We start from the raw sequence: 252,065 nt of genomic DNA, 5'->3' as shown, positions 1-252,065 counted from the left end.
AAGCCACTCAGTCTCAGAGATTGGCTTACGTAGATGGGCACATGATTCTGAGATACTGGGGAAAAGGTACCCTTTCTGTGATGCATCCTTAGCATAAAACGAGGGCCCAGACTGGCTGGGGGCCATCTTCGCTGCGTGTCCTTGCTGAAAATGAACACAGTCGAATGCAGAGATGAGAGGGAATGAGACCATTTCCAGACAACAACATTTGAGCACCTGCAGAAAGCTATCCCTGAATCTATTCTTGGTCTTTTCAACTGTAAGAGCCAGAAAATACCTCATATTGCTTGCTCACTTGATTTTTCACTTCCATTTTCAGTTGAAAGCATTCCTTAATTATACAGGACCATAGAGAAGACTTACCTTGTCTCTCACATGTTGACCCTGCCAGTATTTGAAGTTAGCTGCTCCATCTTTCCATGCTTTCCCCCTGTCACCCTGGAATTCAGCGTGCGGGGACATCCAGCCCCCCTATTCGATCCCTCCCTCAATCTCAATGCCAAGTATGTAGCCCTGAAGTTCAACGAATGACAAAGGGATCAGAACATTCCTGATTCAATACGCTTTTTACCACGCTGTCCTGTTTAGCTTTTTTCTCAGCTCCCAACTCTGATCCAGCTAACCTCAAATGATTTAGATTTATTTTATTTTTTTTTAATTTTTTTTTAACGTTTATTTATTTTTGAGACAGAGAGAGACAAAGCATGAATGGGGGAGGGTCAGAGAGAGGGAGACACAGAATCCGAAACAGGCTCCAGGCTCTGAGCTGTCAGCACAGAGCCCGACGCGGGGCTTGAACTCACGGACCGCGAGATCATGACCTGAGCCGAAGTCGGCCGCCCAACTGACTGAGCCACCCAGGCGCCCCACAAATGATTTAGATTTAAATGAAATTATTTTCTAAAGAAACTTATCAACTATATAAGATCATGGTCAAATTTTAACTAAAGTCAAAGCAAATTCTACATGGTCGTAATTTTAAGAATGACCCCACTCGCTTTATTTTTCTTCATAGCACATTACCACCTTGTAATATATGATATAATTAATTATCCACTGTGCCTATTGCTTGCTTTGCCCTCCATCCCCGCCAGATTATAATCTTCACAGGGCAGGGATTTCATGTGATGTGTTCATTGTTGTTTCTCTAACATCTGGAAGGGTGCCTGGCATGTAGTACCTGCTCAGTAAACATTTGTTGAATGAATGAATGAATGAATGATACAGATTCTGTCTTTGAGCAGTTCATGTTCTAAAAAAGGAATTTGCAGTTTTCCAGAAGAGCGTACAGTTTGGTAAGTGCTACATCTTTTAGGTTTGATTCAGTTACGTTTTTGTAGAGATATTCCTAACAAATTGTTTCTTGGATTTGTTTTTCTGAGCAACTGCTTTGCATTAGAAGCACTTAAAATTTTATCTTAAAAAAAGATAACACTTATGTTCGCTTTCTCAAATATAAACCAATTGGAAAACTCGGGGCCAGCTTAAAAGGAGAAAATAAGTATTATCTTCCTGTGTTTTGCTGTTTAATATTTTGCTGGATTTCTTTCCACTTCATTTTTAAAGCAAAAATTTTATTACACAATAAAAGCTGGTATCACTGAAGAAACCAGTTCGTCAAGCAAAGAGTTTCCACTCTAAACAAAGAAAACCGCTCTATATCACCATGTAAGCAGATTTTCCACTATAGCAAGAATACGTGTGGATGTGTTGATTTTTCCCTGTGTTCACAGCCTGTAGCTTTTTACCAGAGCAAGGACATCGGTGTCATTCAAAGATATACAACAGCATCTTGGCTAAGTGCCATCAGGTGCACTTGGCTAAGTGCACCTACCTCTGGGAGGTCCCAGGAGTGGCCAGGGAGGGCCCACATCTAGGAGATCAAAAGACATTAAACCCCAAACACTTGATCGCAACTTTAGTCACAAAACAACCTGTGGATGACCCTAGCTGTCTCGCAGGGGCACAGGGCAGGAATGGGAACCTGAGATCTGGCCTATCTGTCAAGAAGCAGCCGCTTGACTGCATGATGTTTAGCCAGACTATTCAGTTCACTTTGTTTCTTTCACGAATAAGTCTAGAGGCTGTGGAGGAAGTAATAAATTATATCACTTCAAGTATGTTTGCTTTCTGTCAAATGGATTTGTGGAACAGATCTTTATCAATATGTTTTTAGGTCCAGCAACTTTGTTTATACGTTTTATTCACTGACTTAAAAGATTTTATCGTAAGATGATATATCATCAAGTTCCTGCCCCCAAATGAAGTTGGAAAAAACCTCTGAAATAAAAATTTAAAAATACTAGCGGGACATCATCAAGACAAGTGACTACTGACATTCCAAATTTCGTTCCCAGCGTCTTTGGTTTCTTAAAAATGCATACTTCTTGATTTGGGTCACATTTGGGGGGGTAGATTATGTTAAAAAAAAAAAAAAAGAAGTCAAGAAACCAATGCAGGTTTTTTTTTTAGGCACAGGAGGTAAATTTAAGCTTCATATTTTAAAAACACCACACAAGTCTTTGATTGGTAAGTATAATTTTCAATCAACTTCATAAGGAGATTTTAGAGGTATTTATTTTTATATGTGTTTATTTGTCAAGACTTATAGTTTTGTTTTGTTTTTTAACAGAAAAGAGTTTGTTCAGTTATGAATGAAAAGTTAGACTTAACCCAACCCACTTGGTATTTTCACAACTCATGCTTATTTTTTGTTTACTTGTGAACAATCTCATAAAGCCTAAATCTTGGATGAATCAAGAAAAGTAAAGTACTTTTTCCTGAGGATAAACATTCACCGTTCCAGGGAAAACTGTAACTTCAAAGACTGTCAAAGCAGCAGAAAGCTGATTTACACTGCCAAATTCAGATGAAGTTCAGCCATCAGATGTTTCGAGGGACACCAGAAAGTGGTTGGAGTGGGGCTGAAGAAAGGAGGATTGGCTGAAAATCCGTAAAAGAGGGGCACCTGGGTAGCTTAGTAGGTTAAGTATCTGGATCTTGGTTTTGGCTCCGGTCATGATCTACTAGCTTGAAAGTTAGAGCTCTACACTGGGCTTTGTGCTGACAGGGAGGAGCCTCCTTGGGATTCTCTGTCTCTCTCCTTCTCTCTCTCTCTCTCCAAATAAGTAAATAAAATTTTAAAAAATTTAAAAAAAAAAAGAAAAGAAAATCTGTAAAAGACCCTTAGATCTTATTCTCTAACTCCCAACTAGAGACGCCCCTCCCTCGGACAGTAGAAGGCGGGACACTGCACCTGTTGACCTAGGCAGATTAAGAGAGTTACTTGGATTCTCAGGAAGGAGACCTTAGGCCACTTTCTTTGCTGGGTTTCCAGGAAAATGGCCTCTGCCTTATGCCATAGGTAATAGATGAGAACATTACTCTCTGGGAAAGTGGATTGGAACAAGAAGAAATCCTGCAGATCCTGATAGTTAAATCACCTGGTTCACAAGTGCCACCCAACCAAGGAATGTGAGAAACTTGACGGAATTATCTGATTCAGAAGAAAGAAAAAGAACACAGGGAACGTTAAAAAACAAAAACAAAAACAAAAACAAAAACATAAGCAAAACAAACCAAATGACTAATATTCTCCAAGACGCAAATGGAAAGTGATGCATCTATGAAACAAAGATGATTCTATAAAAAGTAATAATCAGAAAACAAAGAACTCTTAGAAAATGAAACTAAGATAAGCAGAAATTAATAAAATAGTGGAAGATACATTAAGAAAAACTCCTGGGAATCAGAACAAAACAACATATAGTTCAAACATAAAATACACAGGAGAGAAAGGATTAGAAAATAAAAGGATCAAGTCTCTCATCTGATTAGTGAATATGGAGAAGAAAGAAAAGAGGAAACAGGATCAAAGATCGAAGAAATAATGCAAAATCATACAGAATTGAAGGACACTTGTTTTCACATCGGAAGAGCCCAGCAAATGTCCAGGAAAAGATTTGAGAGTAGGGACATGAAGATACATCACTGTGAAATTTCAAGAAACATTACAAAACAAAACACTAGTGACAAATGGAAGATTCTAAAAGCTTCTGCAAAGATAAAAAACCAAAACCAAACACAAAAACAGGTCACAGGGAGCCTGGGTGGCTCAGTGGGTTAAGCGTCCAACTTCAGCTCAGGTCATGATCTTATGGTTTGTGGGTTTGAGTCCCACATCAGGCTCTCTTCTTGGGATTCTCTCTCTCTCTCAATCTCTCTCTCTGCGCCTCCCCCACTCGCATGCATGCCCTACATGGGGCTTTGTGCCCAGGGCAGAGCCTGCTTGGGATTCTCTGTCTCTCTGTCTCTGTCTCTCAAAATAAACATTAAAAAAACCAAACAAATAGGTCACACACATATGATCAGAAATCACAGTGACAGCTGATGCTGGAAACTGGGAAAATATCCAAGTAAACAAAAGACAGCAATGTCTTTAAAATCTCAGGAAAAATTGTTTCCACCTTGAAGTTGACACTCTAGTTTGAGATGTGTGCTCTTTCTCCTAAAGAACCCTCCTATGCATCCTTTCTCAGGATGCTCAAAAGTGTGAGCCACTGAAAGGAGAGATAAATCAGAAAAGGAGGTATAGGATCCTGGAATAAGAGGATCTAACACAGGAGAGAGGAAAAAACTCCCAGGAAAATGGTAGAAGGAAGAAATAGCAGTATAAACCTGTGGTTTAGAAATATGGTAATGCCAGAAGAAATATTTGAAAGATTTGAAAATGGTTGCTTCAGGGTAGTGGGAATCAGACATAGGACAGGGTAGCTCAGGGACTGGTAAGCTTATTATATATATAAAATATTAATATATTAATATTTTATACTATTATCTATAATAAAATATAATATATAATACAATGTACACAATGTACATAGCATATATGATATATTCTCTCACTACATATATATAAAATATATGTATTTTGTGTATATATTATATAAAGGAAAAAATACTTTTAGAAAAAAATAAAATTAGCTTTCAAAATGTAATGGCTTACGTGTAGAAGAATGAAACTAGACCACTTTCTTACACCATTCACAAAAATAAACTCAAAATGGATAAAGGACCTGAATGTGAGATAGGAAACCATCAAAACCCTAGAGGAGAAAGCAGGAAAAAAAACCTCTCTGACCTCAGCCGCAGCAATTTCTTACTCAACACATCTCTAAAGGCAAGGGAACTAAAAGCAAAAATGAACTATTGGGACCTCATCAACATAAAAAGCTTCTGCACTGCAAAGGAAACAATCAACAAAAATAAAAGGCAAACAACGGAATGGGAAAAGATATTTGCAAATGACATATCAGATAAAGCGTTAGTATCTAAAATCTATAAAGAACTCACCAAAGTCCACACCCGAAAAACAAATAATCCAGTGAAGAAATGGGCAGAAAACACGAATAGACACTTCTCTAAAGAAGACATCCAGATGGCCAACAGGCACATGAAAAGATGCTCAACGTCGCTCCTCATCAGGGAAATACAAATCAAAACCACACTCAGATACCACCTCACGCCAGTCAGAGTGGCCAAAATGAACAAATCAGGAGACTATAGATGCTGGCGAGGATGTGGAGAAACGGGAACCCTCTTGCACTGTTGGTGGAAATGCAAACTGGTGCAGCCACTCTGGAACAGTATGGAGGTTCCTCAAAAAATTACAAATAGATCTACCCTATGACCCAGCAATAGCACTGCTAAGAATTTACCCAAGGGATACAGGAGTGCTTGATGCATAGGGGCACTTGTACTCCAATGTTTATAGCAGCACTTTCAACAATCGCCAAATTATGGAAAGAGCCTAAATGTCCATCAGCTGACGGATGGATAAAGAAGATGTGGCTTATATATACAATGGAATACTACTTGGCAATGAGAAAGAATGAAATCTGGCCATTTGCAGCAACGTGGATGGAACTGGAGGGTATTATGCTAAGTGAAATAAGTCAGTCAGAGAAAGACAGATATCATATGTTTTCACTCATATGTGGATCTTGAGAAACTTAACAGAAGACCATGAGAGAGGGGAAAGGGGAAAAAAAGTTACAGAGAGAGAGGGAGGCAAACCATAAGACTCTTGGATACTGAGAACTTACTGAGAGTTGAGGGGGGGCTGGGGAGAGGGGAAAGTGGGCGATAGGCATTGAGGAGGGCACTTGGGATGAACACTGGGTGTAGTATGGAAACCAATTCGACAATTAATTATATTTAAAAAAATGAATAAGATCGGGAAAAAATAATAATGAAAAAATTTGAAATTACTAGGAAACTATTACACTCTTACACTTTGCTCGGAAGACTTAACATGGAAAAAGATATGTAATTTTGCCTAGGTTCTTATATGAGGCAATTTGTAAAAATCAATTATTTAAATTCTAACACACTTTAGTTGTAAATTCATGTTAATATTATCATTGCATAGCTTCAAGTATTAACATAATGTAAATGTAAAGTTTCTATAAAGGCAAATATAGTACATTTAAACAATTGCCACCAATGTGACTTTAAAATATGCCATGAACTTTCATTTTCTAATATTCTATAGCTATTCCTCGACACGGGGTTACATCCTGATCAACCCATCGTAAGCTGAAAATATCTTATGTTCAAAATGCATTTAGTACACCTAGCCTACCGAACATCATAGCTTAGCCTAGCCTACCTTAAACGTGAACACTTACATTAGCTTATAGCTGGAAAAAAATCATCTAACACAAAGCCCATTTTGTAATAAAATGTCGAAAAAAATGTAATGTCTGCTGTCACATTGCCAATTGCAGTGAGGATGTCAAAATACCGATTCTAAGGGATTCTTTATGTTGTCTGGCTTCTTAGTGAACCATCTTAGAACCAGCTGAAGTATGTTTAGAGTTTGAATCCTGGAAATATTTGCGGCTGAGCTAAGCCTACCCTGCTTCTGCTAGCCAAAGATAATTACACCATAAAGCAAAGGTGGCCCACAAACATTTACTTACAAGAAATGAGAGTTTGGAAAATGTGTTGCTTTTGTTTTTATTAGAATGGGAGACGGTAAACAATTCAACAGCTCCCCACTTCCCCGCCCTGACAAACGCAGTTCCAGATTTTTAACCTTGGGGCCACCTGAATTATATCAACAATGGCTTCATTTCCACATTCACTTTGTAAATACGGATTTAATTTATGCTTGAAGTCAAATGGGAAATGTTGGAGGAGGAATATCATTGAGTATGATCAGTGGGTTTCACTTGCTTTAGAAAGATCATTAAAATTTTTTTTTTTTTTTTTTTTTTTTTTTTTTTTTTTTTTTTTTTTAGTTTTTAGAGAGAGAGGAAGCAAAAGGGGGAAAAGGGACAGAGGGAGAGAGAGAATCTTAAGCAGGCTTCATGCTTAGCGCCTGATGTGGGGGCTCAGTCCCACGACCCTTGGATCGTGGCTTGAGCTGAAATCAAGAGTTGGACGCTCAGCCGAATGAGCCAGTCAGGTGCCCCTTTAGCACAATCATATTCAGAGAAAGTTGTAGCATCTAAATGTGCAGGACCTCTGCATATTTCTCTTTGCAGTGGGACATTGAGTGATTCACAATGTGTGAGCTTAATCACTCTTCCTTCTATAAACGTAAAAAAAAGTGTTTAAAGTGTCTTTGAGTAACCCCCAAATGCATATATATCTTCAAAAGTATAGCAGTTTTTCACCAATTCACTTTCACTAGGAATAAAGGACTTCCTTTAAATTAGTCTCCTTTTTCTGAAGTTATTTCATTTCCGGAGGAACATGCATATGCGGGCTGCTCTTTTAATCTGGGAAATGCAAGAAATTCACTTTTTAAAAATTTGAGGTCAGATTTCCACACACTTAAATGTCAGATCTAAATGTGTAATTCTTTGGGCCTTTATAAATGTATGTACCTGTAAGCGCCACCTCGATTGAGGTGTAGAACATTCCCAAATGTCCCATGTTCCTGACCGGCCTACTCCTATTCCCTATGGGCAACCAGCATCTGATATCTGCTATTTTAGATTAGTTTTGCCTGTTCTTGAACTTCATGTAAATGGAATCATAGACAATATAACTCTTTTGTGCCCTCCTTGCACTCAGACGAATGTTTTGAAATTTACCTGTGTTTGTTCAATTCAGAAATTATGGGATAGTATTCCACTGTACAAATTTACCAGAATTTATTTATTTATCTTCCTGTGGATGGACATCCATATGAATAAAGCTGCTACGATAATTCTTGCACAAATCCCTTCTGTGGAAATAGGTTTTTGTTTCTTTTGGGTAAATACCTAGGAGGGAGATTGGTGCATCATAAGGGAGGTGTATGTTAAACTTCAAAAGAAACTGCCAAATAGATTTCCAAAGTCATTGTACCATCTAATGATTCTACCTGCAACGCATGAGAATTTGAAGATGCTCCACATCCTTGCTAACATTTGGCATTCTCCACCAAAAAAAAAAAAAATAAAAAAATTGGCCATTCAACTGATTGCAAAATCTTTCATTTAATTTCATTTCTGTTTCCCTGACAACGAATACATCTTTTCATGTATATACTGGCCATTCACAGGTTTTCTTTTGTGAAGCACAGATTCCAGTTTCTTGGCAATTTTTTTATTGCGCTGTCTCGTTACTGATCAGCTTGAGTTCTTTACATATTCTACATATAGGTTCCTTGTCAGATACACATTTCGCAGTTATTTTCTCTCTGTGGCTTGCTTTTTCATTTCCTTAACAGTGTCTTTTGATGAGCAGAGGTTCCAGATTTTGATGATGCCCCATTTATCATTTTTTGCTTAAGCAGCTAGTGCTCTTTGTGTTTTCAGAAATATTTACCCACTGCAAAGTCACAAAGATATTCTCTTGTGTTTTCTTCTTGAAGCTTTATTGTTTTAGCTCTTACATTTAGGTCTCTACTACATCACTAATTAGTTTTCATGTACAGTGTGATGTGGGGGTTGCGATTCATTTTTTCCCCCAGGTGGATTTCCAGCGTACATCAATTTTTTCAGTGTTGAATCAAACTTAAATGGGGATAATGCTTTACTTGAAAGTGATGTGTTACGCTTTTTATACATTGCTGGATTCCATTTAGTAATATTTGGGGAAGGATTTTTCAATTACGGTCATATGGGATATCGGCCTGAAATTTTTTTCTTGCAGTGTGTTGTCAAATTATCATATTGTGGCCATGCTAGGCTCATGAAAACAGCTAGGAAATGTTCCCTCCTCTTTTGTTTCCTGAAAACACTGGAATAGAATGGTTTTATTTCTTCTTTAGAAGTTTGATACTCTTCATCAGCGAAACCCCAAGGCCTGGAGTTTTCTTTGTGAGATGGTTTCTAATTACAAGTTCATCTTCTTTAATAAACATAGAGGAATTCATAAATTTTTATTTCCCTTTGCATTAGTTTTGGTAAGTTTGTTTCCCAAGAAATTTTCTCATTTCATCCCAGTTGTCTAATTTCCTGGCTCTTGGTTTTTCATATTTCCTTATTATCCTTTTGGTGCCTGTAGGATGTGTGCTTTCATTTTTGAAAAACACTTGTGCTGGATATAGAATTCTGGGATGACACATTTTTTTTGGCCTCTTATAATTTTGCAGACATTGTTCTGTCCTTTATTATTTCTGATGAGATGTTAGAAACTACATTGATCATTTTCCTTCAATTTTTATCTGAGGATTTTAAGATCTTTTTAAAAATTTTTCAGCTATTTGACAGTCCTGAGCCCACATATGGTTTTCTTCATATTTGTCCTTTCTGAGATTCACCAAACTTTTTGAATATGTCTCTGTGTGTTTTTCACCTGTTTTAGGAAACCTAATAGAATGTCGACTTTTGCTTTACGTAGTCAATTACATTGCCGACTGATTACCATGAACTTGTGAATGCTTGGTATTACACTTTTAAAGATGGGTTTATTTTAGTTTTGCCATTTGTTTTAGGGTAAATTCTTTAGAACTAGGATATAACCTTTACTCCCTGGGGCCCTTCTAGGGTTTTGGTGGAAAGCCTGCAGTGTTGACCAGACCCTTCTGACTTGGTGAGATGCACACTCCAAATTTGGTCTTCCTTGCAGTGGATAGCAGAGGACTTATTCCTCATTCCAGCTGTCGTTTTATGTTGGTCTACTTGGTGTCTCGTCTAGGCAAGTACAGCTCAGGGTTCAGGCAAGAATTTAAAGTGAGTTTATATACAGATTTGGGGCATCGTCTCTGTGGCTCCTTATTTTCCAAGACTCTGTCCCCATTTTCCAGGACTCTGTCCCCAGAGTCTTGCAAAATAAGGAAGCAGCCCCCAACTGCTTTGTCATCCCCAGACTCCATCCTCTGACAAGCCCCAAACATTGCAATGTTATGCTCTACCTCTAGATGTTCCTCGTCGTGTGGACTATGGCGAGCTCTCAGGAGAGGAGTTGTATAAGCATGAACCACAGCCAGTGTGGTTCCTTTCTCTCAACGGTCAAATGCCCTCCAATATCTACCTAAATCTGTTGAGTTTCCAGGGCCTTCAAATAATGAAATTTGATATTTTCCCAGAGTTTAGACCTGTTTACCAAGAGTTAGTCCAACACAAGCCACTCTACCATTTCTAGAACTAGAAATTCAAGAATTTACTTTGACATATTGATACTTCAAAAACTTCACAACAGGATTGTATTTTATTGATGCCAAATACTTCTCTTTGGACTTTTATGAACTGACGTGTAGATTATGTAAAAGCAAATATGTATTCTGATTCTCAACATAGCATCAAGATTTCAGTGATTGAATAGAATCAGTATTCTTGGAATTCTCCCATATATTCTCATCCTCATGTTTCCCATGTGTTGTTTCATCCTCAAATCATTGTCTTTTCAGTGGTTAAAGCCCAGTAGAGGTTTCGTTCAATTCTTTTCATGGGATAGAGTGTTATAAAGTGTGTATGTTTTTAACTACCAGCATATTTCTTATCAAAGATTGGCATTATATCCTTCAGTACATGATTACTATCAAGACAATGGTTGATCTAGCAGCTTCATGCTCCTTTAAGACTGTGCATTTCACATTTGAGTTTCTCGGTCCCTAGGAAGATAAGCATTCTTGAAGAGGATGCCATTACATGGCCGTCTCAGAACTTCCAGTTGATAATACTTGGCAAGCCTAAAGTTAATTAGGAAGCTCTCAACTTCTTAGCATTTAAAACCAGCAATAAAGTAGTTGGGAAGTAGAACAAGAAAAAATTACCCCTTGCATGTACCCTATTTTCCAGAAAGAAAAAAATTGTGTTCTTTTAAAACAGTATCTTTTAAAAAGTATCTTTGGTGATCCGAACAGAGGGGTTGGTGGGGTAATGATTGCTGTTGTGTTATATTCACGAGGAATTGCTAAGTAACAATGCTGTATATTGGAATAGCATTTTACAGTCTATAAATGCCTTGTATCAAAATATGCTGATGATTCCCAAATTTTTATATCCAGCCTGTGCCTCTATCCTGAACTCTAGGCTCATATAACCAACTGCCTACCCAATACTTCCCTTAGAAATCAAAAAGCTTGAAATTAACATGTTCAAAACTGAGCTCCTCATACTCTCTCCTTCCACCATTTCCCCAAAGTGCTCCTCCTTCTGCCTTCCCCATCTCAGCTAATGGCAACCCCATGATTTTAGCTAGCAGATTAATTATTTAATGTGTCATGCTCAAATCTTCTCTCTCTTACTCTTCGCATTTGCAAAATTCATAGGCTTTAATTTGTGATATGTCCTGAACTCGATCATGTCTTACCACCCCTGGGACCCGTAATCATGGTCCAAACCGCCATAATTTCTCACCCATATTATTGAAATAACCTTCTAACCTGCTTCCCTGCTTCTACACTTACCCCTCATCAATCTATTCCCAACGTATCAACCAGAGCAATTCTGTTAAAACACGTATTAGGTTAAAACCCTCCGCTCAAAACCCTCCAATGTTTTCCTAAGTCACAGTTTTTATGAAGACTTTCAAGGCCCTACGTTACTTGTACTATTATCCCCTTACTTATCCAGGTACAGAAAAATGGCCATTCCAAACATGCTGAACAGCCACTGTTTTCTCTGCGGGAATGCTCTTACCTCATATATCTACGTGGCCAGCTTTGCAATTTCCTCTGATTTTTAACTCAAAGGGCTCGTTCTTAATGCCCTCTCCATCTAAACGTGCATACCTCCAACACATGCTTCCCAATCTCCCTTGTCGGCTCTGTTTTCTTACTTAGCACTTAGTAATATATGCCATACTAGATAATTTCTTACTGAGGTCCTGTGTATCATCAACCTCCATAACTGGAATGCAAACTCAGTGAGGGCAAGGATTTGAGCTAGCTGTCCTCTGTTCTATCTCTAGTGTCAAGGCAATGTCTGGCACACGCTAGGAGCTCCAGACTTATTTGTTGAATGAATATACAAAGCATTGCCATAGCTGATCCTTCCAACAATACAATTCTATCTCCAGATTCTACTGAGGCAGACAGTACATTCAGAATGATCATATGACTTAGTAAAAGGCAATAATTATACACAGTTGTTTTCCAGAGGTATTTCCATAACCCAGAACCTTGAACTTGCTCCACCCCAAGTTCAAGAACAGTGTGACTCCTGAATCATCTGAATCCAATGAGTAAACATAGACGTTGTTTTCTATAAACCAGTAAGAGAAGGATTCTTGGGCATCTCTATTTCCATATTATTATAACACTTCCTCTGAATTAGTAAAACTGATTTTTTAAAAAATTGAGTTGATATTTACATAATATAAATTAACCATTTTAAAGTGAACAATTCAGTGGCATTTAATACATTTAAGATGTGCAATCACCACTTCTAGAAACACAAGATTTTCCTTGTATTCCTTCCTTCTTTCCTTTCTTTCTTTTCTTCTTTCTTTACTTCCTTCTTTCTTTTCTTTCTCCCTCCCTCCCTCCATCCTTCCTTCCTCCTCTTCTCTTTGTTTTTCTCTTTTTTCAGACTGTGCTATGACAAATATAGAGAATAAAGCCAGAAGACAACTTAGAGAACCCAAATTCTTTTCTATGGATCAGTTTCTTCCTTTCTAAATGCTAATATTTTTCTACCATGTTCACTAGACTATTCCTAGGCTCTAGTACTTTTACGGTTTGAGACGGAAACAATGCTATATGCATTTTTGATGTGTGGTTAGTTATTACTATTCACAGCATCTTCTTGATACTTACATTAGAATTACCCATAAACTTTAGTTCATATTATCTGGTGTTTGCTAGGGCTTTCCTTAGTCTGTAGGCTTTCCATAAAACTTTAATTTTACATTTACAAAGTCAATTTTTATAATTTCATTAATTGTATATTATATAATATATTAGTATTTTATATAAATACCATCTATTCTTGTGAATTTGTCTCAAGAACATGCCATACTCTGTCTTGTCTTGTGTCTCTGAGAAGCCCAGTTTTCCTAACGGCCATCTCTGTCCTTCATCTGTCAAATTCGCTCCATACCCCAAGGCCCAGGGTTCCTTCTTCTGTGAGGCTCTTACCAGCAACTCAAAGGGCTACTGATTTTCTTACCCTCTGAATTTCTTTTATTGTTCTTATTGTCTGCACCACCTGATTGATGATCACTCAATCACATTCTGTTCTGTCTTGTTCGTTATCATTTCATCACTGCTCTGGGGCCCCACTGCCTTTTCCATCAATGGAGAGGAAGTGCCTAGGTGCCCTTGAAACTTTCTTCCAACTCTGATTCTGATTATGTGAAATAGTTTTTTTCTTCTTAGATTATAAACTTCTTGAGACAGATACATACATATATATACATACATATATATACATACATACATATGTATATATATATATATATATATATATATATTTAATGTTTGCTTTTGAGAGAGAGAGAGACAGAGAGCGTAAGCAGGGGAGCGGCAGAGAGAGAAGGGGACAGAGGATCCAAAGCAGGCTCTGCACTAATAGCAGAGAGGCTGATGCAGGGTTTGAACACACAAACCACGAGATCATGACTTGAGCCAAAGTCAGACGCTTAACCGACTGAGCCACCCAGGCACCTCACAGATGCCTCACAATCTGCTCAGCACAGACAGGTGTTCAGCAAATTTCTGGTAACCATAAAGAGGCATTTTCTGTGTATATAGAAGGGTGATATGGCTCCTAGAAATGATAATTATCCATTCAATCAAATTAATAGGGTTATAACATTCGGGTCTCCAACGTGGCATTTTTGGTACCTGGAGTAGTGTGTTCTATTCTGGCAGGCTTGCCTTAAGATAGAGATCTTTCTGTTGGATACAGACAAATTAGGGTAGACTCTGGAAACCATAATATAGGAGGTGTTGAAGGCACGTAGCCTGGATAAGAAGCAATTAATAAGAGCCCCCCCCCAAAAAAAAAAACCCCAACAACAACAAACAAACCCACAACTGTATCCAAATGCTTAAAGATATAGAATGAAAAACAGTATTTGGGTGGTCCGAAAGATTAGTCTAGGACAAGTGAATGGCTTTTCATAGAATGGTGATTTTAGCTTAGCATAAGTAACAATTTTTTGTAAGTTTCTTATAAATTAGCTATTTAACAATGGAATGAGTTATGTGCCTTATTGGCTATATTGATTAATTCTAAGATGTTCACTGAATGCCTGCTCTATGCCAGTACTGTTTTTGACATAAGCAAGTGATGAATGTGATAGTCAGAGTCCTGCTGTCATAGAACTTATATTCTGATGGGACATAAGAAGCAATAAGAAAAGGGGCACCTGGCTGGCTCAGTTGGTTGAGCGTCCGACTTAGGCTCAGGTCAGGATATCACGGTTCATGGATTGGAGCCCCCTCTCGGGCTCTGTGCTGACAGCTCAGAGCCTAGAGCCTGCTTTGGATTCTGTCTCTCTTTCTGCCCACCCCTGCTTGAGCTCCATCTCTCTCTCCCTCTCTCTCTCTGATGAATAAACGTTAAAAAAAAATCTGATTTTGGGGCGCCTGGGTGGCTCAGTTGGTTGAGTGTCCGACTTCAGCTCAGGTCACGATCTCCTGGTTCATGAGTTCGAGCTCCACATCGGGCTCTGTGCTGACAGCTCAGAACCTGGAGACTGCTTCCGATTCTGTGTCTCCCTCTCTCTCTGCCCCTCCCCAACTCATGCTCTGTCTCTTTCTCTCAAAAATAAATCAGCGTAAACAAATTTTTTAAAAAAGAAACAGTAAGAAAAAACAAAGAACTCCACAAAGAAAAGAAAAGAAAACAGGGCATGGTGATAGAAAGAAGGGAGGTGGGAAGGGATCCAGGCAAGAAGAGATGGGGTGGTCATGGAAACCCCTGTGAAGATGACATTTGAGATGAGACTGAAATGAACAGAAGAGCCAGCCATGTAAGTATCTCAGGGAAGGGCATTCCATGCCGTCATACAAGCGTGGACGTTGGAGGACCCACGACCAATGACCCTGTGATGGTTCAGATGTGTGTGTCCACTGGGTTAGGCTCTGGTGCCCAGCTGTTTAGCCAAACACTAACCTGGATGTGCCATGAAGGTAGTTTGTAGATGTTTCTAACATTTCCAATCAGTTAGCTTTTGAAGGAGATTATTCTCCAAGATGTGGGTGAGTCCCAACTAATCAGCTGAAGGCTTTAAGAGCAAAAGCAGGTTTCTCTGGGAAGAAGGAATTCTACCTCAAGACCACAGCATCGAATCCTACTGAGTTTCCAGCCTCTCAGCTGTCAGCCCACTCTACAGATTTCAGACTTGCCAGTGCTCACCATGACTCAAGGCAATTCCTTAAAATAAATGTGTGTGTGTGTGTGTGTGTGTGTACAGTATATATATACACACACGCACATACATATAGATGTATATCCTATTGGTTCTGTGTCTCTGGAAAACTCTGACTTATATAGACCCCTTCCTGGGAGCTTCTGTATTCCATATGATTGTGATTCCATAGCTGATTGTGTGGGAGTGGGGAGTAGACTCTAACAGGTTATGATACCAGAATTGTTTAGGGACCAAAAAAAGTATGAATGTAACTCGTAGAAAGCATTTCTACTTCACAAATATCCTTGTTGTCTGTTGAATCCTACAGAGTAGGAGGGTAGCCTGCCATTACAAATGTCCGATAAAACATGGACATTTCATTCCTTACTCTATTTCTACATTTTAGAATTGATTCCTTACTTTAAAATTTCCCTTGAAGCACAATTTAAAGAAGGGGTAATTAGGGGAGCCCAAATGAGATCTTTCCATTCTTTGCTGGATTATTTAAAGTAGACGTATTTATGTGTTTTGGGCTATCTCTACAGCTCAAAGACTAATCAAGAAATTCAAGGTGAAGTGCATGATCTTCTCAGCCAGCAGCCATTTTTGATGTCTAATCTCTTACAAATACCTGAGAAATCACCTTGAAATTATGTTCCTGGCATTTGCACAACTGATACAGGTCACTGATAGCATTTGTTATTCTGTCACCACCTGCTACTCCCTTCAAGCTCAGCAAATGCCTCATCAAACATTTCACAGACTCAAGACAACTTTCTCACCAGAGAACCAAACCTCCAGGGTCTCTTGGCCATCGCTGACAGGTGAACCTCCAGTATTTTCCACCAGCGGTGCACAGTGTAGAAGAATGTCATTAATTCCCAGATAGCTACTGGCAGAGTGAGAATTACAGATTACCATGGTAAACGCACCATTTTGATGAGTAGACAAGGCCTTTATTATTAACTTTGAGTAGTATCAGTCCTCTTTTCTTCTCCATATAAAATGTGTTTTAGTTTTTTTAAATGCCTAATCGTATATAATCTTAAAATATGCTAATTAAATTTTGTCAACATAAATCCAAACTTCAGAGTGTGAGGAATCTAAGCTGTGTTTTATGGGTAGGCAGTTTGTAAGTTTGAACGAAATTTTTGTCCCGAATGAGTCATGAAGGAATGCAAAACAGGGGATGTGGGATGGAAATTGATATTTGGAACGTTGGAGTCTCCCCTCGTATCTTCCTTCTAAGGATGTGCTGAGTCCCGTATTCACAGGGTTTAGCTTGATTCATGGATTCCAAGGCCCATGGAAAAGGCTCTATGATAACAAAATGCTCTGCTTAATCTGATGCATTTTTCTCCACTCTTTTCTTCTTTACCTTCGATGGGTTGCTTCTGCAGAAAGTTCTAGATGCATCCTGTTTTCTGTCCCACCGTCACTATTTCAGATTATAGAACACATATTTCGTATGTTCCCATACATGTCTTCCAAGTAACTTAGGACATTTGTCCACAAGCATGGAGGAGAGATTCCAGGTACCCCCGAGGGGAGGGAGCTGCCGCCCTCAAGTCGTTCCACAAAAGGAACTGCCTACTCCATCTTCGCAGTGTACAGAAGTGCTGGGTCCAAACTCCAGCCCCTAAACAGCTGTGTGAGCACTGGCAGGGTCCTTTCTTATGCTCACTCTTTGCAGTGTTGTCTGAAGATCATGCCCCCAAACTTCACATACTTAATCCCATCTCTGCGTGAGCTTACGTCTAAGTATCTCTAGACTTTACCATGTCCCGTCTGAGTCTTTTCTTCTAGCTAAATATTCTTGGTCCCTTGAAACTAAGTGTCCCTTTATCAAGTGTGATGATTAATTTTATGAGGTAACTTGGCTGGGCCGCGGTCCCCCGTGGTCCACCATTATTCTAGATGTTTCTGTGAAGATATCTATAGATGCGGTTAACATTAAATCAGTGGACTTTGAGTAAAGCACATTACCCTCTGTCAGGTGGATGGGCCTCATCCAGTCAGAAGAAGGACTTAAGAGAAAAGAGGAAGGTTGCCTGGAGGTGCAAGTTGGCCTCAAGACTGCAACGTAGAAACCCTGCCTGAGCTTCTAGCCTGCTGCCCTGTGGAATTTGGGCTTAAGACAACCGCAACATCAGCTCTTGCCAGAATTCCAAGCCTGTGGGCCCATTTGACAGATTTATGACTTGCCAGTCCCCACAATCATGTCTGCCAATTTCCTAAAAGCTCTCTCTCTCTCTCCCTCTCTCTCTCTCTCTCTCTCTCCCTCTCTCTCTCTCTCTCTCTCCTTCTCTTTCTCTCTCAATCTCCCTGTCACATATATCTAGAAATGTATCTATTGGTTCTGTTTCTCTGAAGAACCCTGACTAACACACAGAACGACAGACTATTTTCATTTTTCTCAGCCTCCTCGTTATTTTCTGAATATGCTCCAGGCTACTAACACCTTCCCTAATATGCAAGAGGTGTGATGAGAACAAGGTAGAGCAGAATTATTTCCACCGTATCCTAGCTCCAGTATCAGTCCGTGCACACCTTAGTAGTCCCTAAGAAGAGAGCCTTGGCAATAGAGAGAGCTGGATTTAACTTAACAATTTTATGACTTAAGTTACTTAACTTCTTTCAGGCTCAGTTTCTTAAATCTCTGGATGACGATAGTAACTACCTCATGGTATCTTGTGGTGGGAGAATAAAAAGATAGTCTACTTTAAGGAAAGAAACAGTTGCTCCTTGGCTTTAGAAACAGGTAATCACCAGAACCAGGTTTAAACCCATCGTAATTGATCAATGACAACTTGCTACAGTAACAGAAAGCCAACCGGTGACAGAGCAACGCTTCTTAAGAACAGCCAATTAGCAACAGCCTCCCAGCAATGACCATACTTCTGAAGGTCAGCCAACCAACAACCGTCTTATTTGAATAACTCCATTTCCAGGCCCAAATACCAACTCATCCCTAAGGCCCCTGCTTCCGCACACGCATGATCCCTGAACTTGACGTTTGCTCAAACCCCGTACAAGTGCAGCTGTCTGCTTTGCTCAGAGACACTGCATTTTATAAGTACAGCACTCCCCTGTTCAGCAATAATTTCAACATTTTGTTTCAGGCATTGAATGGTGGTCACATCTTTTGACAGAGGATAAAGTTGGAGCATACGTGAAAAGTATAGTGCCTGGCATAGAATAATCATTTGATGAATGTTAGCTGTATTCTTAAGTGTGTAATCTGTTGATGTCCTCTAACGTTGCTCTGGCTTTTTTGATAGCAAATGCTGCCAGCCCGGGAATGATATTTTGATTGTTTGGCATGCCTGCACACAAAATGGGCATGTCTGGGGCATGAAATCAACATCCACCTAGGTCTGTGACAACGAAAAGGAATGCCCTAACAAGCAGGATGATCAGGACAATAGTGGCTCGTTGGAAATATCCGTGACCATGGCTACACCTTGTCCAGCCATACTCCCGTCTGCTTCACAAGCTGCTGTCTGAGCCTTGCTGCATTACAGTGTAGACTCACAGTGTCCACTAAACTCCAGACTTCTCTCCACAGGGGCTGCTGATGACCCATCAATTCCCAGCTGCATGTGTTTGGTTTTTTTAAGACCCCATAAGAGCAGGGTAAGAGCTTTATCACATTCAATTTCATCTTGCTAAATTTAGTCCAGTGCACCAGTCTGATCAAAATCCGAGATGGGAAAATGCCTTCGAATATACATCAAAGTGGGAAACACTAAGGTTCTAGACACATAGAAGGATAGTTTTGCCTTCCTAGTGAAAGGCTCTGCTCTGTCATCCCTTTGTGCATGAGATTCTGCTGTTAAAGATGGGATCCAGGAAGAAGGAATGTTTATTTTTTACTTTATATAGACATTATTTTTTTAGCATTACAGAAAATTATTGAGAAACTAGTAAAGAGTTCATGTATGCCAGCACCCAGTTTCCTCTATTATTAACATCTTACATTCATGTGGTATCTTTGTTATAATGATTGATACATTATTGTTAACTAAAGTCATACTTTATTCAGACTTCCTTAATTTCTACCTAGTGTCCCGTTCTTCTCCAGGATTTCATCCAGGATACCATATTACCGTTAGTTGTCTTTTCTTTTTAGACTCTTCCAGATGGTGGACCTTTCAAACTTTCCTTGCTTTGATGACCTTGACAGTTTTGAGGGTTGGTCAGGTATTTTGTGGAATGCCCCCCAAATCTATGGTTTTTCTCATGATTACATTGGGATTCTGGTTTTGGAGGGGAGGAAATACCCAGAGGTGAAGGGCCATTTTCATCACATCACATCAAGGGCCCGTACTATCAACATGACTTATCGCTGTTGATGTTGGCCTTGAGCACCTCACTGAGGGAAAGTTTGTCAGACTTTTCCCCTGTAAAGTCACTCTTTTCTCCCTTTCTCTATAGTATTCTTTGGGAGGAAATCACAATGCAGAGCCCACATTTAAAGATTGGGGAGTTATGGTCCATCTTCTTGAGGGAGGAGTGCCTAAATGAATTATTTGGAATTATTCCGTATGGGACATTTGTCTCTTCTCCCCTGTTTGTTAGTTTCTTTATTCCATCACGTATTTATATCAGGATGGCCTCATGGATTTTTAAAAACATTTTGAATTATAATTCAAAATAATATAATTCAAAAAAATGTTTTTTTTAAATTGTGCCAGCTTTGACCATTGGGCCCTCTTTCAGTTGACTCTTGTGCCCTTTTGACAGGATCCCATTGTTAGGGGATCTCATTTGTTGTTTCGGGTTTGTTTGCTTGTTCAAGCACTGATTCTCCAGCAGCACAAGATGCCCCAGGCACCTCTTGCCCACCTGGGAGTAGAGGAGACCTGTCTTACTGAAGTTGTGTAAGACACCGGCAGGCAAGCTGTGGGCTGAGATCCCTTTCACCAAGTCTAACAGCGTGGTCTAGAGGCTCTCCTCCACTTCCAGACTGACCATGGTCAGACTTTGTGTTCTCCTGTCCTTTCTCTTCTTTTGCAAGACAAGGTCTCAAGTGTCTCAGGTTCAAATGGGGGAGGGGGTGGTCCCCAGTGGATGTCCAGTGCAAGATGGTAGGATGGACAGGAGTGAATTCCTTCAGGAAAGACATTTGCTGAAAGCCAATTTCCCCAAAGGCCAGTTCTCTGTGTTTGTTTTGTTTTTTAAACAATGTATAAAGTTTACAACAATTACTATTGATTGGGATGTGTGTGTGTGTGTGTGTGTGTTGTAAGTTTTGAAGATTTCTGCAAAATTTTGGTGGGCTTATTTAATTTTATGTTCATAATAGCATCTTCAGGAATATTCTGTTGAATATGTCACAATTTTTTCAATCACTTTTGCAGATATATTCTCTAAGATGAACTTGATTTTTTTTTTTTAATCACAAAATCAAAACATAAGGTTGTACCTGTATTTTACAAGGCTCTCTTGGAGTCCCACGGTGATTGTGATATTCTTGCAATAAGGATAGTAACACCCCAAGCAGAAGTGGATTGGTTCAGAAGCCCGCGAGGCCAGCAGTCGAGCCTGAAGTCAGAGACCTTGAGAGATGACTTCTATACATCCCTTTCTGATGTCGCAGTTCTGGGTGCCCTTGAATTAAGGGGTTTTATTGCTACATCTTGACAATAGCCAGAAAAGATCTTTAAAAGCATAGTGCTTAGAGTAGCTAAGAGAAGGAATTCAGATGGCTTATGGAAACCTGGATCAGTAATATAGTCTATTAAACAAGCCATCTGAAGGCAGAAGCCTTTTTCAAGTGGGGTTTTTAAAACCTCCCCCGTAAGAAGCATTAGAAAAGAGAATATTTATTTTCCACATGCAGAGGCCTCCATAGGCAGCCAGGCAGCATTTTTACTCAGTAGTGGACTTTGGGCACATCAGTCAGAGAGTCACAGGTGGCTGAAGCCACGGAGGGGCTTCTTCAGCCTCTTCTCCCCACACCCACAGCCCCAGAATGCCTCATGTTTCAAAAGATTTATCAGACAAACCATAAAACACAAAGTTATATGGGTGGCTCAGCTGTCTGAGTGTGGATCAGAAGCTCTAATGGGCTGATTCATGGAAAATCCATTACCGATGTCAGATATGAAGAATTTTGTTGTTGTTGTTGTTGCTTTAACCAAGTGGCCTGGAAATATGAATCAATATGGTGACTGTCAGCTGAAGAAGTTAGTGGTAGGACCTCTGGTTGTAAATAGAAATGTTAAAGGGTGGTTTTTTGCTTTCGAAACATTTATTAAGTTTGCCTATGATATTTATGCTTTAAAGGATTATAAAAATATATTCTCTCCCATTAAGTAGACTACTTCATTAAAATAAATATTATGTCCCCATAGAAGTTCGGCAACCAAATCATTTTCTGTAAAGACATTTTGAATCTCCTAGTTCATCAAGTGTCATTTACCATATTTTGAACAACAGTGAAATTATAACACCCGAACTGCCAGATGAAGGATACCCAGTTAAACTTGAATTTTAGATAAACAGTGAATATTTCTCGTAGGTCCATACAATGTTTGGGATATATTTTTACTCAAACTTTACTTACTTATTTCAAATTTAACAGGGAATCCTGTATATTATTTGCTAGCTCTAGCAACCCTCTCACCAAGGCAAATTTCCCTGGAAGAAATTTGAAGCTATCCACGTAGTTTTTAATCAAGCACATCGGCTTTTATTTACACTGTGATATCAACTTTACACAATCCATGGAGTAGACGTGTGTCCGACACCTTGCAACTCATTGGCTCTCGGCCCATTCCGATCCACCTCACAAAGCCCCATCACACCAGAGAAATGGCTTTTGTCATGGCCACCAATGATTTCCATGTTGCCAGATCCAACGGACACGTTTTCGTCCTCCACTTCTCAGCAGCTTCCAGTGATGTTGACCTCCCTCCAGCTTTTGAAAGAGCTTTGGCTTCTGTGACCCCCTTCTCTGTCCTGCTTTTCTGCCTACCTGACCACTAATCCTCATGCCTCTGTCAGATCCTCTTATATTCTAACTACAAATGGGGAATTCCTGGGGAGCCTGGGTGGCTCAGTCGGTTGAGCGTCCGACTTTGGTTCAGGTCATGATCTCATGGTTCGTGGGTTTGAGCCCCATGTCAGGCTCTGTGCTGACAGCACAGAGCCTGCAGCCTGCTTCGGATTCTGTGTCTCCCTCTCTCTCTCTGCCCCTCCTCTGCTCATGCTCAGTCTCAAAAATAAATATAAACATTAAAAAAAAAATTTTTTTTTTAATTGGAAATTCCTTAATGGCTCCATACCAGGTCCCCCTTTCTTCTCTTTCTATACCAACACCATCTGATAGAAATTTCTGTGAGGATGAAAATATTCTATATCACTTATCAATGCAGCAGCCACTACCTACACGTGGGTGGCTGAGGAAATGAGGCTAGTTATGACCGAGGAATTCAATTTTTATTTAAAAATGTTTTAATGTTTATTTATCTTTGATATAGAGACAGAGAGATAGTGTGCAAACAGGGGAGGGACAAAGAGAGATAGAGACAGAATCTGAAGCAGGCTCCAGGCTCTGAGCTGTCAGCACAGAGCCTCGCACGGGGCTCAAACTCAACAGCCACGAGATCATGACCTGAGCCAAAGTTGGATGCTCAACCGACTGAGCCACCCAGTGCCCCTGAATTTTTTATTTCATTTAATTAATTTCTATCACGACATATAGCCAGCAGCTACCATATTGGATAGCACAACTCCAGGCTGTCTTACAAGGCTGAGCTATGATAAAGCAGCTTTAGACTTAGGATTTCCTGGGTTTTATCTGTAGCTCTGATCTCCCCACGGAGCTACAGTGTTATATTCATCTGATAACTCAGATGACTCACAAGCATGGACTGATCATAACTGGTTTTTTTCTCAGCTGCCACTATTCGGAGAATGGCACCACCAGCCATTCAGTTTGTTGAACCTGGAAAACGAGAGTTGTTCTTGATTTTTTTTTTTCCTTTTCCTTACTATCTCACGTCCACACCGTAAGTGACTTCCATTGATTCTACCTCCGACTTGCATTTTGCGTCTGTCCACTTCCTTTCATCTCCACCACTACCTCTTAATTCGAGCCATCATTCTGTCATGCCTGAATAACTTGCAATAATCTCCTGGCCTCTTGAACCTCACTTCAGCCCCCTGTCTAAACACGATCGTCTCAAAACATGAGTTGAATCGTGTCGTTTTTCTGCTTGTAATTCATCCCCGGTTCGCCTCTGCTTTGGGAATAAAATGTCAATTCCTTGTTTTGGACTTCAAGAATCTGGACCCTGCTTTCCCTTCCAACCCATCTGATACTCTGTGTCCTCTTGTCCCTTTGACTAGGCCTTCTGAGACCACATACGCTCTGCTGCCTCAGAGCCTTTGCACTTGCTACTTCTCATCCGCAGCCTCTTCCCCAGCCATCGACCTGGACAGCCTTTTCTTACCCTTTGGTTTTTTTTTTTTTTTTTTTTTAATGTTTATTTATTTTTGAGACAGAGAGAGACAGAGCTTGAACAGGGGAGGAGCAGAGAGAGAGGGAGACACAGAATCTGAAACAGGCTCCAGGCTCTGAGCTGTCAGTACAAAGCCCGACACGGGGCTCGAACTCACGGACCGTGAGATCATGACCTGAGCCGAAGTCAGACGCTCAACCGACCAAGCCACACAGGCGCCCCTTACCCTTTGGTTCTTGACTACGTACTGCAGGGAGCTCTCCCCTCACCACTTATCCCAATGGGTTTCGCTTCCATTTTCTTATTCTCTGTGTCCGCATATGGACCCTTCCCATCTGTAGGTACATTGTGTGTTTGCTTCCTGAATGTCTGTGTAGCCCACCAGCCCACATGCTCCAAGAGGGCAGAGGCTTCTATTTCACTCACTGAACATATGTAATACTTGCACTTCACTGATGCCTAGTGGAGTTCAATAAATATTTGTTGAATGTATGAATGAATGAATGAGCTCATGCTTTGACTTATAGGCAGGGTACTATATCTAATTTTGTCACTTTCAAAATCCAATTTTTAATTCGTATTTTACAGTGCAAATGACATGACTCCTGTCAACTTCCTCCTTTTTCCATTAAATGAACACAATAACGGCATCCGGGGAACAGTCATAGATGATAGAGATTAATTACACTGAGAATACTGTCTTGCTTTCAAGCCTCCATGAGACCATATTGTGTTGAACTTCCTGGAACGCCTACACTAAAGAGGTTTCCAGTACTATTCTGGCAAATTAGAGACCCTGGTTGCACCTTGAAATCATCTGAGAAGCTTTAACGTATCCTGGCTGGGTGTCAGCCCTGGAGATTCTGATTTAATTGGTCTGGGGTGCACCCTGCATACTAGAACCACTCAAGCTGCCTGGGAGATTCTAACATGTGGTCAGGGTTGCGTCTACTAGAGGGAAGTTGTGGACCGAAGAAAGAGTTGACTAGGGAATCACAGGAGTGTACTCATCTTTATTTAATCTTGAGGTTAGTACTCCATGTATTTATTGGGGTGGTAAAATACATATATAACACTCAATAATTTAAATGGTATCTATCTGACGTACTGAGATTTAGTGATGCAAATTGAGTATTCTATGCAACGAAAATACTCCATTCTCAAAAAAAAATGTAGGTACTTTGTATTAATTTGAAAACTGAATGATTTTAGTAAGTATTGGGAGCTATGCAAAAATGTGTGTGTGTGTGTGTGTGTGTGTGTGTGTGTGTGCATTCTGAATATTTTGAATTGGCTTTCTGTTATTAGCACAGCAAATAGTTCTTTCTAAAGTAAACTACTGAAATACATAGAAATAAATTTATCTGAGAAAGTGAAAGACCTGACCCGCACACTGAAAACCATAAGACATCAATGAAAGAAACTGAAGAAGACATAAATAAATAGATATCCCATGTTCATGGATTGGAAGAATTCATATTATCAAAACATTCATATTACTCAAGGCAATCTACAGATTCAATGCAAAAATTCCTATCAATATTCCAATGGCGTTTTCCACAGAAATAGAAAAAACAATTCTAAAAATTGCCTGGAACCACAAAAGATCCCCAAACAGCCAAGGCAATCTTGAGAAAAAAGAACAAAGCTGAAGGCATTCTGATCTCTGATTTCAAACTATATTTCGAAGCTGTGGTAAACAAACAATATGCTATTGGCATAAAAACAGACACATAAATCAATGAAATGAATAGAAAGCCCAGAAATAAATCCATATATAAAAGGTCAATTAATTTACAAAGAAGGAGGCAAGAATACACAATGGGGAAAGAACAGTCTCTCCAACAAATGATGCTGGGAAAACTGGACAACCACATGCAAAAGAATGAAACTGGACCACTGTCTTATACCATACACAAAAATTAACTCACTTGAATTAAGAACTTAAGTATAAGACCTGAAACTGTAAAATTCCTAGAAGAAAACAACGGCAATAAACTCCCTGACATTGATTGATCTTGGTGATGCTTTTTTGGATTTGACACCAAGAGCAAAGGCAACGAAAGCAAAAATAAGCAAGTGAAATGACATCAAACTGAAAGGCTTTTGCACAGCAAAGGAAATCATCAACATGAGGCAACTTACTGAATGGGAGAGAATATTTACAAATCATATCTCTAACAAGGGGTTAATACCCGAAATACATAAAAAGTTCATACAAGTCAATAGCAAAAGAAACAATCCAATTTAAAAATGGGCAGAGGATCTGAAGACACATTTTAAAGAAGACACACAGATGACCAACAGGTACATGAAAAGATGCTCAGCACCACTCATCATCAGGGAAATGCAAATCAAAACCACAATGAGATATCATTTCACATCTGTTAGAATGGCTATTATTAAGAAGACGAGAAATAATAAGTGTAGGCGAGGATGTAAAGAAAAGGGAACCCTTGTGCATTGTTGGTGGGAATGTAAATTGGTGCAGCCACTGTGGGAAACAGTATGGAGGTTCCTCAAAAAATTAAAGATAGAACTACCATGTGATCCAGCAATTCCTCTGCTGGGTATCCATCCTAAGAAAAGACAAACACTAATTTGAAAAGCTATATGCACCCCCATGTTCATTGTAGCATCATTTATAATAGCCAAGACATGGAAACAATTGAAGTACTTGTCTTCCTATGGATGAATGGATAAAGAAAATGTGGTATATAGATATGATTGAATATCATTCAACTATAAAAAGGAACGAAGTCTTGCTATTTGTGACAACATAAATGAACCTTGAGGCATTATGCTAAGTGAAAGAAGTCAGGGAAGAGCAAATACCATATGATCTCACTTACATGCGAAATGTAAAAAATAAAAAACAGAGTTCATAGATATAGAGAACGTATTTTTGGTTGCCAACAGTGGGGGTGAGCAAAATGGGTGAAGGGAGACAAAGGTATAAAAAATAAAATGAAATAAACTATAAAACTGTCAGATAAAATGAATATGGTTTTATATATTATAACAACTGTTTTCCAAGGTCATAATATGAACGACATTTTTTTTCCTATTTCTATTTCAAAATTGCACAAGCATCAGCTACATTACTTTAAAACTCCTTTATTACATTTAATTGAACATTATCAATGACATTTATGAGGAGTAACAAATGAACAGTAAATCTGTGTTTGAATAAAACATCTCAGTTCTAATTCTGAAAGCGAATCAGGAAAAAAAACATACTTTAGCACAATAATAATCCATTAACTACACATCACCGTTAGGTTGCATCTGCAATGAAAACATTCATCAATGTCAAGAAAAGGTATTCCGATGATACTGCAAAAGAAGATTCTCTTAAAAACAATGGCATCTTATCACTGCAATACTGTAGATTTTTTTTAAAGCAGTAGATATATACTTGGGATAAAATGATCAAATGTATTTCCTGAAGCTCTTTTTTTTTAAATTTTTTTTAATGTTTATTTATTTTTGAGACAGAGAGAGACAGAGCATGAATGGGGAAGGGTCAGAGAGAGGGAGACACAGAATCCGAAACAGGCTCCAGGCTCTGAGCTGTCAGCACAGAGCCCGACGCGGGGCTTGAACTCACGGACCGCGAGATCATGACCCGAGCCGAAGTCGGCCGCTTAACCGACTGAGCCACCCAGGCGCCCCTGAAGCTCTTTTAATAGATTATAAAATTTCTATTTAGCACTTACAAAGTGACTCAGGAGAGAAGATTGTAAATATTTCTTCCTGACGCTATTCTGACAACTTCTAAGGCCAGATAAGGATTTGTGAAACTCTCTATGGTCAACTGGGAAAGGCTTAGAAGGAAAACCAGGATTCTTGGCTTCTCCTCCAGTGAATTTAGCTCATTGGTCATCATGGTATCCAGTTTGCTTGTAGGTTCATTTGGGAGAGTCACATTTCAGACCTAATTCTATGTCATGTGATAGGTTTTAAAATGCTGTGCAAAATTTCCCTATACTTTCTAAACACCCCCAACCCATAATTTTCTCAACTGATCAACATTTTTATTATTGTATGTGTCTCCTAGGTCAATCTCCCAGCTCAACAAGAGATAGTTCCTATTCCACGTTTCCTGCCTGCATGGACACCAATACCATGTCGTGCCCAGGATTATGGTTCAAAAGTCCTCACTGCCATAGCTAAAGAATGGACTAACCCCATCCGAATAACTGATTGCCGACCCCAACCTAGATGAACACACGTCCCAAGTCTCTGCTCCGTCTGTCCCGGAGGGAGCCGACTCTTGAGGAAAAGCCAAAGTGGGTCTCATGGCTCTGCAATCACCTGGAATTTTCAAAGGCAGCGGCCCTGCCGGAGAGGCCCTGGCCGCTGTGGTCGGCAAGTCCAAACCTTCCGGGTAGATGGACACGGGGATGTTTTCAGAAGCATAGTTACACCCCGAAAGGCTCTTAACTTCCTTTATGTTGTCACAGTATTTCAAAGCAGGGGGCTGGTAGGCCTGGTAGGACACTTTGGTGGTGGTGGTGATCACAGTCTGTAGTGCTGGAGCACCTGCAGAGGGAGTCGTGAGGTACCGACAGGGAAGCTCCGTGTTACAATAAGGGTGAGTAGACACGGCCTGGAACTGTCCATGGTCCGTCCTCTCCCCAAGGCCAGGTTTTCCAAGAGCTGGTTTCCAGCCATGTTGTTTACTGGCGAAATCAAAGCTTCTCTCAAGGCTGCTGTATGAGTTGACATTATATTGCAGTGCATTTAGATGGACCCAGTCCGTGTCATTCGGGAGATTGCTGGAATTTTTACAAAGGGTGGGATGTGTGTTTGGATTTGTGTAACTAGGACCTGCCAATTCGTAGCTGCAAGGTGCCCTGGGCAAATAGATTCTTGGGTTTGGATATTTCTGAAAGGGTGGCATTATGTCCGCTTGAAAGGTGGCAAGGTCACAGGTAGCTCTGTAAGCATCCGAGCTCGGGAAGGAAAAGCAAGGCTGTGCTGGAATAGGGAAGCCGGTGTCAGTAATTATATCAAAGTCCTCTGAATCTTCCAAGGAAGATATGTTGTTGAAATGTCCACTGTTGTCTTGATTCTCCCCCACCTAAAAAAAAAAAAATGATATAAATTTTTATTTGTAAATAAAAATGTAAATTACATGGGCAAGCTCATCTGTAAGAGTAGCCAACCACCGAATAAAAACAAATTCCAGGGGTGCCTGGGTGGCTCAGTCGGTTAAGCATCTGACTTCAGCTCAGGTCACGATCTCATGGTTTGTGAGTTTGAGCCCCATATCGGGCTCTCTGCTATCAGCACAAAGCCTGCTTCAGAACCTCTGTCCCCTTCTCTCTCTGCCCCTCCTCTGCTCTCTCTCTCTTTCTCTCTCTCAAAAATAAAAATAAAACCATTAAAAAAAAACACTTCCAATTAGTGGGTTCTGTGCCATGTTATAGCACTGCTCAGGTACGTGATTTGGGCACACGGTCCAAGGGCTGTAGAACTTAAGCTTGGCCGGGCATGAATAGCCTGCTGAATGAAGAGGGTTCACGGGTAGTTGGGAAGGGTGGGTCTGAGTGGTAGACGGTTCTGTGTTTCCTCATCCTATGTTTATAATCATAGAGACACAGACCTGGGTTCAAATCCTGCCTCTGTCCCTCATGAGTTGAACAAGTTACTTAACCTCTCTGAGCTTCAGATGCCTAATTAAAATTTAAAAAAAAAAAGAATTAAGACTGTTGAAGAAGAAAAAATAAAGTTAGCACAGTTGATCTGGTGTCTTTGCGCATAAATAGAAACTTTTAGCCTCCCAGAGCCTCTTACCCCTACCTTGCAAGTGCTGAGAATTGCAGGTAACTCTAATTGGACAAATAAAATTAAAAGTTAGTACAGGAAAGATAAGTTCTAACCAAAGGTAGAATCGGCAAAACCGCAAAAAAACAAATGGGGCTCAAAAATAATAACCTTCTCTTTAGGCTTTTGTGACCATTTTGTGTGTGAAAGCTCTTAGACCCTGTGTGCCTGGCACATAGAAAGTGCTCAAACATCACTCTCTCCTACCCCCAGACTAACATGTCTGCTTGGCATGCTTTGGTTGAAAAGCCAAACTGGATCACTTTGCCCCAAGAAATTTTATCTGTTCTATGTAAATAAGGCCAAGGACCCTACCCTCTCAAGGATGTGCTGTTAACTCACTGTTGGTATGCACATGTTTCTCTCGTTATTAAAAATGGGTAACTGCCCTTGTATACGGATGTCCACACACACCCTCATTGTATCATTGACAGTAGAAATGGTTTGCTTTTTTTTTTTTTTTTTTAGAAGAAGAAATTAGAAACCCTGTCTGAAAAGGGGTGTCTGGGTGGCTCTGTTGGTTAAGCATCCAACTTCAGCTCTGGTCATGATCTCATGCTTTGTGAGTTCAAGCCCCGAATCGGGCTCTGCACGGACAGTGTGGAGCCTGCTTGGAATTCTCTCTCTCTCTCTCTCTCTCTCTCTCTCTCTCTCCCTCTCTCCCTCTCTCTCTCTCTCCTTTTCTCTCGGCCCCTCCCTCCCTCTCTCTCTCTCTCCCAAAGTAAATAATAAGTAAACTTAAAAAAGAAAAGAAACCCTATCCAAAATGGTGACTCAATGACATTTTGTGGGAGATACAATTTTCACATAAAATCAAACCTTTCTAATTAATTTATGACATTCATATTTTACACAATCAGTGTATTTTGTGATGACAATGAACACAGACTACAGCGTAATGTCAGCTCCCCATTACCTCTGGTTCTCGAATTCTCTTTTTCTGGGGTTGGTAAAAAGAGGCCATTTGTCTCTTGATGGCACTTCTTCTAGCTTCCGTCTCTGATTTGCTCTCAGGTCTTGGGTGATCGTGGACTCCCTTGGCCTGCATCAATAAGGAAACAAATCATACGTTTGTTCCTCGGAAGGAACCTTGCCGTGTTTGTCAAAAATTGCGCCTTTCCCAAGATCGCGAGTTGTTTTCTGTTTTCTCAGAACGGCAGAGGAAAAAACTATTGAGCAGCGTCAGTAACAGAAATCTTAAAAGGTTACTTAGCAAGCCTTTCACCGTATTAACTCAGCTGTAACTACAATTTGGCTTAGAGTCCTTAAAGAGCACACGCAAGGTGAGCTCATTTCCCCAGCACCGACTTCTGGCCACGGTGCTGCATTTGGGTTAGTCCCGAGTTTCTAAGGCACATGGCAGGTGGTCAGGTCCCTAAGCAGGATGAAAAAAATCCACCGCACATTGGGACGCCCCCCCCTTCCCCCACCTACTTGAAAAAATATCGCGTTGCCATCAAGCCTCCAGAAGTTGGTTACAGGGTACCCGCTGTGCCCTCGACAGGGGATCAGCTCCAAAGCCGAGTGGCAGTTGGGGCACGCTTTCTCTGCAAAGCCAGAGGGAGTGAAAGGTTAATAGCAACTCAGACTCGGGCCGCTTTGGAAGGAGGACGGGGCACCGGTGTCAGGAAAAGGGATCTCGCGGCCACAAGGCCCTCACTCTGTTGCTTAAGCCGCGCCTTGTCGCAGATGGCGGGCCGCAGCTGCAGGCGGGAGCCGTCGGGCAGGGCGCAGGCCCGGGCGCACACGACCACACCCAGGCACGACTTCTTGAGGATGTGGCCGTTGTGGTTGTTGGTGTTGCGCATGGCCCAGCCGCTCAGGTGGCGCTGGGCCTTCTTCTCGTCGCTGCGGTAGATGAAGCGCACGTAGCCGTCGGGCCACTCGCAGAAGTGGTCGAAGTGGGCCGGCTCCTGGAAAGGGGAGGGAAGGGCCGTGGAGTTGGTCCAGGCCGCACCTGACACGCCACGCTTTGCATTTGTCCCGAGCACGGTAGCGTGAAGAAGGGCCCCTTTCCATTCCAGAGATGTCATAAACCACAGAAACTGTGCTATCACACAATGTCACCTGCTGTTCTGTCGACAGGCTGTTCATCGATTATCCTCTAAATGCTGTCCATGTACTAGTTCATCTGGCCTTTCAGAACCCACACGACAGCAGATACTTTTATTGTCCCAATTTAAGCCAATAGTACACGGAGACCAGAGAGGTTATTTGCCGTGCCCCAGGTCACACAGCTAGTAAGACGTGGCTCTAGGATTTTAGCCCTAACAGTTTGATTACAGAGCCTCTTTGCCTTACCATCGTGGTATACCACTTCTGGGTATCCTTAAATGTTAAATTAAAAATGAAGACATTTTGGGGTGCTTGGGTGGCTCGGTCAGGTAAGCATCAGACTTCCGCTCAGGTCATGATCTCACAGTTCATGAACTTGAGCCCTGCTTTGGGGTCTGTGCTGACAGCTCAGAGCCTGGAACCTGCTTCGGATTCTGTGACTCCCTCTCTCTCTGCCCCTCCCCCACTGTGCTCTGTCTCTCTCAAAAATAAATAAACATTAAAAAAAATTTAGATAAATACTGAGCACTAAGCAAAATCGGTAAGAGAGAGATAAATACATGATTTCACTCATATGTGGAATTTAAGAAACAAAACAGATGAACAGAGGGGAAGGGAAGGAAAACTAAGATAAAAACAGAGGGGGAGGCAGACCATAAGAGACTCTTAAATACAGAAAGCAAACTGAGGGTTGCTGGAAGGGTGGGGGGGTAGGGGGTGAGCTAAATGTGTGATGGGCATTAAGGGGGGCACTTATTGGGATGAGCACTGGGTGTTATACGTAAGTGACGAATTGTTAAATTCTACTCCTGAAACCATAAAACAATAAAAAAATAAAATACTGAGCACTGCTTCGATATTCGTGGTTGGTGGTCTTTGCCCATGATACGTGGTATGGATACTGTAATGTCTTTCTTGCACAGAAGTTGAATATTAGATTGCCCTTTACCAAGCACTTAGTATTTACCAGGTCCCATCTGGGGCAGGGGTCGGCACACTTGGAGCCCTTGGCCAAATCCAGCCTGTCACTTATTTTGGTACACAACTCACAAGCTAAGAAGGATTTTTATATTTTTTAATGGTTGGGGGGAAATCCAAAGAATTATATTTTGTGACACATGAAAACTATAGAAAACTCAGGGGTGCTTGGGCTCAGTGGGTTAAGTGTCAGACTCTTGATTTTGGCTCTGGTCATGATCTCACATGGAACCCTGTCGAGCTCTGTGCTGGGCATGGAGTCTGCCTGAAATTCTTTCTCTCCCCACCCCCCTCTGCCCTCCCTGGCTTGCTCCAACTCTTCCTCTCTCTCTCTCTCTTCTTCCTTCCCCTCCCAAAAAAGAAAATTATATAAAATTCAAATATCAAGATCCATAAAGAGAGTTGTATTGGGACATGGCCACGCACATATGTCTACGTGTTGTCTAGGGCTATTTTTTGTATATGGCAGAATTGGGTATTTGGCACAGAGACAGTATGGCCCGCAAAGCCACGTTACGAAGTTATCGATGATCCTTACAACAACCTTCCATGATGGGCATCCATACTCTTATTTTGTAGACAAGGAAGCCAAAGTTAGAGAGATAACCTTCTACAGTGGCATTACTCGTATTTAAACAGATCTGTGGCAGCCAGACCCGACTGGCTTCACCCGCAGGGTAGAGGCCAGAAGAGTATTATCATAGTAATAAGCCATTTGCACCTTCTGTCTCTCCCACCACCCCCAAGTAATGAGATCTAACATTTGCAGAGCAAAAACTATTCTCGGTCCGACAATTCTGACTTGGCTACATCGTTAGTATTATAACATTTCAACAGTAATAGGTAAATGGGCAGTTTTGGGTTCCAGTGGGTTCTAAAACCACAGGGATATTGTCGAAATCATCGTTATTACAAATAGGCATCATTTATCTTTTCTCAGAAATATTGCAATTGACATAAATTAATACGCTGACTTAAGGTAAGTCACAAATGAAATATATAATGATGTACTAACAACTCTAATATCTAAATGCTAATATCTTTGTTTTTAAAGCGAACACTTCAATCTAAGGATGTTAGTAAAATAGACAATTTTCCAGAAGAGAGGATTCCATTAGCGTCCCCCCGTAGGGATAGAGAATCATGCCCCCCCCACCCGTCTCATGCCAGCTACCAAAGCGGTGACACTGAAAATGAAGCCGCAGAGACCATGTTTTAAAATCACAGCGAGAACAGAGGACTCCAGGATTGAGTTGCATTTGTTCAAATGTGTCAGCACATGTGCACACGCAGTTGAGCACGCACACACTGAACTTGACAGGAAATCTGGATGACAGTTTAAGATTGTTATCTAGTTCCACCACCTGATGACAGATCATCTTAGCCTGAAACTCAGGCAAATTCAGGAACTATCTCAAGGTCATCCGGCCAATGTCACTCTTGCCCCTTCTGTTAGCCAGAGCAGGGCCAGGATCCTGTTTCTCCACTTCTGCTTCCCAGTGCACCTGCCCTTTTAAGAGGCTACATGCATGCCCTGCTTAAGAACCAGTCTCCCAAAGGAAAAATAATTCACATTTGCATCGGAAGTCTAGAAAACGCTTGAAAGAGGAGCCATCTTCCCATTATTTGGAAGTGGCTCTTTTCTGAAATGGAAGATCCTATTTTTTTTTTTCCTATGAAGATTTCTGGATGGAAGTCAGTGAGAATGAGGTGTCTTTGCCATGCTGTGGTCCACTTTCACACAAATGGTCCCAGTTGACTGTAAGGTAGCAGGCTTTAAAACGAGTTACTACAGGGGCGCCTGGGTGGTGCAGTCGGTTAAGCGTCTGACTTCAGCCAGGTCACGATCTTGCGGTCCGTGAGTTCGAGCCCCGTGTCAGGCTCTGGGCTGATGGCTTGGAGCCTGGAACCTGTTTCTGATTCTGTGTCTCCCTCTCTCTCTGCCCCTCCCCCGTTCATGCTCTGTCTCTTTCTGTCCCCAAAATAAATAAAAAACGTTGAAAAAAAATTTTTAATAAAAAAAAAAAAAACGAGTTACTACAGGGGCACCTGGGCGGCTCAGTCAGTTAAGCATCTGACTTTGGCTCAGGTCATGATCTCATGGTTCATGAATTCGAGCCATGCATTGGGCTCTGGGCTGACAGCTGGGAGCCTGGAGCCTGCTTTGGATTCTGTGTCTCCCTCTCTCTCTCTCTGTCCTCCCCCACTTGCTCTCTCTTTCTCTCTCTCTCTCAAAAATAAACATTAAAAAAAAACCCTGAATTACTATACATATATACATCCAAAAAAGCGCTGATCTCATATATACATCCAAAAAAGTAGTCAAGAGGCTACTTGACTTTGCTAATGAATTGCTATCCATCTGAATATCAATATGGCAGATCATAGATGTTGAATAAACACCATGTCTCTTACGCCTATGCCACAACATTGCTAGAAGTCCACCTTTGCAAATACTTGGGAAGCTACTCCCCTTTCCTTCTACCTAAACCCAAGACTTCAAAGGCATTTCCTCAGCTTTTGCCCCAAGCCAGTAACTGCCCAGCTCGTTCCCTGGACTTGACCCTAAACTACTTTGTTTCATTAAAACAAAACAAACAAAACAAATTCACCCTAACAGAAGGTGATTTCCTTGTCATTAGAAAAGTAAGCTCAGAAGTTGTGTCCAAAATCTGGATTCCAGAGTCTCTCTCTGCACCTATGGTCTGGTTAGCATGACCATGCAGGCAGCCACGGCGTCTGAATAAATCACCCAAGTCACGCTATTGGTTTAAGATTCGAGCCACCCCGATTTATAGTCGCATCTTACAGTTTTGCTGCGTGAGAAGCAATGGAATCCACATTTGTTGAGACTCTCTGCTACCCTTCTCATGAATTTCAAAGAACGGATCAAGAAAGAATCACCTGATTTCTATCTGGGATGAAGGAAAGTGAGAGACAGGCATCCTGCTGTCGTCAGATGACTGGGAACCCAGGGCCTGACAGTCTCAGGGCTATGGGTGTGTTTCAAATAAGCGCAAGGAAAGAGCTGGGAGAAGGCAGATCACTAAAGCCAGCTCTGCCCTTTGTGGGGTCCCTCTAACCATTGAGGACTCTCGGGAGATGTGGGGGTGGGAGGGGGGTCTCTCCTCGGTCCCTACAAGAACTTGAACGCCACCAGCCCTTTTGTGGATGGCCAGAGCCACATGCGCGCCCACACCGGTTTCCCGCACCTGAGGCATCTGCGGATCGTTGATATCCCAACTGAGCTTCATTCCGTAGGAGCACACGGCGTCCTCCTTCTGCCCTGCCTCCGCCAGCATCTGCCCCACCTCGCCTGCGCTCTCCACCAACGATCCTGAAAAACAGAAGAAAAATCTAGAGATGTGCAAGGTGATGTTTTCCTCTTAAAAAAATGAATTGGGTAGAGACAGAGAGAGACAGAGAGAAATTTATTGAGAAATCCGGAAGTGGTGACCGCGGGGTAAGAGCCCTGTTCTCAACCGCGGTGCTGAAAAGTCTCCATTCGGACCGCTGCGTGCGCGCCTGACCGCTGCCCGCGCATTTATAAAGACACACCTCCCCCTGCTCCGCCTTTCCCAGCTCCCCGTCAGCTCCCACGCTCCCGGCACCTGCAAGGCGGGTCACCGCCTCCCGGACAGAACTAGGAACGGAGGGGCAGGTGGACCCGAGCCCTCGGGAAAGCGAAGCCAAGATGTCAAGGGGCGAGGGTGCAGGTGGGAAGTTGGAATGTCTCTTTTAAGTTGAAATCTACGCCCCCCCCCCCCCCCCCCTACCTCGCCTCGCCTCTGCGGTTTCGGATTGGGTTTAGATGGAAGGTTTTGAGACAGACGCTTTCCAGACAAGTCCTCTGAGAACCGATACTCAATTCCCGGGCACCTGATTTAAGACCTTTGCTGTCTGGGTAACTGCGCCCACGCCAGCTAGCTTTTGGCTCGTGCGCTCCAGGTCTCGGGCTTTGTCGTAGCTGTTGTGAGCGTCCGGGAGTCTGTGCTCGTTTTTAGGGAGTAGTGGTGTGGCGTCCGAAGGAATGCCGAAGGTCCCCGTGAGCTCGCGGGCCTAAGGTGTCCTTATGCTTCGGAGGGACTGCGCAGGGACGTGGCCTGGTGGGACAAGAGTCCCGGAAAGTGAGCCCGGAGAACCTTAGGGAAAGACGGGCTGAAGGTAGCTGGACGGGGAGGGGGATGTGGTCTCTGCGGGCCCCGGGAGCTTAAGCTCCTGCAGGACACTTAGCTCGCTCTGGCGCTCTCTCGGGCGCGCGCTCTCGCCCTCTGTCTCTCTCTCTCCTTCTCTCGTCTAGGCTCTCTCTGAGCGTCAGTTTCCTTATCTGCTTAAACAGGGGATGGGGACTCTCAGTTCTTAGTCGCCATCCACCGGAAAACAACATTTTAAAGACCGTCTTTATTGGTATTGTAGAACTACCCCCATTCCATCTGGGGACGTTTTCTGGAGAATGCTGAAGCCCGGTGACGGGCCCAGGACGCTGTGGATTCCCCAGGACCGAGACACGTCGTCTTCATCTGTTCTTCCGCCTCCGTAGGGTGATTCCGGTACCTGGAGGCGCCCAACAAAAGAAATCGATTGAAATGACTTACTTCGCTCTTTGGCCACGCTGGGCGGCAAGAGAAGACGGTTTCCGGAATTTACTCTCGGAGCCTTTTTCTGTAGGCGGCACACTTCGGTTCCCAGCCCTATCCAGAGAAGAGCCGTCCCCGAAGGCCAATCACTGTTAGAGGGGGATTCTCCGACCTATATCCGTCGGAACCCCGAGGCCCGAGCGCCCTAGACCTAGGCATCGCCCTGCGCGCTCGGCGCGCGCTCACTGATTCTGCGTGGGACGCGCCCGGAGCGCGCAGGCCACCACCTCTTGCCGGACCAGTGTCTTCCTCTGGCCAAAGACAGAACAAAGCCGATGCGCGCTAAGCTCACAACGTGCGTCAGATAACTGTGCACGCTCGCGGTCTTCTTACCTCCCGGTCAAGAGCACAGTCAGGTTTGTTTGGAAAGTCAATTCCGTGGTGAGATGCTTTTCGGGGCCACCAGCCCCTGACCGCGGACAACGCCCGTGACGGAAAATGCCAGCTTTGGGCAGTTTCACGAACTTTCTTCTTTCTCTAGTTCCAAGCTGGCTTCTCTCCCACAAGCAGAGGCAAGAGTCCACGCAGAAGAAAGTGACTCACTTGTCCATTCCCCCGGTCTCTCCCCGCCTCTCAAGTTCTCTTTCCGATTAATATCACTCTCAGGTAGTCGCCACGAGGATCGGGGAGGAAACCAAGAGGGTGTCCACTCTCCCCCCAGGGATTTCGTCCGCAGGTTTTCATCATATTAACCTACTGCCAAAAGTCTGACCACTCTTGGCATTCAGTTGCGTTTTATGTCGTTTGTCTTCCAAACGTTAAGGTTATTCATACTTTTCTTTTACAAATAGTCCGTTAATTGTGATAGGTTAAGATATGTATACTTTAAAATATTTAAACATAGCTTCAAGACTAACTTAGGGGCTCCTGGGTGGCTCAGTCGGTTAAGCGTCTGACTTCGGCTCAGGTCATGATCTCACAGCTCGTGATTTCGAGCCCCGCGTGGGGCTCTGTGCTGATGGGTCAGAGCCTGGAGCCTGCTTCGGATTCTGTGTCTCCCTCTCTCTCTGCCCCTCCCCAGCTCACGCTCTGTCTCTCTCTCAAAAATAAATAAACCTTAAAAAAAAAACAAACTAATTTAAAATCACCTCTGAGACTACATAGAAGTTAATTCCAGGTCTTACTGTAAACATTTTTTAGAATTGTTCTTGTCTCTCTAATCTTAGAATGTTCCTGGAGAGTCTTTACCCTTCAAAAATACAAACAAATATGATTTTTAACGTTAAAGTCAAATCAACAAATCACATGCTTTTTTTCTAAATGGATTCTGGTGTCCAAAGAAATGTCATAGAGTCTCCATCATAGTTTGAGAAAAAGTAAAGCGTATATTTCAAGTTGCTCTAAAATTATGTCTCTGTAAATAAAATAGGTTAGCAAAAGAAGTTAGTCAAAGTGAAAATATAAAAATAAATAAGTAGTCGTGTTGTCTATTGTATTGTGTCACATTTCTCCTGAAAATTCCGCAACAACCATGTAGTTTGGAAGGATGAATATTCCCCCCCTCAAGTTCTGTAAATGATTGATTATAACGATTTTGCCTAATGTTAAGAAAACTAATTTTATTATGTTGTTTATCATATTCTTATTTTATTCTCTAAAATAAAATGCATTTAAACTGTATTTTGGTTATTGTTCGTTACCATCCTTGAATTTCTTTTTTTTTTTTTTTTTTTACTGCATTCGTATTTTTATTGGTTCAGAACACTTTATTGTCACAGCTGGCTCTTCCTTGATTACAATTTTGGTAGAGTAAAAGCCCACTAATTCAAAAGCAAAGGAAGAAGACTTTGCATTTGCTAGGCTTAGATTAAAATCGGTAAATTAGTGTAACTATATTTACATCCTGTTTGTCAGGGAACAGCTATCAAGATCTCTGAAATAAGTATCACTTTGAACGCACCGCATGGACAGACCGGGCTTTGACACAGGTTCCGGTTCTATCAGGTCTTGCTTGGATGCAAAAAAGTATCTTCTGTAAATGTCGTGGCACGAAATATTCATAGCTTGTAATTAAAACACAAATAGATTTTTACGCGAGGAACGTTTGGATCTGAGGGGTCGTTTGTTCGTTTTTTTTTTTTAAGAAAACGCCAAGTCCAACTTCCTTTTGCCAGGGTGTTCACGCAAACAGGCTAGGCTACCTAGTGGCTGAAACCTGGCCGTTGGTATACACTCTTGTCTCCTTAAAGCAAGTAGATAGAAAACAAGCAGACTGGATGAAAACATTTGTTTGCCTTTTTTGGTTTTGTTTCGTTTTGTTTTTGACCGACTACACCGTCGTGTTCAAAAAGGCATAACACCTTTTGTGATATCAGGAAAATTGTCACCATTGCAGGCGCAAATCAGCTTCCAGTGGGGAAAGGCCACCTTTAGTCCGTATCAGTATCAATGGACCAAAGACAGCCCAACCAGCCGCTGAAGGTGGAGAGGAAACCCTTTTCGCAAAGGGGAAATCCAGCAGTTTAGAATTTCGCCAATAAAGAATGCGTACAGGACGTTGTTCGCATCATCTGAACAAACGCTTTAAGGTGTGTGCGCGCGCGCGCAGGTGGCCTGACGATTGCTAGTTTCTCGCAAGTAACGATGTTGGTGAATTTCAGGTGCGTGTTCTTTGATTAGCGTTCCCCGCGAGGATTGGAATCCAAACGCGGCGGGGCTGCGCGGGTCCTCACCGCAGCGCTGCCCAGCCCGCCCTGGCTTCGGGTTGAAGAACCGCAGGAGGGGGCTGAAGGCGGCGCAGCTGCGAGGCGCGCCACGGGCCGGGAGCCTCGGGATGCTGGCGGTGAGTGACCGTGGGCGGGCCCGGGCCCCCTGTGGTCCCCGCGCCCTTTCCGCGGTTCCAGGCGGGCGCAAGGACGCACGCTCGGTCGGGCTGGGGTTGCAGAGGCTGGCGTGGTCGCCCAGAGACGCGGCACCGGCTAACACCCCGGACGCCGCCGGGAAACGAGCTGGACGCCGGGGAGATAGCCTGGAGGTGCGGGCTGGCTTGAGCGTTTTAACCTCCTTAGGTTTGCTTGGCAGTTTATTGGGAGCTTTCAGTGAGGCGGCCGGGCAGGATAGAAACCTCTGGTCCTTTGCCCAGTGAAGGGGAGACTAGAGGATTAATGTTTGGAAGGCAATGAGATGGCTCTTCTCAATTTGCCCTGGATGTTTTCCCAGCCCATTTCCCCTCTTGCTGCGTAGACCATGCAGTGACCTTCACCCATGTGGGCCCCAGACTTATGGTCCCAAGCGCTGGGACTTCAGGCTACCTGAACTGTAGATAGAGGTCCCTAAGACGCCCGCGGCCCCGGACTTGGGGGTGGATTGGTCCCTCCCGCGTTCCTACCTCTCAACGTTCGTTTCACCGAATACACTGTTGGTGAAAAAAATAAACAAGTCTGGATTTGGGACTTTGAATTTACCCAGTTTTTCATATCTATAAATAATGATAATATTGCAAAGTATGCTGACCTTCAAGGAGTTTGGTCAAGTCCATATAGAAGTAGGACTGCGCGCCCAAGCTATACTTTAAAAAAAAAAACCAAAACCTCTTTAAGGGCGCCTGGGGCTCAGTCCGTTAAGCGTTGGACTTCTCACATCATAATCTCTGTCACGGTTCGTGAGTTCGAGCCCCAGGTCGGGCTCTGTGCTGACAGCTCAGAGCCTGGAGCCTGCTTCGGATTCTGTCTCTCTCTGTCTCTGTCTCTCTCTCTCTGCCCCTCCCCTCCTCCCGCTCTGTCTCTCAAAAGAAAACATTAAAAAATTTAAAATAATTAAAAAACCTCTTTAGAAGACATTAAAAGATGTTTTTTTGTGTATTGTACTTTTAATTAATTGTTGGGATGCGGTGAGCAGAGGAGATGCTGTTATGTAATGTAGCACAACGTGCGGTGAAAACCAAGGTGGTAGACCGGGATTGCCCTTGAAGAGAAGTGTAACAATCCTCTATGTTTGGTGAATTCTCTTGCGGTGGTGGTTGATATTTGATCCTTGGAGTTGCGGTAAAAGTCCTAGAGGAAGACTTAAAATTCGTGCAAGTCAGAAACCTAAAGCTTAAACTCCTGGTTGGGCTTGAAACCCACTTTCCAAACCTTTATTTACGAACTCTCATTCTACAAATAGTTCATTAATCCGAAGCCTTCTGTTTCATCGTTGTCACTCTAATTTGCTTATTTTGTGTGACTGCTTATTCCAACGATGTTTGTTTTGTTTCTTGTGATAGTCTGTATGTGTCATAGACGGTACTAAGGAAGATTGGAGAGATTATTTTTAAGTAGTAATTTACTTTAGACCCGTCATCAATGGCATGGGGAACAAAGTTTTTGTTCAGGATGACAACATGAAGCTTCGTTTCTTTTATTTTTTAAAGTCCTTTAAAGTTAACATACAATGTAGTGTTGGTTTCAGGAGTAGAACCCAGTGATTCATCACTTACATACAGTGCCCAGTGCTTCTCACAAGTGCCCTCCTTAATGCCTATCACCCATTTTCCCCATTCCCCCACTCCCCTCCCACAACCCTCTATTCTCAGTATTTAAGAGCCTCTTATAGGGGTGTGGGGTGGGTGACTCAGTTAAGCTGCCAGCAGGGGACTTTGGCTCAGGTCATTATCTCCTAGTTCAGAAGTTCAAGCCCCCTGGGTCAGGTTCTGTGCTGACAGCTTGGAGCCTGCTTCAGATTCTGTGTCTCCCTCTCCCTCTTCCCCACTTACATTCTGTCTCTCCTGTCCCCCCCCCCCAAAGAAATAAAAACATTTAAAAATAAAAGTATTTTATGGAAACTTGAAAATACATTTCTTTGAAACATTTTTTTAAACAATATTTTTATTGCACACAGGAAGAGGATGATCCTTTGCAGTCCCTTCAGGAAGAAGATGGGAGCAGAATTGCCCCGGATGCTTTCTACGTAAAGATCAAGCTTCTTTCCGCGGGTGGGGGAGGGTGTGCAGGCGTGCTCTTTCTAGTTCGGTGTTTGCCGGGCTGTCCCCGTAATCGGTTTCTCCAGTTGCTCAAGCCAAGCTCAAGCTCAAGAGGCAGAGAAACCTTGCTCCTTCTCCTTCCCTCATCTTCCACATTCAGTTTATCACCAAGCTTTCCACTGTCCTACCAATATCTTAGTCTAATCTATCTTGGGCCAGGTACTAGTCTAGGTAGACGGTATTGAACAAAACAAACAATTCCTGTCCGCAGGGAGCTTACAGCCTGGCAGAAAGCCAAAGAAACAGGTTACCGACCAAAGGGAAGGAGTAGGAAGAAAAGGAAGAGAGTATCATCATGGAGAATTGAGAGTGGAGAGAGACACTTGCCTTACTTGAGATAAAGTCCCGAAAGATAGGACTAAAAAAGGTGATCTGGAAAGATGAGATTAGAGGATAAGGAGCCAGCCAGGTAGAAAGTGGTGGGGGGAGTGGTCCAGGCTTCTTGTGCAAAGGCCCTGAGGCAAGGCACAATTTTATTTTTTTAGGACTTCTTAATAGGGAAGTCAGGCAGAAGTTGACAAATTAAAAAAAGAGAAAAGTTGACCTACCAAATCATGCAGAGCCCTAGAGACCAAGGCAAAGGGTTTGGATTTATACTGAGCACAGAGAAGCCAGGTGGAGTTTTAAGCCGGCAGAAGTCTAAGTTTCTGAGTCCGAGAATCTGACTGTAAATCTCAGCTGAGTGATCTCATGCAAGTTCTTAAACTCTCCCAGCCTTGCTGCTACCCCCAGATAAGGAATCTGTTCTCGCCGGGTGGTGGTAAGGATTAAATGGGAACATCTGCAGAACACTCAACACAGCTGGCACAAAAAGGTTCACTTGTAAATGTGCTGTTGGCACGTTTAATTTCAAATGCTAGCTTTCCATTTGTCAGTAGTGAGAATAAGTGGAATTTGGGGCCGTATGCACTAAACTGCTTCCTTACTAAAATAATATTGTAGGGGCACCTGGGTGGCTCAGTCGGTTAAGCGTCTGGCTTTGGCTCAGGTCACGATCTCACAGTTTGTGGGTTCGAGCCCCGCGTTGGGCTCTGTGCTGATGGCTCAGAGCCTGGAGCCTGCTTCAGATTCTGTGTCTCCCTCTCTCTGCTCCTCCCCTGCTTATACTCTATCTCTCTCTCAAAAATAAACATTAAAAAAAATTAAAATGATCTTGTATATTGGTAATTTAGCATGTAGGATTGGACTGAACTGAATGAAAAAATCATATCTTTATAGTACAGACATTTAAGGAAGTGTCTCTTCAAATATACGTATTTAGAAGTATATCTTCCTAATGTTCAGGCAGAAGAAGAATTGCATTCATTATGACAATTTGCATCCTTAGTCGACTTCCATCTGTAATTGTTGAGTTCATTTTCTTGTATTCTGATCATTTATGTTGCTTTTAATAGGTTTGAATTTTTTAGTGTTTTAGAATTTCTAACATGACTGAGGATAAAGTCTCTTCTGCAGATACCTGTACTTAAGTATAATTCTCCTTAAGTCAGTGGCTCTCAGAGTTAGCATGCATGAAGGCTTCTACCCTAGAGTTTCTGATTACTAGTAAGTCCCCAGGTGAAGCCCATGCTGCTGGTGGTCCGGGAACCACATTTTGCAAACTGCTATCTTAAACCGGCAAACTCAACCATTGGCTCAATGATTTACTGTTCAAGAAAGAACGATCTATATTTGCCCTCTAATTTTCACACTGAATTACTATTGATAATGCTAGAAATGTTGCTATGAAATGTTCTTGGGGGAGGAAATAATTTGCAAACTGTCAACTTTCCAGCTTCAATCGCTTATTATTGATGCCTTCCATGATAAAGGATTTCAGAAAATAAAAGACTATTTTCAAGAGAGAGCAAGCCACAGTCCTCAAAAATACAATCATCTTGTATTCTACCATCTTCACAGGTCAATAACTAAGGCAAGTAAGTTGTTTTGTGGGTGGAACAACAATGTGTAGTTATTTGTAAGTCTTCCCCCCCCCCCCCCATTGAGCTATAATTGACGAACATTATGTAAGTCTAAGCTGTATGGTACAATGACTAGGCTTGTTGTGGTAATCATTTTATAATGCATGTAACATCCGTCATCTCCTGTAGATACAAAATAAGATTAAATTTCCTTGTGATGAGGGGCACCTGGCTGGCTCAGTCAGAAAAGGGGTTGTCAGTTCTAGCCCCACGTTGGGTGGCGAGATAACTTAAGTAAAATTTAAAAATCGCCTTGTGATGAGAACGCTTAGGATCTGTTCCCTTAACTTGCATTGTAAGGCTTTATCTTTGTGTGGTCTAATACCCAGGAACTGGATAAAAATGAATTTCAGTATGTTTCGCTGTTGCTGAAATGTATTCAGCGATTCTGCATTGATGGGGTCAAAGAAGATGAGCCTTTGCTAATTCAGCAGGGACTGATCCCAAAGATAAGTGTCCTGTTTTGATCTTGTGTGGCTTTGGGTAATTTAAATTGGTGTGAAACCCGTTATCTAGTTTGGTGTTTTCTGTTCCTTTGAAATCAAATTTGAGCCGAAATTGATAATGATGTGCGTACTGCCTGTATCCATCAAAAAGTCTGCATAGGCTTCCTGATGTATGTGCTGGGCAGGGCACTTGGGGAGTGTGCAGGAATGAGTCGGTCGTACTCTCTACTCCCCTTGACAAGCCAGTTGCTGTAATAACATGTTTAAATTGGTGAACTGAACTTGGAAATACAGGATGAGCAGGGACTAAGCTATTCTCCATCCCCCCCAACCCCCCACCAAAGGCTCTATAACTATTTTAATAGAATTAGTGACCACATTGGACCCGGATAAAGGATCAAATACTTCCCCTCGCCATAGCCCACTTTTCCAACTTCAGAGATCTCTGTTGAGTCTGAAAACACAAAGAGCAAACACATTTTTTTGTTCGTTCTAAGTCCTGCAGTTGTGAAATTTTATCCTGGTTCTTAGGGGTTAACCAGCGGGTACTATTATGAGTGCCTTTATATTATTATGTTGCTGGAAGCAACACAGACTAGGAAATCTCTTGGTGCCTCTCCCTTGTTTTATGAGATGAGATTCTGCAGCTGTTAGGTGTTTGATTTGTTGGTGAGGAGGTAAGGGAAGGTAGAGGGGCAAGAGGGTGATCTGGCTGGCTCTAAAATCTTTGGTTTTTTTTTTTTTCTCCCACCCCCCGGACTCTAGTACCTGAAGTTTATTAAAGCCAGATTGGCTCAGGGAGATTGCTCTGTTTTTTGTTTTTTGTTTTTTTCTTTACTGTAAATTCTCTCTGTGGGAGGGAATAAAGATCTCTTGGTGGAGACCAAGTAAAGACCAGGCTTTCCTTAACTCCTCTCAGGGACTTTAAAAGCGCTTGGGGGGGGGGGGGTAGATCTAAGGATTATGCTTAGGCACATTGTATATATTTCATTTTGCATGTAGTGCTACCTAATTCCCTCCTACACTTACCAGTGCAGATAACAGGAAATGGGGAAAAGGAGGTAAAACTTGAAAGGAAATGGAGCAGGATGTCCCACGGGTAACTTGGAACCACGGGCCGATGGGTTTTTTTTTTGGGGGGGGGTGGGCGGTGGAGGGGAGGCAGGGGGATGAGTTAAGATCTACCCCAACCTGAATTTCCTACTTAGGTTTTAAAATACCCTTCCAAGATTTAAAGAGTCCAATCAAATAAGTCTCCACTGGAGTTTTTGAAATCTGAATTCCAGTGGAATATGGAAATTTCTAATTGGTGATGGAAATTTCTGAACCGTAACTTAGACACATTCTAAAGCATGTTTTGTTTCATGTAGGTGTTGGTCAAGGAAAATGCATTGGTATTATCAAAGGGGCTGGGATACTAGATTCTGTACTTCTAAAGCCAATTATGTTTGCAGGTCAGCACAAAATATACCGGGAAGTTATTTCTCTAGAATAAGAATTTCCCATGGAAAGGAACATGTTTAGTCCTGTACCCTAGGATCCAGGAGGATTAAGCAACTTGTTCTATACCGTGTGCATAATGAATACTAGCTATTACCTCTGTAAATAACCATTTTTGTCTTGTGTTTCTGGTAATCACACAGCTGTGGGGGCAACTGGGGAATCTGTTAGACCATGTATGATCATGGCACATAATGGGTCCAGAGAGTGACTTCTGGTAGCAAGTCTCAATCAAATACTGTGGCGTTTCCTTCACATCTCTTTACCTATATTCAGTGTATTTTGTGGGCTTGGGAGGGGGATACGATTTGGGTTGGTAAGTGAAGTGGTGACAAAAAGGTACTTAAAAGCATAAAATTCTGCCTATGAATATAGAAAGGGGGAAATGTGGCATTAGCGGTGAATTTCATTGTATAGAGGGACATTTTTCAGGCTATCAGAGAAAAGTTTGCCCCAGCAGATGGATGATTCAGTTTAATGCAAATCTTTGCTTGATGTGAGATAAAAGGAGCATCGCTGGGAGCACAGCAGTGGCCCTCCAACCTGGCTGTACGTTAGAATCACCTGGAAAGCTTTAACGAGCACTGTCTGTGTCCCACCACCAGCAATTCTGAATTCCGGGGTCTGTGAGGGGTCCCAGGCATCAGGGCGTTTCAAAGCCTCCCAGGTTTTCCTAATGTGCGGTCAAGGTTGGGACCTGATTGCTATGTCCATGGTCCCCAGCTGGGGGTGCTTTGGGTTCTTGGCTGCCAAGTGGACGAAGTTTCCAAGGCCTCACTCCTGTAAGCGTTTTTGATCACAAACTCCTCCTATTCCATGTTCAGTTGAGGATTTCAAACTATGCCCACAGGATTTTGTTGTTGTTTTTTTTTCTAAGCAAAAAAAAAAAAAAAAAAAAAAAGTGGTCCAAAGATGGCCTTCACTTTTTTGAATCAATGTTGTAGGAGTTTATCTTAAATCCTACCAATCCTAGCAGCTTAATATGAACTTGCATATACGTTCCTGTAGAAAAACAAATCTCCAATTGGCTGGACGCTTTTGGCAAAAGAAAGGCTTGAGGCATAGTTACTGTATGAACGTACTTCTCTAGCACGTTCCGAATTCTGCACCTCCTTTGATAGTATGTTTTCTACAGTTTTCAAGACCAGAATTGCTCCTGTGTGGGGAGGCTCATTTATCTCTTAATCTTTAATCACTAGCCCCCATATATGACTTCCTGGCATCCCTCTTGGCCAAATCTCCAACTCTGGCTGGTATCTGAGAGCTTCTTAGCGCAACACTGTAACAATAGGTCTTCATTCTGGAGAGTTCTAGACGGAGGTCTTAGAGCCAGGTCGAATCAAAATGTCCTAGAAAAGTCTTAAACTATTTTGCTCTAGTTTTTACTGGAATTATGAGACGGTATTGAATAAGGCATAGAAGTTTGAGTCTTAGACGGTTGAAACTGTGTTTCTTCTCTTGTGTACATGGTTTCCTGGTTTGAAAGAACAATAGAATTTCTGACCGTGGCAGATCCAGTGTCTGACCCATCCCTGATTAATGTGATAGAAGACTTCTTTGACACAGCCTTGGTAAGGATGGGGGTGGATTCATCACTGAACAGATACCATTGGTAATTTGCAGGAATCTTCAAGTTATTTATAAAACTTGTGTTTTCTTAGATGTGGGTTTTACCAAGACTCCTATTTAGTATTTAGAATATTATATGAAATTGGGGCACCTGGGTGGCTCAGTTGGTTAAGCATCCAACTTCAGCTCAGGTCACAATCTCACCCTCCATGAGTTTGAGCCCCTGGTCGGGCTCTGTGCTGACAGCCTGCTTCCGACTCTGTGTCTCCCGTCTCTGACCCTCCCCCCTTCATGCTCTGTCTTTCTCTGTCTCAAAAATAAACAATAAAAAAATAAAATATTATATGAAATAGAAACTAACCAATGCTATGGAAGAAAAATGATTTATTTTCATATATACATTATTCACCTGTTTAAGGATGATATGCTGATTTTAATAGTGCCTGAAGGTCAAATAGGATTTCTCTAAACTTTTTAAAAAATTTTTTAATGTTGTATTCATTTTCTGAGAGAGAGAGAGAGAGAGAGAGAGAACAGGGGAGGAGAGGGGCAGAGAGAGAGAGAGAATCCGAAGCAGGCTCCACGGCCCAAAGCCTGATGTGGGGCTCGAACTCGGTAACCATGAGATCATGACCTGAGCTATAGTCAGACATTTAACTGACTCCGCCACCCAGGGGCCCCGGATTTCTCTAAACTTTTAAGTTTATTTATTTTGAGAGAGTGCGAGCACACAAGTGGGGGAGGGGCAGAGGGAGAGGGAGGTGACAGACGATCGGAAGCAGGCTCTGCACTGACAGCGGAGACCCTGATGCAGGGCTTGGGCTCATGAACCTTGAGATCATAACCTGAGCCGAAATCAAGAGTCAGACACTTAACCAACTGAGCCATCCAGGCGCCCCTAAACTTTTTTCTACTGTATTTAAAGTCAAGTCCTGCCTGTTAGAGAAATATCGGCATTAATGGATTAAAGTTATAGTTGATAATGCTTCTGAAACATAATATAAGCCTTTTCTTTTTTTACTAGGTTATTTCCAGAAGTAGTAGTAAAGGTAAGTATATTATTTGCCACTGATTGACTATCTTTCATTAGTAAAATATTCTGGCATACAGTAAGTAAATATTTGCCTAAATGACATATAAAAGTACAATAAGTTTAAGTACATGGATGTATTGACCATCTAATGGTAGCCATATTGCAATGCAGAGATTTTGTTGTAAAGTATGTCTCTGCCTTTTATTTAGTTTTAAATATTTTAAATACCTACTTTTAATAGAAATACAGCTGACATAATTTCAGGTGTACAACATAGTGATTTGACAGTCACGTACCTTATTTGATGCTCTCTGTGATGAGTATAGTTGCTCTGGCGTCCTACACCATTATTGTAATATTATTGAGGATCTCCTCCAGACCGAGAAGGTACTCTAAGACCAAAAAACAAAGCAAACCACTCCATCCTGTTTACACAGTTTTATTCAGAGTAACTTACCAGGGGGGACTGGGCGGACAAAAGATCGCTGAGCTATGTGGCTATTATCCGCCAAGGCCGGACCTTAATCCCCAGCTTCTATAGGGTGAGGGGCATGGTGGTGTGGTCACAGGGTGGTTATCTGAAGTGGGGTCTTCTGTGCGCCACTTCAGGGAAGGTCAGAGAAAGACAATCTCCTCAGGGCATGCAACTCGTAGCCTTGAGTGAGGTCATGGTGTAGATGTGGACAAGATGGAGGCCAGAGATGGAATTAGTGTTGTCAGCACTTTTACAAAGCTGTGCTTGTGACACTCTGTCACTTGTAACTGGGAGTTTGTAACTCTCAATCCCCTTTATTTTGTCTGCCTCCCCACTTTGCCTTCCCAACTCCCCTCCCTTCTGGCGACCACCCGTTTATTCTTTGTACTTGAGTCTTTTTGCTTGTTTGTTTCTTCATTTGTTTGTTTGTTTTTTAGATTCCACATAGAAGTGAAATCCTACAGTACTTGTCTTTCTCTGACTTATTTCACTTAGCATAATATGCTCTAGATCCATCCATGTTGTTGTAAATGGCAAGATCTCCTTTTTAGATGAGTAATATTCCATAGTGTGTATCATACCATTTTTATCCATTCATCTACTGTTGGACACTTGAGTTGCTTCCTGATCTTGGCTCTTATAAATAATCCTGCTATAAACATAGAGGTGCGTGTATCTTTTCAAATTAGTGTTCTAATTTTTTTTTTTTTTTTTTTTTTGAGTAAAGACCTAGTAGTGAAATTACTGGACCATACGGTATTCCTGTTTTTAGGTTGTTTTTTTTTTTTGAGGAATCTTCATACTGTTTTCCACAGTGGTTTCACCAATTTACATTTTCACCAATCATACACAAGGGTTCCCTTCTCTCCACATCCCCAGGAACATCCACATTGGATATTCTTGCCTCCTTGGGTGTAGATTGACTAGATAAGCATGGGTTTATCCTGCGTTTTCTCTTCTGTTCCATTGCTCTATGTATCTATTTCTTGTGCTTGTATCACACAGCTTTGATTACTGTAGCTTTGTGATATAGTTTGAAACCTGGAAGCATGATGCCTCCATCTTTGTTCTTCTTTCTCAAGATTGCTTTGGCTGTTTGGGGTCTTTCTTTGGTCCCATACAAATTTTAAGACTTTTTTTTCTAGTTCTGTGAAAAATACCACTGGTATTTTGATAGGAATTGCATTGAAGTTTTAGATCACTTTGCATAGTATGAACATTTTAACAATATTTTTTCAATTATATCTTTCTACTTATTTGTGTCTTCAGTTTTTTTCATTTATGTCTTAGTTTTCAGAGTACAGGTCTATCGCCTTAGTTAAATTAATTCCTAGGTATTTAAAAAAATGGAAATTATAAATAGGATTGTTTTCTCAATTTGTGTTTTCTTCTAGTTCATTATTAGTGTATAGGAACAATTTTCTGTATATTGATTTTTTTTTTTTAGCCTGAAAATTTACAAATTCATTTTTTCTAATATGTTTTCTGATTTCCAGTTTCTTTCTGCCGTTTATTAAAAAAGTAATTCCAGGGGCGCCTGGGTGGCTCAGTTGGTTGAGCATCCGACTTTGGCTCAGGTCATGATCTCGCGGTTTGTGAGTTGGAGCCCCACGTCAGGCTCTGTGCTGACAGCTCAGAGCCTGGAGCCTGCTTCGGATTCTGTGTCTCCCTCTCCCTCTGCCCCTCCCCTGTTCATGCTCTGACTCTGTCTTTCAATAATAAATAAATGCTAAAAAAATTTTTTTAAAAAAGTAATTCCAGTATAGTTAACGTATTAGTTTCAATAGATTAGTACAATATAGTGATTCAACAATTTTATACGTGACTTAATGTTCATCATGATAAGTGTGCCCCTACTCCACTTATTTCACCCATTCCCCCACCCACCTCCTCTCTGGTATCCATCTGCTTGTTCTTACAGTTACCAGTTCATTATCTGGGTTTGTCTTTTCCTCCCTTGTTTGTTTCTTAAATTCCACATATGAGTGAGGTCATCGGGTATTTGTCTGTCTTTCTCTGACTTATTTTGCTTAGCATTATGCTCTGTAGATCCATCCATGTTGTTGCAAATGGTAAGACTTCTTTCTTATGGCTGAGTAATATTCCACTGTATATATGCCATGTCTTTATCCATTTATCTATTGATGGACACAGGCTATTTCTATTAAGTGGTTATTGTAAATAATGCTACTGTAAACATAGGGGTGTATATATCCTTTCAAATTAGTGGGTTTTTTGGATTCTTTGGGTAAATACCTAGGTAGTGTGATTACTGGATCATAGGGTAGTTCTATTTTTAATTTTTTGAGGAATCTCCATACTATGTTCCACAGTGGCTATACCAGTCTGTATTCACCAATAGGGCAAGAGAGTTCCTTTTTCTCCACATCCTTACCAACACTTGTTTTGTGCTAAGTTTAGCCATTCTGACGGGTGTGAGGTGATAGTGTATTATGGTGCTGATTTGCATTTCCCTAATGAGTGATGTTGAGCGTCTTTTAATGTGTCGGTTGGCCATCTGTATGTTGTCTTAGGAGAAATGTCTGTTCATGTCTTCCTACTTTTTTAATTGAATCATTTCTTTGGTGTTCAAATTCTCCATATATTTTAGACACTAACCCTTGTTGGGGATAGGTCATTTACAAGTGTCTTCTCCCATTCAGTAGGTTGTCTTATAGTTTCATTGGTTGTTTCCTTCACTGTGCAGAACCTTTTTATTCTGATGGAAGTCCCAGCAGTTTATTTTTGCTTTTATTTCCCTTGCCTCAGAAGATCTGTTTAGAAAAATGTTATGGCTGACATCAGAGACCTTACCACCTGTGCTCTCTTCTAGGGTTTTAATGGTTTCAGGTCTCACATTTAGGTCTTGAGGCCATTGAGTTTATTTTTGTATATGGTGAAAGTGGTCTAGTTTCATTCTTTTGCATATGGCTGTCCAGTTTCCCCAATACCATTTGTTACTAGACTGTCTTTTTCCCATTGCATATTCTTATCTCCTTCGTTAAAGATTAAATAACTTTATAATCATGGATTTGTTTCTATGTTTTCTATTCTGTTGATCTATAGGTCTATTTTTGTGCCAGTACCATACTGATTTGTTTACTACAGCTTTGTAGTATAACTTGAAAACTGGGATTGTGATACATCCAGCTTTTCCTTTTTCAAGATTGCTTTAGCTATTTGGGGTCTTCTGTGGTTACCTACACATTTTAAGATTGTTCTAGTTCTGTGAGAAATGCTGTAGATATTTTGATAGGGATTGCATTAAATGTTTAGATAGCTTTGGATACTATGGACATTTAAAACATGTTCTTCCAATCCATGAACATGGACTATCTTTTCATTTGTGTCATCTTCAATTTTTTTCGTTGGTGTTCAGAGTACAGGTCTTTTACCTCTTAGGAATAAACTTAACCAATTTTTTTTTGGTACAATTGTCGACGGGATTGTTTTCTTCCTTTTTGTCACCTCATTATGAGTATATAGAAATGCAATGTATTTCTGTATGCTGACTTTTGTATCCTGTGACTTTACTGAATTCATTTATCCATTCTAGTTTTTTGGCGGAGTCTTTAGGGGGTTTTCCAATATATAGATAGCATCATGTCATCTGCAAATAGAGTTTTAGTTCTTCCTTACCAGTCTGGATGCCTTTTATTTCTTTATGCTGTCTGATTGCTGTGGCTAGGACTTCCAATACTATGTTGAATAAAAGTGGTGAGAGTGGACATCCTTGTCTTGTTTCTGACTTTTAGGGAAAAAGCTCTCAGTTTTCCCCATTGAGTGGGATCAGTGTATCCCAGGAATAAATCTTACTTGATCAGGGTGAATGATTTTTTTTTTTTTTAAGTATCCTTGGATTCTGTTTGCTAGTATTTTGAAGATTTTTGTGTCTGTGTTCATCAGTGCTACTGGCCTGTAGTTCACCTTTTTGTTTGTTTATCATTGTCTGGTTTTGGTGTCAGGGTAATGTTGACCTCTGGGGATGAATTTGGAAGTTTTCCTTCCTCTTCTAATTTTTGGAATAGTTTGAGAAGAATAGGTATTAACTATCCCTTAAATGCTTGGTAGATTCCCCTGTGAGGCCATCCGGGCCTGGAATTTTGTTTGTTGGTAATTGTTTGATCACTGATTCAATTTCCTTGCTGGTAATCTGTTAAGTTTTCTATTTCTTCCTGATTCAGTTTTGGAAAGTTATGTTTCTAGGAATCGATCCATTTCTTCCAGGTAGTTCAATTTGTTGGCATATTATTTTCCATAATTTCTTATAATAATTTGTATTTTTGTGGTATTCTTTCATTTGTGATTTTATTTAGGTCCTTTTCATTTATTTGGATGAGTCTAGCTAGAGATTTATCAATTTTGTTCTTTTCGAAGAACGAGATCCTGGTTTCAATCTGTTCTATTGGTTTTTTTTATTTGTTTGTTTTGGTTTGTTTCAGTTTGTTTTATTTCTGCTCTGATCTTTACTATTTCCTTCCTTCTACTGGTTCTTGGTGTTTTTATTTTCCCCTAGCTCTGTCATTTGTTTGAGATTCTTCTTGAGGTAGGCCTGTATTGCTAGAAACTTCCCTCTTAGAAGAGCTTTTGCTGCATCCCAAAGATTTTGGACCATTGTTTTCACTTTCCTTTGTCTTTTATTTCTTCTTTAATTTATTGACCCATTCATTGTTGAGTAGCACATTATTTAACTTCCATGTATTCTCTTTCCAGATTTTTTTGTGGCTGATTTCTAGTTTCATAGTGTTGTGTTCAGAAAAGATGTATGGTATGATTTCAGTCTCTTTTGTATTTGTTGTTTTGTGGCCTAATATGTGATCTATTCTGGAGTATGTTCCATGTGTACTTGAAAAGAATGTGTATTCCGTTTTAGGACCGAATATTCTGAATATATATATCCGTTAAGTCCATCTTAAAGCTACTCTTTCCTTGTTAATTCAAAGTGTCATTCAAAGCTACTCTTTCCTTGTTAATTTTCTGTTTTGATGATCTGTCCATTGATGTAAGTGGGGCATTAAGTCCCCTACTATTGCATTACTATTGATTCTTTTATGTTTTCTATGGATTGCTTTATGTATTTGGGTGCTTCTATGTTGAATATATAAATATTTACAATTGTTATAAAGGAGACCATCCAACAAGGAGACAAGATTATAAGGTGTCCTTCTTTGTCTCTTGTTATAGTCTTTATTTTAAAGTCTATCTTTTCCTATACAAGTATCGGCACCCTGGCTTTCTTTTCACATCCATTTGCATGATAAATGTTTCTCCATCCCCTCACTTTCAATCTGCAGGTGTCTTTAGGTCTGAAATGAGTCTCTTGTAGACCGCATATAGATGGGTCTTGTTGTTTTTGTTTTTGTCTTTTTTTCCATTCTATCACCCTGTGCCTTTTCATTGGAGTGTGTTGTCCATTTACATTCGAAGTAATTGATAGGTATGTATTTATTGCCATTTTGTTGCTTGCTTTATGGTGTTTTTTGTAGTTTTCCTGTGTTCCTTTCTTCTGTTCTCACAATTAGTTGGCTTTCTTTAGTGATACACTTAGGCCAAAATAAAGAGAAAGGAATCTATCTATTTCTAGCTTTTGACTTGTGGGTTCCATTAATTTTGTGTATAACATCTTTGTCATATAGTGGTCTATTTTAAGTTGATGGTTGCTCAATTTTGAACCCATTCTTTATTCCTCTTCCTGCAATCCATGTTTTAGATATGAGTCCTACTTTACATCCTTTTATTTTGTAAGTCCCTTGACTGATTTTTACAGATACACTTATTTTTACTGTTTTTCTGTTTCCTCCTTTTATTACTCCTAGTTGTTGCTTTCTATTCAGAGTCCCCTTTATCATTTCTTGTAGGGAAGATTTAGTGGTCATTAACTCCTTAACTTTTGTTTGGGCAAACTCTTTATCTCTCATTCTATTCTGAATGCTAGCCTTGCTGGGTAGAGTATTGTTGGCTGCAAATTTTATCCTTCAGCACTTTGAATATATCCTACCACTCTTTTCTGGCCTGCAAAATTTCTGCTGAAAGATCAGCTTATAGCCTTATGGGTTGTTTTTTTTTTTTAAATATGTAACTGTTTTCACTTGTTGCTTTAAAAATTCTCTTGATCATTACTTTTTTTTTTTTTTTTTTTTTTTTTTGCCATTTTGATTATTATAGGTCTTGGTATAAATCTCCTCGGGTTAATTTTCTTGGGAGCTCTCTGTGCCTCCTGGATCTGGATCTGTTTCCTGCCCCAGATTGGGGAAATTTTCAGCTATTGTTTCTTCAAATAGGTTTTCTGCCCCCTTTCCTCTCTTCTTCTTCTGGGATTCCTATAATATGAATGTTAATGTTTGATGGAGTTGATGAGTTCCCTCAATCTGTCTATTCTCATTTTGCATAACTTTCTCACCTGCTCTGCTTGACTACTCTCCATTGCTCTGTCCTCCAGCTCACTAATTCACTCCCCTCCTTTCTCTAGCCTGCTGTTTTTTCCATCTAGTGTATTTTCAATTTCATTTATTGTGTTCATCTCTGATTGGTTCTTTATCTCTTTGTTAAGGGCCTCCCTGATGTCCTCCATTCTTAAGTGCATGGGGTATCTTTATGATGGCGACTTTAAATTCTCTATCAGGCATATTATTTATATTCATTTTGCTTATGTCTCTTGCTGTGGTTTTTCCTGTTCTTTCATTTGGAACATTCCTTGGTCCCCTCATTTTGTCCAATTCTGTGTCTGTTTCTCTGTGTTAGGAAAGTCCGCTATGTCTTCTGATCTTGAAAGTAATGGCCTTGTGAAGAAAAGGTCCTGTATTGCCTTGCAGTGCAGTGTCCCCTGTTTACCAGAACCTGATGCTTCAGGGATTGTCACTGTATGTGTTGTGTGTGGCCTGCTGTTGTGTCCTGTCTACTTTTTCCTTCGGTACAGTTATCTGCAGAGGCTCTCTTTGTCTGTTGTGGGTGGTGTTTTGTACCCCGCCAGGATGGGTCCTGCAGTTTTAACCAGGTGTGTGCCAAATTACTTATGAAATGAGACTAGCGGCTGCTGCTGGGACCTGGGTGGCCTGGACAGATCCATAAAGTGTGCAAAGTGGGCAGGGTGTGCAATTTCAACAAGATGTGCCTCCAGCTTCTGCCGGGCTCCCCACCACCACCACCAGGACCAAGGCCCCACAAAACATTTAGGTTGGGAGTCATGGTGTTGGCAAGATTTGTGCCAATCTTTTGTGGGAGGGGACCTGCAACATTGGGACTGAGGCAAGCCTGGCAGGGGACAGGGTGTGGTGTAAACAAGTTAGGTAGTGAATGCTGGTGCTGTGCTGGTTCCTTCAGGTAGCTGTGTGTTTATTCTGGGGGGGGGGAGGTGTGGGAGTGGAGGAGGAAGATGGTGCCTTCCAGCTCCTTTATGCCTGGAGAGACCCTCATCAACCCCTGCCATTCCAGGACATGCTCCAAAATAAATAAACTACTCTTTCCCATATTTCTCAGGAGTTTTTCAAACTGCTACTTTTATGCTATAACTCCACGGACTGTTTGTACTGTCTCCTTAAGGGTGGAGACTCAGCTTTCTAGGGCCTTCCAGGCTCTCTCAGAACAGAGTCCACTGGTTTTTATAACTCCAGGCTTTAAGTCCCACTGGTCGTAAGGCTCACAAAATTTATCCCCTTTGCTCCCAAAGCCAGTTGTTATGGGGACTTGTCTTCCTGGTGTGGGATCCCTAGCGAGACAGTATGTTTCTCTCTCCTCTCTACTTCCGGCCCCCCGCCCCAATGTGGATGGCTGTGATCTGTTTTGTTTCCCACTGCCTCTTTGCCCTTCCCACCCTCTTCAGTAAGGCCTCTTCTATACCTTTTACTTATGGTGTTTGTTGTGCCAGTCTTTGGGTGGTTTTCTGGATTATCTATGCTGTTGAGTATGATCAAGTTGTACTGTGGGATGAGGTCGCCTTAGGGTTCTGTTACTCTGCCATCTTCTCCGTGATGGAAATAGTCCATTTACATTTAATGTAATTTGAGAGGGATGTGTTGGCATTTTGTTCGTTGTTTTCGGGTTGTTTTGGTAGCTCTGTTTCTTCTGGCTTCTTTCCTTGTAGTTTGAAGGCTTTCTCTAGAGTTACCCATACATAAAAAAGAGAAAGGAACCCAAGTGTATCTGTTAGAGGTTTTTGATTTCTGTTTACCATTAGGTTTATGTCATTTTGTGTGTATAGCAGTCTTTATTAAGTTGACAGTCACTTAAGTTTGAATGCATTCTAAAGCACTAAATTTTTACTCCCCCACCCCTGTTTTATGTGTATGATGTCATATTTTTGTCTTGCATATCCTTGACTGTTTTTTGAGATATGACAAACTTTATTACTTCTGTGTGTGAACTTCCATGCTGGCTTTATAAGTGATGAATATACTACCTTAATAAAAGGTCTGTTTTTACCTGTGACTTTTTTCCTGTTGTAATTTGCTTTTAGTTCTAGCCTTTCTTTTCCACTAAAATAATTCCCTGTAATTCTTGTAAGGCTGGTTTAGGGGTGATGAACACATTTAGCTTTTGTTGGTCTAGGAAACCCCTTTTCTATTCTGAATGATAACATTGCGAGGTAGAGTATTCTTGGTTATAATTTCTTTTTCATATCATCACTTTGAATGTATCATCCCTTTCCCTGCTGGCCCACAAAGTTTCTGCTAAAAAAAAATAAGCTGATAGCCTCATGTGGTTTCCCTTGTATGTAGTTGTTTTCCTTTACTGCTTTCCGAATTCTTATTTTTGCTATTTTTAGTTATTATGTGTCTTGGTGTAGACCTCCTTGAGTTCATCTTGTTAGGAGTTTCCTGTGCTTCCTGGATCTAGATGTCGGTTTTCTTCCCCAGTTTAGGGAACTTTCCATTTATTTCTTCAAATAAGTTTTCTGCCCCTTTCTTCTCTCCTTCTGAGATCCCAATAATGTGACTGCTACTACGCTTGATGAGTTCCCTTACCTATTTTCTTTTTTTTTTTTTTTTTTACTTTTTGCTGTTCAGCTTGGCTCTTTTCCATTACCTTGTTTTCCAGATCCATGAGCTGTTCTCTTGTCTCCTCTAATATGCTGCTGATTCCTTCGAGTGGTTTTTTTAAATCTTGTTTTGTTTTTCCAGTCACTGGATCCTTCATCTCTGACTGTTTTATATTTTCTGTCTTTTGCTGACCTTCTCCCTGAGTTCATCCACTCTTCTCTCAAGTCCAGTGAGTATCTTTGTGACCATTGCTTAGAATTCTTTAGTGCTTATCTGTTTCTTCCAGCTCTTGTGTTGTGATTTTTGTCCTGTTCTTTCATTTGGAATACTGACTCATTTCATCTGTTTCTATGTGTTAGGGAAGACCGCTACATCTCCTCCTGACGAAAGTAGTTGCTTTGTGTAGAAGAGGTTCAGTGGTTCCCTGTAGGGCTGTGTCCCTTGGTCATCAGAACCAAACAATCCAGGGGTGTCTCCTAGACAACCCTACGAGTGATGGGCTGAGTTACTATTGTGTCTAGCTGTGTTTGCTTGTAGCCCGGTCAGTGGCAACGACCCATTTTGCCTACCGTGGGCACACTGGGCAGGGTTTGGTCCATGCCGTGATAAGGGGCCTGTGCAAGGCCGCTGGGCTCCTAGATCGGCAGGATCAGCGGTCAGGCTAGCTGTCGGCAATTAGCCTCTCTGTGTGGGTCTATCAGATGACTGGGCTTTCTCCCCATGTGGCTCACAGGGCTTTTATTGGTGGATGGGCTGACAGTCAGACTAGGTATCTGCAATCAGTGTCCTTGCTGCAGGCACACCTAATGGCAGGGCTTTCTTTCTGCGTGACCAGCTGAACAGTTTAGCTGCTGGAAACGGGGGTGAACTGGTGTGCGAGATTATCTCCTCTTCTCCCCAGGGCAGTACACACTTTGGAGTGGTGCTGGTCCCTACCAGGGCTGCCTGCCTGGTGTCGGGGCAGGACCCACTTTGTAGGGATGGCTGCTGAGGCAGGCGGGTTGGATGGAGCAGGTCTGTAAGGGAGCTTTGGGGGTGGGGCATGGGGTGCTAGCAAGATTGAGAGGGTCGCTGCTGGCTCCCATACGTGTCCAGCTGTGTAAGCTGGGAGTGGGGAGAGAAATGGTGCCCACCGGCATTTTTATTCTTGGAGAAATTTCCTAAAGATACCTGCCCCTCTACCACACATTCTGAGATTAGTAAGTAAGTCTCTTCAACATATAGTCCCCTCCCCCCAGGTGCTTTTCACACTGTTGTGTCTCAGGCCAGGTTATTTATTATGCTGGCTCTTTGAGGGTGGGGCCTCTCTTTCCTGCGCTTTGAAGTTTTTTGTGACAAGATGCTTCCTAAATTTTTGTTTGCTGAAGTAAGCACTTTTTTGAAAGTCCCTCTTCTGCTACCTGATGGCAGTGCCCCCTCCTTCCTTTTTTGTAGTGCTGCATTTGTCAGTTTCTCTTTACTATTTAAAGGAAAAGATTGACATCTGGTATTTGCTAATTAACCTGGTACATAAAGGTCTTTAGGATCCCTGCTGTCCATCTGAAATCTCAAGTTTTAAGCTGGCAGGCAAGTTGTTGGCTCAGCCATTAGCGAAATTTCTGGTTCCCAAAGATCATCTAGCAGTATCCATCTGGCTTTTTTTTTTTTTTTTTTTAATTTTTGAGAGAGAGAGCACGCGCGAGAGCGGGCAAGTGCATGAGCGAGCTGGGGAAGGGCAGAGAGAGACAGACAGAATCTATGACAGTTTCAGGCTCTCAGCTGTCAGCATAGAGCCTGACGCGGAGCTCGAACCCACAAACTGTGAGATCACCACCTGAGCCGAGCCGAAGTCGGACGCTCAACTGCTCAACCAACTGAGCCACCCAGACACCCCTGGTTTTTGTTTTTGTTTGTTTGTTTTTTGGTTTTTGTGGGTTTTTTTTTGTTTTTTTGTTTTTTTGTTTTTTTGATGAAAGAGGAATCTCTTCTCTATTTTCTGGTTTGGGTTCCTATAGTTTCATGAATTATATGGGGGTTGAGTATATTACCTATGATAATACATACATCAAAATTGCACGTTCGAACCTATCAAAGTAATGCTATCACCTTACCATAAATTTTTGCACTTATCAGAAGCTTGTAAACTACCACCATCATTTTATATCTTAATGTGCATAAATGAAATCGCAAATCTAGTTTAATAAGCATGAAGGATAACCACATACTCCTTTTACTATGTACTGACATAAATAGCTGTTGAAATTTCTATGATTATGCTATTTCATAGAGGCCAACATTTTATTAAAAACCTTCTGTTTGAATAAGATATTACACATATCTATTTTTTTAAAATGCACAAACGTAAGCAACAACAGAAAACTGTTGTTTTCTGTACAAGGAGCTTCTCCTTGTATATTTGTCCCTCAGTCTGGACCAAAAAAAGTAGCTTTGCTTGAGATAGGATAATCCCACACAGTCACACTTCGTGGATGCTCCTGTTTTGCTGAATGAGAGTCTATGCGATGCCAGTGCGTTTTGTCCAGGTTTTATTGCCCAGGCTGTTTTAATTCCTAACATGTTTACTGCCCTCACGGCTTTTCCAGTCTTTGCCTCTTCCTGTCGTGTGGGAGTCTCCTTATTTGTCTTAGCGTCAGTTTGATTCTTTTAAAATTGTGATTTCAGGAAAAATTCAGATGCTGAGTTCCTTCATATTTACCTTAGGATTTCTGGTGACAGAAAAGACTGTAAGTCATTTGATTCAACAGGAGGTGAGTTGCGAGTAACAAATCAGTTGTTAACCGTTGCTCTAGAGACCTTAGAGAAGGTTGTGCCCAGCTCTCCATGTTTGTGTCTTCCCGTGAATACTTTCTCCAACTCCAAACAGGCTCTGAAGACTTTGAACTCCATTTTGCATGCTGTGCCTCGGGAAGAGAGAAAACAGCTCCCCTTGTTGGAAGGCCCATGTCGTCTTATGTAAGTGGGGTTGTACTTGATGATGGAATGACGGAAGGGCAAAACCTCTCTGGATTGTACTACCTCAACCTTTGTTCTCCTTAGACTTGACGACTTCATTGCTTCTTTTCAGTAAATGCTTTGTGCACCTACCCTATATCAGGCACTATGCTAAGTAGTGAAGGAGGACTGGACTTTGCTAGGCTTTTCTTTTTTAGTAATATGTCTATCAGGTTTGTGAGCTGAAGTGCTTTCTTGGGGTATAGACCATTTTTTCCCCACTGTGAATGTGAATTAGTGACTCACGTGTTCAGGGTACAGACTCTGGAGCCAGACTGCGGGGCTTCGAATCCTGGTTTTGCCCCCTTTGTTTGCTCACCTGCAAAGTGGAGCCTTGACTGACTGTTTTTATACAGGTCGAATCAGGCAATCCATTGGAAGTGATGAGCCTATTATCTGGTAAAGAGCAAATGCTCAAAGGCTACCAACTTTGAGCTACGCCAGTAAAGCGTGGGATTTGTATTGTTTTTCAACAATGAAAAAAATCAATGGATTCTTAATTTTTTTGACTCTGTTACAATTCTGTAGTTCTTGGGACATTGACATTTGGGGGTAAGGTTGTACTGTGTGGCTGTGGAAAGGGCAAAACCAGTACCCTATTCGAAAATGTGAACCTGTATCCGTGACCGTGCTAACCACTACTGACCAGCATCACTGACCTCGTGCGGCACACACTCATTCCTGTGACATGCAGCCGTGACTGGTGAGATGAAGGGCAACGAAGTTTGCCATATTGTAGGCCCAAATGAGGTTATCGGTGACCATGAGCCCACCTCTATCACGTTTGTCCGTTAACTAGTGCATGCAGGTTGCAGGGTATCTACTATTTCCTAAAAAAAAAAAAAAAAAAAAAAAAAATTCAACTACATTCGTTTAATCACTATTCTCAGCGATATATTTAGATTTGGAGAACAGCTGACCTGATCCTTTTCTCCTAAGTTTTCAAACTAATCCTATGGTCCCGCCGTATTGTTTGTGCGTGCTAGAGAGTCTGGAATGCTCTGGACTTCAGGTCAAATATAAAGGCTGCAAGCACAAAGCAGTGGTCCTATCTTAAGGCCTCTTTTTAATTTTCTTTTTAATCGATCTGTTTATGAGAAACTGAACTAAAAGATTTCTTGGCCAGTCTATTTAAAACGGGTGTAATTCAGATAAGAAAGATCCACATCATATTTGTTAATATTTAATTAACTGAAATTGTTAAAGGAAGATAAGATATGGGGGTCTATTATAATTCAACCAGTTAACCCTATTACATCTAATAAAGGGGATACATTTGTCAGTTTTTTAATGCTTCTCTATTTTTGAGAGAGAGGAGAGAGAGGCAGGGAATCACAACCAAGCTTCAGGCTGTCAGCTCTGAGCCCGAGGTGGGGCTCAAACTCCCAAGCTGAGATTACCACCTGAGCTGAAATCAAGAGTCGGACACTTAACCGACTGAGCCACCCAGGTGCCCCTCTCCATTTGTCCGTTTTTAAAAGCTCATTAGATGGGGCACCTGGGTGGCTCAGTCGGTTGAGTGTCCGACTTCGGCTCAGGTCATGATCTTGCGGTTCGTGAGTTCAAGCCCCGCATCAGGCTCTGTGCTGATGGCTCAGAGCCTGGAGCCTGTTTCAGATTCTGTGTCTCCCTCTCTCTGACCCTCCCCCATTCATGTTCTGTCTCTCTCTGTCTCAAAAATAAATGTTAAAAAAAAAAACACATTAGAAAGATTTAGTACTTGCTGTACCATTTTTTCCAGGTGTCAACTATATTTTTTAAACAGATTATATAAGAAATATATCCTCACACGTTGATGAGGTGATTATAAAATTGTAGACTCTTAGCATTTGGTAAATCTTCAGACATCATCCAATTGAATTCATTTCACAGAAGGAGGAATAGAAGCTCAGAATCTATAACAACTCTAGCTTCTTTTAAAAAGTGCATTTAAGTCAATATATAAACTGTGTTTCCATAAAAATGTATTCTTGACATTTCAGAAATTTTGATGCTGAATTTGAAATAATTTCAAAAATCTACATCTTGATTTTAAATGTTAATGTCAAAATAGTAAAGTTTTATGTATGTTCATTCACTTCAGTAAAATGTTAATTTATTTAAATGTTTCAGGAAAGACCTTGCAAGGACAATCTTGACTGTGGGTGGTAAGAAGTGTTCAGAATTTTAAATGTTAGAGTATTACATATTGGCCACTTGGGCTTTATGAGCATCTTGGAACTGTGGATAATAAATTTTGGTCAAGTTGAAAATAAGAATTAGCATTGTATTTGTAATTTATTGTGAAAGTTTTACCATGCTGAAAGCCATAAAGAATAATTCACGAATACTCATTTATTCACCAACCAACCAATCTAAGTCAGATTTTCATTTTGCTACATTTACTTAGTCTTTTTTATGTAGAATCAGAGTTCCATGTAAAGCCCCCTGTGTACCTGTCCCTGATCCCATTCTCTCCATTGGTAGAGATAATCCTTGACTTAGATTTGGTTTTCATTCAAAAGTAGGTTCTTATACCTTTATTTTATGGATTCATAAGCAACCTATATTATTTTACAAATTTTAAAAGCATTCTGTAAATGTCTTCGTGTTTTGTATATCCAGCTGCGATGTGACTTTTAAAATTATTTGAAATTGAAACATGTATATTTTTATCAGTTGTGAAATACCACAATTTATCTTGGGCTTTTATTTTGGTAGTAATATTTTTTAAGGCTGTTTGAGGAGCTGCTTCTTAATATTTTAATACTTCTAAAATATAAAATGCAAAGATTTTTTTTTAATTGCTATATGGTAGCTTATTTAGATTTCCTCCTGATGTTTCTTAAATATTGAATTTAAATAATGATCCAGGTTACATTATAAGGCTTATAGCATGCAATGTTAGTCTTTCAGGATGGAATTTCTTACAACAGTGCTAATTTGGAGAACCTTTTTTTGTTTTTTCTTTTGCTTTGTGCCCATCCGGAATGATCTAGGTCTATCATGCTTTTAATCTCTAGATTATGACCAGCAGGTTGCTCTTTCCGAAGCATTATGTAGACTGACCTTGAAAAAATCCAGGGGGGACCTTGTCCATCAGTGGTTTGAAGATGACATCATTGCTGAAGCTTTCAAAGAAATTAAGGATCGAGAATTTGAGACGGTGCGATTCTTGGTCATCAGAATTCCATTTAATCAATGCATCCTCACACTGTTTTCCTGAGCATTGGGCTCAGGGGAGGAGTTTTTCTTCAAATGTGATTAAATTGTCATTCTTAAGCTTCCTGTTCTCCATCTCTGTGAAATGATTTGAGGACCACGTGAACACCAGATTTGTGGGCCAAATCTGGACATACAGATAAGGCTGCTTTATAGGTAACTTATACTGGACACAGAACAATGCGAATAGGATAGATCCAGTTAGGGAAAACATGGAGTAGGGAGCCATTTTAGCGACCCTCAGATGGTGGTCAGAGCTGTAGAAGAAAGAAATGTGCATTTCAGTCTTGCATGGAGCAGCTGGGAAGATGAGGGAAGGCTGAAATTGGCATGGGGTGCTCTACAGTTTCGAGGAATAATAATTTTCAGTGCTTTCCACGCAGTCTGGCTCACCGTGGTTATATCCTTGAGTAGCACAAAAATAGCTCATAGCTTGGCTGCATATTCACCCACATCTTAAAATAGCTAAAATATTTTCCCTCTTCTTTCAAAACACTCTTAAAATGAGGGGTAGGCCCTTGGGGAAAAAGTAAAATTCTTAATAACCATGAAAGCGTTGAACCAAGCCTTTCTAGTCAACACTGCTATGTAATTAGAATTTTATTAAATCTGAACTCTTAAATATATTATTGAAAATACATTTAACTTTGAGCCTGTTGCCAGATACACAGTAGTTGTCTAGCCAGTTTTCCGTTTGACCTAGATGGAAAGCCTATACATAAGCCTCGGGTTCGAGTACTACCTCCCTGGCTTACAAAAATGCATACATCATGTAAGGTAGTTGACTTATGAAGGCTTAGGGTTGTTATCTGTGAAATGGGAATAAAAGCCACCTTAAAATTGTGAGCACTGAATGAGAGAAACCAAAAGTGCCGGGGATGTGGTGGGCATTCAGATGCTAGTTTCCTTTTTCCTCTGTGTCGTTCTCTCCTCTGCAGGGAATTTTTCATGAAAATCGGTCAAAGGTAGTGTTTCGCAAAACCTCTTCCCCACAGAGCCATGCACTTCTTAATTGAGCTACTTTGAGGTCCAGACTTACATTACTGCTGTCTACTTAGTGCTGAATAAATGTATAAAGTGTGAGGATGTACTACAACAGCCAGTCCTTGCTAAGAAAAGGGACAAAAGCCTGGGTCAGTGTCTGTTCAGCTTTAGTATTTTGGAGGCAACAAATTTACCTTTCTACTAGCTTCGGGTCGGGAGAACTTTAAAAAATAATCCTTATTCTCTGAACTTGTATCAGGAAAGAGAAACTAGGAAGGAATAGGCTAGAGAACTCCTTATAAGGAAAAATGGCAGCGGATAACACACCCAGATAAACTCCAAGTTGACAAGTTTATGGATTTGTGGTTGGCTTGAGCTGGGCAGATGTTAGCAAGATGGACGCCCGGTGCGTTAGCGAAACGAATCTAGGTCACTAGTTAAACGTATTTCTCTTTCTCTTAACCCAATGAAATGTAACTGTGCCTATAACTTTTGGAGACTTAAAGCATTCCTCTGCTGAAAATCTGCTGGCTGGGGGTTCCTTCCAGAATTTGGGTCTGAAGCTGCCTCTTTATAACACAAAGTATCGTTTTAATTAACCTGTAATAATGAATCTTGGTGAAACCTCGAGATGTTACTGGGTCCTGGGAGTTTCAAAGCAAACACTAGCTTCTTCATGCTGGCAAAAATAGTATTTAAATAAGACCTCTGTTGTTTTTTTTAATTAAAGTTTGCATTATTTCCTTTGAAGGATGGTAGACGATTTCTCAATCACCTAAACGACAGACTTGGTGATGAAAGAAGGTAAGATATTTCTCTGGGTGTTATTTTATTGACTAGTTGTTTTCTGAAAATGTCTAATACTAAAGAAAAATCTAGGATCTGTTTTATTTCAGGAGAGAATATAGGATACATAACTTATTGATCACTAATGGATTATGCATTGAATAGAAACATCAGAAGATTAGATCCCTTCTCCCTAGTGATTCATTCGTATGTGTTTATCTCTATCAGTATTTGAGCACATTTACTTATAACTTGGAACATTTTTTAACATGTCCAGAAGATTTTATGAAAAGTGACTTCCTGAAGGTTTGAGGCACTGGAGATAAATTTATTTCACAGACAAAGTCCTTGATGAGAATTTTCTGAATTCACTCCTACCATTGGGAATCTTGCCACACAACTGGGCTGAGATCTAGTACCGATAAACCTGATTTATAGACTGCCAGATGGAGATTGGAAACCTACTCATAGTAGTATCCATTTGCAGGCTTGAGACCCTTGTCCATACTTTGTGCTAAGTGACTTAATTGCCCACCCTAGTTACAAATTCTTGTTATAGAACATCTGTAGGTTGTATTGGGGTTCCAGCCACATTTTATTTTGCATTTTAATTGTGAAGTGTTTTGCAGGGTCTATTCCTTCCCATGTATTGCTGCTTTTGCTGATGGGCATGAGGTAAGTTTATCTCTGGGGGCCCTGGGAGTGGTATATAATGTAACCCATGAGTTAGGCCAAACTGCTCTCCCCACACAGAAGGGCTTTTTAGAGAAGGAAGTTTACTTCTAGAGGCCGCAACTCTGAAGTCTTCTTTCTCCTGTATCCTATCCTACCATAACTGGGTTGCATTACTAATACGTTTAAGGACCCTACTGTTACTACTAGATGCAGGAATTTTAGGGTTGCTGCTGTGTTCATGAAGTCAATCAGAGGAATCTGGCCTTATTTTACCCCGTTAGTGAGTACCATTGTTCATGCCTAGATTGTAGGGAAAAGGGCAATTCCCTTTTTTCCATCCAATTGATATTCCCCACTTTATCCACAGAAATTGGGAGCACTCTGTTTTTTCTAGATCATTCTATCTTGTACTTTATAGTCTAAGGGTAAGGTCTCTTTTCACCACCTTCTTTGCTTCCTAAAGGAAAAATATCCACCTATAGCACCTCCATTGGGGATAAAATCTTCAAAGATCTCTGAACCTTGACTCTGTTGATGTTTCCTGGATCTCGTCTTCAAAATATCCTAATTAACCATTTCTTTGTTTTGGGTTCAGAGCCCCTCTCTTGGCCTCTGGGAGCTAAGCCTTTAATGCATGACCATACCACAAGTTTCTCCTCCCTAGGATCTCTCTTCCTGATTTTAGTAGCTTCTTTGATTCCTTTATCTCCATTCTTTTTCTTCCTGGTTATCTGAAGGTTCCAACATCTGCTTGGTGGTTCTTCTATTTTTTTTTTTTTTTTTTTTTTTTTTACTTCTAAATTTTCATCAGTTTCAATCAGGGCCTTAAACTGGGTTCCAGTAACATACATCATAGGTTAAAACTTTCATTCAACTCTATAGGTGTTAAAAAGTAAGCACCTATGATGGAAAGATGTCTAAGAAATGCCATTTTTGGAAAAGCAAGTGGTAGAGTAGTAAGTCTAGTGTTTTTTCCATTGTTAAGGAATGAAAACTCTTTATAGATTTCCTGATTGGTCTAGAAAACAGCTGAGAGGAAATAAAGGCATTGGTAACGTGCCTTCAGAAAGGTACCTATGTGGAAACTGAAAGCCAGAGAAGGACACATACACTGTTTTTCTAAAGGTCATACTGTTTGAAGCTTTTTAAAAAAAAATGTTCTTGTAGTAATCAGTTAAAATGAAGGTAATTTGAACTTAAGTCTTAGCTCTACTTTAATGGATATATTAAGTTGGATAGCAAATAATCACTTATATTTGATCATAATACCTCCTTCTCTAGAAGTTTCCATGCATCTACAGTATGGATTGTTACTGCTCCAACATATGACTATTTTCTCATGATTCTCACGGGGCGGGGGGGGGGGGGGGGGGGACTTGTGTGGATAGAGTCCTCCAGACACATTTAAACATCTTTTAAATGTTAAGCTAAGGATAGTGGTTGTGTCCCCTGCCCCCTGAAGAAATAGCTTAGTTGTATAAAGTTGAGACCTACCTCTCATTTTGCAGAAAAGAGTAAGACCATCAAGACATACTATAATATTAGGGTAGTGTTTTTTCCATGAAGAGCAGAAGTTGTTTTTAGTGGAATAATTTTCATCTGACCCTTTAACATGGTATCTATACAATTTATGCCTTAATTATATATTATAGATGAGAAAACCAAATGATGAAAAACTAGAGAAATTTTGGATTGATTTCAACCTCGGAAGTCAGAGTGTAACTTTTTATATAGACAATACTAAGGTAACTGCATTTGAATCCTATTTAAACCTAAGTGCTTAGAAATTGTTCATATGCAGGTATATTTTGTGCTCATGAATTTACCTTATTTTTTTCCAAGAGTGCTCTGTGGGACTCAGTAAGAATTTTGAAGGAAGCAGTGATTAATTTCAGCATAATAGGTAAGATGATGAATTCTACCCCACATTTAGTTCTGATTCTAGAGCAGACTTTATTCTTTGAGGTGGAAGGGAAATAGTATAGCGTGGTGGAAGGAACACTATGTTCAGGGCCAGGATGCAGAGGTATGGGGTTGGTGACTCTTTCACTCTGTGATTTTAGGATTCAGTTACGTGCCTGGTTTTCTCATTGTAAAAATAGTTACAGTTTTTCAAAACCTTAAAAATAGAATCACCGTATGAGCCAGCAATTTCACTTCTAGGTAACATATCCAGAAGAAATGAAAGCAGGACTTGAGATATTTGCATACCGGTGTTCATTGCAGCATTACTCACAATAGCCAAGAGGTGGAAGCGACCAAAATGTCCATCTACAGATGAATAAAGAAAAGTGTGTGTGTATGTATATATATGATGAAGTACTATTCAGCTTTTAGAAGAAGTCTGACACATGCCACAACATGGATGAACCTTCAGGACAGTATGCTAAATGAATAGGCCAGTCACTAAAAGACAAATATTGTATGATTCCACTTTATAGGGTATCTAGAAAAATGAAATTGATAGAGACAGGAAGTAGAATGGTGGTTTTCAGGTGCTGTGGGAAGGAGGAAGTTCTGGAAATCTATTGTATGACAATGTGAATAAATTTAATGCTATGAACTAGCATACTAGTGCTATGAACTAGCAATGGTTGACATGGTAAATGCTTTATACCACAATTAAAAAAAAAAAAGGTGGTAGTACCTGCCATCCTTCCCCCAAAGATTTATAGTAATTATTGATGAGTTCATGTAGGCATATCCACTTATATTTTCTTTCTTCTAGGTTGGTAAGTAATGTTGAGGGGCATGAAATCAGGAGTTACCCTTTTTTGAGTGGGGCCATATCATCTCTTCATGTGTCCATGGACATTTGGGCTACTTCAATAATTTGGCTATTGTAAATAATGCTGCAACAAACCTAAGGTGCATATATCTTTCTGAATTAATGTTTTTGTATTCTTTGGGTAAACACACAGTAGAATTACTAGATGGTATGATAATCCAATTTTTAACTTTTTGAGGAACCTCCATACTGTTTTCCACACTGGCTGCACCACTTTGCATTCCCACCAACAGTGCAAAAGAATTCCTCTTTCTCCACATCCTTGCCAATACGTGTTTCTTGTGTTGATTTTAGCCATGTTGACAGGTGTGAGGTGATACGTCATTGTCCTTTTGATTTGCATTTCCCTGATGAGTGATGTTGACCATCTTTTCATGTGTCTATTGGCCATCTGTAGGTCTTCTTTGGAGAAATGTCTTTTCACATCTTCTGCCCAGTTATTAATTGCATTATTTGTTTTGTGGGTGCTGAGCTGTATCAGTTCTTTATATATTTTGGATACTAACCCTTGATCAGATAGTTCATTTGCAAATATCTTCTCCCATTCCATAGGTTGCCTTTTAATTTTGTTGATTGTTTTCTTCTCTGTGCAAAAGTTTTGTTGTTTCCCTTGCATCAGAAGACCTAAAAAAAACGTTGGGATGGCTGATGTCAGAGATCTTACTGCCTGGGCTCTTTTCTAGCATTATTATGGTTTCAGGTTTCACATTAGGCCTTGAATTCATTTTGAAAGCAGTCCAGTTTCCCCAATACCAATTGTTGAAGAGTGTCTTTTTCCCATTGGATATTTCCTGCTTTGTTGAAGATTAATTAACCATTCAATTAATATAATCAATTGATCATGTAATTGACCATATAATTAACATAATTGACCATGTTGTGGGCTCATTTCTGAGTTTTCTATTCTGTTTCATTGATCTATGTGTCTTTTTTTGTGCTGGTACCATATTGTTTTGATCACTACAGCTTTGTTACACAACTTGAAGTCTGGAATTGTGATGCCTCTGGCTTTGCTTTTCTTTTTCAAGGCTGCTTTGACTGTTTGGGGTCTTCTGTGGTTCCATATACATCTTAGCATTGTTTGTTCTAGCTCTGTGAAAAATGCTGTTGGTATTTTGATAGGGATTGTGTTAACTTTGTAGTTTGCTTTACATAGTATGGATATTTTAACAATATTTGTTCTTCCAATCCATGAGTATAGAAGGTCTTCCCATTTCTTTGTCATCTTCAATTTCTTTTTTTCAATTTCTTTAATCAGTGATTTTTTTTTTTTTTTGAGAGTATCGTGAAAAGATTCTTGCAGTATGTACACAGGAAACAAAAATATCTGTTTATCATTCCCATTCACATCCTTACCCCCAAAAGCTTACCAGCAATAACAGTGTTCCTTTATGGTGCTTATAAAATTGCCATTCTGCTAGGCAAAGAGCTCTTTTCCAGACTGCTAAGGTAAAGACCTCCATCTGCCTATCTTGTATGTATATACTTTTGAAGCAGTGTGATAAAGATCTTTCAACACAGTAGTCTATTCACTTAAGGTCAGATGATTAAATATGTTCTCCCATGACTACCGTCTCCATCCCTACTTTACAGATGAGGATATTGAGACCCAAACTCAAAAGGCCAGGACTAGGATCCAGATTGGTACTAGCAGTACATATCAGAATTACTGCGGATATTTTGCATGTTAAATTTGTAAGGCCCTACCCTGAGACAGAAGGTTTGGGGGTGCAGCCTGGGCATGTGTGTCTTTGAGAGCTCCTCAGATGAGTCTGTTCAGGGACCTAGGTTGCAGAGGAAATGGAGTGCTCAAATAGCATTGACAGGAGTTTGTAGCATTCCTTTCCCCCCTTTTTCATAGTTGTATAGAACCGGATATAAAAACAGATAGTCCCTTTCATTTATAATGAAATGGCCATATTTTCAAGGTCCTAATTCCTACTTTGAAACTTCATGCTGGACACTGGTGTAAACCAAGATAACACTTTGGGTCCATTATGCATTAGATCCCACACTGGGCTTCGTGAAATAAGAAAACTCACCATTTCTTATTTTTCAAATAAGAAAACTCCCCATAATCCCCCTTTGCCATGAGCCATAGCTGTGATCAGCCAGATATTGATAAAATAAAGGGTGGCAAATCAACAGACCAAAGTGTTAGGATAGAGATGCTTGGGAGGGGGTATCACCACACACCCATCCCAAGGGAAAACTGGCCCATCTCCACCTATAGTTAGACCAGCACAGCTAGCACCTAACCATAGGTTACAACTGAAAGCATCACTTATCTGTCCTTAGAAGTCAAAATCAGCCAGGGCTAAAAGCTGTTGTTCCTTTTTAAAAAAACAAAAGAGGTAGTGTCTACAACTAGTCCTTCACCATAGGTAAGTTGACGACACTTGAATATCAAGAAAAAAAGATTGAAGTCAATGGTTTGGGTGCCACTGAGACTGACATAATAGCTGTTGCTGAAAATTCCCTACAACAGAAAGGGAGTTAGTGCTTCATAAAATTAAGTTAAAAGGTCTACTTTTTCTTGACAGCTCAGCCAACTCTTCCCTGAGGTGCTGTATGGAAACCTCCTCTCTTTTCAGCTCTGCTTGCTTTAGTGTTTCCTGGAAGATCTCTTTTGCTTATGCGTATCCTTCTCTGTGCATCAGAATTGCAGCTAGATTCCTGAGCAGCGTGGATTCCTGAGCAGCTCAGGATGTTCTGTCTCACCAGATCTGATGCCCCTTGCACATAAACACAGGCCTATCGAAGTGGCCCTGTGTATCCAGGGTGGTAGCCATGGCACTCATCAGCATGACGGTCTATGGGTGTCTTCCTCCTAGTATTTCTTCAGAAATCTGCAAAGCTTTTTCAAACCTGTTCTATTTCATACATCTTCTGTTCTCTGCTTGGAGAATAGAAGGTAGCAAGTATAGGTGTCTAAACACATGCCAAGGAGGAGGTGGGTGTTGGCTTTCTCTTTTGCCAACAAAATGTCTTCTGCTAATTTTTTCCTCTTTCAGTTTTTCCCTCTAGAGTTGACACGTAGAATTCATAGATGGGAATTTGCTCCTGCTGGCTATCTTGAGCAGCATAGATACTGGTCAGCTTTAGAGAGAGTTGAATTATTGCATTGTTTTCCTATTGTATGTCCCTTCCAAGCAGGTAACTCATTATTGCTTTAAAAAGCTTTTCAGCATTTTCAAGCTGACCCCATATAAATGCTAAGTTGGCCATCAAATCGAAAGTGGAAGTGATGGCCTTTCTATTGTTGGTCTGTTAGGCAAGATGAATCATGTTAAATTAGCTCAGCCCTTTCTGGCTCATCTTTGGTGATGCTCAACTTGGCTGTGTTCAGGAGCTGGATGACCTCAGCCTCCTCCACTGTGCCCTGGGAGGCAGTGCTGCCTGCTCCCTGTCTCCTTTCTCTCTGTTGCAGTAGGCCTCGAGAACTAGGTGAGCACTGCCAGAAGCCACAGCAGGCCTGGGCCAGTGGTGCAGCATGCCTCGGGATGAGGGCACCCCCACTTAAGACGCCCGGTCTCTTGCTGCCCCAGGAGCAGGGATGTGAAACAGGCCCTGTACCACCATCTCCCAGCCCACAGGAGGTCTCGATCCAGGCGCAGGAGCTGGTATATGCTTACATAGGGGGCTCAGTGTCTCATCAGGGTTTCAGAGTTTATAGGTCTTTCACCCCTTTGGTTAGGTTTATTTATAGGTGATGAAGTTTTGGGGTGATGGTAGGGTTCGGAGCTGATGGCCAAGAAAGAATTCTTGAAAACCTCTTTGGTGCAAGAAGGTGATTTTGTTGAAGCACAAGGACAGGACCCGTATGCAGAAAGAGCAGCACTGGGGTTGTAAAGAGTGACTAGTTACATATTAAGGTGTTGGGGGAGATAAAGTCAGGAGGAAGTTTCTTAAAGGGATTTTCATATGCTAAAGACTCCCAGATTGCTGAAGGTCTAGCTATTGTCAAACTAAGGTTGTTTTCCTTCTAGTAAAGCATTAAGACAGTAGGGAGTGCCTGGATTTTAGGCCATTGATAAGATTGACCTTTTTTTGGTAATTGTACTAAGATATTTGTGAATTGATGGAGACTCTTAACAGTTTAACTATCTGTTTTCTGTCCTTTCCTTTGTTCTTGGGTACCAGGAGCTCCTAAAATATTATACATATCCTACCTTGGGTGGGGGGAGGGTGTGTGCTAGCTTGTGCTTGGCCCTCAGCTTGCCTTATGGTCCCTCATCATAAGTATCTTATTGTTTTTGGTGCAATTATAAATGAAATTGATTTCCTAATTTCTCCTTCTGCTGTTTTATTATTGGCGTATGGAAATGCAATATATTTCTGAAGGTTGTTTTTGTATCATGCAACTTTACTGAATTTGTATCAGTTCTAGCAGTTTTTGGTGGTCTTTTGGATTTTCTATATAGAGTATCCCGTCACTGGTGAATAGTAAGTTTGACTTTCTTGCTAATTTGGATGCCTTTTATTTCTTTTTGTTGTCTGATTGCTGAGGCTAGGACTTCTAGAATTATGTTAAATAACAGTGGTGAGAGTGGACATCTGTGTTTTTCCCAACCATAGTGGAAAAGCTGTTTTTCCCCATTGAGTATGATGTTGTTAGCTGTGGAGTTTTCGTATATGGCCTTACTGACATTGAGGTATATTCCCCCTAAATCTACTCTGCTGAGGGTTTTTATCATTAATGTGATGTGTGCTGTTCTTTTTCAAATGATTCTTCATCTATTGAAATAATCATATGGTTCTTATACTTTCTTTTATTGATGTGATGTATCACGTTGTTTTGTCAATATTGAACCACGCTTGCATCCCAGGAATAAACCCCACTTGATTATGGGAATGATTTGGGATATTGGCCTGTAGTTCTTTTTTTAATGGGATCTTTATCTGGTTTTGGTATCAGGTAATGCTGACTTCACAGAATGAATCCAGAAGTTTTTGTCCTATTTTTTGGAATAGTTTGAGAAGAATAGGGTTTAAATCTTCTTTCAATGATATAATTCATCTATAAAGCCATCAGTCTCTGGACTTTTGTTGGGAGTTTTGATTACTGATTCAATTTCTTTGCTAGTTATCAATCTGTTCAAGTTTTCTATTTCTTCCTGTTTCAGTTCTGGTAGCTTGTTTCTTGGAATTTATCCATTTCTTCCAGGTTGCCCAATTTATTGGTGTATGGTTTTTTATAATACTATAATTAATTTGTTTTTCTGTGGTGTTGGTTGTTATTACTCTTCTCTCATCTGATTTTATTTATTTGGGTCCTTTCTCTTGTCTTTTTGATAGAAGTCTCAATAAGGGGTTATCCCTTTTGTTAAGCTTTTCAGAGAAGCAGCTCCTGGTTTCATTGATCGGTTCTAGTGCTTTTTTAGTTTATATATCACTTATTTCTGCTCTAATCTTTATTATTTCCTTCCTTCTCCTGGCTTCAGGTTTTGTTATTCTTTCTCTAGCTCCTTTAGGTTTAAACTTAGGTTGTTTGAGCTTTTTCTTGAGGTACCCCTGTACTGCTATAAACTTCCCTCTTAATACCACTTTTGCTGTATCCCAAAGGTTTGGGACCATTGTGTTTTCATCTTCATTTGTTTCCATGCATTTTCTTATTTCTTTGTTGATTTCCTGGTTGACTGACTAATTACTTAGTAGGATGTTCTTTAACCTCCATGCATTTTTGGTCTTTCCAAATTTCTTGTGGTTGACTTCAAGTTTCATAATGTTGTGATCAGAAAAGGTACATGGTATGATTACAGTCCTTTTATACTTGTTGAGGCCTGATTTGTGTCCTAATGTGATCTATTCTGGAGAATGTTCCATGTGCACTTGAAAAGAATGTGTATTCTGCTTTAGGATGGAATGTTCTGAATATGTGTTAAGTCTGACCCAGTGTGTCATTCAAAGCCATTGTTTCCTTATTGATTTTCTGCTTAGATGATCTGTCCTTTGCTGTAAGTGGGGTGTTAAAGTCCCCTACTGCTATTGTATTAATGATTCTTTTATGTTTGTTATTAACAGGTTTCTGTATTTGGGTGCTTTCATGTTTGGTACTTAAGTATTTACAATTGTTAAATCTTTTTGGGTTGCTCCCCATTATGATTATATAGTGTCTTTCTTTATCTCTTGTCATAGTCTTTATTTTTATTTTATTGTTTTTTATTTTTAAAGAAAAGTTTTTTAATTTACATCGTAATTAGTATATAGTGCAACAATGATTTCAGGAGTAGATTCCCTAATGCCCCCTACCCATTTAGCCCATCCCCCCTCCCAAAATCCCTCTAGTAACCCTCTGTTCTCCATATTTAAGAGTCTCTTATGTTTTGTCCCCCTCCCTGTTTTTATATTATTTTTGCTTCCCTTCCCTTATGTTCATCTGTTCTGTCTCTTAAAGCCCTCATATGAGTGAAGCCATATGATATTTGTCTTTCTCTGACTAATTTTGCTTAGCATAATACCCTCTAGTTCCATCCACGTTGTTGCAAATGGCAAGATTTCATTCTTTTTGATTGCCAAGTAATACTCCATTGTATATATGTATCACATCTTCTCTATTCATTCATCCATCGATAGACATTTGGGCTCCTTCCGTACTTTGGCTATTATTGATAGTGCTGCTATAAACATTGGGGTGCATGTGCCCCTTCGAAACAGCATACCTGTATCCCTTGGATAAATATCTAGTAGTGCAATTGCTGGGTCGCGGGGTAGTTCTATTTTTAATTTTTTGGGGAACCTCCATACTGTTTTCCAGAGTGGCTGCACCAACTTGCATTCCCACCAACAGTGCAATAGAGATCCTCTTTTTCTGTATCCTCGCCAACATCTGTTGTTGCCTGAGTTGTTAATGTTAGCCATTGAGACAGGTGTGAGGTGGTATCTCACTGTGGTTTTGATTTGTATTTCCCTGATGATGAGTGACGTTGAGCATTTTTTCATGTGTCGGTTGGCTATCTGGTTGTCTTCCTTGGAGAAATGTCTATTCATGTCTTTTGCCCATTTCTTCACTGGATTATTTGTTTTTTGGATGTTGAGTTTGATAAGTTCTTTATAGATTTTTGATACTAACCCTTTATCTGATATGGCGTTTGCAAATATTTTCTCCCATTCTGTTGGTTACCTTTTAGTTTTGCTGATTGTTTTCTTTGCTGTGCAGAGCTTTTTATTTTGATGAGGTCCCAATAGTTTATTTTTGCTTTTGTTTCCCTGGTCTCTGGAGACGTGTTCAGTAAGAAGTTGCTGTGGCCAAGATCAAAGAGGTTTTTTGCCTGCTTTCTCCTCGAGGATTTTGATGGCTTCCTGTCTTACATTTAGGTCTTTCATCCATTTTGAGTTTATTTTTGTGTATGGTGTAAGAAAGTGGTCCAGGTTCATTCTTCTGTATGTTGCTGTCCAGTTTTCCTAGCACCACTTGCTGAAGAGACTGTCTTTATTCTACTGGGGTGTTCTTTCCTGCTTTGTCAAAGAGTAGTTGGCCATATGTTTGTGGGTCCGTTTCTGGGTTCTCTATTCTGTTCCATTGATCTGAGTGTCTGTTTTTGTGCCATCATAGCCTTTATTTTTAAGTCTTGCTACTCCAATATAAGCCTTGCTACTCTGGCTTTCTTTTAACATTCATTTGTGTATCAGTGTTTCTTCACCCCCTCATTTTCAATCTGCAGGTGTCTTTAGGTCTAAAATGAGACTCATATAGGTAGCATATAGATGGGTCTTGTTTTTAATCCATTTTGACACCCTGTATCTTCTGGTTGGAGGCTTGATCCATTTACATTCAAAGTAATTATTGATATGTATTTATTGCCATTTTATTGCTTGTTTTGTCAATGTTTCTGGAGATTGTCTCTGATCCTTTGTCACTTTTGGTCTCTCCTTTGCACTCATGAGTCCCCTGTAATATTTCCAGCAGTGCTGGTTTAGTGATCATGAACTCCTTTTAGTTTTTGTTTGGGAAACTTTATCTCTCCTTCTATTCTGAATGATAGCCTTGCTGGACAGAGTATTCTTGGCTGCAGATTTTTCCCAATTAACACATTGAATGTATCATGCCACTCCCTTCTGGCTTGTCAAGTTTCTGTTGAGAAGTCTCCAGCTAGCCTTATGGGTCTTCCCTTGTAAGTTAAGGACTTCTTTCGTCTTGCTGCTTTTAAGACTTTTTATCACTATAATTTGCAAATTTATTTACAATATATCTTAGTGTTGGCCTGCTTTTGTTGATTTTGATGGAAGTTCTCTGTGCCTCCTGAGTCTGGATGTCTGTTTCCTTCCTGAGATTAGGGAAGTTTTCTTCCATTATTTCCTCCAATAAATTTTCTGCCCCCTTTTTTTCTCTTCTGTGACTCTAATAATATGAATGTTATTATGGTTGATGAAGCCGTTGAATTCCCTAAGTCTATTCTTGTGATCTATTCTTTTTGTCTTTTGTTTAGCTTCATTACTTTCCATTATTTTGTCTTCTAGGTCACTAATTCATTCCTCAGCTTCTTCCAGCCTGCTGTTAATTGCATCAAGCCTGTTTAAATCTCATTTATTGCACTCTTCATCTCTAATTGATTCTTTAACTCTTATCTTTGTGGTAAGGGTCTCTCTGACGTATTTTCTCCAACCCAGTGAGTATTTTTGTGATTGTTGCTTTAAATTCTCCAACAGGCATGTTACTTATGTGTTTTACTTAGATCTCTGGCCGTGGACTTATCTTGTTCTTTCATTGGGGATAAATTTCTGTCTTTGCATTTTGTCTAAGTCTCTGCCTTCTTCTTTGTGTTAGAAAAGCCAGTAATGTGTCCTCCTAAAAGTAATGGCTTTATTAGGAAGAGATCATATAGTGCCCAGGGCCTGGTGCTTCAGAGAGTGTCTCTGGTGCATGCTTTGTGCACTATGCTGTTGTGTTTTGGCTGTTCTATCCTTCAGGCCAGTCATCTGCAGAGGCTCTCCTTGTCTGCTGTGGGCAGTTGTTGTAGATTAAGTCTAAAGTTCTCTCTTGTTTAGCAAAAGAGTGCGACACAGGATTGAAAGCAAGAGATGGTAATGTCCAGGAAAAGACAAGAGCCCTGAATAAGGGTCCTTGCCCTGTTTTTATTAGGATCAGAAGGCTTACAAACATGGCGATGGACATGCACAAAGGGACAATGAATCTGTGAATGTTAACTTGTGGATGTGAGGGAAAGGGGATCTTGAGGATATTTGTGGTTAGGGGTTTGGGTTAATACAAAACAAAATCCGGGCACTGGGCAGTCGGGAGGAGGGTTGTTTACAGCGGACACGAGGCAGCACCTCTGTTTACCTTAGCTAGCCTAGGGGATGAGACGGGGGGAATAACCTCAGGGTTGACAAGGCACCTTTTCTGCTTTGTTAACCATTTCTTCTCTGGGCTGCTTTGCCTGCAGCACAGCAGTCCATAGTCCAATTCACCAATTTACCTAACCTGGCCCTATCCTCCTGTGAAAGCAGCTTTTCTGCTATAGTACTAAATTGGGAGTGCTTCCACCCTGAACATCTAATCTTATTTATTTCATATACCTATGTATTGGGCACTTTTGCACTGTTTCTGTTTCAGGCCTTTGCCTCTCCCTCTCTGTTTTGGGGGCTCTGCACCCCCTCTTTATTTTGGGGTGCCTTTGCACCTCCCTATTCCTGGCACCTTTGTGCTCCCCTATTCTTGGGGTGTCTTTGCACCCCCCTATTCTTGGAGTGCCAATCTGTGTTACCCAAACTCAGGTGTGAGCATTTTATGACTTTGTATTTCTTTATGCCTTGTCAACCCATTGGTGTAAGCCTGGGGGGTTCCTAAGCTTATCCCCCACAGGCAGTGTTTGATCCCTGACCTGAGCGTGGTGACTTTTAACCAGGTGTACTCTGATCTACCTGTGAAATGATACTTGATACAGCTTACACAAAAACTGAGACCCTGCAAAACTCTGATCAGAGACGTGGTTTGGGCAGGGGTTTGTGCGGCCTGCCATGTTGTCACTGAGGCAGGCTTGACTGAGAAGGGTAGTGCCACCAGAGCACAGGAGGTGGGGCTTGGTGTAAGCAAGGTAGGAAGCCAGTGTGGGCACCATGCTGCTTCCTGCAGGTGTCTCTGTGTTTATGCTGAGAGGCAGGGGAGGGAAATGGCACTGGCCAGCTCCTCTGTCCCTGGAGAAACATCTCCATGAACCCTACCTCTCAAGGAAGTGCTCCTAGAATAGTGAATAATCACCTTCTGTGTGTCCTAGGTGTTTTTCAGATTGCTGTTTCCAAACTGCCCCTAAGTTGTTTACCTGCCTTCTTTCCAGGAGCAGTCAGTGCCCTCCACGCTCTATACAAGCCAAGCCCACTGACTTTTAAAACTCCATGTCTTAAGCCCTGCTGATTTCAAGTACTCTCAAAATTCAACCCCTTTCATTTCCAAGTCAATGGCATTAGGGAAACATTCTCCCTGTGTGTTCCCCTGTGTGCTCCTCCTTTTCCTGCCCTTGTTTATGGCCTCCTCCCTTCTGTGACTCCTGAGATCCATTTCTCCCCCACATCATGGCTCTGCACTTTCTACCTTTCTCTATATGGCCTCTTTTCTCCCTTTAGTTGTGGAGTTTGATCTGTCCATCTGTCCATGTTCAGGTCAATTTCTTGGGTATTTAGGATGATTTGGTATTTACCTAGTTGTGTCTGTGGGACAAGATGAGCCTCGGGCCCTCCTACTCTGCCACCATCTTTTCCCCCCACTGAGCATTCATAGCATCATTTATCAGATCCTGGAGAAAGTACCCAGTATACCCCAAGGACCACATGGAAAGGTCAAGGCAGAATGCAGGCAGAGCCAGTCTTTCATGTCTTTTTTTTTCCAATAGAAGTATTGTTACCCCAGCTTTCTTTTCACATCCTTTTACATGATAAATGCTTTTCCATCCCTTCACCTTTAATCTCCACGCATCTTTAGGTCTGAAATGAATCTCTTATAGGCAACATATAGATAAGTCTTGCTTTTTATCTATTCTGTTACTGTCTGTCTTTTGTTTAGTCCATTTACATTCAAGGTAATTATTTATAGGTATGTACTTATTGCCATTTTATTATTTGTTTTATGGTTGTTTTTGTAGTTCTTCTCTATTCCTTTATTCTCATGCTCTTTTCTTTCAGTTTTCTGGCTTTCTTTAGTCAGATGCTTGGATTCCTTTCTCCATTATTTTTACAGATCTGTTACTGATTTTTGATTTGTGATTACCATTAGGTTTGTATATAACATTTTTTGAATATAGTAGTGTATGTTAAGTTGATGGCTGCTTAAGTTTGAATCCGTTCTTTACTCTTCTCCCCACCATGTTTTAGGTATATGATGTCATACTTAACATCCTTTTATCATATGAATCCCTTGACTGATTTTTATAGATATGCTTCATTTTACTGTTTTGTGTTTACTACTTTTCTTACTCTTAAGGTCTTTCCTTTCCACTCAGAGAGTCCCCTTTAACGTTTCTTATAGGGTTGCTTTAGTAGTCATGGATTCCTTTAACTTTTGTTTGGAAACTCTTTATCTTTCCTTCTATTCTACATGATAGCCTTGATGGATGGAGTGTGCTTGGTCGTAGGTTTTTTTCTTTCAGCACTTTGAATATAGCATGCCACTCCCTTTTGGACTGAAAAGTTTTTTTGCTGAAAAATCAGTCGATGGCCTTATGGGGTTTCCCTTGTATATAACTGTTTTCTCTTGCTGCTTTTAAAATTCTTTATCACTACTTTTTGCTATTTTAATTACAGTGTGTCTTGGCCTGGACTATTTGGGTTAATTTTGTTGGGGACTCTCTCTGCCTCCTGGATCTGTAGTTGTTTCCTTTCCCCAATTTGGGAAGTTTTCAGCTATTATTTCTCAAATAGATTTTCTACACCCTTTTTTCTCTCTTCTCCTTCTGAGATCCCTATAATGCGAATGTTGTTACACTTGGTGGTGTTGCTGAGTTCCCTTAGTCTATTTTCATTTTTTATTTTCTCTCTCCTCTTTAGCTTGGCTGCTTTCCATTACCCTGTCCTCCAGGTCACTGATCTGTCCTTCTGCTTCCTCTAGTCTACTACTTATTCCATCTGGTATATTTTTAATTTTGGTTATTGAGCTCTTCATCTCTGATTTGTTCTTTAGGTTTCCTGTGTCTTTGTTGAGGGTCTTACTGAGATCTTCCACCCTTTTCTCCTGTCCAGGGAGTATCTTTATGACTATTACTTTAAATTCTCTATCAGGCATATTACTTAGCTCCGTTTTTATTTAGCTTTCTTGCTGTAATCTTATTTTGTTCTTTCATATGGGGCACATTCCTCTGTGTACTCATTTTGTCTGTTTCTGTGTGTTAGGAAAATCAGCTATGTCTTCAGTTCTTGAAAGTAGTGGCCTTATGAAGAAGAGGTCCTGGAGTGCCCTGAAGGGCAGTGTCCCCTGTTCACCAGAATCTGGTACTTCGTGGGTGGCTGCTTTATGTATTGCATGCACCCTACTGTTGTGGGTAACCACATTTTTGCCTTCAGTACAGTTGTCTGCATTGGCTCTCTTTGCCTGTTGGAGGCAGGGATTTTAGTTCCTGTGTTGTTAGTGGGCCAGTCTGGGGCCACATTCACCTGAGTTGAGTCAGACCAGGGGTTTGCAAAATGCCAAAGCACCAAAAATGCAGGGCACTTTTCCTGTGTTGTACCCTGAGAAGCTTTCATTGGTGAGTGGGGCCTGCATTCACACGAGATGTCTCTCCCCCTGTCCCTGCCCATGGTTGGGGCCTGCAGTGGGTCTGATATATGTGGTTATCTTTCCCACCCCCACTCCCCAGAGCAGGAGTCCCTTTGGAGGCGTCATGGCTCCTATTGGGCCCGCTTGTGTACTTCCAGTCTTGTGGTACCTCTTTGGATGGACTCCAGCCAAGGGCATATTGGAGGGGGGTGGGGGGGTGAGGGCAGCTGGGGGGAGTGAGGGCAGCTGGGGGGGGGGCGAGGGCAGCTGGAAGGGTGGTACCATCAAAGGAGCCACATATTTAAAAATCTTATAGTAGTCCATTAAAAAAGGTAAAAAGCAAATTTTAACATATTTTACCCAATATATTCCAAATATTACTATTTTAATACGTAATCACTATAAAAAGTGAGAGATTCTACCTTTTTGTGTGTGTGAAGTCTTCACAAACTGATGTGTATGTTATGCTTCTAGGACATGCCAGTTTGTACTAGCCATGTTTCAGGGGTTCAGTGGTCACAGATCCAGGCCCCTGTGTGTCTCACTCTTCTCTCCATTGTCCTTAATCTGTGACCCTTAGTTTTGTCTGCTCTTTCAGGGACTTTCTTGCCTGGTGCCTCTGACTCAGTTTATAGTTATTGTGGTTTACTCTTGAACTCTCCATGAATTTTGTTCTATCTTGTCTTCTGAAACCAGTTGTTGTTCATCAGTAAAGAGCTGATGTCCTGGTAGGAGGCCCTCAAGGCGACTTATTGTCTGAGACACAGGTACCTCTAGGATGTTTTAATTTCTCTTTCTTACATGGAGTCTATTGAAATAAGATTATTTCATTTTTGCATATCAGGAACAATGAATTTTATTTTGAATTTTAGAAGTGAGATCTGAGATTAAGAAGGAGAATGAGTGTTGTGGTTTATACATTTGGTGGTAAAATACTTACTGCAGGTAAAACTTTGTATTCACAAAATGATCTTTAAAAATAAGATTGAAGGGACACCTGTCTGGCTCAGTTGGTAGAACACACAACTCTTGATCTTGAGGTTGTAAGTTTGAGCCCCACATTGGGTGTAGAGATCACTTAAAATTAAAAAAAAATCAGATTGGGACTCCTGGATGCCTCAGTTGGTTCAGCTTCCGACTTTGGCTCATGTCATGATCTCACAGTTTGTAAGTTCAAGCCCTGCATCAGGCTTGCTTCTGTCAGTGTAGAGCCCACTTCGGATCTTGTGTCTGCCACCACCACAACCCCCCCCCCCCCACCATCCCACCACCCTTTCCTGCTTGTGCTCTGTCTCAAAAATAAATAAATCTTAAAAATTAAAAAAATCAGATCAAATTTTAGAAGCCAAAACCATCTCCATTACTTGGCTGCTAAGACAAGTAACTTCCTGTCTTTGCAGGATTAACTACACAATCATACTCTGTGTATTTGTATGTGTAAACACACAAACGTGCTTCTAATGAAAATGACTTAAAAGTAACTTTAACACAATTTCTTTTCAACTTCTTATTGCAGACAAATCTGAGCAGTTGACAGATATCCCAGTGCGGTTGTTTACAATTCTAAAATCTTAAAACCTTTCAGCGTGTTGATAAGCATTTGTATACTTTGTTTTTTGTTAGAAACTGGAAATGTGAAGATGCTTATCATTTACCTGAAGAAGCCTTTTAATATCAGCAACAAAGAAGTGATGAAAATAGAAATCCATTTTGATTTGCAATTCAACATCTCACAAGCTTCTATCAAAGCTTTAGGAGAAGACAAACAGGTGGCAAACTTAATTCTTTTGGATCGTTTGGAAATGTTTTAGCGTGTTTTTTTTATTTTTTTAATGTTTTTATTTTATTTTGAGAGAGAGAGAGATAGAGTGTGAGTGGGGAAGGGGCAGAGAGAGAGGGAGACACAGAATCGGAAACAGGCTCCAGGCTCGGAGCTGTCAGCACAGAGCCCGACGCGGGGCTCGAACTCACAAACTGTGAAACCATGACCTGAGCTGAAGTCGGTTGCTCAACCAACTGAGCCACCCAGGCGCCCCTGTTTTAGCATGTTTTTATGTCTTTAACTTTCTTGTTGGGTTTTGATGTGAACATCTGCTCAAGCAGATAGCTTGATCTTCGGAATATTCTGTAACAAGCACACGTAGGACACAAAACCCCTTTGTGCCTCAAAATGCTTTTACTCCATTTATTGTGAACAGTTAAAAATCTTCTAGGATAACATTACCACCTCACCACATTCTTCCTGAAGTTCTGAGGATACTTGCTGTGGGCTTCTTAGTAGAAGAGAGCCCTTCTCTCTCCCCTCCTTGAGGACCGAGGGGAATCGCTAGAAATCGTGTCTCTTAGGGAGTTCTGAAATTTTATCTTCTGGTCTTATGCCGAAATGGTTTATACCTCTTCTAGACTGATACGGGCTCCAGATCATTGACTGTGATGTTTCCTGTTGACACACAGCAAAGATCATAAAGATTTTCTCTATCACAGATGATAGGCAGAGCAAAGAAATTAGTGACGAGACCTACGATATTATGATAATGGCCGATAGGAGGTTGAATTAAGAAGTCGGGGGGAAGCCTTGGGCCCATTTGCTTTTGGCATTGAGTTGCATATGAAGACCTCTCATACACTGTAAAGTGCTCTGTGGTAGTGTTCCCAAAGACTCACCCTATGAAAAGACCATTTCATGGGTAAGGATGAGAGAAAGAGAATCATTTACTGAAAAATTACCTCCTATAACATATTACATATGAATTGGCCTAACACTGAGGCTACATAGGCTAAGGCCCCCACAGAGAGGGTGTATAGACCCTCACCAAGAGGGTTCTTGGCTTTATGGGAGAAAGAATTCAAGAGAAAACCATTTAGAGAAAGGGACAAAGATTTGTTAAACCTAGAAATAAGAAAAGAGCTACTTCACAGACAAAGTAGTGGCCCCTCCTCCAAGATGAGGAAAAGGGACCCCGCTTTGCCTCTGGAAAAGGGTTTTATGTTTTTAAAATTACCTAACTCTATAGGGAGGGGCTGTGAAGCTTTGGGTTTATCATTTACACTGGGAAGTAAGTTTTTTCCATTTTCCTAGGGTCGCGAGATTTCCTATAGGGACCAGTTTTAACAATGGCCTCCGCCTTTTACTGCCGGTTGGAGTGGAGTCTTACAGTCTTCTGTGAGTCAGATCTTATGACTCTTCTTACGACCTGCTGACAGGTTAAGGGTCAGTCGAAAACCAAAATGACTTTGCTTTGGTGAATTAGTCTTCTGAGCCTCCCTTCCTTTCTGCCTCAACATTAGAGGTTTGCCTTTATTCGGTGAAAAACCTCAGGGGGCTCCTGGGTGGCTCAGTCCGTTACGCATTTGACTCTTGATTTCAGCTCAGGTCATGCTGTCCCCGGTTTGTGGGTTCAAGCCCCACATCGGGCTCCATGCTGACAGTGTGGAGCCTGCTTGGGATTCTCTCTCTCCCTTTCTCTCTGCCCCTCTCCCATTCATTTTCTCTCTCTCTCTCTTAAAATAAACATTAAAAAAAAAAAAAGAAAAACTTCAGAATTGTATGTATTTCCATGTCTCCCAAAGTGAAGAAAATGTTTCGGGGTAGAACTAAGGTTTTCCTGTGATTCAGCTGCAGTTCCTAGACCGTGAGGCCCTTGTGAGGAAGGAGTGGGGATTGGAGAAATCCCACAGTTGGGAACTCACTGCAGGCTGTGAAGACACGAGGATGGAGTGAGTGAAAGAAGGGAAGTGGTCAGCCAGAGCTAGTCCTGGAGGGAAGGGGGTCAGAGAGGTGGAAACAGTAACATTATCCTTCAAAAGAGGACAAACCAAAGACTAACTTTGAATTTATCATTTTGCTGTGTTCTGAGCCTTAGCTTTTCCTTAAATTTTTAAGAGTTTAGTCCTTTTAAAGGTCATGTGGATTTTGGCTTGCATTTCAGATGTTGCCTGACCAGAAAAGAAGCTCCTCCGAACTTTCTGGTAAATTTGAGAAAGCAGACACTGACATTCCTAGCAGTCATGAAAGAGAGACAGGTATACTGGGAAATAAAATTTCTTACTCTGAATTCCCTATAAAGACAATAATAAAACCTTACTTGGAAGAGGTCACTGAAAGCCTGTGGTCCTGTAAGAGTAATAAATGTTCCATTGTACCTACGGAGAAAGAAAAGTTGCTAACATCTTATATTATTTTCCCAGTCTGATACATTCTCTTGTGGGTCAATGGAAATGGAAAAAGGAGAAAATATGATAGGGGTGGCTGGAGGCAGAATATGGGGGCACGGAAAGGCCCGGCCACCCCCAAAGCTGACCCTGCATAGATCCTGTATCTATTAGGAGTCCCATCCCAAAGCTGTTTCTTTCTCAAAGTGCAGGTAGATTTCGGACTTGAGATTTGAGACAGGATGTGATTACCAGCTCTTACCAATAGATGGCGATGTACTGTCAGCATGGGGTCCCATGAAGAACGATGGGAGAATGTGGTCACCGTGGCATATGGTTATTGTTTCCACTTTTAATGCTCTTTTCTCTATGTGTATAGACCAGACAGAAGAATCCACTAAGCTGGCAGAGTTAATGAGTGGAGATGACCACTGCCCAACAGTTGTCCCTGTAAATGATCAGTCTAATGAGCCTGTCGTGAGTATGGGATGCTGGGCACAAAGTTTTGAACTGTGTCCACCAGGATGCTGACAGGTGGAAGGCATCTCTCCTGGCTTGTAGTCCATTTTTTTCCTGACCAATGGATCTCCCCCTTTTGAGGGGGGGGGCACTCCTCTCCTTTAGATTACTTTTGTTTGCCATGTTCATGGGTTCTCTGCTTCCATGCAACTTGGCTCTCCAGAGGAACGTGTGACTTGGCTGCCTCTGCCTCGTTTTCTCACGGAGACTGAGATTGTAGGGAAAAGATTATAGGGAAAAGAGTCTAATGTTTGGAGTCGGACCTGGTTTTCCCTGACTAGATACAGGAACTTGGGGAAATTAACATCACTGAGTCTGAGGCTTCTCAGCTATAAAATGGGGGTAATAGCTGGTTCATACTATAGCCCTCCTGGATGCTAGGCATACATTTTATTTTCATCCTAACACACCTCTTGGCATGTACAGGTATTCAGTCTGGTCCCCATTTTGTTTATATTTAATTACGTGGAGATTACATAGAAGCGTAATGATCGTGTTTTTGCGAGTGGCAAATCTTTGCCTAAGAGTGAATATCAATTTTTTGGAGCAGTCAGCAGTCATTAGGAGCAAAGTCTAGCGAATGAAAAGCCTGGTATCTCATTATTTAGTGGAAATGCTTTTCTGTGGATGTGTAAAGTGGCTCCAAGAGCATTTCAAAAGAGGGACTTCAAAGGCACTGTAACTATTTTTTTCTACAGCAAACAAATACAGGAGATAGTTCACCTGAAAAGTTGAAACCGGATGATGTGCAACAAGGTCAGATTTTTTAAATGTATCCTAAGGCTTTTGAGTATTATTCTTAAGTGTTTACTTGAAAAGCTTAATTTTTGTTTTTAATTTTCATGATTGGAAGTTACTTCAAAATATGAATCTTCAAATTTACAAGAACCATCAGTAGAAGTTCAAGATCCTAAATTAAATGACAAATCTAGGTATGTGACTCTTTTTTTTTTAATGTTTGTTTATTTTTGAGAGAGCATGTACACAAATGGGAGGGGCAGAGCGAGAGAGGGAGGCACAGAATCAGAAGCAGGCTCCAGGCTCTGAGCAGTCAGCACGGAGCCCGACGCAGGGCTCGAACCCACGAAACATGAGATCATGACCTGAGCCAAAGTCGGACATTTAATGGACTGAGTCCCCCAGGTGCCCCGCGGTTTTCAAAATTAATAAACCATGTTGATTGCTATTAGGGTGACTAGTTAATATATATGTCAATGGCCTGGGCCCTCCGTCTTTTCTGCATCTGACCACACCCCACACAAGGAGAGAGTATTATATGCAGTTTTCCACATAATGATTCGAGCAGTGCTGGATTGTTCTCCTGACCTATAGATATCTACCATTATACCCCCAGTAATATGCTTGGTGATGTCTTTTTCTGCAGCAAAACACTGAATATTCCCAGCCCAGGAAACGTGTATCCATCTGGCCATTAATTTGTCACTTTTCCATATAGGCCTATGAAAAATGGGTCATAGGACAAGTACTTTTTATAGCTTTATTGAGATCATTGGAATTAAATAAACTGTATGTATTTAAAGTGTGGAATTTGACTTTTGACATATGTCTACACTGGGACCATCACTGCAATCAAGATAATGAACAGAGCCATCATCTCCAAGATACTCTTGCCCCTTTGAAATCCTTCTTCCCTTTCCATCCCCCTCACCTGCCCCTTGCAATCACTCATCTGCTTTTTGCCAGGATAGAAGAGATTGCGTTTTAAAAAATCTATCGATGGAATCAAAGAATAGGCACTCTTGGGTGCCTGGTGGCTCAGTGGTTGAGTGTCTGACTTTGTTTGGTTCAGGTCATGATCTCATAGTTTGTAAGTTCGTGCCCCACATCGGGCTCTCTGCTGTCAGCACTGAGCCTGCTTTGGATCCTCTGTCCCCTTCTCTCTGTGCCTCCCCCGGTGACATTTGCTCTCTCTCAAAAAATAAATATTTTAAAAAGTACGCACTCTTTTCTCCCAGCCTCTCTCATTCAGCATAATTATTTTGAGATTTATCCACATTGTGTGTATCAATAGTTCATTTTCATGTTGCCAAGTCCTAGTTCCTTCACGGATATACCACGATGCGTTCATCCAGTCGCCTGTTGATGGCCATTTGAGTTTCCAGTTTTGTGTTATAAGTAAAGCACTTGGGATCATAGATAAGTCTTTGTATGGATATATATTTTCTCTGGAGTAAATACATAGGAATGGAATGACTAGATCATGGTTGGTGTACATTTAACTTTTAAAAAGCTGCCAAAACAGTTTTTCTAATGTGGTTAAACTATTGAACACTCCCAAAGGTCTTTGAGAGTTCTAATTGCTCACATTCTTGCTAGTACTTGGTCATGTTAGTCTTTTTTTTTAGTTATATATTTTGAGAGCACATGTGTAAGTGGGGGAGGGGCAGAGAGAAAGGGAGAGAGAGAATCCCAAGCTGACAGCGTGGAGCCCAATGCAGGGCTTGAACCCATGAACTGTGAGATCATGACTTGACCTGAAATCAAGAGTCACATGCTTAACCTTGAGCCACCCAGGTGTCCCAGTAATGTTAATCTTTTTAATCTTAGCCATTCCAGTGGGAGTGTAATAGTATTTCATTGTGGTTCTGATTTGCATTTCTGTAATGACTAATGGTGTCGAACATCCGTTCATGGGTTTATTATCCATCTTTCTGTATCTTCTTGGGTAATAAATCTTTAAATCCTATACTATTAAAAATGGGTTATTTGCTTTCTTGACTGGAAAGTTTTCTTTATAGGGGTGCCTGGGTGGCTCAGTCATTTCAAGTGTTGGACTCAACTTTGGCTTAGGTCATGATCTCATGGTTTGTGGGTTGGAGCTCCAGTTTGTGGCTCCAAGCCCCATGTTGAGGTCTGTATTGACAGTGCGGAGCCTGCTTGGGATTCTCTCTCCCCTTCTCTGCACCCCTTCCCTGCTCACTCGCTCACTTGCTCTCTCTCTTTCTCTCTCTCAGAATGAGTAAACTTAAAAAAATTTTAAGTGTTCTTTGTATATTCTACATGCAAGTCATAAGTCCTCGATCAACTATGTTTTGTGTTTAATGTCTTTTTGAAATTTCCATGCATATTTATTTCAGGCCTGCTGGTACATAGCTAATACAGCTTAGATTTTAGACTAAATGCTAAATGCATTTACTAAAGGCATTCACTTCGATAGGTTAGTCTTCACCCTAAGGAATATCCCTAAAGGAATGTATTATTTTTACCTCCATTTGCTAAAGGAGGACAGGAGGACACCAGAACGACTCAAGGGCGTATCCCTAGAAAGTTTTGGCTTGAATAGAACAGTGTCTTTAAAGAGAAAAAGTTCTTTTAATTTTTTTAATGTTTATTTATTTTTGAGACAGAGAGAGAGCATGAGTGGGGGAAGGGCAGAAAGAGAGGGAGACACAGAATCAGAAGCAGGCTCCAGGCTCTGAGCTGTCAGCACAGAGCCCAACGCGGGGCTTGAACTCATGGACTGTGAGATCATGACCTGAGCTGAAGTTGGATGCTTAACCGATGGAGCCACCCAGTCACCCCAAGAGAAAAAGTTCTTAATTTTTATTAAGCCCAATTGATTTTTTTTCTTTTATACTTCATGCTATTTTTGTGACCTGCTTAAACAATCGTAGGCAAATCATGCTCAGTCATATGTTTCCCTACATTTTCTTCTAGGAGATTTACAGTTTTAGATCTTATTTCAGTTATGAACCATTTTCTGTTAATTTTTATATATTGTGTGAAGTAAGGGTTGAAATTTCTTTCTCCTTTTCCTTCCCTGCCTTCTCCTTTCTTTCATACGGCTGTCCAGTTATTCCAGATCATTTATTGAAACAATTACTACTTCTGTTGAATTTTCCTGGAAACTTTGAAGGAATAAAAAAAAAACATATGTGTAGCTCTTTCTAGACTGTGCACCAGCATGCGTGTTGCACGTTCAGTTCCAGATCACCACAATAAAGTGAATGTTGCAATAAAGCAAGTCAAATGAATTTTTGGTTTCCTGATGTATATGGAAGTTATGATTACATTAAGCTATAAAGCGTGCAATAGCATCATGTCTGGACAAACACTGTATATATCTTAATTTAAAACGTTATTCCTAAAAAAAAAAAAATGCTCTCTGAGCTTTCAGGGAGTTATTTTGCTGGGAAAGGCTCTTGCCTCCATGTTGGCTGCTGAAAGTGGGGTGGCTGTGGCAGTGTCTTCAAATAAGGCAACGGTGACGTTTCCCATGTTAATTGATACTTCGTTTTATGAGCAATTTCTCTGTAGTAGAAGATGCTCTTTCATAGCATTTTACCCACAGTGAACTTCCCTCCAAATTGGAGCCCATCTTCTCCAACCCTGCTGCTGCTTTATCAACTAAGTATATGAAATGTTCTAAATCTTTTGCTGCCACCATAACCATCGTCACAACCTCTTCACCATGAATAGATTCCATCCCAAGAAACCACTTTCTTTCCTCATCCACGAAGATCAACACCTTGTCCAAGTTTGATCATGAGGTTGCAGCAATTCAGTGCATCTTGAGGCTCCACTTCTAGTTCTCTTGCTGTTTCCAGCCCACCTGCAGTTACTTCTCCACTGGAATCTTGACCCACTTCAAAGTCATCCGTGAGGGTTGGAATCAACTTCTCCCCAAATCCTGTTCATGTTGATATTTTAACCTCTTCCTATGAATCATGAATATTCTTACTGGCATCTAGAATGGTGAATCCTTTCTAGAAGGTTTTCAGCTGGCTTCCGAGATCCATCAGAGAAATCCCTGTCCGTGGCAGCAATAACCTTATGAAATACATTCATTCATTCATTCATTCATTCATTCATGAGAGAGACAACATGTGAGCAGGGAAGGAACAGAGAGAGACACAGAATGCAAAGCAGGCTCCTAGCTGTCAGCACAGAGCCCGATGCGGGGCTCGAACCCACGAACTGTGAAATCATGACCTGAGCCGAAGTGGGACGCTCAACCCACTGAGCCACCCAGGCTCCCCATATATTCTTAAATAAGGCTTGAAACTTGAATGACTACTTGATCCCTGGGCTGCAGGATAGATGTCGTTAACAGGCATGAAATAACATACATCTTGTATATGTCCACCAGAGCTCTTGGGTGACCAAGTACATTGCCAGTGAGTATTAAATCTTTTGAAAGGAATCTTTTCTTCTGAGTAGCAGTTCTCAGTGGTGAGCTTAAAATTTTCAGTGAGCCATGTTGTGAACAGATGTGCTCTCATCCAGGCTTTGTTGTTCCATTTATAGAGCACATACAGAGTAGATCTAGCACAATTCTTAAGGGCTTTGGGATTTGGGAATGGTAAATGGGCATTGCCTTTAAGTTAAAGTCAGCAGCTACATTACTCCCTAACCAGAGACCCAACCTGTCCTTTGAATCCAGGCATTGACTTCTCTAGCTATGAAAGTCCTAGATGGCATCTTCTTCCAATTGAAGTCTGTTTTGTCTGCCCTGAAAATCTGTTTAGTGTAGCCACCTTCAGTAATTACCTTAGCTAGATCTTCTGGATCTTGCTGCAGCCTCTGTCTCAGCACTTGCTGCCTAACCTTACACTTTTATGTTAGGGAGATGGTTTCTTTCCTTAAACCTCATGAACCAACTTCTGATAGATTCCAGCTTTTCTCCTGCAGCTTCCTCACCTCTTAGCCTTCAGGGAAGGCTGAAGGGAAGGTTCTGGCTGGCTTGATCTTCTATCCAGACCACTAAAACTTTCTCTAGATAAGTAATTAGGCTGTTTTGCTTTATTGTTTTTTTTTATTTTTATCTTTTTAAATCACGGATCACTGGAATAGCACTTCTAATTTACGACTTTTCCTTTGCCTTCACAATTTGGCTGACTGCTGCAAGAGGCCTAGCGCTTTCAACATGGCTTCCTGAGAAAGTTCAATCATTTCTAGCTTTTTAAAGCTTTGAGGGAGAGAAAGTGTGCCTCTGCATATGAGTGGGAGAGGAGCCGAGAGAGAGAGAGGGGGAGAGAGAATCCCAAGCACCCTCTGCAACTGTCAGTGCAGAGTCCCATGAGGGACTCAATCTCACAAACCATGAGATCATGACCTGAGCCTAAATCAAGATTCGGACATGTAACTGACTGAGCCACCCAGGCACCCCTAATCATTTATAGCTTTTGATTTAAAGTGGAAGACATACAACTCTTTTACTTGAGCACTTAGAAGCCATTGTAGGGTTATTAGTTGGCCTAATTTCAATATTGTTGTGTCTCAGGGTGGCCTGAAGAGAGATGTGGAAGCGGATGGTTGTGGCACGGGTTGTGGTGCTCGAAAACAATCATGATAGTAACCTCAAAGCTCACAGATCACCAATAACAAATACAATGAAAAAGTTAGAGATATCGCAAGAATTACCAAAATGTTACACAAAGACCTAAAAGAGCAAATACCATTGGAAGAATGGTGCTGAGAGACTTGCTTGATTACAGGGTTGCCCCAAACTTTAAATTTGTGAAAACAACAAAAGCCCAGAGTATCTGTGAAGGGGAGTAAATCCAAGTGCAATGAAGCAAGTGATGCCTATATTCTGTAACATTGATCTATTGATCAGACTTTACATATCATCCGAATTACTGTAGCTTTACTATCTTAACTATATCTCATTTTGAAATGAGGTAGTGTTAGTCTTCCAACTTTTTTCAGTTGTTTTGACTATACTTAGTCCCTTTCATTTCCGTATAAATTTTATCAGTTTTACAAAAACAGTCTTATAGATTTTGACTGGGATTATATTAAATTTATAGATCAATTTGGGGAGAATTGACATTGTAAGACTGTTTTCATGGTCTCAAACCTGGTGTATGTCTTCATTGATGTAGGACTTTCTTTTAAAAAAAAATTTTTTTTTTAACATTTATTCAATTTTGAGAGTGAGAGAGACAGAGCATGAGAGGGGCAGAGAGAGGGAGACGCAGAATCCGAAGCAGACTCCAGGCTCTGAGCTGTCAGCACAGGGCCCGACGCGGGGCTCGAACTCAGGCTGCGAGATCGTGACCTGAGCTGAAGTCGGACGCTTACCCTACTGAGACACCCAGGCGCCCCTATGTAGGACTTTTAAAATTTTGCTCAGTAATGTTTTATAGTCTTAAACCTATAAATCAGGGGTAAATTTAGAAAAATATATAAGTTTTCCATACCCTTTTATGTTCTTTTAAAATTTCAATTTCTGGTTGCCTATCCTATAGAAACACAGTTGATTTGTATATATCGATCTTAGATCCTGCAACCTTACTAAACCAACTTAATATTTTTCATAATCCACCTGATAGAATTTTATTTAACATCCAGCGCCTCGTAAAATTATAACTGCCTTTTCCTTGTGATGAGAACTTCTATGGTCTACCCTTAGCAACTTTCAAACATGCCATGCAGCAGCATTAACCATAGCCATCATGTAAATTACAACCCCGGTATTTATCTTCTAACTGGAAGTTGATAACTTTGGACCACTTTCCTCCACTTTTGACCACGCCCACCCTCCCAACTTCCACCTCTGGTGACCACAAAACTGGTCTTTGTTTTCTCTGGGTTTGAGTGCGTTTTTATTTACTTTTGTTTTCATTCAAGTATAATTAATACACAGGGTTAGGGTAGGTTCGGGAGTACTGTATAATGATTCAACAATTCTGTACATTTCTTAGTGCTCATCAAGATAACCATACGCTGAACCCCCTTTATCTTTTTCACTCCTCCTCCTCCCCACCTCCCCTCAGGCAACAACCAGCTCTTTATATTTAAGAGTCTGTTTTTTTTGTTTCCTTTATTAGATTCAACCTACGAGTTGCAATCATACAGTATTTGTCTTTCTCTGGCTTCCTTCACTTAGCCGTATACCCTCTAGGTTCATCCATGATGTTGTAAATGGCAAGGTTTTATTTTTTTATGGTTGAGTGATACTCCGGTTGAGCGATACCACATTTTTCCTCCTCTATAAATGGGCATTAGTGTTGCAATTTTAAGTTGGTTTTTTTTTATTCCATATATAAATAACATACTATAGTATTTGTCTTTCTTTGACTTATTTCACTTAGCATGTCTTCAAAGTCCCTCTGTGTCATTGCAAATAGCAGGATTTACATTTTTATGGCTGAATAGTGTCCCACATCTTTATCTGTTCATCTGTCAAAAGGCAGGTTGTTTCCATATCTTAGTTATTGTCAATAACACTATAATGCACACGAGGATGCAGATATCCCTTCCGCAGTGATTTTATTTCCTTTGGATATAGATCCAGAAGTGGAATTGTTGGATCGTATGGTAGTTCTATTTTTAATTTTTTGGGAAACCTCCATACTAGCTGTTCAGTCTTCCATAGTGGCTGTATCAGTTTACATTTCCACTAATAGGGCACCAGGGTTTTCTTTCTTCCGCATCCTCACCAACACTTGTACTCTCTTGTCTTTTTGATAGGAGTTCTAACAGGTGCGAGGTAATACCTCATTGTGGTTTTGATTTTTCTTTCCCTGAGTAGTGGCGTTGAGCACCTTTGCATATACATATTCGCCACTTGAATATCTTCTCTGGAAAAATTTCTCCTCAAATCCCCTGCCTTATTTTTAAATGAGGTTGCTTGTTTTTTTCTGTTATTGAGTTGTAGGGTTCTTCATATATTTTGGATATCAGCTCCTTACCAGAACAGGATTTGCAAATACTTCCTTCCTTTCTGTAAACCGCATTTTTTATTTTGTGTTTCTTTTGCAGTGCAGAAGCCTTTTAGTTTGATGTAGTCCCAGTTTTTAAATATTTGCTTTTGTTGCTTTTGGTGTTCCATACAAAAAATTGTTGCAAAGACCAATGTCAAGAAGCTTTCTTCCTGTGTGTTTTTTTTTTTTTTTCTAGGAGACATGTGGTCTCAAGTCTTACATTTAAGTCTTTAATCCATTTGAATTAATATTTGAGTATTGGAAGAAAGGGGTCCAATTTAATTCTTTTGCATGTGGTTATCCAGTTTCCCTGCATCACGTATTGAAGAGACTGTTTCCTCATTGAGTGTTCTTGGCCCCCTTTTCAAATATTAGTTGGCCAAATATGTCAGAATTACCTCTGGCAATATTCTTTGTTCTGAAAACTATTTAGTATGATGTTAGCGTGCTTTCTTTTTATTAGTGTAAGCATGGCAAATCTTTTCCTATCATTGTGCTTTAAACCTCTTTGGGTCTGTATATTTAAGGCAGTTTATTATAGGCAGGATTTGGTTGTGCTTTGCTATTTATCTTAGTATGACAGTCTGTTCTTTAATTGGAATAAACCATTTACATTTCATATGATTATATGGTTGTATTTGTATTCTATTACCTTGCTATTTGTTTTCTATTTGTCATGTCTGTTTTTTGTTCCACTTTTCCTGATGTGTTTTAGATAAATGGAGTATGTTCAATGACTCCATTTTATCTCCTTTGTCAGTTTATTTGTTATAACTTTGGTGGTTTTTAATAGTTTATGATCTATATACACATTTAACTTACCGTCCTCAATCTTCAGGGAATATTATATTGCTTTACACATCAGTCCTTAAACATGACTTGAGTTTTTGCTACTTTTATCATGCAATTTACTTCTACATAGGCTATAAACTTCTAATTTTATTATTATTTCTAATTGTTATAATTTGTAAAAACTTTAAAAGAATTTATGTTTTGCCACATACTAACTAGTTCTGCTCTTCATTCCTTTGTACAAGTAGAAATTTTGATCTGTTATTATTTCCCTTTAAAGATTTTCAATATTTTTGTGCAGGTCTGTTGCTGATGAATTCTTACAATTTTTACATGTTTGAGAAAGTCTGCTTCAACTTTGTTTTTGAAAGATATTTTCGCTGGATATGGAATTCTGGGCTGAGTTTTTTATCCCAATAATTTAAAGATGCTGCTGCATTGTTTTCTCACTTGATTGTTTCTGATGAGAAGTCCGTTATAATTCTTATTTATTCCCTTATGTGAAAGGTGATGTTTTTCCCTGATAGTGCTTTTCAGATTTTCTCCTTATTAATAATTTTAAACAATTTCATTGTGACGTGCCTTGGTGTAGTTTTTTGTTTTTGTTTTCATGTTTCTTGAGCTTAGGGGTTGTTGAGCTTCTTGGATATGTTGGCTTATAGGTTTTTTTTTTTTTTTTTTATTTAGGAAATTTTAGCCATTACTTCTTGAAAGATTTAGTCTTATTCACTTTTTCCTGTCCTTCAAGGTCTCCAATTCTACATGTTAGCCTATATCATACAGCTTACATATGAATTTTTAATTTATTGTGATTTTTTTTACTGTTTGTTTTTTAAATTTAATTTCAAGCTAGTTAACATACAGTGTAGTCTTGGCTTCAGGAATAGAACCCAGTGATTCATCTCTTACATATGACACATAAGAGATGGTTTGCCTCTTAAGGTTTGCCTCCCTCTGTTTTTTCCTTTTCCTGTTTTTTTTTTCCTTTATCTTATTTTTTTCCCCTTCCTCTGTGTTCATCTGTTGAGTTTCTCAAATTCCACATATGAGTGAAATCATATGACATCTCTTTCTTTGGCTTATTTCACTTAGCATAATACCTTCTAGTTCCATCCATATTGTTGCAAATGGCAAGATTTCATTCTTTTTCATCACCAAGTAGTATTCCAGTGTGTGTGTGTGTACACATATATACATACATACATACATACATACATACCACATCTTCTTTGTCCATTCATCAGTTGGTGGACATTTGGGCTCTTTCAATAATTTGGCTATTGCTGATAGTGTTGCTATAAACGCTGGGGTGCATGGACCCTTTCAAATCAGCATTTTTGTATCCTTTGGATAAATACCTAGTAGTGCAATTCCTGGGTCATAGGGTTGTTCTATTTTTAATTTTTTGAGGAACCTCCACACTGTTTTCCAGAGTAGCTACACCAGTTTGCAGTCCCACCAACAGAGCAAAAGTGTTCCCCCCCCCCCACATCCTTGCCAACATCTGTTGTTTCCTGAGTTATTAATTTTAGCCTTTCTGACAGATGTGAGGTGGTATTTCATTGTGATTTTGATTTGTATTTCCCTGATGATGAGTGATGTTGAGCATCTTTTCGTGTGTCTGTTAGCCATCTGGAGGTCTTCTTTGGAAAAGCAGCCTTTGATGTCTTCTGCCCATTTCTTCACTGGATTATTTGTTTTTTCGGTGTTGAGTTTGGTAAGTTGTTTATAGATTTTTGGATACTAACCCTTTATCTGATATGTCATTTGCAAATATTCTTCTCCCATTCCATCAGTTGCCTTTTAGTTTTGTTGATTGTTTCCTTTGCTGTGCAGAGCTTTTTATCTTGAGGTCCCCATAGTTCATTTTGCTTTTATTTTCCTTGCCTCCAGAGACCTGTCAAGTAAGAAGTTGCTGTGGCTGAGGTCAAAGATGTTGTTGACTGTTTTTTTCTGTACGATTTTGATGGTTTCCTGTCTCACATCCATTTTGAATTTATTGTTATGTATGGAATAAGAAAGTGGGCTAGTTTCATTCTTCATGTCGTTGTCCAGTTCTCCCAGAACCATTGTTAAAGGAACTGTCGTCTTCTACATTAGATACTCGTTCCTGCTTTGTCAAAGATTAGTTGACCATATATTTGTGGGTCCATTTCTGGGTTCTCTATTTCATTGATCTATGTGTCTGTTTCAATGCCAATACCATACTATCTCGATAACGATAGCTTTGTAATACAGCTTAAAGTCTGGAATTGTGATGCCTCCAGGTTTTGGTCTTCTTTTTCAACATTACTTTGGCTGTTCAGGTCTTTCTCTGAATACAAATTTTTGGATTGTTTGTTCTAGCTCTGTGGAGAATGCTGGTGTTACTTCAACAAGGATTGCACTGAATGTGTAGATTGCTTTGGGAAGTATTGACATTTTAACAATATTTGTTCTTTCAATCCATGAGCACAGAATATTTTTCCATTTCTTTGTATCTTCTTCAGTTTCTTTCATAAGCTTTCTATAGTTTTGAGCACAAAGGTCTTTTACCTCTTTGGTTAGGTTTATTCCTAGGTATCTTATGTTTTTGGTGCAATTGTAAATGGGATTGACTCCTTGATATGTCTTTCTGTTGCTTTGTTATTGGTGTATAGAGATCAACCAGTTTCTATACAGTGATTTTATATCCTGTGACTGTGGAATTCATGTGTCAGCTCTAGCAGTTTTTGGGTGGAGTCTTTAAGTTTTCCATGTAGAGTATCATCTCATTTGCAAAGAGTGAAAGTTTGACTTCTTTCTTGCCAGTGTGGATGCCTTTTATTTCTTTTTGTTGTCTGATTGCTGAGGCCAGGACTTGCAGTCCTATATTGAGCAACAGTGGTAAGAGTAAACCTCCCTGTCATGTTCCTGATCTTGAGGGGAAAGCTCTCAGTTTTTCTCCATTGAAGATGATGTTAACTGTTTTCATATTGGTTTTTATGATGTTAAGTTATATTCCTTCTATCCCTACTTTCTTGAGGGTTTTTCTCAAGAAAGGATGCTGTATTTTGTCAAATGCTTTCTCTGCATCTACAGGATCGTATGGTTCTTATCCTTTCTTCCATTAATATGGTGTATCATGTTGATTGACTTGCAAACATTGAACCAGCCCTGAAGACCAAGAATGAATCCCACTTGATTATGGTGAGTAATTTTTTTAATGTACTGTTGAATTCGACTTGCTACTATCTTGTTGGGAATTTTTGCATCCAGGTTCATCAGGGATATTGGCCTGTAATTCTTTCTAGTGAGGTCTTTTTCTGATTTTTGGAATCAAGGTAATGCTGGCTTCATAGAATGAGTTTGGAAACTATCCTTCTATTTGTATTTTTTGTAGCAATTTGAGAAGAATAGGTCTCTTCTTTAAATGTGTGGTAGAATTCCCTTGGGAAGCCATCTGGCCCAGGACTCTTAATTGTTGGGGGAGACTTTTGATAACCGATTCAATTTCTTTGCTGGTTATGGGCCTGTTCAAATTTTCTAGTTCTTCCTGGTTGAGTTCTGGTAGTATGAGAGTGTCTAGGAATTCATCCATTCCTAGGTTGCCCAGTTTGTTGGCATATAATTTTTCATAGTATTGTCTTATAAGTGTTGGCATTTCTGTGGTTTTGGTTGTGATCTCTCTGCTTTCATTTGTGATTTGATCTATTTAGGTCCTCTCTCCTTTTGAGAAGTCTAGCTAGGGGGTTATCAATTTTGTTTATTCTCCCAAAGAACCAGCTCTTAGTTCATCTGTTCTACTGACCCTTTTTTTTTTTTTTTTAAATTCTGTATCATTTATTTCTACTCTAATCTTTATTTCCTTTATTCTGCTGGCTTTGGACTTTATTTGCTGCCCTTTTAGGTATAAGGTTAGGTTGTATAGTTTGGGACCTTTTTGCTTCTTGAGATAGGCCTGAATTGCCATGTATTTTCCTCTTAGGACTGCCTTTGCTGCATCCTAAAGGTTTTGGACTGTCATATTTTCATTTTCATTTGTTTCCATGTATTTTTTAATTTAAGTTCCTGGTTAACCCACTCATTCTTTAGTAGGATGTTCTTTAACCTCCATATCTTTGAGGGCTTTCCAAATTTTTTTCTTGTGTCTGATTTCAAGTTTCATAGCATTGTGGTCTGAAAACCTGCATGGTATGATCTCAGTCTTCTTGTACCTGTTGAGGGATGATTTGTGACCCAATATGTGATGTATTCTGGAGAATTTTCTCAGTGCACATGAGAAAAATATGTATTCTTGCTGCTTTAAGATGAAATGTTCTGAATATTTCAGTCAAGTCTATCTGGTTCAATGTGTCATCAGAGCCATTGTTTCCTTATTAATTTCTGCTAAGATGATCTGTCCATTGTTGTAAGTACAGTATTAAAGTCTCCTACAATTATGGTATCTTTATCAATCTGTTTGTTTGTGATTAATTGGAAGCACCCAAATATATAAACCAAGTTGGGAGTACTATTTACAATTGTTAGCTCTGCTTGATGAATAGACTTCTTAATTATGATATGATGCCCTTCTTTATCTCTTGTTACAATCTTCGTTTTAAAATCTAGTTTGTCTGATGTAAGTATGGCTACTCCAGCTTTCTGTTGACATCGATTAACATGATACATGGTTCTCCATCCCCTCACTTTCAATCTGCAGGTGTCCTCAGGTCTAAAATAGTCTCTTGTAGCCAGCATGTAGATGGATCTTGTTTTTTTAAACCATTCTGCTACCCTATGTCTTTTGACTGGGGCATTTAGTTCATTTAGAAGATATGAATTTAGTGTCATTGTGTTGTCTGTAGATCTCATGTTTGTGGTGATGTTTTCTGGTCCTTTGTAGTCTTTTCTGCTTTCCACCCAGAGTCCCCCTTAGGATCTTGCAGGGCTGGTTTAGTGTTTACAAACTCCTTTAGGTTTTGTCTCTTTGGGAAAGCCTTTATTATTCTGAATGACAGTCTTGCTGGGTAAGGATTCTTGGCTGAACATTTTTCCTGTTCACACTGAATATTTCCTGCCACTCCCTTCTGACCTGTCAAGTTTCAGTGTACAGGTCTGCTACTACCCTTGTGTGTCTACCCTTGTAGGTTAAGGACCTTTTGTCCTTAGCTGCTTTCAGAATTCTCTATCCTTAGATTTTGCAAGTTTCACTATGCCATGTTGTGGTGTTGACCTTGTCCGTTGATTTGAAGGCTGTTCTCTGTGCCTCTTGGACTTGAATGCCTGCTTCCTTCCCCAGATTAGGAAAGTTCTCAGCTATAATTTGTTCAAATAAAACTTCTACCCCTCTTTCTGGCTCTTCTTCTGGGACTCTTATGATACAGATACTGTTTCATTTCGTGGAATCCCTTGGTTCTGTAAGTCTCCCCTCATGATCTAGTAACTTCCTTTCCCTCTTTTTTTTTCCAGCTTTATTATTTTCCATAGTTTTATCTTCTATTTCAACTATTCTCTCTTCTGCATCTTCCATCCTCGCTGTCACTGTATCTAGTTTGTTTTACATCTCAGCCACAGCTTTTTTTTTTTTTAATTCATCCTAACTAGTCCTTACATCTTTGATCTCTGCAGAAGGGGTTTCTCTGGTGGCTTCTATGCTCTATTCAAGCCCAGTTATTAGTCTTATGACTGTTGTTCTAACTTCTAACAGTAAGTCCCTGGCTATGATTTCTTGACCTTTCTTTGGGCGAGAATTCTTCTATCTTGTCACTTTGACTCAGCTTATGTCTTTTGTGTTTTAAAAGCTTGTTATGTGTCCTGCACCTGAGAGTACTACTATATTAGAAAGGGGTTATATGCTGTTCAGGGCCTAGCACTCCAGGAAGTGTTTCTGGTGTATGTTGCATACACTCTGCTGTTGGGTTTTGGCTGCTCTATCCCACTGGTCAGTCCTCTGCAGAGCTTCTCCTTGTTTGCATTGGTAGGGTGTTTGGACTTTTAATTAAGTGTACTTTTATTTATTGAAATAACCCTGGGGAAAAAATGGCAGTGAGGTGGGGAGGCCTAATCCCATAAAAAGAGAGAAGGAAAGGGAACAACAACAAAAAGGGAATCAAAAAACTTTAAGGCTGATTTCAAGGAAAAGAAAGGGAAAAAAAGAGATAAGAAGGAAAAAGAAAAGAATAAAAAAGCCCGGTCCAAGAAAAAAAAAAAAAAAAAAGATGACAAAAAACAAATCAAACTATGAGCCTGATTGCAAAAGAAAAAAATGAGGAAAAAAGAAACAGCTGTCTGTTGGTGCCTAGGGATGCTCACTGTGCTAGTCTGAAGAGGAGGCTGGCTCTGTTGGCTCAGTGTCCATCTCGCCCCCGTAAATAAGCAGTTGCCAGACATGGAGGGGCAGGGTTTGATGTAAGTGGATCCTGCCTCCGCTGGGGTCCACTGTGCTCCTCCCTGAAGTACCACCTTTTTGGTTTTGAGAAGGAAAATGGTGCCACCCCACTCTCTCATCCCTAGACCAGGGCTCTCAACCCCCACTATTCTGGTAGCCCTCCCAGAATAGCAAGGGCCGTCAGCTTGCCCTGCATCACAACGATCCTGTACTTCCTCTTTGGCACACATCGGGGATTCAAAACCCAAAGTTTTAAAGGACGTGGCATGGATCCATTCCTCTCCTGAGTGGAGCCTCTCCACGCTGCTGATGAAAGGCCTTTGGCTGACACCTGCAGGGTCTTCTGTCTTTGGGGAGGCAATAAACAGTCTCCCAAAGGTACTCCAGGAAGGGGACTATTCTCTCCCAGTGTGCCCCAGAGTTCTCTATACCACGCTATGCACTCCATGGCCAGCTCCCTCCTTACAAACACGCACCATGGCGCCACTCTGGAGAGTCACGCACTTCTGAAACCTCAGAGTTTGATCTCCAAAAGATGTTTGCAAAAATGAACTAGGACATTAGCACTTCTTGTTCCCCAGTCCATGGTCCAGAGAGGTTTTCCTCCTGTGGTAACCATATACCACACTTTCTCAATGCCTCCTTCACTTGCTCTCCCTTTTATCTCTCCATAGAAAGGATTCCCTCCCCTCCATGGCTGTGCCATTTTCTTTCGCCCAATTCACATCACATACCTCGCTCCTGCCAAGCTATCTCCCTCGAACTGTGGAGATCCTTCTGCCACTCCACAGATCTATTTCCTGGGTGTCCCAAGTAATCTGACCTCAATACAGCTGTGTTTGAGGGACAAGGATAGCCCAGGGTCCCCCTAATTCTCCACCATCTTAACTCCTCTTTGTCTCTACCCTGATTCTCTCTTGCTGCTTTAAGTTTTTTCTTTATAGCTACTTTTGGTCACTTTAATTAATATGCATCTTATTGTGAATTTTAGGTGATTGAATTTTTGGGAGGGATCTTGGGTTGAACTTAGGATGGAATCTCTGTACCTCCTGGATCTGGATATTTGTTTCCTTTCCTTGATTAGGGAAGTTTCCAGACATGATCTCTTCAAATTTCTGCCCCCTTTTCTCTCTTCTGGGATTGCTATAATATGAATGTTACTATGTTTGATGGAGTCAGAGTTCCCTAAGTCTATTCTCATTTTGCATAGTTGTTTTTCATTCAGCTTAGACTTTCTATTCTGTCTTTCAGGTCATTAATTCATTTTCTGCTGCATCTAGACTGTTATTTATTCCATCAAGTATATTTTTCAAATTTCATTTATTGAGTTGTTCATCTCTGGTTCTTTTTAGTCTCTGTGTTAAGGGTCTTACTGATGTTCTCCACTCTCAAGTCCTGTGAGTATCTTTATGATAATTACATTAAATTCTCTATCAGGCATATTACTTCTGTCTGTTTTGCTTTGGTCTCTTGGTTTTGGTCCTATTCTTTCACTTGGGAGATGTTTCTCTCATTTCGTCTGACTCTGTGTCTATTTCTATGTGTTAGAAAAGTCAGCTACTTCTCTTGTTCTTAGGAGGTTCTGTTCTGTAGTGCCCTGTACTACAGTGCCCCTTGTTCCCCAGGGACTGGGACTTCATGGAGTGTCTCTTATTTGTTTTGCATATGCTCTGCTATTGAATCTTGGCCTCTTTTACCTTCAGTCCAGATCTCTGCAGATCTCTGCTGCCCTAATGTGGGCCAGCAAGGTGTTTGGTGGTCTGCTTGCAAAATGAGACCCACCCATGCCGCTACTGGAACTGAATTCCCACAAAATGTGGGAGTCAGGAGATGTGGTATTGGCGGTGTTTGTGCTGGTCTTCTGGGGAAAGGGGTCTGTCGTGATGGGGCTGAGACCAGAGTGACTCGGAAGGGCTGATGCACTGAAGTATGTGGGGTTGGGGGTATGGGATATTGTGGTTTGGTGCAAGCAAGTTAAATAAGGAGTGCCAGGGCCACTTAGGTGACCATTGTTTATGCTGGGGCATGAGGGAGGGAAATAGCATCTGCCAGCTCCCTTGTTGTTGGAAGGGTACCCTCATGATCCCTCCAGGCTGCTCCCTGAAATGAGCAAATCACCCTCCCACCTGCCCCCAACATTATTCATATTCATAGCTGTATATACACAGGCTTTTCCTCCTGTTGTCTCTTTAATGCTGTCTCTCTAATGTCATCTGGGCTCCCCCAGATCCAAGCTTGCCAATTTTTAAAATTCCAGGCTTTAAGTCTGGCTGATTTTACAAACTTATAAATTCAGCTTCTTACTTTCAAAGGCAAATGTTACAGAGATCTGTCCTCCCTATTTGTGGGCTGCCCAGTGCCGAAGTCTGTTTTCTGCCCTTCTCTGCAACATTGGTCCTATTCCTGCTTTAGATGGCCACTGTCAATTTTACTTCCAGAACTTGTCTTTGCTTTTCCTACCTTTGATGTGGCCTCTTCCCTACCTTTAGTTGTGTAGTTTGTTCTGTCAGTCTTGGAGTTGTTTTGGGGGTTTATTCTGACATGGTTCTTGTCCCCTTGTATCCACGGGACAAGATAAACTTAAGGTCTTCCTACTCTACTATCTTCCTAGCCAACTCCCCAAACTGATGGTTACCAGAGAGGAGATGGGGGAAATAGGTGTACTCTTTAATCCCCATCCCCTATTGAAAAGTACGTTTATTCTATATGCTAACTAACTTGGATATAAATTTAAAAATAAATAAAACAAAAAATACATTTATAATGATGAAAAAATAAATGATACTAGATATAGAAAACCCTGTAGTTTCCACCAAAAACTACTAGAGCTGATAAATGTAAAGTCAATATACAGAGATCTGTTGCATTCTTTTACAGTAATAATGAAGCAGGAGAAAGTGAAATTAAGAAAACAACTCCATTGACAACTACACCAAAAACACTAAAATAGGCAGGAATAAACTTAACCAAAGAGGTGAAAAACCTGTACTCTGAAAACTATAAAACACTTGTAAAAAATTTCAAGTTGATGCCAAGAAATGGAAAGACATTCCATGCACATGGGTTAGAAGGACAAATATTGTTAAAAATGTCTATACTACCCAAAGCAATCTATACACTTAATGCAATCCCAATTAAAATGCCCATGTCATTTTTAATGGAGCTAAAACAATTCTATAATTTGTATGAAACCATAAAAGATAGTGAATATCCAAAGCAATCTTAAAACATAACAAAACTGGAGGTATCACGATTTCAGACTTCAGGTTATATTACAAAACAGCAGTGATAAAAACAGTATGGTGTTGGCATAAAAATTGACTCAGATCAATGGAATAGAACAAAACCCATAAATAAACCCACAATTATGTGGTCATTCAATCTTTGACAAAAGAGAAATGGATATACAGTGGGAAGAAGACAGTCTCTTCAACAAATAGTGTTGGGAAAACTGGACAGCCACTTGCATAAGCATGAAACTGGACCACTTTCTTTCACCATACACAAAAATAAGTTAAAAATAAATTCAAGACCTAAATGTGAGACCTGAAACCAAAAACATCTAGAAGAGAACACAGACAGCAATATGACATTAGCCATAGGAAAATTTCTGTTTGTTGCCTCTAGAGGCAAGAGAACTATGGAGTAAAAATAAACCATTGGGACTACTGCAAGATAAAGTTAGTGTGTGGTGAAATGTTCAACGAAACCAAATGATAACCTACAGAATGGGAGAAGATATTTGCAAATAACGTATCCAATAAAGGGTTAGTATCCAAAATATATAAAGAACTGATAAACTTCAACACCCAAGAAACAATCCCATTTAAAAATGGGCAGGTGCCATGAACAGACATTCCTCCAAAGAAGACCTCTGGATGGCCAACAGACACATGAAAATATGCTCAACATCATTCATCAGAAAAATGCAAATCAAAACCAAAATGAGATATTACCTCATACCTGTCATAATGGCTGAAATCAAAAACACAAACAGCAGGTGGTGTTGAGGATGTGGAGAAAAAGGGAACCTCTTGCATTGTTGGTGGGAATGCTAATTGGTACAGCTGTTGTGGAAAACGGTATAAAGTTTCCTCAAAAAAATTGAAACTGAAATACTATATGGTCCAGTAATCCCATTACTGGTTATTTACCTGAAGAAAACAAAAACACTAATTTGAAAAGATATATGCACCCGTATGATTATTGTACCACTATTTACAATAGCCAGGATATGGAAACCAAGTGTTCATCAACAGATGAATGGATGAATGTTACAAATAAAACTATCCTATGATCGAGCAATCACCCACCTGGTATTTTCCAAAAACACAAAAACACTAATTCAAAGTTATATATGCACCCGTATGTTTATGGAAGTTATTTACAATAGCCAAACGATGGAAGCAGTCCAGGTGTCCTCATGTGAACTAATAAGTTTTAACATAAAATTGAAAAAATTTTCGAATATGCAGAACAAAGAAATGGTTGAGATAATCTTTAGTGTATAGTTCAGTAGCATTAAGTACATGTACCTTGTACAACCATCCCCACTAGTCAATCCATCGAACTCTTTATCTTGCAAAAACAAACTCTTTACCCATTTTTTGTATAGTTGACATGCAGTATTAATTTCGGTTGTACATCCTAGTGATTCAACAATTATATATGTTTATGTATAAATTGGATACGTTATATAAATCACATAGTATTTCTCTTTCTCTGACTTCTTTCACTTAGCAGAATACCCTCGAGTTCCATCCATCACAAATGGGAAGATGTAATCGATTGTTTTATGGCTGAGTAATATTCCATTGCATAGTGTACCATATCTTCTTTATTTTTTTAATCTGTCAGCGGACACTAAGGTTGCTTCCATATCTTCGCTATTGAAAATAGTGCTGCAGTAAACACAGGGCACATGTGTCTTTCAAATTATGTCTTTGTTTTATTCAGGTAAATACCTGGAAGTCGAATTGCTGGGTTGTATGGTATTTCTATTTTTAATTTTGAGGAAACGGCATACTGTTTTCCATAATGGCTGCACCAATTTACATTCCTACCTTTTCTCTACATCCTCACCAACACTTGTTATTTCTTGTTTGATACTAGCATTTCCAACAGGTGTGAGGTGATATCTCGCTGTGGTTTTGATTTGCATTTCCCTGATAAGTGGCATCTTTGCATGTGTCTGTTGGTCATCTTTATGTCATCTTTGGGAAGAGGTCTATTCAGGTCCTCCACGCATTTTAGAATTACTTGTCTTTTTGGTGTTGACTTATATCACTGCTTCATATATTTTGGTTATTAACTCCTTACCCGATAAATCAGTTACATAAATCTTCTTTCATTAAGTAGGTTGTCTGTTCCTTTTGTCGATGGTTTCCCTTGCTGTGCAAAAGCTTTTTATTTTGGTGTAGTCCCAATGGTTTGTTTTTGGCTTTTGTTGCCCTTGCCTGAGAAGACCAAGAAAAATATTGTTACAGCTGATGTCCATGAGTTTACTGCCTATTTCCTTCTAGGAGTTTTATGGTTGCAGTTCTTCTGTTTAGGCCTTTGTTCCACTTGAGTTTATTTTTTTGTATGGTGTAAGAAAGTGGTCCAGTTTCATTCTTTTGCATGTACCTGTCCATTTTTCTCAACACCACGTATTGAAGAGATTGTCTTTTCCCCATAGTATGTTCTTTACTCCTTTGCTGTAGATTACTTGACCATGTAACTGTGGGTTTATTTCTGGACTGTCTGTTCTATTGATCTGTGTGTCTGTATCTGGGCCAGTACCATACTGTTTTGATTACTAAAGCTTTGTAATAAAATTTGAAATTTGGGACTGGGATACTGCCATTTTCCTTCTTTTTTTCTCAAGGTTGCTTTGGATATTGGGGGTCTTTTGTGGTTCCATACAAATTATTCCAGTTAAAAATACTCTGGTATTTTGATGGAGGTTGTATTGAATCTGTAGATTGCTTTGGATAGCATGGACATTTTAACAGTATTATTCCAATTCATGAGCACAGTATATCTTTCCATTTATTTATATCGTTTTCATTAGCTTTCATTAACATTCTACAGTTCTCAGAGTATAGATCTTGCACTACTTTGGTTAAATTTATTTTTTAGGTGGTTTTTTTTGGTGTAATTTTATATGGGTTGTTTTATTAACTTCCCTGGTAGTTCATTATTAGTGTATAAAAATGCAACAGATTTCTGTACACTTTGTATCTGCAACTTTACTGAATTCATTTATTCTAATAGTTTTTTGTGGAGTCTTTATGGTTTCTATATGCAGTTATTATGCCATCTGCAAATAGTGATAGGTTTTTTTTTTAATGTTTTATTTATTTTTGAGAGAGACAGAGAATGTGAGTGGGTTGGGGCAGAGAGAGAGAGAGGGAGGCACAGATTCTGAAGCAGGCTCCAGGCTCCAGGCTCCGAGCTGTCAGCACAGAGTCTGACACGGGGCTTGAACTCACGAGCTGTGAGATCATGACCTGAGCTGAAGTCGGATGCTCAACCAACTGAGCCACCCAGGTGCCCCAGATAGTGACAGTTTTCCTTCTTCCTCATGAATTTGTGTTTATTTCTTGTCTGCTGCAGCTAGGCCTTCCAGTACATGTTGAGTAAAAGTGATGATAGTAGGCATCCTTATTGTCGCTGATCTTAGAGTAAAAGCTTTCGGCCTTTCACCGTGGAGTAGGATATTAGCTGTGGGTTTGTCATATGTGGTTTTATTACGTTGAGGTATGTTCTCTTTAAACTTATGTTGAGAGTTTTTATTACAAATGGATGTAGAATTTTGTCAAATGTTTTTTTCTGCATCTTTTGAGATCATCATATTACTTTTATCCTTCATTTTGTTAATGTGTGTATCACGCTGATTGATTTGTGGCTATTGTACTATCCTTGCATCCCTGAAATAAATACCACTTGATTGTGGTGAACGATCCTTTTCATGTGTTACTGAATTCAGTTTGCTGATATTTTTTTTGAGGATTTTTGAATCTATGTTCATCAGGAATATTGGTCTGTTTTTTTTTTCTTTTTGTAATATAACTCTGTACCATTAAACTATAGCTCCCAATTTCCCCCTCCCCCATCCCCTAGTCTGAATTTGACTAGCATAGGTATACCATATAAATTTGTCCTTTTGTGTCTGGCTTATTTCACTTAGCATAATGTTTTCAAGATCCATTCATGTTGTAACTTTTGTTACAACAATTTCCTTTCTTTTGAAGATTGAATATACATACATACCACATTTTGCTTATCCATTTATTCTTCAGTGGACACTTGGGTGGCTTCCACCTTTTAGCTATTGTGAATAATGCTGCTATGAACATGGGTGTTTGAATACCTGTTTGAATTCCTACCTTCAATTCTTTTGCATGTATCCAGAAGTGGAATTTATGTAAAACAGTCTAGTTTTAATTTTTTGAGATTCTCCGGAACAACTGCATCATTTTATATTCCTACTAACAGTGCACAAGGGTGTAAATTTCTCCACCTCCTTGCCAACACCGTTGTTTTTGATAATAGTCGTGCTAATGCACATAAGACAGTATCTTTCTGGGGGTGTGAGTTGCTTTTATAATTACTGATGTTGAGACTCTTTTCATGTGCTTATTGGCCACTTGCATATGTTACTTGGAGAAATGGCCAAGTAATGAAATTTGCTCATTTATTGTTGAGTTGTAGGAGTTCTTTGCATATTTTAGATGTTAACTGTATCAAATATATGATCTGAAAATATTCCACTCTATGGGCTGTTTTTTCACTTCGTTGATTATATATCTTGGTGCACAGAAGGTTTTAATTTGATAAAGTCCAATGTATTTTTTTCTTTTGTTGGCTATGTTATTGGTGTCATACTTAAGAAATCGTTGCCGGCAAGGTCCAACGTCATTTAAGTTTTTCTCTGTTAGGAGGTTTATTGTTTCAATGATTATGTTTCAGTCTTGGATCTATTTTGAGTTTCTTTTTGTATTTGTAGAAGGTCCAGCTTCATTCTTTTGAATGTGAATTTCTAGGCTTCTCAACACCATTTGTTGAAGAAATTATTCTTTCCCCCGTTGAATAGTTTTGGTATCTTTGTCAAAAAATCATTCGGCCATATGTGAGAAAGTTTTTTTTCTGTGCACTCCCTTCTATCATTGGTCTGTATGTCTGTCTTCGTGGCAGCACCGCAGTGTTGTGACTGTCATTTTGTAGTAAGTTTTGAAATCAGGGAGTGTGACGTATTCAGTTTTGTTCTTGTTTTCCAAGACTTTTTTTTTTTTTTTTTTTTTTTTTTTTTTTTCATTTCTGAGTTCTTTGGGATATCATATGACAATTAGGATGGGTTCCCTTCTTTCTGAAAAAATTAGGATTTCTATAAGGATCGTATTGAATTTGTAGAATGCTTTGTGTAGTGTTGGCATCTTAATAATATTCTAATCCATGAACATGGGATATCTTTCCATTTTTCACCTCCTTGAGTCTATGCCTAAATAATTTGTTTTTGATGCTGTTGTAAATGGAATTATTTTCTTAATTTCCTTTGCAGATTGTTCTTTATTGGTGTATAGAAACACAACTGACGTCTCTGTGTTCATTTTGTATCCTGCAACTTTGTGGAAATTATTTTTTTTATGTTGATTATTATTTTTGAGAGACAGAGACAGACATAGCACAAGTGGGGGAGGGGCAAAGAGCGAGGGAGACACAGGATCTGAAGCAGGCTCCAGGCTCGAAGCTGTGAGCATGCTTAACCGACTGAGCCACCCAAGGAGCAAGCCCCCGGTGGAAATTAATTATTAAAGGACTAATAAGTAAATGTAACAAAATTGAAGCATACAAGATTAATATACAAAATCAAGTTTCTTTCTGTATGCTAGCAACAATCAAATTTTTTAGCATCACCATTTACAATAGTATTAAAAATGACATAGATAAGGATTAATTTGGCAAAAGATTTGCAAGACTTTTACACTGAAGAGCACAAGGTATTGCTAAGAGCTATTAAGGAAGATCTGAATAAATGGAGAGAGAGAACTCTCTCTCCTCATGGGATGGCAGCCTGAATGTTGATAAGATGCCAATTTTTCTCAAATTGATCTCTAATAGGTTTCATACAAACCCAGTTCAAATCCCAGCAGAGATTTGTGTTTTTGTTTTTAGAAATTGGCAAGGTATTTTTAGATTTCAGATGGGAATTTAAAGAACCTGTAACTCCCAGAACAAATTTCAAAAAGAAATACAAAGTGACTAATATATTATGTATTTCAAGACTTTGTATAAAGCTAACAGTAACCAAGAGAGTATGTTGTTGCCATAAAGGTAGATAGATAAGTGGAACAGAGTGGGAAGTCTTCCTATGCCTATATGGACAACTGCCATGTGACAAAAATGCAAAGACAATTCAGTGGAGAAATCACTTTTTCCAACAAATGGTGCTAGAACCATTGACTCTCTGAATATGCAACAAGATCGATGGTATTTGGTCTTTACATTCCACCACACACACACATACACACACACACACACACACACACAAATAACAAAATCAATCATAAATCCAAATGTAAAAACCTAACTGAAAGAAAGCATAAGAAAACATCTTTGTGACCTTCCATTAGGCAAAGATTTTTTAGATATAACACCAAAGTGCGGGCCATAAAAAAACAAATTGACAAATTGAACTTAATCAAAATTTAAAACTTTCCAAAAAAAATTTAGGAGAATGAAGGGAGCGGATACACACTTGCAGAAAAAATTGGTAAAACCTGTACTTATTAAAGGACTTGTACCCAAAATATGTTAAGTACTCTCAAAATTCAATAACAAAACTACAACCCGGTAAAAATATAGGCAAAAGATTTGAACAGCCACTTCAGTAAGGAAGATCTACAGATGATAGGTAAGTATTTGTTCAATGTCATTAGCTATTAGGGAAATCTAGATGAAAATTATGAGATACTAGCACACATGTAGTACAGTGACTAAATGAGAAATACAGACTATACCAAGTGTTGGTGAGGTTGTAAAGAACAACTGGGACTTTATACACTGCTGGTAGTTTTTTAAAATGTTAAATATGTACGTGTCTCACAGTCTCGCTTCTCCACTCCTAGCTGTCTACCCAAGAGAAGGAACAGCATATGTCCACACAAATGAGTGTTTAGAGCAGCTTTATTTGTAATTATCCTGAACTGGAAACAACCCAAATGCCCATCAACAGATGGGTGCATAAACAGATTTTAGTATATCCATATGACGGACTACTACTCAGAAATAAAGAAATAAAAAGTTGATACACACAACTGAATAATCTCCAAATAATCATGCCAAATGAAAGAAGCCAGACAAAAAAGACTACACGTTGTATGATTCCATTCACATAAGATACTAGAAAATGCAAACTAACTTATAGAGGCAGAAAGTGGATCAATGGTTACCCAGAAATATGGTGCGTTAGCTTTTTCGTTTGTCTTTGATTTTGGTTTTCATTATGACAAAAACACTTAGCGTGAGTTCTACCATCTTGACACATTTTTAAGTGCAGAGCACAGTATTGTTAACTGTAGGCACAGTGTGAAACAATGGATCTCTAAAACTTATCCTGCGTCTTCCACAACGTTATACCTATTGAAAAATAACTCCATATTTCTCTCTCCAGCTCCTTTCAATAACCTCTCTATTGTTTCTATCGTTTGACTATTTTAGATATCGGATATCTAAAATATCAGATATGTAGATATCACTTTAGATATTCTAGAAGTAGAAGCATGCTCTATTTGTCCTTTTGCGGCTGGTTTGTTTTATCAAAATGCCTTCCAAGTTTATCCATGTTGTTACATATTTCAGGATTTTCCTTTAATGCTGAATAGTATTCGTGTGTGTCTGTCTGTAAGTAACGTATATAACACCACATTTTATCCATATTGTCTCCATAACTTGACTATTGTAAGTAATACGTAAATGAATATTGGATTGCCAGTATCTCGTCAAGCTCTTGATTTTAATTCTTTTGGGTGTATACCCAGAAATACAATTGCTGGATCATACGTTAGTTCTACTTTTAATTTTTTGAGGAATTTCTATATTGTTTTCCATGGTGGCTATACCATTTTACACTCCTACAAACAATTTGTGAGTGTTCCAATTTCTCCGCATTTTCACCAACACTTGTTATCTTTTGGGTGTGGTTGTTTTTTTTAAATCATAGCATATATCCAATAAGGAGTTAATTACCAAAATACCTAAGGAACTCCTACAACTCAATAGCCATAAAATCAGCCCAATTTAAAAAGCGGGCAAAGGACTTGAATAGACACTTCTCCGAAGACCATAAATGGCCAGCAGGTATATGAGAAATTGCTCAGTATTCACTAATTATTGGGAAGAGCTTTCTTGTTAAGCTTCCTTGTTGATTCTAAGGAAGAGCCAGGCAGGAAATGCCATTCTGCAGCATTGCCACACCTCCCTGCTTCCCTGCTGGTTTTAACTTGGCCTTCCCAGTTCTCTGTATGCCCGGCAGAGAAGAGTCCAACAAAGATTCCTTTGCTTTAAAGAACCAGTTGTTGTCTGGTAGAGAATCTATAGAAATGGGTTATAAGATAAGAAGTCCCTCTGCAGGATTGGGGGTGGGGAGTACCTCCCACGCACTGGGCTCACAATCAGACAAAGGGCACAGAAAGGGGGGAAAAATGTCTGGGCTGGGCAGTGAAGGGAAGGAGAAGGCAGTGTTGATACAGTTCTGTTCATCTGACCTATTTTGTTTTAGGGCAGATTCTGCTTCTGACGGGGAGAGAAAGCCAGAAACAAGGATGTCGGTAATGGAGTAACTTTACTTGTCTTAAGGCAGTTACTTTCAAAATTTCAGTTATTTGCAAGTCTTCTTCAAAATGTGTCCCCGCCCTGGTCCTTTATTATCTCTCATTAAATTGATCTGAGACTTATTATAAAAAAATTATTTCACTTTTAAAACGAAAGTCCGTTCTTGCTTTGTTAAAAAAGATTAAGTAGAAGAAAAGTGTTAAGGACCCCCTAGCACCTGTGATTTATCGTGAATCGAATCAGAAGTGTTAATGAACTGAAAAGAAATTATTTACTGTGAGTCCATAACGTGGTTTTTTTTCATTCCTATTTGCACCAACTTACACCCTTTCTGTGTGCCTCTCACTTTAGGAAGCACACTGCTCCAAGTCCATAGTCAGTGCATTTTAAAAACTCTATAATGAACATTAAATGAAATTTTTTTAATTGAGATCATGGGCTTTCATCAAGTTAAGTCTCCATCTGGCTTGCTTTTAGCAATGGTCCTCACTCTCTGCTGCTCAGTCTTTGAACTGGAAACACACTAGGAAAGCTGATGAGACTATTGGAGCCTGGGTCCCTTCCCCCAAAGATTCTGACTTAACTGATCTAGGGTGATGTTTAGGCCCTGGAAATTTTTAAAGCTCTCCCACCCCCACGATTGTAACATGCAGCCAAATTTAAGAGCTACTGCTCTAGATTTTTGTTTTGTGAATAACAATACCTTTTTACATAAACTAAAGAAACTGGCCAAGCCTTGCCGCATGGTTTTTTTAATCCTGTGCACGAAATGAAGGAATGCTTGCTCTTGTTTTTTAAAAATTTTTTGTTTATTTATTTTTGAGACAGAGTATGAGCAGGGGAGGGGCGGAGAAGGAGACACAGAATCTGAAGCAGGCTCCAGGCTCTGAGCTGTCAGCACAGAGCCCGGCCCCAGGGCTTGAACTCACGGACCATGAGATCATGACCTGAACTGGTTCGATGCTTAACCAACTGAGCCACCAGGCGCCCCAGGCTAGTCTTACTTTCAAAAATACTTTGAGGTTTAAATAGAAATTACTCCCTTGTTTGACTTTAGTTACTCTAAATGACATGCTTGTCATTGCAAAAAGTATTTTTATAAATTCTTCTGTCACTTGCAATAATATTTTGAAGTTAAAAGTGTTGGGATGATATTCAGGTATGTTAGCTTCTGAACAGTCACCTATGGTCTCTTCAGTTACAACTATTTTTGATGAGAGAGGACTCCCATCCCTCACAACAGCAGTTTGGTTGAGAACTGACTGATGAAACCTGTTCTTTTTCTCCCCTCTCCTTACTTCTCTGCCTTTATACTACAGGAGAGCGCAGTCTTCTAGAAAGAGTTACTGGTCTTTTGTCTGACCCTGTAGCGATATGTTTAATTGTACGTAAAGGACACTAACACCCTGTGAATAGGGCTCATTTCTCATCTGTGCTTGTGAAAGTTTAATTACAGGAAACACCTCTTCTCAGAGAGTGATCAGGATTCAAGTACTGGGACCAGTGAACGATCTTGGACCAGTAACCAAAAAAGGAAATCCCTAAGACCGTATTCCGGGAGGAAAAAGACAAGAATTAGAAGTAGCGTGAGAAGTGAGTTTGGTCCGTGTCTTCTTTCAAGTCGTTTTTCAAATAAATCAGGCATTTTTCAGTTATGTGACGGAAGGAGGGAGGGTACCAAAGATAAACTGATTACGTGCCCTCCCTTCCCTGCTACGATTACGTTGGAAAGGCCAACACGTACGTACACGAAACCATACGAGAGAATGTAGAATTGACCGGTAATTAAATATGAGCTGCAGATAAATGGAGTAGGAGTTCAGATAAGGATCATCTAACATGAGCTAGAAGAAGGAGCTAGGAGAAGCTTCAAGGAAGAGGCAGGCGGGATTTGAGCTAATCCTTGGGAAAGACCAGCACTCAGGTGTGCAGAAGAGGAAATGTTTTAAATGAGGTAAAATTACGAGGACAAATTGACGTGAGGACAGCATCAGAGGTAGGGTCTGGAGCATAAAATTCATGTCAGGGGGTGAGGTCTCAGGAACAAGGTGGATATTAGAAAGGGATCTTAAGAGCTACACATGTGAGTGAGCTTCAGGATGTGGGAATTACTTCTAGTATGGGCATGTATAACTGGGAGAGAGGGAGAAATGAATTTTTGTATGTCTCATAGGCAAACTTCCCCATTGTACACTTCTTTTCTTTTAGTTTTGCCATTTTCCCCTCCCAGCAGCGGCGGTGACCATGAGAAGGACGAAGTAAGTAAATTTGATCTGGGCTGTCATGTGCCCCTAGGGCATTAGCATGAGACAGTTCAATCTGTTTAGGGTTAAATGTCATTTATTTCTCAAAAAAAAAAAAAAAATCTTCTTTCAGGAATAGGAGAATAACCAGTAGTTTGTTGGTACATAAATCGCTGTCAATAGAAATTGCAAGGTCTTATAAATGGTTATTTAGTGTGAATCTTGGGTAAACAGTTAAGGATCTTTCTTCGTTGTTGCCAAATTTGTTGAAAGATGTTTATTACGAATGATGCTAAAATCTGGGCTATCCTGACTTCCTGTAAATATACGCTCTCTGAATTAACACTTTGAAATAAACTTCTTGGTTTAATTCTTCCCTTGGTTTTCAGTTGGCTGACCTGTTATTTCTAAAGCTTTTAATGACTTAAACATTTAAATCTTTGTAAGTGGTTGAAATGACTTCAGGCTTACATAAATATTGAATAAACCCTCAGAGTTTCTGAATTCACTTTGGTTATTCTTGTTTTAAAGTAACATAGTTAAGGGGGCACCCGGGTGGCTCAGTCGGTTAAGCGTCTGACTTCGGCTCAGGTCATGATCTCACAGCTTGTGAGTTCCAGCCCCGTGTCGGGCTCTGTGCTGACAGCTTGGAGCCTGGAGCCTGCTTCTGATTCTGTGTCTCCCTCTCTCTGCTCCTCCCCTCCCTGCCACCCCTCTCACACTCTGTCTCTCTTTCTCTCAAAAATAAACATTAAAAAAATAACAAAATAACATAGTTAAAAATATTGGACACTGGGGCATGTGGGTGGCTCAGTCAGTGAAGCATCTGGCTTCAGCTCAGGTCATGATCTCGCAGTTCGTGAGTTTGAGCCCTGCATTAGGTTCTGTGCTGACAGCCCAGAGCCTGGAGCCTGCCCCAGAATCTGTGTCTCCTTCTTTCTCTGCCCCTCCCCCGCTCATGCTTTGTCTCTCTAAGAATAAATAAACGTTAAAAAAAAAAAATTGGACACTAGTGTTGTCCAGACAAATTCAAAGCCAATTTTTCCTGTTCCTAGCTGAATTACTCCTCTAAATAGTTGGTTTTTGTTCTTTGTCAAATGAACTATATAGGCTATAGATATAGTGCCACGTATGTGAGTTTTCTAAGGGGGCGGCTTCTGGGATTCTCAGGGCATCAGCAGCACCCTGCCCACCCGTGCAGAAATATAATGTGCTTAGTACTCCCATCACAGCTAGTTATCTGTCCCCACCTGCCCCCTTCCATCCGCTGTCCTCTGTGAATCTAAGGGACTGTCCTGTTCTATACCGACAAAGATAGTTTATAGTTTAAACCTGTGAGCCAGAGTGAGGACCTAAATATTTGTTTGAATAGTTCAAACTAATAGGAGTTATCCGTTAGCAATAGGCCAAAAGAAAAATTTAAAGTACATACAGCTTTTGTTTGAAATAACCCCAAACATCAAAGCTTTGAGAATCCATACATTTAAGCTCTGCAACTGACAGGAAGTCTGTTTATTTTCCGGCAAGGGCATTACTGAGTTTGTACAAATATTAGCATCCAAAATTCATTTCTCTGTGTTGGAGTATAAGAGGATAATTTAGGGCAGGAATCAGCAAACTTTTTCTGTGAAGGGTTAGATATAAATATTGTTAACATTCTAGACACAGAAGATTGTAAATATTTTCTGTGGTGACTATACATCTCTTCCACTGTAGCGTGAAAGCAGCCATGAACAATACCTAAAGCAATGGGCGTGTTGCGTTTCAATAAAACTTTATTTATAAGACGTGGTTCTCAAACTGCAGGGATCATCAGAATGACCAAGAAGGCTTGTTTAAATGCAGATTGCTAGGTTCCATCCCATTGTTGCTGACTGAGTAAATAATAGATGGGGCTCTGGAATTTGCATTTCTGTCAAGTTCTGGGGTGCTGCCGATGCTGTGTTCCCTACTTTGAGAACTTTGATTAGAGTTATCTTTGAGTTAGAATTATGAATTGATATATGACCATGTGCTTCCAATTCTAGGATCTTATGGTCTTAGTGTTTATTTTCAAATGGAGAAAATCCAATACTTAAAGCATTTAATTTTTTTTTTTATTTTTTAGTTTGTTTATATATTTTGAGAGAGAGCGAGTGAGCAAGTGGGGAAACGGGTAAAGAGAGAAGGAGAGAGAGAGAATCCCAAGCAGGCTCCACACTGCCAGCACAGAGCCCAACACGGGGCTTGAACCCACAAACCATGAGATCATGACCCAGGTGCCCCCTAAATTATGTTAAAGGTTATTAGAAATGTATTGGAATTTCTAAAAACTATTTTGAGGGGTTATGAATGTTAACACTCTTAAAAAGGTACTATATTTTAGGCTAAACTTCTAATACCGCTATGGAAAGATACCTCCAAGCAAAATAATTCCATACCTCCAAAAATTTCTGGAGCAAAATTTCAGAGTAGTTCTGCCCTTTTAACTCCTGAAGATTCTGCCCAGAAAGCAGGTACCTGATTTTCTGTTGATTTGCATAGAAAAAAACTTATATTTTAGGAAAAATACTTAGAACTAAACAAAAAATTTTTTTGAATATCTGTTAAAAGTATGAATACTATCTTTTCTTTAATTTCCTCATTAGCAAAAAATAGAGGATATTTTAATTTTGCTTTAACATTTGAGATTAGCTTGTGTTCATCTTTAAAGAAGCACGAAAACTCAGGTGATGACTTATAACAGGGATTGGTAGACTTTTTCTGTAAAGAACCAGATAGTAATTTTTTTTTTTTTTTTTTTTTTTGCTTTTTGGCCCCTATAGTTTCTGTTGCAACTATTCAACTCGGCAGTTGTAGCCCCAGATGAACCACAGACAAGATGTAAACCAACAGGCATGGCTGTGTTTCCATAAAACTTTATAAAACCAGGTGGTAGACTGGATTTGACCTGAGGGGCCAGAGTTTGCCAACCTTTGTTCCGCTAGGTGTATCTTAACCTCCACTGTATTTTATGAAAAAGTATTCACATCTTTTGTAAGGCTAGGGATTTTGGTTTGTTCTGCTTGATCAATTCTGCAGCTTAGCACGTTGCCAAGCACATGATAGCGGTCCGTAAGGACGTGACTGACAACCTCTTAGCTTGGCCGCCACCGGGAGGAAAGGAGTAAGGAGAAGAGAAAAAGAAAAATATACTGTTAGAGAGTAAGAGGAAAGAAGGAAGTGGGACTATGAGAGGAGGAAGAAAGGTCACAGACCTTGAGGTAGTAGGAGCCTTGCCTGTATATTTGGGGCCAGGTGGTGGGCAGCTGTGAAAGGGGCTGATTTAGTTGAGGCCCTTGATTTTATCTACAGATCTACAAACCAAATAACCATACATGCCCTGAAAGGTGCACGTTTTTTTTGTTTGCTTGTTTTCATTTAATACCATTTTTTGGATGGTCATATTTAATATAGAGACTGAAGTTTATTACCTGACGTTGCTTCTAAGCTTGTTCATTCCCTTGAAACTGTTCTAACACTCAGAACTTCAAAGTCCCCACCCACTGAGCGATCTGTCTTCCTTGGAGCACTCAGAAGTTGAAGAAAATGTATCTAAGGTACTATTTAATTGTTATTCAACTGGTTTTCCAGAACTAATATTATACTTGCATAAGGTACTTATTCCTTCTTAAGGGATGATGTAGCACCATTTGTTTCTTATTTTAATAGACATTTATGGCCTTTTCTTTTTTTTTTTTTTTTTTTTTTTGAGATGGTGGACCAAGAATCGTTGACGAAAAGTACCGGGTTCAAACATAAGCTGCAAAACTTGGAAGACAGAGGTGAGAGAACACTAAAATCTTTGCAGAATAAAGCAAAATTAATTTGCTTTTGATAGGCTGGATTGTTATTCTAATTGCAGCAAAGAAAAATCACTCTACAGAGTGTTGGAGAGAGCACTGTGATCTGCTTACCTGCTCAAAAAGTGCATGAAGGTCAAGGAGAGACCGGGGCGGGGGGGGTGGTTTGTTCAGGACCAAGAAGTTTCAAGAAGCATATAGCTTGGGGCCAGCTACCTCTTCTCCAGCCTCAAAGGAGGCCTCAGTGGGGGCACTTTGCTAAGGATCTGGTCCAGGGGTTCTTTCCACTCCCAAGTGAGTTGGTCACTTACAGTTTACGATAAGGTTTTCAGGCAGGCCTGTTCACAGTGCTGTGAATTAGGATAGCACCTAGCCACTCTTTTTTTTTTTTTTTTAATTTTTTTTAACGTTTATTTATTTTTAAGACAGAGAGAGACAGAGCATGAACAGGGGAGGGGCAGAGAGAGAGGGAGACACAGAATCCGAAACAGGCTCCAGGCTCTGAGCTGTCAGCACAGAGCCCGACGCGGGGCTCGAACTCACGGACTGTGAGATCATGACCTGAGCCGAAGTCGGACGCTTAACCGACCAAGCCACCCAGGTGCCCCGCACCTAGCCACTCTTGATGATGTTCCTGAATAGTTTGTTTTCTCTTTACATTTTAAATGAGGTATCCGGAAGATTCAAATGGCTATATATTATATGTAGCATATATTATGTGCGGTATGTCAACACAACAAACATCTGTGAATCAACATCCGGGTTAAGAAAAAGAACATTACTGTCTCACAATCTTGCTAGGCGCCACCCCAAATCCATCCCTGCCCTTTCCCCCTTCATGGGAGCCCATTAGCCTTAATTTTGTGTTGGATTCCAGTGCTTTTCTTTTTTTTTTCATTTCTACATTGTGATAAATATCCTACCTTCAGAAGAGAATGGAAACTATGTGCACAGTTTAAAGAATGATTCTAAAGCGAACATGTGTGTAACCACAACCCAGAGCGAGAACTAGAATATTGTCGCTGACCTAGCATCCTTCCACACTGGATCATGTTCTGTTACTTCCCTCCATCCCTTGAAGAGATCATGACAGTCCTGACTTTCGTGAAAAGGTTTCTGTTGCTTTTCTTTATTATTCTTTCTTGGTATGCATCCCTAAATAATATGTAGTGTAGTTTTATCTCACATACAATACAAACCAGTGGCGTCATACTGTGTAAATTTCATGTGGTCTGCTTCTGGTCAATATCATTTGTAAAATCTATTCATGCTGATGGGTGTGGGTGAAAGCGTATTCATTTTAATCACACCATAACATTCAGTTATATGAATAGAACATATTTTATCTGTCCTAGGGCGGTGGGACATTTGGATTGTTTGCAGTTTGGGTTGTTTATAAATAATGCCACCATGCAGAATTGCACACGTTTCTCCTGGTACCTATGTGTAAAATGTTCTCTAGGTATATTTTTAGGAAAAGAATTGGTAGACCACAGAGTTTATATATCTTCAACTATTGAAGATGTGCCAAACCAGTTTTCCAAACTGGTTGTATCAATTTGCTTTCTCATCAGCTGTGTACGAGAGTTGTGTTGCTTCATGTTACCCAACCCTTGGGATTTTAAAATTTCTGTGTGTGTTTATGTGTGTACACACGTTGAAGTTTTCATTTGAATACTCCGAATAAGATTAAGCATCATCTTGTATGTTAACCATTTGAATTTCCTCTTTTGTGTAGTGTCTAAAATGTCTTGCCCACTTGTCTAAAGGATGGTCTTTTTAGATCTCTTCCTAGGAACTCTTCATATGTTGAGGACTTGGTTATAGGTCTTGTAAATGTCTTCTTCCACTATGTGGTTTGCACCTTCTCTTTTTGTGATGCTCTCACTGTAGGTTTTTATGGCTGGTTTTTCGGATAAAGTTTTTAATTTTGATGAATTCTAATTTATTAATCTTTTCTCTATGGTTAGCACTTTTTAGTCTTGAGAAATTCTTCCCTACCAAAAAGTCAAAGATAGTCTCATACATGATTTCCTACGTTCTATATTTTTAATGGTGTACATTTCTTATCATTATAGGTGAGTGCCACACATTGTAACATATATTATCACTTTGAAGTATTTTCTATTTTTAAAATTTTTTTCTTTGACCCAAAGATTACCTGGAAATGTATTTCTTTTCTTTTTTTTTTTTTCTTTTTAAGTTTATTTATTTTGAGACAGAGAGAGAAAGAATGTACGTGAGCAGGGGAGGGGCAAAGAGAGAGGGAGAGAGAAAATCCTAAGCAGTCTCCATGTTGTCAGTGCAGAGTCTGACTCAGGCTCTAATCACAAACTGTGGGGTCATGACCTGAATTGAAATCAGGAGTCAGATGTTTTAACCGATTGAGCCACCCAGGTGCTCTGGATGTGTATTTCCTAGTTCACAATGGTAGGGGATTTTCTTTTAGCTATGATTCTGTTACTCTTTTCTGGTTTGTTTGCATTGTGGCTAGAGGACACATTGTGGCTAGAGTCTGTATGACTTAATCCTTTGAAATTTTGAGATATACTTTCTGACACAGTATATGTCAACCTTTTTAAAAAGCTAACTTGTTAAGAGAGTATATTTCACAGTTACTGTAATATCTATACAAATGTATATCCATTAAGTCACTTCTTTTTTTTTTTGAAGTATTATTTTATTTTATTTTTTTTGCTTTTATTTATTTATTTATTTATTTTAACGTTTTATTTATTTTTTAAAATTAATTTATTTTTTTAATATATGAAATTTACTGTCAAATTGGTTTCCATACAACACCCAGTGCTCATCCCAAAAGGTGCCCTCCTCAATACCCATCACCCACCCTGCCCTCCCTCCCACCCCCCATCAACCCTCAGTTTGTTCTCAGTTTTTAAGAGTCTCTTATGCTTTGGCTCTCTCCCACGCTAACCTCTTTTTTTTTTTTTTCCTTCCCCTCCCCCATGGGTTTCTGTTACGTTTCTCAGGATCCACATAAGAGTGAAACCATATGGTATCTGTCTTTCTCTGTATGGCTTATTTCACTTAGCATCACACTCTCCAGTTCCATCCACGTTGCTACAAAAGGCCAGATTTCATTTTTTCTCATTGCCACGTAGTATTCCATTGTCTATATAAACCACAATTTCTTTATCCATTCGTCAGTTGATGGACATTTAGGCTCTTTCCATAATTTGGCTATTGTTGAGAGTGCTGCTATAAACATTGGGGTACAAGTGCCCCTATGCATCAGTACTCCTGTATCCCTTGGGTAAATTCCTAGCAGTGCTATTGCTGGGTCATAGGGTAGGTCTATTTTTAATTTTCTGAGGAACCTCCACACTGCTTTCCAGAGCGGCTGCACCAATTTGCATTCCCACCAACAGTGCAAGAGGGTTCCCGTTTCTCCACATCCTCTCCAGCATCTATAGTCTCCTGATTTCTTCATTTTGGCCACTCTGACTGGCGTGAGGTGATATCTGAGTGTGGTTTTGATTTGTATTTCCCTGATAAGGAGCGACGTTGAACATCTTTTCATGTGCCTGTTGGCCATCCGGATGTCTTCTTTAGAGAAGTGTCTATTCATGTTTTCTGCCCATTTCTTTGCTGGGTTATTTGTTTTTCGGGTGTGGAGTTTGGTGAGCTCTTTATAGATTTTGGATACTAGCCCTTTGTCCAATATGTCATTTGCAAATATCTTTTCCCATTCCGTTGGTTGCCTTTTAGTTTTGTTGGTTGTTTCCTTTGCTGTGCAGAAGCTTTTTATCTTCATAAGGTCCCAGTAATTCACTTTTGCTTTTAATTCCCTTGCCTTTGGGGATGTGCCGAGTAAGAGATTGCTACGGCTGAGGTCAGAGAGGTCTTTTCCTGCTTTCTCCTCTAAGGTTTTGATGGTTTCCTGTCTCACATTCAGGTCCTTTATCCATTTTGAGTTTATTTTTGTGAATGGTGTGAGAAAGTGGTCTAGTTTCAACCTTCTGCATGTTGCTGTCCAGTTCTCCCAGCACCATTTGTTAAAGAGACTGTCTTTTTTCCATTGGATGTTCTTTCCTGCTTTGTCAAAGATGAGTTGGCCATACGTTTGTGGGTCTAGTTCTGGGGTTTCTATTCTATTCCATTGGTCTATGTGTCTGTTTTTATGCCAATACCATGCTGTCTTGATGATGACAGCTTTGTAGTAGAGGCTAAAGTCTGGGATTGTGATGCCTCCTGCTTTGGTCTTCTTCTTCAAAATTACTTTGGCTATTTGGGGCCTTTTGTGGTTCCATATGAATTTTAGGATTGCTTGTTCTAGTTTCGAGAAGAATGCTGGTGCAATTTTGATTGGGATTGCATTGAATGTGTAGATAGCTTTGGGTAGTATTGACATTTTGACAATATTTATTCTTCCACTCCATGAGCAGGGAATGTCTTTCCATTTCTTTAAATCTTCTTCAATTACCTTCATAAGCTTTCTATAGTTTTCAGCATACAGATCTTTTACATCTTTGGTTAGATTTATTCCTAGGTATTTTATGCTTCTTGGTGCAATTGTGAATGGGATCAGTTTCTTTATTTGTCTTTCTGTTGCTTCATTTTTAGTGTATAAGAATGCAACTGATTTCTGTACATTGATTTTGTATCCTGCAACTTTGCTGAATTCATGTATCAGTTCTAGCAGACTTTTGGTGGAGTCTATCGGATTTTCCATGTATAATATCATGTCATCTGCAAAAAGCGAAAGCTTGACTTCATCTTTGCCAATTTTGATGCCTTTGATTTCCTTTTGTTGTCTGATTGCTGATGCTAGAACTTCCAGCACTATGTTAAACAACAGCGGTGAGAGTGGGCATCCCTGTCGTGTTCCTGATCTCAAGGAAAAAGCTCTCAGTTTTTCCCCGTTGAGGATGATGTTAGCTGTGGGCTTTTCATAAATGGCTTTTATGATGTTTAAGTATGTTCTTTCTATCCCGACTTTCTCAAGGGTTTTTATTAAGAAAGGGTGCTGGATTTTGTCAAAGGCCTTCTCTGCATCGATTGACAGGATCATATGGTTCTTCTCTTTTTTTTTGTTAATGTGATGTATCACGTTGATCGATTTGCGAATGTTGAACCAGCCCTGCATCCCAGGAATGAATCCCACTTGATCATGGTGAATAATTCTTTTTATATGCCATTGAATTCGATTTGCTAGTATCTTATTGAGAATTTTTGCATCCATATTCATCAGGGATATTGGCCTGTAGTTCTCTTTTTTTACTGGGTCTCTGTCTGGTTTAGGAATCAAAGTAATACTGGCTTCATAGAATGAGTCTGGAAGTTTTCCTTCCCTTTCTATTTCTTGGAATAGCTTGAGAAGGATAGGTATTATCTCTGCTTTAAACGTCTGGTAGAACTCCCCTGGGAAGCCATCTGGTCCTGGACTCTTATTTGTTGGGAGATTTTTGATAACCGATTCAATTTCTTCACTGGTTATGGGTCTGTTCAAGCTTTCTATTTCCTCCTGATTGAGTTTTGGAAGAGTGTGGGTGTTTAGGAATTTGTCCATTTCTTCCAGGTTGTCCAATTTGTTGGCATATAATTTTTCATGGTATTCCCTGATAATTGTTTGTATCTCTGAGGGATTGGTTGTAATAATTCCATTTTCATTCATGATTTTATCTATTTGGGTCATCTCCCTTTTCTTTTTGAGAAGCCTGGCTAGAGGTTTGTCAATTTTGTTTATTTTTTCAAAAAACCAACTCTTGGTTTCGTTGATCTGCTCTACCGTTTTTTTAGATTCTATATTGTTTATTTCTGCTCTGATCTTTATTATTTCTCTTCTTCTGCTGGGTTTAGGCTGCCTTTGCTGTTCTGCTTCTATTTCCTTTAGGTGTGCTGTTAGATTTTGTATTTGGGATTTTTCTTGTTTCTTGAGATAGGCCTGGATTGCAATGTATTTTCCTCTCAGGACTGCCTTCGCTGCGTCCCAAAGCGTTTGGATTGTTGTATTTTCATTTTCGTTTGTTTCCATATATTTTTTGATTTCTTCTGTAATTGCCTGGTTGACCCACTCATTCGTTAGTAGGGTGTTCTTTAACCTCCATGCTTTTGGAGGTTTTCCAGACTTTTTCCTGTGGTTGATTTCAAGCTTCATAGCATTGTGGTCTGAAAGTATATGCATGGTATAATTTCAATTCTTGTAAACTTATGAAGGGCTGTTTTGTGACCCAGTATGTGATCTATCTTGGAGAATGTTCCATGTGCACTCGAGAAGAAAGTATATTCTGTTGCTTTGGGATGCAGAGTTCTAAATATATCTGTCAAGTCCATCTGATCCAATGTATCATTCAGGGCCCTTGTTTCTTTATTGACTGTGTGTCTAGATGATCTATCCATTTCTGTAAGTGGGGTGTTAAAGTCCCCTGCAATGACCACATTCTTATCAATAAGGTTGCTTATGTTTATGAGTAATTGTTTTATGTATCTGGGGGCTCCGGTATTCGGTGCATAGACATTTATAATTGTTAGCTCTTCCTGATGGATAGACCCTGTAATTATTATATAATGCCCTTCTTCATCTCTTGTTACAGCCTTTAATTTAAAGTCTAGTTTGTCTGATATAAGTATGGCTACTCCAGCTTTCTTTTGGCTTTCAGTAGCATGATAAATAGTTCTCCATCCCCTCACTCTCAATCTAAAGGTGTACTCAGATCTAAAATGAGTCTCTTGTAGACAGCAAATAGATGGGTCTTGTTTTTTTACCCATTCTGATACACTATGTCTTTTGGTTGGCGCATTTAATCCATTTACATTCAGTGTTATTATAGAAAGATACGGGTTTAGAGTCATTGTGATGTCTGTATGTTTTATGCTTGTAGTGATGTCTCTGGTACTTTCTCACAGGATCCCCCTTAGGATCTCTTGTAGGGCTGGTTTAGTGGTGACAAATTCCTTCAGTTTTTGTTTGTTTGGGAAGACCTTTATCTCTCCTTCTATTCTAAATGACAGACTTGCTGGATAAAGGATTCTCGGCTGCATATTTTTTCTGTTTAGCACACTGAAGATATCGTGCCAAGCCTTTCTGGCCTGCCAAGTTTCAAAAGAGAGATCAGTCACGAGTCTTATAGGTCTCCCTTTATATGTGATGGCACGTTTATCCCTTGCTGCTTTCAGAATTTTCTCTTTATCCTTGTATTTTGCCAGTTTCACTATGATATGTCGTGCAGAAGATCGATTCAAGTTACGTCTGAAGGGAGTTCTCTGTGCCTCTTGGATTTCAATGCCTTTTTCCTTCCCCAGGTCAGGGAAGTTCTCAGCTATAATTTCTTCAAGTACCCCTTCAGCACCTTTCCCTCTCTCTTCCTCCTCTGGGATACCAATTATGCGTATATTATTTCTTTTTAGTGTATCACTTAGTTCTCTAATTTTCCCCTCATACTCCTGGATTTTTTTTTATCTCTCTTTCTCTCAGCTTCCTCTTTTTCCATAACTTTATCTTCTAGTTCACCTATTCTCTCCTCTGCCTCTTCAATCCGAGCTGTCGTCGTTTCCATTTTGTTTTGCATTTCGTTTAAAGCGCTTTTCAGCTCCTCGTGACTGTTCCTTAGTCCCTTGATCTCTGTAGCAAGAGATTCTCTGCTGTCCTCTATACTGTTTTCAAGCCCAGCGATTAATTTTATGACTATTATTCTAAATTCACTTTCTGTTATACTATTTAAATCCTTTTTGATCAGTTCATTAGCTGTTGTTATTTCCTGGAGATTCTTCTGAGGGGAATTCTTCCGTTTGGTCATTTTGGATAGTCCCTGGCGTGGTGAGGACCTGCAGGGCACTTCCCCTGTGCTGTGGTGTATAACTGGAGTTGGTGGGCAGGGCCGCAGTCAGACCTGATGTCTGCCCCCAGCCCACCGCTGGGGCCACAGTCAGACTGGTGTGTGCCTTCTCTTCCCCTCTCCTAGGGGCGGGATTCACTGTGGGGTGGCGTGGCCCGTCTGGGCTACTTGCACACTGCCAGGCTTGTGGTGCTGGGGATCTGGCCTATTAGCTGGGGTGGGTAGGCAAGGTGCATGGGGGCAGGAGGGGCAGGCTTAGCTCGCTTCTCCTTAGGTGATCCACTTCAGGAGGGGCCCTGTGGCAGCGGGAGGGAGTCAGATCCGCTACCGGAGGTTTGGCTCCGCAGAAGCACAGAGTTGGGTGTTTGCGAGGAGCGAGCAAGTTCCCTGGCAGGAACTGGTTCCCTTTGGGATTTTGGCTGGGGGATAGGCGGGGGAGATGGCGCTGGTGAGCGCCTTTGTTCCCCGCCAAGCTGAGCTCTGTCGTCCGGGGGCTCAGCAGCTCTCCCTCCCTTTGTCCTCCAGCCTTCCCGCTTTCTGAGCAGAGCTGTTAACTTACGTCCTCCCAGACGCTAAGTCGCGCTTGCTGTCGGGACACAGTCCGTCAGGCCCCTCCGCTTTTGCCAGCCAGACCCGGGGGCTCTGCTTGGCCGGCGAGCCGCCCCTCCGCCCCGGCTCCCTCCCGCCAGTTCGTGGAGCGTGCACCGCCTCGCCACCCTTCCTACCCTCTTCCATGGGCCTCTCGTCTGCGCTTGGCTCCGGAGACTCCTTTCTGCTAATCCTCTGGTGGTTTTCTGGGTTATTTAGGCAGGTGTAGGTGGAATCTAAGTGATCAGCAGGACGCGCGGTGAGCCCAGCGTCCTCCTACGCCGCCATCTTCCCTGATCTCCCCAAGTCACTTTTCTTAACTATGTTCTTCAAATTTTATATTCTTACTGAATTTTTTCAGTCTAATTGTTCTATCAGTTGTTGAGAGTAGTACGTCAAAACCTCTCATTATGTTTGTGGACTCACCAATTTCTCTTTCTGGTTCTGTTCTATTTTGCTTTGTATAAAATATATTTAGGTTGTTATAAATATAAAATGGTGTATCCACATAATATACTGAAATTTTTATTATTACAAAGTGACTGCCTTTATCTTCAGTAATGTTTTTGTCTTGAAGTTTCTTTCTTTTGTTAAGCATTGGCATGGTATAAGTTTTTTATCCTTTTATGTTTAACATATATATCCTCATGTTACAGATATCATTTGTAAACAGCCTATAATTGGATTCCCCCTGCCCTCATATAATAGTAAGTCTTTTTACTGGAGTATTTAGTCCATTTACATTTAATGTAATACTCCTGTATTTGGGTTGTATCTACCAATTTATTTTATACTTTCTGTGTGACACAAACATTTTGTTTTGTTTCTCGTATTATTTTGCTTAAGTGTTTCTCATTTTGCTTAAGCATTTTATGTATTTTATTCTTAATTCTATTTCTCCTTCTAATCATTTATATACTCTATTTCTTTTCATTTACTGGTTAACTTAGAAATCATAACATACATAACTTTTTAAAGTCTAATCAATAACCTTATTTTCCTCCTAGATTATGTATAGGAACTTAAGACTCTTGAATCCCATTAGCCTGCCCCAACCACAACATGTGGTAGTGTCCTTTATTTTAATTTTAAACCTTAAGATATTGTTTTATGTAGTAATGTCCATGTTTATACACCTATATATTTACCATTTTGCTTACATTTTTCCTGTGTCTTACACTTCCACATTTTTGGGGACCTCTTTCTGCCTAAAATACATCTTTTGTGAAGGTCTGCTTGTAGGAATGAATGTCTCAATTTTTGCTTGTATGAAAATGACTCTTATTCTTGAATAAATTTTCACTGGGTAGAATACACATTGATTTGATACACTTATATATTGGAAAATGATTACCATCAGAGCGTTTACCATTTTCTTTTTTGTGGTGAGAACAATTAAGACCTACTCTCTTAGCAACTTTCAAGTATATAACACTAAAATCTGACCTGAGATCGCCATGCTGTATATTGCTAACTAAAATCACCATGCTGTACATTAGATCCCCGGAATTTCTTAATCTTATCATTGGAAGTTTGTACCCTTTGACCAATATCTCCCCATTTCCCTCACCTTGTAAAATGTTTAATACTCAACTTTTGTTTTTATGTGTTCTTATAAAATAGTAAATGCATGTAATTTTATATAAATAGTATTGTTATATCTCATTTCTTATTTTACTCAGCAGTTTTTAAGATCTATATTCATTGCTCTAGTACTCCTGTTATGCATCTACTACACTTTGCCTATCCTCTCTCAGTAATGGATACCAATGACTTTTAATTCCATGTCATCACCAAAAGTAATGGACACCATTATGTGTATCTTCTTATGCACCCTAATGCGATTAATTGCTCTCCTGAATGGTATGATTATAAATTCCCACAAGAAGTGCAAAGTGTTTCTAAATTTCTGTACCCCCACTAATAGTTGGCGTTACGCAGCTTTCCAAGTTTTGTCAGTCTACTAGGGCAACCTGATATTTCATTGTTTTACATTTCCATTTCTCTGATAACTAAGTTAGATATCTCTTTATATGCTTGTGTGTCTTTGGGGTTTCTTCTTCTGTAAATTCCTTTTGATATCTCTTGCACTCTTTTTCATTGAGGTTTCTGTCTTGTCTTTTAAAGTAGCTGCTTGAATATTCTAGATGTCAATCTCTTTTTCTTTATCTTTTTGTATCTGTTTGTAGTATTGCAAACATCTTCCAATCTATTGTCTGCCTACTAAAATTGTGTTAAGTTTCTTTACAGGGCAGGATTGCTCAACTTTAATGTAACCCAATTATTTGGGTTTGTTTGCTTTTTTCCCCCCCTTTGGTAATGCTTATCTGTTTCCCTAGATAACCAAGATACACTTTTAATTTTCTTTTAATTTTAGACTTCTGTCTTACACACTGAAATCTCTTATCCAGGTGGATTTCTTAGTTTCATATGGCTTTAGTAATGATCCAGATGTTAAAATCATTTAGTGATTTTAAGTCTTTTGTGTCACCTCTAAATAATTTTTTTTGTTCCCCTGCTGTTAAAATGCTTTCTGTCAAATATTAAGTTCCCATATAAATGTAGGTCAATCTCTGGGAGCTCTTTAGCGTTTCATAGGTCTGTCTGGATTATCACACTAATACTATCTTTTTTTATTACTCTACTTTCATAGCACATCTTGCTATCTAATAGGGAGAGTTGATCCTCTTGACTCTTCTTTAAGGTTGACATAGTTGTTCAAGGAACTTTTATGCTTCTATAAATTTTATTTTCCAGCTTTATTGAGATTTAATTGACAAATAATGAATAAGGTATACAATATGATATATGTATTTGTTGCAAAAGGATTACCACAATAAGGTCAATACATAGGTTACTTCAAATAGTTTGTGTGTGAGAATTTTTTTAAGATCTACTCTTTTAGCTACTTTCAAATATTCAATACAGTATTGCTAACTGTAGTCATCATGCTATACATTACATTCCCCAAACGTATTCATCTTATAACCTCATTTGACCATGAAGTATATACCATTTGACCAACTTCATCCATTTCCTCCCTACCCCCACTATTGGAAACCAACAATTCATCTTCTGAGGACTTCGGTTTTTTAGATTATACATGCATCATCATATAGCGATAGAGATCATACAATACTTTCTCTATCTGGCTTACTTAGCATAGTGCCTTCAGGTCCAACCATATTGTCACAAATGCCAGGATTTCCGTCTTTTAATCACTGAATGATATCCCATAGTGTATATATGCCACGTATTCCTTGTCCATTCATCTGCTGATGGACACTTTCATTATTTCCATGTCTTGGCTATTGTTAATAATGCTGCAGTGAACATGAGAGTGAAAGTTTCTCTTAAAGATAGTGATTTGTGCCTTGTTGTGATACCTCCAGTTTTGTTCTTCTTTCTCATGATTGCTTTGGCTATTTTCAGTCTTGCGTGGTTCCATATCAACTTTAGGATTATTTGTTCTGAGATGTGTGAACAATGCTGTTGCCATGTGGATAGGGATTACGCTGAATCTATAGATTGCTTTGGGTAGTATGGACATTTTAACAAATATTAATTCTTCCAGTCCATGAACATGGCATATCTTCGCATTTATGTTGTCTTTAATTTCTTCCATCGATGTCTTACAGTTCTCAGTGTACAGGTCTTTCACCTCCTTGGTTACATTTGTTTTACTAGGTAAGTTCTTTGTGGTATAATTATAGATGGGCTTGATTTATTAATTTCTCTTCTACTTTGAGTGTATAATAAATGCAGAAGATTTGTATATATTCCATCTCTGGAAACTGTGCTAAATCTAGTCATTCTGAGCATATTTGGTAGAGGTTTTGTTGGGTTTTCTATATACCTACTATCTTTGATGCCATCTGTGAGTAGAGTTTTATTCCTTACCAGTATGGAGGTTTTTATTTCTTTTCCTTGTCAGTTGCGACTGCTAGGGCTTCCAGTGTGGGGTTGAATGAAAGTGGTAGGAGTAGACATCCATGTCTTATTCCTGATCTTAGAGAAAAAGTGTTCACTTTTTCACCATTGAGTGTGATGTTAACAGTGGGTTTTTCATGACCAGCCTTTGTGATGTGAGGTATGTTCCTCCAAACTAACTTTGTTGAGACTTTTTAACATGAATGGATGTTGTACTGTGTCAAATGCTTTTTCTGCACCTGTCGAGATGACCTTATGGTTTTGATCCTTCCTCTTGGGAATGTTACGTATCCTGTTGGTTTGCAGATATTGAACTGTTGCATCCCCGGAATAAATCGTGCTTGATCATGACCATCATTTTAATAAGTTGGTAAATGCAGTTTGGTAATATGATGTTAAGGAGTTTTGCATCTATGTTCATCAAGTACACTGGCCTATAATTTTCTTGTGGTCTCTTTTTCTGGTTTTGATATTATAGTAGCACCGGCCTCATAAAATGAATTTGGAAATGTGCTCTCCTCTTCTGTTTTGGGGGAAGTGTTTGAGAGGAGGATTTATATTCTTTCCTTTTCCAAATGTTTGTTTATTTTGAGAGAGAGAGAGAGAGAGAGAGAGAGGCAGAGAGAGAATCCCAGGGAGGCTTCCTGCTCAGCTCGGAGTCCAATATGGAGCTCAGTCTCACAATAGTGAGATCATGACCTGAGCTGAAATCAGGAGTCTGGTGCTTAACCTACTGAGCCAACCTCAAGGGTTAATATTCTTTGATAGAGTTTACCAGTAAAGTCATGTGGTCATAAAGTTTAGCTTGTTGGGAAGTTTTGGGCTACTTATTTGATCTCCTTACTTGTAATCAATCTCTTCAGATTTTCTCTCTTCCTTACTCAATTTTGCTCAATTTTATATTTCTGGGCATTACCCATCTCCTGGTTTGCCCAATTTGTTTTCATAGAACCTTTTATAGTATTCCTTTATAATTTGTTTTAATCTCTGTGGTATCAGGGTTTTTTTTTTTCATATTTTTCAAGTTTTTTGATGTGTCTTGCTCAGAGTTTATCAATTTGTTTGTCTTTTCAAGGAACCAATTCTAGGTTTCAATGAGTTTTTAAATTTTGCTTGTACTTCATTTATATTTTCTCTAATCTTCCTTTTCTGTTTACTTCGGTCTTTATTTTTTCTAGTTTCTTTAGGTGTAATCTTTCACTCTTTATTTGAGATTTTTGTTGTTTTTTTGTATGTATGTATGTAGATGTATGTCACTATAGATGTATGTATGTCACTATAGATGTATGTATGTCACTATAGATGTATGTCACTATAAACTTCCCCTTTAGAACTGCTTTTGCTGCAATGCAAAAATTTTAGATCCTTGTGTTTTCATTTTTATTTGTCGCCAAGCATTATTTGAATTTTTCTTTGATTTCTATATGGACCCATTGGTTGTTTAATAGCATGTTATTAGCTTCTATATGTTTGTTTTTTCTATTTTTTCCTTATTTGATGTAATTGATTTCTAGTTTTATACCATTATAGTTGGAAATGACATTTGATATGATTTTAATTTTATTTTTTAATCAAAAGTGTTTAATAGAACTTTTTTATTTTAAATTCCTGTATAGTTAACATACAGTGTTATGTTAGTTTCACATGTACAATATAGTGATTCAACACTTCTATACATTACCCAGTGCTCATCGTGACAAGTGCACGCCTTAATCATCATCACCCATTTCACGCATCCCCATACCCACCTCCCCTCTGGCCACCGTGTTTGTTCTCTATCGTTAAGAGTAGATTTCTTCATTTGGCCTTCTCTCTCTTTTTTTTTTTTTTTTTTTTTTTTGCATGTACCCCTTTCGAATTAGTGTTTCTGTATTTTTTCACAAATACCCAGTAGTGTGGTTACTGGATTGTAGGGTAGCTCTATTTTTAACTATTATTTTATTTTAGAGAGTGTGTGCAATCAGGGGAGAGGGGCAGAAGGAAAGAGAGATAGAATCCCAAGCAGGTTTCATGCTCAGTGCAGAGCCTGATGTGGGGCTTGATCCCACGACCCTGGGAACATGACCTGAGCCGAAATCAAGAGTTGGGCACTCAACTGACTTAACCACCCAGGCCTCCCTTTTATTTATGTATATATGTATGTATGTTTGTATGTATGTATGTATGTATTTATAACTTTTGGGGGAACCACCATACTGTTTTCCATAGTGGCAGCACCAATTTGTGTTCCCACCAACAGTGCAAGAGGGTTCCTTTTTCTCCATATCTTCGCCAACACTTGTTTCTTGTGTTATTGATTTTAGCGATTCTGACAGGTGTTAGGTGATACCTCATTGTAGTTTCGATTTGCATTTCTCTGATGAGTGTTGAGAATCTTTCATGTGTGTGTTGACCATCTGTATTTCTTCAGAGAAATATCTGTTCATTTCTTTGGCCTGTTTAAAAAAATTTTTTTTTTAGTCTTCTACATATAAGGTTTTTATTGCTACCATAACAAGTTACCACAAACTTAAAACAACTCAGATCAAATACATGCTTGGAACCATACAGGTCTATTATCTTACAGTTCTGTAGATCAGGAGGGTGGGGGCTGCTTGGGGTTCTCTGCTCTGGGTTTCCCAAGGCCGAACAAGGTGCCAGAGGATGAGGTTCTGGAGGAAAATCCAGTCGAAAGCTCATTCAGGTTGTTGGCTGAATTCAGTTCCACATAGCTGGAGGATTTGGTCTTCTATTTCCTTGCTGGCTGAGTGCCAGGAGTCCTTCTCAGCTCATTTCTTCTGCCCATTTTTAATTGGATTATTTGTTTGGGTGGGTGTTGAGTTTTATAACTTCTTTATATATTTTATTCTTTATTTTTTAATTTAAATCCAAATTAGCTAACATATAGTGTAATAATGATTTCAGGAGTAGAATTTAGTGATTCATCACTTACATATAACACCTAGTGTTCATCCCCACCAAGTGCCCTCCTTAATGCCCATCACCCATTTAACCCATCCCCCGACCCCTCCAGGAACCCTCAGTTTGTTCTATTTAAGACTCTCTTATGGTTTGTCTCCCTCTGTTTTTATCTTATCTTTGCTTCCCTTCCCCTATGTTCATCTGCTGTGTTTCTTAAATTCCACATATAATATACACACACCTCGCACCTTCCTTATCCATTTGTCTATTGATGGACACTTAGGTTGCTTTCATTTCTTGGCTGTTGTAAATAATGCTGCAATAAACATAGGGATACATAGATCTCTTCCAGTTTATTTTCTTTGGGTAAATGCCGCTCAGTAATGGAATTATTGGATCATATGGTATTTCTATTTTTAATGTTTTGAGGGACCTCCATACTGGTTCCCCAGTGGCTGTACCAGTTTACATTCTCACCAACAGTGCATGAGGATTCCTTTTTGTCCATCTCCTCGTTGACACTCGTTTCTTGTTTCCCCGATTTTAGCCAATCTAACAGGTGTGGTGATAGTTCATTGTGGTTTTGATTTGCATTTCCCTGATGATGAGTGATGTTGAGCATCTTTTCATGTGTCTGTTGGCCATCTGGATGTCTTCTTTGGAAAAATGTGTATTCAGATCCTCTGCCCATTTTTTAAATCGGTCTATTTATATTTAGCCATTGATAGGTAAGGAATTCCTAATGTCATCTTATTGTTCTCTGGCTGCTTTGTAGTTCCTTTGTTAATCTCTTCCTCTCTTTTGTGAATTGGTGATACTTGTATATTCCCTTTTGTGTAGGTTTTGCTTTGTCATTACTATGAGGCTTACATATAAGGTCTTAGGTATCTAATAGTCTATTTCAAGCTTGTAACAACTTAAGTTTTATTCCATACAAATTCCCCCAAATTTTATGTTTTTGTCATCACAATTTATCTCTGTTCCTATTGGGCACACATTACATTATGGGTATAGTTATTTCCGATATTTTCATTCTTTGTACTAGAGTTAAGTGATTAACATACCACCATATTACAGTATTCTGATATTGACTATATACATACTTGAAAGTGTGACATATTTTCACATGTTCTCATATTACTAATTAGTATCCTTTCATTTTTGTCTTGATGAACTACTTTCAGCATTTCTTGTAGGGCAGATCTTGTGGTGATAAGCTCCCTTAGCTTTTAATTGTCTGGGAGTGTCTTTATCTCTCTTTCCATTTTCTGAAGGACAACTTTTCTAGGTCAAGTATTCATGGTTGGCAGTTTTTTTCTTTCAGCACTTTATCATTTCATTTTTCTTGGCCTTCAAATTATCTGATGAGAAATCTGCTGATAGATAATATAAAATAATTATACCTGTAATACCCAAACTGCTCAATATAAACAGAGATAAACATTATGGATGTTCTCCTTTTTTTTAAGTTTATTTATTTTGAGAGAGAGTGCATGTGAACAGGGGAGGGGCAGAGAGAGAGGGAGCGAGAGAATCCCAAGCAGGCTGTCTGTTGTGAGCACAAAGCCTCCTAATAGTGGGGCTCAATCCCATGACCCTGGGAGCATGGCCTGAGCTGAAATCAACAGCTGGATGCTTACCCAACTAAGCTACCCAGGTGCCTCAGTTTGTTCTCTATAGTTAGTCTGTTTCTTAGTTTGTCTTTCTTTTTTTTTTCTTTACTCCTTTGTTTCTTAAATTCCACATATGAGTGAAATCATATGAAATTTGTCTTTCTCTGCCTGATTTATTTTTCTTAGCATTGTATTCTCTAACTCCATCCATGTCATTGCAAAAGGCGAGATTTCATTCTTTTTTATGGCTGATCTTTTTTATGGCTAATATTCCATTGTGTGTGTGTGTGTGTGTGTGTGTGTGTGTGTGTATACACCATCTCTTCGTTAGCCATTCATCAATTGATGGGTACTTGGGTTGATTCCATAATTTGGCTATAAACATAAGGGTGCATGTATCCCTTTGAATTAGTGTTTTTGTATTTTGGTGGTAAATACCCAATAGTGCTATTACGGGATCATCAGGTAGTTCTGTTTTTAACTTTTTGAAGAACTCCCGTACTGTTGTCCACAGGGGCTGCACCAGTTTGCCTTCCCACCAACAGTACAAGAGGGTTCCTTTTTCTCTACATCCTCGGGCGTTGTAAGTAGAGGGCCACCCCGGCAGGATAGTTGAAACCGAAGTGGGTGCAGACTGGGGTGTCCTGGCTGCCTCCACGCAGAAGGTACTCTGTTGGGGCAGCCGGAGCCGAAGCAGGCAAGGGCCCGGAGGTTTCGGGACTCTCCGTGACGGGGAGAAGTTGAGGGAGGTGCCCTGGCAAGTTGTCTGGAGGTGAAGTGGTTCAGGCCTGGAGTGTTCCAGGGCGTTTTGCGTCTTGGTGAGTCCGCCAGAGCTGTAGTGACTGCTGATCAGGGGTGTCTGCTGTGTGCTCCACTGGCACCCCCTTGATGGGAGGGCTGGGGCTGCGGCTGGTGTGGAGGTAGGTCAGCTCTGGCAGCCCAACCCTGCTTCCATCTGTGCTATCAAGGTAGAAGGGGAACGTAAACCATGGCGCTCACCAGCCCCTCTGATCCAGAGTGAGTGGATCAGCCCCCCCGCGCCCCCTCTGTTTGGCAGGTTCCTAAGGCTAGATCTTTTATATTCTAGTTGCCCTTTTAAACCACAGCTTTTATTCTGTGCCCCGGAGCAGACAAATCTGTTCCCCTTCCCTTAGTATTTTCCCTCCCCACTGCAGACGGGAGTCCCTTCATTACTGTGTCTCCCTCTCTCTTGCTGTGCAAAAGCTGTTTAGTCAGCCCACCATTCTTTAGAAGGAATTGCTCTGGAAATGTGTGTGTGTCTATGAAAGAGGGAGTTCTGGGTCTCCCTCTGTTGCCGTCTTAGGAAAGCCTAAGGTATCTTACATCTTTTTTTTTTTTTTTTTTGTAGGAACTTAGATATTTTTGGCATTTGCTTATTTACGCATTCAATGAACATCTGAGTGTCTACTACAGACCAGGCACATTGCTAAGTGTTATTCTGATGGGGGAAAAAAAAAAAAAAGACAACATGCCCGCTTTCAGTGGAGCTTACCTTCCAGTGTGTGTGTGTGTGTTGGGAGGAGGGGCGGGGAGGGCAGATAATATACAAGAAAAGTAAAACACGCACTGTGTTATGTTGTGATAGAGGCTAGGAAAAACGTGGAAAGAGATTTCAAAACTGGGGGGTTGTTCTGAAACTTTACGTTGGTCGCCCAGAGGAAAGCTCAGGGCAGATCCGTGAGGGAAAGGATTCAAGTCCGAGGAGCAGCAAGAACCAAAGACCTTGAGATGAGAACATGCGTGGGGTGTCTGAGCCCCCCCCCCACCCCCCACAGGGAGACCATGTATAGAAGCAGAGCACAGAAAGAGAAACTTGTGTCTTTGCTTCTCTCCGATAGCACCATATCGTACAGCTCATTACACACAGTATTTATTGAGTAATGAATTTGGATTTTTCCACTTCAGAGGGGAAAAACAGCAGCGAGGAGAAGGGGCAAAGCCACATGACTTCACAGCTAAGCGGGGCTAAGTGCACGGTGGGGAAGAAAGCGGTTGGGGTGGGAAGAATAGAATAGAGTGGGTTTTGAGATGGAGTGGTTGACCAAGCAGTCGGAAACACAAGGTTGCTGCTTCGTGGAGCTCAGGGAAGAGAGAGATTTGGGAGGCGATACCGTTGGAGGCATGAGACTGATGAGGTCCTCCGGGGAGGATGGCCTTGGACCAGGGTCATGGTGTGGGAATGTAGAAAGAGGGATGGATTCGTTCTATATGCAGGACCTTGATGATGGAGGAGACGTGGATGGTAAGGAAACACAGGAGTTGAGCCTGATTCTAGGGTTCTGTTGACCGGGGTGGTGCCGCTGCTAAGACTGGGAGGGCTCAGATGGAGCCAAGGTCATGTGTGGGATGAAAGCGGACATCAGATAGAAAATACTGAGTAATTGCCAAATTGAAAAGAGGATCTGTATTTACATCTCAGAAGCTGAAGGTCTCAGAGTCACGTCAGCTAGTGAGCAGCCTCCTCTAGGAGGCGGCACTCAGCGCAGCAGTAAAGCTCCAGCGTCGCCAGCAGGTGGCGCGCTCCGCGGGGCCATCTGATGAGCTTCTGAAGGCCCATCTGCTCAGATTACCTTGCTACCGCCCCGTTCAGCCTGAGCCCTGGCAGCGTTTTTGATGCTAACCACTGCTGCTTTTCATTTGGATCAGCCTGTCCCTTGCTAAGCAGGCCGTTCCTAAATGTTACAGGGCTCGTCGAAGGGGTGCCTGTTCCCATGTGTCCTCTTTCTGGCATCAGTACGCGTCATGCTTTGATGCTGGTGCTGTCACCGGTAAGTAATGAGTCACAGGGAACAAGTGCCGCTGGCTGCTCACCAGGGTTGGGTATTAACTGGTAAGAAGAGGACGAGATGAAATTTGGGACATTAGGAACGGGGGTGCCATCGTTAATGTGCTGTGCTTGCTTTTAGACCTATCAGGAGGCAGTTTCGCTAAGTCCAAACAATCAAAACTGGAAGAAGGCGATGCTCCGGAATCCCCCTCCTCGGTGACGGAAGAAACGGGCTTAGCAGGTGACATTACGTGCCCGGCCAGCCATTCAAGCAAGAATGGGACAGATTTGTGAGCACTGAATGCTCCTGAACGCACTCCAAGGGGGTTACGGTTTGAAGATCACAGTGGCTTTTGCCTTTCAAAGACAAGCATTTTGTCCTTTCAAAGCATTTTGAAGCATTTTGTCCTTTCAAAGACAAGTAAATTGTTGCACAAATTAGAGATCAAAGCAAGTACTTCTAGCATGTTCTAGTCCTTCTAGCAGGTTGATGTCTGCCTCTTTACTCTTCTTGATGGCAATTTTCAGGGCCTAAAGCTCCTAAAATTATGGTCTCTGCTTTAGTTGGTAGCTATTAGCTCGGTTTTTGTGTTAGAGATATCCACTCTACCCCAGTGAAGGATGGCCTTCTGCGTAAGTGAGGCCACCATATTTCAAAACGAAAGACTCCAAGAGAGCAAACTGGGAAGCCCAGAGATACTAGAGTTTGGTGGTTAAGTGCCTCTGGTCTTCCCAATTTGCTCTCTTGGAGCCTTTTGTTTTGGGTTCCAATCCTGGCACTGTTGGTGTGAGCTTGCACAAGTTACTGGATCAATATGGAGAACAAGCTTGCACAAGTTACTGGATCCCTCTGTTCAATATGGGGAACAACGGAGCCCATTTGACGTGGCTTTTGTGAGGCTCAAATGAGCTACAACCTGCCAGTCCCTTAATAGTGCCGGAGCCCTTGCGAGCCCTCCTAAAACTTGGGGCGCCCAGAAGCCATCATGCCAGTGTTGCCCCCATAGAAATGTCCCACCCATCACATCCTCTTTAAAACCTCTTACAACACCTCTCTCTGCCTGCTGCTTAGGCAGAGTTGCTCTGATTTAAAATTCCGGGAGAGTTTGGAGGAGGTGAGCACTTGAGTGAGGTTCGGTGGGAAGCGGCATGAAGTGCTCACGACGAGGACTCTCGGATCAAGCTGGCCTTGTCGGCCAGAGTCGGCCAGGCTGCAGTCATGGCCAGGCCCCCGTGGGACTTCTGCGGCTCGTATCTGTGCTTCTTAGCTGCCCGTCCACCTCTGAGCAGCTGATAGACTGAGCACATCTACCTCGAGCACTGTGTTCGTTTTACCCGATGTTCTCTCTTTATTGTTCAGAAGGCATTTCCACTCCGTCCCCAGCAGTTGCGCCGGAGAACTCAGACGGTTCTGCTATTATCGCGACCCTCGAAACCTTCACTAGAGACCTGAGAAGAAAAACTGAGGTAATTTTCCACTAAAAATGAAAAGCTAGCTTGTTACAAGTTTAACAAGTTCCTATTATCCATCAGTGCTGTTGATCTCCTTCATGAGGAATCATGTGAACCCAGAGTGAGGGTTCTCCGCACTCTTTTGGGGAGGTACGTTTGCCTTAGCCATGGTCACTGATTTCAGTGCCTTTGTGAATTATGGCTTGTATTTATGAGACTGCTATTACCTGTGCATTTGCTACGGTGGGACCAGATGCACCTCTATGGAAATCAGACTCATGGTTTGATTTCATTGGTAGTGTTCTCAGACAACTGAACTACCAGAAGCAATGATTCGGTCATAATGATAGACGGGAGGAGAGGGGAGCGGGGGACCATCTGGATGAGAGAGTCGTCTGGGATAAGGGCGGAGGTGGGCTTTGGGTAGATGGTCAGCTGAGTGGTGGCGTATCTTTGAGCGATGCGCATGTAGGCCATCCCATAATCTTGTCTGCAGGATGAACTCTGGAAGAATTTCAGTTCCCTCCTTTGATGTCCTATTGTTCCTAAATCCCTAAAGAGTTATTTCTTTGCACATTTGGGAAGAATCTCTTACCCTGACATACATTCATTTAACTAACATGGGAAGCCTCCACAGTCTTATATTTTCTTCGATACCAATGTAAACTCACTTATAATGGCAATTTGTTCATAACATTCAATATACATTGTGACAGGGAGACTGTAGGTTTTCCTATTTTAGCTTATTGTTCTTTATTGGCACTGAACCTGAGGTAATGCATAGACCGCGTGTAGCACGGTGTCTCATCACAGTCGTTTAGCAGTAACGTTTGCTATGCAACGTCTTTTCCACGCAACACCTGAACTGAATTTATGTAGTTATGGTTAACTCAAATGTGATCATTTTGCTGTTGTTGTTATGGTTTAGCTTAGGTACAAAGGGAGTCTGCTTGATTCAAAAAATGCAAAGCAAGCACCAGATTGCTTAATCCAACTTTTAAACCAGATACACCAATGCAGGTAAGTGCTGGGCTTCAGAACAAGTTTGTGAAAGTGGGATTGCTCACAAGCTTTTGTGTCATGACCACTGTGCTGGGGTCACGAGGAGCCGAAGCTTGAGCCGATGTGTGAGGTTTGCTCCCTCACCTAACCTTCCTAGGTTTCTCCTTCCTCCTTCATAACATGACGGGTTAAAGCCTTCTTGAAGCCTCTTCATGGTCTCCCATTGTATGATCCTAAAACACTCTTTTCAAAAAATTTATAATCCAGTTGTGAAGACAGAGCAAGCACGGACATCTATGTAAAAATGCTGGATAAGTGCTATGTGTTAAATACATGCAGTAGAATATTATTCAGCCTTAAGGGATGAAATTCTGACACGTGCTACAATATGGATGAACCTCGAGGACATTATGCTCAGTGAAATAAGCCAGATCCAAAAGGACCAGTCTTGCACAATTTCACTTGTAGGAGGTACCTAAAAGAGGCAAATTCATAGAGAAGGAAAACAGAGTAGAGATTACCAGAGGGTGAGGGAGTGGGGAACGAATTCTTGTTTAATCAGAACGGAGTTTCTGTTGGGATGAGGGAAAAGTTCTAGAGACGGATGGTGGTGACAGTTGCACAACGTTGTGAATGCACTTACTGCCACTGAATTAGAAATGGCTAAAAGGGTAAATTTTATGTTACATATATGGCCACAATAAAAAGTGCTGTGCACTCATGCATACACACACACACACACACACACACACACACGCACGCACATGCACATGCACACGTGTACAAACATATCTTGATGACCATGGAGCAAGAACAACAAAGGCATAAGATTTCAAAGAGATGTGAAGGTTAGGAAAGGTGAGTAGAGATGGGATTCTGTAGTGATTAGAGTTAATCCAGAGCCATTACAACGGAAGTGCTTCTGTAGTGAGGTTTTGGAAACAAAGGTTTGAATGGTATAAGGAAGCTATGTATAGAGATTGTTCCTTGTTGAAGAGAATGACCTGTGAATGAAGGAGAGGAGGAAAACAATGGCGGGTTGGTTTGCTTAACTGAAGGAGGATGTTTCTTAGGGCAGAAACGTAATGTGAGTAGAAATTTATGATATTTTTCAAACTTGCTTACATGCAATGTCATTTGGTTTTCAAAACGAGCCCATGAAGGACTTTGGACTTCTAGAACTCCCATTATCTTTTAGGGGTTATATATGCATGCATTTTTCATTCGGCAAATGCACGCTGAGTGGCACCAGGTGCCAGGTCCCATGCTAAGTGCAGGAGAGCAGTGACGACAAGCTTTGGGAGCTTCTTGCCTTCATAGAACTTCCAGCCTAATGGAGAAGACAGACCATAAACAAGGGAAAAAAGCAGTTTATGGGGTCGTTAGAAGAGCAACTGTTGGAAACTTTAGAACTAACATGTAGGGGAGAAACGAGTCTATTAGCCAATTTCAGCCTTCAGGACCAGCTTAAGGCAAGAGAAAGGGGAGAAAATGGAAGGTAAGAAGCCATGGGGAGCCATGATTGGTGTTCTAGTAGCTTCCAGGACAGCTCTGGCCTCCATGTCCTTTTCCCTGGAGTTATCTCTTCTTTGCTCTGTAATACTAGCTTCCTCCAGTCTTCTGTTGAAAGGCTAAATCAAAGTTTGCAGAACTAAGGGATGAAGATGGTCAGTGAGGGAAGAGGAGACGGGTGTTCTTTTTTTTTTTTTTTAAAGTTTATTTATTTTGAGCGCAGGGGTGGGAGAGTGGGGTTGGGGGGAGGGGACAGAGAGAGTGTGCACAAGTTGGGGAGAGACGGAACATCCCAAGCAGGCTCCGCTCTGTCAGCCTGGAGCCTGACGTGGGGCTCGAACTCACAAATAGTGAGATCATGACCTGAGCTGAAATCAAGAGTTGGACGCTCAACCTACTGAGCCACCCGGGTGCCCTGAGTTATGTGTCCTTAAAACAAACGTCTGGAGAAGAATAAGAAGTATCCTTGCAATAGGAGGATTGTCTTTTGTCCTATTCAAGCAGTCCCAATGAAATCTGGTGCTTTTTACTTTTATCAGACTGAATAAACTAGAGAAGTTTCACAGTTTGGTCCTTCAAGAGCTGAGCAATCTTGAGAAGGATATCCAGGCTCTGAAACACCTTGAGGAGGATGCCCTGGTAAGTCCTTTTCTTGAATATCCTCTGTGACTTACGAGGATCTGTTCCAGAGTAGAATAACTGCCAAATACTTAAAACTTTTGTTCAATTCTAGGAATTTTGGGGGAAACAGTCTGATGCCCTGAAATCATTCTGTGATCTGCAAGTGCTGAGGTATTTTTTTTCAAAGTATTCCTTCTAGAAGTATCTTAGTTGAAGAATGAGGGTAGTGCGCTGGCTGTAGGATGGGTGATCGACGTGGGTGAAACTGCACGGAAGCAGCTGTGTTCCTGCATCCTTTCAAACCAACTACTTTTGTGGCACTCGCTGAGCAGAGAGTGTGGCTCAGGGCATTCTAGAAATGTCAATTTTGAAAAGCATAAGCAGGATCATACAAATGTCAGTGTTTTTGATCCAGTTTGTTTTCTTTTAAGCAATAATTTTAAAAAATTGAGTCCATCCTGAGAAAAACACTTAGATATATAGTGAATTGTGGTATGGTAGAATATATTCTCTCTCTATATATTCTTTGGGCAGTATGGAGATTTTAACAGTATTTGTTCTTGGGGTCCCTGGGTGGCTTAGTCGGTTAAGCATTTGACTTCAGCTCAGGTCATGATCGCAGGGCTCATGAGTTCGAGCCCCACGTCGGGCTCTGTACTGACAGCTCAGAGCCCGGAGCCTGCTTCAGATTCTGTGTCTCCCTCTCTCTCTAGCCCCTCCCCCACTCACACTCTGTCTCTGCCTGCTCTCTCTCAAAATTAAACATCAAAAAAATTTTAAAAACCAGTATTTGTTCTTCCAGTCCATGAGCATCGAATATCTCTTTGTGTCTCTTCAATTTCTTTCATCAATATTTTCTAGTCAGAGGACAGATCTGTCACCTCTTTGGTTAAGCTTATTCCTAGGTACTTTATTATTTTAGGTACAATTGTAAATGAGATTGTTTTCTTAACTTCTCTTTCTGCTGCTTCATTATTGGTGTATAGAAATGCAACAGATTTCTGAACATTGATTTCGTATCCTGCAACTTTACTGAATACGTTTACCTAATAGTTTTTTGGTGGCGTCTTTAGGGTTTTCTGTATATAGTATCATGTCATCTGCAAACAGTAAGAGTTTAACTTCTTCTTTACCAATTTGGATGCCTTTTATTACTTTCTCTTGTCTGATTGCTGTGGCTAGGACATCCAGTACTACGTTAAATAACAGTGGTGAGAGTGGACATCCTTGTCTTGTTCCTGAGTTTTGTATAAACCTTGTTCCGAGGTTTTGTATAAACCTACTTTATTGAGGGGCTTTATCGTGAATGGATGTTGTGCTTTGTCAAATGCTTTTTCTGCATCTATTGAAATGATCATATGGTTCTTATCCTTTCTCTTATTGATGTGATGTATCACATTGACTGGTTTGCAAATATTGAACCATCTGTGTATCCCAGGAATAAATCTCATTCAGTCATGAGGAATGCTTTTTTTTTTTTTAACATATTGCTGGATTATGTTTGCTAATTTTGTTGAGGATTTTTGCATCTGTGCTCATCAGAGATATTAGCCTGTAGTTTTCATTTTTTTGTGGGTCTTTATCTGGTTTTGAATTGGGGGGATGCACAAGTATATGGTCAATTAATCTTTGACAAAGCAGGAAAGAATATACAAGGGGAAAAAGACATTCTATTCAACACTTACATGCAAAATAATGAAGCTGGACCATTTTCTTACACCATACACAAAAACAAACAAAAAATGGAGTAAGGACCTAAATATGAGATCTGAAACCATAAAAATCCTAGGAGAAAGCACAAGCAGTAATTTCTGACATTACCCATAACAACATCTGTAGATATGTCTCCTGAAACAAGGGAAACAAAAGCAGAAATAAACTATTGGGACTACAGCAAAATTAAAAGCTTCTGCACAGTGAAGGTAACAGCCAATAAAACTAAAAGACAACCTACTGAATAGTGGAAGATATTTGAAAATGACATATCTGATAAAGGGTTAGGATCCAAAAAATATAAAGAATGTATACAGCTCAACACCCCAAACCGAAGAATCCAGTTTAAAAATGTGCAGAAGACATGAACATTCTTCCAAAGAAAACATCCAGATGGCCAACAGACACACGAAAAGATACTCAACATCACTCATCATGGCTGTGCAAATCAAAACTACAATGAGATATCACCTCATACCTGTCAGAATGACTAAAATAAAAAACACAACAACAAAAATTGATGAGACTGTGGAGAAATAAGAACCCTCGTGTACTTTTGGTGGGAATGCAAACTGGTGCAGCTACTGTGGAAGACAGTAAGGAGGTTCGTCCAAAAATTAAAAATAAAACTACCCCATGATCCACTAGTTGGATTACTGGGTATTTACCCCAAAAATAAAAACACGAATTCAAAGGTATACACACACCCCTACGTGTATTGTGACATTATTTATAATAGCTACTTTATGGAAGCGACCTTAATAAAAAAAATGAAATCTTGCCATTTACAATAACATGGATAGATCTAGAGTATACTGCTAAGCAAAATATAAGGCAGAGAAAAACAAATACCATATGATTTCACTCATATGTGGGATTTGAGAAACAGAACAAACAAAGGGAAAAAATAAGAGACAAACCAAAAAACAAACATAGAACAAACAGATGGTTATGGGAGGGGGGCGTGGGTGGGGGGATGGGCAAAATAGGTGAAGGGGATTAAGAACACACTTGATGAGTGCTGAGTAATATATGAAATTGTTGAATCACTACATTGTACACTTGAAATGAATATAGCACTGTGTGTGAAAAGAGCCCCAACAAACATAAGTCCAGGACCATATGGATTTACAGGTGAGTTCCAACAACATTAAAAAAGTTAATACCATTCTTAAATTATTCCAGAAAATAGAAGAGAAAGAAAAGCTTCCAAATACATTCTACAAGGCCAGCATTATTGTGATACCAAAATTAGGCAAAGATATTACAAAAACAAGAAAACTACAGGCCAATATTCCTGATCAACATAGATGCGAAAATCCTCAGGAAAATATTAGTTAACTGCATTCAACCATACATTAAAAGGATCATTCTCCAAGATCAAGTGGGATTTATTCTAGGGACTCAAGGATGATTCCATATCACAAATTAATCCACATGATACACTGTATTAATAAAATGAAGGATAACAATCATATCATCTCAATAGATACAGTAAAAGCATTTGACAAAGTTCTAATTCTGTTACTGATAAAAACTTCCAATGAGGTGGGTTTAGAGGAACCTACTTCAACGTAATAAAGGCCATATATGTCAAACCCACATCTAACATCATGCTCAATGGTAAAAAATGGAAAACTTTTTCTCTAAGATCAGGAACAAGATAAGGTTGTCCCCACTCACCACTTTTATTCAGCATAGTAATGAAAGTCTTACACAGCAATAGGAGAAGAAAAAGAAGTAAAAGTCACCACATTGGGGAGGAAAAAGTAGAACTGTCACTATTTGTAGGTGACATGATACTATATCCAGAAAATCCTAAAGATCCCATCGAAAAACTATTAGAACCTATAAATACAATAAAGTCACAGAATATAAAATTAATATACAGAACTATGTTACATATATTTACACTAATAATGAAGCAGCAGAAAGAGAAAGTAAGAAAACAATCTCATTTACAATTACATCACCAAGAATAAGATACCTAAGAATAAACTTAACCAAAGAAGTGGAAAAAAGACCTGTACTCTGAAAACTATAAAATCTTGATGAAAAAAATTGAAGAGGACACAAATGGAACTATATACATACTTATGGACTGGAAGAATTAGCATTTGTAAAATGTCCATACTACCCCAACCTACAGATTCAATATAATCCCTATCAAAATACAAACAGCATTTTTCACAGAACTAGAACAAATAATCCTAAAATATATCCGGAAGTACAAGAGACCCTGAATAGTCAAAGCAATCTTAAGAAAGAAGAACAAAGGTGGAGGTGTCACAATCCTAGTGTCAAACTATATTACAAAGCTATGGTATTCAAAACAGTATGGTACTGGCACAAATATAGACCCATAGATCAATCCATGCTTATATGGTCAATTAATATATGACAAAAAAGACAAGAATATACACTAGGGAAAAGACCATCTCTTCAATAAGTGGTGCTGGAAAAACTGGACCACATTCTTACACCATGCATATGAATAAACCCAAAATGGATTAGAGACTTAATGCATTGTGAGACCTGAAACCATACAACTCTTGAAAGAACACATAGGCGGTAATCTCTTTGACACAACCCTGTGTCTCCTCAGGTGAGGGAAACAAAAGCAAAAATAAACTATTGAGACCACATCAAAATAGAAAGGTTTTGCACAGCAAAAGAAACCATCAACATAATGTAAGGCAACCTACTGAATGGGAGAAGATATTTGCAAATGATATATCTGTTAAGGGGTTAATATCCAAAATATAATGAAGGGCGTAGATAGCTCCATACCAAAAAGCCAAATGTTCCAATTAAAAGATAGGCAGAGGACCCGAATAGAAATTTCTTCTAAGAAGACGTACAGATGGCCAACAGACAGATAAAAAGATACTCAACATCACTAATCATTAGAAAAATGCAATTCTAAATCACCATGAGTTATCACCTTCTACCTGTCAAAATGGCTGGTATCAAAAAAGCAAGAAATGACAGATGTTGGTGAGGATGAGAAAAAAAGGAACCCTTGTTGGTAGGAATGTAAACTGATGCAGTCACTGTGGGAAACAGTTTGGAGCTTTCTCAACAAAATTTAAAATGGAAATGTATGATCCAGAAATTCTGCGATGGGGTATTTAATGAAAACAAAACCCCAAGTTCAAAAGGATACATGCGCCCCTATTATTTACAGTAGCCAAGATCCGGAAGCAGCCTAGATGTCCATCAACAGACGGATGGGTAAAGATGTGGGGCTTATGTGTGTATATACATATACACATACAACAGATTGTTACTCGGCCATAAAGACAATGAAATCTCCCATGTATGAAAACACGGAGGGACCTAGGGGGTTTTCTAAGTGAAATAAGCCAGACAGAGAAAGACAAATACCATATTTCACTTGTATGTGGAATCTAAAAAACAAATCAAAAACCTCCTAAGTCCAGAGAACAAGCTGGTGGCTGTCAGAGGTATGGGGGTAGATAGGGGTACTGGTCAAAATATGTGAAGGGGAGTGGGAGACACCTGCTTCCAGTTATGGAAGGAATAAGTCATGGGGATGAAAGGTACAACAGGAAATACAGTCCGTGGTATTTTAGAAGCATCGTATGGTGACAGATGGTAACCGCACCATGGTGAGCATAGCATAACCTACAGCGTTGTTAAAGCCACTGTGTTGTCTACACCTGTAACTGATGTTACATCGTGTATCAATTATACCTTAAAAATGTGAAAGAAAAACATTTAAAAAATAGAATTTGACGTAAATAACTCAGGATAATACATAATTTCCAATAATATTTTTATGTTAAATTAACATGTATGTATATTTATTATACATTATGTTCATGAGGGTTTGTTGTTGTTTTTTAGTGGTTTTTGTTTTACTGGTATGGGTTTATCCTGGGTTCACTCTCCAAAAGGCTTGTCATGATATATGTAGCTCACAATTCAAATGATAATGAGTCTTTTCACTCATGGCTGAATGTATTCAAAAGACTGGTTTGTAAAAATAGAATGACTGGGGCGCCTGGGTGGCTCAGTTGGTTGGGCGTCCGACTTCAGCTCAGGACATGATTTCACACTCTGTGGGTTCGAGCCCCGTGTCAGGCTCTGTGCTGACAGCTCAGAGCCTGGAGCCTGCTTGGGATTCTGTGTCTCCCTCTCTCTCTGACCCTCCCCCGTTCATGCTCTGTCTCTCTCTCTCTCAAAACTAAATGAACATTAAAAAAAATTAAAAAAATACAATGACTAATGAAAAAAATAACAAACTTTACATATTGATATGAGTAATATATTTTTATGAAAAATAACCAGATTTTTCAAGACAAACGTGAGAAGAATAGCACCGGGTTGTGTTTGCAAATTTCTTTAATATCAGGCTTCACCGAAGATAGCTGTATTCTCATATCTGCTTCTCAGTTCAGTCTGCTGTGATATCACATATCTTGTAGCCTCTGGAAGACACTGTATATTTGTGCGAGAAAGAATGAAAAAAAGCAAATGATGTCTTACTATTACTTACCGTTATTACCAAAGTAGTTTTGGACTCAAGGAACCTTTGGAAGCTTAGGGGTCTCCAACTTAAGGGGTCCCTTAGTGGGTCCCAAAGGTTCACACTTTGAGAACTGCTGATATAAACCAACACTAGATTAAGAAGCAGAAAAGATTATACCTCCTAGATTTCTGAAACCTGGAGAATTCACTTATTTTGACTAAACCTCAGCTTTTAGACAGCTGTCTTTTCAGTTCATACAGATTACATTGTAGGAATAGTTACTATTTGCTTTCACCTCCCTTGACAATAGGCCCTTTGTAGGACTTGAGAATACTAAAAAAAAAAAAAAAAAACAATCCCTCCAAAATACACATCTCCCAGGGTTTTGCCTTTGCTCTCCGCTCTTCCAGTCACCTAAGGAAACCACCCCGTGGCTTGTAGAGGAGAGATGATAATGATGCTCTTAGCTCATGCTGGGTGCTTACTGGGCACCAGGCTTGGACTTGGTCAAGATCCAGTATGTGGATCTGATTGGTACCCAGGGGCTGCCCTCTTGGCATGTTTGTGCATCAGTGATGGTTTTTACATATTTTGCTAGGGAAAGGAGACCGTTCCTTTCACTAGACTGGATTGTTGCAGACTAGATTATTTCAGCCCCTAGCGCAGCGCTACAAGGAAGTAGGGATTAATACTTGGAATGGTTGTCATGAGATCCCTCTACCTATGTTTTGGGCTAGTGGTGTTGACAGATGCAGTGCATGAAATAGGATCAAGTGAAAATATCAATTACTGAGGATGGTATTCTGGATTGGCCATTGATTCTCCTCAGCTGACATCCAGGAATGTAACGATCTATGAAATCACCTTACGATGTATGTGTGTACATTTGTGTATAGTCTTAAACTGGCTAAATATAATGAGATGGGTCTGTTTTTTTCCAGGCTCAATCCAGATCAGTCTTCATGAGGAAAGCCAAAGTCCTGTGTGACGACTGCGTTCCTGGGGTAGGTGCAAAGGATTGCTTGGATGGAATTGGAATGGGGGAAAGATGTTCTAACGCTCTGGGCTCCAAGAAGCTTTCTCCTCTTTCCTAATATTTTCCATGCTAGAAATGATCCTTGTGGATCTGGTCTTTCATTGAACAAATATTTATAATTGAGTGCTTGCTCTGCATCGGGCAACAGGCTAAACATGGAGCTACAATTGGTAACACACAGATATGTTCCTGCCCCCATTACAAATAAATTCCTTGAGGAAAGACAGAAAGAGACAAGTGAGCGAATAAACTAAGCACAAGTTTACAAAGTGCTTTTGAGGGATACAAGTGCTGTGGCCGAGAGCAAGGGTGTGCAGTTTCAGATAGGATGGTCATCAAAGGTCTCTGTGGGGAAGTGACGTTTAAGATAGGGTTTCAAGAATAGGAAGGAACCAGGGGAGCCTGGGTGGCTCAGTCGATTAAGCATCCCACTTCAGCTCCGGTCATGTTCTCACGGTTTGTGGGTTCGAGCCTCGTGTCAGGCTCTGTGCTGACAGCTCAGAACCTGGAGCCTGCTTCAGATTCTGTGTCTCTCTCTGTCTCTGACCCTTCCCCATTCATGCTCTGTCTCTCCCTCAAAACTAACATTAAAAAAAAAAAAAAAAAAGAATAGGAAGGAACCAGACTTAGGAACAGTTTAAGGCAACAGGATTGGGTAGGGGAGAACATGACATATTTGAAAAACTGAAAGTTCTTAGCTCAGAGTGGTGTTTGAGGGGACAGTTACTTGAAAGGAAGCTGGGAGCATGACTGAGTCTCATTGAGGTCAGGGCCTCACTGAACAGGCTGAGGAGCTTGAATTTCATACTACAGGTGAAGGGAAATATGGGTGGGTTCGAGCAAAGGCATTGGGGGTGAGGGTACTGTGATCTGATTTATATTTTAAGAATCCCATCCTCGCTGCCTTGTTAAGAATTGACTGGGGAAGTGAGAATAGAGGAGAGGAGCTGAACTGGATGGAGGGGCTTTGGAGACGGTGAGAAATGGGGAGACACCAGGTACCTTTTGGGGCCACGGTTTATAAATCACTGATAGATGGAAGTGATGCATAAAGTAAGGATGACTCCTGGGATTCTGTTTTCTAGCAGTTGGATGGATGGCGTTGCCGGTTAGGGAGATGGGTGGAAGGAACGTGTGGGTCAAGCAGGAACTAGAGTTTATTTGTTCATGTGTTAACTGGTTTTGATGAGGACTTGGAATCACGGGCAATTTTCCAGGAAACTACAATTTAACAAAATGGACTCCTGCAGGGATGGGAACTATTCATAGAAGAAGTGGAGAGTCAATGGTTCAGATTGTGCACGAAGTTCTTCTATCGGGAAAGGATAACTTCGGTGCTGTTGACTAAATGGTACTAAAGGGTAACGTTAGTACTGTTCCAGCACACAGAAGAATAAAAATTACCCAATTTTTAAATGGACCTTGTGTGACAGTGCTGAAATCCAACAAGAATTACACACAGAGAACCATAGAACAAATCTCCCTCAAAATAATTAAGGCAAAATTCTAAGCAAAATATCGGCAAACACCATTTAGCACCTTATGGAAGGAATAATGTGTCATGATCAAGGGAGATTTATTCCAGCAATACAAAGATGGTGTGATATTAGGGAATCTGTCAATACATTGATTGCTGATAGACCTAGGGAGAAAAATCATTGTGATTCTCTTCCATAGATTTCAAAAGGTGTTTGAAAAAAGTCTACATCTGTGTCTGAATTTGTGTAAGCCCACATAAAATAGTAGTAATGAGATACTCTGTAGTATGATAAATCAGTCCAGAAGCCAGTATCATGCCTAATGGAGAAACTCTAAATGCATTGTTACTAATTTCAGGACCAATAGATGGGGAGACTCAGTAACATAAAGATGTCCGTTCTCACAAGGTGGAGAGCAGAGAATGCAAACTCTGTCCTGATTCTTCTAAGAGCACTAATCCGCTTGTGAGGGCTCATCTCCTGACCTCATTTCATCCTGATTACCTCCCCGAGGCTCTGCTTCCTAACATCATCACATGGCGGGGATGGGGGCACTTTCAGCAATTGAATGGAGTGGGGGTGATACAGACATTCCGTCCATAAATCGTGTCAAGGGATTGACAGTTTCAGTGGGATCAAAAGTTAGGACAGTGAGGGAAGGAGAGCAGGTGGCTGGGAAAGGCCCGAAAAGTGCAGTTAGAAAACAGGATGTTATGAATCAGGATTTCTGTAATGATAACATCCGAGAGAGTGTAGCTATGGCGAAATGGAAGAAAATCCTATACGAGGTGAGGAAGTGAAAGAACTGAGAAGCCAGAGAGTGAAGGTGGGTCCCTCATGACGGAGTTTCAGTAACTACTAAGGCTTGACAGGAAGCAGGGCCAAGTGAACAGAGGGGCCGAGATGATGGGTGACGGATGATAATTCAGATGGTTGGCATAAGCAGCAGAGAAGTGTCTGCAGGAGAGCAATTCCTATATTTGGCATTTTGGAGCAAGAAGAATACCTGTTTCTCTGCCTGGCCAGGAAGTAATGGGATAACAGAGTTAAAAAGAACAACGGCAACGACAAAAACTTTTAATTGAGAGAGGGTGTTGGGGAAGGTGGCACCCTCAGAAGTCAACCACGTTTTAGTGAGAAGGAGAAGGGAGGGAGACATTTTCTTTCAAGAAGAGGCCGAGGATATTGGGAAGGCCGAGGATTGGAGACAGGATGGGATGGACTTGGAGAGATTTTTCAAGGAAGAAGTTTATAGAAGTATTACTATGAGCCCTAATGCTTCTCTAGATGGCCCAGCAGCTCGTGGGGCTACCACCCTGTGAGCTTTCTGGAAGTATTGTGAGGCCCACGGAGTAAACAAATACGGAATGTGTTGAACAACTACGAACTATCCTGTTCTTGGATGCAGTCGCTTTAATTTTTTTTTTCAACGTTTTTTATTTATTTTTGGGACAGAGAGAGACAGAGCATGAACGGGGGAGGGGCAGAGAGAGAGGGAGACACAGAATCGGAAACAGGATCCAGGCTCCGAGCCATCAGCCCAGAGCCTGACGCGGGGCTCGAACTCACGGACCGCGAGATCGTGACCTGGCTGAAGTCGGACGCTTAACCGACTGCGCTACCCAGGCGCCCCGGATGCAGTCGCTTTAAAGATAGCAACCCTCTCACCCGGTTGGGTTCTTTGAATACTGTTTGCTTCTTTCCCACAGCATTTAATAATGGGGCTTTTTATACGGTTATCGACTTGAAAATTTCAATTTAGAGGTCTAAGGTAGATTCCCTAAGTAGACCATATAATGAAAATATATTCATTAAGAATGTAATTCCATATATCTTAGAGTATAGTAGTTATAAAAAAAAAAAAAAAAGTGGTTGATTTTTAAGAACTCCTTTGGGATCCAAAGTTGTGCTCTGTGATGTTTGACCTGGCAATCCCACTTCTAGAGAACTCTCTTAAAGATTAAATTGGACTGCGCAAGGAAATGTAGAGTAGTATGTATAACAGTTCTGATAAGGAGCTGTTGGAAAGTGCCTGAATGCCTAGCTGGAGCTTGGTTAAATAGATCGATACACTTACATGATATGTCGCGTTGCCATTGAAAAGAATTAGATTAGATTAATTGATTTGGGAAGACACTTGATCGTGAGTAAAAAGTTAAAAGCCTCTTGAAAAGCATTGCATATCACGTGATCCCATTTGGTTTTTTTAGTTTTATTTTTTTAAAGTTTATTTATTTATTTTGAAATAGAGAAAAAAAATCCCAAGCAGGCTCTGTGCTGTCAGCACAAAGCCCCATGTGGGGCTCCACCTCCTGAACTGTGAGATCATGACCTGAACCAAAATCAAGAGTCGGATGCTCAACTGACTGAGCCACCCAGGCGCCCCAGATCCCACTTGTTTTAAATGTTCGATGAGGGTGTATTATGTCCATTCACTCCACAAACTGCTGCATCTATTAGGTGCCAAGTATTGTCTTCACTGCTGGGGTTAGAATGACACCCAAGAGGTCCTTGACCGTCTAGAGGGTACATTTTAGTAGGATAGACAGAGAGTGAAGAGTAAATAGATAAAAATTCGTGACAGTGGTAAGAAGAAAAAAAGTGTGATGAAAGAGACTGATTCGGTGTGGAAAGAGAAAGCTGAGCATAAGACTGGCTGAATTGACTTAGGGACTGAGCATAGAGAGAAGGGCCAGCATAGAGAGAAGTTCTTGGGCTGCTCCAGGGAGATGAAGCGAGAAGAAGAGAAGAACCAGTTGACCAATGAGATAACAAGGAGGATGGTGTGACAAGAGAGTTTGCGCAACGTACGTGCATGTATACACAGTGAGAGGTCTAGATTCTAGAAGATATGCACCAAAACTGGGGTATTTCTGTGTAGTGACATTTTAGGTGAATCTAGACTACTTCTGTATTTTTAGAATTTAGTCCCGGATACGAATTACTTTTGTGGAATAAACTCAGACAGCATAACATTTATAAAGAGTTATTTTTCCCCCTTTCCTTAACCCTCCTTCTTACCTGTGATCTAGAAGTAACCACCTCTTTATAGTTTGGTATATGTTCTTTCAGACACTTTGTCAATACTTATAGAAGAATGGATACAAATGTCTGTATAAGTATACATGTGTATGTCTTTAACATAAATGTTATACTAAATATTATGTGTATTTTTGTTCTCTGAGCAATAAAAGGATCCTTTTCCAAGTCCAGAATTATTTTTTAATAACTATAAAATATTCTAGGTTGTGGACCTGCTACAACTTATACATTTGATTCCCTATTGATGCACATCCAGCTTATTTTAAATTATTATTACAAATAATTTTGTAGTGATCATCCTTTTACCTATATCTTGAATCACTTGACCTATATCTTGAATCACTTGAATTATCAGGAAAAAATTTGGGAAGGCCCCCCAAAATTTAGAGAAACAAAAATAACAAATCTTCACATCAAAATAGCACTAAAAGAGGATGTAGGAAAAAGACAAATCTGGGCTAAGAATATTAGCCTAATTCCCAGCTCTACTGGAGAACTGGATCAAATGTGAATTAAATGTACATGTTACAGTTGGTCACATGTAACAGGAATCAGGCTGCAGCAGCTACACCAAACAGGGGTTTTATTTTTTCCCTGTAAGCGGCAGCCCAGAGGGAGGGAGGTTATCCAGGGCCGGTGATGCGGTAACAGTAAGCAGCCATCAGAGACCCAGGTCCCTTTAGTTTCCTGCTCAGCCATCCTTCATATGGCTTTGGGCTCGATAGAGTGTCCACTCTACTTCTGGGTATCTCTTCTACACTCCAGGTAGGAAGGACGAGAATAGGTGAAATGTGAAAGGTCAAAGACGTGTGCCAGGAAAATCTACCTTCCCCTTCCGTTTTTTTCTAAATTAAGAAAACTGTTTTCATGGAAGCCCAAACCAACAGAAGTTTGTCTCCATCTTACTGACTGGGTCAGTAGCCCACCCTGGTTGAAAGGGAGTTGGGGGAGAATTTAACTGCTACTGTCTTCCTAACAAGTGGGGTTCTGTAAATAAGGAAGAAAGGGAGAACAGATGTTGGGTAGGTATCTAGTACTGTCTCTCATGCCCAAGTCAAATTACCCGAGCTGAACACAGAAAAAAGAGAAATAACTTAAATCACACAGGTGATTCTGTCTGCCATTCTTTGCAGATGAGCCTGCGCCTAGGACGCTTTAGGACGGGAAAATCAGTTCCCTCCTTGATATCAGCTCTTACCTACATCTTGTTTTATGAGCATCACATTGGGCTCCGTCCCAATCCGTGTATTAACAAACATGCATTTTGCACACAGCACAGCCCCGAAAGCCAGCCCAGCCTTTGGTATTCCACCCAAGAAATACTGGTCTTTTCTTCAATACGGGAGGAAAAAAATAACCTGCTGTGCTGGACTGTTGAGAGATGGCGGGCACATCCTCGAAGCGTCACACGTTCGAGACATTTTTGCAGGGTGATTTTGACTCCAGCCAGTTCTCCCGCAATGAACTGACTTTAGCTTCCAGTGGCCATGGAAGACAGAACTTCGCTGGATATCTGAGTTAGGGACGTAGCTGATAAAACAGAGTGACATTCATGTTGGCTCACCGAGTTCTAAGGGACCAAGAGCTGGGTAGTTCAGGCTCAACTAATTGCTGTTCTTTCTTTTTTTTTTTTTTCCCCACCAGTCTGAGCCACCTGAAGACGACAAAGCTGGCTTGGGTCACACAGCGGTGGCCCTGGCTTCTTCATTTTGCTCTGCTCCAAATGGCATCCCTGAGAACTGCAGAGTTGGAAATAGAACAGGATATGTTGGTAGTTTGTAGTTGTGTTATTGTCCAGTTGTCATAAATGTTAGCGTTCTGTATCAAAATTTGGTCAGAAAATAGGAAGCTCAGGATGTTTACTAACTTGGGGTGTTGCTTTTTTTTTTAATGATTTTAAAGTAAAATCAGTCTTTTATTTGAGGTGTCCTCGAGTTTTGGGGGGGAAATCTTAGCATCTGTATACCTGCTGTTTGGTCTGTCTCGTAGAGGGAAGATTTAATTTGTGATCAAATAGCTCAGATGAAAACAGTGTTGTATTTTGAAATACTTATTATTTCATTGGATCTGCAAATATTCTATTTTCTTCAGCACTTAAAAAAAACGGCCAGCTTTAGCAGAGGAGACATGCCTATGTGACAATTCCTAAGTGCTCTAATAAAGTCTGAATGCATGAAGTTTGCATGCACAGTTGAGTGAATCTATTTTGGAAAAATAAAACCTATGTAATTCAAGGCCATCTACAAACGAACTCTGTTCATAATTGGATGAGTGCAGTTAAAGACTACGGACTGAAAACAGTTAACTTATATAATCGTGACATAATATCTTACGTGTTGTGTAAATTTAGTCTGTCAAAACAAATGTTTACAGCCTCAATTTAATGGTCGTCTTTTTTCTTTAGAATTTTTTAATGAGCTATGGTTTAGTATATTATAGTAAGCTTTATAAAAGAGTAGAAGAACACTTTTTATTTAAGTCCATAGGATCTAATTCACTTCATCTCGTGTGGGTATATCCAGTTTAGGGCTTACAGTTCCTGGTGACCTGGAGTTTTGTGGATTTCAGTGCCATTACATTGACCGTCTTCAGTGAACAACATCTAAAGAATGGATATGACTTCTGGTAACCGGTAAACATATATCTGAGAGCTGTTCCCTCCAAAGCCTTCGGTCAGCTCCCAGGGTAGGATGGGTAAGGCATGATCTTAGCTAGTAAGAAGTTAGTCTTAAGACACCAGGTAACTGAAAAATCTCAAGGTTGTGTGTGACAAGGGTCCTAAGTGAAGTGTAAACTGGGCACGAGCAGGGTTGTGAGGAGGGAGAGGTCATTTTTGTTGGGGTGATCAGGGACAGCTTTTCCTGGAGGAAAAGTGCCATTATGAGATCTTGAAGGATAGGGTAGGTTTCTCTAGGGTTAGCACAGAGGGACTAACGTGAATCCTGGAACAGAGGCAGAGAAATGAAGGAATGGTCCGAGTCTGTAATACTATGGAGTATTAGTGGAAATTAAGTTTGTCTAGGCCCAGGGGCACCGGGGTGGCTCAGTCGGTTGACAGTTCAACTTCAGTTCAGGTCACGATCTCCCGGTTCATGAGTTTGAGCCCCGCGTCGGGCTCTGTGCTGACAGCTGGGAGCCTGGAGCCTGCTTCGCATTCTGTGTCTCCTCTCTCTTCCCCTCTCTGTCTCTCAATAATAAATAAACGTTAACAATTTTTGAAAAAAAGTTTATCCAGACCCAAATGGAAGTGCCTTTACTGGCTTGATTAGAAGGACTTTATGAGAATGACAAATGAACATGGTAGCTAAGGAAGAGATTTTTTTTTTTTAACGTTTATTTATTACAGAGAGATGGAGAGACACAGAGGGTGAGCAGGGGAGGGGCAGAGGGAGGGGGAGACATGGAATCCGAAGCAGGCTCCAGGCTCTGAGCTGTCAGCACAGAGCCCGACGCGGGGCTCGAACTCCCGAACTGTGAGATCGTGACCTGAGCTGAAGTCAGTCCCCAGCCAACTGAGCCACCCAGGCGCCCCTGGTTCCATACAGATTTTAGTATTATTTGTGCTCGTTCTGTGAAAAATGCTGTGGTATTTTGATAAAGATTGCATTGAATCTGTAGATTGCTTTGGGTAATGTGGATATTTTGACAATATTAATTCTTCTAATCTATGAGTATGGAATATCTTTCTGTTTGTGTCATCTTCAATTTCTTTCATCAGTGTTTTATAGTTTTCAGAATATAGGTCTTTCACCTCTTTGGCTAAGTTTATTTCTGGGTGTTCTTTGTGGTCCAATTGTAAATGGTATTTAAAAGAATTTCAACTTTGTTGTTAATTTCTAGAAATGCTACAAATTTCTGGGTATAAATGTTGTATCCTACCATTTCACTCAATTCATTTCTATGTATGGTATCATGTCATCTGCAAATAGTTATAATTTAACTTCTTCTTTACCAATATGGATGCCTTTTATTTCTTTGTTTTGGCTGATCCTTTGGCTAGGACTTCCAGTATTATGTTAAATAAAAAGTGGGAGTGTACATCCTTGTTTTGCTCCTGACGCTAGAGGGAAAGCTCTCAATTTTTCACCATTGAAGATGATGTTAGCTGTGGGTTTGTCATTTATAGCCCTTATTATGTTGACGTATGTTCCCTCTAACCTCATTTTGTTGAGTTTTTATCATGAATGAATGTTAAATCTTGTCAAATGCTTTTCTGCATCTACTGAGAGGATTATAGGTTTTTTATTCTTTGCTTTGTTGATATGGTGTATGATGTTGACCAATTGGGGAATGTTGTGCCGTCCTTGCATCCCAGAACTAAATTCCACCTGATTGCGATGAATAATTTTTTGTTGTATGTGGTTTGCTCATATTTTGTTGAGGATTTTTGCATCTGTGTTCATTAGAGATATTGGCTTGTAGTTTTCTTTTTTTGAGGTGTCTTTGGTTTTGGTATCACAGTAATACTGGTCTTACAGAATATATTTGGAAGTTTTCCTTCCTCTTCTATTTTTTGGAGTTGTTTGAGGCAAATAGGTATTAAATCTTTAAATATTTGATAGAATTAGATTTTGAATCCATCTGATCCTGGACCTTTTTTTTTTTTTTTTTTTTTTTTTTGGTAGTTTTTAAATAACTGATTTAATCTCATTACCTGTAATCAGTCTATTCAGATTTTATATTTCTTCCTGGTTCAGTTTTGGAAGATTACATATTTCTAAGAATTTATCCATTTCTTTTAGGTTGTCCAGTTTGTTGGAATATATCTTATCACAGTAATCTCCTATAATTTTTTGTATTTATGTGATGTGAGTTGTTATTTCTCCACTTTCATTTCTGATTTTATTTGGGTCCTTTATCTTTTTTTTTTCTTGATTTGTTTGACTAAGAATTTGTGAATTTTGTTTATCTTTTGAAAGGACCAGCTGTTTGTTTTACTGATTTTCTTTTTTAAGCGTCTATGTCATTTATTTCTGCTCTGCTTTCTTTTCCTTTCTTCTGCTTACCCCAGATTTTGTTGTTCTTTTTCTAATTTCTTAGGCTTAAGGTCAGATTATTTGAAATTTTTCTTGTTTCTTGGGGTAGGCCTGTACTGCCATATACTTTGCTCTTTGAACTGCTTTTGCTGTGCCCCAGAGATTTTGGACTATCATGTTTCCATTTTCATTTGTTTCCATGTTTTTTTTTTTAATTTCTTCTTTGTTTCATTGGCTCATTGGTTGTTTAGTATCATGTTATTTCGTCTCCATGTGTTTGTGTTTTTTCCAGTTTTTTTTCTTGTGAATTATTACTAGATTCATACTGTGGTGGTCAGAAAAGATACATGGTTTGATTTAAGTCTTCTTAAATTTATTGAGGCTCGTTTTATGGCCTAACATGTGATCTGTTTTTCAGAATGTTTCATGTGCACATGAAAAGAATGTGGATTCTACTGATTTGGGGTTGAATGTTCTGTATATATCTGTTGTATCTATCTGGTCCAATGTGTCATTCAAAGACATTGTTTCTTCATTGATTTTCTGTCTAGATTATCTATCCATTGATGTGAACAGAGTATTAAAGTCCCCTACTTTTGTATTATCATCAATTTATCTCTTTATGTCCACTAATATTTGCTTCATGTATTTAGATGCTCCAGTGGTAGGTGCATAGATATTTACAGTTGTTATATTCTCCTGTTGGGCTGATCCCTTTATCATTGTGTAATGGCTTTCTTTGTCTCTTGTTAAAATCTTTGTTTTAAAGCCTATTTCGTCTAATATAAGTATTGCTACCCTGGCTCTTTGATCAGTTCCATTTGCATGTGGAATGTTTTTCCATCCCTTCACTTTCAGTTTGTGTCTTTACATCTGAGCTGAATCTCTTGTAGGCAGTGTATAGATGGGTCGTGTGTGTGTGTGTGTGTGTGTGTGTGTGTGTGTGTGTGTATGTTTATTTCTATTCCACCACTCTGTCTTTTGATTGGAGCATTTAGGCCATTTACATTTAAAGTAATTATTGATAGGTATGTACCTATTGCCATTTAAAAATTTTGTTTTCTGGTTGTTTTTGTAGTTCTTCTTCTCTTACTCTCTTTCTTTGTGATCGAGGAATGTCTATAGTGTTTTATTTGGCTTTCTTTCTATTTTGTGTGTGTCTATCATAGGTTTTGGGTTTATGGTAACCATGAGGTTACCATTTACATCCTAACTAAATGGCATTCCATGTTAATTTGATGGTCATTTGAGTTCAAACACATTCTTAAAAACAAAAAGATTCCCCCTTCTCTTTTTACTCGCTTCTCCACATTTTAAGTATATGTTGTCATATTTTACATCTTTTTATTCCTCTTTTACTTATGTCCAATTATGGCCACTTCTTTTCCACTTAAAGAAGTCCTTTTAACATTTCTTGTAAAGCTGATTTAACGGTGAGAAACTACTTCAGCTTTTGTTTGTCTGGGAAACTTTATCTCTCCTTCAAATCAGAATGATAACCTTGCTGGGTATTCTTAGTTGTAGGTTTTTTGCTTTCAGCACTTTGAATATACTATGCTACTCTCTTCTGGCTTGCACAGTCTCTGCTGAAAAATCAGCTGATAGTTTTATAAATTTTCCCTTGTAAGTAACTGTTTGTTTCTTGCTGCTTCTGAGATCCTCTCTTTATCTTTAACCTTTGACATTTTAATTATTATGTGCCTTGGTGTGGACCGCCTTGGGTTCATCTTCTTTGGAACTCTCTTTGCTTCTTGGACTTGGGATATCTATTTCCCTCAAGTTAGGGAAGTTTTCAGTTATTTCTCTTTTTAAAGTTTACTTATTTTTAATTAAAAAAAAAACATTTTATTTAGTTTTGCAAGACAGAGCATGAGCAGGAGATAGGGGCAAAGAGAGAAGGAGATACAGAATCTGAAGCAGGCTCCGAGCTGTCAGCACAGAGCCCCACGTTGGGCTCAAACACACGAACCGTGAGATCATGACCTGAGCGAAGTTGGATGCTTAACTGACTGAGCCACCCAGGCGCCCTAGTTTATTTATTTATTTTGAGAGAGTGGGGGAGAGAGACAGAATCCCAAGTAGGCTCCACGCTCCATGCTGAACCTGATGCGAGGTATGATCCCACCACTGTGAAATCATGACCTGAGCTGAAATCAAGAGTCAGACACTTAACCGACTGAGCCACCCAGGTACTCCTGCAGTTTTTATTTCTTTAAATAAGTCTTCTAGACCTTTCTCTCTCCTTCTGGGACCCATATAATGCAAGTGTTTTTTCACTTGATGTTGCTTAAGAGCTCTCTTAATCTAACCTCATTACTTTTGTTTTCTTTTTGTTTAGTTTGTTGCATTACTCTTCCATATCGCTGATATGTTCCTCTGCATCCTCTAATCTATTGATTCCCTTTAGTGTTTTCTTATTTCAGTTATTGTATTCTTCAGCTCTCCTTGGTTCTTTTAAGTTTATTTATTTTTGAGAGAGAGGACTGGTGAGACAGGCAGAGAGAGGGAGACAGAGCATCTGAAGTGGTCTTTGCTGACAGTGGAGAGCCTGATGTGGGGCTTGAACTCACACACTGCAAGACCATGACCTGAGCTGAAGTTGGATACTTAACCGAATGAGCCTCCCAGGTGCTCTCCTGCTTATTTCTTTTTAATATTTTTTTTTTGTCTCACTTCTTGGAATGAGTTCTTCCATTCTTTTCTCCAGCCCAGTAATATCTTTATAATCATTACTTCAATTCTTTATCAGACATATTACTGATCTGTTTCATTTGGTCCTTTTTCTGAGTTTTTTTTTTTTTTAAGTATATTTCTCTGTTTCCCCATTTTGCTTGACTTTTTGTGCTTTTTACTGTGGACTAAGCAAAATGGCTACTTCTCCTACAGTTGAAGGAGTGGTCCCCTGTATGGTGTTCCCTACGTATACTGTGTGTGCTTTGTGACTTCTGCTGGATGGCTGGAGCTGTGTGGCTGTATACGCCAGCTACTCTCTTAAACCATGGCTTTTTACAGAAAGAATAAAGGGAAAAAACAATGAAATTTTAAAAAGAGTAAACTAAAAGAAAAAAGAAAAAGACCAAAAAGAAAAAAATACAAACAAGACCTGACAAATTTTTAAAAGGAAAAGAAATAAAAATCCCACAAAACCATAGCTTGTGTTTTCTGTGCCCCAGCACCACAGGGGAGCTGGTGTGGGCTTGTGAACACTGGGCTTACTGAGGTGGCACACTCACCATGAGCCGGACCCTGTTCTCGTCTGGACTTTGAAGGTGGAGGGGAAGAGAACCTTCCCACAGTTCCTCAGCTCTTGTAAACCTTGGCTTTTTATTTTCTGTGCACCATCATGGCCAGGGCTCCTGTGGGCTTCAGTTATGGTACCAGGGCCCTCCAATATGGTGTCTTGAACCCACCCCTTGTGGGCAGCCAGACCTGCTCCAGTCTGGGCCCTTCAGATGGAAGGGAGAGGGTTCCCATAGTTCCTCTGCCCTTTTAAACCATGGTTCTTTTTCTGTGTTCCAGCGTGTCTAGGGCTGGCGTGGGCTTGTGGACCCTGGGTTCGCTGAGGTCACAAGCCCACCGAAACAACCAGACCTGCTTGTCATGGTGGCTGGACTCTGTTCCAGTCCAAGCTCCCAAGGTAGGGTGGCAACGTAAACTGTGTCATTCTCCGGTCCCTCTGACCTGGAGAGAGTTCTTGCGGTGACCCTGCTGCTTGGTAGAGTTCTAGTGTTGCTCTCTTAAGCCTTGGGTTTTTTTCTGTGCCCAAGGACAGAGAGGGATCTGTTCCTGATTTCTCAGTATTGTCCCTCCCCACTGCTGGTCACAGTTGGGAGTGGGGGTTCCCTTTGTTACCACGTCTCCGTCTCTCTTGCTGGTTTCTTTGCCTGGGGTTGTTCAGTAGCCGTTCGGTCAGCCCTCGATTGTTCTTCAGGAGGAACTGTTGAATTAATAGATGTGATTTGGTGTGTTCTGTGGGGGAGGCGAGTTCAGACTCTTCCTACGTTGCCATCTTGAACTGGACTTTGCAGTTTGAGACACAAGTTGGGCTCTGTGGGTGACCCTCCCGTCTTCGTATCTCTCCCACCCCTTGGCTCCTTCTCCACCCTTCCTGTGGCAATGAGAGTGAGGCCAAGCCTTGCCCAAGGGCAGGACGCCCCTGGGCTGCTTTCTGTGTAGGGTCCGTTCAAGGCCATCGATGGCTTTCAGGTGATGCAGCAGTGGACTGAGTAGTTTTCCTGTGGGAACAAAGGGAGGGGCCCGACTGCCCAATCCTTCCCCTCAAGCTGCGAGGTCATCGGACTTGCCCTCTAACTGCAACTCACTCAGCTTCACTCTCTTTTAGCAGCTAGAGCTCTCCCTTCCTGTTTCCAACTCTTAGACATTATTTTTATGTGGCTTGATTGGCAGGGGGTGGGGGGGGGGAGGGCTTCCCATTCACTCTAAAGCCCCTGAAATCTGCTAATTGCCTCCCATTGACCAAACCTAATGCCCTTTTTCTTTCCCCAGCATTTGCCCACCTGATAACCTTGCAGCATCTGAGTCTGTTTAAATATTCTCTTGGCCTCTGGGACACTACTTCCTCCTCTCAGTGCTTCTTAGGCCTTCGTTTCTGGCTAAGTCTCTGGCGGGGCCAGCTTTCTCCTCTCCCTTTTTTAGGCACAAAGGCTTCTTGACCCCAGTGCATGTTTGTTAATGTGAATAGCACATCTTACAGAGCGTGGTAACTGCTTGTTTTCCCTCTAGAAGGTGCCCACTAGACATGAGCTCCTTAAGAGCAGACTGCTCGTCTGTTCTTTTTACCATTTTATTCCAAATTCTGGGACAATGCTTGGCACATAGGGGGCATTCAAATACTTGTTCAAGTAATGGAATCCATTGGAATCCTAGGTGTTTAACTTCTGGAATTTTTTTGAACAAGGTCCCTTCCTTGTCTATATGGACAATTTCCCATCCATCAAAAACTAAGCTCAGGCATTATTGCCTCCTTTAGGAAAGTTTTCTTGGTAAGCTGTTGTTTTTAAGTTTATTTTGGAGATAGTGTGTGGGAAGCGCAGAGAGGGAGGGAGAGAATCCCAAACAGGCTCCCCACCGTCAGCGCAGAGCCTGATGTGGGGCTCGGACACACGAACTGCGCGATCGTGACCTGAGCAGAAACCAAGAGTCGGACACTTAACCGACTGAGCCACCCAGGCGCCCCCACTATTTTTAACGCGTCCATTATTTTCTAACTAAACATTTCTCCATCTACTTAACCAGACTATGAAGGCTACGGGCAGGATTTCACCTGGGGCGCCTCTGTACCTCTAGTGTAATACGCAGCACTGGGCGAGGTAGATTTGACAAATATTTAAGTGAACATTCCTATTTCCAGAGTTTATCAGATCCCGTAGGACTAAACTAGCATTAAAAACATAAGGGCCAGTTTTACATGGACTAGCCCAGGCAGAGTGCTTAAATCTTTCAGAGAAATGTGCGACTTCTATTCGTTACTAGCAGGTGTGAAGTCTATTTCCCTCTTCGTACGCGACATTATCCCAGGCAATGCTGCAAAACCTTGCCTTTTGTTGTTCAATGCTCGGGAGTCACAGACCCACGTGCCTTTCGGGGGGCGGCTAGGTTTGTTGGCCAAAGGCAGATGTAACTGTGGCAAAAACAAGCTCACGGGCCCATCTCCGGGCTACAGACGGCGGTGCCTGCAAATGGCGCAGGTCGGTGCCACGAGCTTCGAGTGCACGGAGGGAGCAGAGGTCTGCCTCACCCGGGCTGCCGAACGTGACCTGGCCGCAGACACCTTCCTCGAGGGCTCCCCGTGAGCTGCTCTGCAGATGCACGATGACCTGTGCTGACAAGCTGCCCGATGAGGGTACGAATTTCAGATTTGCGCCCTCCTGCTCTTATTCCAGTGTCCCCTCTACACGCTTTAACAGGGCAAAATGACCTACACATTGATCACGTTTCCTCTTCTCCATGACTGAAGGTGAAAGGATATCTCAGGTGACCGTAGTCTTGTACGAGTGCTTACTTCTTTGCCTGGGAAGACAGCTGTTTCCTAAGTACGTGAACTTAGTAGCCGATTTTGAAGAAAGCCTGCTGTAATAAAAACACACGGCAATCTTCTTTTTGTACAGAAACTAGGAAATGTGTTTGGGTGAATGCTTCCCACGTGTCAGGCAGCTCTTTCACTCTACAACGAATTATTAGGCCTTGACACAGAGACAAAAAGGTTTGTTTTTACACGTGAATTGGTTCCACCCACTGTTTATTTTTTTTTTAATTTTTTTTTCAATATTATTTAGTCCTATATTTTCTTGTATAAACATACCATTTTTTATTTTTTTTTTTAATATATGAAATTTATTGTCAAATTGGTTTCCATACAACACCCAGTGCTCATCCGAAAAGGTGCCCTCCTCAATACCCATCACCCACCCTCCCCTCCCTCCCACCCCCCATCAACTCTCAGTTCTCAGTTTTTAACAGTCTCTTATGCTTTGGCTCTCTCCCACTCTAACCTCTTTTTTTTTTTTTCTTCCCCTCCCCCATGGGTTTCTGTTAAGTTTCTCAGGATCCACATAAGAGTGAAACCATATGGTATCTGTCTTTCTCTGTATGGCTTATTTCACTTAGCATCACACTCTCCAGTTCCATCCACGTTGCTACAAAAGGCCAGATTTCATTCTTTCTCATTGCCACATAGTGTTCCATTGTGTATATAAACCACAATTTCTTTATCCATTCATCAGTTGATGGACATTTAAGCTCTTTCCATAATTTGGCTATTGTTGAGAGTGCTCCTATCTACCCACTGTTTAAATGAAACCTCAGTAGGTTACAAGGAAACTTTTTAAAATGTCCTCTCCTCCCCCCCCCCCCCACCAAAAACTCGGGTCCCTGTTCAGATAGCGAAACTAAACCTTCCCCCTTCTGTGCCACCTCCCATACCCTTTCTCCCACCCCTGCCCCATCCCTGTTACCATCCAGGAATTTAAGCCATTTTGTAAACAGACTTTGAGCACGTCCTTTGGGCCTGTCTTGTTCTCTTTAATGTAACCGTTCAAAACTCTCCATTGATGCACCACCCGTCGGTGATCCTGCCCTATGACCTTGACTGACGTGTCTTTCTTGGGCTTCCCCATGGTCAAAGCTTACATCCCACTCCTGAGCGGAAGCAGCACCCTCTCTGCTGGTCTGGGCACTCTACAGAGCTATAGTCGGAGGCTCCAGAGCACTGTATGGTGTTTCTGCCTAATATCGTCCCCTCAACCAAGCTGGTGCTCCCACACAGTAAATTTAATATAACCATTATATTAAACCATTAAATTTATAATAGCCATTATAGCCTCTACTCCTCTAATTGGTCTTAAGTTTTTCTTGTAATGACCATTTTCTGAAATAGTTTTACATAGTATTCATATACTAATAATGCTACATAAAAGGCCGTGCACTTTTTATTGAAATGAAGAACTGTCTAAAATTAATTACTAAAATATCCCTTTATTAAAAAAAATTCCTGAGTAAAATTGGTCATTTGGAATACCACGCAGGCACACGTTTTAACTTCTTGCAACCAAATAAGAATAATCTCAACATGCTTTGCTTTAGTGTAAAAATCAATTTATTATACAACAATCATACAGAATGCTTTTTATCTGTCTACAAAGAAAAATGGCTTCTCCTGCTTCCCTGTCCACCCCAATCATGATATTATGTTCTCAAGTACTTTCAAAAGAAAACAAAAAAGTGATATCCTTATTTTCCAAATAAGGAAGACTCTAGAAACATCATAAAATGATACAGAAGTATCAGAATGGTCTCTTACAAAGTGCGGTTCTGCCCATCACAGTAAATATCATTTTTCCTTACCAATAAAAATAGATACCTCTGGCGGGGATAGGGAGGACCTTATCTTTCAATAAGCCTAACTGGTTCAATGTATAATTTTGATGGGTTGAAAATGTCTCCTCATTTCCATTTAACATTCCATTTTGTTTAAAAAAATTGAATTTGTAACATGTGCTTATAGTATTAAATATTTTCATTCTTATGACTAAAAGGAAGTTCGGGCACAAAAGTTTTTAACAGATTAGAGAGTTTTTTTCCTGGTTCTAGGAAAATCACATTAAATGTAGTTTTTTTTTTTTTTAAATTACAACGCTTAAAGACAGGTTAAAATATTTACCTGATTCAGTTTTTGTGGCTAAGACTTCATAGCTCTTGTATCAGCCCTTGAATGGTTTAAGGCTAGAAGTGTTTGGTCGGCTTCACAAGAATGAAAGCCCCAGTGGGAAAATAGCATCCCAACGCCTCTAAGTTGAGCTTGGAAGTACCAACTACCCACGTTTTTCCCTTCGATCTAAGAGGTTTCCAACTGCCTCGTACTTACAGCTGTCTGGCTTTGCCATTCTGCCAAAGGCTGGCTTCCCTCCTTGCTCTGCCAGTATGGGGTCCGTGAGGTCACCAAAACTGCAGGTGTGACGCAGAGTCTGAGACTTTAGGGCCTCACTGACATTTGAGAATAAGCTGCGAACAACGAACGACCAGTGAGGTCTGGCTTCCCTGTGTCTCATTTTTACCTGGAATGCACTTTGGTCACCGATTTCAGCCCTTGTTTGGGACCCCAAACTGCACTGGAATCCAGCTCGCGTTTTGTTACAGAGGAGAAATAACTCCTGGAAGCTAGCCCTTGTTTTGAAACAGGTTTCTGGGAGAGGACAATACTCGTAACAACACTGTTAGGATGGGATGGGAGGAAGCGGGGGTTAGGCACCCTAGAAAAATCAGCTTTAGAAAACTTAGAAAAATAAATCCAAGAGTAAGTGGGTGTCTGTTTGATAAAAATGGACCAAGTGCCCACATGTGATACGCACGCATCTGCACAGCACGTTTCCCACGAAGACCAGCTAAGGTCAGTCACCTTCCGCAAAGCAGGCTGGGGCCTGAGAGGGTGGTGGCCACGAGCGGGAAGTGAGAGACCTGGATTGGTGTCCGTGGTGCAATGCCGTCCCCAAGTCCGTGCTCTTTTTTAAACGGGGGAAATAATTTTCAGACTAGAAAGCAAGGCGGGGAGAAAGGACAGAGAGGCACTCCCAGATTGAACACTGGGTGATGGCGAGCATGCCTTTCTGGCACTTCCGTGTTTGACCTTAACATTATGACCTCAAAGTTATTTTAAAGGGAAGAGCGGAAAGAAAAAGCGTCAAAGTTGGCAAGTCTTTTAGTTTCATAGGGTATAAATCTTCCTCACATCTTCAAAACATATTGTTTCCATGCTTGATGCAATTTAGTAGTAAAAGTCCAATATTTAGGGAGGAGAAAAGTATTTATGTTTTCCTCCACTTTTGTGCTTGTTCTCAGGAGAACCCGTGTTACCTGGGCAGGGGTAGGATATACCGGGTTTGCCAAATTGGCACTTTTCACTGTGGCTCATTACCAGCCCAAGGCTCATGTTGGGATCTCTCCATAGTCCTCTTTTTCTTCCTGTTTTCAAAAACTTAACCTGAAAAGAGTGACAGCAGGTATTTGGGGATAATACAAGAGTGGACAAATTCAATGTCTATTTTGCCCCAACTGCTCTGATTCATAAATATTCCAGTGGCTCAGTCTTCCAAGGAGAAGGGAAGATTCCTTGATCAGAAAGCGGGCAGCCAGATGCAGATGCTGCTTTTAAAACCGATCATGGTGTCCATTTACGACCTAAACTAGGGTAATTTAACATGGGAGGTTGACAGGACTATGTGAATAGTTAAGGAAACCAAATTAAAAAGTGAGAAACTACTCCTATCCGAAGCCCCTGAGCTATGAGGATTTGGCAGAAGAGTTTTTCTTCTTAGGAAAAGTAATTGTCAAAATCAAATACAAATTTCATTACCATATCACTAAGTTGAGACTTAGTGTAGGAATTTGACAGACTCTACCTTAAGAGAGAAAAGTTGTGCTAGATTTTCCTGTCTTCCGTTTGTAATCCATTTTCATATTTTCTGGGGTCAGGTCCTAATGGAACAAATGGACTGATTACACACTGGCGAGCAGTGCTTAATATAGATTAAGACACCCTGTAGTTAGAAAGGTAATTAACATTTTGTTTTAAACACTTCAATCTGAATAAAACTTTTTATTTGAAGACTGGCTTCGGAAAACAAAGCTCCGTGTTTCCTGGCTTTGTACGTGTATAAGGCGTTATACCGACGGTTCTGGTGAGGGGGTCAGTCTGTGGGGAGGAGACAGAGCCGCACCAGTTCTGAGGTCTACAGAGTTCGGTGTCTGAGGTGACACGTATGTTGACGGAAGCATTCAGTTAACAGATTAACCTAATAGCAATATATTAATACATTCCGGGTACAAATGATTTATAAACTCAAAAGAAATTAGTTTATGCTAAAACATATATAACTTTCAATTCAGTCTTTGCTTTAAAACAAGCGAATCTGTGAGGCTATTATATATGCTTTGTCTGTTACTGGGCATTTACTGTGCTTTCTTGTTTATTACCCCATTAGTTGCAGCGAAGCAGGCTTTGGAGAAACCGTTCTTAACTTCTTTCCCTGCAGGTGGCTCTTGCGTATTTTTCTTCATTGGCTTTTTTCGGTACGTCTGTTGGATGCGTATATTTTGAAGAGAGGGAAAAAAGGATTCTTGAATAAGACTTCGACATGGCATATAATCTAAAACAGTTCATGATTTTATTGGGTATTGGACAGGTAAGAATTTGTTTTAGTTTATCTATTTTGAGAGAGGGAGCACAAGTGGGGGGGGGGTGGGCAGAGAGGGAGGGAAAGAGAGAGAATCCCAGGGCTTGAACTCACGACCTGTGACCTGAGCCGAAATCAAGAGTCGGATGCTTAACCGGCTGAGCCACCCGGGCCCCCCACCACAGAAGACTTTTTGTCTGACAATTTTTAAGCTAATGGTTAAAACTAAAAATAAGGTAAAAACCGAGACAAATATGAATAAATTCCAATGAAAGGTTGTTTCTGTCACCTTATGTATTACAGGACTGGCATTCAAATTATTCTGCATTAGTTGCTTACTTGCATTTCCTAAAAATTAGATCCTTTCCAATTCAAGTTGAAAAAAATGCTGTTATCTTAAAAGTACCAGTATCCAGCATTCTGGCTTGATTTGGTTTTTGGCATATCCTTCTTATTCTGTCCAAATACCTGATTTTGCCTCATTTTTCCTTTTTTTTTTTTAAAGCACCTATATTAACAAGGGTCAAGCCTGAAATTATATACTCAAGTCTAAAGGAGTAAGACTCTGTGTGAACCAACAAGTAGGGTCAACGTTTTGAACGCCCACTGCCCACCCTGCCGGCTACCTGCTCATCCTCAAGGTTCAACACCAAGTGCACGTTGACTCACTTAGCTTTCCTGTTAACAGTCAGTTTTGCTGTGTGAGTTGTTTTTGTTTTTTGGGTTTTTTTTTGTTTTTTTGGGGTTTTTTGGGTGGCTTTGTTTGGTTCCATCAATGGTTATTTCTTCAGAAATTCTCAAAGGAAACGTCTATCTGTTATAAAAGACAAAGCCTAGCCAGTCCAATGGCGCTGAAAAGACTGTCAGCAGTTCACTTTCCCACAGTTGTACTTTGTGAGAAGCCACCACAGGTTAACCTTTAGCAAATGCCAACTAAAAAAAAATGAAGCATTTATTGTCTAAAGAAAGAAATACAGTTGATTTCAATTTGGAAAGTACTGTTTGGAATAGAAATGTATGTTCTCATCTTTTTTTCATGAAGCTTACTTTCTATTTCCCCAGCCCACAAAGGAGAGCAATTTAAACTCTACCACCACCTGAGGCCTGCACTCTGCTCCCCCCGCCTTCATCAGTTTTTGTATTAATGGAGTTGCTTTGATGTCGTGTTTTGGAGCCCTGTTCCATTTAAATTGTTGATTAAAAAGAAAATGACATTTAGTAAAGGAAAAGCCAATGTGACCTTTCCACGGTGGCTTGCCTTAAAAGAATTTTTTCCAGATAGGTCACAACATCACCGTGCTGATATAGAAACGATTTTTTAATATTCAATTCATTCAGCCTAAGTTCTTCTCCATTTGTATAGAGGCCCTGGATTCAGATATAAGACCCTTGTTTCATGTTTTCGTCCCATGTTACCAACGTGTGACTTCATTAAACTTTTTATGCATGCACTGAAAAATGTTTAATAAAATGCCCACTAAGGCTATTCACGGTGGTTTTCCTTCAAGGGGAGGGCTTGGGGGCAGGGGGAGAGTTAGTTTTCACTCTCTACTTTGCGAGCCTCCATCACCAACCAGCACGTGCTAGTGGATTTCCTCGGGCAAATTAAACACCAATGTAAGGCGAGAGCGCAGTCTGCTATGTTCCGCCACCGGAGATGTACATTTCACTTACCTGAACGTAAAAATTTAAGAACAGGATGACTAAGGTGAGCATGTAGGACGACTGGAAGATGAGACAGCCGAAGGGGAAGCCGCAGGGTTTCACCACCGCGCTCAGCGTGTGCGTGATGGTCAGCACGAACTGCACCTGCGGGGGGGTGGGGGTGGGGGGGCGTCACTGGGGGGCGGACAGGCCGAGCCACGCAATACACCATTTGGAAATACGAAACATTTAGAAGTCGACTCCTGTTACGCCCTAGGTTTTGCAGGAAGAAAGCAAAGCTGCGGAAGCAGCCCACTATCCTACCCAGAAATTTCGCTTGAAACGATGCTAGTCAGTATATTTAATTGCCCGCTCGTTTTCTCATGGAAGAGTAGCAGTTGCACTTATTTAGATAAAAATGAATCTTAAAATTAACGTCTGTGTTAAATCACTGTCACTTCGAAGCAAGGAATAAGGTAGCTTATTTCAACACACTAGATTTTAATCCTTAAAAGGTTCTCTTTAGAGGAAAACAGGCAGCCTCCTCACACACAGCAAAGCCTCTGCCTACGGGGACAGATTTCTTTCCTCCATGAGAATATTCGATGCTTCACAGGGAGAGGAGCTGAACGAAGGGATAACATACCAGCTGAGCCTGCGTGAGGTATTTCTTCCACCAGAGATACTTGTGCATAGATGGAAATACAGAAAGGCCATAGTAGGAGTACATGAGAATGTGGATAAAACTGTTCAGTGTGGGTCCAAAGAAACCTGTAAAAGTATGGGATAAAAATTACTGCTCATTCTTCATCAAATGAGACGGATTCTTCCTGTGCAGCACGGCTGAAGATGGGTCACACCTGTGGCACTATCTGCCACAATCCACACGATGAATTCACTCTCGTTTCCGAGCTCTTGCTCCAGGATTCCGCAAAAGTCACCGAGATAGGACAAAACTGGATGGTTTTTCAGTCAGAGTGCCAACCAAACAGGTAATTCCTGATTTGCAAAGGCTTTACTGTCCCTTAAACTGTTGTTACTATCGAGTGATCAGGGAGAAAATGAAATGTTAGCTTCAAACCGGTGGCAGAATTCCTTAGAAAGAGAAGTGTCTCTGCTTCCACTATGCCTCTGATGAGCCATTCCGACTGTGGAAAGAGGGCCTTCGGTCTAGGGCTTAACAAGGTGCTAAAGAGTCCAGGAGATCAGGCTGCTCTTTAAATTTAATAAATTCTACCTGACAGGGACCTAGAACCAGGAGAGCTAGAGCAAGGTGAGAGAAGGTGCAGCAGGAGAGAAGGCTGGGACGGGAAGGGGGGGTGGGGGGACGGACTGGCCAGTGAGGCTTCCCAGCAGCTGGACCACCTCATGGACTTCTAGGACAAGGAATATCTAAAATCCAATTGCAGGACATTTCTGTGCTAACTTGTGCCGTTATCACTCCCCTGCCCCTGCCGCCACCTTCGTGAAGTCCCTGTAGCTTCCGTCAACGTGGGCAAATGGTGTTTCAGGAAACCAAAGGAAAAAGAGAGAAGTTCTATGTTGCTCAGCTAAGAAGCAAAAGGATTTAGTTTGAAGGGGTGAGATGTCAGAGACGGGTCTATTTGTTGGAAACCGGGAACCCACTGTCGTGAGGATTAGACCAATCGATACACACAAAGTGCTCACGACAGTGCCCGGCAAAGCAAACACTACCTCTGTTACGTTGGGATCCAGATGGCTGGGCTGTGAGCTCTCAGTCCTGTGGTGGAAGGGGCTGTGGGGCTAGAGGACCCCTATCAGCTATGTCCCCTTAGATACATTAGTTTTACTTTGTAAATTTTGATTCTGTCACTGGGAAATGGGCAGGACAGTAATTGGCTCTCTGGGCGGTGCTGGGATTGAGTGCATAATGCTACGGAAACTGAAAAGTGCAGTACCTACGCTGGCTAATGAATTTAAACTCTCTAGCCTGGTTTTCCCAGTCTAAATCAAGGTCTGGTTAGATCCATGCAAATCAATGAATGAGAAACAGGGGTGTCTGGGTGGCTCAGACACCACCGCCAGAATCTAGTAAGTACTCAGCAAATACTGGCTGGAATAACTGGTTACAGCAGTATTTCTTTACTGCTTGAGCTTTCATTACCATGAATTAATGGGGTATGATTAAAAAAATTTTTTTTTAATGTTTATTCTTGAGAGAGAGAGCATGAGTAGGGGAGGGGCAGAGAGAGAGGGAGACACAGAATCCCAAGCAGGCTTCAGGCTCCGAGCTGTCAGCACAGAGCCCGACGCGGGGCTCGAACTCATGGACCGTGAGATCATGACCTGAGCTGAAGTCAGACGCTCAGCCGACTGAGCCACCCAGGAGCCCCTGGGACATGATTTTTATAATATTTTAGGTTGACTATGAATTGTCACACACACCGCATTTCATCTACAAGAATCCCAGGTCTTTACATGGGGATTACGTGAGAAGGAGGTTTAGATGTTTAGTGATTTGTAATGAAATTGTTGACAATCACAAAAAATACTTAACCTTGATAGTTGCTTGATATTGATTACGGTCTGTATATTGATGACAGCATTAAGTCTATCATAGTTTTAATCACTAAACTCAAGAAGCCAGATTTGGTCCAGGAGAGCGTTAAAATAAAAACATCTTTCTGACCACTTCATCCCCAGCACTTTCCTGCTTCACACTCTGGTTTTAATTTGCATCTTCATAGTCACGGATATATTCCAAATATCCTTGACATTTTATTTATTTTTTTAAGTTTATTTTGAGAGAGAGGGAGGGAGAGAGAATCCCAAGCAGGCTCCACACTGTCAGCACAGAGCCCGACGTGGGGCTCGATTCCACGAACCGTGAGACCGGGATCAGACGCTGAACCGACTGAGCCACGCAGGCGCCCCTCTCCTTGACATTTAAAAAATATCTCTAAGATCCCCAAATCATTTTGACGTAAGTTTTACCTGTTCTGAGTTTTCACAGAAGATTTTTAAAGCTGGGGACATAAGACGATCACATAGAAAGTACTGCTGTCTGCACTGCAGGTCAGAAGGGACCCATTAATGACTGTGAAATCAATGCAGTGAGAGCGCTCATCAGCTTTTTGAAAAAGTGCAACAGGATTAATGAAACGACAACAACAAAAACCCAAAGTGCATCACAGAGCTAGGGTAAACATCTCCTGAAATTTCTGTTCCACACGAAGTGCATACACGTAAAGAGGCTGTGATATAAGGCGCATTGTAGCTCTCAGTAAAAACAAACATTGGAAGCCACACAGAGACGTGCCTTTAACTTTTCAGAATGGAAAAAAAAGTCCAATCTATAGGACAGCCGAGTGATGACCTCCACCAAGTGGAAGGTGCTGGATTTGTTTCGACAGGAGTCCTTGAGCCCCTGGTGCCGGAGTAAAATTACTCCAGCTGGGGTGCGTGCTTCTGGCCCGCGGACATTTGGCGCAGGGGGAAAACAAAATGCATTTAAGGTAACGCTCCCATTCTGCAGGAACGAAAGACGCGAAAGTGGCCACACGGGCAGCCACGTGCTGCGCCGTGTGCCTCCCTCTTCCGTCTCCAGAGCCACATCAGTACAACAGTATTCAACCCCAGGCACCCGCTAGAGGCCTCGCGAGACCCATGACACGGAACTGAAGCAGCGGCAACAGAACTTACTTTGCCCGCAAGGTATCCAGTTCAAAACACACCACCAGATGTTAAACATGGAGGCATGATGGTATACGTGAAGAAAAGTAATCTGACTGGTTTTTTTCCGCAAAACAAAGAAAATTGTGTCCAGGAACTCTATGGACTTGGAGAAGTAGTACCACCACAACACCTTGGCTACCTGTAAGGATGTTAAAACAGGAAAAAGAAAAGGTGAGTGAATGAAAACGCTCCCCCTGGCTGGCTGCCCCCCCCGCCCCCCCCCAGCAACCTGCGTGATGCCGCACTCCACCAGCGGGCGTTTCTGTCTCAGGCCATCACCAAAGCACCTTCCTGGCATCTCTGCCCCCAGCTTCTCCTCATTCCCAGCAATCCACCCCACTCTGGTGAAAAGGAGTTGCCCCTCCGACACGCGTGATCTGATCAGGTGACTCCCCTGCACCCGCCGAACACGGGCTCGTTCTCCAGCCTGCGCTGGCAGGGATTTCCAGCACCCTCTCAGAGCACAGCACTGGGCGCCATCAAGGCCGTCTGCTCCCTCTTCCGGCACTCGCCGCCGCCGGGGCCCCTGGGCCTCCTGGCACCCTTCTCCCCGCGTCCACCCTCCTTTCCTACCGCACGCCTGGCATCCTTGGGGAACACCCTTAAATGCCTCCTCCTAACCCTCTCCTCGCCTTTTCTCAGGCCTCATCAGCCACGTCTTCCTTTGCATTTGGAAACTGCTCTATGCCTCTGCTTTCAGTAACCATGACGGTGTAGTGAGGGTTAATGCGACCGAGGGCAAATCACACAAGGCAGGGGCTGTCTCATCTCTGCTCAGGGCTCAGCACTCAACAGATCGCTACCGCTCGTGACACTAGGTCTTAGTTTTTTCTCTAGTTCCCTACTGTGCGCGTGTTTGGTCTCTTAGCTGTGCTGGAGCCCAGGAGGCGTCTGTAAGTGGACGACTGCTGCTTTCGTGTCTCCTCCTCCTCGGAAGATTTAAAATCCAGGTGCTCCCAGGTGTCATATGGGGTGTTGAATCGCTACCTTGTACACCTGAAACTAGTATTACACTGTATGTTGGCCAACTGGAACTTAAGCACAAGCTTAAAAAAGAAAATCACGATGCTCCTCCCTCCTCACTGACGTGGCTGGTGGGTCGGGATTCCTACTTTCCCTCTTGAGCCCCTTACAAGTCTCAGCCGCAGGGGAATACTTTCGCGGCAGTGTTTTTAGCACTAACATTTAAACGTATGAGGAGAGTGTGTGCAAAAGGAACTTTGAAGTCAGAATATCATGCTCTATTGTCTGCCTGCCAAGAAGACAAGGAGGTGTGCTGGTTTCCATCTTAATGTTTGAGAGTGTGATTCAACTTCACAGATATTAAGTCAAATACAAATGTAAAACGACAATGACCTTTAGAGAACTGTATGGTAGCCCGAAGTGCGCTGCTCTGTGATAATACATTAGAAATAAAATGGGTGCAGAGAAACCTCTATATATACTTTTTTCATACTATGGCTTTGAAGATGTTTTTTAAAATGCATTCTGAAATGTACATCTTACTATGAAAGATTTTCATTAAAAGGTTTCTGCTAATAAGCATGTTTTTCATTATAGAAAATTTCAATCAAGGAGAGGAAGTATAAGGAACCTGTGTTACCTATCACTAAACTTCAAAACTTTCAATATGATTCCAATTTGTTGGATCAATTCTATTTCTCAACATTTTTAGGGGCTGTACAGCATATTCTAAGCAAAGGCAAGGTATCATTTCATCTATAAAAACCACCAACAGAGAGAGAGGAAGGAAACTTTTACTTCACCATAACCACGATGTCATTAGCTAATAAAATCAGGGACTCCTTAATATCTACCAATAGCCTCATCCATGGTCAAAGTGTCTTAAAAATGGCCTTTTAGAACTGATTTAAATCTGGATGCAACCAAGGTCCAGCTTGCACTGATTTGATAAAGTTTGTTAGTCTTTTCTAATCAGTAACAGTCCCCTTTCCTTGCTTCCCCTCTTCCTGTCTTTTCTTCATGAAAACTAGATCAGTTGTTGCATGGAATTTCTAATATTGTGAATTCCTAATGTTATTTAACTTCTCTATCCCCCACATTTTGTGAAACAAAGCAATGAGATTTAGCGGCTTGAAGGACTGACACTTAGGGAATTTGGCAGGAACTCTGAGTCCATGGTTCTGTGTACTTCCTGGCACATCACGCTGGGAGGGCACATCATTTCTGGTCGTCCCGCTGGCGTTCGTGATAGAGTTCAGGTGTTAACAGCTAATCCAATTATTATGAAGTTCCGTTCAGCGTTCACCCAACAGTTTTATCCCTTATGGATGGATGACAGCCGAACAGATCCATGATTTCAACTAGGAGTTGCAAAAGGGTGATTTTCTAGTTCTCTCGTTACTTATGCACTTTTCTATAGAGAAGAGCTCTCTCTCTTCCTCTATTTGGAAATTCACACGTGAAGAGCTAAGATCAATGTTTGATTCTTTCCCTTTAACATTTTTCCCCTAGAAAGAGCTGGTGTTCTAGCAACCTTCAGAAGGCAACAATGTGTTTTTTAGTATCATTTTAAACTCATGGGTTTTTACTAAACTTGGTATGCTTCAACCCATTCCAGTCAGTATTCTTTTTGAATTGTCCCATCTTGCACGCTGGGAGTCCCTTCAAGATGGCTCCTCGGTCTTTTTGTCATGATCTGGGTAGTCTGGACAGCTTACGTGCTTTCTGTCACAAGATGTCCTCGATTTTGCTTATACACATTTCCCACCCCAACCCAGGAATTGGCCAATTCTCTAAGAATCCTAATCCCTTCTGGTGGAAAATTATATTTAGAAAGCACAATCTGGGTATTCACTCCTCACCGCACTGGGCTGTCAGAGACTAACTAGGCCTTTTCTGTAGATAGAGCTACACATTTGTTTTTAGAAAGAATAAAGCTAATTCTGATATTTCCAATTTGAATCTATGATCAGTGTTCGTTTGACTTGTTAATTGGTATCTCTTTTCTAGGTCTCAAATACTAGTTGTAATGATATTAACATTATTAAATACTTAACTTCATCCTACAGTGTACCTTTAACAGTCTCAGAGAAGCAACACCAGTATTTTCATTAATAGCAATCAAAAAAATTACTGAATACTGTTAAGATACATCCCCTAGGGATGGTCAGTCAAAACACCATGTTTTAAAGTCACTTAATACACGGGTATATCCATTTCTTTGAGTTTCCAAGTTTTGGGAGGAAGGCTGCCTTGCTTTCTTTTTAAAATTAATTTTGTTTCAAACAATGTAAAACACTTAATGGTTCCAAAATCAAGTATGACTCAAGGTACATTCCATCCCTATCACCTCTGCCCAGTTCCTTCACCCAAAAGGAAACACTCTGTTGGGTTTTGGTTTATTCTACCATGGTTTGTTTTAAAAGCAAACACACACACACACACACACACACACACACACATATATTCATATCACTTCTTACACAGAAGGTACTATATTATAAACACGGTCTGCAAGTTGTTTTGTTTTGTTTTTTAACTGAGATCACGTCCCAGAGATTACTCTGTAACAGTATAGAGATCTTCGTCATTCCGTTTTGCAAAAGGAACCATTCCTGGACAAGCCATGGTTTATTCAATCAGTTCGCCCATAGTTGGACATTTGAAAAACATTTTTGTTACCAAGTATTTCTATCAGAACACGACTCCCTTTCTTATGTAATTCCAGCCCCATCCTCATATCTGGAAGGATAAGGCCTCCTCTCCTTTTCTAGGAGAAACGGTTACAGATGGTCGATTAGCTTCTCAAGACTTACCCGGACATCGGCTTCCCCTGCACTGGTGAGATCTTGACACTGTAAATTGTAGCCTCCTTCCCAACTGGAGAGAATAAGCTGCCAAAGAAACAGAGGGGGAAAAATTAACACGAACATTTGAAAGAGGACTAGATTTCCCATTCATGTTCCTGACTGGCGTCTGTCTGTTCAAGGTCTGAGTAGAAACTTCCCAGCATCTGACTTTCTCAATCCTGTCCCCAAACATGTTATCAAAGGAATTAATTCTTGCTGTTGAATAGATACCAATAGTTGGTATTCTTTAATGGGTATAATTTACTTCTGAACTTTACCTTGGCCCAAAGTAACAGAGTTTAGCTATCATTTGAGTAACAAAATATTTTATGTAAGGAATCATCTAGCCGTATGTTTCCACAGGTAAAACACAGAATTAAATATAAACAAATGCAAAAACTACACTAAAATTTTAATAATACTTTATATTGGTTTATATTTACCTTAGCTGATCGTCTCCATAATTTTATTATGTACATATTTATTACCATTTTACAGATGGGAAAATCAGGGCTCAAAGGTTCTTAAGTCATTTTCTTCACTGTATTTATGCTACTTGGTACTCAATCATGTGTGTGATTATAAATGATTAATATTTATATCCCTCATTATGTTCAAAAACCAAAAGTCTCCATGAAGATCTGTGTGTTTTTTGCTCATCTTTGAATTCACCATTCCTTGCCCAATGCCCAGCACATAGAAAGCACCCAATAAATTATGAGAAAATAAGCTTTTTATACTTTGTGGAAAATTCTGCCAAAGAAGTTCTCTCTTCTTTCCGGCTATTACTGTAAAAACTTAAGATTCTAGAATACAAAGCAGGTACAGATGGTATTTTTCCCCTTCATCAAATTTTATTTATAGAAAATGTTTAACCTTTCCAACTTCAGGAATAGTAGGCAGTCGTTTACAATTGCTGAATGAAAAATATCTCTGGATATAAAAAGAAACCTATGCTCCTGACAAGTTTGCCAAGGACTTTTGCATATTCGATATTTGTGTATATTGTTAAATGATCACCACGAGGAGTCTAGTTAACGTGTTACATAAGGTATGCAAAGGCCTACTATTTGTGGCTGCTCATCAGAGGCGTGTAAAGGTACACCCTGCAGAGAAATACACAGGGGGAGTGGTAGGATGTTAAAATTGAACGCTGAAAGCCGTCAAACTACTAAAAAAACCATTTAGATTGTTTAAAGCTGTCTGACAATTTAAAACCTAAATAGAATTAAGCAGCCGCTCTATGAAAGACTCTATGTGCCTTGCACAGGTCCATTGCTTATCCCCTGGCGGGCTTGGCAGACGGGAGCCATCCATCCTGGGTGTTGAAGGAAAGGAAACCAGGCTATTGGACAGGGTTAGCCTTAGGAGGTGGAGCCTAGCTTGCTCCAAAAGAGGTCTAGGATTCCTCCGCTTCTCCCCATTTCCAACTCCTCAGTCCAGGCCACCGGCATCTGTGACAACAGCGCTCCAACCGTCTCCTGGACTCTGCTTCCGCTCTTGCCCTCAACTCACTGTCCCAGTCCGTTTTCCATGTAGTGGATGCAACCATATATCTGAGAAGGAAGATCGATCACTCCCCTCATTAAAATCCCCCAGTGGCCTGCCACGATACTCAGAATAGAAGCCAAACTCTTTACAAGGCCCTCTATGTTCTGCCACCGCTCTGCCTCGTCATGAACCATCCCCTCCTCTGACCACGGTGGTCTAGCTGCACTGTTTCTTTTTTGTGGTCTTTGAACATCCCAAGCTTGTTCCTGCCTCAAGGCCTTTACGTTTGCTGCTTGTTCTGCACGAACACAGTTCCTTCAGATCTTCATATGCTTGATTTCTGCTCGAATATCAGAGGCCTTCCTGCCCCCCCACCAGCCCACCACTGGTCAGCGTTGCAAGGGGAAAGGCGGGGCTGTAGAGCCTAGAATAGAATCTGACACACTGTAGAAACTCCATATGTATTTGTTGAAAGACTCTAAGTAATTTTAGCAGTACCTTCCTGGCCCAAGCAAACATCTGAACTGGGCTTAACAAGTTAGCAAGGTTCAGTCAACCCATCATCAACTAGTGGCTGTTACACATACCCCAAAAGTGTCTAAGACCGTATGCCTGCCCTGGAAGAGGCTACAATCAGAGGACAGCAGGGGGCAATCAACAGCGGTAACTGTGAACCAAGAGCTATAGGAGTGTGAGAAGAGCACAGTGGACAAGCAATGGATCACATTCTTGTAGGGAAGGGACTAAGTACCGACGTTCTCCCTAAAAACGGGTCGAAGCCATTTACTTGTCCAAACACTACTGTTCTTATTCCTGTTAATGGTGAATAATATTCACCTTAATATTTACACAGCGTTCTCATATTCATGAAGTCCTGCTGTATACTGGTCTATGAGCTTTTCGAGTACAAAAATCACGTGTTACTCATCTTAATATCTCCTTGGCTGAGTATACAATTCACAGCACCTAGTGGATGCTCACAGAATGCTGACTGAACAGAACTGACTAATCCTTCTAGCAGACTCATGAGCTAAGTAGAACGAGGACCATATCTCCATGTGACTTCTATTTTTTTAATGTTTATTTATTTTTGAGACAGAGAACATGAGTGCAAGTGCGGTAGGAGCAGAGAAGGGGAGACACAGAATCCGAAGCAGGCTCCAGGCTCTGAGCTGTCAGCGCAGAACCCGACGCGGGGCTTGAACTCACGAACTGCGAGATCATGACCCGACACTTAACTGACTGAGCCACTGAGGCACCCCCCATATTTCCATTTTAAAGACAAGTCGTGTAAGGGTCAGAGAGCCTAATTAACTGCCCCAGAATTACAGAGCGTGACACCTGCATTCGCATCTGCTGACTCCACTACTCCGAAGTCTCCAGCTGGTATTCGGGCTTCCAGTGTGGTCATTCGGCTGCCCTTCTGACGCAAGTGCTGCTTCTGAGAACAATCTAAGGAAGAGTATCTTTCCCTTTGTTTCTTCCCCAAGAAACTAACCCTGTCAATCACTATCTCGCAAGCTCATCTAGTGAACTAAGATTTACCTCGTTGAAAACCTACATAAAAATTCCCCTTTCAGAGTCAGGTAAATTAGGATCACTGATGCGACAGGACTGTAGGGGGGGCTTTCTAGACCCTGAATTCCATCTGCACTCTGATCACGGAACTGTGGGCATTGGTGTTGTAAGTCATGTTAAGTAATGGTTATTAAGCGTCTTCAGAATGGTGCACAGCAGAGCAATGCACAGATTGAACTCTGTGGCCGAGAGGATCTATATTTTACGTGAGGAGTTATCTTCTTTTAGAATTCAAGGACCAGGAAGGCAACTATACTTGTGCCATTGTCAGCCATTTGTAACTGACATGAGTGATTTTATCCTGTTCCCTAAGAAAGGTTTTGTCTTGTTTTTGTTTTCCCTCTGCTCGCTGGAGCAGGTTTATTTGGCACTTGTTGATTTTCCTTTGTGGCAGGCAGAGTGAAGCAGGCTTTGGGTTGTACAGAGAGCGCAATTGTTACTTGTTCCCTTTCTTGTAAAATGACTTGGGTTTGGCACGTTACAAAGGAACGGGCGATGCATGATGTAATGAGGGCAGCAGGAGCGGGGCTGGAATCTCAGCCTGGGACTCCGCAGTCAGTCCTCAGAAACCGCGATGTCCCCGTCACGGGGGACCAAAGATGGAGGGAGTAGTCTTTAAGGGACTGTGTATCTGTATTTCCGACTAACTGCATTTGATTTTTAACTTAAAAACTGCTCTGTCCTCAAGAGCCGTCTATTCTCAGGCAAGTCATGTAACTTTTCCAAGCCTCAGTATCATCATCTGTAAAAGGAGAAAACTAGCACATATGAGCTTTAAAGGCCCACTCAGATCTAAATTGCGACTTTGAATTATAGTGAAAGACTAAGGATTCAAGAAATAGGCCTAGGGGCGCCTCGGTGGCTCAGTTGGTTAAGTGACTTTGGCTCAGGTCACCATCTCACGGTATGTGGGTTTGAGCCCCGCGATGGGCTCTGTGCTGACAGCTAGGATCCTGGAGCCTGCTTCAGATTCTGTGTCTCCCTCTCTCTATGCCTCCCCCCTGCTTACGCTTTCTCTCTCTTAAAAATAAATAAACATTAAAAAAAATTTTTTTTAAAGAAAGAAACAGGCCTAAATTGGGATGAGAAAAATTCTCAGAAACAAAGATTTCCCCAAGATTTTCTGACGAAACAGTATCAGATGCTGGAACAGCTCCTGAGATCTTGAGGAACGGTACTGAGAGCAGCGCTGGATAGTTCTGGCAGGCCAGATTTACTTCTCAGAGACGCTTACTTACCAGACTCCAGAGTTCCTACATAGACACTTACCTCTGCCAGCATATATACGGAGAGAAGTGTGATTCCGAGATTATACAAGGTGAGGATACCCCTGAGGGAGAGAGCATGTCTGTTCTTCATGTATTTGTTACCCAGCCATATTGAAAGCAGATACAGGACAGTAAGAAAAAAGGTAGGAAGGTAAGAGTCCAACATGAACCATCCTCTGACTCGAGAATCTGAAAGGAAACACATACAGTGAGAATCCTAAAGGGGGGTGCTTCTGTTTAGTTTTAAAATATTATCACATTTAAAAAGTTTTGGGGTTTTTTTTTGTTTGGCCTTTTGTTTTTTACTGAGGTAGAACATGAGTTTCAGGAGCACAACACGATTCAATATTTGCACACGCTACAAGATCATCACCGCAATAAATCTAGTTAACATCCATCACCTTACATAGTTACAAAAATTTTTCTTGTCATGAGAACTTTTAATACCTCCTGTCACATATATTGTATGTTCCATACTGGATACAACAAGCAACAATACGACAAGAACCCACAAGAACCCGAGTAATAAGCCGCGATAAGCAGGACTGGAGTTACAGTTCTGAAGAAGAAACCCCTGGGGTGGGAGGAGTTAAGGAAGATCTCATGGAGCAAACACGGCTTAGGCTGAACCCTGAGTGACGGGGACAGGTGATCAAGGCTGGCGGTAAGAGTTCTAGCGTCTTCCCCGGAACAGTTACTATGTTTATTTATTCTAACCCTGTAAACAGGACGTGCCATCATGCCGTTCTGTGGATGAAAAACAGCTCAGAAAGCTACAGTAACCTGCCGAGGCCACACAGCAGGGGGCAGCAGCGTCAGGATCTGAATTCACCTCTGCTGCCCAGCACGTTCCACCCGGTGCTGCCTTCCTCGGTGGAGTCTGGAGTAGGCAGGAGAGAAGGGGTATCGACAGCGTATACTGGTTCACACACCCCACACCCCGCAGCTCGGTGAGGACCACCGTGCGGTAAACCAGGCAGAGTTGAGAGCTCAGCTGAGCCAGAGCCGTGGGACTGAACCCAACAACCACGGGAAGCTGAAGAAGGCAAAGCCTTGGGGGCTGATGATTCAGAGGTGAGGGCAGAAAATATAACCGAGGACTGAAACCTGACCATGGACTAGAAGTATCAATAGCCAGGAGGCAAGAACCAAGATACAGCAAGTGTTCCTTGCTCTGGAGGGTGAAAACGTAAAAATCTACATAAAGCACACATAATAGATCTGTAAGATAATTAGTTAACATCTGAATAGAACGGTAGGCACAAAGTGATTTTAGTTCTCTGTTCTGCTCTTTTTTGTTGTCTCAATAAAGCAAATAATTTGGCCCACAATGATAAAAACTGGCACGTTGTTTTTAATCTCTGTAAATGCGGTTGGAAGGAGCTGGTTTCTCCAGCCGATCATGCCCTTTCCTCCCTCTCTCTGCTCTCCCCAGGCCTCCGCCCCTCTTTCTGCTCCACTCTACCCCTCGCACGCCAGCCCCCCTTACTCCACCCCACCTGACGGACAGCACAGAGGAAAGTGCCTTCTCAGGCTCTGTCCCATCACCTGTTCTGTAAACTCCTCCAGTTGTGATGGAGAGAACACGGCAGGCGAGGGGCCCACCTCAGCATTCGTGTGACTAGCAGAGACCTACCTTCACACAACCTGCAGGAAATCACTGGTCGGAAAAGTCTGTCCCATGTGCCACTTCCTAATGTTCACCTCTGAATCCAAATCCTATGCACCCATGGGGCGCCTGGGTGGCTCAGTAAGTTGAACCGACTCTTGATTTTGGTTCAGGTCATGATCCCAGGGTTGTGGGATCGAGCCCCGTGTTGGGCTCAGTGCTGAGCCTGCTGAAGATTCTCTCTCTCCCCCTCTGCCCCTCTCCCCCACTCGTACTCCCTCTCTAAAATTAAAAAAAAAAGACATGATAAAATAAAATACATCCTACGCATCCTCTAAAAACCAGATAAATGTCCTGCCGTTGGAAGGGAGCTGCTTCTTCTTACCCTTTCCTACTACAGCTCTCCATCTGCATAACAATGTAATTATAATTTTATAATTAATGTGTTATTATGGCTGGAACACTGTTATCACAATTTATATTTACTGAACACTTATTCTGTGCCAGGCACTGTCCTAATAAAGCTTTTTACATGTATTAACTTAATTCCCAAAGTAATCTAATTATATAGTTGATATCTCAAATAGTTTTGAGGTATAACTGATAAAGCTGTACATATTTAATGTGCATAATTTGATGGGTTTGGACTCATGCAAACTCCAACGATGCCATCACCACAGTGCAGGTAACAGATGCATCCACCATATAGGTGATGTAATTATTGCCAGTTTATGTTTGAGAACAATTGAGCCACAGAGAGTGAAACAGTTAAATATTTGCACTAAACTGCTACCCCACCTCCTGTTACGGTCTTATGGATTGAACGGTGTCCCCCAAAAGATATGGTTAAGTCCGAACTCCTGATACCCGCGTGACTGTGACCTTACTTGGACATAAGGTCTTCACAGGTCTGACCCAGTTAAGAAGATGTTGTACTGGACTAGGTGGTCCCTCGCTGTGACCGGTGTCCTATACAAGGGGAGATGTGGACACAGGGACGCGAAGAGGAGAAGCCACGTGCAAATGGAGGCAGAGAACAGGGAGATACATCTCCAAGCCAAGCAATGCCAGAGATTGCTGGCAATGCCAGAAGCTGGGAGAAAGGCAGGGAGCACTCTTCCCTAGAAACTCAGAGGGAGCACTGCCCTGCCAACTCCTTGATGTCAGACCTGTAGCCTCCGGACTGTGAGAGAATCAACCACTGTTGCTTTAAGCCACGTGGTTTGTGGCACGTGGTTACCACAGCCCCGGGAAACCAACACACGTGGTCTGCTTCACTGCTTTGCAACTACCGCCGAGGTGGTAGTCTGACCTCCTGCCTAGAGACAGACCCCAGGTCTTACGCTCCCACCGTATCTCACCCATAACTCCACTGAGTTCTGAGTCGTGCAATCTAGGCCAATCGGCAGGATGAGCCCAGTACACAATACAGCATCTCCAGTGGTTCGTTTTCTTTTGTCATGGTCCTGTAAATGCTTGCCGCTTTTGTCAAGGGGGAGAGTTAACTGTCCCAGCCCAGAGAGAGGAACAAATACTTGCAGTAAGATTTATCCTATCTTTGGGACGTTAATGGTTAACTGCACCTGCGTCGGGTATCTGCCCAGGACAAGATCCCCTGATGCCAACGTGGAAAAAGTGAGTACAGAAGAGACTTGGGGACACCCGGGAAGTCTGCTAGGTGGCCTGCCAGTCAACTTAAGCTTGTGCCACTTTTGGGAAAGGGAAAGGGATGCTGGACAGCCCAGAGGCTAGATTCCCTGTCACCGTGGAGGTCACCCGACCCGGTTGTCAACTGTCAATCTTCCCATCTCCTCGCCACAAAAACCTTCCATAAACATGACCAGAGCTGAGTAAACAAACTGCAATCCTCTCCGTACGTGGACCCCTATCCACATAGTTCCAGATCACAGCAATCTTAGCAAAGGCACAGCTCGGTGTGAACAGAGACACTGTTGTTCCACGCTCTGGTGCAAGTGTCCAATAGAAGCCACAGTTGCCAAGAAACCCTGCGTGCCCTCTACGTGAACCGTCCTCCTCTGCACCCACAAGAACTGTGAGGCAGAGAACATATTCAATAAGGGAGCTTATGCGATACAGAGATCCTGCCTTGCCTACCCCACGGGGTCACCACGAGGACAAATGGTGGTGGGTGGGGGGCCGGGGGGGGGGTGACTGAAAATATTTTTAAAGCTCTAATAATCACACAGCATCATTATATTAAAATCATACAAACAGTCGTTCATCAGACGTTTATAAAGCCTAGGCAGAGACTGGAGTGGTCTAAGTAGTCTCTAAACGATGCTGTTTGGAGGTTTTTGAGAGACAGGAAAACCTCATTTCCCTCCATTTCCCTAACCCAACAGTGCTGAGGAAATAACCCGGAGAGAGGCACAGATTCGCCACGGTTTGTGAACCAGCGAGGCCTAAGTGAAACGAAACACCTTGTTTGGAAAACATCCACTTGTTTGCGAGCTATGCAGGGTGACTGAGATGCCCAGGGAAGCGTAAGAAGCGCTGCAGGGGACGGCGCGCCGCAGTGAGTCTAAGTGACGGGTGACACACAAAAGAGGGGGGGCGCGCAGGGGCTCCAGCCCACAACACGGGCGGAGCGAGCTCACGCCCCCAGACACACGAGGCCGGAAAGAGGAGAGGTGACTGCGCGGGTGGGGAAGGTGGAAGGTGTGTGGGCCGTGGCGCCAGGAGAGAAAGTAGTCCCGGTTAGCAGGTGGCTCCGGCCTGCTCTGGTGGCCCGAGAGACACCGATGGGAAGGGCTTCGCTGCATTCTGTCCCTGCTTGTGGCTCCTGGAACTTTAATCCCAGGAAGGTTGAGCACGTGCACTGAGGCTTTCTAGATGTTCTGGAGAAGGATATCAAAGGAGAGGGAAGTTAGATCTCTAAATGTTAAGTACTATACTGTCGTCAAGGTACCAGAGGGGTGCCTGGGTGGCTTAGTCAGTTAAGTGTCCAACTTTGGTTCAGGTCATGATCTCCCAGTCTGTGAGTTCGAGCCCTGCATCAGGCCTTTTGCTGACAGCTCGGAGCCTGGAGCCCGCTTTGGATTCTGTATGTATGTCTCTCTCTCAAAAATAAATAAACATTAAAAAAAAAAAAAAAAAAAACAAAACCAAAAAAAACACCAGAAATGACAAAACCTCTTCTGCAACTAGTTTCCTTCCACATGAAATTCTCAAGTAGCTTACTCACCTCGAGGTCCAAACATATTGTCCAAAAAAGCATTGATTTCATCATCAAAAGCCTTTAGATGCTCCTGAAAAGATAAAAGAAAACATTATTTAACTCGGTTTTTTGGGAAATTCAAAACAGACATGTAGTTGCCAGAATCTCCAAGTCCTAGCTTCAAGGACTTTCGGCTGCAAACACTTACGGGAAGGGGACCAGTTAAACGCAGTCTCATCCTTCACGAGCTTGTGTGGATTTAGAAGGAAAAAATTCTATTGCCTAAGGAAAGGAAAGAGGCAGTCCTGAAAAACAGGCTTGGTACATTTTTAAACACTGAAGGATTATTGACCTTAATTCCATTTCCCTCTAAAATGCTTAGAGGCAGAAGCTTTTCCGTAAGCAACTTCTATTGTTGCAATTAACAGGAGTCACGTGCAAGCAACAGGGAGGGTCTACACCTGCAGGATATAATGTAATTGTTAAATAAAAATTCAGCTGAACTGTATTTCACAAAGCTCAATTTAAAGCTTTAAAGGGGACTTATTTTTCAAATAAGGCAATGAAGCACTATAGCTATTTTTTCCATAATCTAAAAACCTTTATATGTTGTTTGTTTTCAAAACCTTTCTTATACATGAATATATATTTAATATTACAATAAACAGCATCTCTAGGGTACGTCAGGTGATTACTGCCACTTTAACTGGATTCAGGATAGGAGAATTTCTGCTAAGAACCTTACGGTTGCTAAACTGGCTACAGGCTCTGGATTTAGCTCCTGGTCATTCTGGTGTGCTATTATGTTGTTCAAAATACCTGTGATGGTGTTCCCTAACCTTGCCTACAATGGTCTAGTGCACCTCCTTAAGCAAAGGGAAGAAAAGACAAATTTGCCCAGTGTTCGTGGGAAAGGGATCTTTGATGATGATTTGGGGCTGGTGGATTGGTGAGGTGAGCGTCATCTCTCAGGATGTTCATCTAGAACATTCTCTATAATCAGCCACCAGAGTGCAAAGCATCTCATTTGCAAAGAAAGCATAAGTGCCAAAGAAGAGAATTAACTTGCTGGCATTTGAAAAGAAGATCTGCAGGTTTGGTGATCAGCCTCTACCATTTAGACCTATTTCTTACTTGTCACTTTGATCCTGAGAAAATTTCAAGGAAACTTAGGTATTTGCGGACTTTAGGAAGCTCGAGAGAGTGGAAGAAGATTTAATGACGACATCTGTTAGCACCTACACCTGCTGGTCATGTATTAGGACCTTTATTATATCATAGTATCTCTATAAAAGGTATCCGGGCTAAACCAAGATTGGAAATTTTTACAGAGTGTTTTGGTTTCCATGGATATCTCAGGAGACCTCTAGTCTTGAAAAGGTCGCTAACCTCACATTTCAGTGTGACAGAGTTAAGATTTGTGTTGCCATTAGAACAGAGAAGGTCTGTCCTGAGGCCTCTCATTCTTGAGCAAAGAATGTTAATCTCACTGATATATCCACCTTCATAACAAATACCAGTGAAATCTTCCTCTCGTTGCCACATCCACCCACACATGTTTAAAGGTTTTCAGTCTGTTTGCTACAGTCCAAACTCCATTTTCCAACATCTGGAGGTCTAAGAAAACTCTAAAGGTCACAAAGCTTGTATTCATTCTACAATGTTGCAGAAACTAAGTCACAGTAGAAGACCAGAAATAAAAGAAAGCAGAGGGGAAGATACTGAAGAGAGAGCAGAGAGTGAAAAAATGAATAAGAAAGGGCATTCTACACCAATACCCTGATAATAAAACCAGACAAAGGCACTACAAAAACATGACAAAACAAACAAAAACTACAGGCCAATAGCTCTGATGAACATAGATGCAAAAATCCAACCAAATATTAGCAAACTAGATTCAACAATACATTAAAAGGATTATTCACTACAATCGTGTGGGGTTTATCCCAGAGATGCAAAGGGGGTTCAATATTTGCAAAGCAATTGATATATCACATTAATAAGTAGAAAAGTAAAAACCATATGATCATCTCAATAGATGCCAAAAAAGCATTTGACAAAATACAACATACATTCATGATGAAAAAAACTCTCAACAACATGGGTTTAGAGGGCCCATACCTCAACATAATAAGGGCCATATTTGAAAAACCCACCAGGAGCTAACATCATACTTGACAGTGAAAAACCAAAAGTTTTTGCTCTAAGATCAGGAACGAGACAAGGATGTGCACTCTTACATTTATTCAACATGGTGTTGGGAGGTCATAGGTGCAGGAATAAGACAAGAAAAGGAAGTAAAAGGAATCCAAGCTGGTAAGGAAGAAGTAGAAGTGTCACTATTTGCAGATAACTGAAATAGAAAACCCTAAAAGACTCCCATCAAAAATCATTAAAACAAATAAATAAATCCAATAAATTTGTAAGATACAAATTAATGTACAGGAATCTGTTGCATTTCTATACACTAGTAATGAAGTAAAAGAATAAATTTAAAAAACAATCCCATTTACAACTGCATCAAAAAGAATAAAATATCTAGAAATAAATTTAACCAAGGATGTTAAAGATCTGTACTCTGAAAACTAGAAGACACTGATGAAAAAAACTGAAGATAACAGAAACAAATGGAAAGATATACCATGCTCATGGATTAGGAATTAATATTGTTAAAATGTCCGTACTATCAGAACAATCTACAGATTCAATGCAGTCATTATCAAAATACCAACAGTGTTTTTCATGGAAATAGAATAATTAAGTATCAAAATTTGAATGGAACCACAGAAGACCTCAAATGGCCAAAGCAATCCTGAGAATGAACAAAGCTAGAGCTATCACAGGTCCAAATTTCAAGATATACCATAAAGCTGTAGTAATCAAAACAGTATGGTACTGGCATGAAAACAGACACACAGATCAATGGAAAAGAAAAGAACCCAGAAATAGACCCAAACCTATATGGTCAATTAATCTATGACAATGAAAGCAAGAATACACACAACGGGAAGACAGTCTTTTCAATAAATGCTGCTGGGAAAAATGGAGAGCTACAGACAAGAGAGTAAAAGTGAACCACATTCTTACCACCATACACAAAATTAAAATGGATTAAAGACCTAAATGTGAGACCCGAAGCCATAAAACTTCTAAAAGAAAACATAGGAGGTAATTTCCTGGACACTGCCATTAGCAATATATTCATGGATGTCTCCTCAGGCAAGGGAAACAAAAGTGAAAGTAAACTACTAGGACTACAACAAAATAAAAAGCTTTCATACAGCAAAAGAAACCATCAACAAAACGAAAAGACAACCTACTGAATGGGAGAAGATATTTTCAAAAGCTATATCTAATAAGGGATTAATATCCAAAATAGATAAAGAACATGGACAACTCCACACCGAGAAACAAATATTCCAATTATAAAATAGGCAGAGGACATGAACAGACATTATTCCAAACAAGACACACAGATGGCCAAAAGACACGTGAAAAGATGCTCAACGTCACTCATTGTCAGGGAAATGCAATTGAAAAATGCAATGAGATACCACCTTGCACCTGTCAGAATGGCTAGTATCAAAAAGACAAGAAATAATAAGTGTTGTTGGTAGGATGTGGAGAAAAGGGATCCTTCATGCACTGTTGGTGGAAAAACATACTGGTGCAACCACTGTGAAAAACAGCATGGAGGTTCCTCAAAAGATTAAAACTGAACAATCATATAATCCAGTAATACCACCATTGGGCACTTACCCAAAGGAAATAAAAACACTAATTTGAAAAGACATATGCACCCCTATGTCTATCGTACCACTATTTACAACGGCCAAGACATGGAAGCAACCCAAGTGTTCATCAACAGATGAGTGGATCAAGAAGATGTGATGTATATACACACTGGAATATTAGCCAGCCATAAAAAAAAAGTGAGATCTTGTCATCTGTGACAACATGGATGGACCTGGAGGGTATTAGGCTAAGTGAAAGAAGTCTGACAAAGAAAGAGAAATACCACATGATTTCACTTATATGTGGAATCTAAAACACCAAAGAAAAAAATATACTTAAATACCGAGAACAAACTGGTGGTTGCCAGAGGGGAGGTGGGTGAGGGGACAGGCAAAATACATGGGATTAAGAGGTACAAACTTCCAGTTATAAAACAGATAAGTCATGGGGATGAAAAATACAGTCAATAATACCGTAATAACATTGTCTGGTGACACACGGTGACTATTTATCATGGTGAGCACTGAGTAATGTATACAACTGAAGCAATATGTTGTGTACCTGAAACTAATAGAACACTGTATCTAAATTATGCTTCAGTAAATAAAAAGAAATAGGTCAGTTTTTGTGGAATCTAAAAAAAAAAAAAACAAAAACAAAAATCCCAAACTCACAAAGAACAGATCGGTGGTTGCCAGAGGCAGCAGCGTGGGGGGGTGGGCAAAATGGGTACACATTTCTGTGTAAAATGAACAAATCATGGGGACATAATCTATAGCATGATGACTATAATTAACACTGTACTGTATATTTGAAAATTGCTAAGGCAGTAAATAGATCTTCAAAGTTCTCATCACACACAAAAAATTTGAACTGTGCATGTGAATCAGACTTAGTGTGACAATCATTTTGCAATATATACAAATACTGAATTATTACGTCGTACTCCCGAAACAAACAAAAGAACATAGAGGTAGGAAATTTAACACAGGTCTCTTAAAAACAGAAGACTTCCAGAAGGAGATGCTACTGCTATTGAGTTCTGAAAGACTCTTAGGACATCGTCTAGATGGAGAAGGGAAGAAAGAGCATTTCAGGAAGAATCATCATCATATACAAATAGACTGAGATGGGATTCACTCAGGAAATGTTTATAGCCAGGGTCTCTACTGACTCACATGATAGGTGGAAATAAAGTCAATACTGAGAAAATCAGAAACTGGAATAAAAATGACCTCTTTATTTCTGGACTATTTAATACAGTTAGCAAGGATACAATGTTAAGAGACAATGAGGAGATAAGAAGAACAAATGAAAATTTACCCTAGATCAGTCAACCTAAGTGTAGTAAGTACAGAGTCGGGGTAGCATGAGTCAACTAAGCATGAAGGCTTAGCACAGCAGGGTAGAGCACTGCTTGGGTGATGCGTTAATAGCTGCTGTAAACGTCAAAGCATGTTTTACTGTAAACGTCAAAGCATGCTGGCTGATGTCCCAACACTAACACAATAACCTAGGAGCTAAGACAAATCAGCAAACTACAGTACACGCAGCACGTCAGTCATTCAGCCAACACTTTGAACGGCCATTATGTACTAACACTTTGTCAGACATATGAGGACAAAAAAGGCATAGTGGTCAACTCAAAAGCCTATAGGCAAACTGGGAAAGTGAGACCTACAGAGAAAGGCAAACAGCAAACAACTGAGAAGAAGGTACACAGAACTGCCACACTGATGGAAGACACTGCAGGAGTGAGGACTTAAGGTGGTCAGAGTTTGGACAGACTGGAAGAGAAGGGAACAGCACTGTCATTAGACCCATGCAAGGGGCATGCTGTCCTGAACTCATACTGTAGAGGGCCCCATGCTGTCGAGGCCATGCCCCTCGACACAGGAAATCCTATGAGCCAAGGGAGATGCCCACCCCTGGTCACAGCTTCCCTTCAGACTATGTTCCAAGTCCCCCAGGCCACAGAATTCCCTGCCAAACATTCTCCAATCCCACTTCTAGAACAACCTCAGGGATTTCCCCTTGCCCACACAGTAATAAAGTCCACATTCCATGACTTTATTTTATTGAAGTACACTTGTTACATCAGTTACAGGGGAACAACGCAGTGATATGACAAGACAACCCCATAGGCTACGTTGTGCTTACCACAAGTGCAGCTCCCATATCACCATCCAACGCTATTACCCTATCACTGACTACATTCCCTAAGTGGCATTTTTCATCCCCATGACTTACCCATTCCATAACTGGAAGCCTGTATCTCCTACTCCTCTTGAAGCATTTTGTCCATCCCCTCACCCACCCTCCCTCTGGCAACCATCAGCTTGTTCTCTGTATTTGTGGGTCTGTTTCTGCTTTTGTCTGGATGGTTTTTCAGATTCCACACCTAAGTGAAATTATATGGTATTTGTCTCTCAGACTCCTTCCACTTTCACTCTAGGTCCATCCATGTTGTCACAAATGGCAAGATCTTGTTTTTTAAGGCTGACTAGTATTGCACTGTTGATATAGATCACATCCTCTTTATCCATTCTTATACTGATGGACGCTTGTGTTGTTTCCATAGCTTGGCCGTTGTTAACAGTGGTGTGCTAAACATAGGGGTGCATATATCTCTTCGAATTAGTGTTTTTGTTTTCTTTGGGTATATACCCAGTGGGATGTTCCATGACTTTCAATTTAACTTATGGCTGTGTATAACAATATCTGGAGGATGGAAAGACTGGAAGTACAGCCTTCTTTCATTGTGTATTCCTGCGTGCTTACCACAGCTGCTGAGAATGTAAAATGGTGCAATCACACTGAAAATTTAGCAGTTTGGTAAAAACACATGATCTGGCATGCTACTTCTAGGTATATTTACTCAAGGAAAAATAAAGCATATATCCTTGCAAAGACCTGTACACAAATATTTACGGCAGCTTTATTTTTAATCGCTAAAAATGGAAACCGCCCAAATGTCCATCAACAGGTGAATGGGTAAGCTCTGGGGTATCCATTCAACGAAATATAACTGGGCAAAAATAAAGAACTATCGAAGCACAGACAACATGGACAGATCTCAAAATTATGATGCTGCATGAAAGCTAGACCGAGAGAGAGAAAGAGAACATACCGTGTGTTTCCATTTACACAAAACGTGAGGAAATATGAGCTTACGTATGTGACAGAAAGCAAATCAATGGTTGCTCGGGGACCACAGGCTAGGAGGACAGAATATCTCCAAAAATGAAAGTGAAATGAGGACGTTTTCCTATTACGCGTAAGTGAGAGGCTCTGTAGCCGGCAGAACCGCACTGCAACGTGTGCTGGCGATGCGCCTTGTGCCAAAGGGAGAGAATTCCATATGGGAAGGATTTACAGAAGAGGATCAAGAACACCAGAAATGGAGTTATCTCATGGAAGAGCCAGAACTCAGAGCAAGCCAGCCTCCACCACCTCGTTCCCAGCACCGTACCTGCCATCACCGCCCCTCACACCATGCTCATCCCTGCCAGCGGGAGCAGCGCTGCAGAACACCCACGTGATGTCCTGCACCTGCTCCCTGCTCTACTCCCAGCAGGAAGACCACGCTTGGAGGTAGCGGCGACCCACCTGAGGCATCTGGGGGAACATATTTAGTTGAAATATTGAGGCATCTGGGGGAACATATTTAGTTACCACGGCTGGAATATAAATGAACTGACCACAATGGTGAAGAATAGCAGTAGCACCTGCCAATCAAACACTCATGCACCGGCACTGGATATATATTATCTAGGACTTTCCCGGTAGCCATGCAAGGTGGGTAGTCTTCCCAGTTTACAGATGTGGAAATGGACACCATGAGCTCAAGACTGGCACTGTTGTGTGAAATGTGAACAAAGTGCAGTAACAATCGGCAGCTTTGATCCCTTCGGAGTGGGAGGTTTCAGAGCTGGGGTGGCAGAGGAAGGACTCTTTGTGGAGCTCCTGCTTACGTTTCCTGTGCTGCCCTACATCCCAGGACAATAAGCTGACAAAAAAAAAAAAAAAAAGGTCGATTTTATCTGCATCCTGGGGACCCCTGAGGCCTCACAACAGTTTCGCTCAATTAAGGAGATGAAAGGTCTATTTAGAGCAAGATGTGTGAGTGCAGTTTTGTTTGCTGCGTTCCATTTCCCCCACGCGGCTCTTTGTCTCATTTCGTTCAGTGTCTGGTCAAATGGCAACTCCTGAGGCGCTTCCCACAGCCATCTCTCTCGGGCCTAATTGCAACGGAAGGAGGAAAGCGTCTGCCTTGTGGTGTCCTGGTCTGTGATGCAGAACCAGTCTCCATCTCTTTGCTCTCTTTTTTTCTTGACAGCACCTCTACAAACTTTCACTGGCGAGTTTGTTTATTGTCTGGGTCCTTCAATGGGCCTCCAACAGGCCGCTTTATCCCCAATTCTAAGAACAATGCCTGGCACATAATGAGCACTGAATACATAGTGAATGAATGAACGCAACTCTCATTGTTCTAAACCTTTACGGTATTCATTTGATACTTACATTCATATTACTTTGCGTTCCTACCTATATTTTCCTATGTGCAATCTCGTTTCCAGTACATTGGGAAAGATCCCCAACGCTCTTTTAACACCTGCTGTATCATCGGGGTATACTGGACTCAATTTTATTTTTTGAGTTTTTCAGAAGATTCTTTCTTTCTTCCAAAAAACAACGGAAAAAAGTGTGTATATTTTTAAAATAGAATGAAACTTATTCTATTTTGCAATTAACAGGAGTCCAATGGACCCTATTATAAACCTGAATATCTTGTGGGATCTTAGTAATCTTATACTTTCTATATTTTCAAAACATTTTGCTATTTAATCATCCCAGAAATTAGCTCATTAATCAATCATCTAAATTTGTGCCAAAAAAAAAAAAAAAAAAAACTATGGAAATGTAAGAATGACAGAAATGCCTAGAAGGACAATGAAATAATCACATAAGCCGTCACTACTGCACTGTTCTGCATTTTCCTTGTTCTCTACCCAAGAAATGGCACCACTCTTTAAGATAAGAGACACTTAGAGACATCTTCATAGCTTTTTAAAGCTTTCAGTGAACACACCTGAAAGTTCACAATTTTTCCTGCTCTTAAACTTTAATTATCTGGGAGGGGGCCTGCATTTCTACCAAACTCCCAGGTGATGTTGATGCTAGTGGTCTACAGACCACACTTTGAGTAGCAAGGATTCAGACTAGGGTCTCTTGAAATGTGTTTGGAGTATAATCAAGGTATTAATGATTTATGTGCTTTTGTTATAAAAATACCAAGTTCTTGCTTACTTGCTACAAACCTACTGAGTATTTTATTACATATTCGGCTCGACGAAATTTACACTTGCTATGTATTATTATACCAACATTCACTTCACAGGCATTTTAGTAACTAACTCTACAAACTCAGACAGTATCCACGTTATTCCAAACAGAAATAAAACCACTGGTTCAGTTGTATTCTCCTTATGCTTGCTGTACCTGCATACGGTATTCTGAAAGCGGCCTACTCAGGAAGAGTGCAGACAGATCATGGCCTCTTCTGAGGCTGTTTCTACTGAGGCATCAGGAGATTGCATGCACACACAGTGCATCAGTCAGTACTTGTCAACAAGCATCACCAGGAGCTTTAGATGTTAACTGCTGTCCTTATACATCCTATACTTACACAACTCATTTTGTTGTTGTTGTTGTTTACTTAAGTGGGATTTTAAACTGTGGTTCCTTTTGATTTTATCTTCTTTGTTTCAGCTCTACCTTTGTGCTCTGATAAGATTATGCAAATTCTGGACTTCCAGGGAAAATGGTGGAGTACAAGGACCCAAAACCCACCTAGTCCCAGGGATACAATTAGCTAACACCCGCATCAGTGTAACAAACCGGAAAATGACCCAAAGACTGGCAGAGCTGACTCTTCACAGACAGAAGAGGCCACATCAAAAAGGGTAGGAAGGGCAGAAACGCAGTCAGGAGCAAAACTGACTCACGAGACTGTCCTGGGGAGGAAGGGACACCACAGGTATAGAGAAGGGAAAGGAGCAGAACCCACATCAGGCACCCCAGGCACAGGGGACCCACATTGGGAAGACAAATCCTTAAAACATTTGGCTCTGAAAACCAGAGGGACTTAACTTCATGAGTTCTTACAGTCAGTGGGGCTTAACACCTGAAACTTTAAAAGTCGGCAGGCTGGCTCTGGGAGAGCCAGGGGGTGAGAGGAAATGGAGTTTGCATCCTTAAAAAGCACAACCAATAGCCCGCAGAGATATAGTATAGAAGCAGCAGTTTGAAAAAACCCCTGGGACATACTGGGGGGAAACTTTTTTTTTAATGTTCACTTATTTTTTAAGAGAAAGAGAGATAGAATGCCAGCGGGAGGGAGGGGAAGGGGTGCAGAGAGAGAGAGGGAGACACAGAATCGGAAGCAGGTTGCAGGCTCTGAGCTGTCAGCGCAGAGCCCAACATGGGGCTTGAACTCACGGACCATGAGATCATGACCTGAGCTGAAGTCGGATGCTTAACTGACTGAGCCACCCAGGCGCCCCTGGGGGGAAACTTTGCACTAATCTCAGAGCATGTGCTGGTGGGGCAGGGATCTTTGGGAGACTTCTCCAAGAACAAAAGAGTTGGCAGGTGCCATTCCCTCCCCCCACCCCCTCATTCTCCTGTGGACTTGACCCCTCCAATATGCCCTGGGTCAGAACGCATCCAAAGTGGTACCACAAGCTTGGCAGTGTGCAAACAGCCTCAACAGGGGCCAGGAGCACTCCAGAGTGACTCCTACACTGGGATTGGGGGGAAGATAACCACACACACCAGCCCTACTACAGCCCCAGCCATGGGCTAGGGGCAGACATCTGGTTTGACTGCAGATCCTGGACACATACAAAAGCTTTTCAGGGGACAACACAGGGAGAGCACCTGCAATTTGGTGCTAGTGAATCCTAGACATATGCCTGGTCTGACTCAACTCAAGCCCAGTGTGGTCGCAGACTGGCCCACTAACAACACAGGGACCAAATCCTGCCTATGGCAGGCAAGGAGAGTCACTGACGACAGCTGAAGGCAAATGAGGCTCAGCCACAAGAGCAGAAGACACGCAACACACAGAGGAGACACCCCTGAAGTTCCAGGCTCTGATGAACAGGGGACACTGCACTGCAGGGCACTACAGGACTTCTTCATGAGGCCACTACTTTCAAGAGCAGGAGACACAGCTGACTTTTCTAACATACAGAAACAGACACAGGGAATTAGACAAAATGAGGAGATAGAGGACTATGCTCCAAATGTAAAAGCAGGACAAAAATCACAGCAAAAGAGCTAAACAAAATGGAGGTCAGTAGTATGCCTGAGAGAACATTTAAGGTAATGATCATAAAGGGGCACTTAGGTGGCTCAGTCGGTTAAGCGTTTGCCTCTCGATTTTGGCTCAGGTCATGATCTTGCAGTTTGTGAGTTCGAGCCCCACATCAGGCTCTGTGCTAGCAGGGTGGAGCCTGCTTGAGATTCTTTCTCTCCCTCTATCTCTCTCTGTCCTTCCCCCACTCATTCTCTCTCAAAATAAATAAATAAACAAGAAAAAATTATAAAATAATGATTATAAAGATACTCGCTGGGCTTGAGAAAAGAGTGGAGGAACTCAGCGAGACCCTCAACAAAGAGACAGAAAACACGAAAAAGAACCAATCAGAGATGAAGAACTCAATAACTGCAATTAAAAATAGACTAGATGGAAGAAATAGTAGACTAGAGGAAGCGGGAGGATCAGTGGCCAGAAGGACAGAGTAATGCAAAGCAATCAAGCCGAACAAGAGATAAAAAAGAATAACGAATGAGAATAGATGAAGGGAACTTAGCGACACCATCAAGCATAATAACATTCCCATTACAGGGATCCCAGAAGGAGAAGAGAGGGAAAAGGGGACATGCATTGGAAGCAAATGCATTGGAAGAAATAATAGCTGAAAACTGCCTGAAGCTGGGGAAGGAAACAAACATCCAGATCCAGGAGGCAGAGAGAGCACCCCCCCAAATCAATCCAAGGAGGTCCACACCAAGACACATTAGTAATTAAAATGGCAAAAAGCAGTGATCAAGAGATAATTTTATTTATATTATCTATTTAACAGGAAGTTAAATTTTCTGCAAGAGTAAAATGATATAGCTTTATATTTGGGGCCAAAGAACATTGTAAAAGATCTATATATTTCACCCCATCCACCTGCCTACCTCCCTTTTGGCAACCATCAGTTTGTTCTCTATAGTTAAGAGTCTGTTTCTTATTTCTTTTTTTCCTTTTGCTTGTTTTGTTTTTTTTCAATTCCACATATGAGTGAAATCATATGGTATTTGTCTTTCTCTCTGACTTATTTCATTCAGCACTGTACCCTCTAGCTCTATCCATGTTGTTGTAAATGGAAAAATTTCATTCTTTTTATGGTTGAATTATATGTATGTGTGTGTGTATATATTGATCTATCAATAACTCAACAGATAAAGAACAAGTGTATATGTATATATATACACACATATATATGTATATATATAGACACACACACACACATACATATACACATGTTCTTTATTCATTGATTTATCAATAGACACTTGGGCTACTTCCATATCAGGGCTATAAATAACACTGCTATACATATAGGGGTGCATGCATCCCTTTGAATCAGTATTTTTGTACCCTTTGGGTAAATACTCAGTAGTGCAATTGTGGGATCTTAGGGTAGTTCTATTTGAACTTTCTGAGGAACCTCTGTACTGTTTTCCACCATGGTTGCACCAGTTTGCATTCCCACCATCAATGCAAGAGTGTGATAAAGAGAATTTTAAACGCAGCAAGAGAACAGAGTCACACACAAGGGAAACCACAAGTTTCCAAAACCTTTGAGAAGAGCAAAAGCTCTTTTTTAGAGGCAAGTTTATAACAATACAGGTCTACCTCAAGAAGCAAGAAAAGTCTTAAATAAGCAACATCACTTGACACCAAAAAAAGCTATAAAAAGAAGGAGAGCAACAACAGCAAAAACCCCCAGCCAGTAGAAGGAAGGCAATAATAAAGATTAGAGCAGAAATAAAATGAAACTGAAAGCAATAGAACAATGAAACCAGAAGTTGGTTCCTTGAAGAGATCAATGAAAGTGATAAACCTTTAGCCAGACTCAATAAAAAAAATAAAGGGGGAGGAGGGTGGAATGCTCAAATAAAATCAGAAATGAATAAGGAGAAATAACAAGTGACACCACAGAAATACAAAGATTATTACAGAATACTATGAAAAATTATATGGCAACAAATTGGATGACCTAGAAGAAATGGAAAAATTCTTAGAAACATATTACCTCCCACAAGTGAAGCAGGAAGAAACAGAAAATTTGAACAGACTGATTACCGGCAATAAAACTTAAGGAGTAATCCAGGGGTGCCTGGGTGGCTCAGTCGGTTGAGTGTCCAACGTCGGTTCAGGGCATGATCTTGCAGTTCATGAGTTCGAGCCCCGCATCAGGCTCTGTGCTGCCAGCTCAGAGCCTGGAGCCTACTTCAGATTCTGTGTCTCCCTCTCTCTCTACCCCTCTCCCACTCACACTCTATCTCTCTCTCAGAAATGAATAAATGTTATAAAAAAAAAATTAAGTAGTAATCCAAAACCTCCCAACAAACAAAAGTCCAGGACCAAAAGGCTTCCCAGGGGAATTCTACCAGACATTTAAAGAAGAGTTAATACCTATTCTTCTCAAACTGTTCCAAAATAGAAGAGAAACGCAGACCTCCAAATTCATTCTATAAGGCAAGCATTACCCTGGTACCAAAACCAGATAAAGACACCACAAAAAGAGAGAACTAGCCAATATCCCTCATGAACATGGATGCAAAAATCCTCAACAAAATACTAGCAAATCAATTCCAACCATGCATTAAAAAAATAATTCACCACAGTCAAGTGGGATTTATTCTTGTGTTGCAAGGGTGGTTCAATATTCACAAATCAATCAATCTGACACATCACATCCACAAGAGAAAGGATAAAACCATTTGATCATTTTAATAGATGTGGAATAAGCAGTTGACAAAGTACAATACCCATTCATGATGAAACCTTTAACAAAATAGGTTTAAAGGGAACATACCTCAACATAAGAAAGGCCATATATGACAAACCCACAATTAACATCATACTCAATGGTGAAAAACTGAGAGCTCTTCTCCTAAGATCAAGAGCAAGACCAGATGTCTATTCTCACCATTTTCATTCAACATAGACTGGAAGCCCTACCCACAGCAATCGGAGAAGAAATAAAAGGCATCCAAACTCGTAAGGCAGAAGTAAAACTTTCACTGTTTGCAGATGTCACCATACTATAGATAGAAAACCCTAAAGACTCCACCAAACGATTAGAACTGATAAATGAATTCAATAAAGTTACGGGATACAAAAATCAATATACAGAAACCTGTTGCATTTCTATGCACTGATAACGAATGAGCAGAGAGATAAATTAAGAAAACAATCTCGGGGCGCCTGGGTGGCTCAGTCGGTTGAGCGTCCGACTTCAGCTCAGGTCATGATCTCACAGTTCGTGGGTTCGAGTCCCGCATCGGGCTCTGTGCTGACAGCTCAGAGGCTGGAGCCTGTTTCAGATTCTGTGTCTCCCTTTCTCTCTGCCCTTCCCCTGTTCGCGTTCTGTCTCTGTCTCAAGAATAAATAAACATTAGAAAAATTAAAAAAAAAATTAAAAAAAAAAAAAGAAAACAATCTCACTTACAATTGCACTAAAAATAATAAAATACCTTGGGATAAACTTAACTAAGGAGATGAAGGGCCTGTACTCTGAAATCCATAGAACACTGACTGAAGAAAATGACGATGACACAACAAATGGAAAACTATCCCACGCTCATAGATTATAAGAACAAATACTGTTAAGATGTCCGCACTACCCAGAGTAATCTACAGACTTAATGGAATTTCTATCAAAATACCAATAGTATTTTTCACAGAACTAGAACAAATAATTCTAAACTTCGTATAGGAAGTATAGAACCAGAGGAAGACCCCAAAGAGTCAAAGCAATCCTGAAAAAAGAAGAACAAGGCTGGAGGTATCACAATCCCACATTTCTAGATATACTACAAAGCTACAGTAATCAAAAAAATATGGTCCTGGAACGGAAACAGACATATAATTTAGATCAGTGAAACAGAACAGAGAGTCCAGAAATAAACTTATATGGTCAGTTAATCTGTGACAAAGAAAAAATATGCAATAGGAAAAAGACAGTCTCCTTAACAAATTGTGCTGGGAAAACAGAATAGGTCCATGCAAAAGAATGAAAAGTAGACCACTTTCTTACATCATAAGGAAAAATAAACTCAAAATGGATTAAAGACCTAACGGGAGACTTGAAACCATAGAAATCATAGAAGAGAGCACAGGCAGTAATTTCTCTGACATCAGCCACAGCAATATTTTTCTAAATATGTCTTCTAAAGCAAGCAAAACAAAGGCAAAAATAAACTACTGGAATCCACCAAAATAAAAAGCTTCTGCACTGCAAAGAAAACAATAAACAAAACAAAAAGACAGCCTACTGAATGGGAGAAGATATTTGCAAATGATATCTTTGATAAGGGGTTAGTATCCAAAATATACAAGAAACTTCTACAACTCTACGCCAAAAAAAAGAAAGAAAGAAAGAATCCAGCTGAAAAATGGGTGGAAGACATGCACAGACATTTTACAAAGACAACATACAGATTACCAACAGACACATAAAAAGATGCTCAACATCAGTCATCATTAGGAAAATGCAAATCAAAACCACAATGAGATATCACCTCACACCCATCAGAATGGCTAAAATCAAAAGCACAAGAAACAACATATATTGGTGAGGATACGCAGAAAAAGGAACCCATACGCACTGTTGGTGATAATACAGACTGGTGCAGTCACTGTGAACAGTACGGAGGTTCCTCGAAGAAAGTAAAAATGGAATTATCGTTTGGATGTAAATTAAAAAAAATATGGAATTATCATAAGATCCAGTAATTCTGCTACTGGGTATTTACCCAAAGAATACAAAGGCACTAACTCAAAAAGATATATGCACCCCTATGTTTATTGCAGCATTATTGATAACAGCCAAATTATGGAAGCAACCCAAGAGTCCATGAACAAATGAGTGGATAAAGAAGATGTGGTACGTGGAATACAATGGAATATTACTCAGCCATAAAAAAGAATGAAATCTTGCTATCTGCAAAAACATGGATGGATCTAGAGGGTGTGATGCTAAGTAAGGTGGTCGGGGAAAGATAAACACCATATTTCACTCACATGTGGAGTTTAAGGAAGAAAAACAATCCAAGACAAAACAGAGATAAACCAAAACACGAGCTCTGTTTAACCAACAGGTGTTAACTAACACCTTGATGGTTACCAGATGGGAGGTGGGTACAACTATGGGTGGAAGAGGTGATGGGAATTAAGGACACTTTGCTCTTATTTGCTCTCTCCCCCAGCCATGTGAGGGCACAGCAAGAAGGTTGCTGTCTCCAAGCCAGGAAGAGCACCTTTGCCAGAACTCGACCATGCTAGCACCAGATCTCTGACTTTAGGCTCCGGAACTGTGAGAAAATAAATTTCTATAGTTTAGCCACCCAGTCTATGCTATTTTGTTATGACTGCTTGAGTTGGCTAAGACACTGAGTAAAGGAAAAAAAAAAAAAATAGCCTCAGAGAATGCCCTTTTTTTTTTTAATTGTTTTCATATTTATTTATTTTTGAGAGAGAGAGAGAGCGAGCGACCGAGCAGGGAAGGGGCAGAGAGAGAGGGAGACACAGAATCTGAAGCAGGCTCCAGGCTCTGAGCTGTCAGCACAGAGCTCGACATGGGGCTTGAACCCACGAGCGGTGAGATCATGGCCTGAGCTGAAGTTGGACACTTAACCAACTGAGCCACCCAGGCACCCAAAGAATGTCCTTCTATAAGCCTTACAGAATGACTTGGTGTAAGAAATCATGGCTTGAACTCATCTAACGTAAAGTACAATAGAAGCTTCACATGATCAGGTTTCATTTAAGTAAACAGTTTAACAAATGTCAATCTATCGGTCTATGCAGGTATATGATCAAGTATATATATGCATAGGAAAAATTTTGGAAAGGGACACATCAAATTGTTAACCGCAATTATCTCTGAGGGGGAAAGGAGAATGACAGGGGCAGGCAGATTGGAAAGAGAGAGATTAATTCTGGATGCGGCTAATGTCTTAGAAATCACTAACAATGTATTAATTATGTAATTAAAATATTACAACTATAAGGGAAATATTGTTAATGAAACGGCTATCAAGAAAGTTGTACAATTTCCTCAAGTCTTAACCAAAACACCAATCACAGTTTTGGATAGGTTGGTTTCTTCCTATTCATTTGAAATAAAAGATGAGATGAATAGGTATTATGATATAAAATGATTAAAAAATATAGCCTTATGTGAAATTTTTGACTAAGTATATGACAGGTCTAAGTTTTCATCAAATATATATTTTAATATTTTGTAGTGATACAAAAAGATTAGTGATTACAGTAATCAGCCCAAAGCTATGTTTTCAAAAGGTAAACAAAATTAACAACACTTTAGCTAGACTAACTCAGAAAAAAAAAAGAGAACTCAAAATCAAATCATAAGTGAAAGAGGAGACATCACAACTCCTACCACAGAAATACAAGGATCATGAGAGACTACTCTGAACAATTATACACTAACAAACTGGATAACCTAGAAGAAATGGATGCATTCCTAGACATACAACCTACGAAGACTAAGACACACAGAAATGGATAGCTTAACAAACTAACATGAGTAAGCAGACTGAATCAGTAATCAAAACCCCTCCATCACAGAAAAGTCTAGGACCAGATGGTATCACTGATGAATTCTACCAAGCATTTAAAGAAAAATGAATGCCAAGCCCTCTCAAAATTTTCCAAAAAATGACAACAGGGCACTCACAAACTCATTTTTACAAGGCCAGTATTATCCTGATACCAAAGCCAGATAAAGAAACTACAAAAGAAGGGGTGCCTGGGTGGCTCAGTCAGTTAAGCATCCAACTTTGGCTCAGGTAATCTCATGGTTTGTGAGTTCGAGCCTCGCGTCGGGCTCTGTGCTGACAGCTCAGAGCCTGGAACCTGCTTCCGATTCTGTCTGTCTTTCTGTCTGTCTCTCTCTCCCCTCCCCACTCAGGCTCTGTCTCTCTCTCAAAACTAAACAAACATTAAAAATATTTTCAAAAAAGAAACTACAAAAGAAGATTACAGACCAATATCCCTGTAGAATATAGATGTGAAATTCTCAAAACAAAATATTAGCAAACTGAATTCCACAGCACAGTAAAAGAATCATACATGATCAAGTGGGATTTATCTCCAGGTTGCAAGGATGGTTCAATACACACAAATCGATAAATGTGACACACAACATTGACAGAAGTTAAGACAAAAATCGTATCTCAACAGGTACAGAGAAAGCCTCTGACAAAATACAACGTCCTTTTATGATAAAAATGCTCACGGTATTGGGTATAGAAGAAGCACATCTCACCACAATAAAGGCCATTTATGACAAGTCCACAGCCAACATTAAACTCAATGGTGAAAGGTTGAAAGCCTTTCCTCTAAAATCAGGAGCAAGACAAGGGCGTCTACTCTCACCACTCTTATTGTATATAGTACTGGATCCTAGCCAAAGCAATCAGGCAAGGAAAATAAATAAAAGGCATCCACATTGGAAAGGAAGAAGTCTTTGCCTACAGATGATATGATTTTATATGGAGAAAATCCTAAAGACCCCACCAAAAAACTGCTAGAGCTAATCAACAAGTTTAGTAAAGTTGCAGGATATAAAATCAACAGTTGCATTTCTACACACTGACAACAAAACATCTGAAAAAGAAAATAATCCTATTCCCAATAGCATAAATTATAATAAAATACTTAGGAATAAATTTAACCAATAAATATCTGTACACTGAAATCTATGAGATTTTGATGAACTGAAGAAGTGGCGAATAAATAGACACTCCAAGTTCATGGATCAGAGGAATTAATACCGGGGCACCTGGGTGGCTCAGTAGGTTAAGCATCCGACTTCAGCTCAGGTCCCGATCTCATGGCTCATGAGTTCGAGCCCCACGTCAGGCTCTGTGCTAACAGCTCAGAACCTGGAGCCTGCATCAGATTCTATGTCTCCCTCTCTGTCTGCTCCTCACCTGCTCATGTTCTGTCTCTGTCTCTCAAAAATAAATAAATGTTAAAAAAAAAAAAGAAGAATTAATACCATTAAAATGTCAATAGTCTCCAAAGTCATCTATAGATTCAATGCAATCTCAGTCAAAATTCCTATGGCATTTTTCACAGAAATAGGAAAAAAATAATCTTAAAATTTGTATGGAACCACAAAGATCCCAAATAGCCAAATTAATCCTGAGAAAGAATACCAAAGCTGGAGGCATCAGACATCTTGAACTATATACTACAAGCTATACTACAAGGCCATAGTAACCAAAACAGTATGATAGAAGCATAAAAACAGACGCACAGCCAAATGGAACAGAGTCAAAAGCCTAAAAATAAACCCTCACATATACAATCAACCAACATTTGACAGGGGAGCCAAGAATACTCAATAGAGAAAGGACAGTCTCTTCAATAAATGGTGCTGTAAAAACTGGATAACTACATGCAGAAGAATGAAATGGGACCTCTCTCTTACACTCACAAAAATTAACTCAAAATGGGCTAAAAACTTAAGTTTTATGTTTTATGGCTAAAACAAAATGGCCATAAAACTCCTAAAAGAAAACACACGCAGAAAAGCTCCTTGGCCTTGGCAACATTTTTTTGGATGACACCAAAAGCACAAGCAACAAAAGCAAAAATAAGTAAGTGGGACCACATAAAACTACAAAGCTTCTGCAAAACAGAAGAAATAATAACAAAATGAAAAGGGAACCTACAGAAAGGGAGAAAATATTTGCAAATCATGGATCTGGTAAAGGGTTAAGAGCCAAAAATACATCGAGAACTCGCACAACTCAGAAAAACATCACCATCATCAACAACAACAAAACACCCGATTAAAAAATGGGGAGAGGAACTGGACATTTTTTTCAGAGACACAAACATGGCCAAAATGCACCCCAAAACACCACTAATCATCAGAGAAATGCAAAACCATAATGAGGTATTGCTGTCCCCGTTAGAGCCGCTCTCCTCAAAAAGAGTTAACAAGTGTTAGCGAGGACGCGGAGAAAGGAAACCCTCATGCACTGTTGGTGGGAATGTAAACTGACACAGCCACTACAGAAAGCAGTACAGAGATCCCTCAAAAAATTACAAACAGAACTACCATATGAGGCCGCAGTCTCACTTCTGGGTAGGTATCCACAGAGATCTCTCTGCCTTCATGCTCACTGCAGCATTATTCACAAGAGCCAACATATGGAAACAATCTAAGTGTCCTGGCAACAGATGAGTGGATACCGATGACACGGCTATATATATTCAATGGAATATTATTCAGCTTCTATTAAATACACTAAGCTACCAGAATTCAGCTATCTTCAAAAGATCAGTAACACCCGCAGCTGTCTACTCTAACATTTCTCTACAGGTCTTTCAGAAATGTCTGGAGAAGAAGGGTACAAGAGGGCCTTTGAAATCTTTAGTCAGTCTACTCTGTTTTGTCCACTAACACACACCACCGGAAAAGACGTCTCGCTGAAGAATGACCTACTCCCACAGTAGAAGGACTTTCCTTCCATCGGAGCAAAGAAAACCAATAGGATGTCTGAAGGTTTGCAGCAGTCTGTCCTCAGAGTACTGCGTCGGATTACAATTTAGTTAACAGTAAAAATAGGACTCTTTTTCCTCCAGGAGATTGTAATGATACAGAAGTCAAAGCCCCAAAGCAAATCTAGTGACAGCCTCATTATTTTCATCGTTGTAAGTGTTGTTACTGTTATTACCAACATTTCAATACAGTGCAAATAGAGAGCTCAGAGGAAGGCAAGTCCATTATATCAGAGGACTGCACGAAGGGAGTCGAGACGCACGTACTGTGCATTTGGACCTTGATCCTTGGCATCGACCTGAATGTTGCCAAAGGATTTACAACTTGTTTGGTATAAAATCTGAAGAATTTCAAAAAATCAAAATAATTGTTATTAAATTCTTTGGCTGACTGGGCCACAGTCCAATCACCTCCACTCACTTCGCTAAGCCTCCTCTCCTTCCAGATGTCTATGTGCAGGTGTCCCCTTTGCTCTAGGCACATCCAAGTACCTGCAGTTCCCCCAATGCCCCATTCTTGATCTGTGCCATTGAAGGTGTTCCTCCTTCTGCCTGGATGACTCCTGATAGTTTTTTGGTTTTCCCTGACCACTCTCCTCCCAAACTGGTCAAGATCCTCTGTGCCCGGCACACACGAGGCACTCAATAAGCGTCTGTGGAATGCACGTAGTAAGAAATGAATGAGTTTGTCAAAATCATACCAGGAACAGGGTTAGCAGACATCAGGGGTCTACTTTTGACCTCTTCTTTCTTTCACAACACTCTTCTTTGACAAGTTTAGAGAGTTCTCAGAATTATGAATATATGAATATACAACGGCGAGGAAAGAGTGTTGGGGAGTAGGAAGAGAGAATGGAAACACTGAAAGATCTGATAAAGTATCATTGTATTATCGAGCAGAGGGATATTCAGGCAGAAGTAATTCCAGAATTGTAAAGAGAACCAGGATCCAGCGGAAACCAGCTAGCTAGACTCTAAAATAAAGTATTTTTGTTTCAGATTTTTAAAATTTATTTTGAGAGAGAGAGAGAGAGATCACAAGCAGGGGAAGGGCAGAGAGAGAGAGAGAGAGAGAGAGAATGAATCGCAAGCAGGCTCCACACTGTCAGTGCAGAGTCCAACATGGGGCTCGAACTCACACTGTGAGATCATGACCTGAGCGGAAACCAAGGGTCGGATGCTCAACCGACCGAGCCACCCAGGTGTCCCTGATCTAGATTTTTAAGCGATGGAGATCAGTGTTTAAAAGTTACAAATTTCAATGATGTATTTTAATGGTTTTCCAGAATGCTGCCAGGGGAATATGTATGCAGTCACCTGCTATGTCTATCCACTGTGGGTGGTGCTTCCGGCTCACCTCCTGGCTTCAGAATCCTCTGCAAACCGCTGGGGCAGTCCACTTGGCACAAGAGCCTGAGCGGCATCTTGGGAGGAAACGCATCCTACGGAGGGTCACTGGTCAGATACTGACAAGGCTGTCTTGGTAACGAAGCTTTGCACAAGAGGGGTGATGTTAAGGGTTGTCACTTGGGACTCTTCATGGTTCAGTCCCTGTGGGTCCCAGGGAGAAAGAATGTACTCATGAAAAAAGAGGATGTGCTTAAATCTACCTAAGACATCGGGGTTGTAGGAGAGTAGTGCTCTGCAACCTCCCCAACACAGAGCAGAAAGCAACAGACAGGCATTCTCAACTTTTCCACAGACTACTGTGTGGAATCTGGGCCCTGCGAGGCTCCTCTGCACCGGCAGTGGGGCCCAGCGGAGTCTGGAAACCCGACGTAAGCACCAGCCATCTCTGGCAAGCAGTGATGCTGGCCATCAGCACCCTGCAGATGTAGCGGCGGATGTCTGGTAGCTGTGGTGGCACCAGCCCTCCCCAACAAAGGGGGATCTGCTCGAGAGGAGTATCCCCCCAGATGTCCCGAAACAACTGGCCAGAATTATCCACGAACGTGAACTACTGGAACTCTTGAAAGAACTGCCCAGGTATGGCTGTATGTCAAAGGTAGACGATACCGCAGGGAATGTGTGAGGAGCTGGGGAAGGAACTGGCAAGACGTAAAAACTAGTACAAAGTACCGCGAGCGAGGGTTCACGTGTGGATCTCTGGAGCACAGAATGGTCCCTGGTTAGCAAAGATAGGAGACAAGTACATCCAAATTGGTAAGTCTCAAAAATAGATTTGCAACACCTTAAAAATGATTTGTGAATTAATTCACTGGTCCCATAGATATCCGCCAAGTTTAAGGAAACTGACATTTTACTCAACAAACATGTATTCGTAATGGTGAATATAATAATATTAGTTTATTTCCAGTTACTTTGCAAATTATGGCCTTCTCTCCAAGAGCGTGGAAATAAAATCCAAAAACCCATTGCTTTCATAACATTCTGGGCTCATTAAAAGACACTGAATAACTTGCCAGTTTTGAGTGACTAAATGAAATCTGCACAAGAAAACAAAGAGTGTCAATTTCATAATTAGAAAATAGAGTCTTTCAGTGATTCGATACTGAATATGTAAGGAACAGAAAAGGCCAGTAACAATGCCGTTAAGGTTGCGATTCAAGATACTTGTAATGATTATTACAACTTCTACTTCCACAGGAAGTAGTGAGTGAATATAAAACTCCTTGGAGATTTAATCCAAAGCCAGACAGTTGTATCCAGGACACCCTGGAACTGGACCAGTTTCTGAATTTGGGGACATGGGGAAGAATAAAGCTCTTTCACAATTAACAACAGAATGAAAGGAGATTCTGTTCGTATGTGCCCTGGTTATCAAGTACGGACCAGAGGGGAAGCAGGTTGGTTATTCTGCATGTGTAAGTGGTATCCTTTTGAATGTGAGAACAGAGGAAAGCTTTTAATGATTTCTTGGAAAAAAATGAGCCAGATTTTATTTCTAATTGTTTAAGCAATAATCATACCTACCTATATCTGTATGTTCTATTTTCTCCCTATATATTTTCTATAATATATTTCTATAATATATTGATTTCGGCTCAGGTCATGGTCTCTCGGTCATGAGTTCAAGCCCCGCATAGGTCTCTGTGTTGAGCATGGAGCCTGCTCGGGATTCTCTCTCTCTGCCCCTCTCCCCCACTCACACATGCTCTTTCTCTCTCTCAAAAAAAAAAAAAAAAAACAAATAAATATTGTCTCTATTATAATAAGATTATATAATAAAAATTATAATAGAGAAAATACAATATTTTATTTTTATTCTTTAAAGTTTATTTTTATTTATTTTGAGACGGAGACAGAGAGCAAGCAGGGGGAGGAGCAGAGAGAGGAGAGACAGAATCCCAGGCATGCTCCGTGCTGTCAGTGTAGAGCCCGATGCGAGACTCGATCTCATCAACGGTGAGATCATGACCTGAGCCGAAATCAAGAGTCAGACACTTAACCAACTGAGCCACTCAAGCATCCCTAATTTTTCTTTTTAAATATAGCTTTTTAGAGCTGTATCATTCTAGAAATGTTAACTGCTATAGTGTTTTCCCTCCCAGTAACATTAAGAAACAATGATTCTGGGCAAAGGAAGCAGTGGAGGAGAAACATTCCTGGGTTTTCTTCAAGAAGATTCTGGATGCAGACTTGTTTTTGGGAAGATACGGCGGAAGCAGCAACTGCAACAGTTACAAGAGCCTGGCTTCCATTTCTGCCACCTGACAAATGCTTCTACCTGTCTCTCAAATAGTAGCCCAAATGAGCCTCTGGAGAAGTAAAGACTTAAGGAAAGTTTCCTAGGCTTACTGCATGAAAATAAATGTGTGTTGCATTTGAACATATTAGGAAAGTTAAAGAAGATGTCAGGCTACAAGGTTTTTGTTTTTTAAAGGAGAGAAGTCTGGCCAACTCATCTACATAGCTTTAAAACAGCCCTAGGACTGAAAATGGAAGTGACTCCCACATAGGCTTGAAGGTCAGATAATGCTGTGCTGGGCTACACAGAGGGCCGGGCAGCATGTGGCAGGAAACGCTTTGTGATTCTCCTTGGCTGTCACAGGAGGAACAGGCCAACTCCCACATGAATCCCAGACTCAGGGACGAAGCGTTATATTGCAGATCTCTGGGACAGCCACCAGGAACCTGATTCTTAAGTAGACAGCCTCCTTTGTTTCACTAGACAAACTAGGAATTGTGGGAAAATGGGAGCTGTTTATTAGTATCTTCTTCATGCCCATTGTCTCATTAATATAGGACTCTTAAGTCCAAGAGACTTAGAAGGTAGCAGCTGGTGACAATCAGAAGGAAAAAACCTTAGAGTGCTTCCTTACAACTGCAAGGAAAACCTTATAATACTGATTTGCCACTTTTTCTAGCTTTTCCCTCTGAAGGACTGGAGTGAGTTGTTGGATTTTCACCTAACTGTTCTTTCTAGCTTACTACTCCTTCAGTGTCTAGAATTCTCTAACATAGGAGTCACCTGAATAGGAGTCCCTTGAATGTATTCACAAAGAGGGCTATTTAACTCCATGACAACAATGGTCACTTTGGCTTGCATCTTTGAGAATAAAACACATTCGTGTCAAACCTGTAAGGACAAGCTTGCATGCACTTAGCAGGATGTCAGAATGTAGGATAAACTCAATGTTACATATATATATATATATATATATATATATATATATATATATATATATACACACACACACACACATACATACATATAAGTATGTATATGTACAAATGTATATGTATGTATATATATACACATATGTTAATTAAAAACCCTATTTATCAAAAATGAGCTTTCCCAATTCCATGGGATCTCTTAAAGAGAATGCCCATACATTTAGCCACTTAGAAAACATAATTGCTTCATTATAATGTCAGTAACTGTCATAATGAAGCAGAATGTGAATTAAGAATGTGAATTAAGAAACCCAGGTTCTTGTCTTAACTCTGGCACCAACAAGTTCTGTCATCTTGAACCTCATTTACATTATACAGGGGAAAAAAACACCCTCCCTTCTTAAGATGACTGAATTAGCTGCTGTTAAGTGCCATTTGCTCAGAAACAAAGATCTTATGACAAGTATTCGTGAAACACTGATATGCCTTAAGATGTCCTACTGTACTTTAGAATCAGTAAAATAAATACACCTTTATCCATGTGTAATTCTAACATGATCAGTGGATTAATGAAATGAAATTTTTATCTTTAGCCACACTCTTAACTCATACAAAATTGCCTCTAGCTTTGGACAACATATCAAAATTGAAGAAATAACAGGATTTACTGCCAGTTTATAAACTGTAGCCTGGTTTCTTCATATGAATTTTAACAAAGCTATATGGAGTATTAATACTATATCTAACAGAGTAACTATCCCTCTAAAGAGGAACTGTCTTTCCTTACATGGAGATGTAATATCTTTAGGTAGAACAACATTAAAAAATATTTGGAATTTTTCATGCGATTATATCTCCATTTCGCAAACTTAACATTTCTGTGTTTTGTGAAAAATAACTTTTAAAATATTAGAGTAAAAATTAATATATTGGGGTTCCTTTCCCATCACAAAGCACTACAAAGTCATAAAAATTAGCCCTGCATAGTCCAGAATTTTTGTTATGAATAGCCACATAGAAAGGAGAAACACAGATTGATGTTTTAAACCTCAGATGAATCAAGGGGCAGTGTACTGGCTCTCATAATATCAGAGAATCACAGACCCCTAACTCAACTTTCCACCCAAAGCTGGAAATAACTGCTTTCTACAATAATTCCAATAGAAATTCACCCATCGTACTGGAAAAACTCCAGAGAAAGACTTCTCACTAGTTTGCAAGGTAGCACATTTAGTTTTTAAAATGTTTTTTGTTTTTGGGAAACTCTTACTTTGAGCTAAAAAATCTTTCTGTATTCAAGTGCTACCCATCAATCCTGCTTCTTTCCTCTGACATCATACACAGCTAGTATTCTTTTTCATCTGAGAGCCCTTCAGACATTGATGACAGGCATTTCACACCATGCTTCAGCTTTCCTGGTTAACCAGCCTCTGTAAACCCACCTGCTCCCACCCTCCCTTCCTCCCCTCCCTCCTCCCTACTGTGTCCTCTGACCTTCCCTTCCTCCTTCCAGCCACAAGCATCAGTTGAATGCATTAGGTAGTAGACATATGTCCATATATAGCACAAGAGCTCTAGACCCTTACACTCTTCGGCATTCCTTTCTGGATTTATTCTAGTTGGTCAACGTCTTAAAAAAGTGAGCCCTCAGAAGTGAACATTTCCAGAATGTGACAGAACTATTACCTCTTACTCTGAAAGCCATATTTCTATGGAAATAACCATTTCCTTTTGCTTGTAACTAGATAAAAACTTCCCCTCTGATACCATTCCTCCAAATGGACCTAATTTGGACTGTTTTTGAGGGGTGGGGAGAATCTACAGACACTTGGATTTCTCTTCTCTTCCATCCACCAAATGAGGGCTGCGAGTTTCTTTATAGCAATGTATAAATTGCTTTGGTTGCTTTGAGGATTTGGTTTTGCTTTAGATTCGGATGTAGTATTTTAACTCCATGATAGATTAAAACAGGTCCGTGTCGTGGCTGCCCTGATAAGCTACTACTTGACTTAACTATTTACTGACTCCTCAGTCTGGCCACTTTCTGTTTTTCTTTTTTTTTTGTTTTTGTTTTTTAACATGAAATTTATTGTCAAACTGGTTTCCATACAACACCCAGCGCTCATCCCAACAGGTGCCCTCCTCAATACCCATCACCCACCCTTCCCTCCCTCCCACCCCCCATCCACCCTGTTTGTTCTCAGTTTTTAAGAGTCTCTTATGCTTTGTCTGGCCACTTTTTGTAAAGAGATTTTATCGTCAGTGAGAAGCAGGTATAGACAAATGGGCTGATTGTCAGAGGACTTCAGCCCAAAGTATCTCCCTCAGAAGACTAAACTGCCTCCAAGTTATAATAATGGTCATAGGCTTTTTCTCTTCCTTTCTTTTCTTATTAATTGGTTTATGAAAAAAAGGATTAAATTCTCCCTCATGAGTTATCAGTTTCTATGAAGCTTGCTTTTTTAGGGTATTTTTTTCTTAAAACAATACATCTAGGAGTTCCTAATTTCAGAAACAGCCTGCAATTTCTTCATTACAGGCTGATTGATTTCTTCATTACAGAAACTACTGGTGACAATAATAAGTGAAAATTGTTAGAAAGTGCTTAGTGGGTACCAACTGTTGTATTTACTGGGCATATTAATATTACATCCTACTATCTCACTTAATTCTCTCAACTACTCTGCAAGATAGGCATTTTATCTCCCTTGACAGATGAGTAAAGTGGGGTTTAAAGAGGTAAAGCAAGGTGCCTAACTTCAGAGAGGTAGTAAATCATGATCCACCACTGTTTACAGGAATGCTCTGCCTTCCTGCCACTCACTCACACGGGTGTCTGGGGCTGGTGGGGGGGGGGGGGGTATCACTTAAAGCTATGGTTTGAAGAGGTAGCCTGGAACCCAGTGTGGTCCATTGCAAAGAATGAGACTTCACAAGGGTTCTAGTCTTGATTCTGACACTCAGTGGCATTGTCTCCGAGCAGTATCTTTGCTCTCTATAAAATGAGAAGAGTAACCCTAGTTTCAGAGGATTGCAAAGACATCTACGATAGGCTGGTCACTAAGAAGAAGCTAAACAGACAATCATTCATTCAGTGTCCTGCATTTTCAAATCCCAATTCAGGGGCATACCTTATTATCTCCCACTGCCATCATACTTGGATAACCTAAAGGGAGTGACTACACACACACACACACACACACACGAAATATCCTTTCTTTAATTCATGCTTGTCTCAACAGTGAAAGAGTTCTGTAACTTGAAAAAGTGCTCTCCAAGCGTGTGCTATTATGATGATCACCATCTGGGATGCTGCCAGAAGTTCCTCTGAAGGTGCTCAAAAATGGAAAGTGTAATTATTCTATTTTATTTGAAAATGAACTGATAGGGAGTCAAGCCATGCAAGACACTAGAAGTCCCCCAGATAGGAAAGAATTTTATGTTGGAGGGCATCAGGGACTTTGACCAGAAACCCAGAGACTTCATTGTGTTTGGTCCAAAGCAGTCCTCCAGCCTTGCTGGGACCAGTCCTCGATGCAACAACTTCACACCAGCCAGGCTGGCCTATTCGCGGCCCTCAACATGTCTGATGGCTCTTCCACTTTTCCCACCCACCTCATCTTAGTCTCTTCTGACACTGTCTCCTCCTAGATCGGGCAAAAAGTCCTATATTGTCCACTTATGTCGTTTTTACCCATACACTTAAGTTTATAATCAATTTTCACTACTTCTAAACTGACAGGGGAAAGGTGGGAAGAAAAAAGTAGGGAAACAAACATCCATTCTCTTTCCTCGTTATTTCCAATACAGTCTACAAATCCAATTTGTATGGATTTAGATTATTATCCACTCTACATAAGGTTTTAGTAACTGAAATAATGACAATCCAGTGGGAAAGGCAGAGAGCAGAAGATATGTTTTCTTACAGGGTAAATTTTTAAGGATTAAGGCATTAGATTTAGCACCATTAAGAAGCTCAAGGCATAGGCAATTCGATGTAGGCAGCTGGGCAAACAGCCAAGGTTTAATCTGATTATGTGCAGCTCCCAGGATTTTCTCAAGTTATGATTCAAATCCATGCAACAATTTTCAAACTACATTCCGTTCCATAACACGAGTGCATCTATAGGTAAGAACTATTCAGCAGGAAAAACGGGTTTGAAGCTAGCAAGGAGCTTGGTTTTTCATTTTCCGCTAATTAACAGACCCCATGCAGCCGGAAAAGGAACTAAATATCAGAGAATGAAATTTTTATTACTCTTTCATTCTCTCCAGAAAAAGTCCTGAATGTTAAACTAAAATTCACTGTCACAGGAATATGAAGATTTTAAAAATGTACGTAAATGTAATCTAGTTTAACAATAACAACAACAAAATCTCTATTCCAGGCGCAGAGAAAAAAAAAGTTAGGATTGTAAAGATGAATCTGATTAAGTTTCTGTGGGTAACAGCCCCAGTTTTGAGTATTCACTATCAGCTAGCTTAGCTTGCATATTATGAGGAACTTTGTATGTAGGTTATCTCATGTGACCCAATCTCCACCATGTGTCATTATACACATTTTATAGATGACGTAATTGGAGTAGAGAATTGAACCCACGAGTGTTCAATTCACAAAAATTTGAAGTTTTTCAAATGTTGACAACGTGAAAACAAGGGAATACTGACATATTAGTTCGACCCCTTTATGACCTCCTTATCCAGGCTCTCCCAGCCCAGGTATTATGGAAATCAGGTTAATCTGCCTAAATGACACTTTCATCATTTGACTCTCCACTCCAAAAACTTCATTTACAAAATCTAGAAGGAACTTCTTAGATTCAAGACTCCTCAAAAATCTGACTTGACCCATGTCATAATTCTGTTGGTCCACAGCCTTCACGATTCAAAAGACATTTATTGAGCATCTAATGTAAGCTAGGCTCTGCAAGGATATAAGGCCCTGTCTGTAAATTGCTCACAGTAGAGTATTTCTCAAATATTTCTGTTATTGCTCTGTGGATCCTTACCCACTCATCTCCCCTAAATGGAATGTTCTGCTTGATTCTACATTCACCCTTTTTCTTATATATCAAAATCTAACCTAGTCAAGATCCAGTGTCGATCCCAATCCCTTCATGAAACATATGCTAAATATGTTTGTTAGTCCATTCCTCTGATCCCCTAGAATACCAGATTCCAGATTTACGTGGACTTGATTCCTGGAATGCAGATTCCAAAGCCCCTCGCTCAGAGATTCTAATTCAGTGGGTATGGCTTCATCCAGTATGGAAATGTGCATTTAAACACCTGTCTAAATTCCCAAGTTCTGGCCCCCATCTACCCATGTCACTTCCCAGACAACTGGTTTAATTTTTTCTCCTCTCACTGAATTGACTCATCTGAGTTCTCTGGTGTCACAGACAAAACCTTGGCTTCAGCCTTATCAATCCCGATGATTTTGGCTCCTCAATTACCAACCACCTCCTGGTCCTGATCACATTCTTGGCTCAATAAAGAAGTTAGCCCTGATGTAGGCTGAGACTCTTTTTATTCTTTTTTAACTAGTATGGCTGCTTTGCACTGGTGAGCTTGAAACAGACTTCAGGCAGTTAAATCTCAAAAAAAGTTGCAGCTCATGCCATTTCTTTTTAGGAGTCTGAGTACAGAAAAGACCAAGGGGAAGGCGGGAATGCTTACCCTGAAACATTCAAAGAGGTAACAATTCCCTAGCCCATGGAGAAAGGGATGTGAACTGGCCTCTAAGGACAATCTTGACTGGGATGTCCTAGAAGTGGAACCGAGTATTTTCTGACAGCCCAGCGCACCCTCCTTAAGCATAACTGCACTCCTGACATTAAAACGGTCACAAAATACGCAATTCCCCAAATCAAGGAAGCTGCTGGCTCCAAGAGAATGAATCTTCCCTGTAACAATTTAAGGAAAGCCCCTGGAATGAGAGCAGAAAAGGTCAAAGTATAGGCTCCTTCTTTGTCCTGCCATGTCTTGGGGAATACTGCACAGACCTCTCATAGGCAAAGAAAATAAGCTGATCAGAACTTTTTCCGGAAAAATGAAAATGACCTAATTTTATTTTTGCATTATGGACAACTTCTGTTTTCTTTAAAGCTTTGAGTTAATTTTTAATCTGACTCTAACTAACTCTATCTAACTTCAGTGTAACTTAACAGTCAATAAACCTTGAACCCTACTAAAAGACTCAGGGTCCCCAAGTGGCCTTAAAAGCTGTTAAACTCAAAGATTCTATTAACCAAATTCTGCTCAGCAATATGGAAAAATCAATAACTTAAGTCTTTAAGTATTGCAAGTCAACTCAAATGATAAACTGTCATTATGAAACAAAACTTATGTGCAAAGCTACCACTCGTCTCTCTGATCAATGTCTTAATACTGAAGTCATTCTATTTAAAAACAGCAACCACTTTATTTAGTTGAATATTTATTACTTGTCTACTATGAGTGTCCTATTTATTATACCAAAAGATTACACTTGTAGAGTATGTATATGTACATACGTTGTCCATAATCACTTCCATTTACAAAAACACTTTCCCTTGCTGGCTCCACTTTCCACATATTTGAAATCGATCTTTAGGTTTTACATATTTGTGTATATATGTGTGTATATATGTAAGTACATACCTAGGATCTATGTAATATGTAAATACAAATATTATGTACATAAATACAAACATATATTTACCTATCTATCCATCCATCTATTCTTATAATTAATGGGGAAGAAACTACATGGGGAAGTCATTCTGATTTTCCTATTGTCACCTACGATAATGGTAAAAAGTACTATTGCTTTCATCAGATTTATATGAGAAAAGTACATTTACACTGGCTCATGGATAAATCTATATGGAATACAATAGGTTATATTTTTGGAATCAGAAGGTTTATACCTGGTTTTGCTACCTCTAGTATGTGACTTTGAATAAATCACTTATCTTTTTTTGAAACTCAATTTCCTCACCTATAAAGTAGGTCTACTGAATAAATCACTTATCTTTTTTTGAAACTCAATTTCCTCACCTATAAAGTAGGTCTACTGATACAAGACTTGCCTCTCTCAAAAGTTGTTTATAAGACTTCAAAAAAGATACATGTTTTTTAATGCAGTTGTACACACATTAACTGATTAATAAATGTAAAACAATATTACCATGTTTATAGCGTATTTAAGTGACTAAAGCCAGAAAAGACAACATATATGTAAAAACCAAAATAATTACTCAGTAAATTCACAAATCATAGGTTTGTTTATACTACTATTAGGATATTCATTTTTTTAAAATTTCGGTAAGAATTTAACACTGTTCTAGATTTCATTATGTAAAGATAACAACATAATCTAGCCTCATCGACAAATTATAACAAGCAAATGTAACTATAGAAATGGATACACATTTTAATTTCAATAAGTATTTATAATAAAATTATACATTTCATTACTTAAAAAGGACATAACCTGACCCCTTCCACAAATACAATGATTGTGAAGTATAAATATAGTTGTAGGAATACAGATGCATTATTCACTGAAAGGTTACACAAACATATGTGCATGGATAAAACAGCTACATTACTGAAACATGCCTAAGCTAAAATGTGATAAAACATTGTGAATGCATTAAGAGATACTAGTCTTTAAAAGAACTGTACTGTGGGTATGTTTGCAAAGCAGACTGATGAGAAAAGAGCACTGCACTGGGAACCAGCACAACCGGCCTTCACTTTATCAGCAAACAACTGTTTAGCATTTACTATAGGTCAGGCATTAGCCTAGATGCTTGAGATGCTTTACTGAGCAAGGCAAACAAAAATCTGCCTTCATGAAGCTTGTAAACAAAGCGGGACATGAAGGGACAAAAATCATTTCACATAATAAGTAAACTAGTAAGATGTACAAAGTGCTATATAAATGAGTAGTCATTAGATTGTAAGTACTATGAAAAAATACAGCAGTGTAAGGGGATCAGGCAGGTGTGAATATGGCAGGGCAGGTTTTAGTTTTAAATAGAGTGGTTAGGGTAGGTCTAATTAAGAAGGTTATTAAGCAATAACTGAAACGAAAAATACACTAAAGGGAATCAACAATAGATTAGAGGATGCAGAAGAACAGATCAGCAATCTGGAAGACAGGGTAACGGAAAGAAAGCACCCAAGCTGAACAGCAAAAATCAAAAAGAATAATAAAAGGAGGATAGGTTAAAGGATTTCTTGGACAACACCAAGGAAAGGAACATTTTCATTATATGTGTCCCAGAAGGAAAAGAGAGAAAGTGGCAGAAATCATATTTAAAGCAGTAATAGCTGAACACGTCACTAACCTAGTGAAAGAAACAGACTTCTAGGTTCAAGAAGCACAAAAAGTTTCAAAGAAGATGAACAAAGGAGGCCCACACCATGGTACATAATAACTAAAATGTTAAAGATTACAAAGAGAGAATTTTGAAAGCAGCAAGAAAGGAGAAACTAATTACATATGTTCATGGTAAATCTCAGGAGGCTGTCAGCTGATTTTTCAGCAGAAGCTTTGCAGGCCAGAAGGGAGTGGAATGATATATTTAAGGTGCTTAAAAGGAAAATGCTTGATGCTCTACCCAGCACCAAGATTATCATCCAGAATAGAAGGAATGACAGACAGTTTCCCAAACAAACAAAAGTTAAAGGAGTCATCGCCGCTAAACTGGCCTTACAGGAAATGTTACAGGGACTTCATTAAGTGAAGAAGAAACAGTCATAATTAAGAAAATTAGGAACTTTTCAAAATTAGAAAATTATGAAAAGACAAAATTTCATAAGGAAAGGCAAACACACAGTAAAGAAAATAAACAATCACTTATAGAGCTACTATGCATATAACAGAACAAAAGCAGCAAAGTCAATTATATATTAAAAATTAGTTAAGGGAACTCGTAAAATAGAAAGATGTAAAATATGACAACAAATACGTAAAACGTGATGCAGTAGTAAAAATAGTTTCCTTATAATGTGTGTGAATTTAAGTGACCATCAACTTAATATAGACTGCCATATATTTAAAATGTTATTATGAACCTCATGGAAAGCACAAACCAAAAACCTATAATAAATGCGTTTAAAAAAAGAGAGAAAGAGAACCAAACATAACACTAAAGAAAGTCCTCAAGCACAAGGAAAGAGAGCAGGAAAAAAAAAAAAAAAAGAAAGAAAGAAAAGAACAGAGAACTATAAAAGAAAAAAAATCCCAGATAACAATTAACAAATGGGAGGAAGTATATATCTATCAATAATTACTTTATTTTTATTTATTTTTTTAATGTTTACTTATTTTTGAGAGAGAGTGAGAGAGACAGAGTGCGAGCAGGAGAGGAGCAGAGAGAGGGAGACAGAATCTGAAGCAGGCTCTAGGCTCTGAGCCGTCAGCACGGGGCCCAATGCAACGCCCAAACCCCCAGACCTCGAGATCATGACCCGAGCTGAAGTCGGACCCTTCACCGACTGAGCCACCCAAGCGCCCCATCAATAATTATTTTAAATGTAAATGGTCTAAATGCTCTAATCAAAAGATGTAGGATGGTGGGGGGGCGGGGGCTGGGTGGCTCAGTCAGTTATGTGTCCTATTTTGGCTCAGGTCATGATCTCACAGTCCATGAGTTCGAGCCCTGCGTCAGGCTCTGTGCTGACAGCTCAGAGTCTGGAACCTCCTTTGGATTCTGTGTCTCCCTCTCTCTCTGCCTCTCCCCGCTCGCTTGCTCTCTCTCTCTCTCTCTCTCTAGCAAAAATAAACATTAAAAAAAAAAAGATGTGGGATGATTGAAAAAAAAATGATTCATATATGCTGCCCACTTCAGATCTAAAGACACATACAGATTGAAAGTGAAGGGATAGGAAAAGATATTTCATGCAAAGGAAGGAAAAAAAAGCCAAACTAGCAATACTTATATCAGACAAAACAGACTTTAAAACAGAGATGGTAACAAACAAAGACTGGCATTACATAATGATAAAGGGATCAATATAACAAGAGGGGTGGCAGAAGAGGGGGAAAGAAAAGATCAATGAAACCAAAAATTGGGTCTTTAGAAAGATAAACAAAATTTATAAACCTTTAGCCAAACTCATCAAGAAACAAAGAGAGGACCCAAATAAATAACATCAGAAATGAAAGAGATGTAACAGCCAACACCACAGAAATGCAGAAGATTATGAAAGATTACTATGAAAAATTATACGCCAACAAACTGGACAACCTAGAAGATATGGGTAAATTCTTAGAAATGTACAATCTTCCAAAAGTGAGTCAGGGAGAAATGGAAAATCTGAACAGACCAATTACTAGTAACAAAATTCAATCAGTAATCAAAAAACTTCCAGTAAACAAAAGTCTAGGACCAGAGGGATTCACAAGTGAATTCTACCATACATTTAAAGAAGAGTTATCATCAATTCTCAAACTATTCCAAAAACAGAAGAGGAAGGAAGCTTCCAAATACATTCTATGAGGTCAGCATTACTGTGATACCAAAACCACACACTACCAAAAAAAAAAAAAAAAGAAAAGAAAAAGAAAAAAGAAAAAAAGAAAGAGAAAACTATAGGCCAATATACCTAATGAACATAGATGCAAAAATCCCCAATAAAATATTAGCAAACCAATTCCAACATCACGTTAAAAGGATCACCATGATCAAGTGGGATTTATTACAGGGAGCAAGGATGGTCAACGTCTGCAAATCAGTCAACAGGATATACCACATTAACAAAACTAAGGATAATAATCATATGATCATGTTGATAGATGCAAAAAAGCATCTGACAAAATTTAACATCCAGTTGTGATAAAAATGTTCGACAAAGTGTGCTTAGAGGGAATATACCTTAACATCATAAAGGCCATATATGACAAACCAGAGCTAATATCATACTCATTGGTGGAAGAACAGAAAGCTTTTCCTCTAAGATCAGGATTAAGACAAGAATGTCCACTCTCACCACTTTTCTTCAACATAATACTGGAAGTCACAGCCACAGCAATCACACAACGAACCAAAATAAATGGTATCCAAATTGGTAAGGACGAAGGAAAACTAGTTGTAGATGACAGGATACTATCTATAGATAACCCTGAAGACTTCACCACAACACAATTAGAATAAGTGAATTCTGTAAGATTGTAAGACATAAAATTAACATGCAGAAGTCTGTTGCGTTTCTATATCCTAATAACAAAGCAGAAAGAGAAACTGTGAAAACAATTCCATTTGTAACTGCACCAAAAAGAATACTTAGGAATAAACTTTACCAAGGAAGTGAAAGACCTATGCTCTGTAAAGTATAAAACACTGATAAAAGAAATTGAAGACACCACAAACAAATGAAAAGATATACCATTCTCATGGACTGGAGGAATAATATTGTGAAAATGTCTATATTACCCAAAGTAATCTACAGATTCAATGCAACCAACATTGAAAATGAAATACAACAGCATTTTCACACATCTCAGAACAAATAATCCTAAAGTTGCTATGGAACCACAGAAGACCTTCAATAGCCAAAGGAATCTTGAGAAAGAACAAAGCTGGAGGTATCACAATCCAATTTCAAAATATACTACAAAGCTACAGGAATCAAAAGAGTATGGTACTGGAACAAAAACAGACACAGACCAATGGAACAGAGCAGAAACCCCAGAAATGAATTCATGCTTATGTTGGTTAATTAGCCTATGACAAAAGAGGCAAGAATATACAGTGGGGAAAGACCATCTTTTCAATTAATGGTGCTAGGAAAACTGAACAGCTCCATGCAAAAGAATGAGGCCGGACCACTTTCTCACACCATACACAAAAAGAAACTCAAAATGGATTAAAGACCTGAATGGGAGACCCCAAACCATAAAATTCCTAAAAGAAAATATAGGCAGTAATTTCTTTGACATCGGCCTTAATAATATTGTTCTAGATCTGTCTCCTCAGGCAAGGGAAACAAAGGCAAAAAAAAACACTATATAAATAAAAAGCTTCTGCACAGTGAAGGAAACTATCAACACAACAAAAAGGCAACCTGCTGAATAGAAGACATTTGCAAATGATACATAAATAACATAAAATTCAACACCAAGAACCCCCCCCCCCCCAATAATCCAATTAGAAAATGGGCAGAGGACCTACCTGAAAAGAAATTTTTCCAAAGAAGACAGACAGCTGGCCAGGACACATGAAAATATGCTCAACATCACTAATCAAATCAAGACCACAATGAGCTATCATCTTACGCCTGCCAGAATGGCTAGGATCAAAGAGACAAGAAATAACAAGTGTTGGAAAGCAAGTGGAGGAAAAGGAACCCTCTTGCACTGCTGTTGGGAATGCCAGCTGGTGTGGCCACTGTGGAAAACAGTATGGAGGTTCCTCAAACAATAAAAAATAGAACTACCATATGATCCACTAACTTCACTACTGGGTACATACCCAAAGGAAACGAAAACACTAATTCAAAAAGATATATGCGCCTTTTTTTTTTTAACTACAACATTATTTATAATAGTCAAAATATGGGAGCAACTCAAGTGTCCAGCAGTAGATATGCAGATAAAGAAGATAATGTGTATAAATACACAACAGAATATTACTCAGTCATAAAAAAAAAAACAAAACGAGATTTTGTCATTTGTGACAACATTGTAGGACCTAGAATGTTACGCTAAGTGAAATAAGTGTGACAGAGAAATACAAATACCACATGATTTCATGTGTATGTGAAAAAAAAAAACACAAAGCAAATGAACAAAGAAAAGCAGAAACTGACCCATAAATGCAGAGAACTGGCGATAGCCAGAGGGATGGGGCGTAGGGGATGGGCAAAATGGGTAAAAGCGAGTGGGAGACATAGGCCTCCAATTATGGGATAAATAAGTCACAGGGATGAAAGGTACAGCATGCTGAATATATATGGTCAATGAGAGTGTGCTACTGTTGCATGATGACAGACGGTAGCTATGCTTATGGTGAGCACAGCATAACGTACAGGTTTGTCGAATCACTACGTCGTACACCTGAAATTAATATAGCCTTGTGTATCAGCTATACTTCAAAAAAAAAAAAAAAAAAAACAGAGCGAGAGAGAAAACTTCTCTGTTTCCCAAGACTATTTTGATCCTAAGATCTGTTTTCTCTCAACAGTTAAGAAAAAAAAATTATATAAAAAAAAAAAGAAGAAGAAGAAGGTATTCAGAAGACAGCCACACAGCTCTCTGGCAGAAAGATGCAGCCAGCCAGCCAGCGGGAAGAGCCAGTGTAGAGGCTCCACTGATTCTGCCAAAACGATCTCGTGAAAAAAATACCCCATTTTGCAGGTGAGTAAACAGTGTCTCAGAGTGGTGCGATTAAGGGAACAGAGCTAGTCAATAACAAAGCCAGGACTAGAAAGAAACCAGGTTTCTTGACTCTCGGTCCAGTGCTCTTCTTCTGTCTCGTACCTTTGTTCACCAGGCTAGAGGAAAGTGTTCTGTTTCCTGCAAAGCCCTGAATAAATGTAAGGTGTCACCACTGCTGTGGTTGTTGTTATTATTATCATTCATTGGGTCCACTGATATTTCTTGAAAGGTAGCTAAAGCTCAAAGAATAATTTCACTGTCCCTTCCCATGGTTGATTTTTCTCCTTCCTTTATCTGTGCATCTTTCCATAGGTGGGTCATTTCAATAACAGATTTTCAGGTAAAGGAATTATGTATCTTTGGATATTTGATAATGGTGAGAAACCCAGGAATAAGAGAATGGAAGAATGTGAAGCCCAGCGCCTGGGCGGTCCTGGGCAGTAGAGAACTTACCTCTCTCCAGAGGCAGGAAGGAGGCACAAGGAATGGGAGCACAGCACAGGAAGGCAAGAGGGAAGCCTTGGAAATATATTAGGGCTAGAGCCCCCCACCTTTTATTTTATTTTAATGTTTATTCATTTTTGAGAGATGGGGAGAGAGAGCATGAGTGGGGGAGGGGCAGAGAGAGACGGAGACATAGAATCCAAAGCAGGCTCCAAGCTGTCAGCACAGAGCCCGACACGGGGCTCAAACCCACGGACCGCGAGATCATGACCTGAGCCAAAGTCGGATGCTTAACCGACTGAGCCACCCGGGAGTCCCTAGAGCCCCCCCTACCTTTAAGCTACTAACTGAAAATGAGGCCTCTGGCCTTGAAATAATGGATCTCAAGGAAAAAGGTTAAAAACTAAGGGACCACAAAGGAGGAAACCTGTTAAAAAAAAAAAAAAAGGCAAGACTAGTGGATAGGGGGTTGGAGAAGAGAGGAGACATAAAGATATTTTCAAGTAAAAATGTGAGATTCTACACGAAACCATACAAGAAGGAGAGTGAGAATCAGATTTCAGACACAGTAGACTTGAGAGCTGGTGGAATTACTAACAGCCGAAGGGAACAGAGAGGACAGGGTGAAAGGCGAGTAGCTGACTTTTAGTAACACGAGGTTTAAGGTGGCAGTGCGATTCTCAGGAGCGGGGAGGGTCCGGCAGGTTAAGAGGGAAATTTGGAAGATGAGTATCATTTGGGGCTGTTTTGTCTGCACAGTAGCTTCTAACCACATGTGGCAAACCAGCACTTGAAATTGTGGCTAGCCTGAACTGAACGTGCTGTCGGCATAAAACACACAACCAGATTTTGAAGATTCCATGTGGGGAAAAAAAAAAAGAATGTAAAGTATCCAAATTTTTTTTACATGATTACATGTTGAAATAATATTTGCATGAATTAGGTTAACAAAATATATATTTTTTAAGTTTACTCATTTATTCTGAGAGAGAGAGAACCAGTGGGGAAGGGGCAGAGAGAGAGAGAGACAGACAGACAGAGGGTCCAAAGCAGGCTCTGTGCTGACAGCAGAGTCTCTGATGCAGGGCTCAAACTCATGAACCGTGAGATTATGACTTGAGCTGAAGTAAGACGCTTAACCAACTGAGACATCCAGGCACCCCATAAATAAAATATATTACTAAAATTAATTTCACAGTTTTACTTTTTTAGTGTGACTACGAGAAAATTTAAAATTGCATATGCAGTTTGCATATTTCTACTGGACAGTGCTGATATAGAGCAATACTAGATACGTTTCAGAATCACGTAAAGGGACAAGAATGCTGAGGTGAATCACAGACATCATTCTGAGGTCTTTCAACCAGAAACAGTCAGATAGGGGAGAAAGAACGCATGTCATTATAAAAGATAATATTTTCTGAACACTCGAAGAACTACACTAGCCACATTTAATGTGTTATCTCATTTGTTCCTCCCAACAACCTTATGAAATGATACCATTCTTCTTCTTTTTTTTTTTTTTTTACAAAAAAAACAAAACAAAACAAAAGAAAAAAACACTAAGTTCTGAAGAAGCTAATCTGCCTAAGGTCACACAGTGAAATCTTGGTGTTGGGAGTTCAAATCCTTGACTGACCCCAGATCTCAAGGTCTAAATTGCCACACGAATTCCAGAACAATTTATACTTTGCAACTCTTAAATTGTTAGATTTTAAATGGTCATGTTGAAACTAACAATTTATTAGAATGGTCCATTGTCAGGAGTCAGCGACATACCAGTGATGTCCCAATTGGATAAAGGAAAAATACAAATGTGTAAAAATTTTTAACTTCAGAATTTTGCTGAGCTACTCATGTTGGCATATTTTCACCCTGTTTAGCTGCAATAAGAGATTACTGGTGCAAACTCTTGCCTCTTATCAACATCTACTCCTAAAAATCCAAAACTTTCAAGTTAGATGGTACATTGTCCAAGGGAGATGATCCTGGGCACGACCCTCAACAGAAGGGCCCTGTTTTCTGAATATAACTAAATATAGGATATGGAGCCACTTATATTTTAAACACCCTGTGGAGTATCTGACCCTCCCCAACGGTGATTACAATGTTTTGAAGGGATGAGTTATACAATTAAAAAAAAAAAAATGTTTTTTTAAGGGAGCTGGATATTAAATTTCAACCGTTTGTTGAAGGAACAAAAATTTAGCTTACCCAACAGGATAATTTCTATGCCTTGAAAATGCTATCCTTTGAGGAATAGAAAGAAAAAAAAAAAAACGGCTTGATTTTTTGACTGGAATCATTGCATAAAATCTCCTAGAAATATAAATTGGGATCAAAAGAATGAGGGGTCTTTCATGTATGTTTGGTGGTTGGATTTAATTTCAAAGACAGACTTATTCCTTCCTTTACATCTTTACTTTTTACTACCTATCTGGCCAAGACAGCAATTATAGAACCGCTAAACTTGAACAGTGATGGCTATAATAATCACATCATTTTCAGGAACTTGCCCATGTAAATTTTACTACGCAGTTTGGCTCAGATTGTAAAAACACATGTATCCAGGCTTAAAACAAAGGATTGCTATCCATTTACATTATAGAAATGGGAAAACAAAAGGAATTTGAAGGAAAAATATTTGCTTTGGAATAAGATTAATTAGCAGACCTCGTGATAGGCTGTTCATGTTGGACTTAGATCCAAAACAGTATCCTTCTGAACGGACCTACGTTTATTTTTGAATTTAACCCCCCCCCCCCCCGAAACCTTCCCACTCACACCATCATTTTTTTTTTTTTTTGAAGTGTGAGGACTTGTATGTGGACATATATATAAAAAGATCTCCTCTGAAAACCCAAAGTTTCTGAAAAACACTTTCCTATAAAGGTAGTATCACAGTAGTATAGGGTAGTGTTTGTAACAGCTAGCCCTTTATTTCGGTTCTTTTAGATTAATTCCCATGACTCTTCCATCCAATTAAGGCGATATCCTTGGACTTGGGTCCTTACTCATTACAATTCATAATAATTTGTAACAAAGGCTCAGGCCCCCAAGGAGAGAGCCTGCTAGCACTAAAAATGCTTTGTCCTTCCCAGTGCAAAGGTGTTAAGAGCATGAAGTGATAGACCCAGGTATTGAGACGGCCAGCTATATTTTCATCATTGAGGGTCACCACGCTGAGTCCCTCCTTTCCAAGAGTACCCCTCCTCTCAAACTTCCCTTGAGATTCTCATCATTACAAGCGTCAACTGGATAATCCTTGTAACTGCCTTGCCGCTTCCCTTTTGTACATCACCATTAGCATACTGTTTTATTGGGTTAATTCCCTCTTCGATGTACCGAACACACACTATGTGCCAGGCACCGTTTAGGTACTAGAAATACAGCAGTGAACAAAAGGACAAAAATCTCTGCGCTGACACATTCTAGTGGGGAACACGTTCAGTAAACAAGGTAAACAAAAGAGTGTGTTAAATAATACATGACGAAAAGAAAAAAAAAAAATGAAGCAAAAAGGGTAATATGAACTGTGATGGCTGGGGTAGGAAAGACCGAAATTTTAGAGAGTGGCCAGAGAAGGCTTCACGTATAACGAAGTAGATGGTATGCGCCTGAGAGGATAGAGAGAGCAAAATCTAGGACTGATCAGTGTCAGCAGGAGTGGGGAAAAGAAAGGAGATTAGCATATTTTAACATGCCCGGTAGTGGAGAAGAAACCATATGGAAACCACATCACTTTCTCTTTTTGTAGTCCCAGAAACAGGTTCTTCTGCCAAAACTCTCAGGCAGTTCACGGGATACGGAGGCACGGGGACACACACGGACACACGCACCCCTCTCTGTCCAGGAACAGAGCTTAATGGCCAGCAGAAAGCGTTAAGAATTCAGAGTCAAGTACTGGCCTGGGAAACCGGGAACGAGAGTAGTTGTCGGAAAGGACACACCAGGACCCCCAGCCACCCCACCCCACCCCATCCCCGTTTACAAAAGGAAACCTCCCCGACTCCGCGATGCAACCCCAGGGAGGCCGGGGCAAGCACGCAGACACACCCCCGGGATTGCAGGCACGGTGCAGGGAGGAGAGGAGGGACGGATTCAACCGTTAGAGACAAAACCCCAGAATTTCCCGAGGCAGGGTCGGCACCGCGCGAGGGAAAGGCCGTCCCCCACTCCAGGGGTCGAAGGCCGGGGGAAAGCAGGGTCCGGGGGACGAGCGGGAATGGCCGCCGCGGGAGCGGGGGGCGGTTTCGTCGGGCATCCCCGGCGCCCGGCCGGCCGCGTGCTTGCAAAAGGGGGCTGGACGCGAGCGGGCGCCTCGAGGTGCCGGGGCGGGACCGCGGCCCCGGACAAAGATCCCGAGACCGCGGCCTCGACCCGGCCCGCGCGCCCCCAACCCAAACGTTCACCGCCCCCTCCCCAGGCCCGCCCGGCGCGACGGGTTCCAGCGGTCGAACCCGCAGCTCCCGCGCCGCCGCCCGCCCGGCCCCTTCCCGCCCAGTGCGTTGGTCGAGGAGAGAAAGGAGAAGGGCGCCGGCGGCGCGCGGCGCCCACTCACCATGATCCGCGGCGGCTGCGGCGCGGCGACCCCGGCGGGCGGCGATGCGCTGTCCAGGGTAGCCGGCGTCCCTCTGCCCCGCGCTGCCGCCGCGCCCGCTCTACTTACCCACGCCCACACCCACGCCCGGCGCGCGCACGCCCGCCCGCCTCCCCGCCCCCTCGGGCTCGCGCTGCTCCCGCGCGGCGCTCCGAGCTCCAGGGCCGTTTCGGGCGCCCGCCGCTCCCCGCCCCTCCCCTCGCCGGGGCCTCGCGGGCCGCGGCGCGAGGAGGGCGGCGGGGGCGGGGCGGGGGCAAGCGAGACGGAGACCCGGGCGGCCTCGCGCGCCCCCTCCCGGGCGCCCGGCTCCGCCCTCGCCGCCGCGGCGCCCCCTGCCGGGCGGGCGGCGATTTGCAGGCCCAGCCGGCGCCCGCCTCGTGGGATGGCCCAACGTTCGCAGAGACTCGGCGCGGACCCGCCGCCAGCCTCTGGCCGCTGCCCCCCCTCGCCCCCCGGCGGCTGCGGCGGCTGCGGGGACCAGGGGGGCTGTAGACGGCCAGGGCGCTGCGGGTCCTCTTAGTTGGACTCCGCGGTTTCAGGCACGCGTTAAAGGAGAATGGCCCGAGCCCGTGCAGGTTTGCGGGATGTGGGTGTTTTAGATCCAGGTCTATTGGTCGGGTTCTGTTTGGCATGAGGTCCGGAGTGGATCAGTCTGAGCCGGAGCCTCCTTGTCCCCCACGATGCTGTCTCCAGAGGGTCTTATTCCAAGGTCTTCTTAGCTAATGCCACCGATGGTTAGTTTAACCCTTAATTGTGAATAGAAAGTATGGCATCTTAGATCCTGAGCTTCTAATTTTTTAAAGTTTTTGTTGCCCGAGTGAACGATGCTGAGAAAGGTAGACTTGTGATTGCTACATGGCCTTTCCTCTGGTTTAGCGTTAAGAATGTGTGCTTGCTTTTTTTTATGTGGCCGATGCGGTAAACTGAAATGCAAGCAAAGGTGAATGTGTTTGTTGACAGTCAGGAACACCGTATCTGCATGTGCACAGAGGTACCTGCAAATACGCCTAGCATCCATACCTGAAGTGTTGCAGATGTATTTGCAATTTTGTAAAGCAGCAAAGTGAATAACCAAAGATGTCAGAGCTAACTCTTGTCGTATAATCACCTAGTATTTAGAGTTTCCTGTAATTGGAGTGTTAAACATCAGGTACATACTTGCTTATAAGAGGTGGGTAACTTTAGACCAGGAACAGATAGGTATTTATTAACCAAGGCTTCTAAAATCTCACCATTGGTGGGCTCAGGAGTCAGCCCTGCCTCATACTGAGTGATACTGGTTTAGTTGCCTAACCTCTGTGCTTCAGTTTCTTGATCTATAAAATGGAGGATAAAAATGGCACATTATATATTGTTGTTGGGATTGAATTAATATGCAAAGGCACCGGAAAAATGCCTGGTGCAAAAGTATGAATTATTGATTTTGTTATTGATCTGACACCTGTGAAAATCAGAAAGTGATATTCCTTTTAATGCTGGAATGTTTTTATAAAAAAATGTCTGTAGGGCTGAAACCAAATATACAATTTGATGCCGGTTCGATTCATTCATTCTCTTAATTCATTCAACACAATTGCATTTACAATTGCACCAAAAAGAATAAAATGCTTAGGAATATTGTACCCTGGAAAGGTAAAAGACTTGTACCCTGAAAACTACAAAACTGATGAAAGAAATTGAAAACAACAGAAGCCAATGGAAAGATATCCGTGCTCCTGGATTGGAAGAATTAATATTGTGAAAATGTCTGTATTATCCAAAGCAATCTACAGATTGAATGCAATCCTCACCAAGCTATCAAGAGCATTTTTCACAGAACTAAAAGAAAGAATGCCAAAATTTGTGTGGAACCACAAAAGCCCCCAAATAGCCAAAGCAATCTTAAAGAAGAACAAAGTATGAGGTATTACAATCCCAAACTCCAAGATATACAACAGAGGTGTAGTAACCAAAACGGTATGGTACTTGCACAAAAATAAACACAAGGGCCCCTGGGTGACTTGGTTAAGTGTCCAACTCTTGATTTAGGCTCAGGTCATGATCTTGCAGCTGGTGAGATCGAGCCCTGCATCAGGTCCCTGCATCAGGCTTTGCACTGATAGTACAAAGCCTGCTTGGGATTCTCTCTCTCTCTCCCTCTCTCTCTCTCAAAAGAAAATAACTTAAAGAAAATAGACACATATATCAGTGGAACAGAATAGGAAGCCTAGAAGTAAGCCCATTCAATAAATATTTGAGTACCTTTTATGCCAGGCTTTGTGGTATGAGCTGGAGATACAATAATGAACAAACAAACACAGCCCCTAACATTAGTTTTCAGAATCTTGTGATGATCCATATTATGATATCCAGGGACTAGAAGGAAATTCACTGAAATATTCACCAAATACTCAGAGTTCCCTCCCGCCCCCGATAACAGTAGTATGGGATAGTGTTTTTGGTATTTTTATTTCTCAGGCTTTTTTTTTACATGTATTATTTTATATTTTTAAAGCCATAAAAATAGCTTCTACATTCTTTGGGTATTGAACTGTAAAAATACCAGATCTGTATTTCACTGTACCATGAATCTGATGTGGTAGAATGGGAATTCTTTTTTTTTAAGCTTATTTATTTATTTTTGAAAGAGAAAGAGAGAAGCAGAGAGAGAGAGAGAGAGAGAGAGAGAGAGAGAAAGAGGGAAAGAGAGAATCCCGAGCAGGCTCTTTGCCGACAGTGCAGACCCTGATGCGGGGCTCGATCTCCCAAACCGTGAGATCGTGACCTGAGCTGAAATCAAGAGTCAGACGCTTAATCATCTGAGCCATCCAGGTGTCTGGAATGGAAATTGTTAACCTAGTGATTCTCAGACATTATTGTGTGTAAATTGCACCTGAGGCTTTAATCAACATCAGAGACCTGGGACCCATGCGGGGTCTCCGGTGAAGACCAGGAATACAAATTTTAAAAAGCATCACGAATGATACCGATGCAGGCAGGTGACCCATGGACCACATTTTGAGAACACAAGTCCATCAGGTGCTCCGGGAAAGCTTTAGTCTGTTTTTCTAACAGCTCTAAGGGAAAAAGACATGTGATAGCCAGTGTCTAAGCTCTGCTGTTTGCTGGCAGGAATTGTGCCATGGATGTTGTCTGTACCTTGCAAAGCATGCCAGGTTAACACAGAAGGAACTCTAACACTTTATCTGCTGCTTCCCATTACCATTTAGCCAGGTAACTGTTATTTTACATTTGTTGTCTAAAAACGTAGCTAGAACCAGAAGGAGATCTAAAAAGTTACCTATGTCTGGGGCACCTGGGTAGCTCAGTTGGTTAAGCATCCAACTCTCGATTTTGGCTCAGGTCATGATCTCACCATTCATGGGTTTGAGCCCTGCGACGGGTTTTGCACTGAGCAGAGAGCCTGCTTGGGATTCTCTCTCACTCTCTCCCTGCCCCTCCCCTACTCACGCTCTAAATAAATAAATAAATAAATAAACAAACAAACATTTTTTAAAAGTTCCCTATATCGTATCTATTTCTTAAAATACTATTTTATGGCTTTCCTTGTCACTAAAACAAAGGAGACATCGTAATATGCAAGAGGGTATTTTTTTTTCCCCACCCATATCTCATTAAATAGAAAAGGAAGTGGTTCTACCTCTATAAACACAAAACTGGGAGGGTACCTTAACATTCTAATCAGAGGAAACACGAGAGTCCCTTCATTTATCTACCAATAAAAATATTTTAATATGCCATCAACATTCTTTTATAGGATTTTCTTCCTTTTATTTTTGCTCTCTTATATAGATTACACAAAAACTGGAATATACTTATGTTTCTTTAGCTGTAGGGCATGCCTACATGGAGCGTGTGCATCAGCTAAGGCACAACAATAACAGAATTGGAGCCTGATTATGCGTTAGGCACTGACATGAACACAGCGCTATAGGAAATGATCATTAGCATAATCTAAGAATCTTAAACCTAGGAATAGAGATCAGACTCCATATATATATGTGTGTGTGTGTGTGTGTGTGTGTGTGTGTATGTATACATATATGCATATATATGCGTATATATACGTATGTGTGTATACATACATATATGTATATGTGTGTATATATATACATGTATTTTGCAGATGAAGAAAGTCTATCTCAGAGAAATTAGAGAAGACCAACAAGTAATAGGTCATAGTCCTAAAGCCTGATCTGCCCCCTGGTTCAATGTCCTCATTGTAACTACTGCCTCTCCAGCTCTAGCCTTCTAGTTCTCATCAAAATTATGAAGTGGGAAAAACTTTGTTTTCCATGAGTCTAATATTTTTGTGTGGTTTCATCTGAAGCATTCTTCCTTTGACACTTAGCACCACTGTATTTTATCCTAAGAAAAATACTCACTTATAATGTGCCTTTAACTTAATATAACGCCTTTCTCCACGGTTTTTGTATTTGTTACCTTGGATCAATCCAGGTAAGAAGAGTTTTATGTTGATTTAGTTAGACATATTTACTGAGTACCGTGCTTCAGTACAATGTCCTACAGCGGGGATCGGCACACTATAGCCACGGGCCATATTTGACCAACTGCCTCTGTTTGTAAATAAAGTTTTATTAGAACACAGCCTTCCCCATACATTTACATATTGTCTATGGTGACTTTTCCACTAAAATGGCAGAGTTGAGTGATCGTGATAGAAACTGCATGGCCTGCGTTAACCTTAAAAACAAAACAGTTATTTTACCAGCAAAAAAAGGATTTATTCGGGAAGAGCAGACAATTGCAATTTCAGACACACAAGCTACAGCCAAATCACAGGTAAGTCCATCACAGGAGAGGAATGTTACTTTTATGGAGAAGAAGGAGGAAGTTGGGAAGGGTGTTTCGGTTTTTGTTTTTTTAATGTTTATTCCTGAGACAGAGAGAGACAGAACACGAGCGGGGGAGGGGCAGAGAGCGAGGGAGACACAGAATCCGAAGAAGGCTCCAGGCTCTGAGCTGTCAGCACAGAGCCGGATGTGGGCTCAAACTCACAAATGGTGAGATATGACCTGAGCCAGAGACAGATGCTCAAACCCAACTGAGACACCCAGGCGACCCTGAAAGCTGAAAATCCCCACATGTCTACGTGGCTCTTTACAAAAACGTGTGGCGATCCCTGTAGGAGCAAGATACAATAAATAAGACCTTGAACAATATAGGTAGATCCTTTTCTCTTATGAAGCCTGTATTTTATAGGAATAACACAATAAACAAAATAATTTTAGAGAGAAAAATGTCATAAAGAAATGATACTATGGTAGAGAGTTGACTTGGTGGGAGGGATGCTTGAGATAAGATGGCTAGGAAAGTCCTCTCTAAGCAGATAGTATCTCAATGGCAGAACAAGCCAGCTATGGAGCCACAAGTAAATCTAGAGGAAGTCCCTCTAGGTGGAGAAAACAGCAAATGAAAATACCCTGAGAGAAAAACTGGGCTTGTTCGAGGATCAGGAAGGTGGCCGGAATGTCCAGAGGTGTGACTCAGGTGTTAGAGTTGTCAAGCCCATCACCACCTTCACCCACTCTTGTAGGTGGAGATCCGTATATTTGTTGACACCATGGCCATTAACCTCTGCCCTGCGGCCCTACCGTTGAGGATCTCAGCCCTAGGGAACCTGGTCCTGGAAGGACATTCTCAGATGATGTCTTCTGGTCAGCTGCAGACATCCCAGTTCAGGAAACCATGGTGGAGCCATTACTTTGTACTCGTACAGCCACTTAACTTTTATCTTTTGTCTTTTTGTTGTGCTCCTTCAATTGATCTTATTTACTTGAGGCATTCGTTCACATTTTGTCTTTACCATTGTCTTTAAAATATACTGGTTCTGTTCAACTGCATTTATTTCCTTTGAATATTCTTTTAAAAAGCTCTTTTATGAATGTCAAGTAGCACAGGCATAAGGTGAGAGTGCCTATTTCACAAGGAAGGGGAGTTGTGCCAAGGCAATAGCCTTTCCAACACACATCATAGAGTGGCTGTTTCTACCTCGGGTGTACCTTCCATGATTAACCCCAGACAGCAGTCCCCCAGCCTCTTTTTGTTGCAAACCTACCCCATACTTAACATGAAGCCTAGAAATCAATTGAGGAAAGAGAGAAATTGCTGATTAAAACCCAACCATTCAGGGGCTCAACCTGGGTGGCTCAGTCGGTTGAGTGTCCAACTCTTGACTTTGGCTCACGGTCCCACGACTATGGCATCAGGCCCCAAGTTGGCTCTGTGCTGAGTGTGGAACTTTCTTGAGATTCTCTCTCTTTCTCTCTCTGCCTCTGCCTCTCTCCCCTGTTTTTGTGCTCTCGCTCTCTCTCAAAATAAATAAATAAGCTTAAAAGATAGCTGATCTATAAGAAATCATTTTTACATTATTGTAAATGATTGAGATGTTAACAATGTGAATGTCATAATGGTAAAATTTGCACGAACAGATAAAATGCATTAGACCCCTCCCCGGACTTTGCTTTATCTTAGACTGATTTGCCCTGCACATTCTTTCTCTTCTCTTCCTGAAAAAAAAGATTTTCAATACTAAAACCATATACGCCAACAAAAAACTCTACCCAAAAATATTGATTCCGCCTAAATGAAAGCAGAAGTTGAATGGTTTGAGATGACAGGGGAATAAAAAATAGCTAGAGGAGTAGAGTTTTATTAGAAATTAGCTAGCACGTTGTTATATCTGTTCTAGTTCGTATTCAGTGAGGATACAAGATAGTAATTCCCAAATAGTGAACATTTTATTTGACCAGTGTATTGGTGAATGGGTCTTCTAGACGGGATAGAAATGAGGAATCTAAATGAGGTGCAGATGCTTGAAGAGCCTCTTACCTGACCCAGATGTCAACCACGTGCATCACTACAACCCAAGCAACTTCTTCAACATCTGGGAAACAGACCAAAGGGATCCTAAGATTCATCCGGAAGCTATTGCAGGCAGCCTCAGCTTATGACCTCATCATTCTTTTAGCTCAAGTGTGGTATTTGCAGGTAACTATCGGGTATCTAATATAAACCATGCCAAATGACTGACAACAGTAGATGAGGAAACTGGGGTCTAAAGAATGGAATTAGTGTACCGAGGTCACATAGGCAGTCGGGAAGTGGGGAAGCCAGGATGCAATCTGAAGCCTGTTGGATTCTTTCTCTGACACCATGCTGTGTTGAATAACCCTATCTTTGAGAATCCTGATAAATTTGGCAGAGAAACTCACTTTCTGGGGTTCAGAAGAGGAGATGAAGTGTAAACTTTATGGCAATTTGATTTTTTTTAATTACGAAAAATTTCGAACATCTACAAAAGGAGACAGAATAATAACGAATGTCGATGCATCCCTCACTCATCTTTAAAAATTATTTATGCATGGCCAGTCTTGTTTCATCTATGCCCCTACCTATTTCTCCCCGTTCTATAATTTTGGGTTTTTTTTTCTATTATTTTCAAGCAAATCCCAGATATAATCATTTGTCTGTAAATATTGCTTTTTTTTTAAAGTTAATTTATTTTTGAGAGTGAAGGGGGGAGGGGCAGAAAGAGGGAGAGAGAAAATCCCATGCAGGCTCCATGCTGTCAGTGCAAAGCCTGACTAGGGACGCAATCTCACAAACCATGAAATCAAGACCTGAGAGGAAATCAAGAGTTGGACGCTTGACCGACTGAGACCCCCAGGTGCCCCTGTCTGTAAATATTTCAGTATGTATCACTGGAGACAAGAAATCTTTTAAAAACCACGCACAATCACAAACCCATCGTGATATGTTAAACATTAACCATAATTTCTTAGTGGCATTAATTACAGACACTGAATGTGCAAATTTCCCAAATTTGTCTTCACATTGCAATTGGTTGATGTATCTTTAAGTCTCTTTAATCTCCGCTCTCCCCCTCTATCTCTTTTCATTTTCTGGCAATTTGTTTGTACAGTAGAATTTCCCACAGTGTGGATTTTTTTTTTTTGACAGCATCCCCAGGGTACAGTTTAGCATGTGCTTCTGACCTCTGTGTTTTTGTAAAATGATAATCGTAGCTAGCTCTGGAGGCTTGTTCAGACTCAAGTTAGAAATTTTTGGCAAGACTGCTTCAGAGATAATAGCGTGTGTTTCCATCAGGAGGCGCATGATATCCAATCGTGGCTCCTTTTGTGATGCTTTGGCACCCGTGGTTGATGCCAAGTGTTTACATCCAGTCATTCATTAGGGTTTGCGAAATTGTGATAATCTAGTTCTGTCATTCCTTCTTCGTTTATTAGCTAGGATACTTCCAGAAATTTGCCCATATATGCTCTTTGATTACCTATGGTTGCATTTGCATGGGAAAGATGAAATAAACCCCAATGTTTCTAGCAGCACTTTCAGCCATAGCCAAATTATGGAAAGCACCTAAATGTCCATCAACTGACAAATGACTAAAGAAGATGTGGTTTATGTACACAATGGAATACTACTTGGCAATGAGAAAGAGTGAAATCTGGCCATTTGTAGCAATGTCGATGGAACTGGAGGGTACTATGCTAAGTGAAATAAGTCAGGCAGAGAAAGATAGATACCATATGTTTTCACTCATATGTGGATCCTGAGAAACTTAACAGAAGACTGGGGGAGGGGAAGGGAGAAAAAGAAAGTTACAGAGAGGGAGGGAGGCAAACTATAAGAGACTCTTAAATACTGAGAACAAACAGGGTTGATGGGGGGTGGTGGGGAAGAGGGAAACATGGGTGATGGGCATTGAGGAGGGCACCTGTTGGCATGAGCACTGGGTGCTGTATGGAAACCAATTTGACAATAAATTATATTTAATATAAAATAAAATAATAAAGTAAGGAAAAGTCAAAAAATAAAAAAATTTAAAAAATAAAATTTTACAGTGAAGAGCTGGTTCCCTAGCAATGTAAAAACTCAGAGAGAGTTCAAAATTTAGACATGGAGATAAGTTAAGAATGCATAGCATTTGGAAATACTCTTGCTAGCCACAGTGTCAACAAGGCCACCTTAACTATTGTTGCCCAACTTGCTTTTTTAAATATATACCATGTTCTATCTTAACTAGAGTGGCTTTCAAGGATTTCTTTATTTATATAAGCTCTGAAAAGGAAAAAAATTAACAGGAGACTTTAACGGGATTGATCCTTTCCAAGGGAAGAGGTCAGAATGCAAGAGAATGAGTCACGGGAGAATTTTTTAAATAGTATTTGGTTCTACCATTAAATTAGTTGGATAGAAAAGTATATAAGGCAATAATCTTGATTCTAATTGGTCCCCACTCTAACTAGTTCTGTTAAAGATAATTAGCAATTACTTTAGTTCTACAAATACTTCAGCTTATATCAGAATTTGCCTTAAACTGCGAAATTCAACTGTCTTTTTAGCTTCTGTCACATAGCACACATTCAATTAATATTTAATATACACTTCCCTTCCCCGCTTTTTTCATGACTATATGCCACCTAGGGTTTCTGTGACATTCTAATAAGAATCTGATTAGATTCAAAGGCCTTTGAAAAATATAGTTTTATTATTGGCTAATAGAAATGCAGTTTCTGAGCATACAATATCATTTATATAAGCAATATCATGAAAAAATGTGACATTACTTTGTTGAGGCCTGCACCAGGCCAGCGCTGAAGTGTTTACCAAAACAATGGAAGACATATTTCTAGCTATCCTATATTAAGCATGATGGCTGCGTTAGGAGTCAGGGTTTTGCACGTTCTAGCATTATCTCCCCATTTCTGATGGAGGACCTTAACATTGTACTAGCAGCGAAGAAACCCTGCCTGAGCCAGTGCCCATGGGATCTGTTGAGTTCTAATATTAGCTGCAATTCACTGAACTAGGAAAACTTACATATGTGACAGCATGAGATAAGTCTAGCCAGCAAGTGTGTGGCCCAGAAATTTTACCAATGAAGTAGATAAAATTTAGCTCTTTTGCATTTCTATTTTTTGCTCTTAAAAATACACATACTTCAATTCATGTGTACCTGTGCTGATCGTCCTTTCCATAGTGCAACTGAATGAAGCATGGCTATGTGTCCAATAGAACTTGTGCTCACCTGCTTTTTATGTGAAGGTCTACAGCTTTAAAAGGCAATACACCAATAGCTAAAATTCCTGGTGCATCGATTTATATCATTTCTAATAAACCAAAGTCACTACATTCTTAACTTTGATACATAGTAGTCATTAAGGACCCTATATGTGGAGGATGGCCTCTTTTACCATATGGAGGACTCATTCTGCTCCCCACCAACCCTCACTCTCACCTCCAAACTATCTAGCAGGTACTGAACTTGTAAAATGAACTTCTGCCAACGACTATACATAATTTCATCATCCAGACTAAGCTGTATTCAGTAACCAGACTACCTCCCAGAACAGAAGCATGCCCTTTCATAAGACTACTCAGAGCATAAGAATAAACACAAAGGCCTGACCACCTTTTGAATTCCTTAAACAAATAGTTTCAAACAAACTGATATCCTTTGGAACAGGCTGAGTTAACAGGTCAATAGCCTTTACTTCAGGAAAAAGAAAAAAACAAGAAAAAAAAACACATTTTAATGAGATTACTCAAGATCCTTGATTCTGCCAGAAGATAGGTTGCAAATCAATATTTAAAATATGAAATAGTAGAGACCAAGGGAGAAGTACATAGTCTCAGAGACCTCTAAAGGACATCTAAGAAAGTCTTCTTGAAAAGAAGGTAATAGCAACTTTTAATTCTTAGCTTAAATGAGGAGAGCCGAGGAAATAAACTGTTAGCTTTGAAAGAAGACAGAAACGCTTACTATGTGTCTTCTGGGACACGTTGTAAGGGTCATTAATGGACGTCCATCTACACTCTGTCTAGTAGCATTATCTTGACCCACTGATACCAATCAAAAGCCTAATTGAGAGAGAGATTTTTTTTTTTTTCAACGTTTTTTATTTATTTTTGGGACAGAGAGAGACAGAGCATGAACGGGGGAGGGGCAGAGAGAGAGGGAGACACAGAATCGGAAACAGGCTCCAGGCTCCGAGCCATCAGCCCAGAGCCTGACGCGGGGCTCGAACTCACAGACCGCGAGATCGTGACCTGGCTGAAGTCGGACGCTTAACCGACTGCGCCACCCAGGCGCCCCGAGAGAGAGATTTTTTTAATGGAAATTTGTCATTTTTGTAGTCTTATTCAAATAGTCTCTATCCATTCCTGTATTAAGCCAGATCTTTAGAAAGCTGAAGACATGGACCAAATCAAATTGGCCCCGCTAAATTGTTTGACTCAAATGAAGTTGGTATGATAGCATCATTTTGTATTAGGAAATGCCACAGGAAACAGCCCTATGAAATACTTTATTGTGTTTATCTTAAAGTAGCTTTTATTGATTGATTGATTGATTGATTGATTGATTTAGAGCGTGTGAGCAGGGGAGAGGGACAGAGGGACAGAGGGACAGAGAGAGGGATAATCGCTAGCAGGCTCCACCCTGAGTGTGGAGCCTGACCCAGGGCTCGATCCTGTGACCTTGGGATCATGAACTGAGCTGAAATCAAGAGTCGGATACTCAACCGACTGAGCTACCCAGGCACCCCAAAGTAGCTAACTTTTCAAGTTTATTTATTTTGAGAGATCGAGACAGAGAGAGTGAGTTGGGGAGGGACAGAGGGACGGGGGAGAGAGAATTGCAGGCAGGCTCCGTACTGTCAGCACAGAGCCTGACGCAGGGTTTGAACTAATGAACTGTGAGATCACGACCTGAGCCAAAACCAAGAGTCCAAGGCTTACCTGACTGAGTCACCCAGGAGCCCCCCAAAGTAATTGACTTTTAAAGAACTATTTTTTCTGCTAGAAGGGTCCAGAGATAAAGATACTTACAACATACTTTTCTCTGGCTTTAGTGTATATGTTGGTACTAGAATAATCTTCACTTAATCTACTTAATAATCATCAACATGAATTTTAAGGAGTTAATCAGCAAATGCATTCAGGAAAGCCAAGCCTCATTCATTCATTCATTCATTCATCCATCCATTCAACGCATTTCCTGAGCCATTTCATGGTGTATTTGCCACATTCATGCCTTCTTTAGTAAAGAATCTCTTCAAATCTTTTGCCCATTTTTTACTGCATTGTTTGTTTTGTTATTGATGAGTTTTGACAGTTTTCCGTATATTCTGGATATAAACCCTTTATCATATATGTACAGTACAATATTGTATTCTATCTATCCTATGGCTTCTTTTTTCTGTTTTCAACAATGCTTTTCAAAGAGGAGAAATCTCAGTTTTGATGAAGTCCAAGTTATTCTTTTATGAACTGTGCTTTCGGTATTGTAGATAAGAAATATTTGCCTTCCCAGAGTCACAAAGATTTTCCCCTTTATTTTCTTCTGGGAATTTTGTAGTGTTCTATAGTGTCACAGTTCACATTTAGGTTGATGTGGTTCATTTTTAGTAAGTTTTTATATTTGGTGCAAGAGATAAGTCAAAGTTCTTTTTTCTTTTCTTTTCCCTTTTTTTTTTTTTTTTTTTGGTATGTGGATGTCTAATAGTTCCAGCACCATTTGTTGAAAAGATCATCCTTTTTTTTTTCTTTTGAGTTGCCCTTGCTCCTGTGTCAAAAATCAATTGGCCATATATGTGTGGGTAAGCATCTGGACTTTCCCTTCTGTTCTGTTGATGGTGTGTTTACCTTTTCACCAATATCAGACTGTCTTGATTGCCGTTTCTTTAGAGTAAGTTTTGAAATCAAGTTTTGAAAGTTTTCTACTCTCTTTCTCAAAATTGTTTCGGCTATTTCAGCTCCTTTGCTTTCCCATATAAATTTTTAGAATAAGCTTATCAATGTTACACCAAAATTCTGGCAGAATGTTTGACTGGGACTCTGTTGAATTTGTAGATCAGTTTGGGGAGAATTGACACCTTAATAATATTAAGTTTTTCTATCATGAAGTAGTATTTCGTTTCATTTATTTAGATCTTCTTTGACTTTATTCATCAATGCTTTGTAGTTTCAAGCATATCTTGCATGTATTTCATTAGATTTATAACTAAGTATTTAATGTTTTTTTGTTCTATCATAAATGATTTTTTAAAATTTCAATTTATGGGTTGCCTGGGTGGCTCAGTCGGTTGAGTGTCCGACTTCGGCTCAGGTCATGATCTCGCAGTTCGTGAGTTCCAGCCGCACGTCGGGCTCTGTGCTGACAGCTCAGAGCCTGGAGCCTGCTTCAGATCCTGTGTCTCCCTCTCTCTCTGCCCCTTCCCAGCTCATGCTCTGTCTCTCTCTGTCTCCCAAAAATGAATAAACGTTAAAAAAAATTTAAAAATAAAAAAAAATAAAAAATAAAATTTCAATTTATGGTTGTTTGTTGCTAGTATATAGAATTACCATTGATTTTTGTGCATTGACATTGTATCTTGTAACCTTGCTAAACTTATTAGTTCTAGAAGCTTTTTTTTGTAGATTCCTTGAGATTTTCTACATATATGATCATGTCACCTGTGAAGAGAGGCAGCTGTATTTTTTCCTTTTTGTCCATATTCCTTTTTTTTTTCCTTTTCTTGATTTATTATACTGACTAGGACAATATAATGTTGAATAGGAGTATGACAGCGGAAATCCATTCCTTGTTCCTGATATCAGGGGTAAAGCTTTCAGTATTTTGCTATTAAGTATAATGATGGTTGTTGGGGTTTTTGTATATGTTCCCTATTAAGCTGAGGAAATTCTCTCTTTTCTTAGTTTGCTGAGAATTGTTTTCTATTATTATTATAAGTGGATGTCAAATTTGATAATTTTTGGCATGTTTATTGAGATAATAACATAATTTTTCCTTCTTTAAATCTGTTGATATGGTACATTTTATTGATTAATTTTTGAATGTTGAATTAACTTCAATTTCCTGGATAAAGTTTGTTCGGTCTTATATTGCTAATATTTTGTTGAGGATTTTTTTTTTTTTTTTTTTTTTTTTTTGTATCTCTGTTCTTGAGAGTTATTATTCTACTGTTTTCTTCTAATGTCTTAGTCTGGTTTTGGTATCAGAATCAAGTTGGCTCAATAAATAAGTTGGGATGTCCTCCCTTCTTTTCTTTACATTTTTAAAAAATATTTATTTCCAAAGGAGAGAGAGTCAGAGCATGAGTGGAGGAGGGGCAGAAAGAGAGAGAGAGAGAGAGAGAAAAAGAGAGAGAGAGAGAGAGAGAGAGAGAGAGAGAGACAGAACCTGAAGCAGGCTCCAGGCTCTGAGATGTCAGCACAGAGCTCAACCCGGGGCTTGACCTCACAAACTCCAAGATCATGACCTGAACCGAAGTCAGACGCTCAACCAACTGAGCCACCCAGGCGCCCCCCTCCCATCTTTTCTATCTTCTGGAGAAATTTGTGATTTTAGAACTGATACTATTGTTCTTTAAAATGTTTTGTAGTATATAACATTGAACTCATCTGAGCCCAAAGTTTTCCTTCTTAGAAAAATTTCCAATGTGAATTCAATTTCTTTAAGACCTAGGACCATTCAGATCATTTATTTTTATTTGAGTGAGCTTTGATAATTTGTGTCATTCAAAAAATTTGTCCATTTTATCTAAATTGTCAAGTCTGTGGGCATAATTTTATACATGATCATATTTCCTTATTGTTCCTTAAATGTTTGTAGGATCTGTAGTGATGTTCTTTCTTTCATTCCTAATATTGGTAATCTGAGTCCTCTCCTATATCCATGATTAGTTTGGCTAGAAATTTATCAGTATTATTGAACTTTTCAAAGAATCAGCTTTTGGTTTCACTATTTCACTGCTGTTTTCTCTGTTTTCAATTTCACTGATTTCTGCTCTTCTTTCATTATTTCCCTCCTTCTCTTGTTTTGAGTTAATTTACTTTTCTTTCCCAATTCCTTACGGTAGAAACTTAGATTATTGACTTAAGTTTTCTTCTTTTCTGATATCAGCATATACGGCATAGTTTTTCCTCTAAGCATTGCTTTAGCTATATCCCATACATTTTGATATGTTGTTATTTCATTTTTATTTGATTCAAAATATTTTCTACTTTCCCTGTGATTTCCTCTTTCACCCATATATTGTTTAGTAATATTCCATTTCCAAAGATTTGGAGGTTTTCCAGATTTCTCTTTGTTATGGATTGTAGTTTAATTCTGCTATGGCTAGAAAACATACTACATATGGTTTTTTAATTCTTTTAAATTTGTGGAAACATTTCAGAATATAAATCTATTCAGTTAGCCTGGCATCTGGCCTATCTTGGTGAAAATGTTCCACATGTACTTGAAAACAATGTGCATTCTGTCATTTTGGGTGGGATACTGGCTTTACCCAATGTCAGGTAAGCAAACTGGTTCACAGTATTCTGTATCCTATATAATTAGGTTGCCCTAATCTTTTATTTATCACAGGCTACCTTCAAATAATACTCTACTGCTTCTCACATAGTATAAGAATGTTATGACTATATGCTTCCAACTCCCCATTTCTATCCTTCGTGCTGTGATTGGCATACATTTTTCTTTTATATGCCACAATTCTACAGTCCACTGATACTATTTTTTCTTTAAGTAATCAATTATCTTTCAGCACAATTAAAGACAAAATGTCAAGAAGAGAGTTAAAATGGTGGAGAAGTAGGGGATCTACATTTTCCTCATCCTTCAAACACAGCTGTACTAAGGCCAGATCACTTGGAACACCCAGGAAATAGATCTGCAGAGAAGCAGAAGGATCTCCACAGTTGGAGGGAGAAAGCTTGGCAGAATGGAGGTGCATGTATGTGAGCTGGGGGAGATAAAACAGTGGGGCTAAGGAAGAAAGGGAACCCTTTCTGTGGAAAGACAACAGGGAGAGAAAGAGAGAGAGTTGTGAAAGTGTGGCATCAGCACAAGAGGAAATCTCTCTGGACCATGGAATAGAGAGGGAGAAGTTCTGAGTGTATATATTCTTTTCTGCAAACAGCCTTTGGAGCTGAAACGCTGAGGTTTTGGAAACACTATTTTCTTCCAAGCGGAGCTGCAGTGCACACTCCTGGGGAGGAAGAAGCTATCCTGAGTGCATAGCATGGTGTAGCAATCTCCAGGGTATGGTGAAAGAGAACAGTCCTCTTCCTAGAGTACTTTGGGAGAGGGTTTATTACCTCCCCAAGGCAAAAGTCCCTGCAGTTGCCAAAGGTGTTTCATCAGCAGGGTGGAGGGGGTCTACTCCAGAGGAGGGGAGTGGATCTGCACCTTGCCAGGTCCTTTAAGACTTCAGGTTTTGAATCCCAGCCAATCACCAAGGGGAAGGTGCAGGGAATTGTGGTGCAGGGCAAGCTGATTGCCCTTGCTATTCTGTGAGGGCTGCCTGAATAGAAAGAGTTGAGATCCTCAGTCCGGGGAGGAGAGATGGGGGGCGCCATTTTTCCCTCAACACCAACGTGATGGGACTTCAGAGAGCAGCAAAGTAGCCCCTGGTGGAGGAGGGACACACTTATACCAACCCCCAACCCCGTGTGCCTGGCAACTGCTTATCTACTGGAGCAAGACTAACTGTCCCAACACACCCAGCGTCTCTTCCAGGTCAGCACAGCCACCACCCCAGGAACCAATAGACAACTCTTTATTTTTCTTTTTCTCCTCCCTCTTCTTTTTTTTCTTTTGGAATCATGCTCATGGTTTATGACTTTTTTTTGTCATTTCTTATTATATAGTTTTAACTTTTTGATCAGACTTTTTTTATTCTATTCTTTCTTCTTCTTTTCTCTTTGCTTCTATTCTTTTTTCCTTCTTTCTTTTCCTTTCTCCTTCCTTGGAGTCAGCCTTATTGGTTTTTGATATTCTGTTTGTTTGTTTTTTTCTCCCCTTTCCATTTTCTCTTTTTAGGGGCTAGCCCTCTTTCTTCCCCGCCCCCCCCCCCCCAAGGTTACTTCAACAAACAAATAAAAGCACACCTAGTTAAAGATCCAAACACTCAACCACTACAAGCAAGGAGGAGCCCGGCAGAGGACTGACCAGTGGGATAGAGCAGCCAAAACACAACAGCAGAGTGTATACCACATACACTAGAAACACTTCCTGAGGTGCCAGGCCCTTGACAGTGTATGACCTCTTTTTAATATGGTAGTACTGTCAGGTGCAGGGCACATAACACACTTACAAAACGTGCAAAAGACAGAAACCTAGCCAAAATGATCAGACAGAGGAATTCTCCCGAAAAGAAAGGTCAAGAAGAAATCACAGGCAGGGACTTGCTCAAAACAGATACAAACAGTATATCTGAACAAGAATTTAGAACAAAAGTCATAAGACTAGTAGCTGCGCTTGAATAAAGCATGGAAGACACCTGAGAAACCCTTGCTGCAGAGATCAAAGACCTAAGAACTAGTCAGGATGAAGTCAGAAATGCTAGAGCTGAGATGCAAAATAAACTAGTACAGTGAGAGCAAGGATGGAAGAAGCAGATG

At 40.5% G+C, this 252,065-nt stretch overlaps 3 protein-coding genes and 1 pseudogene across 3 annotated transcripts; 1 reads left to right on the top strand and 3 right to left on the bottom strand.

Annotated features, from left to right (window-relative positions):
• Positions 1–28,325: 28,325 nt before the first annotated feature.
• GCM2 (glial cells missing transcription factor 2) lies at positions 28,326–36,382 on the bottom strand. The gene is made up of 5 exons (XM_060614500.3): positions 36,293–36,382; positions 31,708–31,960; positions 31,482–31,594; positions 30,964–31,089; positions 28,326–29,301 (listed from the first exon to the last, which is right to left on the bottom strand). The coding sequence occupies exons 1-5, from the start codon at positions 36,380–36,382 to the stop codon at positions 28,366–28,368; spliced, it is 1,518 nt and encodes a 505-aa protein (XP_060470483.1). The 3' UTR covers positions 28,326–28,365.
• Positions 36,383–40,490: 4,108 nt separating this feature from the next.
• On the top strand, positions 40,491–158,917 carry SYCP2L (synaptonemal complex protein 2 like). Its single transcript, XM_060614809.3, has 31 exons — positions 40,491–40,499; positions 42,536–42,604; positions 44,452–44,589; positions 44,968–45,087; positions 48,051–48,155; positions 49,178–49,202; positions 61,298–61,383; positions 61,500–61,588; positions 63,740–63,774; positions 64,630–64,772; positions 66,564–66,616; positions 67,228–67,273; positions 68,926–69,018; positions 69,116–69,176; positions 84,370–84,515; positions 86,676–86,769; positions 87,278–87,375; positions 88,116–88,173; positions 88,271–88,349; positions 114,971–115,019; positions 116,469–116,616; positions 117,232–117,281; positions 119,632–119,761; positions 120,771–120,844; positions 121,000–121,069; positions 140,843–140,944; positions 142,064–142,170; positions 143,084–143,175; positions 145,209–145,308; positions 152,440–152,502; positions 158,699–158,917. The coding sequence occupies exons 1-31, from the start codon at positions 40,491–40,493 to the stop codon at positions 158,834–158,836; spliced, it is 2,670 nt and encodes an 889-aa protein (XP_060470792.2). The 3' UTR covers positions 158,837–158,917.
• LOC132666519 (tetratricopeptide repeat protein 19, mitochondrial pseudogene) lies at positions 72,566–73,289 on the bottom strand (annotated as a pseudogene).
• Positions 158,918–172,126: 13,209 nt separating the features above from the next.
• Positions 172,127–234,837, bottom strand: ELOVL2 (ELOVL fatty acid elongase 2). The gene is made up of 8 exons (XM_060614808.2): positions 234,576–234,837; positions 191,022–191,085; positions 186,209–186,396; positions 181,838–181,915; positions 178,026–178,197; positions 175,009–175,133; positions 174,393–174,527; positions 172,127–172,620 (listed from the first exon to the last, which is right to left on the bottom strand). The coding sequence occupies exons 1-8, from the start codon at positions 234,576–234,578 to the stop codon at positions 172,495–172,497; spliced, it is 891 nt and encodes a 296-aa protein (XP_060470791.1). The 5' UTR covers positions 234,579–234,837; the 3' UTR covers positions 172,127–172,494.
• Between the last annotated feature and the right edge of the window lie 17,228 nt (positions 234,838–252,065).

The sequence above is a fragment of the Panthera onca genome, chromosome B2 (genome assembly GCF_046562875.1).
Source record: "Panthera onca isolate mPanOnc1 chromosome B2, mPanOnc1 haplotype 2, whole genome shotgun sequence".
NCBI classification, from domain to species: Eukaryota; Metazoa; Chordata; class Mammalia; order Carnivora; family Felidae; genus Panthera; species Panthera onca.
This window is presented reverse-complemented; position numbering and strand designations above follow the sequence as displayed.

Excerpts from the sequence above, each read along its gene's own strand:
- SYCP2L (XM_060614809.3), top strand. Across the intron at positions 48,156-49,177 it reads ACTTCTTTGACACAGCCTTG|GTTATTTCCAGAAGTAGTAG; the intron begins GTAAGGATGGGG and ends TTTTTTTACTAG. Across the intron at positions 152,503-158,698 it reads GTGACGACTGCGTTCCTGGG|TCTGAGCCACCTGAAGACGA; the intron begins GTAGGTGCAAAG and ends TTTCCCCACCAG.
- ELOVL2 (XM_060614808.2), bottom strand. Across the intron at positions 181,916-186,208 it reads CCGTATATATGCTGGCAGAG|CTTATTCTCTCCAGTTGGGA; the intron begins GTAAGTGTCTAT and ends TTTCTTTGGCAG. Across the intron at positions 178,198-181,837 it reads CAGGGGAAGCCGATGTCCGG|GTAGCCAAGGTGTTGTGGTG; the intron begins GTAAGTCTTGAG and ends ACATCCTTACAG.
- GCM2 (XM_060614500.3), bottom strand. The coding sequence starts at position 36,382 with ATGCTGGCGGAGGCAGGGCAGAAGGAGGACGCCGTGTGCTCCTACGGA. Across the intron at positions 31,595-31,707 it reads GGCGCGGCTTAAGCAACAGA|AGAAAGCGTGCCCCAACTGC; the intron begins GTGAGGGCCTTG and ends CTGGCTTTGCAG. Across the intron at positions 31,090-31,481 it reads GCAACGCGATATTTTTTCAA|GCCAAGGGAGTCCACGATCA; the intron begins GTAGGTGGGGGA and ends TTATTGATGCAG.